The following is a 279,793-nucleotide window of genomic DNA, read 5'->3' as shown; positions in this document are numbered from 1 at the left end:
CACTCTGCCCACAGCGGGTAATTAAAATCATTTCTGTCAGTTGGCAGACACTTGGGGAGACAGCTGGCCACACCAGGGTACTCAAGATAATTTTGTCTGTTTTCTAATCAGTAGCCAGAATTTCCATTTTCAGCATCCAGGCTGTGGCCTTCCTGCCCTGTCTTTCCTACCAGGGATTCTGCAGGCCTTTTTGGGACAGTTTCTCATCTGAGCTCCTGAATTAGGGACACAGAGTGAAAGAGGGTCTAGAATGGCTCCCACCATTCCCAGACACTGCCCCCCGGCCCCCGCCTCCCCCCTCCCCCCACCGACACACACATACACAGAGTAAAGGATGACTATGTATAAAAATATAGTAGGGTTTGCTACAAACCAGGTGTTGGGCTGAGAGTTGTTGCATAGATTCCACGAACACTTGGTTAGGGTAGGCATTGCTGTCAGTATTCCCACAACTGGTGAAGAAACATTCTGCAAGAGTTGACCTTCCTGCGTCCATGCAGCTAGGAGGCACATTCCTGACACGCAAGGTCAGGTATGTGTTAACTTTATTGCTTACAGAAAGGATTTCTTTGTATTTACCCATATAATCACCTCCTGGGGTGTGCTTTCTGAATTTCCATCTGGAATCATCTTCCTTAAGCCTCAAAAAAGTCTCACTAGCATTTCATTTATTGCAGTGATGAATTCCCTCAGCTTTTGTATCTTTATTTCATTGCATCTTTATTCTGTGAAGATATTGTCATTAGGTATAGAATTCTAAATTGGCAGGTGTGGTCTGTCCCCACCTCCTGCTTGCTGCTCCGTCATCTTTTGGCTTCCATTGTTTCTGTGGAAAAGTCAGCCCTTCAGTGTCATTTGTTGCCCTTTTGAGGATCATGTGACTTTCATCTCTGGTGCCTTTAAGATTCTGTCTTTCAGTTGGAAACAGTTTCATGTATTTTAATGATTTGTTTCTTCTATTGATATGACATCTCCATCCCTTTTAAATGCTTTTGCCTTGAACTGTTTCAAATATTTTTTCCCAATCTTTTTTGGCCAAGCCACACAGCCTGTAGGGTCTTAGTTCCCCAACCAGGGATGGAACCCACATCCCATGCATTGGAAGCATGGAGTCTTAACCACTGGACCACTAAGGAATCCTTCAGATTTTAAGTTTGTATTTTGGTGATGCAGGCACAAGTCCAAAGTTTCCAGGGACACAGGTGCTGTGAGTGGTGATCCTCATTCTTACTTCCTTTCCTTCTCCACTTTCTTACACAGGTCTTAAAAGCCATCTGTGCATGAACAAGACAAAACTGGACCAGTGGTACCATACATGCATCCTTTTCTCTTCCTGTATCTTAGAGTTCACTCCAAATTAGCATGCCGTGTAAAGGCACCATAATTCACATAACTCACCCTGCTGGTGGGCGTTTAGACTCTCCTTCGTTTACTTCCATGACCACACATAACTGCACACATTCAGGTGTGTGACAGCGTCTGTGCTCAACGGCTTTTGTGGTGGATCTGCCTATTTTCTACCAGGTTTCTTAGTATTTGTGTCTGTGTGCTTATGTGTCTGTGTATTTTTAGGAGCTCCTTATGGAATACATAATGTGGGGCTTTGGAATGGATTCTATTTCCCCAGCTTGTCTGTAGGTTTTGTTTATGACATTTCCACCATGCTGAATTCCTTTCTTTCAATGGTTTTTGGGTTGTTAACATTTTATTGAGGATGATTTTTTTTAAAGTTCTCTCCTGGTTTCTTCCCTCCCTCCTTTCTTCTTTGTCATCTTCCAATCCAGTTTGCCATGAGTTAGAGCCCACTGATACATTACTCAATTCCTGCATGTATTTCTCAGTCCCTGACTTCTCTCTTCTGCATATCTTTTTATGTCCCATCACTGAGCTTTCAGTTACTTCTGCTTTGTCATTTCTTTAATATCTGGTAGGGCAAGCCATATATCCTTCCCCCCACCCCATCAGTATTCAAGAAATCACTCCAGTGTCCTTGCATGCTTGTTTTCCCACATAAACTAATCAGCTTATGTTTTCGAATATTTATCTTGTTCTGAAGTTTCACATTAACATTCTGTTTTGAATTCTGATTTTTAAAAAAAGATACTGGGTAGCATTTGGTAGGGTCCCGGAAAACTCTCAGCCAAATGTCTTTATATGTTGCTTCTCACGTTTTCTGCTTCTGCGCGGCCTATAACATAGGTTGGAACCTACAGGATTATCTACCTTTCTCTAACCAACTGTTCTCTCTGCAGCCACCAGAGGGCGCCTGTGAGCTCCGGAGTCAGATCTGGTTCTGTGTCGCCTGCCCTCCGCCTGGGCTCCCTCCTGCTAAAAGCCCCACGTCCTCCCCCGCAGCCCAGAAGACGGCGTCCTCGCTTCCTGCCCTCACCTCCCACTCTCTCCACCCTCTCATTTTGCTCCAGCCTCCTTTCCTCCAACTGGCCAGCCACGTCCTACCCTAGGGCCTTAGCACTGCTCCTTAACCTCTGCCTACACCTTCCCCCAGAAAGTCACATAGCTCCCTCCCGACCACTTTTAAATCTCTGTTGAAATTTCTGCCTCATCTCCTTGGTCACCATGTTAAGATTTCAAGCCCCCAGCCTGGCTAGTCCACCCCCTTCATGCTTCAGTTTTCTCTAGATCACTGTGTACTCAATGCAGACTTTATTATGTTGACTGGACAAGCCCCTTGAAGTCTCTTACCGTCTGTCTCAATCTGAAAATTGGGCACTTATTCATTAAACACATACCTGAGCAGATAGTGCTCTCCTAGATCCTGGGGTCCCATAGGGAATAAGGCAGTCCAGCCCCTCACCCTCATAGAACTGACCAACTAAGCAAAGGATACAACCATGGTAGCAGGTGGCCGGTAGGGCAGAGCGGAAAATTTTAAAAGGATGTGGGAGTGGCGGGGGTGGGGAGGTGGGGAGGGCGGTCAAGAATGATCTGGCTAAGGAAATGGGGCTCACTGGAGAAGAGTCACAGTAACAGCAACCGTAAGACTAATGTGGATGCAATGCTTAGTGTGCCAGGAGCTATTTGATACGCGTCAATGCACGAAATCCTTGTAGAAAATCTTTGTGCTAGGTGCTATTATATTTTACTTTATATATTTATGTAAAAATGCCAATATCCCTCGTCTTACGGATGGGGAAACTGAGGCACAGTGAACCTGGGTAGCTTACTTTTCTTCGCACGCATTTAAGGTATACACGTTGATGAGTGAGGTTAAGTAATTTGAGCAACAGCACCCTGGGTGATGGGGGGAGCTGAGACTCGAACCTGTGAACCTGGGCAGTTCAGACAAACCAACCAGAGACACGGAGCGAGGGTACCCGCAACGCCGCCGAGGGAAGAAATGGCGCGCAGGCGCAAGAGGGAAGGCGCGGCGCCCAGGGAGTGGTGCGCAGGCGCGGGAGCGGGAAGCGGGCGCTGCGCGGGGCACGCTGGGTCCTGAGGAAAGCCAGGTGGCGCTCCTCGTGGTACTCGACGTAGCTGAGCCGGGGGCGGTCAGTGCTTGGAGCTGAGCCAATATAGTTGGCCTGCTTGATGGCCTTGCCCAGGACCACGTCGTGCTCGGTGATGGACGCCTCTCTGATGCAGGAGGGCTCGTGCCGCAGGCACACCTCGCCATGCCGCTTCGTGGTCCAGTAGCGGTAGCCTGTGGGCACGTCGGAGACCTCAGGTAGGCGAGAAAGAGGGACGCGGGCGCAGAGACGGGGTGTGGCACCGATGGTGTGGCTAACCAGGGCTCTTGGCCTCCTTAATCAGTAGAATTGATGAGGCCAGAGGGAAATTGAGGCAAGGCTTCACTGGGGTCCCTGCTGCAGCAGGGGAGAGAGAAAGCAAGTGACAGATATCCTTGCTCGCTCTGGGAGCGGGGAGCTGAACTGGTTCCATATACGGGATGGGTGCAGGGGTTGGGCGGGAGAGGTGGCTTGGGTGGTGCTGTTTGGAGTTTTTGTCTTTTTGTGTCTTATTCATAATTTGCCCCCGTTGCTTATGCACACAGCTGGTTTTAGTCTGTTATAGTTTCTTTGTGTTTTCTCGCTGGAGGAGATGTTGGTCCACGTGCGGGCGCAGCAGCAATGTCCCGAGTCCCAGCATGTCTCAATGCAGGCAGAGAAAGTGGAGGGAGGATGGGATGGGGGTTGGGAGAGAGCCTCGAGAGAGAGTGAGAAGACCAGGGCTTGCTGGTGGAGAGAGGATGCAGGGCCGGGTGGACAGACAGATGCACGAGAGAGCAGAGCAGACCCACAGCAAGCAGGCAACGCAGCCCTATTGGTGCTCCTCTAGACCCCTCCCTCCCAGGGCCAGGTGCCGCTGACAACAGGTGACCAACCCCCTACACACACTCGCACGCACACACACACACACACACACACTCCTAGCCCAGCATCCAGACAGAGGGACAGTGACCTCCTCTCCAAAAATAAAGTTCTGACTGGACTCCCCAAGGGACCCCACCACCACTCTCAAACTAGCCTGTCTGGGAGCCCTGCCAACCACACTTTGGGCCTAAGGAGCCCCTGACCTCTGGCTTTCATTTCTGGTGGGTGAGGTCTCTCCTTCATTGAACTGTCTTGGGCAAGGACATGGCTTCCAGGGTACTTTGACAAGTCTGTTCTCACCCTGTGGTCTCCAGGGACTGGGCAGACAGATATTCTCAGAGACACAGTTGCAACCAAGTGGAAGGTGGGGAGTGACCAGCAGTGGGGAGGCACAAGGTGGTCATGAAAGGCCTCTCTGAACAGTGGGTAGGAGTGGACCAGGCAGAGAAGGGAAGGAGAAGCATCTGAGAAAAGAGCAATGTGATGTAGGCTCTTGGGACTGGGGGAGAAGTAGGTGGTGGGGAAGGAAATGAGACAAAAGGGCCAGATCACATGGGGTCCTATTGGCCGTGTTAGTAAAGAATTGTTTTCTGGTATTTCTGTGCCCATCCCCCACCCACATGCAGCGTTTCATCCCTGGTAGAGGCTGAAATCTCTGCCTTCCACTCACCGGGCATTTTTACCTTGTCTGTCATCAGGAGGGTGGTGCCTACTCTTGTTTCCAGTTTCTTTTCATCTGTTTTGGTCACCTCCCCACCTCCTGCGCCCTGCTGTAGCCACCGGAGTGGGGGGGGGGAGCAGCAGTCTCCAGCATGAATGTCCAGAACATTCCTGCCTGTGGCCAGCTCCTGTAACGTCACTGTGGATTCCACAGCCTGAATCCATCCTGGAAGCACAGCCTCCTGCGCCTGGGGAGGCAGAGGGGGCAGAGGTCCACCCAAGGAGCCCCTTCACCCTGTGCCTCTGCAGCACATGGTTCCCAAGGTGACAGTCCCCAGGGAGGCTGCTGCCGCTAAGTCACAACATGGGATTTCCCAGGCAAGAATACTTGGTGGGTTGTCACCTCCTCCTCCAGGGGATCTTCCCGACCCAGGGGTGAACCTCTGTCTCTTTATGTCTCCTGCTTTGGCAGGCAGGTTCTTTTCACTAGCACCACCTGGGAAGCCCCCCATCCCCATCCCAGGGAGGAGCTGACCAGGGAAAACCTGGTCTTAGGTTCAAGTCTGACAACTGGAAAGGATTCCAGAGTTAGAGCTCAGCATTCATGGTTGGCTTTCAGAGAAAGCATTCACAAGGGATCCTGAAAAAGAGAAGTGAGATGGAGGAGGGAGATGATGGAGGAGGCAGATGCAGAAGGGGTGATGTCATGGGGGCCATGGAGGCAGAAGTTTTCAGAAAGCAGGGCAGCAGTAGCAGGACCCAGGGCCCCCAAAAGGTCAAGGACTTGGAGTCGCTATGCCCAGGGAGCTCGTGAATTCATTTACCAACCAGGCATGGCCTGGAGTCTCCCGTGTGTGTGCAGCTACCTTGTCAAATATTGTTGGATGCTGTTGAGATTGATGAACTGAGAAATCATGTAAAAGCCTCTCTAGTTCCTCAAAAAATTAAACATAGAATTACCATATGACCCAGTAATCTTATTTCTGGGTATGGAACCTAGAGAATTGAAAGCAGGGACTAGAAGAGAGATTTGCACACCCACATTCACATACAGCAGCATTATTCACAATAGCCCAAAATGACCCACTCTCTGACAGATGAATGGAAAAACAAAATGTGGCCCAGTGGAATGTTATGCAGCCCTCAAAAGGAGAGAAACTCTGACATGGGCTACAATATGGATGAATGCTTTGCAGATCTTATGCTTAGTGCTGCTGCTGCTGCTAAGCTGCTTCAGTCGTGTCCGACTCTGTGCGACCCCATAGATGGCAGCCCACCAGGCTCCCCCATCCCTGGGATTCTCCAGGCAAGAACACTGGAGTGGGTTGCCATTTTCCTTCTCCAATGCATGAAAGTGAAAAGTGAAAGTGAAGGCGCTCAGTCCTGTCCGACTCTTTGCGACCCCATGGACTGCAGCCTACCAGGCTCCTCCATCCATGGGATTCTCCAGGCAAGAATACTGGAATGGGGTGCCATTGCCTTCTCCAGTGATATCATCCAATTACAAAAAGATAAATATTCCACTCATATTAGGTACTGAAATGAGTGGGCTTCATAGAGACAGGAAGTAGAATGGTTGTTGCCGGGAGAGAGGGGAGAGAGGGGGCGTGGGGAGTTGTTTGAAGTGTCCAGATTTTCAGTTTTGCAATACATACAACTCAATGCACTTAACCCCATTGGACTCTATATTTTTAAATGGTTAAAATGATAAATTAACATAAAATAGTATATTTTGTATTTGCCACAAATTTAAAAATAAGTTTTAAAAATGCCTTTTTAAACTTAGTAGCTTTTTCATTTCTCAGAGAACAATTATTAAGAGAGCAGCGAGGCCAGACTGAGAACTGTTGAGAAAATACCTATATTTCTTTACTGAGTTTGAACATTTTCTTAACAATATAGCCAGCTATATTTCTTTGATGAGGGGTAAGTATTGAAAAGAAAGTAAAAAAAAATATTGACAAAGATATGTTCAGCATAAAAAAATGGCCTATATTGTTTTGAGAAATACATTGGCAGTGAAGTATCTAGATATAATATTAACACAGATCACCTCCCCCAGCTTTCCGATATATTAACATCAGCCATCTAGAAAAAGGGAGAGGCCACATCCACAAAGGAAACACAGGCTATAAACTAGAATTAAGTTGACCAGACATTATATGAAGTAGTTAATTGATGAAATTATTAAGGTTTAGGGAACTCCCTGCTGGTCCAATGATTAGGACTCTGTGCTTTCACTTCAGGGGGCACAAGTTCAATGCCTGGTCAGGGACCTAAGATTCCACAAGCCTTGGAACATGGCCCCCCAGAATTTATTAAGGTTTTCTAAAGAAAAAATATGTGTAAATTGAAAAAGACATCATATTAATGAATGAGAAGGCTGGATCAACATTGTAGAAGTTAAACTCTTCTGCAGATTAGTCAGCATAAAAGCAATTTCAGTCAAAATCCCCACAGAAATTTTTACGAAACTTAGGTTGTTTTAAAGTGTATGTAAAGGGCTTCCCTGGTGGCTCAGTGGTGACGAGTCCACCTGCCAATGCAGGAGACACAGGTTTGATCCCTGGGCCAGGAAGATCCCATGTGCCACGGAGCACCTGAGCCTGGGCGCCACAACCATTAAGCCTGTCCTCTAGAGCCGAGCCTGGGGGCTGCAACTGCTGAAGCCTGTGTGCTCCAGGGCCCTTGCTCTGCAGTGGGAGAGGCCGCTGCAGTGAGAGGCCAACGCACTGCAACTAGCGAAACGCCAACGCACTGCAACTAGCGAAACGCCCACGCAGCACCGAAGACCCAGCACCACGAAAAATAAAGTACAACAAAAGGCCTCCCTAGATAGTAAAGTGCAAGAGTAAAATAGCAAAGGAAGCTTTGTCCTGCCAAAATCGAAACGTAAAACTATCATCATGAAAGCAGCACGAAGGACTTGTGATCGGAACCTACAAAGAACTCTTGTAAGCCAACAATAAAAAGACAAAAGAATTCAGTTTAAAAATGGGCAAAGGATTTGGACGTTTGTCCAAAGAAGATACATGTAGGGATATTTGTGATACATCCAGATGATGGAATATGGCTCAGCCATAAAAACAAATGACTGATACACAGAAATGAACTCACGCTACATGGGGAAAGCCACTCGAACAGCCACTACTGGCCTGGAAGGTGATGAATCCCAACCCCATTCCAACAAGCAGAAGCCAGGAAGCTAAAAACTATATCCCCCAGAATCTCATGATGGGTGGGTTCTGGACATAACTTGTGTTCCACTAATTAGGACTGATTTGGACATGACCCATGTCATGTTCCCAGCGGAAACTGGGTGCTTCTGGGGCCAGCAGCAGGGGATCACCTTCTTGCCTGGGCCAGAAGTCTCCTGACCCAGCAGCCTCTTGGGCAGTAGTAGTTTTCCTGGTCCACAGCAGAGATGGTGTGGTTCCACTGTCAGCTCAGTCAGTCCTAAAGGAAATCAACCCTGAATATTCATTGGAAGAGCTGATGGTGAAGCTGAAGCTCCAGTACCTTGTCTACCTGATGTGAAGAGCCAACTCATAGGAAAAGACTTTCATGCTGGGAAAGATTGAGGGCAGGAGGAGAAGCAGGTTACAGAGGATGAGATGGCTGCATGGCATCACTGATTCAATGGGTACGAGTTTGAGCAAGCTCCAGGAGATAGGGAAGGACAGAGAAGCCTGGTGTGCTGCAGTTCATGAGGTCTCAAAGAGTCAGACATGACTTAGTGACTAAACAACCACCACCACCATCAGCTCCTGGAGAGGTGATGGAGCCTCCTGGACTGGTGAGCTAGAAGCGTTCTTAGAACATACTCTTCCAGCCCCACTAGTGATTCCTACCCCGCCTCCAACCCGATTTTTTGAGCTATGACTTACAAACCATAAAATTTACTCCTCATAACAGTACACAAACTTGTAATAAATTCATGCAGTGTGAAACCATTGGGACCCTCTGGGCTTTTTGTATCTGGGTATCTGTTTTCTTCTTCCTGTCTGATTCTTGTGAGAATTGTTCCCATGTGTAGGTGTGTTTTTCATGTGTCTGTGGGGAAGGTGAGCTCTCCATCCCCCTACTCCACTGTCTTGATCCCCCTTCCCTGGTCACAACAGTTTTTAATAAAAAACAGGGACTTCCCTGGTGGTCCAGTGGCTAAGACTCGCTCGAAATGCAGGGGGCCCAGGCTCAAGCCCCTGGTTGGGGAACTAAGATCCTACATGCCTCAACTAAGTAAAACCCAGTGCAGCTAAATAAAAATATTGTTTAAAAAAATACAAGTTAAATGAAAATGTATTTGTTTATTTAGCTGCATCGGGTTTCAGTCATGGTGTGCGAGATCTTTGTCGTGTCATGAAGGATCTTTGGAGGCGGCACATGCGCTCCCTAATTGTGGCATGCAGGTTTCAGTGGGTGTGGGCTCAGTGGTTGCGGCATGCGGGCTTTTAGTTGCTCAGCAGCCTGTGGGATCTTAGTTCCGTGACCAGGGATCAAACCCATGTCCCTTGCATTGCAAGGTGGATTGTTAACCACTGGACCACCCTGGTCACAATATTTTTATCCACTGATCTGAACATGCTTGTATCATATGTATTTATGTTTGACAGCAGCTTAATAGACACAGATGATTCCCTAGCATTGAGCTCATGGCCAGCGGCGCTGTAAGCCACCTGAATGGGGTTTATTTTCTGTGTGTATATTTTTCCATAAGGCTCTTCATAGCTTTCTTGAACTCAAGACCGCTAGTCAGCACATAAGCACTACACTTGGGGGCCGTTTTCAACAGTGAAACCACCAAAAAAAAAAAATGCAGAAAGCATAGTACTAAATAGACCCCCAAAAGACACAGGTTCACAGCTGAAGCCAGGAGGCACCTTGTTGGACCTTCAGCAAGCTGCAAACATGCACATTGGGTTGTTAAACTTTTCCACTGTTCCACCCATTTCTAGAGATGGCTATAGAAATGCCAGATACATTAATTTTGGGGGTTAGTCGCTCAGTCGTGTCCGACTCTTTGCAGCCCTATGGACTGTAGGCCACCAGGCTCCTCTGTCCATGGGATTTCCTGGGCAAGAATACTGGAGTGCATTGCCATTCCCTTTTCCAGGGAATCTTCCCAACCCAGGGATCGAACCCATGTCTCCTGCATTGCAGGCATATTTTTATCTTTACAGTCTGAGCCACATGGGAAGTCCTCAGTGAGCAGGCAAACTTGTAAATATGAAACATGCAAATAAAGAGGATTGACCATACTTACATAGTAAAAGCAGAAAAACGTACAAATTGTTGAGGAACGCTTTAGCCTTATCTCTGTCAGATGCTCTTTTGTGAGGAGAATGTCTATACATTTCTGATCGATTTATCATTTGGTATTTTAAAGAGGAAACAAACGAAAAAAAAAGGAGTGCCTCTGGGTATCTAGGACCTGAAGGGGACACTGGAAGTTTCTTTCTTCCTGTCCTCTTGCTCGGTCCCTCTATATGCTGGGAGATGTCCCCTCCCCACTCTCACCTGTACTGATATCCTTTCAGGAACTGATACTGTGTGTGTGCCGTATCAGTTTTGGTTTGTCTATACATGGACTATTGGATGAGAGAGGAAGAAGGTTCTATTTTCTTTCAAGCTGCTGCTGTCTCACATCTTATGACAACAGCAGACTCATCTTTCCCAGAAGATGGAATTCATAAAAAATCACAGTTATTGGGACTTCCCTAGTAGCTCAGCAGTAAAGAACTCGCCTGCCAGTGCAGGAGATGCGGGTTTGATCCCTAGGTTGGGAAGATCCCCTGGAGGAGGAAATTATCCAGTGTTCTGGCCTGGAAAAATCCTGTGGACAGAGGAGCCTGGGAGGCTACAGTCTATAGGGTTGGAAAGAGTTGGACACGACTGAAGCGACTTAGCCTGCGCTCACCCTCTCCCAAGACTCAGACATGTGAGTTCACACAGCCAGTCAGAATCTGAACCCAGAATCTGAGCTCCGTGACAAAGGACAAGCTGTCCACATCTGGCCAAAAATCAGGACATGGGGCGCCAGAGAGCTTTATTGTCAGAACTCATTGGACAGGTTTCTAAGTCGCTTCCAGGAAGATGAGTGGGTTTGGGGGCCCGGTTTCTTCTTCAAACCGGGCTTTTCTTCTTTGGTGTCTCTGCCAGTCCTCTGGGGAGGGGGAAAAAAAAAAAAAACAGTTGAAACCTACCAGGTCAGATCTTTCTTCTGAACAGGCAGTTCTTCAGGGCCACCCTCATCAGTTTCCCCAGGCTCACGCCCCAAAGGCTTGTAGGAATTCCAAGGTCTATGCTGACCTTGTCGCTTCAAGAGGTATGGCCGGCCCAAGAGTGTTTACCTCTTCCACAGGCAGATGACAAAGAGACTGACGCCCAGGGAATGTGGCTTCTTAATAACACAAGAGACTCATAGTCCCTGTAATGAGGTCTCCCTCTTGCAGGCTGGAGAGAGGAGAAAGATAAGTTCTCACATGGGGACCCTTGGTATATGTGTGTTCATTCTCTGACACCCTTTCACCCAGGGACTGTAAGATAGAGCTGTTCCAGAATAAACAGATCCACTTAGAAATTAAGAAAAAAATTGAATTCCTCTCCAGTGGACTTGAACTTGATATTTACCTTTTTAAAAAAAATTTATTTTTTAATTGAAGGATAATTGCTTTACAGAATTTTCTTGTTTTCTGTCAAACCTCAATATGAATCAGCCATAGGTATAGATATATCCCCTCCCTTTTGAAACTCCCTCCTATCTTCCTCCCAATCCCACCCCTCTAGGTTTATACAGAGCCCCTGTTTGAGTTTCTTGAAACATACAGCAAATTCCCGTTGGCTATCTGTTTTACATATGGTAATATAAGTTTTCATGTTATTCTCTCCATACATCTCACCCTCTCCTCTCCTCTCCCCAAGTCCATAAATCTATTCTCTATGTCTGTTTCTCCATTGCTGCCCTGTAAATAAATTCTTCAGTACCATTTTCCTAGATTCCATATATATGTATTAGAATATGATATTTATCTTTCTTTTTCTGACTTACTTCACTCTGTATAATAGACTCTAGGTTCATCCACCTCATTAGAACTAACTCAAATGTGTTCCTTTTTATGGCTGGGTAATATTCCATTGTGTATATGTACTGCAACTTCTTTATCCATTCATCTGCGATGGACATTTGGTTGCTTCCATGTTCTAGCTATTGTAAATAGTGCTGCAATGAACAATGGGATGCGTGTGTCTTTCAATTTTGGTTTCCTCAGGGTATATGCCTTGGAGTGGGATTGCTGGATCATGTGGTGGTTTTATTCCTAGTTTTTTCAGGAATCTCCATACTGTCTTCCATAGTGGCTGTATCAATTTACATTCCCACTAACAGTGGGGGCGTGTTCCCTTTTCTCCACACCCTCTCAAGCATTTATTGTTTGTAGACTTTTTGATGATGGCCATTCTGACCAGTGTGAGGTTACTCATTGAGTTTTGATTTGCATTTCTCTAATAATGAGAGATGTTGAGCGTCTTTTCATGTGTTTGTTAGCCATCTGTATGTCTTCTTTGGAGAAATGTCTGTTTAGGTCTTTTCCCCCACTTTTTGATTGGGTTGTTTGTTTTTCTGGTATTGAGTTGCATGAGCTGCTTGTATGTTTTGGAAATTAATCCTTTGTCGGTTGTTTCATTTGCTATTATTTTCTCCCATTCTGAGGGTTGTCTTTTCACCTTGCTTATAGTTTCCTTTGCTGTGCAAAAGCTTTTAAGTTTCATCAGGTCTCACTTGTTACTTTTGTTTTTATTTCCATTACTCTAGGAGGTGGGTCATAGAGGATCCTGCTTTGATTTATGTCATCGAATGTTCTGCCTTTGTTTTCCTCTAAAGAGTTTTATAGTTTCTGGTCTTAAATTTAGGTCTTTAATCCATTTTGAGTTTATCTTTGTGTATGGTGTTATAAAGTGTTCTAATTTCATTCTTTTACATGTAGCTGTCCAGTTTTCCCAGCACCGTTTATTGAAGAGGCTGTCTTTGCCCTATTGTATATTCTTGCCTCCTTTGTCAAAAATAAGGTACCTGGGGCATGGGTTTATTTCTGGGCTTTCTATCTTGTTCCATTGGTCTATATTTCTATTTTTGTGCCAGAACCATACTGTCTTGATGACTGTAGCTTTGCAGTATAACCTGAAGTCAGGAAGGTTGATTCCTCTAGCTCCATTCTTTCTCAAGACTGCTTTGGTTATTCAGGGTCTTTTGTGTTTCCATACGAATTGTGAAATTTTTTGTTCTAGTTCTGTGAAAAATGCCATTGGTAATTTGATAGGGATCACACTGAATTTGTAGATTGAGTTTGGTAGTATAGTCATTTTCACAATATTGATTCTTCCTACCCAGGAACATGGAATATCTCTCCATCTCTCTATGTAATCTTTGATTTCTTTCATCAGTGTCTTATAATTTTCTGTGTACAGTTCTTTTGTCTCCTTAGGTAAGTTTATTCCTAGATGTTTTATTCCTTTTGTTGCAATGGTGAATGGGATTGATTCCTTAATGTCTCTTTCTGATTTTTCACTGTTAGTATATAGAAATGCAAGTGATTTCTGTGTGTTGACTTTGTATCCTGCAACTGTGCTAAATTCACTGATTAGCTCTAATAATTTTCTGGTACTATCTTTAGGGTTTTCTATGTATAGTATCATCTCATCTGCAAACAGTGAGACCTTTACTTCTTTTCCGATCTGGATTCCTTTTGTTTCTTTTTCTTCTCTGATTGATGTAGCTAGGATTTCCAAAACTCTGTTGAATAATAGTGGTGAAAGTGGACACGGTTGTCTTGTTCCTGATCTTAGGGAGAATGCTTTCAGTTTTTCACCATTGAGAATAATTTTTGCTGTGGGCTTATTATATATGGCCTTTACTATGTTAAGGTAGGTTCCTTCTATGCCCAGTTTTTGAAGAATTTTAGTCATAAATAGGTGCTGAATTTTGTTGAAGGCCTTTTCTGCATCTATTGAAATGATCATGTGGTTTTTATCTTTCAGTTTGTTAATATGATGCATTACATTGATTGATTTGCATATATTGAAGAATCCTTGCATCCCTGGAATAAACCCAATTTGATCATGGTGTGTGAGGTTTTTGATGTGTTGCGGAATTGTTTGCTAAAATTTTGTTGAGGATTTCTGTATCTATGTTCATCAATGATATTGGCCTATAATTTTCTTTTGTGTGTATGTTGTCTTTGTCTGGTTTTGGTATCAGGGTGATGGTGGCCTTGTAAAATGAGTTGGGAAGTGTTCCTTCTTCTGCAATTATTTGAAAAAGTTTTAGAAGGATAGACATTAGCTTTTCTCTAAATGTTTGATACACTTCTCCCATGAAGCCATCTGGTCATGGGCTTTTGTTTTTTGGGAGATTTTTGATCACAGTTTCAATTTCAGTGCTGTAATTGGGTTGTTCATAATTCATATTTCTTCCTGGTCAGTCTTGGAAGATTGAACTTTTCTAAGAATCTGTCCAATTCCTCCAGGTTATCCATTTGATTGCCATAGAGTTGTTACCATAATAGTCTCTTATGATCCTGTGTGTTTCTGCATTGTCTGTTGTAACCTCTCCTTTCTCATTTCTAATTTTGTTGATTTGATTCTTCTCTCTTTTTTTCTTGATGAGTCTGGCTAAAGGTTTGTCCATTTTGTTTATCTTCTCAAAGAACCAGCTTTTAGTTTTGTTCATCTTTACTGTTGTTTCTTTCATTTCTTTTTCATTTGTTTTTGCTCTGATCTTTATTCTTTCTTTCCTTCTAATTTTGGGCTTTTTTTGTTCTTCTTTTTCCAGTTGTTTTAGGTGTAAAGCTAGGTTGTCTGTTCGACGTTTTCCTTGTTTCTTGAGGTAGGATTGAATTGCTATAAGCTTCCCTCTTAGAACTGCTTTTGCTGCATCCCATAGGTTTTGAGTTGTCATGTTTTCATTGTCATTTGTTTCTAGAAATTTTTTTATTTCTCCAGTAACCTGTTGGTTATTTAGAAACGTATTGTTTAATCTCCATGTGTTTGTGTTTTTTACAGTTTTTATTTCTTGTAATTGATATCTAATCTCATAGTGTTGTGGTCAGAGAAGATGCTTGATATGATTTCAATTTTCTTAAATTTCCTGAGGTTTGATTTGTGACTCAAGATGTGTTCTTATCCTGGAGAATGTTCCATGTGCACTTGAGAAGAAGGTGTATTCTTCTGTATTTGGATGGAATCTCCTGAAGATATCCATGAGATCCAACTCCTCTAATGTATCATTTAAGACATGTGTTTCCTTATTAATTTTCTGTTTTGATGACCAGTCCATTGGTGTGAGTGGGGGGTTAAAGTCTCCTACTATTATTGTGTTACTGTCAGTTTCTCCTTTTGTGTCTGTTGGTGTTTGTCTTATGTATTGAGGTGATCCTCTGTTGGGTGCATAGATATTTACAATTGCTATGCCTTCCAGTTGGATTGATCCCTTGATCATTATGTAGTGTCCTTCCTTATATCTTGTATCTTCTTTATTTTAAGGTCTATTTTGTCTGATTTGAGGACTGTTACTCAAGCTTTCTTTTGCTTCCCATTTGCATGGAATGTATTTTTCCATCCTCTCACTTTCAGTCTATATGTGTCTTCAGGTCTGAAGTGGGTTTCTTGTACACAGCATATATATGGGTCTTGTTTTTGAATCCATTCAGCCAGTCTGTGCCTTTTGGTTGGAGCATTAAATCCATTTACATTTAAAGTAATTATTGATATATATGTTCCTATTGCCATTTTCTTAATTGTTTAGGGTTGATTTTGTAGATCTTTTTTCTTCTCTTGTATTTCTTGACTATATAAGTCCCTTTAACATTTGTTGTAAAACTGGTTTGATGGTACTGAATTCTCTTGACTTTTGCTTGTCTGAAAAGCTTTTGATTTCTCCATCAATTTTGAATGAGATCCTTTCCGGGTACAATAATCTTGGTTGTAGATTTTTCCCTTTCAGTACTTTAAATATATCCTGCCATCCCTTCTGGCTTGCAGAGTTTCTGCTGAAAGATCAGCTGTTAAGTGTATGGGCTTTCTCTTGTATGTTACTTGTTGCTTTTCCCTTGTGGCTTTTAATATTCTTTCTTTTAGTCTTTGTTAGTTTGATTGGTATGTGTCTTGGGTATGGTTCTACTTGGGTTTATCCTGTATGGGACACTTTGCGCCTCTTGGACTTTTATTTCCTTTTCCATGTTGGGGAAATTTTCAACTATAATCCCTTCAAATATTTTCTCATATCCTTTCTTTTTCCCAGAAGACCCCTATAATTTGATTGTTGCTGCGTTTGATATTGTTCCAGAGGTTTCTGAGACTACCCTTAGTTATTTTCATTCTTTTTACTTTATTCTGCTCTTCAGAAGCTATCTCCACCATTTTATCTTCCAGCTCACCGATTCATTCTTCTGCTTCAGATAGTCTGCTATTCCTTCCAGAGTATTTTTAATTTCAGTAATTGTGCTGTTTGTCTCTGTATGTTTATTCTTTAATTCTTCTGGGTCTTTGTTAATTGGTTCTTGCATTTTCTCCATTCTGTTTTCAAGGTTTTTGATCATCTTTACTATCATTATTCTGAATTCTTTTTCAGGTAGTTTGCCTATTTCCTCTTCATTTATTTGGACATTTGTGTTTCTAGTTTGTTCCTTCATTTGTGTAGTATTTCTCTGTCTTTTCTTTTTTTTTTAAACTTACTGTGTTTGAGGTGTCCTTTTCCCAGGCTTCAAGGTTAAATTCTCTCTTCCTTTTGGTTTCTGCCCTCCCAAGGTGGTCCAGTGGTTTGTGTAAGCTTAGTATAGGGTGAGATTTGTGCTGAGTTTTTGTTTGTTTGTTTTCCCTCTGATGGGCAAGGCTGAGTGAGGTGGTGATCCTGTCTGCTGATGATTGGGTTTGTATTTTTGTTTTGTTTGTTGTTTAGATGAGGCATCCTGCACAGGGTGCTACTGGTGGTTGAGTGATGCCAGGTCTTGTATTCAAGTGGTTTCCTTTGTGTGAGTTCTCACTATTTGATAATCCCTAGGGTTTGTTCTCTGGTAGTCTAGGGTCTTGGAGTCACTGCTCCCACTCCAAAGGCTCAGAACTTGATCTTTGGTCAGGAATGAAGATTCCACAAGTGGTTTGTTATGGCATTAAGTGAGATTAAAACAAATACCCAAAAACGAGAAACCAAAGAGGAAACCCAGACAAATGGCAGTTACAAAACCAGGCAAATAATAATTAAAATAGTGGAATATATGCATATACCTATATACCCATTAGCAAAATCAAAACAGCCCAACAAAAATAAAGTACAATAGATTGATCCAGCAAACAAAGAAACCAAAAATTACATTTACCAGTTAAGAACAAAACTAACTAAAGCACAAACTGGAAAACAAAACTAAAGCAAGGTGCCAAGTGGGGAATGAAGCAATGAACACAAAACTAACAAATATGTTGAGAAGAAAGGAAAGAAAGAATAGGTATGCAAAGTTAAATAGAGGTAGATAAAGATTTGTATATATTAAAGATTAACTGCAAGGGGGAAAGAACAGTAGGAAAAGCAAACAAAGGAATAAATAATAATAGATTTTTTAAAATAAAAAATTAAAATTAAAGAAAAAAGAAAAGAAGAAAGAAAACTCCACCGAACTGCAAAAGCCCAACATAGAGGCAGAGGTTTATAACAACAATAAAAAGTGTGACTGAAAAAAAAAGCTTAATTAGATTTCATAGTGCCAATAAAGTCAACATCTGCAACAGGCTGGGGGTAGGAAAACAAAACAAAACAAAACAAAAAAATTCCTAAAGACTCTACGGAACAAGTCAAAACATAAGAATAATAACTGGTTTTCTTGAGTCACTGCTGCCAGAGTCCTCTCCCTCGCTGGGAGTCACAGACACCTCGCCTGTCTAGGCTGTCCTCCAATAGCATGCTGGTTCTAGACCTGCACTGAAGCAACTTAGCATTCACGCACAAACCAAGGAGAAGGGCTTCAGAAGGGACCAACTGAGCCAGCCAGCCTTGACTGTGGGGAGACTCCCAGCGTTCAGGGCCCTGAGGAAAGATTCTTGTTTAAGCCCTGGGCCTGCAGAACTGTCTTCTGTGGCAGTCCTGGGAAACCAGCACAGGGCATCTGAGCAGAAGGGTTTGACCACGAGAGAATTATAGGTAGGTCTTGGGACAACGGAAGATGTGTCCACCTCTCTGCCCACACCGTGCGTCGTGCTGGGTTTCTAAAACCCTACCTGTGACTCCTGGCATCGTGGAGGCTCCTTGTGAGAAAGACTTTGGGGAAAGGGAGGGCGCAGGGGGTAGTGGGAAAAGCTCAAATCTCTGTCCCTCACTTCCCTGGTGGTCCACTGGTTACGAATCCACCTTGCAATGCCAGGGACACAGGTTCAACCCCTTGTCCCTGAAGATCCCACATGCCGCCAAGCAAGTAAGCCCGTCCCCGCGCCCTGCTGAGCCCGCACTCTAGAGCCCATGCTCTGCAACAAGAGAAGCCCGAGCACTGTGACTAGGAAAACCCTCGGCACCAGCAAAGACCCAGCGCAGCCCGAAAATTGGGCCTGTGTGCACTGCTGGGATGGGCCGTGGCACCAGCAAAGACCCAGCATAGCCCAAAAAATTAGGCCTGCGTGCACTGCTGGGATGGGCCGTGGCACCAGCAAAGATCCAGCGCAGCCCAAAAAATTGGGCCTGCGTGCACTGCTGGGATGGGCCGTGGCACCAGCAAAGATCCAGCGCAGCCCAAAATTAGGCCTGCATGCCTCTGCTGGGATGGGCCGTCGCACCTCATTCCTTGGGCTTCCGGCCAGTAGAACTCCCCCACCTGCCTCCCACAACAGTTTCTGACAAAAGGGCTTCTACAGAGAAGCCACCAGGAAACATTTGGGCATTTCACATTTGGGCTCTGGTTTTGGGATGCAAAGACTGCCTGGCTCCCTCTACCAGACGAGTGGAAAAGGCAGGAGGAACAGCTAACAGAGGTGACAGCCAGGCAGGAAGGAGCAGGCGCGCCCCACTGGGACCTAGGTGGAGGGTGAGTGGAGGGCAGACACCATCCAGAGCCCACGGCCGCTGAGCATGTGTGCACGTGTGGAGACCACCTGTGTTGGACTCGTCTGTGGCCCAGCCTGCCAAGCCGGTCTCACCATCAGGGCAGCCAGGCCCTGCTCCGCCAACGCCGTCACTGGTAGATGCTGTAGATCTGCCTTCTGTATTTCTGGAGGATGAAATGGCGTTTAATCTTTGTCGTCGGACCTGCCCAGAAAGCAAAAACCGGTTCAGACGTGGGGGTGAAATAAGAGTCCGTGTACCCTGGGCGTGACCAGGCGGCAGGATCTCGTGGCTGGGGCTGGGCTGGTGGCTGGCCATGCCCTCATCTTCCTGGGGCACTGCCTTTGCCATCTTAAGGGATGGCGAAGGAGACTGTCTGCTTCACACACACACAGCTCCCTTTCTGGGAATAAAATCTCAACTCCTTACTACAGCTGAACGTGACCTCTCTCCACCGTGACTTCACAGGCCTCCCAGTTGTTCCCACGACTCTCCAGGCACCGTCCTGCCTGAGGGCCATGGTACCTGCTGCCCCCTCAGCCAGGAATATCATTCCCCTTCAATTGTTTGCCCAAAAGGCTCCTTTTCATCCTCTGAGTCTTACCCTAAGGACCACTTCCTGAGAGCAGGCTTCCCAGTTCCTTCTGGCCAAAGCAGCTTGCTGTCTGACCACTGACCCATCACCCGTCTAGCCCACTGTCACACCTGCTACACTGCCCAGTCTTCTCGCCTCCCTGGCACATCAGAGTCTGCAACTGCTGGGGGTGGGATCGGGGGAAGGTGGACACGATCTCCCTCCGGGTAGCCACCCCTCAGTCGGCAGCTGGTCCCACAGGCCCTCTGACTCCCAGAATAAGACGTGTCTCCTCAGCGCCCACAGGGCCCTGGACACCATCAGGGGACCAGCCTCCAAGTGTCGAAGCTCTCCAGGCCACTCACCTAGCTCTCCGCCACTGATGGAAAAGTCCTTCTCCAAGATGACCCACTTCTGAATCTTCTGTGCGTTGGAGATGGCTTTTTGGTTGACAGCACTGATGCCTTTCTGGATGGCCGCATAGACCATGGGATCTCGCAGGTCCAGGATCTCAGACACCGTGGTCGCCTGGCTGCCCACCTCCCGGCAGAACTTGATCGCCTCCCAGTTCAGCATGTCCAGTGGCTCTCCGGTTATTTTGTCAACCTCGCACTGCCCCCGCGACACCCCTGTCACAACCCCTAGCATCCAGCCCCAGGGACCAAGATGCAGCTTCCCACCTGCTGGAAAACCCACGTTACCTTCAGTGTCAGGAGGATGCTCAGGAACTTGGCCTTGTCGCCCACCAACATGGCATTACTAATGATGGGGATCGTCTCCTTAACCAGGTTCTCGATGGGAACGGGGGCCACATTCTCGCCACCGGCTGTGATGATGATTTCTGAAACGAGGCATGACTGGGGGTGGGTCCAACCAGGACAGCCCAGGGGCCCCGTGCCTTTGCAGATCAGAGGGGCCCAGGTGTCAGCAGCAACCACCACTCCCCCAAAAAACCCCAGGAGCAGAGGAGCACCCCTGCCCTTGGCCAGGTTGCTCTCCATGTCCTCCTCCAAGCGCCAGACCCAGAGACTCTGCCCCTCCTCCCCCATCTTCTTCAGATTCCCATTGAGCATCCACATCCTGAGTATTCCACTTGGACAGCATCTTGTCTACTCCTGGCCTGTTCCTTGGTCCCCTGTGCCCTGATCCAGGCCCTCTGGTATGCCCTTGCCTGGAGAATAGTCAAGAGCTTCTGACCATGCCCTGACTCTCTGTCTCCTGCTGTTCCCATTGTCTGGCAACTTTCAAAGATCCCAAGTCCAGGCTCCTCCCGGGGGTGTGTGGTGCCTCCCTAGTTTTGGCAGGCTCTTAAAGGATTGTGTCACTGTCTTCCCCTGCCTAAAATCCTTCAGGAGCTCCTCCTCCTGCCCGAGACACAGTCTTCACTTGTTCCTCCATCCTGGGACACTTGCTGCTTCCTGTCCCACCCACACAGACTCTCTCCATTCCATCCTGATCTTGCAGTCACCTCCGCTGAGGTCCCTGTAGCACTAGGAATGATCCGTTTGGGCCCATGATGGACATCTGTGATACTGTCTGCCCAGTGACTCCTCCGTCCTTTGAGTTTCTTTAGAGAACTACCCTCCATCTCTGTGTGGTCTGGGGAGGGGGTGGGCTGCTGGGGTGAGCCTGTGACCACATCGGACCAGTCAGTGTATTCCATCCTCTACAGTGATTCATTCGGAGATGGGATACTGACCCAGGAAGATCCAGTGAGAATCAGACATAAAACTTGCTGACGCTGTTGGGAGTAGTACACTCTTCCTCAACCTTTGGGTGTTAACGATGAGCCTAGACTGTTGGCAGCCATCTTATCATCAAGTTGGAAAAGCCTCCTCAAGAATGGCATCAGGGAGCTCCCTAGTGGTCCAGTGGTTAAGAATCTAGCTTCCAATACAGGGGATGTGGGTTCAATCCCTGGTCAGGGACTTAAGACCCCACATGCCATGTGGCAACCAAGCCCTTGAGCCACAACTACTGAGCCCACGTAACAAAGAGCCCGCATGCCTCATCTAAGACCAGATGCAGACAAAGAAATAAATGAATAAATAAACAAGAATGGTGTAAATACAGAGGGGACCTTGGTCACAGGATAAAGAGACCTGAATTCAGCCATGCCCGAAGCATGCACTTTTGGACTTTACAGTTTGAGCCAGCAGCTTTACTTTTCCACTCAAACCTGTTTAAGAAGGGTTTTCTGTTGCTTATCACAGAAATAATGGTAACATAGCCCTCTTACTGAACAGTTACAGCCTATGTCAGGCTCCATGCCAAATGCTCTACATCAGAGGTTGTGGGCTAAATTCCACAGTGCTCCTTCTGCCTGTTTTTGTAAGGCCACGAGCTAAAAAGTTTTTACATTTTTAAAAGGTTGGAAGGAAATCCAGAGAAGAGCAATATTGGTGACACGTGAAAACCCTGTGATGTTTGTATTAGTGCCTGGCCACGACCACAGGTCTGGACATCAACTTTTGTCCCACGGCAGTCGAGTGGAGCAGCTATGTCAGAGACCCTGTATCCTGCAAATCCAAAATATCTATACATGGGCCCTTTAGGGCTTCCCTGGTGGCTCAGTGGTATAGAATCTTCCTGCCAATGCAGGAGAAGCAGGAGACATAGGTTCTGTCCCTGGCTCGGGAAGATCCCCTGGAGAAGGAAATGGCAACCCACTCTAGTATTCTTGCCTAAAGAACCCCATGGACAGAGGAGCTTGTCGGGCTGCTGTCCATGGGGTCACAAAAGAGACACAGGTTAGTGACTAAAACAGTGACCAACTTTATGGGAAAAGTTGACTGATCCCTGTTCTGTATCATTTCATTTAATCATGATAACTCTGTAGTTAAACTGTTATCTGTAAATGACAGGGGAGGGAACAGAGGTTTGAGGCCCAGTATAGGCTTCTTTTCTGGCTCCATCTTGCTGAGGGCCAGATGCTGGGCACAGGGATAGCACTGGGCTGGACAGTGCATGGGCTGGGGTGTTCCTGTACATCTGTGTGAGCACCCATCCCCATGAAAGGTGGAAAGGTGGAAAGGCAGAGCCTTCAGTGTTCAAGGCTGGCCTGCTCGCTGGAGGCCCCTGGGAACCCAGCCCCAGTACCTTTGATGCGGCCGGTGATAAAGAGGAAGCCCTGGTTGTCCATGCGGCCCAGGTCCCCAGAGTGGAGCCAGCCCTCCTCGTCAATGGCCTCCCTGGTCGCGTCCTCCTGCTCCAGGTAACCCATGAAGACATGCCGGCCCCAGAGGCAGACTTCCCCCACGCCATCCTTGCTTGGCTGGTACAGCATGTTCTTACACCCTGTCACAACTTTGCCAGAACTGCCAGGGGACAGGAGGGAGGAAGACTGAGGCTCAGGGGCTGAGGTCACCCGGTTCCTGACCACCAGCTCAGCTGGCCTGGGCAGGAGCTGCCGCTGCATCCTCCCCAGGACCCAGTGGGTGCTTGTGACTGTTGGCTGAGTGGAGAGAGGGCTGGTCCCACCAAGGGAGTCAAATTCCCAAAAACCTGGTGAACTGGGCTTCCCTGGTGGCTCAGTGGTAAAGAATCTGCCTGTGATGCAGGAGACAGCGAGTTTGATCCCTGGGTCAGGAAGATCCCCGGAGAAGGAAATGGCAACCCACTCCAGTATTTCTGCCTGGGAAATCCCATGGACAGAGGAGCCTGATGGGCTACAGTCAGTGGGGTCACAAAGAGTCAGACACAACTGAGTGACACTTTCACTGGTGAACTGGGAAGCCCAGTGGAGTTGTAGGTTGGTTTTATCTTCACGTACATGGCAGAAAGACTTCCCAGCTTAAAAACAACAATGGGATTCCCCAGTGGCCAAGTGGTTGGGACTCCATGTTTTCCCTGCTGAGGGTCTGGGTTCCATCCCTGATCGGGGAACTAAGATCCCGCAAGTCACATGGAGTGGCAAAAAAAAAAAAAAAAGAAAAGAAAACCAACCAGCCCCAGCAACAAAACCCTCTCTAGAAAACAGGAATGTTACCCTGAATGCAGTGACCAGCACAGCTGATTTTAGGTAAAATGACCAGCCAGAGTCTCTTTATAGTTACTTCCACAGGACAGAGCGCTAGTGAAATCTGGATTTTCATGAAATTCCTTTCGCTAGTGATACCACTTGGGAGGATGGTCTTAGGATGCAGAGAAGGAAGTATTTTCTTTCTGCCTGGCTGAGATCTCTTCTATTGGCAGTTAGAAGGGTCGGTGGTTTTCGGGTGAAGTGTAGAAACTCCCTTAGTCAGCAAGTGGAAAAAGAAGGCAGGCCTGAGATGCTTAAAATGTATATGAGTGTATAAATGTGGACTCTGGAGAAAGGGTACAGGTGAACAGACACAGAGAACAAATGTATTGACCCCACCGGGGGAAAGGCAGGGTGGGATGAATTGGGAGATTGGCATTGACGTGTATACACTACAATGTGCAAGACAGATGACTAATGAGAGTCTCCTGTAGAGCACAGGGAACGCTACTCAGTGTTGTGGTGATCTTTGGGAAGGAAAGCCAAAAAGAGCACACACACACACACACACACACACACACACACACACACACGACCAAGAACTTCCCGATGTACAAGCTGGGTTTAGAAATGGCAGAGGAACCAAAGATCAAATTGCTACCATCTGTTGGATCATAGAAAAAGCAACAGAATGCCAGAAAAATATCTACTTCTGCTTCATTGACTACACAGAAGCCTTTGACTGTGTGGATCACAACAAAACTGGAACATAGTTGAAGAGATGGGAATGCCAGACCACCTTACCTGTCTCCTGAGAAAACTGTATGTGGGTCAAGAAGCAACAGGACATGGAACGACTGACTGGTTCAAAATTGGGAAAGGAATATGACAAGGCTGTAGATTGTTACTCTGCTTATTTAACATATATGCAGAGTACATCATGCAAAATGCCAGGCTGGAGGAATCACAAGCTGGAATCAAGACTGCCAAAAGAAATGTCAACAACCTCCCATATGCAGAGGATACCACTCTCATGGCGGAAAGTAAAGAGGAACTAAGGGGCCTCTTGATGAGGGTGAATGTTGGCCTAAAACTCAACATTCAGAAAACCAAGATCATGACATCTGGTCCCATCACTTCATGGCAAATAGAAGGAAATAGAAGTGGAAATAGTGACAGATTTTATGTTCTTGGGCTCCAAAATCACTGCAGCCATGAAATTAAAAGATGCTTGCTCCTTGGGCGGAAAGCTGTGACAAACCTAGACATTGCATTAAAGAGCAGAGACATCACTCTGACAACAAAGATTCATATAGTCAAAGCTATGGTTTTCCCATATGAATGTCGACATTCTAGGAATCAGCGAACTAAGATGGACTGGAATGGGTGAATTTAACTCAGATGACCATTATATCTATTATTGTGGGCAGGAATCCCTTAGAAGAAATGGAGTAGCCATCATAGTCAACAAAAGAGTCCGAAATGCAGTACTTGGATGCAATCTCAAAAAAGAATGCTCTCTGTTCGTTTCCAAGGCAAACCGTTCAATATCGCTGTAATCCAAGGCTATGTCCCAACCACTAACACTGAAGAAGCTGAAGTTAAACGGTTCTATGAAGACCTACAAGACCTTTTAGAACTAACACCCCAAAAAGATGTCCTTTTCATTATAGGGGACTGGAATGCAAAAGTAGGAAGTCAAGAAACACCTGGAGTAACAGGCAAATTAGGCCTTGGAGTACAGAATGAAGCAGGGCAATGGCTAATAGAGTTTTGCCAAGAGAACGCACTGGTCATAGCAAACACCCTCTTCCAACAACACAAGAGAAGACTCTACACATGGACATCACCAGATGGTCAACATCGAAATTAGACTGATTATATTCTTTGCAGCCAAAGATGGAGAAGCTCTATACAGTCAGCAAAAACAAGACTGGGAGCTGACTGTGGCTCAGATCATGAACTCCTTATTACCAAATTCAGACTTAAATTGAAGAAAGTGGGGAAAACCACTAGACCATTCAGGTATGACCTAAATCAAATCCCTTATGATTATACAGTGGAGGTGATGGAATTCCAGTTGAGCTATTTCAAATCCTAAAAGATGATGCTGTGAAATTGCTGCACTCAATATGTCAGCAAATTTGGAAAACTCAGCAGTGGCCACAGGACTGGAAAAGGTCAGTTTTCATTGCAATCCCAAAGAAAGGCAATGCCAAAGAGTGCTCAAACTACCGCATGATTGCACTCATCTCACACGATAGTAAAGTAATGCTCAAAATTCTCCAAGCCAGGCTTCAGCAATACGTGAACCATGAACTACCAGATGTTCAAGCTGGTTTTAGAAAAGGCAGAGGAACCAGAGATCAAATTGCCAACATCTGCTGGATCATCGAAAAAGCAAGAGAGTTCCAGAAAAACATCTATTTCTGCCTTATTGACTATGCCAAAGCCTTTGACTGTGTGGATCACAATAAACTGTGGAAAATTCTGAAAGAGATGGGAATACCAGACCACCTGACTTGCCTCTTGAGAAACCTGTATGCAGGTCAGGAAACAACAGTTAGAACTGGACATGGAACAACAGACTGGTTCCAAATAGAAAAAGGAGTACGTCAAGGCTGTATATTGTCACCCTGCTTATTTACCTTCTATGCAGAGTACATCATGAGAAATACTGGGATGGAAGAAGCCCGACCTGGAATCAAGATTGCCGGGAGAAATATCAATAACCTCAGATATGCAGATGACACCACCCTTATGGCAGAAAGTGAAGAGGAATGAAAGAGCCTCTTGATGAAAGTGAAAGTGGAGAGTGAAAAAGTTGGCTTAAAGCTCAACATTCAGAAAATGAAGATCATGGCACCTGGTCCCATCACTTCATGGGAAATAGATGGGGAAACAGTGGAAACAGTGGCTGACTTTATTTTTGGGGGCTCCAAAATCACTGCAGATAGTGATTGCAGCCATGAAATTAAAAGATACTTACTCCCTGGAAGGAAAGTTATGATCAATCTAGACAGCATATTCAAAAGCAGAGACATTACTTTGCCAACAAAGGTCCATCTAGTCAAGGCTATGGTTTTTCCAGTAGTCATGTATGGATGCGAAAGTTGGACTATAAAGAAAGCTGAGCACCAAAGTATTGATGCTTTTGAACTGTGGTGTTGGAGAAGACTCTTGAGAGTCCCTTCGACTGCAAGGAGGTCCAACTAGTCCATCCTAAAGGAAATCAGTCCTGGGTGTTCTTTGGAAGGACTGATGTTGAAGCTGAAACTCCAATATTTTGGCCACCTGATGCGAAGAGCTGACCCATTGGAAAAGACTCTGATGCTGGGAAAGATGGAGGGCAGGAATGGAAGGGGACGACAGAGGATGAGATGATTGGATAGTATCACCGACTCAATGGACATGAGTCTGAGCAAACTCTGGGAGATGGTGAGGGACAGGGAAGCCTGGCATGCTGCAGTCCATGGGGTCACAGAGACTTGGACACGACATAGTGACTGAACAGCAGATGACTGATTCACTTTGCTATACAGTAGCAAATAACTTTGTAAAGCAACTATACTCTGGTATAAGTTTAAAAAAAAAGTACAAAGAGGATTCTTACGACTTCCCAATTAAAAACTTTCCTAGAAGTGTGGAAAAACTCAGAAGCTGTACAAGTTTGATGTGTTCATCCAAGTAAAGCTGAAAAAAAATTCTACACAGAAAAAAAATAAAAGCCACCTGTTTAAGGAAGGACTACTCTTTGGTTTGGGGGAAAAAAACAAAGCTCAAGTGGGCATTTGGGGTTACAGAAAACAGACCCAGGTGCAGTTGTGTGCTGGAAGGGGTGGATACTGATGTACAGAGTAAAGTAAGAAGGAAGAGATGGTTTTGCCAGATTGGGAAGATCAGACTTCGATTTCACTAAGTTCAAAGCCAAATGCAACCTGGCCAAACACGAGAGGAGACTCGAACTTGCAGTATGGTGCATTTGGTGGGGGCCAGAGGGACAGGGAAGGACGACCAGGAGGTCCTGAGAAGGAACATGGCTCCCAGGCTCCGAGTGGAACTCGCCTTTGGTGTTCTTACTGCATCAGTGTCACTGGGCTCCATCCTGCAGCCCAAGGTGAGCTAAGCTTGGGAGAAAGCCAGAGGGGCCTGGGGACATGTTTGAAACAAAGCCTCTTGGAGATGAAGGGTCCCTAGGCCTCAGGAGGTCAACCTGGGGTGGGACATCTGGAGGCAGAGCTCACAAGTGACAGATAGGGAGGGTACATACATAGAATGTTTGGGAGACCTCCCTCTTTGTCCGCAGGCTCTCGGACAAATTGGGGCTTCCCACAGTCATGAAGATTTGGAGCCTGGAGGCTGGAGACCCCAAGTCAGGATCCATCATATCCCAGAAACCCTCCCACCTCCATCCCCTTTGACCCAGCGTTGCCAGAGGACCAGGTGTCTGCCTAGGAGACCAGTACCTTTGAAACTTGTAGTTTGCCAGGGTGGATATGGAGTGGGGCCCTGAGCTCTCACTCATACCGTACACGTCGCCTATTGGTATGTCCAGGCTTAAAAAGAACTCGGAAGTCTCCTGGTTGAGGGGTGCGGCCCCACTGATAAAAATGCGGCAGTGATCCAGGCCAAGGGAATTCTTGATTTTGGTGAACACGAGTGCCTTTGCCATGCGGTAGCTCATGGGAGGGTCATGTTCCCTGTGAACATGGATGCCAAGGAAGGTTCTGTAGCCACAGAGCCACACAGGGGTGGATGGGACCCAGCTGGAGAAGGCTGAGCCCCCTCACCCACCGCCCTCCATGCCTGGCCCCAGTGGTCCCACCACTTACCCTAGCATCCTTTTCAAATTGACCTTTAAGCCAATATTCCTTGCCCACAAAAACACCTTTTTCCTCAAGCTTGAAGACTTGCCAACAGCCTCCTTTATCTTCTCGTGCATCTTTTCCCAAATTCGGGGTACCCCCAGGAAGGCAGTAGGCTTTACCTCTTGCAAGGTGTTGACCAAGGTACCCTATTGGACACAGAGCTCAGTCAGCAACACCTGCACCCTAGGTGTCCATCTCTCCTCAGCCACTGAGGGCAGCCCAGGAGAACTTTCTCCTAGTTTTCTGGACCAAGGTGAGCTCCTGACCCACAGGAGCCAGCCCATTGACTAGCCAGTGGCCAATCAGTTTAACCCATTCTCCCTGGGGACATAGTGGAGCGTACAGACTGGTAGAATATTTTTGGAAGGCAGTGTGACAGTGCTGCTAACATTTTAAATACAGCTAGGCAACTTCACTTCTGTGGGTGATAGAACTCAGCTGGACAAAAGTCTCCGATACACAGAGAAATACATGTGAGATGCTCTTAGTGCATCATTTTGTAATAAAATGAAAACAGGGTACGTAGCCAGTGTGGGGGGAGTGGCTAAAGAAACTGTTGCCCAAGCATGAAGTGGAGTATCATGAAAGAGTCTCCCTCAAATTGATCTACAGGTTCAATGTCATCACTATAAAAAATAGGCAAGATATTTTATACCAACTGACAAACTGCATGGAAATGCAGAGGACCTGGAATAACCAAAGCAATTCTGAAAAACAAAATCAGAGGACTTACTATTACTTGATTTTGAAACTGACTATAATGTAGGGTGATCAACTGTCCTGATACGTCCAGAACTGGAGGTGTTCCTGGAATGTGGGGTAATTTTTATTTATGAAACTGGGAGAGTCCTGGTAGACAGGAACAAGGTGATCTCACTACCAAAAAGCTGGAGAAATAAAGTCAGTGAGGTTTTGGTGTAAGGACAGACATAAAGATCAATGAAACAACTGAAAATCTAAAGATGAATCTTTACATTTATAATCAACTGATACTCAATAAAAGTGCCAAAGACAAACAAGCAGCGAGCTTAGCTAACTTAGAGCATTCTTGGCAGACACAAAAATTACCTCAAAATGGACCACAGACCTAAAAGGAAGAGCTGTTAACAGATCTAAAAGCCCTCCAGAAGAACACATAGAAGAAAATCTCTGTGACTTTAGATACAGTATGTGTAAGTCACTTGGTCGTGTCTGACTCTTTGTGACCCCATGGACTGTAGCCCATCAGGCTCCTCTGTCCATGGAGTTCTCCAGGCAAGAATACTGGAGTGGGTTACCATTTCCTCCTCCAGCCCTTAGGGTAGGCAATGATTTTCTTAAAAATTACACCAGAAGCAAGAAAGGAAAAAAAAAAAATCAATAAATTGGAGAGTTAACACTCATTAGAGGTGAACATTTTCTGTTTTTCAAAAGACACTAGTAAGAAAACGAGAAGACAAGCCACAGAACTGGGAGCAAGTATTTGCAAAACCTATCTTTGATAAACAATTTGTGTGAAGAGCACAACATTCAACAATAAGATGTACAACCCCATTTTTACACAGGCGAAACTGTGAACAAGAGATTTTTCCGAAGAAGATACACAGGTGGCCAATACGCACAGGAAAAGTTGCTCACCATCATTAATCATTTGAGAGATGCAAATTAATAGGAGAGAGACCACTTCACGTCCACTGCTGCTGCTGCTGCTGCTAAGTCGCTTCAGTCGTGTCCGACTCTGTGCAACCCCATAGACGGCAGCCCACCAGGCTCCCCTGTCCCTGGGATTCTCCAGGCAAGAACACTGGAGTGGGTTGCCATTTTTTCCTCCAATGCATGAAAGCGAAAAGTGAAAGGATGGCAATAATAATAACAAAAATAGTAACAACAAGTGTTGGTGAGGGTACGGAGGAACTGGACCTCTCGTACGCTTCTGGTGGGAATGTAAAATGGCACAGCCTCCTTGAAAACACTTGCAGTTGCATAAATGTTAAGACAGGAATTCCCTGGCAGTCCTGTGGTTAAGACTCCATGCTCCCACTGCAGGGGGCACAAGTTCGATCCCTGGTCAGGAAACTAAGATCCTGTGTGCTGAAGCCAAAAACAAGTTAAAACGGCTTTGTTCCTAGTGCTGAGTTGCTTCAGCCATGTCTGACTCTTTGAACCAAATGGACCATGGCCCACCAGGCTCCTCTGTTCATGGGATTCTCCAGGCAAGAATGCTGGAGTGGGTTACCATTTCCTTCTCCAGGTGATCTTTCTGAACCCAAGGATCAAAGCCCCGTGTACTGTGCCTCCTGCATTGCAGGCAGATTGTTTACCGCTGAGGCACTGGAGAAACCCATTAATATTTCTGTAGATATGCATATTCCCAGTAAGTGGGGTAAACATGAAGACTCAAATAGCTTCACATCAGTTCAGGTCAGATTCTACTGCCAAAAATGTTTGGTTTGTGGAGGGTTTTGGAGCTGGGAGTACTGAATTAAAAAAAAAAAAAAAACAAAAACGCTACACACACACACAAATTCTGCCTTTAGTACCACTCACGTTTTAGTCTTAGGTAGTTCAGTATACAGCCTGAAAAACCATGGACACCATGATTTGGATAAAGATAAAAACAAAAAGAAGGTGGTTAACCAATTCACATGCTGCTAAAGGGGAGCATTAGCTGAGGACAGAGAAGGAACCCCTCTGCTTACCAGATCTGGGCCTTGATGGAGCCATCCACCCTTCCAAGCTGCCCTTAACCTTGACCCCACACCCCCAGATCTGGGCCCTGTTGGAGCCGTCCACCCATCTGGGCTGCCCTCAGCCTTGATACCTTGAGAGCGTCTGGTTCAGCAAAGTAGATGAAAGCCCCGACCTTAATGGGCACCCAGACATCCATCATCTGAGCTGCGATGTGGCTGAGAGGGAGGTAGCTGACCACCACCTCCTGCTTTTCGGGGGCATAAGCCAGGTCGCATTCCCTTGCCACCGACCCCGCTGTCCACGTGATCTAGAACACAAGCTGAGCTTAGGACCCAGTGAGATCAGACACGCTTCCTCCTCCTCACCTGAGGGCTGTTTAAACGCAGTTCTTTACCAAATGCAAGGCACCTCCTAAACGCTAGGCACCGCTCCTGTTCTTTACAAACATCGAGTCATTTAGTCCTCATCTTAACACTGGGGTTGAGAACTGTGATTCTCCCCCATCATTGAGATGGGAAACCAGAGGCACAGTTCACTAACTTGCCTGAGGCTGGGACGAACTGTAAACTTCAGTGGGCAGCTTTGGAGGATTACCAGACGCCCCAGGATCCAAAAGGAGACCCTAGAGTCATGATGTCTACCGGGAAAGTCAGAAAATCTGAAGGACTCAGTGTCTTAACTCCAGGGACTTCCCTGGTGGTCCAGTGGTTAAGAATCCACTTTCTAATGTGGAAGATCAGGTTCAATCCCTGGTCAGGGAACTAGGAGCCCACATGTCACAGGGCAGCTAAGCCCGTGCACCACAACTGCTGAGCCTGCTTGCCACAGTGAAAGATCCCACATGACTAAGACCCAACACAGCCACACACACAAAAGAAATCCTGACTCCACCATTTACTAGCTGAGTGACCCTGGGCTATTTGCTTAAAATCCCTTGCAACCTCTATTTGCTCATCTGTAAAATGGGCACAGAATTTCCTTGTGCCAACATAAAATTAAGAAACAAACACTGTCCAAAACACAAAAAGACCACTCTTAATCCCGTGGAATAAACACCCCAACAATTAGTATATTAATGTTTTTCTTAAAAAGTTTTAAAATTTTTATTGGAGTGTAGTTGCTTTATAACTCTATGAATGTTTTTCTTTGTCCAGTGCATACTTTGATGAAAAGTTTTAGCATATCTATAATTTAGCAATCTACACTTCTTATGGTATCATACACTGGTCATTAATCCGGCCACATGGGCCACTGCACTGTTATTCCAACAGGTCAGGTGAAGTCCTGCCTCAGGGCCTTTGCACTGGCCATTCCCACTGCCTGGGATCTGCTTCCTTCAACTGTCTCCACAATTATTAATAACTCTTTGGATGCTGAATTGCTAGTTAAATGTCACCTCTTAGAGAAGCTGTCTCACCCCCAAACCGAAGCTTCCAGCATCTGTCTAATCCTCTGAGTACTACTTGCCACAATCTCAGTGGTTTTATTTATTCGTTCCCTGTCTGTCTTCCCAGGGGCCACGATTGGGTCTGTTCTGTCCAAAGCCATTTTCCAAGCACATAGTAGGTGCCCAGTGAATTTTTGTTGAGAAGGGACATTTAAGAGAAGAGAAGGGACATTTAAGAGCAAGGAAACATGCAAAACCCTTGGCCCATGGTGAGCCCTCAAGATTCATCCCTTGTCTTTCTCTGGGTCTCAGGATGGAGGGATTTTCCTTCTGCCCTCAGAAGCACTGTCACTCCAGAGGCCCAAGGAATCCAGCACCCGTTTGTTGAGAAAAGGGGCTAGGTACGTGCAGACTCTGATTTACAGTCGTTCAAACACCCGTGGGTTCAGAACCTGGCTCAAGCTCATTCTTCGCTCTCTAACCTTGCTCAAGTCATGTCCCCTCTCTGAGCCTGTTTCCCCATCTGTGAAAGGGGTTAATGACACATCTTAACCTCGTGGAGTTTCTGTGAGGGGTTATATCTGTTTATCTCAGCATGGCCTAGTATTCTATAAAATGGGGGAAACTTTGAATTGTGGACATATGTTGAGCACCTGGGACTACCTTTGACTTCTTGCTATAAAAATGATGACGATTATGATGATTTTAACTCATTATTGACTGCGGGATTCTTGTGGAAACTAACGCCTGCGGCTGGGGTTTTCATTTTGGCTGGCCAAAAATCAATTCTGTGATTTCACTAACACTGTTTTGCACGTCATTACATTCAGCAGTTTACACCTGACAGACTTGTAAAGTCCTCTCTAGCATCGTGAATTTCACTTTCCACATCGGAATCAATCATTAAGGCTCTTTGTCTTCTTGTTGGTCTACATGCATATCGTCTGAATCAGAACTATGTTCTGAAGAACTGTCATCTTCTGAGACACTTGTATGTACGTTGCTCAGACAATCAGAGAAAGTATTCCCATAAAATTCACTGAAAAATTCATCTTTGTGTAAAATTTCACCGTGTGTTATCTTTGAAGATTTTACGGTAATCATCACATACACAAAGTTGGAACAAAAATCTAACAGAGAAAAACGTGAATGATAATGACAGTCGTAAGTTGTCTAATGAAACTTTGATCAACTTTAAGTTCTAACAACTTCACACTTGATGTTAATTGTATCAGTGTCTAAAAATGTACTGATACATCTCCAGTCAATAATGGGCAACAAAAGATGTATTAAAATGTCTCCAGTTAATAATGCATTAAAAGTCACAATAAGGGACACTGATGAGGCTGTGTGCCAGGTATCACTCTGAGCATTTATATCTGTGTGTAGGTTAAGTGAAGAGTTAGCCACTCAGTCACTTTGCCACCCCATGGGCTGTAGCCCTCCAGGCTTCTCTGTCCATGGAATTGTCCAGGCAAGAATACTAGAGTGGGTAGCTAGTCCCTTCTCCAGGAGATTCTCCCAACCCAGGGATTGAACCCAGGTCTCCTGTATTGCAGGCAGATTCTTTACTGTCTGAGCCACCGGGGAAGCCCACGTGTAAGTTAAAGACAGCGGCAAATTCTCTGCCACCCCCTCCATTCAGAGCTAGAGTCTGTTTCCCTTCCCCTCACAGGGCTGGTCCAGTGGCTGGTTTTGACCTGCAGAGCAGGGCACCATGTGAGCTTCTGGCCCTGAGCCGTAATAGATGTCAGCCTGTGCCTTTACATACAGTGTGCTTGCCCTTGGAGCCAGCACCACAGCGAGAAATTCAACAGCCTCACTACCTCCATGCCACAGAGAAACCCAAGCCTCAGGAGACATGAGTGAAGCCCCTCTCGGACCTGCTAACCCAGCCTGGGCACTGGCTGAGTGACCCCAGCTGACACTTTGTGGGGCAGAAAAGACACTGCTGAGCCCTGGTCCAAATCTGAGACCCAGAAATAATGCACTGTTGGTGTTTCAAGTTGCTCAGTTCTGGAATGGTTTGTTACACAGCAGTAGCTAACTGACACAGTATGGGACATTATTTAACCTTCACAGCAACTCTAAGAGCTATCAACTGTTCTTGTCTCCATTTCACAGGTGGGCAAACTGAAGCCCAGAGAAGTTAAGGGAGTTTTCTCAGGTCACACAACTAGCAAATGGGGGAGCCAGGATGAAGATCTAGGCAGACTTGCTCCAAGAGCTTGGCGTTCATCAGCTGTCTTCAAGGAGATGATCTCAGCAGACGTGAAGCCACTAGGAGTATGAATGCTGGCCAGGGTGGGCTTCCTCAGACCTTCTTCATTCATTTCAGTCCACAAAAAGGATTGAAGCCTCCTGTATACCAACCACTGGAGACACAGCAGAGAACCCAACAGACTGCCGCTGCCCTCAAGGAGCTGATGTTCACGATAAACACGTGACTGTATATAATATGTCAGTGCACGGAAAACAGTAGCCAGAGGGGATCAGGGACTGATGGGGTGGTTTATTGTTAGTTGCTGTTTTGAACATGAAAGTCAGGGAGGACTTCTCAGAGGCAGTAACATTTGAGCAGGGACCCCCAAGGAGGTGAAAGAGGAAGCCAAGTTGGTCTCTAGGAAAAATAATTCCATGCAGAGGGAACAGCCAGAGCAAAAGCCAGTGTGTACCGCCAACTCTTAAGCTGGGTTGGTGCAAAAAGCTCATAAAGTAGAAACGCTGGGACGTCCCCGCTAGTCCAGGGGCTAAGACTCTGTGCTTACAGTGTAGAGGGCCCAGGTTCAATCCCTGGTCAGGGAACAAGATCTGACATGCTGCAACCAAGACCTCGTGCAGCCAAAAATTTAAGTAAGAAATGCTTCATTGTAGAACTAGCAGTCTTTCTGACTCACAAAGGGGAGTGTACGTGTTGGGTGTACGTCCTGCCAGACACTTTTCTACTTATAAAGCTTACAGGCTTGTACATCGGTCGCTTCATTTCTCAATTTTTAACAAAAACCGCCTGTGCTCTGTGTACTGTTCTTCAGCTGGCTTCAGCGTATTTATAGTGATCGCATCTTTAAGGATCTTTACACCTTAGCCACATAGATCAACAGTGTAGGTGAAAATGTGGACTGTGACTCCAGCCTGCCCGAGTTCAGATCCTGGCTCTGCCATGCTGCTTGTTGTGTGACCTGGACCCAGCATTTTAACCTCTCTGGGCTTCAGTTTTCTCATCTGTAGAAACAGCGTCCACCTGATAGAACAGATAGAATCATAGAATCACCAGGAGGATTTACAAAGTGTAAAACTCTCGGGATGGACCCTGGCATATCACGGGCGTGCAACAGAAATGAACCGTCACTGTCTTTCTTGTTCTTTAGGAAAAAACAAACAACAGCTTTATCAAGGTGTAATTGACATGCAGGGAACCACCTGCATTTGGGGTGTACAAGTTGGTGCATAGTGACCTATATATGCAGCTGTGCAGCCATCCCCACCATTGAAATGGTGAATGTTCCCTGTTCCCATCACCCTTTGTCATGCCTCCCTTTTGCCATCCCAGGCAGCCACCATCTGCTTTTGGTTCCTGTAGACAAGTTTGCACTTGTAGGGTTTTCAACACACAGGCTTATTTTCCTGACCAGAGTTTGAACTTGGGCTCTTGGGAGTGGCACACGGATCCTAACCACTGGACCTCCTAGGAATTCCATTTCTAGGGTTTTATATAAACAGGATCTTTTATTTAGTTACAGTTTTAAATTACAGTTAGGTCATTGTATTCACTTCCTAATTTATTTTTTAATTAATGTACGGCTGCACTGCGTCTTTGTGGTACACACGGGCTTTCTCTAATTGCAGCGAGCAGGGACTGCTCTTCATTGTGGTGAGTGGACGTCTCATTGCGGTGGCTTCTCTCCTTTTTTTTTTTTTTTTTTGCGGTGGCTTCTCTTGTTGGCTTCTCTCGTGGGCTCGATAGCATGTAGGCTCAGTAGTTGCTGCACTCAGGCTTAGGTGCCCTTCTGCATGTGGTATCTTCCCAGACCAGGTACTGAATCTGTGTCCCCTGCATTGGCAGGTGGGCTCTTACCCACTGGACTGCCAGGGAAGTCCCTTTCTAGGGTTTTATATAAATAGGATCTTTTAGCATGGATTCCCCTATTCTTTCCTACCAGTGACCTAAATTACCATCAGCTTTGGACTCCACTCAGACATGCATGCATTTTCCCCAAGCACAGAGCCTTCCTCAAGTAACTAAAACATCAGCTCCTGCTTTATCCCCTGAAACTCAGTGTTTACACTGCCCTTTCACATACTAATTTTATCAAGCATGGTTCTGAGCTCAAACAACCCAGGAGGCAGGGACTGTTACATCACACCCATTTTACAGATGAGGAAACCAAGGCTTAGAGATCCTGGATGTGTTGCCCAAGATCATAGAGCCAGGTCTCCTGCAGAGTCCCTGATCTCAACCCCTGCACTGTGCTGCCCCGACCTTGGAAGTTTAAGTCTCTCTGCCCCACAGATCAAGGTCCCCCATGCCACTGTGCTCCTAAACACCACTGTGCTCCTGTGGGTCAAGAACAAAAGCAGTCTGAAGGCCTCTGCCCCAAGGCATCAAGACCCTGGAGGCTGCAGAGTCCAACCCTGTCAGCAGAGACAGCACTTACATTGTCATGGCTGAGCATCACCCCCTTGGGTTGGCCCGTGGTCCCAGAAGTATAGATGATCACGGCACACTGATTGACCTTCTGGCTTTTTATGATCTGGTCCAGTTGGGCATCGGGAATGCTACTGCCAAGTTCTAGAAAGTCATCCCACTACGGAAAGAAAAGACCAGCAGAGGGTGGCGGCTCAAGGGTGTGAGGGGGCCCCTGGCACACCAGGTGTTCCCCTTCCCCAGTCAGGTCTTGCCTCACCAGCTGCCCTGGAAAGATGATTCCCAGCAGGAGGAAGGGTACTTCATACAGAGGCCCTGAGACACCTGCTTCTCCACTTCCTGGGCAGGCTACTCAAGCAGCTCCACCTCAGTTTCCTCATAGGTAAAATGGGGATGATGTCAAGGCCCAAATCTTTGGGTTGTTTGAAGCAGTAAATAGGTCACTATGTGTAAAATGCTTAGAACAGCGGAGTTCAGGATCATTTGTTCTCTGCCTTTCCAGATTCCACTTGGCACCTCAAACTTAGTGACCAGATTGATGGAACTGAAGGCCATCCTGATTGGCTTAAGCTAGAAGGTCCCATCTGCCTGGGCCACAGTGATTGGACTGGTTCTGGACATGTGACCTCAGATGGTCCAATCACAGTGAAGGTCAGGGCTTTGGCTGGAAGTGCTGGGACATGAATGAATCATCTGGACGTGAGGTAACTTGAGCTGCTGGACTGCCTCAGGACTAGAGGGAAGCAAGGTTAGTGGAGAGCAAAATGGAGCCTGCTAAGTCATTTCAGTTGTGTCTGACTCTTTGTAACCAATGGACTGTAGCCCATCAGGCTCCTCTGTCCATGGGGATTCTCCAGGCATGAATACTGGAGTGGGTTTGCGTTTCCTCTCCAGGGGATCTTCCTGACCCGGGGATTGAACCCACATCTCTTATGTCTCCTGCACTTGCAGGCAGATTCTTTACCACTCTGCCACCAAATGGAGCCTTGGGAATGTTATTTGAGCTCCTGGTTCCAGCTGTGCATGGGTTGTAGTTACATGAGCCAACAGATGATCTTGGAAGCTTATGCCATTTGGGGTTAGGCTAGTATCACTTGCAACCAAAGATATCCTTAGTGATAAGACATACATCATCTCCCTCTGGCAGATGGAGAACCTGAGGCTCAGAGGCGGTAAGTTACCTGCCCAGGGTCACACACTAAGTAAACAGAGGAGCTAGCATTTTAACCCAAGAGTCCAGAGCCTGTGCTTTTAATTACCTTAGAATTTGATGCCTCACAAGGAACTGTGAAGGTGTATGAACCGAATTTCACATAAGAACTGCAAAAATGCTGTTTCTGATCCTCCAGTGGGGCTCTGGAGGAGGACAGTGTCCTGTCTGCAAAATAGAGGGCTCTCCATGTCCTCTAGAAATGGCCAGCATTGCCTGCAACCTGACAGGGCAACGCTGGCCCCATCCAAAAGGGAAGGACCTTTCACCCGAGCATCTCTAACAGGGTGGAGTGATGGTGAGAGGAGCAGTGCACACCGACCTTTGGAGGGACCCTGTCCTTTCTCTGAGAAATGCCCCAAGCCCCCCTCAAAAGGATGCTCCCCTAATGGCAGGTGCAGGACCTCATCCTCCCATGGCCACAGATGATGGGATCACATAGACAGTGGACCCAACCTGGTCCAATCCAGTCCTCTATTGGAAATCTGGAATTGGTCCTGAGTCCAACTCCAGGCATCACCACCTGCCCAGTTAATGGTCTTCTTCTGTCATCCCCTTGCCCTCAAATTTCACCTGTTAATTTCCCAGGCATTTCCTTTTTCTCTCAGTTCTAATGAATGTATTCCTAAACTGAATCTAAAAATAGGAGGTTCTACTCGCCCTGGCAGAGAAGTAGATACCTAATCTGTAGGGGTAATTTTGCCCATCCCCCACCCTTGGCCAGACGACCTACGCAGTATCTGAGGATATTTGTGATTGTTTCAACTAGGATGTAGTAGGTGGAGGGAGGCCAGGGTTGCTCCTTAACACCTAAAAATGCACAGGACAGCCCCCACAATGAAGAATTATCCACCCTGAACTCTGCTCAGTGTTATGTGGCAGCTGGATGGGAGGGGAGTTTTGGGGAGAATGGATACATGTTTATGTATGGCTGAGTCCCTTCACTGTTTACCTGAAACTATCACGATATTATTAATCGGCTATATCCTAATACAAAATAGCAAGTTCAAAAGAAAAAATATATCCACCTCGAATATCCAGTGAGGCTGAGAAACCCTGCTGTAAATACTGTTTCTAACAAAAGGGTTTAACTTATCCAGACTTAAGATCTTGTTGCCATGATGGTCACTTTTATTTAACCTCTTAAGGTCTGTGATTCTGATCAGCTGTCTTACTTAGTTATCATCCTGGTCTTAATATTCTAAGGTTTTCTGAAAGGTACTCAAGCTGGCGAGTGTTTTGGCCAGAAAGGATCACTGTCATCTTTCCTCCCACTTGAGTGGAGGGAAAACCAAATAAATTCCATGACATGTTAGGACTTCTGATTTGGATCATGGGTTTGATGGCCTGATCTCAGGAACATTAACAACAGGAGCCTGGGCTGGTCCCTCACAGACCTCCTGCCCTGACTTCTGTGAGTTAACTTCTTGTATCCTTAGAAACAAGACCCAAACCCTCTCCTTTGGCTTAAGTGGGTCTCTGTTGCTTGCAGTCAAGCATTTTCTGACTCTAGAAGGCCCTAAGGCAGACTGAATATGCAAAAAAACCCAACCAAACAAAGAATGTGACATGTATGATGTCACACAGTCTTCAGGGGCCCTGTCCCTCCCTCAGTAAGAGGTGGACTCTGGTCTGCGGCTTGGCCTCGACATGCTACTTCCAAGAATAGGTCATTCAAGGCACGACAGCTTCTGCCTGGATGTTTCTCTCCTCAAAACTTTCTCTCTGGAGACTTTCCCAGTGGTCCAGTGATTAAAGACTCTGAGCTTCCTTCTACTGCAGGGGGCGCAGGTTCCATCCCTGGTCAGGGAACAAAGATCCCCGCCATCCTGCCCAGCATGGCAAAAACAACAAAACAAACAAAAAAACATTCTCTGTGGAGATCTGAGCTACCAAACAAGCCCGCAGGTCCCAAAGACATCGCAGAAGCAGAAAAAGAGAAAGAAAGGTGCTGGAGGAGTCCCAGGTGCAGAGTCAGGACCAGACTGCAGGCCAGGGGCTTCTCTTTGAGTGCAAATTTTTTTAGGGAATTTCCCCCCCAAAAAAGCTTGCTATCAAGGTAAATAATATTTCAATGCAATATTTTAAAAGTCAATATCAAAAAGCAAATCTCTGATGGATGAAACATCAAAATTTGAAAACAAAAACGGCAGGCTCCAACAGGGCTGTTGGTCCAAGCCCTGGCAGAAATGGGTGCCCCTGGTATGTGTATTTTCATACATTAAAAATGGCTAGTGGTTTTAATAAAGATACTGATGACTTTGCATCTGTGAGAGCCAGGAAAGTAAATTTATAATAAATTCTGACTTGAATATAAATTAAATATTCAAACTTAATGTTGTGAGTTCCAACACAGCTTATTTTCAGTGCTGCAGTATTTTTTCAGTTGCGCTGTGTGTGGGCATGCATGCTGTCAGTCTGTCCCACTCTGTGACTCAGTGGACTTTAGCCCACAAGTATCCTCTGTCCATGGGATTTTTCCAGGCAAGAACACTGCAGTGGGTTGCCGTTTCCTACTCTAGGGGATCTTCCCCGCCCAGGGATCAAACCTACATTTCCTGCATTGGCAGGCAGATTCTTTACCACTGTGCCACCACGGAAATCCTCAGTTATGCTAATGCTATGGAAAAAAAAACTAATAATAAAAGGATTGGTACTGTCTTATGCCACCAATTTTGGGCGTGATTTGTTATACATAAATAAATTACCAGAACAGACACCTTCTGGGAAATCAGACCCTTCATGGCACAAAAAAATTCTCTCAAAAGCCTCACCCCCTTCTCTTGTGAGGCCTCGCCTTCTCCCTTGCCCACCACTCAATGGGTGGTTGAGTCTCCACCCACTTCTGTGGGCTTCCCTCCTAACTCAGTTGGTAAAGAATCTGCCTGCAATGCAGGAGACACAGGTTCGATTCCTGGGTTGGGAAGATTCCCTGGAGAAGGAAATGGCAACCCATTCAGTATTCTTGCCTGGAAAATCCCATGGACAGAGGAGCCTGGCAGGCTGCAGTCCGTAGGGTCGCAAGGAGTCGGACACGACTTAGCAACTAAACTACCACTACAACTACCCACCTCTGTTGCTCACGACCCAGTTCCCTTGAGTCCTCACTCATTTCCTTTGTATGGCCCCGCCTTCCCCCTTGCTCACCACCCACTTCCTTTGCCAGTGCCCTCCTTCCCTTTAAGGCCCGGTCCTCTCCTTTGTTGACACTTACAGAGTACAGGTTTTCACATTTGCTGTCGTCCACGGGCGGCTTGTACTGAACGATCGCTTTTAGGGTCTCCATCTTGTTGCTCGGAATCTGAAAGAAAGTTGTGCGTTTGTTGTTCAGTCGCTCAGTCGTGTAGGACTCTTTGCAACCTCATGGACTGTAGCTCGCCAGGCTTCCCTGTCCTTCACTATCGCCCTAAGTTTGTTCAAACTCATGTCCATTGAGTCAATGACGCCATCCAACCGTCTCATCCTCTCTAGCCCTCTTCTCCTCTTGCCCTCAATCTTTCCCAGGATCAGGGCCTTTCCAGTGAGTCTGCCCTTTGCATCAGGTGGCCAAAGGATTGGAGCTTCAGCCTCAGCATCGGTCCTTTCAGTGAATATTCAGGGTTGGTTTCCTTTAGGATTATCTGGTTTGATCGCAGTCCGAGGGACTCCCAAGAGTCTTCTCAGGCACCACAAATTTGAAAGCATCAATTCTTTGGTCATCAGCCTTCTTTATGGTCCAACTCTCACATCCGTACATGACCACTAGAAAAACAATAGCTTTGACCATACAGACCTTTGTCAGCAAAGTGATGTCTCTGCTTTTTTAATAAGCTGTCTAGGTTTGTCATAGCTTTTCTTCCAAGGAGCAAGCATCTTTTAGTTTCATAGCTGCCATCACCATCCCCAGTGAGTTTGGAGCCCCAGAAAATAAAGTCTGACACCCTTTCCATTCTTTCCACATCTATTTGCCATGAAATGATGGGACCGGGTGTCATGATTTTTGTGTTTTGAACATTGTGTTTTAAGCCAGCTTTTTCACTCTCTTTCACTTTCATTAAGAGGCTTTTTAGTTCCTATTCATTTTGTCATTAGGGTGGTGTCATCTGCATATCTGAGGTTATTGATATTTTCCCCAGCAGTCTTGGTTCTAGCTTGAGCTTCATCCAGCCTGGCATTTCGCATGATGTACTTGGTATATAAGTTAAATAAGCAAGGTGATAATATACAGCCTTGATGTACTCCTTTCCCAATTTTGAACCAGTCCATTGTTCCATGTCTGGTTCTAAACTGTTGCTTCTTGACTTGCATACAGGTTTCTCAGGAGGCAGGTAAGGTGGTCTGGTATTCCCATCACTTTAAGAATTTTCCACAGTTTGTTGTGATCCACACAGTCAAATTTATGCATGGACCTCAGGATAATCTGGCCCAGGAGAGCGTGTCCTAAGCTTTCTCCCACAGGGACCCCTACCTCTTTCCCTTCCCTGCCCACACAGTGAAACTTGGCTCTGTGCCTTGACTGATACTAAGCAACCTGCTCTTAGCACTGCTAAGTTCTTTATGGTTGTTATCAGTAGACCCCAACCATTGAAGAGGGCTGAGGGCAACAACCTCCTGAGTTCTGCTGCACCGAGTTGTGCCTCTCAGTTGATGAGTCAAAGGACAACCCTCTTGGCTTCTCCTCAAAGGCACCTTGAGCTACGCAGCCAAGATCTAGCCAAACTTCTAGTTGGCATCAGGCCACAGAAATTCTCCATGAAGGTGGCCGGAACCTGGGCAGGTTCAGAACGCTCTATCTAAACCTACAACTGTAAGGTTCAGGGGATTCTTGTCCCCTGCAAGAATCTTGTTGTTCATGCAAGGGGAGGACATTTGTGTCTGTGGCACATTCCTACCAATGCAATGCAGATGTCACTTCCAGCGTCAAGAATGCTGACTATAGCCAAGTCTCTGCCATGCGCTGGAGAGAAAAGATGACAGCAGTGCTTTTCACATCTGGACAAGAGTTTTCCAGAGAGAGAAGGAACAGACATCCAAAAAACCTGAAGCAGGCAGTGGCTGGCATGTTTGAGGGATGTAAGAAGTCCAGGATGATCTGGAGTGAGGGTGGAAGGGAGGAGTCCAGGGCAGGAGGCAGGAAAGGGCGTGAGGGCCAGGAGGCCATGCCCTGGGGAAGGGATGGTGAGGAGTCTGTGGTTTATTCTGAAGGAAGAAGGAAGCCCTGGAGGGTTACAGGCTGCGAACATCACCAAGAAAGAAAGATTTCCAAGAGGACCTGAACATGCAGTTTGGGAGGAGCCTGGCACTCAGAGCAACCAGAACAACATATCTTCTGCAAACTGCCTCTTTGGTCAGACTCAGTGTCTGTGTGCATGCTCAGTCATATCCGAATCTCCCCACCCCATGGACTGTAGCCCACCAGGCTCCTCTGTCCATGGGATTCTCTAGGCAAGAATCCCGGAGTAGGTTGCCATTTCCTTCTCCAGGGGATCTTCCCGTCCCAGGGATTGAACTCACGTCTCCTGCATTTGGGGCATTGGCAGACAGATTCTTTACCATTGAGCCACCTGGGAAGTGAAACTAGGAGATGGAAATAATTCAGATACTGCTTTATGCCTGTGAGGTTGAAGATACCAGACCAAGGACTAGAAGTCATAGCAGCGAGGTGGCTGCAGGGGAAGGATGGAACACGAAGCATTTTCTAACAGTGGGAAAACCCAAATCAGAAGCCTGTATTCACGGCAAGGAGGAAGAGGGCCCTACCCTCACTCATCACCAGTCACCTCGCAAGCAGTGCATTCTGCTATGAACAGGACAGACAGGACATGAATTGAGTACCAGGAACCAAAGAAGCATGGCTTCAGAAAGTAATTTCAGAAAGTAGAAGTCTGGGGACTTTCCTGGCAGTCCAGTGGTTAAGACTCCACGCTTCCACTGCAGGGGCCACAGGTCTGATGCCTGGTTAGGGAACTAAGATCCCGCATACCACGTGGTGCAGCCAAAAACAAAACAAAAAAAACCAGACAACCAGAAAGTAGAAGTCTGTGCTTCCTGAACCAGCTCAGAAGTTAGGTTTTGCATTGAAGGAGGCCTGGTGGCACAAAATGTCCACTTTCACTAAGTCAGGCTGGATTTCATTGAGTCTGGTGACTCTACCCTAGTCTCAGTGAAGTTAATATGTGGGCAAACACCCTTGATGTTCAGAGGATACTGTCTTTGGCACTGATGGCAAGACTTAAATCTCAATTTCAGAAATATGAAACGTCTAACACAGGAGAAATGGAATAGGGTATTAAAGAAACAGTCAGAGGACTTCCTTGATGGTCCAGTTGTTAAGACGCCATACTTCCAATGCACAGGACGTGTGTTTGACCCCTAGTTGGGGAACTAAGATCCCACATGCTTCATGGTGTGGCCAAAAAAAAAGATACAGAAGGAAAGAAGGGAAGAAAGAAATAGTCACAGTGGCTCTTGGGCTGAGCAATAACTCTGGCCGTGGAGGTTCACTCTTCCGAAGGACTTCCCTCCTTTCAGAATACTTCTGTCAAAACCTGGTTCAGACAACTGCAATCATTCAAACACAAATCACGGGAAATGTTTCTCCAGCATCCATACAAAGATAACACAAGGAGGGAAAAAAAGGAGTAAGAGAGGAGTCAGATTTCACTGAGTACAGAAAGTCATCGTAGGATTTCCCTGGTCATACAGTGGATGAGAATCTGCCTGCCAATGCAGGGGACATGGGTTCAATCCCTGGTCGAGGACAATTCCACATGCTACAGAGCAACTAAGCCTTCACAACTGCTGAAGCCTGTATGCCCTAAAGCCCATGCATGCTCCACAACAAGAGAAGCCACCACAATGAGAAGCCCTCTCTCTGCAACAAAGAGTAGCCCCCATTCACCACGACTGGAGAAAGCCCACGAGCAGCAACGAAGACCCAGCACAACCCAAAAGAAAAATTTTAAAAAGTCACAGCAAAGCAGAGGAAAATTGCCCCCCAAACTTCTAATATAAAATGTAAGATGTAACAAGCTCAATGCAGCTTGAAAGGAAGAACCCAAAGCAAACATACAAGCCCTGGGGGGAGAGCCAGACATCCACCAGAAAGTAGTGAAACAGTGAAGCAGTGAGACTTGGGGAGGAAACAGAAGATAAACACAAAAGCATTTCAGAAAAGAGGATGAGGAGAAGGCAATGGCAACCCGCTCCAGTGTTCTTGCCTGGAGAATCCCAGGCACGGGGGAGCCTGGTGGGCCGCCGTCTATGGGGTCGCAGAGTCGGACATGACTGAAGCAACTTAGCAGCAGCAGCAGCATTAAGATCTAACAGTGTTTTGTAAAGGAGTAAATGCAGTAACAAACAAAGCCTGTAACCATCTTAATAAATGGGAGTTTTCTTCCTGTTCTCCTTTCTCTGAGACTCAGTTTCCTCATTTAAAATGGAGACAACAGCTACTTCCCAAGGTTACTGTGAGAATTAAAGCGAATTTGGATTTATTCATGGTGATGGATAGTTACTAACAAAAAAATAAGTCTTCAGAAAAAAAAAAAACCCCACACTTGTTTAACTCACTCTCTCACTTCCTACTTTATAGACAAAGTAAGACCTAGTAAGAGGTTGTACAGTGGTAGCCTGGATGTAGACACACTGGCCAGGGCTCATTTTCCTGAATTTTTATTGATCATTCAGATATTCTAGATAACTTGGTTTGAGGAGTTGGAAAGTAAATTTCAAACCATGTGATGAACAGACCGGATATATTACTAGACTTACACAAAGTCAAGAAATATTTTGAGATTGTTCATTGGACATCTAGATTTATCAGAAGAAAAAAGTTAATGTGCTGTGACTACAAAATTTGATTTTAATTTAAAGGAATACCTTAAAGTATGATTATTAAAAAGCTGTTTCACCTTGGGGAAAAAAAAAAAAAAAGAGGATGATCCTAAGAGATGAGAATTGAAAGCGTGGCAAGGCTCAAGATAACGTTTCTAAGAGAAAAGTGATCCACAGTGGACTGTATATGAAATAACACAAGTGCATTTTAAAAAACGGAGGCCCAGGGAACTTCGCTGATGATCCAGGGGTTGAGACTTCACCTTTCAGTGCAGGGGCTGCAGGTTTGACCCCTGGTCGGGGAGCTAAGATTCCACATACCTCCCTCAGCCAAAAAGAACCAAACCAAAACACAAGCAGTACTGTAACAAATTCAATAAAGACTTTAAAAATGGTCCACATAAAGAAAAATGGAGGCCAAGTAGGAAAAGAATATGCTTTGGAAGTTAAACTCCTCCACTCTGCACACATCCCTTCTTCCTTGGTGATGGGTGCTAGCGGGCGGGGGGTGGGGGGAGTGGGGGCAGTTGTTACCGAAAGGATTTTCTGCAACTGTGCGTTATTTTCCACCAGCAGGATGTTCACTTTGGCATGAGTGATGACATATTCACAGGCGTCCGCGAAGTTGGTGGCATAAATACCAACACAGAAGCCCCTGGGAAAAGAAAACACACGCATGTGTGTGCCCACATACCTAAGTCAAGAACATCCTGGAAGGGGAGGGAAGGGTCTGGGGGTAGGGCCTGCCAGCAGGTTCTGAGTCTGAAGTCCTGCCACCAGCTTCCCTCCCTCCACAACTGGGCAATGATGAAAAGGACAGGAATGACAGCAATGATGGGAGTATGGACTCCTGTGATGTTGCTATGATATGGAGCCCTCACAGTACCCATTTTACAGATAAGGAAACTGAGGCTCAAGGGAAGGAAGTCGCTTGTTCAGGGTCCCATAGTAAATAGGAGGTGTGATTTGGAACCCCCACCCCTCCCCCAGCCACCTGTTCCCTTCACTCACAACCTTTTCTTTTTGCTTTCAACCATTATGTGGTGGGTTTTTATCTCCCTGCTGCCAGATGACTTCAAGGAGCTTTCCAAGTGCTTATTGGCTGCTTCCCTTAGTGATGTTTCCCTTCTAGTTTCCTGCTCATTTAAAATCTTTCTGTGTTTTTATTCCTGAGCTGTACAAGTCCTTCGGTGTATTTCAGATGACTTGTGTGTCTGTGTGTGTGTGTGTGTCTATCTCACTGGCTGGCCTAGGGCTCTCTGCTCATATCTCAGTGGAAACCTGTGCGGGTGCCAGGCCCCAGAGCAGCAGCCCCCTACCCTACCCCAGCATTCACAGGGTCCAGGGCCCAGGATCTTACCCTGCGAAGATGGCACCAAGAGCTGCAAGGACCCACTCGGTGGAGTTAAACCCAAGGATGCCAACTGAGTGGAACGGCTCCAGGCCCAGCTGGGAAGGCAGAAACAGACGGACAAGCAGAGAATGGAGACACAGGCGAGGTTTGCTTCTAGATGGGACCCGCTCATTGGCAGAAGGCAGTCTCCAGAGCCCCCGGAAGTCACGTGGGGAAAGAGCCCACATTGAGATGGAAATCCAGAGTGTGATGTTTTTTTGTGACTCTTGAGAGGCTGGTTTGCCTCGCTCTACTTAATACCCCCTTTTTTATTCTAATTTTTATGGATTTTAGTTTTTAATCATTCTAACCAACTTCAGGTGCACAGCTCAGTGGTATTAAGCTCCTTTACCCTAAAAAAACCCCCCAAATCCAGGGGAATTCCCTAGTGGTCCAGTGGTTAGGACTTCATGCTTTCAGTGCTGAGGGCCCAAGTTCATCCCTGCTGGGGGAACTAAGATCTCGCAAGCCTCACAGTGTGACCCAAAAAAGTACATTCACACTATTATGCAACCATCCCTACCATCCATCTCTAGAACTTTCTCATCTTCCCAAACTGAAACTCTATCCCCATGAAACACTGACTTCCCAGCCCCTGGCCCCCACCATCTATTACCCTTCCTGTCTTTGTGGATCTGACTCCTCCAGGGACCTTCCATAGAGGAAGCAACTGAGGCTTCCTGCCGAGAGCTAGCCATGCTTAGACGTGGACCCTCCCACCTCAGTCAAGCCTTCCAATGATGTAGCCCGGGCTGGTAGCTTGACTACAGTCTCATGAGAGATCTTGAACCAGATACATCCAACTCAGTCACTCCATAGAGAGGGGACAAAGATTTGAAAGAAAATTTTCACCAGTGAACCTTCTTTCTCGGGGTGCCTTGTGCATTTTGTCCCATATGTATTTCCACATAGAAGGAATGATTTGATACATGATGGACGAATAAAGGAGTGGGTGAACAGCGCACTCACCTTGAGCATGGCTCTCGCGGTCTTCCGGCAGGCCTCATAGTACTGGTTGTAGTTCAGAACTTCCCACTTTCCATTCTTCTTTGATGCTAGGGCTGGATAAGACCCAAATCGGTTGACTGACTCCCGAAAAAATTCAGGGATGGTCATGGGGCTCTCGTGGCCTGGCCCATGTTTTGATAGCCTCGTGAGGACTTCTCCATCTCGGTGAATGGTCCACAGCCTAGGAGTAACTGGAAATAACCGCCAGGGTTGGATGGCATATATTTTATAGTCACTTCATACTCAGGAGGCAGGAGGGGGCTCTTTTTTTGATACTGAATGAATCCCACGCTTCGAGTGAAGTCACATGGTCAGCGCTGGTCTACTCAAGCTTCCCTGTTCCTATTTATTTCTTCCTTACCCTCCCCCAACAGTCTGTTATGAAAATTTTCAAGCGTACAAAGAGTTGGATTTGTATAGCAAGCGCCTGCTTACTCACCACCAAATCCTACAGCTGGTAGCACAGCTACCCATCCCTCTATTTATCCATCTATCGCGCCATCTTCCTTTTTGACACATTTCAAAGAAAGCTGCATCCATTTCACTCTTCAACATTTGAATCATTTTTTAAAAATTTTATTGAAGTATAGTTGATTTACAATGTTGTGATAATTTATGCTGTACAGCAAAAGTGACTCAGTTATGCACACATAATGTTCTTTTCCGTTATGGCTTGTCAAGGAATATTGAATAGAGGTCCCTGTGCTACACAGTAGGACCTTGTTTATCCATCCGCTGTATAATAGTTTGCATCTGCTAATCCCAGACTCCCAGTCCGTGCCTCCCCCACCCTCTTGGCAACCACAAGTTTATTCTCTATGTCTGTGAGTCTGTTTGCTTCATAGATAAGTTCATTTGTGTCTTATTTGAGACTCCACATATAAGTGATATCATACGGTACTTGTCATTCTCTTTCTGACTTAGTATGATAATATCTATGGCCATTCATAGGTGGTAGATGGCATTATTTTATTCCTTTTAGAAACATTCGAATCGTTTGATGTGAATCAGCCTTTAGCATTTAAATCATTAACTAGAAATATATGTATATACACATATCTGCATTACATATATGATTACGTCTGTACCATAAGTGTAATTACATATATACTATATATACATATATCTAACTACATCTGTACTATATATATATAACTATATTCTTATATAGTAAGTATATATATATATATGTACTATATATATAATCATATTCTTATTATATATATTATTGGAGTTCCTGGTGGCTTGGGGTAAAGAACCTGCCTGCCAATGCCAAAGACTCAGGTTCAATCCATAGGTCACAAAGACCCCCTGGAGAAGGAAATGGCAACCCACTCCAGTATTCTTGCCTGGGAAATCCCATGGATGGGGGAGCCTTGTGGGGGGTCACAAAAGATTCAGACACAACTTAGCGACAATAATATATACTATTATATATATATAATTATTACATCTGCCACACATATATACACACACACACAATTACATCTGCACTATATGTAATATGTAATGTATAATGTGGCATAATATGTATAATATTAAATGTATATGTGTGTATATATGCTTTACCCACACAGGCACACCACCCTAACATGCTTAGTCACTTAGTCACGTCCAGCTCTTTGTGATCCCATGGACCATAACCCCCCGCCAGGCTCCTCTGTCCCTCGAATTCTCCAGGCATGAATACCAGAGTGGGTTTCCACGCCCTCCTCCAGGGGATCCTCCTGACCCAGGGATGGAACCCGAGCCTCTTGCGTCTCCTGCATTGGCAGGCGGGTTCTTTACCACTGTGCCACCAGAGAAGCTATAGCATTGGTGTTAGCCGCTCAGTCGTGCCCGACTCTTTGCCACCCAATGGACTGTAGCCCGCCAGGCTCCTCTGTCCATGGGACTCTCCAGGCAAGAGTACTGGAGTGGGGTGCCATTCCCTTCTCCAGGGGATCTTCCTGACCTAGGGGTCGAACCCAGGTCTCCTGCACTGTAAGCAGATTCTTTATAATTTGAGCTACAGGGAAGACCTTAGAGAAGCCATAGGGATCTTCTATTATTAATTCCCCCCACCCCCAGTACAAGGGGTACAACCGAGACTTCAAAAGAGCAGGTGACTTGCCCGCTGTCACTTGGCTTACAGAGCTCTGCTCCAAACGACGGGGCCCGGCTGTCACTCCCTGTGTCTGCCCCCTCTGCTACCCATCACATGTAGAGACTTGGCCCTCCAGGATCGGGCACCTCAGCCAAGGCCATCAGCTGGGGCGCAGAGTGCCTGTGCCCAACTGTCCAGCCCAGGCTCCTTTATAAACAGTGGTGAATCAGCGCACCTTTCTCTCTCTGGCATATCGTACCTTGTTCTTGGCTCATGTCTACTTTGAGGTCCTCAGCCTTCTCTTCTTGAGTCATCTGGGTTTCAGGCCTTCTGGGTCTACAGAGACCATTCTTCACCGTGCTGCAAGGCACAGAGCAAGAAACTTAGCATGTGCTACTGAGTTGCTTCTGTCATGTCCAACTCTGCGGACCCCGTGGACTGTAGCCCCTGCCAGGCTCCTCTGTCCATGGGATTCTCCAGGCAAGAATACTGGAGTGGGCTGCCATGCCCTCCTCCAGGGGATCTTCCCAACCCAGGGATCACACCTGTGTCTCTTACATCTGCTGTACTGACAGGTGGGTTCTTTACCACTAGCACCACCTTGGAAGCTCCGGGAACTTAGCAGGGCTGGTAAAGAAGCTGCAGGTCTGAAGCCAGCTCCGGTGTTGACTTAGTCATGTCGCCTAGAAGCCTGGGATTGATTAGTCATGCCTGTCCTGGGCCTAGGAGGAGAGGAGCCAGGCCTGCATGCCAGATCATCCAGCAATTGTAAAGTCCAGAGCATGTGCAGTTCTTCGAGTTTCTAGAAGAGTCTCTTGAACAATGAGAATGTAGAGGCTAGATCTATATGTGATCCTATGGGTGAGAGAACATTTTGGAGTTTCCTGAAGAGAAGCAACTCTCCCAAGAGAGTTCTGTTCTGGTTCGTTTCCTTAAAGATAGTACAACACAAAAACTCAATAAAGGATAAAACAGAGTAATTTTTGGCACATAAAAAGTTTTAAGTTTTTCAAACAGCAAAGAATACCATGAACAGAATCAAAAGATCAACAACAAACTGAAAAAAAAATGGGCTACACATATAATCAATCAAAGCCTGATTTCCTTAATATGTAAAGAATACCAATGAATCAATAAGAAAAAGACCAATAGCCCAATGAGAAAATGGGACAAAATCTCGAATAGATGGTTCTCTGAAAACAGTTTTAACTGACTTTTAAAAAAAAGGAAAAACAGGGCATTCTCTGGTGGTCCGGTGGCTAAGACTCTACACTCCCAGTGCAGGGGGCCCGGGTTTGATCTCTGGTCAAGGAACTAGACTGCCCATGTTGCAACCGAGAGTCTGCATGCCACAACTAAGACCTGATACAACCAAATTAACTTCGAAAAAACCAGAAAAGCATGCTCCATCTCAGTCCAAAGAGAAATGCAGTAGAAAACACGATGTAGTTTTCACATAGATGAAGTAAGACCCAGAAAACTGAAAAAGAACTCATGTTAGTGAGGGAGGATTGGGGATAACAAAGGCTCTCCTACACTGGGGTAAAAACCGACGCAACCCCTTTAGAGGATGTTTTGTCAGTAATCAGACTGAAGTTCACACAATCATGAATCCATTGGTAGAGGCCAGTGCGGATTCCGGGCTACCCTGGGTCCTTGCATGTTCAGGAACTGGACACCACTGTTTGAATCCTTTTTGTGTGATGTGGGGCGAGCACCACTCCTTAACCATCCTTGACTTTCAGTGTGTTAATCCTTTCAAATAACATTCTTCTAAACATCTGCATAACAGGAATTCAAAGTTATTCTCCAGACATCCCTGGTGGTCTAGTGGCTAAGACTCTGCGCTCCCAGTGCAGGGGGCCTGAGTTTCATCCCCAGTCAGGGAACTAGATTCCACATACCACAGGTAAAGAGTCCATATGCCACAACTAAAAATCCTGCATGTGGCAACTGAGACCCAGTGCAGCCAAATAAATGATAAGATTTGTAAAGAACAGTTATTCGCATGGACTGAATGGTCTTCCCCGAAATGTGTATGTTGAGGCCCTAACCCCTGAGTGATTGCATTTAGAGATGGAGCCTTGAGGAAAGTTGAGTGCCTGCTCATCACTGAGTCATGTCTGACTCTTGTGACCCCATGGACAGTAGCCCACCAGGCCCCTCTGTCCCCGAGTATTCTCCAGGCAAGAATACTGGAGTGGGTTGCCATGCCCTCCTCCAAAGGATCTCCCCGACCCAGGGATCAGTCCCACATCTCCTGCATTGGCAGGTGGATTCTTTACCACTGAGCCACCAAGGAAGCCCCTTGAGAAACATAATCAAGGTTAAATGAGGTCACAAGAGTAGGGCCCTAAACCAATAGGATTGCTGTCCTCCTAAGAAGAGGAAAACAACTCTTCCTCCACCACGTGAGGACATAGTGAGGAGGAGGCCGTATTGCAAGAGAGGCCTTACCAGACACCAGCACTGCTGAGACCTTGATCTTGAACTTCCAGCCCAGCCACAACGAGGAAAACAGTTGCTATTAAGCCACCCAGTTCTACAGTGTTTTTGTTAACAGCAGCCCCAGCAGACAGTTACATAAATATCTTGAAAACTGTTTCTTAAATGAGCTCATGAATTTCATTTTGTTCATAGAGTGGAATGTTATTTGGCCATGAAAAGGATAAAAGCGCTGACACTCGATACAACATGGATGGACCTGGAGAACACGCTGCTCAGTGAGAGAAGCCAAACGCAGAAGGACACACAGGGTGTGAGTCCATTTATATAAATGTTCATAGAGACAGAGTGGGTTTGTGGTTGCCAGGGGGCTGGGGAAGGAATGAGGAGTAACTTTTTATGAGCACAGAGTTTCCCTGTGGGGAGATGGAAATGTTTTGGAACTAAACAGAAACAAAGGTTGCTCAAGATTGTGAATGTACTAGATGCCACCCAGCCGCTTATCTTAAAATGGTTAATTTCACGTTATGCGACTCTCACCTCAATTAAAAAACACCAGAAATGTTGATTCACGGTTCCCGAAATGGAACGTCCTCCAAGACATAAAATTAAATTAAAAAAGCAAGATCCTGGACAACAAATACAGAAGGTGACTGGGCAGGCAGATGGATCCACGTATGTGACTCAAGAAAAAAAAGTTCTGCGTCTTTAGTCTAAGAGGTCATTACCTCCTGGGCAGACACGATGCAAAAATGCCAGCAGTCTAGCCCAGAGTTGACCACCAATTCCCTGAAAACAGGAAGGTGAGAGAGAGGTCTCAAGTCACACAGCCCCAGGCGCCTGTGGCCATCAGCGGGCATGCGCTGGTCTCGTCTGGCTTCACCAACACCAGGAACCCATCCTGCATGCTCAGCAAGGGGGCAGGAGGGGCTCCACCCCGGGGGTCAGCCTCTCTCTTACCCTGGTGTTTCCTGAGCATCTACTACTGTGAGCCAGGCAGGGCTCCAGCCAGCGGGCAACCAGATGTACAGAAATCCCTCCTGAAACCATCATTCTAGTTGGTAGAAACAGCCAGGGAACAAAGATCAATTAAGATAGTAACAGGATGCGCCTTGAAAGCATCAGGCTAAGAGAAAGAAGCCAGGTACCAAAAGGCACCGAGTGTGTGAGTCCGTTTGTAGGAAACGTCCGGACAGGCAAATCTGCACAGACAGAGAGTGGGTTTGTGGCTGCCTGAGGCTGAGGGAGGGGGGTGGGGAATGGGTGCTTAACATATTTTGGAATTACATTGCTGTGGATGTACTGAATGCCACTGAAGTATTCACTTTAAAATGGAGAATTTGGGGGACTTAACTTGGTGGCCCAGTGGTTAAAGCTCCAGGTTCCCAAGGCAGGGGTCCTGGATTCGATCCCTGCTCAGGGAACTAGATCCCACATGTTGCAACTAAGAGTTCAAACATGCAACTGAAAATTTTGCATGCCACAATTTAAAGATTCCATATACTGCAACTGAAAGATCCTGCATGCTGCAATTAAAGATCTTGCATGTTGCAACTAACACCTGGCACAGCTAAATAAAGAAGTACTAAGAGAGACAACCCCATCGGAAATGGGTGCAAGCCTTGAACAGAGAGTTCACAGAACTGAATGGGTTATAAACCCAGGACAGGATGCTCAGGTTCCTTGGTAATAAGGGAAATGCACAGTAAGACACAGTGAGATATCACGTTATCCCCAGTAGATGTGCAAAAATGCATCAGATGCTGGAGAGGAAGAAGAGTGGGAGCTCTCCTCCATTGCTAAGGGAGCTCAAGATGGCATGGCCCGTTGGGAAAGCATTGTGAACAGGGAACTAGAACAAAGTGAACACATGCATATCCCTGATCTGGCATTTTCACTCCCAGATATATATATACCCAAGGGCTTCCCAGATGGCTTAGTGAGTAAAGAATCTGCCTGCAATGCAGGAGACACAGGAGTCAAGGGTTTGAGCTCCAGGTCAGGGAGATCCCCTGGAGGAGGGCATGGCAGCCCACTCCAGTATTCTTGCCTGGAGAATCCCATGGACAAAGGAGTCTAGTGGGCTACAGTTTACAGGCTCACAAAGGGTCGGACATGACTGAAGCAACTGAGCGCATACACACACATATATATACCTTTTGCATGTCTGCCCCAGGAGACATGGGCAAGAATGATTATAGTGGCTGGGTTCATAAGAACTGCAAAGTGGAAACAGCCTGAAAGTTCAAAGGATACAACCTTCATGGAATACTACGCAGTGATGAAAAAACAGACACAAAACCCTAGGTGCATCTCGCAGCCTTGATGCTGACAAAGAAGCAGATGGCGGTGTGATTTTATTTGTATAAAGTTCACAAGCAGGCAACATTAGTCAGTCCTTGTTTAACTGGTAAAACTAGAAGGAAAAGTTCTGCGGGCAATTCAGAAGTGTTATCTCATTCAGGTGAGGGAGGAACAGGAGAAACAGGTAGGACACAGAAGACTTCTAAGTTGCTAGTACTATTATATTTCATAAAGTGAAGTAGGTACACAGACATGTATTGCTATTCATTAAGCTGTACTTAAAATGTTTTGTGCATCATTTTATATGCAAAATGTGTTTCACAATTTTAAAAAGCCATGTAGGGCTCATTATAGCAATGTATTAAGAATTCTTATTGAATTTAAGGGACAAGAGTGAAAACTATATCTTCTCAAGATATAATCTGATGAAATATCCACTTTTTAAATGAAAATCTCTTAGCCCATAAGAAATGGAAGAGTCTACATAACTTAATAAAGGCTATCTACTAGAACTATGAATGTTATACTTAACAATGGCAATAGAACCATCAGAAGAGTTTCCATGAAGTCAGAAAGAAGATGAAGACATCAGCTGTCACTTCTACTAGTCAGCATTGCTATGGAGGTCCTTAGTCAATGCAATAAGACAAGAAAAGGAAGTGAGAGGAATTAAGATTGAAAACAGGCAATACCACCATCGCATATGATTGACTGCCTCTATAGATATTCAATCAACTGAAAAGCTGTTAGAAATAAAAACAGATTTGGGACTTCCCTGGCAATTAAGACTCTGCACTTCCAATGCAGGGGTTGCAGAGTCAATCCCTGGTTGGGGAATTAAGATCCTGTATGCTGCTTGGCACAGCCAACACATCTATTCTAAGAAAAAGGAAAATAAAAAATAAAAACAGTTCTTTAAGGTGATTATAGGAAATCAATATTTAAAAACCAATAGCATTCTTGTACACCAGCAGCAACTAGTTAGAAGACGCAGTAGAAAAAGACATCGAGAGTCTAGCTCGAGGCCAAAAGGTGTGTGGGAGGTGAATCCAAATATGCCTGAATGTTACATTGGCATACTGCTTTATCGAGGGCTTCCCAGGTGGTGCTAGTGGTAAAGAATCCACCTGCCAATGCAAGAGTTGTAGGAGATACAAGTTCACTCCTTGGGTCAGGAAGGTTCCCTGGAGTAAGAAACGTCACCCCAGTCCAGTATTCTTGCCTGGGCAGAGGAGCCTGGAGTGCTACAGGGCTGCAGAGTAGGACGTGACTGAGAGACTGAGCACACACACGGATACATTGAAAGTCCAGTATGATTGTCAAGCAGCAAATCCCAGAGGACCCCGGGGCAACCCCCACCACCACCACAGCACTGCCACCTTCCACTCTTCACCAGGTATGGTTCTGGCCATCACAGCAAAGCATGGGTTGCAGAGTCATCTGGGCACTCAGGGTGTTTTCTTCTTCCACAGAGATGATAAACAAGTTGCTCCTCCTGGAAACCTGAAAATGGGCTGCCCCTTCCCAGCCCTCGTCACCGTCAGGATGGTGGTGGTGATGAGAGGCAGGAAGGCAGGCAGTTTCCCTTCCCAGCAGCCCTTCTATCCCATTCAGCCTTCCAGAACCTTCCTCCCAGTCACCTCTTATGACATCACTGGCTGCCCCTGCCTTCCCACGCCACCCCACCTCCACTCCTGCTCCCAGAGCAGGGCAGCCATTCTCTTTCCACCCATCCATCCCTTCATGCACTGCACTCCTCACCTTGTTGGTGAGATTCATATGAGCCACAGCGCTTACACCAGGCATCGTGCTAGGTGCTGAAGACGTGAAGATGTGCAGAACCAGATGAGGTCTGTTCAGGGAGACCGTGGGAAACCTGGAGTCAGACAGACACCCAACATATGTCGGTGGAAAGGGTTTGCTAGTGGGGCTGGCCTAGGCAGGGAGGTCGGGAGAGGTCCCTGGAGCTGAGTTATAAAGGCTGGGCAGGTGTTGGCCTGACTCACTGCTTTTGATCACGTACCCTGGCTCCATGCATTCTCAGTTTGCTTCTGCCTCCTCTCGCAGTTGCATCCCAGTGCCTAAAACAGCTCCTGGCCAGACACAGGTGTGTTCAATCAGTAAGACTTATTGCCCAACCTCAATATTTATTGGAAGGACTTACGCTAAAGCTGAAGCTCCAGTACTTGGGCCACCTGATGCGAACAGCCAACTCATTGGAAAAGATCTGATGCTGGGAGGGATGGAGGGCAGGAGGAGAAGGGGGCGACAGAGGATGAGATGTTTGGATGGCATCATTGACTCAATGGACATGAGTTTGAGCAAACTCCGGGAAACAGTGAAGGGGAGCCCAGCAAGGGGAGCCTTGGGGTCACAAAGAGTCGGACATGACTGAGCGACTGAACAACAACCACCCAAACATCTTGCTCTGCCAAGAGACAAGAACAGGAGTGTTCTACTGTCTCTGGAGCCTTCTGGGCAGTTCCCATCCATGGCTGAGGAGTGTCACGCTGCAGAGCACTGAGTCACCTGAAGCCAGTGTCCACCAGGACCCATTCTGACTGTCTTCTTCCAGCCCCTCACCCAAAAATCATCTCCCAGCCCCCCTTGTTGCAACATGTGGCCGTCTGGCTACATCCTGACCTGTGGAATGTGGATACAGGGAATGCAGGGGTTGCTGTAGAGTCATGCCTGTAACGGAAAGGAGATTGGGACCCCCTTTCCCTAGTGGGAGGCTGAGATCTGAAGCAATCACCTTGGATGGGAAGGAATTGCCTGCCTATTGCCTCCTGAAAAGTGAGGAGGCAGCGCAACAAGAGGGCAGGAGCCTGGGTTCCTAACGACTGTGCAGCCACCTTGCTAGTCCTGGACAGATAGAGTTTCATGCACACACACACACGCACCTTCACATGTACACACTCACATGTATACTCATCTGCGCTCACACACATGCACACATTCTCCCACAACCATATCCATTCACCCCCTCAAACACACCCTCCTACAGACCCACAATTGCATACATCCACACACTCAAGTCACATAAACCCTCTTATAGATACACAATTATAGTCACACAGATGCACTCATGCACAAATTTCTATACAGACACGTAATTATATACACACGTGCTCTACACGGGTATGCACGACAAGCTCACATTCTCGTGCATCCTCACTGGACGCAGGATTGCATACACATGTGCTCACACATGTGCACTCACACACCTTCTCACAGATATTCTCACACACGTGCACAGACAGCTGTCTCACCACAGAAAAGTAAGTCACTCGGGAAAGCCCATCCAGAAATACCTCAACGGACATCCACCCAGATCTCGTTCAGGATTAAAGGGCACACTGACAGCTTCCGGAAATGCTGCTGGAAGCGGACCTCCGCTCCTGGTGGCTTGGGATCCGCCTCCCCTGAATAGCCCTCCACATCTAGGGTCACCCTCCCTTCCCAGAGCCACCTACACCCATATGGGGGCATCAAGCCGCCCGCCCATCACCCCATCTCAGGACAATCCTGAGAGGGGTCCCAGCCACCAAGCCTCCATGGGGGAAGGGCATCTTCTCTCTGCCTTGGAAACCGGGTTCTGACTTCTCCCTTCCCCCAGGGCCCACCTGAGCACTCCCCAAATAAACCTTTCACAAGCTCAGTTTGTCTGCCCTGCTTCCCAATGAGCTTGACACATAGCAAGAGGAGTCATCGTCTCCCCCCAGAATCCCGGTGTTGACCTCGTCTCACCTTTCTCTTACCTGCCCTAGATAAGCTCGCAATGGGGACCTTTCATTCCCCGCCAGTCTTGGCCATCAGCAGTGACCATGCCCTCTGGGTGGTGGATGAGCCCCTCCTCTGAACAGAGGGACAGAGTCGATTCCAGGCCACTGCGCACATTTTAATCGAGATAAGTCTGACAGTAGAAAACAGGATTGCGCGGAGGCAGCAGCTGCAGAAAGAAAAGCCCTGATTTGGCAAAAATCTGTCCACCCCAACCGCGCTGACCCTGGAAGACTCCCCCTCCTCCAGAGCCAAGGGCAAAATGAAAATAGCCTCAAAAAAACTACAAATAGAGCTCCTATGTGACCCAGCAATCCGCTTTTGGTTATATATCTAAAGGAAATGAAAACACTATCTTGAATAGAGATCTGTCCTCCTGTGTCCACTGCAGCACTTTTTATAATAGCCAAGGCGACCTGCAACCTAAGTGTCCACTGACAAGTGAATGTATAAAGAAGATATGGGGTGTGTGTGTACACATATGATATGTATTAAGCTAGAATCAAGATTGCTGGGAGAAGTAACAATGTCACATATGCAGATGATATCACGCCAATGACAGAAAGTGAACAGGAATTAAAGAGCCTCTTGATGAAGATGAAAGAGGAGAAAGAAAAAACTGACTTGAGACTCAACATTAAAAAAAACTGAGATCATGATATCTGGTCTCATCATTTCACGGCAAACGGGGAAAAAGTGGAAACAGTGACAGATGTTATTTTCTTGGGCTCCAAAATCACTGGTCAGTGACTGCAGACTTGAAATTAAAAGATGCTTGCTCCTTGGAAGGAAAGCTATGACACACCTAGCACTTTGCCAACAAAGGTCCATATAGTCAAAGCAGTGGTTTTTCCAGTAGTCATGTATGAGTGTGAGAGTTGGACCATAAAGAAGGCTGAGTGCTAAAGAATTGAGACTTTTTTTAGAAAGATGGCAATGACGACCCTGTATGCAAGACAGCAAAAAAGACACAGATGTGTATAACGGACTTTTGGACTCAGAGGGAGAGGGAGAGGGTGGGATGATTTGGGAGAATGGCATTCTAACATGTATACTATCATGTAAGAATTGAATCTCCAGTCTGTGTCTGACGCAGGATACAGCATGCTTGGGGCTGGTGCATGGGGATGACCCACAGAGATGTTATGGGGAGGGAGGTGGGAGGGGGGGTTCATGTTTGGGAATGCATGTAAGAATTAAAGATTTTAAAATTTAAAAAAATAAAAAACTAAAAAAAAAAAAAAAGAAAAAAAAGAATTGAGACTTTTGAATTGTAGTGCTGGAGAAGGCTCTTGAGAGTCCCTTGGACTGTAAGGAGATCAAACTATTCAATCCTAAAGGAAATCAACCCTGGATATTCACTGGAAGGACTAGTGCTGAAGCTGAAGTGCCAATACTTTGGCCACTTAATGTGAAGAGCCAGGTCATTGGAAAAGACTCTGGTGCTAATAAAGATTGGAGGCAAAAGGAGAAGGGGCAGCAGAGGATGATATGGTCAGATAGCATCATCGATTCAATGGACATGAATTTAAGCAAACTGAAGGAGATAGTGGAGGACAGAGGAGCCTGGCGAGCTACAGTTCTTGGGGTCACAAAGAGTTGGACACGACATAGCAGCTGAACAACAACAACAAAATGATACCTCTTAATGTGTATATCAAGAATGGTATACTTCTCAATCATTAAAATGAAGAAAATTCTGGCATTTGAGACTATATAGTGGATCTTACAGACATTATGCTTACTGAAAGGTCAGACAGGAAGACAAATACTGTATGATCTCACTTATATATAGAATCAAAACAAAACACAGAACTCACAGGTACAGAGAGCAGATTGTTGGTTTCAGAGGTGGGGATGGGAGATGGGTGAGGTGGTCAAAAGGCACAAACTTCCAGTTATAAAATCTGTAAGGATGTAACGCACAGCATGGTGACTTCAGTTAATAGCATTCTATTACAGACTTGAAAGCTGCTTGGACTTCCCTGGTTTTCTAGTGGTTAGGAATCCACGTTCACAATGCAGGGGACACGAGTTCAATCCCTGGCCCAGAAAGATTCCACACACTGCAGGGCAGCTAAGCCCATGTGCCTCAACTGCTGAAGCCCCAGCCCTAGAGCCTGTGCTTTATGACAAGAGAAGCCACTTCAATGAGAAGCCCATGCATGGAGAGAAAGACCCAGTGCAGCCAATAAATAAATGAATATATTTTTTAAAAGCGGCTAAGAAAGTTGATCTTAAAAAGCCTTCTCACAAGAAAAAAAAATTGTAGCTATGTAAAGTGATTAACTAAACACTGTGGTGGCCATTTTGCAGTGTATTCTGATATGGGATCATTATGTTGTACACATTTGAAACATATGTCAATTGCATGTGAGCTAAGTCACTTCAATTTGTGTCTGATTCTTTGCTACCCTATGAACCTTAGCTTGCCAGGCTTCTCTGTCCATGGAATTCTCCAGGCAAGAATACTGGAGTGGGTTACCATGCCAATTATACCTCAATAAAAACAAAGTTTTAAAAAAAATAGCAAAGCAAAAAAAAACTCCATAAATTCAGGCAGAGGCTGGATTGGATACAAGGGGTGGTAGTTCAGAGATTCCTACTATAGATGCCCCAGGGTGATTCTCATTTCTATTTTTCCAGAGGAAAACTATAACTTTCCTGCCAGCTCCCGCTAGTGAGAGTGTGCGTCTCTCCTACCCAGCCAGAATGAATAGAACACAGCATCTGGGGTGTCTATGGCGTGCGGCACAGAAGGAGTGCCCTGACGTTCGTCTGCTGTGTTTTTAAGTCTTTACTCTTTTTTGGCTAGGCCAGGTGGCATGTGGGATCTTAGTTCCCCAACTAGGGATCAAACCTGGGCCCCTTGCATTGGGAGCACAGAGTCTCAACCTCTGGAACAACAGGGAAGTCCTAAGTTTTTACTTTTCGATTAAGGTAATTCATACCCCTCGTTTTGTTGTTGTTTGAGTATCAGAAAGGTTTGTGACAAAGCAAAAAAAAAAAGCCCTGTTCCACCTCTGCCTCCTCAGATTCCACCTCTGCCTCCTCAGATTCCACCTCTGCCTCCTCAGATTCCACAGGTATCCCTTCTCCAGGAGCCAACAGTTATCAACACTTTGACTATTTCCTTTGGTATTAGCCTCAGGTTTTCTAACTTAGTTTTTCATTTAATATTGGAATATAGTTGATTTACAATAGTATGTTAGTTTCAGGTGTAGGGCCAAGTGATTCAGTTGTGTACATATATAAATGTATGCTTGTCAGAACTGGAAGCTTGTTCTCTATGTCTGTGACTATTTCTGTTTTGTAAATAAGCTCATTTGTGTCATTTTTTTTAGATTTCGCATATAAGCGACCTGATACTTACCTTTCTCTGACTTACTTCACTTAGTATGACAGTCTCTAGGTCCATCCATGTTGCTGCAAATGACACCCTTTCTTTTTTTCCTTTTTACAGCTGAATAATATTACATCATATATATATACTATATCTTCTTTATCCATTCCTCTGTCCATGGGCACTTAGGTTGCTTTCATGTTCTGGGTATTGTAAACAGTGCTGCTGTGAACTCTGCGGTGTCTGTATCCTTCTAACCTCCGTCTTAGACTTTATCCTCTGACTTCCTGTTATGGCCTTGCTCTCTGACGATTTTCATCTGTATCATTACGTGAATTAATATTTCATTACCTATCCTCATAACAGTGTAAAAAAATACATCCTGATGTGAACTAACTGCTTCATAAATTGAAAATCAAGGAGAAAACCGGAATCCACCATAACTTTAAGAACTTCAGAAATTATATTACATCTTTGTAATACATTTTTGTATTACATCTTTGTATTACATCTTTGTTTTTAACCTCAGGGTGGACTTCCCTGAGCGTGAAAAGTGGATATTCTGAAACAGTCATTGTCTGGAAAACAAACAAACAAACAAACACAGGAGCATCCACTCCAAAACACACTTCAGTTCAGTTCAGGCGCTCAGTCGTGTCCAACTCTTTGTGACCCCATGGACTGCAGCACGCCAGGCCTCCCTGTTCATCACCAACCCCTAGAGCTTGCTCAAATTCACGTCCATCGAGTTGGTGATACCATCCAACCATCTCATCCTCTGTCATCCCCTTCTCCTCCCACCTTCAGTCTTTCTCAGGATCTGGGTCTTTTCCAGTGAGTCAGTTCTTTGCATCAGGTGGCCAAAGTATTGGAGTTTCCGCTCTAGCATCAGTCTTTCCAATGAATATTCAGGGCTGATTTCCTTTCGGATGGATTGGTTATATCTCCTTGCAGTCCAAGGGACTCTCAAGAGTCTTCTCCAACACCACAGTTCAAAAGCATCAATTCTTCGGCACTCAGCTTTCTTTATAGTCCAACTCTCACATCCATATATGACTACTAGAAAAACCATAGTTTTGACTAGACGGACCTTTGTTGGCAAAGTAATGTCTCTGCTTTTGAATATGCTGTCTGGGTTGCTCATAGCATTTCTTCCAAGGAGCAAGCATCTTTTAATTTCATGGCTGCAATCACCATCTGCAGTGATTTTGGAGCCCCCAAAATAAAGTCTTTCACTGTTTCCATTGTTTCCCTGTCTATTGGCCATGAAGTGATGGGACTGGATGCCATGATCTTAGTTTTTTGAATGTTAAGCTTTAAGCCAGCTTTTTCACTCTCCTCTTTCACTTTCATCAAGAGGCTCTTTAGTTCTTCTTCGCTTTCTGCCATAAGTGTGGTGTCATCTGCATACTTGAGGTTATTGATATTTCTCTTGACAGTCTTGATTCCAGCTTGTCCTTCATCTAGCCCAGCATTTCGCATGATGTACTCTGCATATAAGTTAAATAAACGGGGTGAAAATATACACCCTTGATGTACTCCTTTCCTGATTTGGAACCAGTCTGTTGTTCCAAGTCTAGTTCTAACTGTTGCTTCTTGACCTGCATACAGATTTCTCAGGAGGCAGGTCAGGTGGGCCAAAATACAGAGGGAAGCCAAATGCACACATACGAATAGCTCCTTCCATAAACCCATTCGCATAATTTATGCTGTTCCATACTCTTTTTTCCAATTCATGGTTTCCTCCAGTTAATGATGAACATGGAAGAGTTGATAATGGTTGGGTGATAGTCCGTGAATAATGTGGATGATCGGCGTCCTTCATGAAGATGTGAAGGAACTGCCAAGTCCCCTGCCCCCACCCGCCTCAGACTGTCCTTCCAAAATCTTATGCAGACCTCGTATCAATATAATTTCCTGAAAGACACATATATGTTCAGAAGTGGAGTTCTGATTCATCAACCCACATTACTGTTACAACTTGTACAGTTGCAATCAAGCTAAGAATTTTTATTTATTTATTTATGGCTGCACTGGGTCTTTGTTGCTTCGAGGACTTTTCTCTTATTGCAGGAAGGGGTGATTACTCTCCAGTCACGATGCACAGGCTTCCCATCGCGGTGGCTTCTCCTGTTGTTGAGCGCGGGCTCTAGGAAACACGAGCTTCAGTAGTTGCAGGTGTGGACTCAGTACTTGCAGCTCCCAGGCTCAGTAGTTGTGATGCACATACTTAGTTGCCCCGCAGCATGTGGGGTCTCTCCCTCCTGACCAGGAATCCAACTTGTGTCCCCAGCATTGACAGGTGGACTCTTAACCACTGGACCAAGGGAAGTGTAAGCTAAGAATATTTGGTTCTTAGGTTCATTTTTATAAAGTGGACAGTAAGAGTGCTTGACAGTTTGTGTCACTGAAGTGTTTCTCTTCCTGATTTTTTTTTAATTCTTTCACTCTCATTCCTTTCCCCTTTCATTTTCCTCTAGTTCATCTTTTTCTCTTTTCATCCCCCTTTTCTTTCCTTCTTCCATCCACTGGCAGTCACTATGGAACGTAGGTACAGCCATTCTATTGCCCTGCTTCCCTGTTGCCTGGAAGTGGTTCATGCAGTTGGCTGAAAACACGGGATTACTTTTTTAAAAAATGTTCCATGCATATTCAGCCTGCCCCTTCTAAGGCTGTTCAAGGTCACAGCAGTTTGCCCCGGAAATGACTTGGTGTCTTGGAGAAATGTGACAGGCGGCAAGAAAGCCAGGAGAAAAATGAAGATCTTCACAACACGCAGGTGCTGCGTACACAAAATTCAGCAATCAGAAGCCCCGTCATTATGGAAATTGCCCTTTCACGCTACCCTTGAAAGGATCAGATGCTCACACTCAAGTCTTCACCCAATCAGTGGCTCTCAAAACCATCCACCAAAGCTTCAACAGCCTTTAAAGTTCTAACAGTGCCGGTCAATTAACAGTTATTAGCTAAATAAAAGCAGTCAATTAGGAAGAATTCCGTCTGGGAGGGGAGGAGAAAAGTTTTCACAACCCCGTAGGCTAAATGCTCTCCAGAAGATGTGGAAAGCTCCCAGGAGGATGTATTTTCGTACCATTCTTGGACGCATCTAGTTTTTAGTGGTTTTGTGGTTTTTCTGGCTAATTCTTTTCTTGTAAACATGTGGTTGACCTTTTTGTTTTGTTTTATTTTGTTTTGGTTCAATTTTTGTTTTATATTTGAGCAGAAAATATCCTTTCATTTTATTATGCCTCTGGGGGTTTTTTTTACTAAAAAAGAAAATAGATTGGAAAAGTAATACTTGCGTTTTTGGTAAACACATACAAAGCAGACAGCCTCAGTAGGGTGAAAGGATCTGCAGAGAAGATCTAGTCTTCCCTTTTCCTGTTATGTGTATTCTTTGTTACTGTTCATTTGCTTAGTTATGTCCAACTCTTTGAGACCCCATGGACTGTAGCTTGCCAGGCTTCCCTGTCCCTTACCATCTCCCAGAGTTTGCTCAAACTCATGTCCACTGAATCGATGATGCCATCCAACCATCTCACCCTCTGTCACCCCCTTCTCCTCCTGCCCTCAATATTTCCCAGGATTAGAGTCTTTTCCATAGAGTCGGCTCTTCACATCAGGTGGCCCAAGTATTGGAGCTTCAGCTTCAGCATCAGTTCTTCCAGTGAGTATTCAGGGTTGGTTTCCTTTAGGATTGACTGGTTGGATCTCCTTGCAGTCCAAGGGACTCTCAAGAGTCTTCTCCAACACCACAGTTCAAAAGCATACATTCTTTGGCACTCAGCCTTCTTTATGGTCCAGCTCTCACATCTGTACATGACTACTGGAAAAACTGTAGCTTTGACATTTTGACTACATGGACCTTTGTTGGCAAAGTGATATCTCTGCTTTTTAATATGCTGTCTAGGTTTGTCATAGATTTTCTTCCAAAGAGCAAGCATCTTTTAATTCCATTTCATGTGTATTCTTAGTTTATATTGATTGTCTTTTCTCTGCATATTCTCTGGAATATTCTCTGCGTATATAAGTGTGCTGCATCGAGCATGGACGAGATACAGGAAAGGTTGGAGGTCAAGCATATGGGTATCAAAACCAGACCTCCTGGTTCAGATCCCAACTCTGCAGTTTATTAGCTGACTCTATGAGTTTGACTGAACACTTCTGTACCCCACCCCCGGAGTGGTTGTCAGCTTCTAAAAGGCACTCCCGAGAAGACAGCCCTCAGCAATCCCCACTTCATCATATCTACTTCCTTATGTAATCATCTCCCCACAAGTGTGGGCTGGACTTGCTGACCCCCTTCTTACAATGATATCAGAACTGATGAGGGGCTTCCCTGGTGGCCCAGTGCCCAAGTCTCCATTCTGCCAGTGCAGGGGGACCAGGTTCAATCCCCGGTCAGGGAACTAGATTCCACATCAACAACGAAGGTCAAAGATACTCCATGCTGCAACTAAGACCTGCAGCAGCCAAATAAATTTAAAAAAATTTTAAGCTAAAAAAAAAAGAACTGATGAGATGTTGTCACTGCTGAGCTTAAGTGACAAAAGACAGTGGCTTCTGTCTCAAGTGCATGGGGGTGCCAACTTCCTGGTCCCTGATGTCACGTCAAAAGGACACACAAGCTGCTTGTTAAACAGCCCATGGGGTGAAGAACAGAAGTCTCCAGCCAGTAGCCCTTGAGCAGCTGAGACCTGCTAACGACTACATGAGTGACCTTAGAGGTGAGTTCTTCCCCATGGGGAGGCGCTGTCGGATGGGTGTAAAGTTTCAGTGTTTCAAAATGAATAAGTTCCAGAGATCTGCTGAACAGTGTGGCACCTGCAGTTAACAGTTCTCTGTCATAAGCTTGAACTTTTGTCAGGAGGATATATCTTGTTAAGTGTTTTTACCACAATTTTAGAACACAAGTTTAGAAAGAAAAGGAAGAGAGAAAGAAAGGGGGGAAAGGAAGAACAAAATGGGTGGGAGGAAGGAAAGAAAGAGGGGGAGGGAAGGAAGGAAAGGAAAAAGAAAGTAAGAATCTTTTTCCACTCGAGTCTTCAGATAAGACCAGCCGACAACTTGTCCACAACCTTCTGAGAGACTGAACTAAAAGCACCCAGAGAAGCTGCATCCAGATTCCTGACCTACAGTAGCTATCTGAGATCATGAATGTTTATCATTTTAAGCTGCTAAGTCTGGGGATGATTTGTTGTGCAGCAAGAGATAACTCATATGTAACATATAGGACTAATAATACGAGTTATCGTGGAGAGGAATTGAGAATATATTGACAAATGATAGGGAATTACCTGGCACATCGTAAGCACTCAATAAATGTTTACGTATTTAGTTTAAAAGGTAATTTTAAGGTGTTTAAGTTTATCCCCCTTTGAAACAAATATACTCTTTTAAAAACACTGTCAACAGAGTGTAATGTTCCGTGCTTACTTTTTTGTCATTTAATATGTAAATCACAGCCCTTCTCCAACACCTGCCCACACTGCTACGTCTCACCCTTCTTCATGGCTGTATACTGGCCTGCTGCTTAGCTGAAGGCTGCTTCATTCAATCAGTCCTGTACTGGTTGCTGTCTAGACTGTTCCTTTTGGTCTCAGTGCCACATCTTAAAATGCGATGTTTCTAGTCATAGACTGTTCCAGGTGGAAAAGACTTGTCTTTGGAAGCATTCGGTGCTGAAGTTTTAAACTGTGGTTCTAGGAGACCAAGTGTTCTGTGGTGCCCCCTGCCTTGAATTCAAACTGCTCCTCTTTCACCAGTCTAACCCCAGACCCAGACACCTAATCCTGTGTTTTCTCCGTGCTTCACAAGTCTTCCGTGAGAACACATCTGCAGCTTCATCGTGGGATTGTTTGAGGCAAAGAAGTTTATTTCGCAGCCACCTTCTTGGAAGTGCTGTGCTGTGCTCAGTCACTCAGTCATGTCTGACTTTACAACCCTATGGACCGAAGCCCCCCAGGCTCCTCCGTCCATGGGATTCTCCAGGCAAGAATACTGGAGTGGGTTGCCATTTCCTCCTCCAAGGGATCTTCCCAACCCAAGGATTGAGCCCATGTCTTTTGCATCTCCTGCATTAGTAGGCAAATTCTTTACCACTGCACAACCTGGGAAGCCCTCCTTGGAAATAATACCAGAACAGTTCCCTTTCTTTTTGATTTTATTTTTTTATTGAAGTATTAATATAATTTATTTACAATAGTGTGTTCAGTTCAGGTCAACAGCGAAGATTCAATTATACGTTTGTATATTTTCCAGATTCTTTTCCCTTATAGTAGGTTATTACAAAATATTGAGTGTAGGTCTCTGTGCTATACAGTAGGTCCTTGTTGGTCATCCATTTAAAGTATAGTAATGTGTATATGATGGGTTTCCTTGGAGGCTTAATGGTAAAGAATCCGCCTGCAATACAGAAGACACAGGAGATGCAGGTTCGATCTCTGGGTTAGGAAGGTCCCCTGGAGGAGGTCATGGCAACCCACTCCAGCATTCTTGCCTGGAGAATCTGCCTGGACAGAGGAGCCTGGTGGGCTACAGTCCATAGGGTTGCAAAGAGTCTGAGCACGCATGCACACAGTGTGTATGTGTGAACAGCAACCTCTTAATTTATCTATCCCCTCACCAGGACAATTCCTAATAGTAAATTGCATTTCCCAAGGTGAGGGGTGTTAGTCGATATTATGAGGGGAAAATAGGTCACTTGATTTAATAGGTTTGGAAAATGCCAGTTAGATAGAATTAACCTTTTTACTAATGCTTCTGTTTGTTTGGTTTGGTTTCTTTTTTTTTTTTTTCTAATAGTAATGATAGCTCTTGTGCACCTTCAGGATCCCTAGCACCTTCCAGAGCTCATCCCACTGAATCCTCATGACGCCCTCACGACTTAGGTTTTCATTGGAAATCTTTCTCTACAAAAGAGGAGACTAGTGTTTACAGGGCTATGTGATTTTGCCCCCGAGCATGCAGCTAATGTCCAGGACTTTGAATGGTTCCAAAGATTGGGATCATAACTTGGATGCCGTTGCAGGACTTCTCAGGGCCTTGAATAAGATGCTGGCCGCTGGGCTCTTTTGACCACAGAGCCCGTTCTTCACAGCAGATCTGTCTATAGCAAGACTCCTTCAGGACAGGGTAGCAGGGACTCAACATCAGCCCATCTGCACCCCAGCCTGCACCTACAACAGCTAGAGTGAACAACCGTCCAGTTTGTTCAGGGTTGAGGTGGTCTTTGCCTTGTAGAACTTTCAGCTTTAAAAAGTTGTTTTTTAATTATTATTCAGATACAATTCACGTGTCATGAAGCTGATCATAGTAAAATGGACAACTCAGTGATTTCCAGCATATTCAAAATGTGGCGCAACCATCCCCATTGTTTAATTCAAGAATGTTTCTGCCAGCCATCATGAAACCTGCACCCGCATACCCCTCCAGAAGCCCCTCAATTTCTCCCTCCCAGCCCCTGAGAACCAGTAACCCACTTCCTGCTTCTATAGATTTGCCTGTTCTGGACATCTCACAGAAATAGAGTCATACAGTGTCTGCTCGTTTGTGACCGTTTCACTGCACCTGGCATCGTGTGTTCAGTGTTCATCTGCGTTGTACCGGGTGTCAATGCCTCCTTCCTTTTTATGGCTGAATAGTATTCCACTGGGATCCCAGGTGGCACTAGTGGTAAGGAATCTGCCTGCCACTGCAGGAGATACAAGAGACTCGAGTTTGATCCCTGGGTTGGGAAGATCCCCTGAGGGAGGGAATGGTGACTTACTCTAGTAGTCCTGCCCGGGAAGTCCCATGGACAGAGGCGCCTGGCAGGCTACAATCCATGGGGCCCCAAAGAGTTGGACACAACTGAGCAACTGAGTACATACACAGCATTTCATTGTGTAAATATACCACGTTTCATTCATCCATTAATCTGTTGATGGACATCTGTGTTCTTTCCACTTTTTGGCTATTTGAAAAAATACATGTATTTATTTGGTTGTGTGGGCCTTAGTTGCAGCACATGGGGTCTTTAGCTGGGGCATGTGAACTCTTAGTTGAAGCATGTGGGATCTAGTTCCCGACCAGACATCCAACCTGACCCTCTTACATTGGGAGCATAGAGTCTTAGCCAATGGACAGCCATGAAGTCTCTACTTTTGGCTATTATATATGAGTAATGCTGCTATGAATATGTGTAGATCAACTTTCAGGTGGACTAATGGTTCCAGTCTCTTTGGATACATACCTAGTAGGATTATCAGCTTATGTAGTAATTTTGTTTAACTTCTTGAGGAAATGGAATTTCCATTTTTTTCATTTTTTTGTCACAAAACGTGGCTTTCGAGATCTTCCTTCCCCTACAAGGGATTGAACCCAGACCCTCAGCAGTGAAAGCACGGAGTCTTAACCACTGGATCCCAGGGACTTCACCTGGAGTTTCGGTTTTAATAGCGGGAAAGTTCTGGGGAAACTAGAACGAGTTGATCACACCCTATAAATGAGTCCTCCTTGACGTCACTTGCCCTGGAACCTTAGATAAGAGGACAACCCAGTCAAGATACTGCTTTCCATGGGTTCGCTCCACTGCCACCCAACTTTTCTGGTTCGGTGGCATCCTGTACCACAGACTCTGCCATTTCCCCTCCAGACCGTGCCCTCCATTGTCTTCCAAAGATTGTCCTGTGGTTTGAGTCGCTTCTTTAAGCAAGCAACGCCTTCTCAATGGACGGGACTGAAAGCAGAGTCCCCTAGGGGGAAATGTCAGCGTTTTCTCCATCTACTTGGGAAGCCCTGGGTGTTCTGTGTCAGCAGGGACCTGGTACTTTTTGATCAGAGATGACTTGGGCCAGAATAGGATTCCAAGGGGGGCTAAGAGTGATAGGGAGCTTCCCTGGTGGCTCAGCTGGTAAAGAATCCGCCTGCAATGCGGGAGACCAGGGTTCGATCCCTGGGTTGGGAAGATCCCCTGGAGAAGGGAAAGGCTACCCACTCCAGTACTCTGGCCTGGAGAATTCCACAGACTGTACAGTCCATGAGAGTGCAAAGAGTCAGAAATGACTGAGCAACTTTCACTTTCAAGAGTGACAGAACAGAGCCCAAGTACTGAGCTGAAATCTGGAAATTCACACCTCTTTCCTCCTGCCCTAACATAATATAGAACCACCGTCTGAGTGGGAAATCATGGAATTACTATGTAGAGAACTGACATGTGGGTACAGGGGGGAAGGGGAGGGTAGGACAAGTTGGGAAGTAGCGTTGACATACAGACACTATATTGCTGAAAATAGATAGCTGGTGGGAAGCTGCTGTGGAGCACAGGGAGCTCAGCTCGGTACTCTGTGTTGATGTAGAAGGCTGGATTGGTTGTGGGGGCGGGGGTTGTCTCAAGAGGGAGGGGATATATGTATACATATAGTAGATGCACAATGTTCAGCAGAAACTCACAACATGGTAAAGCAATTATACTCCAATAACGTAAAAAATTAAACTTAATTTATTTTAAAGGCTAAGCATGAATCTTAGAGAAATCCTTCCAGGTTCGTTGTTCAGTCGCTCAGTCGTGTCTGAGTCTTTGAGACCCCATAGACTGCAGCATGCAATGCTTCCCTGTCCTTCACTATCTCCTGACGTTTGTTCAAACTCAAGTCCATTGAGTCAGTGATGCCATCCAACCATTTAATCCTCTGTGGCCCCCTTCTCCTCTTGCCCTCAAGCTTTCCCAGCATCCGGGTCTTTTCCAATGAGTCGGCTCTTCGCATCAGGTGACCAAAGAATTGGAGCTTCCGCTTCAGCATCAGTCCTTCCAGTGAATGTTCAAAGTTGGTTAATCTCCCTTCCATAGCTTTCCTGGATTAGAATCAGAGGCTTAAACGCCTTCATATTTGCACAGAATTGCATTCTTTTTTTCACCTGCATTTTCCTAATGGAAGCATTCTGTGAGGTTTCTGCCCATCTTGCCTTAAGAGATTTCAGGCAACAAAGAAATTGAAAGCAGGGTCTTGATGAGATATTTGCACACCCTTGCTCATTAGCAGCCTGAGTCACAGGCGGAAGCCACCCAAGTGTTTGTTGATGGATGAAAGGATAAAATGCGGTGCATCCACACAATGGAACATTATTCAGCCTTTAAAAGGAAGGAGATTCTGACACACCCTGCAGCAGGGATAAACCTCAAGGATATGATGCTCAGTGAAAGAAGCCAATTACCAAAGGAGATATACTGTCTGATTCCACTTATGCAAGGTCCCTGAGGGAGTCAGAGCCACAGAGACAGGAAGTAGATGCAGGAAGTGGCCATGCATGGTGGCCAAAATAATAATTTTTCTTAAAGTTAGGGAGAGGGGTGGTGGAGAATTGCATACAAAGATGAATGTACTTAATGCCACTAAACTTGATTCTTACAAGTGGTTTATGTATATTTTACCTCAAACTAAAAAAAAGAAAAATTTGAGATAGACTGGGCAAGAAATTGTCACCTGCAGGCCTGGTATTCCACCATCCATTTATTCAACAGTGATTTAGTAAGGAACAGCTGTGTTCCAAGCTCAATTCTAGACCAAGGTTTCTCAGCCTCGGCGCTGCTGCCTTTGGGACCAGATCATTCTCTGTGGTGGTGCCACCCTGTGCATTGTAGGGGCGGTGCGCCCTGCTTCTACCAGCCAAATGCAGGTAGCACTCCCTCCCCCCCCCGTTGCGACATCGTAAATGTCTCCAGACATTGCCCAGTGTCCCATGGAGGGGCAGAATCATCTCAGATGAGGACCCCTGGCTTAGGGAGTTCCATGGACCTTCCCCCACAAGATAATCTGTGTTCTGTGACCATCGGACCTCTGGATGTCCTAGGATGCTGCACACATTTCAGTGCACAAACTGAGTGGAGAGGGAGAGAGGAGGTAATTCACAGATGCTGGGAGTGGGTGGGGGGTGGCACCCAGGTGTACAGGGTTTAACCCATTGAGAGTTCATTCTGGTGCACGGTGCAGACCAGGATCAGACTCAGTCCTTTCCCCTCATACTTAATGGCAGGTTTCTTAGTCGGGCCATTGTTGGCATCTGAGGTCAGATAAATTCTCTGTGGTGGGGGCCTTTCTGCGCACTGTTGGCGGCGCTGAGCCGCATTCCTAGTCTCTTATCTATATACTCGATGCCAATGGCGGCCCCTAGCGGTGACTGCCAAAATGTCCCCAGTTCAGTTCAGTTCAGTCGCTCAGTCGAGTCAGACTCTTTGCGACCCCATGAATCGCAGCACGCCAGGCCTCCCTGTCCATCACAACTCCCGGAGTTCACTCAGATTCAGGTCCATCGAGTCAGTGATGCCATCCAGCCATCTCATCCTCTATCGTCCCCTTCTCCTCCTGCCCACAATCCCTCCCAGCATCAGAGTCTTCTCCAATGAGTCCACTCTTTGCATGAGGTGGCCAAAGTATTGGAGTTTCAGCTTTAGCATCATTCCTTCCAGAAAACGCCCAGGGCTGATCTTTAGAATGGACTGGTTGGATCTCCTTGCAGTTGAAGGGACTCTCAAGAGTCTTCTCCAACACCACAGTTCAAAAGCGTCAATTCTTCGGAGCTCAGCTTTCTTCACAGTCCAGCTCTCACATCCATACACGACTACTGGAAAAACCATAGCCGTGACTAGATGGACCTTTGTTGGCAAAGTAACGTCTCTGCTTTTGAATATGCTATCTAGGTTGGTCATAACTTTTCTTCCAAGGAGTAAGCGTCTTTTAATTTCATGGCTGCAGTCACCATCTGCAGTGATTTTGGAGCCCCCAAAAATAAAGTCTGACACTGTTTCCACTGTTTCCCCATCTATTTCCCATGAAGTGATGGGACCAGATGCCATGATTTTACTTTTCTGAATGTTGAGCTTTAAGCCAACTTTTTCACTCTCCTCCTTCACTTTCATCAAGAGGCTTTTTAGTTCCTCTTCACTTTCTGCCATAAGGGTGGTGTCATCTGCATATCTGAGGTTATTGATATTTCTCTCGGCAATCTTGATTCCAGCTTGTGCTTCTTCCAGCCCAGCGTTTCTCATGATGTACTCTGCATAGAAGTTAAATAAGCAGGGTGACAATATACAGCCTTGATGCACTCCTTTTCCTATTTGGAACCCGTCTGTTGTTCCATGTCCAGTTCTAATTGTTGCTTTCTGACCTGCATATAGGTTTCTCAAGAGGCAAGTCAGGTGGTCTGGTATTCCCATCTCTTTCAGAATTTTCCACAGTTTATTGTGATCCACACAGTCAAAGGCTTTGGCATAGTCAATAAAGCAGAAATAGATTTTTTTCTCGAACTCTCTTGCTTTTTCGATGATCCAGCAATTTCCTCTGCCTTTTCTAAAATGAGCTTGAACATCTGGAAGTTCATGGTTCACGTATTTCTGAAGCCTGGCTTGGAGAATTTTGAGCATTACTTTAGTAGCGTGTGAGATGAGTGCAGTCGTACGGTAGTTTGAGCATTCTTTGGCATTGCCTTTCTTTGGGATTGGAATGAAAACTGACCTTTTCCGGACATTGCCAAAAATCCCCTGTGGAGCAGTCACTGTTGCTTAAAAAAAAAAAGTCTATGCTTTAAAATAAATAAATAAATATTTATTTACTTATCGGTCTTATTTGAAGCACGCAGGATCTTTTATATTTTTTTGGCTGTGCCGGATCTTCGTGGCTGTGCAGGAGCTTTCTCTAGTTGGAGCGAGCAGGCGCTACTCTAGCTGTGGTGTGCAGGCTTCTCTTGTTGCCGAGCAGCGGCTCCAGGTGTGCGGGCTTCAGGTTGTGGCGCCCCCGATCGGTTACTCCGGGGCATGTGGGATCTTAGTTCATAGACCAGGGATGGAACCTGGGCCCCCTGCACTGGGAGCTCGTAGTCATAGCCACTGGACCGCCAGAAAAGAGCCCCCTCCCGCCGCCGCCCCCTAAATCTCTGATTTAGATGACAGGATTGAGAGTAGACAGAAGAGGTCCCTGCTCTAATAGAATTTACTTAGACTAGAGGAGGAGGGAGAGGCAACACATGGAAAAGCAAATCAATCAGGGCTGGAAACTGCAGTTTCAGCTGCAGCCTCAAGACACAAAGGTTCTGGAATTCTCCAGAGAGGCACCAGCCCAACGGAAATGTTTTCAGAGGAAATAACTGAGAAAGAGGATTCCAACTCTACAGGCTGTTCACCAACCCAGAGGGTACAGAAGGGCAAGAGCAGACACTGGAAGAGAACTTTCTATTTATTTTTAATTTCTATTTTATATTGGAGATCCCCTGGAGGAGGAAATGGCAACCCACTCCAGTATTCTTGCCTGAAAAATTCCATAGACAGAGGAGCCTGGCGGGCCACAGTCCATAGGGTCGCAAAGAATCAGACACAGCTGGGGGACTGAGCACAGACATACACATAGGTGATTAACAATTTTGTGACCCTTTCAGGTGTACAGCAAAGTGATTCAGTGGTACATATACGTACATCTATTCTTTTTCAAATTATTACAGGGTGTTGAGCAGAGTTTGCTGTGCTGTACAGTAGGTGGCAGAGGATAAGATGGTTAGACAGCATCACCGATTCAATGGACATGAATCTGAGCAAACTCTGCGAGATGGTGGAGGGCAGTGAAGCAGTCCATGGGGTTGCAAAGAGTCGGACAAGGCCTAGCAACTGAACAACAGCCACAATAGTAAGTTCTTGTTGGTAGTGTGAACTTGTCATCTGAAACTCCCAATCTGTCCCTCTCCCCCTTCACCCTTGGTAAGCATAAGTTCATTCTCTAAGTGTGAGTCTCTTTCTGTTTTGTAAATAAATTCATTTTTATCATTATTTTTAGATTCCACATATAAGGGATATCATGCAATATTTGACTTGATTCCCTTAGTTTGATCCTTTCCAAGTCCATCGATGTTGCTGCAAATGGCATTACTTAACTTTTTAAAAGGATGTCTTGGGCAAAAAATGTCCAGATGCTGGGTGCACAGAGGGGTCTGGTTGCCTCTCCCTCTGGTATGGAGAATGGGGGTCAGTGGGCATGCTTGAAGAGCGTGCCTTGGCTCCAGGGAGAACCCCTGGGAGCAGGGAGTGGGTGATGCTGTTCTTCCAGGGAGGCGTGCTGGATCGGTGTCTGCTTCCTGGCAGAAGCTGCAGGGCAAGAGGTGGGCTGGTTGTTTTGGCAGCTGAGCCAAGGCAACTTGCTGCTAAATCAGGATGGGCTCACAAACAGTGGGTTTGTTTGGGAAGAGGTGTGCGTTTCTCAGGAACTAGATGGGCTCAGAGAGCTGGCATGAGGGCACTTTAGATCTTGTCCTGGAGCCTCTCCTGGCTTCCCTCCACGGAGGTTCAGCAGGCCATGGGGCCTGAATTCCTAGGGACCAGGGAAAGAGGAAGGGGAGGTCAGTGTCACGAGTTTGGTGGGGTAAAGGGAAAGATAGGTGGTAGGCCACCCAGCAAGATGGGGCAGGGTCGGTGGCTTGTATCCTGGGGAACTTGACGAGGTCTCTTGTACCTGATTTATTGCTGTGCTGTTGCCATCTTGAAGTTCATAGTAACTTTCGAACAAGCAGCCTGCTACAGGCTGACAGTGGCCGGTGGAGCTCAGCTATCTCCAGAGACTTCAGACTTCTCCCAGGAGCTAATAAGCCAACCAGCACCATTTGTTGGAGAGACATATTCTTTCACTATTAATAATCTTGGCATGCTTGTCAAAAGATCAATTGATCATAAGCGTGCAAGTTTATTCAGTACAGTTCCACTTATCTACATGCTTAGCTTTATGCCAATACCACAACTGTAGCTTTGTAGTAAGTTTTAAAATTTGGAAGTGTAAGTCTTCCAACTTTGTTCTTCTTTTTCAAGACTGTTTGGGTTATTCTGGGTTCCTTGCATTGCTTTATGAAGTTTAGAATGAGCTTCTAAATTTCTACAACAACAAAACCCAGCTGGATTTTGAGAGAGATTACATTCAGTGTGTAGGTCAGTTTGGAGAATATTACCATCTTAACAACATGAAATCTTCCGATCCATGAACATGGGATATCCTTTGATTTATTTGGTTCTTCTTTAATTTCTTTCAATCCTGTTGTGTTTTTTGGATTTTGGTTTTTGTTTTGCTTTTTAGTTATCATTGTACAAGTCTTGGCTGCTTTAGTTAAATTCATTCCTAAGTCTTTTGTTCTTTTTGGTGTTATTTTAAATCAAATTCTTGTGCAGGAGACGCAAGTTCGATCCCTGGGTCAGAAAGATCCCCTGGAGGAGGGCACAGCAACCCACTCCAGTATTCTTGCTGGGCAATCCTGTGGACAGAGGGGCCTGGCAGGCTACAGTCTATAGGATCACCAAGAGTCAGACAAACTGAAGCGACTGAGCACGCACACACAATGGGCTCCTGGGGATTTCTACATACAAGATTGTGTCATCTGCAAAAAGGGAGAGTTTTCTTGCTTTGTTTCCAATCTGGGTACCTTTAATATATTTTTTTTTATTGCCTAATTACCCTGGCTATCTCATCCAGCACAATGTGGAATACAATGTTGAGAGCAGATATCCTTGTCTTGTTCCTGATGTTATGGGGAAAGCATTTGACTTTTCACCATTAAGTATTATTATCTGTGGCATTTTTTGCATGTTTTTTTTTTTTATCAGCTTGAGGGTCTCTTCTGTTCCTAGTTTGTCATGAAAAAGTGTTGGATTTTGTGAAATGCTTTTTCTGAAGCTGTTGGGATGATCACATCATTTTCGTCCTACTAAAATCAACTAAAATGAGTGGGTTTTTAAAAAATATTAGGCCAACCAAGCTTGCATTCTTGGGACAGATTCCACTTGATCATGGTGTATAAATCTTTTAATATGTTGCCAGATTTGGTTTGCCAGTAGTTTGTTGGGGATTTTTGCATCTGTGTTCATAAGAAATCTTAGTCATGAGTTTTCTTTTCTTGTGGTGTCTTTGTCTGGTTTTGGTATCAGGATAATACTGGTCTCAGAGAATGTTAGAATGGCCTCATGGAGTTTTCTCTCCTCTCATAGTTTTAAGAAAAGTCTGTGAAGGCTAAATGTTTAACTCTTTAGACATTTTGTAGAACTCATCAGTGGAGCCATTGGGCCTGGGTTTTTCTTTGTTTTTGTTTTTTTATTACTAATTCAATTTCGTTACTTGTGAAAGATTCCTTCAGTTTTCTATTTCTTCTTGAATCAGTTTAGGTAATTTGCATCTTTCTAAGAATTTCCCCCATTTCATCCAGGGTATCTAATTTGTTGACAAGCAATTGTTTATATATTATTTTTTCATTTTTGTATTTCTGTAATGCTGCTTGTAATGTCCCCTTTTTCGTTCCTGATTTTAGTAATTTGAATCTCCTTTTTATTTTGATCAGTCTAGTTAAAGTTTCATCAACCTATTTGATCTTTTCCAAGAAGCTACTTGTGGTTTTAATAATTCTGTCTTGATTTTCTATTCTCAACTTCATTTACTCCCACTCTAATCTTTATTATTTCATTCCTTTGGCTAGCTTTAGTTTCAATTTACTCTTATTTTCCAGTTTCTTAGGGTGGACAGCTAGATTATTGACTGACGTCCTTCTCTCTCTCTTTTTTTTCCCTTTAACATAGATGATTACAGCTATTAATTTTCCTCTACTTTAACTGGATCTCATAAATTTTTGTATGTTGTGTTTCATTTTCAGTCATCTCAAAGTATTTTCGAAGTTCCCTTATGATTTCTTCTTTGAGATAGCGGAGTTTTACACCTATTAAGTGGGGGAAGAAATACATAAACAGTGCTGTAAATATGACATCATGTTGGGACAAGTTCGCATTCTCAAGACAAGAGTTATAGCAGAATGAACTGTACAATGTGTCTCCAGAGCAATGCTGTCCCACTCTAAAACCTTCCCCCTCACCTCCTCATGTCCATCAGCATGTTCTCCAAAATGTGCACTGAATCCACCGACCCACCTCCACCTCTGCTACCAGGCTCCTAATCCAAGCCACCATGATTTTAAGTCCAGGGGAACGGTAACAGACTCCCAGGTTCTGTGTCTGTCTTGTTTCCTACAGTCTATTCCCCACGCCGTGAGGTTTTAAAATCACAAACCACAAGCTGGAGTAGAGTTAAGTGCCCTGCACACAAACATGGTCCCTTCCAAGAGCGCATTCGTGAGTCCAGTTGGTTCCTACATCCAACAAAGTTAGCCTAGGCACCCAGCTAACACAATTGGCTATATAGTACTGTACTGTCATAGATTTATAACACATTTCACACAAATACATAAAAACAAACACAAAAAGTAGAGAAAATATTTTTAATCTTACAGTACAGTACCTTGAAAAGTACAGTCATACAGTTCAACAGGCATCAAGTGAACAGGCAAGAAGAGTTACTGACTGGAGGAGGTGGGAGATGGGAGAGCTGAAGGATCATCAGCAATAGGAGATGGAGGGCAAGCTGCAATTGCAGGCTTGCCTGATGCTGATGACACAGGTTTGGGTTCCTTGTTGGAACCAGATGCAAGTTTGCATCTCTGAAAGTTCCCAATTTGAATGTTTGTATGTAGAGAACTTACTGTACATCTGCCCCACCCTACTTAAAATCCTCTGACGGCTTCCAAGTCTGACGAGGGCCATTTTCCATATTCAAAGGTCCATATAGTCAAAGTTATGATTTTTCAGTCAGGTACTGATGTGAGAGTTGAACCATAAGGAAGGCTGAGCACTGAAGAATTGATGTTTTCAAATTGTGGTGCTGGAGAAGACTCTTGAGAGTCCCTTGAAGGAAATCAACCCTGAATATTCAGTGGAAGGACTGATGCTGAAGCTGAAGCTCCAGTACTTTGGCCACCTGATGCAAAGAGCTGACTCATTGGAAAAGACCCTCATGCTGGGAAAGATGAAGGCAGGAGAATAAGGGACTGGCAGAGGATGAGGTGGTTGGATGGCATCACTGACTCAATGCACATGAGTTTGAGCAAACTCTGGGAGATGGCGAAGCACAGGGAAGCCTGGTGTGCTGCAGTCCGTGGGGTGGCAAAGAGTCGGACATGACTTAGCAACTGAACTACAACAAAATGAAACCTTAAGTGAAATGACCCCCTACATCCCCTGACTCACCACTCCCCGCCCACTCGCACCCTCCCCATTCACCCTGCTCCAGCCACACCCAGGAACCTGCTTTTCGTTTCTTCCACCCAAGTTTCCATCCCAGGGATTTTGAATTCCTGAAATGTTCCGTTACTCTTCCTCATTATTCTGACCCGGGCCCAAATGTCACCCCCTCAGAGAGGCTGAGAGTGGCCAACTCTTCCTGCTTTGTCTGGGAGTTCCCCAAATTTAGCACTGAAAGCCCCATGTCGTGGGAAACCCCATAATCAAACTATCCTGGTTTGGCCACACTTGAGAGGCCATCCCTGGCTGTTCCATCCAAAACAAGCCCCACCTACTCACCCAGCAAGCTACTACCCTATTGTTTTTTCTATAAGTGTGGGACTTGTGTCCTTAGAACCTAGAGCCATGCTTGGCAAATAGTAAGCACTTGAGAGATATTTTTGATTAATCACTGAGGATAGAAATTGATTCTTACAGTCTTAGGTTTAAAATTCCATCACATGGGCTTCCCTGGTGGTCCAGTGGTTAAGAATCTGCTTTGCAGTGAAAGGGACACCAGTTTGATCTCTGGTCCGGGACAATCCCACCTGCCTTGGAGCAACTAAGCCTGTGCACAACTACCGAGCTTGTGCTCTGGAGCCCATGAGCCACAACTGCTGAGCTCACATGCTGCAGGTACTGAAGCCTGTGGACCTAGAGCCCATGCTTCCCAACAAGAGAAGCCGCCACAATGAGAAGCCTCTGCACTGCAGCTAGAAAGCCTGCATGCAGCAATGAAGATGCAGCACAGCCAAAAAAAAATTCCATCATATGAAACACTGCAAGAAGCAACCCATTAGAACGTGGCGAAATTATCTTATCATTTTCATTAAAACAAAGTCTAAACAAATCAGCATTACCTAAAGCATCATGTCATGAAAATGTTGTTTTCATGATATATGTGTTGGTGTGGACTGGGCCTCTGAGTAAAATAAATTTCCTGCTATGCTTTGTGGTCAAAAATGTTTGAAAACTACGCATCTAGGGGTCAAGAGTGTGGGACTGGGCATCAGACTGCTGGCATTGGAAGCCCTTACAAGCTGCTTCATGCAAATTTATTCGTTTTTTCCCCTGGCCTCTGTTCTCTGATCTGTAAAATGAAGACAGTGCACAGTCTCTCTCAGGATGAGACTGTGAGTTTTAACTGATGATTGTTTTGTTGATAAGACGTGTCTGACTCTTTTCGACCCCATGGACTGCAGCACCATAGGCCTCCCTGTCTTTCACTGTCTCCCAGAGTTTGTTCAAATTCATGTCCATTGAGTTGGTGATGCCATCCAACCATCTCATCCTCTGCCACCCTCTTCTTTTGTCTTCAGTCTTTTCTAGCATTCGGGTCTTTTCCAACGAGTCAGCTCTTCACGTCAGATGGCCAAAGTAGTGGAGCTTCAGCTTCAGCATCAGTCCTTCCAATGCATATTCCGGGTTGATTTCCTTTAAGGTTCACTGGTTTGATCCCCTTGCAGTCCGAGGGACTCTCAAGATTCTTCTCCAGCAATACAACTTGAAAGCATCAATTTTTCTTTGTGGTTGCACTGTCACATCCATACATGACTACTGGAAAAACCATAGGTTTGACTGTACAGAACTTTGTTGGCAAAATGATGTCTCTGCTTTTTAATACATTGTCTTAACTGAGTTAGTGTATGAAAAATGCTTAGAGTACTTTCTGGCATATAAGGACAGTTTAGTCAGTGTTGACTAATATGATGATTTGTCGAATGGATGAATGAAATCTAACCTTCCCTTAAATTGCCCTGCCTGCCTTTTCTCAGAACAAGCTTTTTCTCCTAGAATTCCAGCCCCTTCTCCCAAATGACTATTTATGTTTACTTTTTTTAGTGTCAGTCACCCCCTGCTCCCCTAAAAACCCAAACTCTACCAGGGTGTCTTGTTTGTCCCATTCAAAAGTTGAACCCCCTGGGACTTCCCTAGCAGTCCAGTAGTTAAGTTTTCGCACTCCCAAGGAGGGTGGGGGGCTGAGTTCAACCTCTGGTCGCTGATCTAGTATCTCTTATGCCAAAAAAAAAAAAAAAAAAAGAAAAATTGAACCTACTACCTGGGGGTAGGAAGGAGGGGGAAAGGTTGGCAAACATTTTCTGTGAAGTATCAAATAGTAAATATTTTAGACTTTGCTTGTGTCATCCCATCTTTGTGCAAATACTCAAGTGTCTGGTACCCAACTCTGTGGGACAACTTTCCCTGTCCTGAAGACAGGTTTCACGGAAGACAATTTTTTCCTCGGACTGGGAGGGGAGAGATGGTTTCCGGATGATTCAAGCACACTACATTCATGGTGCACTTTATTTCTATTATTATTAAGCCAGCTCCACCTCAGATCATCAGGGGGTTAGCTCCCTGAGGTTGGGGACCCCTCACTTAAGCAAATAGGCAAGCTATGTTCTGATAAAACTTTATAGGCATGGGGCTGGTGGAATTTGCCCCACAGGTCTTAGTCTGTTAACCCTTAAAGGAGTTGAAAATACTGGATTCAGTAAAATAAAATAGACTTTCATATAGTTTCCACGTGCTACCAAAGATCCTTTTAATTTTTTTACCGTTTAAAATATATATTAAAATTCCCAGCTCGTGGGCCATGAATATAAGTCATCTGTCTTGCGGATCGGATTCTGCTGACCCCGGGTCCAGACTGTACCAGAACACCGGTAGTAAGGCGTCTGGGTCCCCAAAACCCGGCCTTCCGGGAGCTGCACCACCAGCGCCGAGCCCGCGCGCGCCTCCGGCCTTCCAACCCTCCTTCGCAGAGCGCGCCTCCCGCCAAGCCCCGCCCCTCTTCGCGGCGGTTGGTCGAGCCGCGTCCTCTTCACGCCCGCTGACAGGCACTGCACACAGCCAGTGGGGAGCCGCAAAGTCTTGCGCCCCGCCCCCATCGCGCCCGTGGGAGGTGGCCGTGGGCGGGCCGTTGAGGGGGTGGGGCGCGGAGCCTGGTAACCGTTGCCGATAACAACGCCCCGCCCCGTCGCGGCAGGAGGGCAGGCGGCGCGAGGCAGGCAGGCGGGCGGGCGCCGGGAGCCGGAGGAGGAGCGGCCGCCGCCGCCACCGCCGCCGCCATAGAGACTGTAGCCGTGGAGACTGTTACTTACCAACGGGGACCAACACGCAGCAGCCGCCACCGCCGCCGCGGGAGCCGTTGCCCGAACTCCCGGCCCGAACTCCAGGTGACCGATGCGACCGCCCCGGGCTCTGCCCGGCCAGAGAGTGCGGGGGGCGGCGGGGATCCCGATCGGGGGTCGAGAGGCGGGCAGCGCAGTCCCTGCCGTTCACCCCAAACGTCCGAGATGGCGCGCCCGCGGGACCTCCCTCCTCACCCTGAGTCCCGAAGTCTCAGCTGAGTTTGGGGTGCCCGGGGGGTCCCCCTTTTCCTTTTAACCAAAGTCAGGGAGAGGTGGGGACCCATCACCTCACTTTTTTCAGAACTTTCTGAGTTGGGGGCTCCCGGGGAGCCGTCTTTCACTGTCACCCTCAAACTCCCCGAGTTGGGGGCGCCCCGAGAACCCCTTTCAAACTTTTACCTTCAAACCCCCTGAATATGGGACTCGTGGGGAACTCCTCACTCTGACTCCCCAAATCTTTAAGCTGGGGACGCCCGAGGACCCCTGTCTCACTCTTTCCCTCAAACCCCGAATTGGGGGGCGCCTCGGCAACGCCTGTCGAACTCTGACATTTAAACTTCTTGAATTGAAGGCGCCTGGGGGCTCTTCCTGTTAATTCCCCAAATCTCTGAAATTGGGGCGCCCGGAATCACTTCTCTCACTCCTAAACTCAAGTCGCTGAATTGAGAAGGTTTAAAGCGTTCGTTCTTACCTCCTTTTGACCTCGCCCCCAAATTCTGAATTTGAGGGTTTTCCTGTAGCCCCCTCCTCACTTTAAAAATCCGAAGTCGGTGCGCTGGTCTAGAGGAAGAACCGCTCCCCTCCTCGCTTTTTGACCACAAACTCCCGAGAATCGGGCTTCCCGGAGACCCGTTTCTCACCTTTTCACCAAAAAAGTTTCTCGGGTTTAGGGCTCCTCGAACACTTCTCGGCTGTCTCTCCTGGTAACCCCGCATTCCACAGTTTGGGGGATCCTGGATCCGCCAGTCCCTCGGCGCCCCTCAGGAAGCCCCTGTGCACACCCACAGCTCCCATCTTAGGACTGATCGCGAAGCAAGAAAAGTTTCACCGAAAGGATTTTTTTTTTTTAATAATTATTTTGTAAAGGGTTTGTGGCCCAAACTGCTCGGTGGCATTTTCTCCGGGAGTTGTTCGAGTGCTTGGTTGTGTGTGTGTCTGTGATAATCCATCCCCCACCCCGATCCCCCTCCCCCCAGTCTCTCCCCCCATCCCGACCTCCCAACCCCCGCCCCCAAATACTTTATTCCTTTTTTTCTCCCCTCTGGGACATGCCAGCGGCGCTCCCTCCACCTTCGTCCCCGTTGGTTTTTCTCGCTGCCGTGCTCGGAAAAGTTGGGTTTCCGATCCTAGTGGCTATTTACAGGGCCCCCGGGGCCCAACAGCCCCTGCCATTCTGGCGGCGGCGGCGGGGGTGGTTCATCGTCCTAATTTTAACCTCCTGGTTGCCCCGCAGGAATGAGGGAGAAGGGCAGGGTGCCGCACGCAAGTCCAGGGCTGCCTTTCCGCGGAGAGCTCATTCCTCGGCTTCTGGGTGTTTTAATTATGCGCCGCCCCCCGCCTCCCCACCCCCACCCCACCCCGCAGTCCCCTCATACAGTTATTTTCTTGCTCTGTGCCTCTGTGCATTTAACTGTCAGTGCAGGCTGTCAGGAGTTTTCCCCCCTCCCAATCAGCTTTATCTCTGCAGATCCAAAATATCAAACCTTATGCAAGGCTCTTCATGTTAACGAAGACTTACCCAACAAAATAGTAATAATAGTAATAACAACAGAAAACATTAACAATAACAATTTTCTCTGTTGCCTGCAGGTATTGGCAATACATTTTTGTCTTGTTGCTTCATACTCTGAAACATTTGTTTGCTTATATGAAGACCCTTACCCTCTGTGCTGGGGAGTACCAGGGGCTGATTACCTGTTCTCTCTCCCACTCCAGTTTAAAAGCTTGGACTGACTCTAAAATAATCTTAGAAATGGCTACTCATCTACTCTGGCCAGAGAAAAAACGCATATGGGATCCCCCCTGCCCAAGGAATTTGATTTCCTTAATTACTGCTGCTAATTTTGCCAACAGGCTAGGTAGAGTATGGGAGGGGACTGGGTAGTCTTTTTTTTTTTTAAAGATTTTTCATAATATATGATGGAAAAGATAACTGGTTCCCAGAGCCTGTGATATTGCAACTGATTTGGGTCAGGAAATGAGTTCAGAAACACTTTGGCCCTGTGATCCAAGCCATATGACTTATTTAACCCTGAAGGTGTGTTCCTCTCATCCCAGATAAACCCCTGAGATGCTGAGAAGGGGAGTCCAGGAGGAGAGGGACAGAGTTACTGGTGACACCCAGTAAGAGAACAGTTCCTTTGACATTCAGCTGATACGTGCTTTCTGGGTGCTGGGTACATATCACCTTAATATTTTTCTTTTAACCATGTTGATCACTGAAGCACTGCCAGGATGGAGCTAGTCACCAGAAATATGCCAGGAACTTATCTGGCTCTCATTCTTTAGATCTAATTTGTAAATTCAGATTTGAATTAAAATTAATTAATATGAATTTACATTTGATGAATTGAACTTTCATTAATCATAGAATTGAGTCAACATTTTAAATGTACAGTTTTGGTAGTCACATGTGGTGGTTTTGCTCATAAAATTCCAGGGCCAGGAGGAACCATATCTTATGGTACATTTGGCTCTTTTTAGTTAATGCAGGTTATCCACTTATTTATTTATTTAAAAAATATTTATTTATTTTTCTGGCTGTGTCAGGTCTCGGTTGTGGCATGTGGGATCTTAGTTCCCTGACCAGGGATCAAACCCAGGTGCCCTGTATTGGGAGTGTGAAGTCTTAGCCACCGGACTGCCAGGGAAGTGCCAACCACTTATTTAATCCCAACCACTTATTTAAATGACGTGCTCCCGCTACACACCCACATATTTGTAAAATGTAAACATTTTTTCAAAGCATGGGAGGTTCTCAGAGAAACTCTCCCTCATCAGACCCTCACTGAACCAAAGATGAGCCAAGGAATTCTTATCAGGAAAGGCAAACAAAGAGGGAGAGCTTGAGAGGAAGACCCAGAATTAAGGGGATAAGGAGTAGGGGCAGAGGATAAGGGGAAGGGCTGGGGAGAGCCCACCAAGTGGGTTGGCTGCTAGGGCTGGTGAAATTGGCGACCCTGAGAGGCAGCTTAAGGGCAAGGGCTTACAGTCCCCCAATCTGTTCCTCTGAAGACTCCCAGGTCCCTTAGTGAGTATCAGCCGGCTTCTCCCAGCTGCTCAGGCTAATACTTCGGAGTCATCCTCTAGCCCTGTGTGTGTGTATGTGTGCATGTCTCTGTCTTTCCCTCAGTCTCTCTCTCTCTCAAGCCATCAGCAAAAAAACCTAAAATCTAACCGCGCCTCACCACCTCCACCATCAGCCCCTGGTCTAAGCCTCTAGCTCCTCATGCCCAGATGCTTCCAGCCGTTCACTGAGGGTTGTATCATGTCCTGTTGTGTATTCCTCAGCTCAGAACCCACCCATGGCTCCCATCTCACTTGGAGCAAAAACAGAAGTCCATCCCCCAACTGGGGCCCCCAGCCCAGTCCCTCTTTAGCCTAATCTCCAACCCCATGTGCCTGCCTTCAACGTCACTGGCCTTCCCAGAGTACCTCAAACCCTCTGCCTGGAAAGTTCTTGGTCCAGGTGTCTGGGGGCTTCCTCCCTCACAGCCTTCAAGCCTTTTCTCAAACTCATCTTCCCAGGCCATTGACTTGCAAGTGATGGTACCTTTGTCCCCTCCCCCCACCACCCTGGGCTTTCTCTCTCTTTCACATTTATCACTAACACCCCATATATTACATAGATTGATTTTATGATTGCTGTTCTCTCATTAGAATGTCAGCTCGCTGCCAAGACGCTCTGGGTGTTTTATGAACTTCCGTATCCCCCAGGCTGAGAATCATTCTGGCACTGAGTGGGCACTTGATAAATATTTGTTAAGTGAATAAGTAAATGATCTCCCATGCATCTAATGGGAAAGCTGCTGTGAAAATGAAGAGCTGCTCTTTATCTACCATATCTCGCCTTCTGTATGACTCAGTACAGCTCAGATTGGATGAATGAAGTCAGTGGGAAGAGGGAAGGAAAAGTATGAGTCCCAGCCCTGGATGCTGCCCATGTGGGCTTCTGGGCCTGGCGCAGAAGGGGGTTAACGTTTATTAGCTCAGTGACTTCAGGTAAGGTTTGGCATAGGTGAAGGAGGTAATCACTTACATATTTTTTTAAAATACTGTTTGTTTTTTTTTAATGTAGACTGTTTTTAAAGTCTTTGTTGAATTTGTTACAAAATTGCTTCTGTTTTATGTTTTGGTCTTTTGGCCCTGTGCAGCATGTGGGATCTTAGCTCCCCAACCAGGAATCGAACCCACACCCCCTGTATTGCAAGGCAAAATCTCAACCACTGGACCACCAGGGAAGTCCCCACTTTATGGTCTTGATATTAGAAATAATATTATAACTGTGTAGCCCAAGGCCTGGTACAGAATAGGTGTATGACAGAGTAGCTATTATTATTGCTGTTGTTAATTTTATTATTAGAACAGAACAAAGAAGCAGTGTGGCCTGCCTGGGATGGATTTTTCAGTTTGGTTTCCTGACCACCAAGTGCTGAGGAGACATTCAGTAAATACTTCTTGCTCTATTGAGTGGGTGAGCCTTACATGGTCTGTTTTAAGTTGGGAAATACCCTTCAATTGCATAGAAATCCTCTGATATGGTATCTGCAAGCGTGAAGCTCTAGGCAAAACCAAATGTCACCAGAAAAGTATCTCACATCTTGGTTGGGGTATCGGTTCATCTGAAATTACTCCCCAAACATCACACTTTTTGATGGGTTTCGCCAAGCAGCCAGCTCAGCCAGCAGAACCTCCAGATGAGAATGTTTAAAAACTGGTTTCCCCTCTCTGTTATCGCTGTCACTTAGGTGCCAATCAGGTCAAAATCTGGAAATCAGTGGCTCAGAGGTGAGAACCGGCCTGGTGTTCGTGCCAGGACTTGAGTTGGGCCCTCAGGAGCAGACTGCCTGGCCTTACTCCTTGTTACACCTTGCTTCTTTTTTTCTTGAAATGCATTCCTATTTTATGATACTTAGGTTTTGTATGTTTCAAAGCAGGGTTTTGAGCCCTGGCAACCTCATTTTTAATTCTGGTCAATTCTATGACTTTCCAAGAAAAATGGTTGACTTCCAAAGCCTATTGATGATACATACAGCAACTGGATTTCAGACCCTGTGAATTAGATTATACCTGCCACATGCTGTGTTGAAAAATGGAAAAAAAGAAAAAACACCTTATAAAGCCATTAAAAGCCTAGAACTTACTTGTTATGGCCCAATATAGTGATGATTTGTCATTTACTATGTAATGAAGCCCAGATATGCTATATAATGTGAGCCTGTTTCTACTAAGATCTCTGCAGTTACTTTGAGTGAGTGTGTGTGTGTGTGTGTGTGTGTGTGTGTGTGTGTGTGTGTTTAAGTCTAAGAACTGGGCTATGGTGTCCAGGAAAGCTCTTCAGGAGGTGATAGCTGAGCTGAGACTGAACTGAGAAGAGGGAGCAGCCCTGTGCAGTTCACAGGGAGAGCCTTCTGAGGGGGCAGCAGGTGCAAAGGTCCTGTGGCAGGTGGAATCACCTGGCCCTGGTGAGGGCAGAGAAACGTGGCTCTGTGGCTAATGACTGGTGAGCAAAAGGAGGAGACACAGAGGGCCCCAGGGGCCATAGGGAGCAGTCTGGCTGCTATTCTAAGTATAAATTAGGTCTCGGGAGATTTAACCTCCTTCCGTAGCTGTCAGAGCCTTGGTGTCCAGTCGTTCACTGGAAGACGTACTTTCTAGACCTTTGCCATTTCTTCATCTCTCATTCATTCATTCATTCCTTTGTTCATAACTCTCTGAGTCAAACACTATCCTGTGAGGTTACAGAGACTAAGACCAACTAGGAGAGGGCGACGGCTTCAGAACAAGGATGGGCTGGAGGCCTCTCCAGGGTCCAGCAGGTACACAGAGGAGGCAGGCACTCACCTGGAGGGGCCATGAAAGGTGTCCAGGAGGAGGTAGGCTGGAGTGGAGCTTTGAAGTGCAGGCAGACAGGTGGGGAGAGCTGTGGCGCTACTGTGTTTTCGGAAGCTGAACACAGGTAATGGAGGAGACCAGGCGAGAGAGGAGAGCAGGTGTCGGCCTCCATGGTCTGTTTCTGGAAGTGAAGGCTCGCTGCGGCACGGCCACACTCATCCACCCACGTAATCTCTGGCTGCCTTTTAGAGGCCACGGCGGGATAGACTATTTGCAATGGGCACAGAATGTGAAACTCAAAGCCTAATGTATTTACTGCCTGGGCTTTTACAGGGACAATTTGCCTACCTCTGACTGGATGAGTGGGACTTGTCTGGTGCCAGGACAAGAGGTTTGTTGGGGAAGATCTTTGCGATCCGATGGGATTTTGGTAGGTGGAGTGGAAGGCCTGGCCTCTGGAGGCTGGTGATGGAGAATTATGGCTGGTGTGGTCCAAGCCTGGGGTGACAGGGGCCAGGCCGACTACACCAGCCGGGGATGCTTGGGGAAACAGAGGTGCAGGGTTCTGGGGGCTCCGAGGGCCCAGTGACTTCTTGTGGGACAAAGGACTGGAAGGAGTCCAGTCTGACTTTGGGGATCAGGCAGAACAGGCCACTTCAGTGAGTCAGGGGTCCCAGGAAATGCTAGTGGGGAGAAGGGTAAGGAGTTGAGGCATGGGCATGGGCTTGGCTGGCTTGAGACTCATGGGGCCACTGGAGAGCAGGCAGTTTTCCGCCAGGCTACTGGATTTTGGGGTCCGGAGATGGGGAGGGAGGCAGTCCAGGCTGGAGGTCAGGATCTGGGTGCTGTCAGCACGTCATTGCTCATTTCAGTCGTGAAAATGGATGCGCTCACTCAGGGAGAAGCCAGACAGTGAGAAGAAAAGGCCAGAGGCAGAACCATCCAAATTCCAAGAGCAGGAAACCAAGAGTCAGAGGAAAGCATGTTTAAAAAATGATAGCAAAACACAATGACATAAAATTTATCATTTTAACCCATGTTATGCACACAGCTCCGTGGCACCAGGCACATTCACATTGTTGGGCAACCATCCCCACCACCCATCCCCAGAACTTTCTCATCTCCCAGACTGAAACTCGGTCCCCATGAAACACTGACTCCCCACCCCCTCCCGCAGCCCCTGGCCCCAGCATCTACTTCCTGTCTCTATGGCTTTAACTCCGTGAGAGACCTCCTATGGGTGGAATCAGACAGCATTTGTCCTTTTGTGTTGGTTTCTCTTACGGAGCTTTATGTCCTCGTGGTTCATCCAAGGTGTAGCAGGTGTCAGTGTCTCCTTCATCTTTGGGGCTGAATAATATTCCACTGTGTGGATGGACCACAATTTGTGTATCCATTCATCTGTCGATAGACACTTGGGCTGCTTCCACATTTGGCTCCTTGAATCATGCTGGACAGAGGAGGTTTGGCAGGCACAGGGGGAACCAGGCAAAGAGCTCTGAAGCCAGAGGAGGAAGCAACTCAAGGTCTGAGCACCAGAGGGTGAGATTTGGCAGAAACCAGAGAGATGAGCCAACAGGGACAGTTCCCCAGCAAAAAGGGGGAAGGATATGTCTCCAGAGAAGGACAAGAGGTTTGGCTTACAAGTGCCTGTCTCCTCGGCAAACTGTTGAAATCACACTAATGATATAGAAGCGGCCCATTCCTGAAGTCGCAGCAACACTTAATTATGCTTGTATTTTTAAAATGTGAACTGTTTATCTTTTGGAGACAGCGCCATGTTTCCAGGATACGTTTCTGTCCAAAGGGTGACCTGCAGGGTAAGGCCTGGGAAGCAATTTCCCCCAAAAATCAACAGCCCACAAAAATGTGTTCCAGCTCCACCCGTCTAGGAAGCACCCAAAGAAAACACCACGCAGAGGTTCCCCACCTCGCCTGTCCTTCTCAGAATACGCACAGATGGAGCCTGCTGGAGAAAAAATAAATTCGGAATTCCAGACCCACCGAAAAGAGCTTGAAGCATGTGTTGAATTTTTAAAAGAATTCTTCATCTTCTAGAAGAGTTCACCTTCCTGGGGACTTCTCTGTGTTTAGTGCTCCTAGGGTCTCCACCTGTTCAACCAGTGCTATGGACCCCAAATATGAAACATCTGAGTCACTTACAGTTAGCCAAACACTTAAGTGTATTCATATATCATCATGTAGGGAGTTACAAGGGGAGAAGGTGATAGAGAAATTTTAAATTGCTAGCAGCCATTTGCCACTGACATTTGGACTGGAAGTTAAAACGTGAAGTGGGTATAATTCCAGAGCTCCTCAATTGTGTAAATCAAGGCATGGTGATACAGCCAACTCTTAAAATGACAGGCAGGCATGAATAGGAGTTACTTCTGGAGACTTCCCTGGTGGTCCAGGGGCTAAGACTCTGAGCTCCCAATGAAGGGGTGCCAGGTTCCATTCCTGGTCAGGGAACTAGATCCCACGGGGCACACAGTAAAATCCCACCTATGTTCTGCAGCTAAGACCTGGAGCAGCCATATAGAGATTTTTCTTTTTTTTTTTCAAGAAGGTATTTCTGGAAGCCCTGTAAAAAAATTCATCGCTGGCCTTAGTCCATGCCTGACTGAGCCTTTATCACTGGAACTGGACTGTGCTCCTTGGGGAAACTCGGCAGGGACCGGAAGAGACTCACCAATGAGCGATTTTCTAGCTGAACAAACTGCAGGATGGCAGAATAAGATGTGGCGGCCCCGCCTAGATTCTGACTGGGAAGCTTCTCCCTCCCTCGAGTATGTGGGGTCTGCAAGGCCTCGCTTCTCCGGGTCTTGTAGCTCTCATGACCACAGGAGCCCACCTTCCTCTCCCCTCCTGTTCTGCAAGGAGGGTTTCTGTAGTCTCAGCTCTGCAGCAGTGAGCACACTTGGAGTCACTCCAAGATCCTGCACGTAGACTTCGTGCCTTGGGCTCCCAAGTCTTACCTACCTCTTCATCCCCTCGCAGTCCACCCCGCCATGGCTCTCCTGGGCTCCGGCAGGAGGAGGGGTTGGGCACATTCTCTCTGCTTTCTGTAGCCAAACAGATGGACTGGCCCCTCCCCGTCGTTATAACCACGTGGCACTTAGCTCAGTGTTCAAGGCTTGTCTCCATCCAATCCTGCTTCTCTTCATTACCCATCTTTCACGACGTCTCTGGATGGGCTTGCGATGCCTTAAAAGAGGTCTAATACTTGGGTGTCCCCTTTCTTTGAAATGTCATTTCTGCTGATGAAAACTTACCTCTTCTCTGATGCTCTCTCTCCAGGGACCCTTGAGATGGTCATTGGTGAATTAAGTGGGAAAGCAGAAGAGTAGGCCAGGTTTCTCCAACGCATCACCATTGACTTTGGGGCCCGATTGTTCTTGGTGGGATGGTGGGGAGGCCGTTCTGGGCCTCGTAGTAGGTTGAAGAGCATCCCTGGCCTCCAGCTGACCAGAGCGCTCACTCCAGCCCCCCAGTCCTGATGACAACTCTGTCCCCAGCACGTGGCAAATGCCCCCTGGGGGGCAGAACCAGCCCCTAGTTAGGTACCCCTGGATCGGTCAGAAGTACCAGGGCATGTAGGTTTCGCATCCCATGCTGCATCGTGGCTTTATGTATCTCACCTCCTGTCCTCAGGTGTGAGCCCTCAGGGGACAGCTGTCCCTGCCGCACTTCCCGCACGCCTTTGTACTTCACACATGAGTGACTCAAACCCTTGAGCCAGAGAGCTCTTTAGGCCTACGTTGAGTAGCAAGTAAAAATCCCGAAATCCTTGCCTGCGATTTGGTAACCCTCAAAACTCCGTGTTTTTCAGTTTGGCAGTTCCTCATAGAGTTACCATATGGCCCAGCATTTCCATTCCAAGTGCGTACCCCAAACAATCCAAAACCCACCATGTCTACACCAAAACGTGTACACAGTGTTCATAACAACATTACTCATAATGGCCAAATGTGAAGATGACCCAAACATCTATTTGTAGAAGAATGGATACACAAATGTCATGTACCCATATACTTGACTACTATTTGCCAAGTGAAGCAAATGAAATACTGATAATACTACAACATGGAGTTGTATGACTCTTGAAAACACTTTGCCAAAGGAAAGAGGCCAGGCCAAAAAAAAGCTCACATATTATACGAATCCATTCATAGGAACCATCCAGAATAGCAAATCCACAGAGACAAAAAGTCACTTAGTGGTTGCTGGAGGTTTTGAGGGTGGGGATGTGCAATGGGGAGTGATTTGTAATATATAAAAGTTTCTTTGGGGATGATAAAGATATTCAGGAATTAAATAATAGTGATGGTTATACACATTTGAGAATCAGTAAACTTTATATTTAAAAAAACAACAACAACCTGTGTTTTAGATTCAGCTTAGATTAACATTCCAGCCCTTTCAATATGTAGTTTGTGTTTTTGTTGTTGTTTTGTACCAAATCCCAAGAGAAATTTTAATCAAAGACCCCTGCTGCTAATTGACTCTCCTTTTGGCCCAGCTGAAATTGAAGGTTCTTCTCCAGAAAGCAGGGCTCTTCCTGGAGACAGGAAGTCTTACCACCCAATTGCTGCTGGGTCCTAAAGCCAGGAGCCACGTACACAGTTGTTGCTGTTCTTAGCGACTGCTAAGTTGTATCCCACTCTTTTGCGACCCTGTGGACTATAGCCCACCAGGCTCCTCTGTCCATGGGATTCTTCAGCCAAGAATACTGGAGTGAGGTGCCATTTCCTCCCCCAGGGGATCTTCCCAACCCAGGGAATGAACCTGTGTCTCCCGCGTTGCAGGCAGATTCTTCACTGCTGAGCCACCACGGAAGCCCATGCCATACACCGTGGAGGATGTTTAAATGCCTAATTTTACATCAAGCCAATTGCAATGGCTTGATTCATATTCGTTTGCTTTGGAGCTTTTCAAAGATTTCACTCCATTAAAAAGTCGATTTGAAACAAGCATACTTACGTCAGTTAGATTTATTTCCTCCACAAGACATGGCACTCAAAATTTGTGAAAGAACTCTTCTTTCTGCAGTGGGATAGGGCCACAGTCATCACTGTTTGGAACCAGATTTTATTTATGGTGGTTCTGGTCATTTGCAAAGGATGCCAAGTGCCAATAAAACTTCACTTATGGGCGCCGAAATGTAAATTTAGTATCATTTCCATGTGCCACAGAATAGTTTGACTCTGACCTTTTGTTATTTTTTTCGACCATTAAAAAATGTAAAGGGACTTTACTGATGGTCCAGTGGTTAAGATTCTGGGCTCCCATTGCAGAGGTGACACAGGTTCGATCCTTGGTTGGAGAACTAAGATCCCACATCTCTCAATGCAGCCAAAGAGTAAACAATAAATTAAAAAAAATTTTTTTAAGTAAAAATCATTCTTGGTTTGTGGACTGTACAAAACCAGGCAGCCAACTGGACTGGAGTTGGCCTTGGGCATGGGCCATGGTTTTCTGGCCTCTGCCTTGTGATGAAGGATGGAGTCCAGTGCATTCATAGCCTGTTTTCCCCGAGAGCCCCCACCAGCCCAATCTCTCTGCCCTTCTCCTGGTCCCCACCCCCAGGACACACACACTTCCCTGTACAAGGTTCTTGCTCTTGAACTCCCCCACCCTCCCTATCTACCCCACCCTCACCCCTCCACCCCCATGGGAAGGTCCTGCTTGTCCCGCAGTGTCCATTATGAGACAGTCTCAGGTTCCCTGACCCTGGGTTTATCTTCCCAAGTTCTACCTGGAGTCAGCACCTGTCACCTTTAGCTCCGATGGCGTTATTTGTGTGTTTCCTTTTCTCTCTTCCCTGGTGGCTCAGATGGTAAAGAATCTGCCTGCAATGCAGGAGACACGGGTTCAATCCCTGGGTCAGGAAGATCCCCTGGAGGAGGGAATGGCAACCCACTCCAGTATCCTTGCCCAGAGAGTCGCATGAACAGAGGAGCCTAGTGGGCTACAGTCTATGAGGTCCCAAAGAGTTGGACACGACTGAGCTACTAACACTTTTCTCTCACACACAGTATAAGACCCCTGAGGGCAGAGATCAGGTCTGTCTTTGTGGAGCACCAAATAATTCGTTGAATTGACTCTGCTGCTGCTGCTAAGTCGCTTCAGTCATGTCCGACTCTGTGCAACCCCATAGACAGCAGCCCATGAGGCTCCCCTGTCCCTGGGATTCTCCAGGCAAGAACACTGGAGTGGGTTGCCATTTCCTTCTCCAATGCATGAAAGTGAAAAGTGAAAGTGAAGGCGCTCAGTCGTGTCCGACTCCTAGTGACCCCATGGACTGCAGCCTACCAGGCTCCTCTGCCCATGGGATTTGCCAGGCAAGAGTACTGGAGTGGGTTGCCATTGCCTTCTCCTGAATTGACTCTAGCTCTTACTAGATCAAAATCTGACCATTCTCTGAAATCATTTCGCTTATTACTTTCTAGTAACATAGGGCCTCATGAGAGATTTGTGATTTCACAGTTGGGTGACTTACCCTAGGAGTCCCCTGGATCACAATTTTCCAATGGAGACATAACGTGAGTTGTGTGTAACTTAAAATTTTCTAGTAGCCATGGTCTCAAAAGTAAAAACAGGTGAAATTAATTTGAATAATATTTTTTATTTAACCCAGTATCTACAAAATATTTTTTTTAACCACAGCCTCTATATGAAACCATTTTTATTGAGGTAGTCCACATCCTTCTTGGGGGGCTAAGCCTCTGAAATCCAGTGTGTGATTTACACCCAGCACGCGTCTCAGTTCAGGTGGGCCACATTTCAAGAACTCAGTAGTAATATGTGGCCACCATGGACATATTAGACAGTGTGGGTCAAAGTGTCAAATGAGGTCAGGCACAACCTTTAGATCATCCTGAGTCTTTTATTGATTGATCGGCTGAGCGAGGTTCTCTAATTTTGGTGCGAGGGCTTGGTTGCCCTACAGCAGGTGGGATCTTAGTTCTGTGACCAGGGATTTAGTACATGTCCTCTGCATTGGAAGGCAGAATCTTAACCACTGGATCACCAGGGAAGTCCCCATCCCAACTCTTTTTAAAAGACAACCACTTAAAACGATAATAATAATGATAAAAGGTGACCAGTCTTTGAGCTCTCGACTGTCTTCAGTCCTTCGTAGTCTCTCAGTTTGAGGTCACTCACAAGATCTGAGGAGCACAGGTCCCCCCACCTCAGATGTTTGCCATTTTCTAAAGTGATCATGGTTGAACTTTGTGAACAGGTGTCCACGCCTGGCGGCTGGGCAGTTGGATCCCAGAATTCTCGAGGGACCATCTGGGGACTTTGGGATCCTTGTGGGCAGTTCCTGGAAGTCTGTTTACTTCCCCTCTTCCATTACAGAGCCGAAGTCATATCTTTTCACTGTAGAAAAAAATCCAACTCGTTTTAAAAAATAAAGAAGAGAAAGAGAGCCTCTGGCTTCCCCCTCTTCTCTCCTCCTGCCCTTCCCACCAATGGTAAAGTTCAGTGCGGTTGCTTTCCAATTTTGTACACAGATAAAACATCCTCACTGCTACTTTCTTATTCTTTCATCGAAATGTAACTGATAAAAATTCACCCCTATGTAAAGTGTACAATTTCACGGCTTTTAGTATCCTCATGGGATTATACAGTCATCACTGCTATTTCTAGAACATTCCATCACCCCCAGAAGAAACCCCCTGACCCTCCCGCAGCCCCTGGCAGCCCTTACTCCACTCTGACTCAGTGGACTTGCCTGTGCGGCGCGTTTCCTGTCTGGCCTGCTGTGCTGCCTTCTCTCACCGCCATGTTTTCCAGGTTCGTCCGTGCTGCGGCGTGTGTCAGTGTCCCTTCCTTTTTCGTAGGCATGGGATGCTCACTTTTCTGCGCGTGCTCTTCTCATCTGATATTCAGTCTGTGTCTTTCCTTGTCACACTGTGTGTCTGCTGCGTCTCTCTATGCTGACTGTCTGAGCTTCCTCTGTACAGATGTGTCCTGAGGCACTTACTTAGCTCCTTATTAGGGGCATTTCATTCGTACTTTTTCAATTTCATCAGCAATGTTGCAGTGAATGTCCTCATCCAAATATATTTATGCATTTGGTAAGATGTTTACAGATTCCCAGAAGGGAAATCGCTGGGTGGGAGGGAACTTCCTTTCTTTTGCATTAGCTTGTTCTCATGTTCTTACTCCAGTCTTGCAGCAGTGGTCACTTCCAACCATGTCCTTGCCTGAAACTTACGCCCTCTTCTCCCACCCCGGCCCCAGCACCCTCACACTCCTTCACAATCTGCTTGTCCTTTACCCTTAACTTCCGGTCTCATTCATAGCATAGCAGGTCACAGAACTCTGGACAATCGGGTGAACTTGTGTGTCCCTGCCTGACCACCAGGAAAATGCACAGTGATCGCCCCCCTTGGATCTGCCCGGGATTTCAAAGATTCTGGGGCTCCTCACCCCCTCTCCCTGGACCAGCCCATTTCGCAGCCCACGTGCAGCTGACTCAGCCCCGTCCATCACTGCCAGCTGCGCCACCTGTGCCTCTGGGGGAGGCCCAGCCATTCGGCAGGTTTGTGCCGACACAAGTTCACGCTTGTTGCCTTGACTCTGAGCCGAGGCTTGCGTGGCAGCAGCGCTTCCCCACTCCCATCCCTTCCAGTTCCCTGTTGGTACGTGGTTTCCAGCTGTTGCCTCGAATCCCCATCAGAGCATTTGCTCAGCTGTGGTGAAACCAGATGACTGGTCCCTCGGGGTCATCGTCCTCCAGTGCCAAGTGGGGGCCCGCTCCTGCTGGGGTGTCTCCTCCCAAGTGGGGACCCCGTTTCTCGTGCAGCCTCTAGATGCTGCTCTCCAACCTGTCTCTCCATGTCATCTGACTTCTCATAGAGTTTACACTGTGACTCTACACAAATGACACAAAACCAGGATCCAGACCAAGTGGAATAAAGTTATCCACCCCTAATCAAAGCTGTCGCCCCACTTTAAATGTAACAGATCATATGTTTCTTTTTAACATCCTTGAAGACTTCTGAGACACCTAACTTGATTTTCCTTTATTAGTGTTTCATGAATATGAAATCTTCTAGAAACTGCTTGCTTCTTTATCCTCCAGTGGTGAGGTTCAGTTGGAAGGAGGGGTACAGAGCAGGAAGTCTTCATTTCTCTCAACTCTCAAATTAGGACATATTCTCCTTTCAAAGTCCTGATGGTGGGAAGCCCGCCCCTAGCTATCCCCTCCTCCCTCCTTCCCGAAATTGGTTATGTTTACGGGACACATCTGACCAAACATTGTGGCGTTTTAAAAGCAGGCTTTCTTACACCTTCCCCCACGTCACTGAGGTTTTCAAACAGAAGGTCTCTTAGGAATAGTGTGTGAGAAGGATTTTTGTCCCTTAACCAAGTTTACTTCTGAAAATGGTACAAAGAATTCCAACTGAGTCAGCTCTCAGGCCTAACTTCCTCATGGTTGGGAGCAGTGCTGTATTTCACTTCTTTCCAGGTAAAGAACAAAGGGACAGGGACTTCCCTGGGAGTCCAGTGATTAAGACTCCACACTCCCAATGCCCAGGGCCCGGGTTCAATCCCTGGTCAGTGAACTAAGATCCTGCATGCTCTGGAGCAGCCAAAAAACTAAAAATAAAAAAATATGGGAACAAACTCGTTTATAGAACATCTTTTTTGCTACTTGTCTGGCATCTGCCCGTACCTGCTGGGTCATTTTCTTTTAATTGAGATAAAATTCACATAAAATAAAATTTACCATGTTAAGGTACAATGCAGTGATTTTTAAGATATTTACAATGTTCTGTATCCATCCCTATCTAATTCTGGAAGTGTTTCATCGCCCCCAAAACAAACCCTGTGCCTGTTATGAGCCTCTCCGCATTCCCCCTCCCCCAACCGCTGGTAACTGCTAACCTAGCTCCTGTCTCTGTGGATTGGCCTGTTCTGGATGTTTCCTATAGTGGCATCCTATAATCAGAGGCCGTTTGCGACTGACTTCTTCCACTGAGCATCGTGTGCCGAAGTTCATGGACATTGTAGCAAGTGTCAGTGCTTCCTTCCCTTTCATGGCTGAATTTTATTCCATTGTATGCATGGACCACAATTTGTTTATCTCTTCATCCAGTGATGGACATTTGGATTATTTCTACCTTGGGGTTATTCCAAGTGATGCTGCCGTGAATGTTTGTGGACAAGTTTTTGCGTAAACATCGATTTCCATCTCTCCTGGGTGACTACCTAGGAGTGCAGTTGCTGGGTCATATGGTGACCAACTTCTAAAGGAGGTGCCAAATGTTTTCCACAGCAGCCACGCCATTTTCCGTCCCCGCCAGCAGTGTAGGAGGGCTCCAATTTCTCCTCGTCCTCGCCGACACGGTCTTCTTTTCCCTTGTTTTTATTATAGCCAACCTAGTAGGTGTGAAGCAGTATCTTGTGGTTTTCAATTTCGTTCTTTTCCTTGCCCATTTGTATACCTCCTTTGGAGAAATGTCACCTCAAAAGTGTGAGCTTCTACAATTTTCTTGCATCCACAAATTCTTTTCCTTTGTGAAATGTGCAAAGACCTGAATCATAAAGATGGGGGAGATGAGCATCAGAGCTATGTGGAGGGGGTGGTGGAGGGGAGTGAGGGTCAGAAGCCACAGGGCAAGAGGGCTGTCCTCTCGCTTCCTTGTGACCGAACTCCTGCTCTGGCTTGTGGGCACGTCCTTTTCAGAGACTTCCTGACAGCCTGCATCCTCTTGCTTGAGGAGAGAAACTGGGCAGGGATGTGGGCGATCACCCTCCAAATGTCCTTGGTCTCTGAATGCTCACATTTCCACACCAACACGCAATTAGACATGACATGGCCTGTTGGACACCTGTCCATTTGTCTACCCTCAATTGTTTTAGGCTCTCCCTTAGAGATAAGAATGATTATTATTATTATTTTGCATTTTAAAGCAGTAGGAAAAAAACAAAATTAACAATAGTTTAGAAACACATGAAATTCCATGAAATTGACATTCCAGGGGCCATAAGTGAAGTTTTATCGGTACACGGCCACACTCATCCATGTACGTATCAACTGTGGCAGCTTCCGCCCTACATTGGAGGGGCTAAGTAGTCTCCGAAATGAGCATCTAACCCTAAAACATTCACTGTGGGGCCTTTTACAGGAAAAGTTGGCTAAGGGCTGATCGCCCAGTTCTTCTGGTTATATTTGACCTGCATTGGGTACAGCATCGAGCGTGTATGAACATGATGCTGGCTTGGAGGTGTGTGAACACTTGGACGTGCCGGCACTGTTTAACGTTATTTTTCACTTCTTTTAAGACAAAGGGGATAATATTTACTGTATTATCTTTTCCCGGTTGCTGTAATTAAAGAGTCTTGGTCTGGCCACACCCATCCTGTAGGCCGAGTCCCCTTTCTTCCTATGTCCGTGAGGCTGGGCCTTCCCCTGTTCCCAGCACTCTGGCCGTTCTCTCTGAGAAGCCTCCTCATCTTTCAGGCCCGGTGAGCTGGGCTGAGTTTAGACCAACACATGGAGTGGGCAGGTCCTCTGCCGTCAGGAAGCTCCAGTTCTTCTTCCTTCGGATCTCCTGCTCACCAACACTCAGCCCTGGTAGCAGTCCCCCGTGGACAGGTCCCTCTCAGAGGGTCACACCTGCTCTGGAATTTGGTGCCCGAATCATGGCGCCCAAGAGTAATTTCTGAAATGAAAATCACTGCTCATGTGGGAAATCCAGCATCTAGAACCATTGTGTTCATGTTGGAACAGATGCTTAAGAAGTCAAAATGTGGGGACTTCCCTGGAGGTCCATTGGTTGAGACTTCATCTTCCAATGCAGAATCTGGTGGTGTTTGCCACCTGGCCGGAGATCTAAGATCCTGTCTGCCGTTTGGGGTGGCCAAAAAAAGGAAAGAAAGACAAGAAATAGACAAATATCTGAATAAACATTTTTCTAAAGCTGATATTTAAAGGGCTAATAAGCACATGGAAAGATGCTTAATATTACTCATCATTTAGAAATATATGAATCAAAACCACAATGAGATACTGCTTCACACCATTAGGATGACTAGTACTGAAAAAAAAAAACCCAGAAAATAAAAAGTATTAGCAACAGGATAGAGGAGTTGGAAACCTTGTGCATAACCAGCAGAATGAAAAATGGTGCCGCTGCTGTGGAAAACAGTATGGTGGGTCCTAAACAAATTAAACATGAAAATTACCTTATGGTCCTGCGATTCCTCTTTGGATAAATACCTAGAGACTTGGACAAATACTTGTACACCTGTGTTCACAGCAACACTAGTCACAGTAGCCCAAAGATGGAAGTAACCCAAGAGGCCATTGAAAGATGAATGGATAAGTAAAATATAGTCCATCTGTACAATGGACTATTATTCAGACCTAAAACAGAAGGAGATTCTGACACCTGCTACAACCTGGATGACCCTTGAGGACTTGATGCTCAGGGAGAGAAGCCAGACATAGAAGGACACACACTGTCTCATTCCACTCATAGGAGGTCCCTGGAGGAGTCAGATCCACAGAGACAGGAAGGAGATGGTGGGGCCAGGGGCTGGGAAAGGGGAGGGGAGTGAGTGTTTCATGGGGACAGAGTTTCAGTTTGGGAAGCTGAGAAAGTTCTGGAGATGGATGTTGGGGATGGTTTCACAACAGTGTGAACGTGCTTAATGCCGCAGAGCTGTGCACTTAAAATATGGTTAAGCTGGTAGACTGTGTGATATATATTCACCACCATTTAGAAATAATAGTGCATCTTTCACTCCACTTGCATTTTGCAGTGCTGCGCTAGAGGAGGCATATTCTTTCATAGTTCAGACCTTGTTAAGTCCCACCTCTCCTGCCAAACCTTAGGGTCACAGCTTCAGTAAGGGCCCTGAGAACCTGTAAGTGGTCATTTGATAGTTGAGTGACGTGTCATTAGCTCATTTCGCTTCCACACCCTCACTTGGGAAGTTTATACTCTTGGGTTGACGGGCCTTCCTAGATGAGAAAGCAGGGGAGGAGGGGAGACTGAGGGCCAGTCTGGCCACTCACAGGTGTTCCTGCACCAACCACCAGGCCTCCTGGGCTATTCTGGGCAGGCACCCTGTGCTTGGGAACCTGGGCGCAAGAAGGTACATCACAAAGGAAGAAAAGTAGAATCGATGTGTTCAGAGTCATTTGAATGCCCGTATGATAGCAGGTATTTTTATGCCAGGACTTCCCTGGGAGCTCAGGCATAAAGAATCTGCTTGCCAAACAGGAGATTCGAGTTTGATCCCTGAGTCTGGGAGATCCCAGGGAAAAGGAAATGGCAACCCATTCCAGTATTCTTTCCTGGGAAATCCCATGGATAGAGGAGCCTGGTGGGCTACAGCCTGTGAGGTCACAAAAGAGTTGGACACAACTGAGCGACTAACACAAAATCATTTTATGTGAATATGAAGATGAGTAAAAATGAAAAAAAATTTTAATTAAGCGTTTAAAATTTTGTTACGTTGTTTAAGACATGAATCTTAAATGACCCTCGGAAACAGCACAGCATGCCGCATGCAGGGGCCCAATCTGGCATGCCACCTGTTTTTCTACAGGTCCCACAAGCTGAGAATAGTTTCTTCATGTTCCAGTGGTTCAAAAAAGGAAATCAAAGGAATAATATTTTGTGACACGTGAAAATCATATGAAAAGCAAATTTCAGTGTTCATAAATTAAGTTTTATTAGAAGAGAGTCAGGAGTAGGGCGAGGCCAGTAAGACAGTCATCTTGGACACAAAATGTAAGGAAAGGCCAAAGAAAACCCAGCCATCAACACAAATTGTATCCTTTTAAAATATTTATTTTTTAATTGAAGGATAATTGCTTTACAGAATTTTGCTGTTTTCTGTTAACCTCAACATGAATCAGCCGTAGGTATACATATATCCCTTCCCTTTTGAACCTCCCTTGCATCTCCCTCCCCATCCCACCTCTCTAGAGTAGTTAATACAGAGCCCCTGTTTGAATTTCCTGAGCCATACAGCAAATTCCCCTTGGTTATCTATTTTACATATGGTAATGCAGGTTTCCATGTTGCTCTTTCCATACATCTCACACAAATTTTATCTTGATGCACTATTGGAAAAAAAGCAAAATCAGGGACCTCCCTGGTAGTCCAGTGGTTAAGAACCTGCCTTGCAATGCTGGGGACACTGGTTCAATCCCTGGTTGGAGAACTAAGATCCACAAGCCACAGAGCAGCTAAGTCTGCACACTGCCAACTTCTGGAGGCCTTGCACCACAATGAAGATCCTTTGGCCATAACTGAGACCCAAGGCAACCAAATAAATACATATAAATGCATATTTTAAAAAATCAAAATCAATGCCAGAAAAGTCCATAATGAGCACTATATCAAAATCTTAAAGACAGGATTAGTGTCTCCAGTTTTTCTCATCTACCCCAGGTTCATTCCTTGTGGAAGGTCCTGGGCAGTTTTCTAGAGATAGGCACTGAGTAGAGTAGCCTCAACAGAGAATTTGGGGCCCATGAAAGCAAAACCACTTATGCTCTGGCCCTTTATAGAAAGTTTGCCAATACTTGATTGAAATCAATTTATTCTGTTGATCCCAAACAGCAAATAACTATTAATATAACCAAAATACAAATTCAACACTTTGTCCATTGCCTCCGTCTTGGGTGCTCTTTTTTAAAAAAAATGAATGTACACTCATATTTCATTTTTGGATAATGGTATTTATAAGTCAATAAGGACAGTTAATACTGAGCTCATCAGTAAGTCAACACTTGTGGGCTGTGATAATCTACCTGCATGAAAATAATAGAGGCCACTACTTTATTTTTTGTTTCAATATTTATTTATTTGGCCATGCTGGGTCTTAGCTGCAGCATGCACTCTTGTTCCCTGACCAGAGATTGAACCCCGGCCCCCTGCATTGGGATCAAGGAGTCTTAGCCACCGGATCGCCAGGGAAGTCCCCATCATTTGCTTTCATGTTGACTAAATACTGAATGAGTTAACCCTTCATTCACTGGGGTGACTGTGCCTTGGCTTCCTTGCAAAGTCCTGTCCATCTTCCATATCTAGGTCTTCAGAAGCTCGATTAGGAACTTATGAAACATTAATGATCAGTAAAGTGCCACACAAGCTTCCTCCTCCCTGATTCTCCTGCTTTCACTCTTTATCCCAGTGGTCTGAAAAGAGGGCTCTTCTAAGAACATGAAAAGTTGAAAGTAAAAGTCTTTCAATCATGTCTGACTGAATTCTCCAGGCCAGAATACTGGAGCGGGTATCCTTTCCCTTTTCCAGGGGATCTTCCGAACCCAGGGATTGAACCCAGGTCTTCTGCATTGCAGGATTCTTTACCAGCTGAGCTACAAGGGAATCCTCTAAGAATACAAGTGAGATGATAGTGTACCACACTCCCCCACCCCCAGGGCTTCCCTCACAAGCTAGAATAATATCCTGACTATTGACTGTGCCCATGGAGTCTCTGCTGGCGTCTCTAACCCCCCTGCCCTCCTCTACTGAAAGGCCTTTGCACCCGCGACTCCCGGTGCTGGGCGTGCTCACTCCCACCTCCCTGCGGGTCTGGCCTACTCTCAGGTCAGTGCCACCCTCCATGGTACCCCTAACTGGCCTGTCAAGGCCCCCTTCTCCCCCAGGACCCCCGACTGTCCCCCATGAGATCTCTGGAGTCACCTTGTGTTGCTGGTGACTGGTTTCTTGTCTGACTCCCCTGCCCAAGAATGTTGGTGCCCCAAGCTGGGCTGTCATCACCTGTGAATCCTCAGAGCCTAGAGTAGTGCCTGCACTTAGCAAATTCACGCTGTTCCTTTGGTTCATTAGTAGTGGACAGTTACATACACACACTCCCAGATTCTTGCAACCACCACCCACCCAGAGGGCAGAGAGCAGTTCCAACACCCCAGTACGTTCTCTTGAGCTGCCCATCTACAGTCAGACGCTCAACCGCCCACCCCCCCGCCACCATCCCCTGGCCACCCTGCTCTGTCCCCAGCCTGCGGTTTCCCCTCCACAACCTCATTTAAGTGGAGGTGCACAGCATGTACCTTTACCTTTTCTTTCAAAAATTGCCATTTTAACCACTTAAAAAAAATAATTTGATTTATTTTTGGCTGTACCGGGTCTTCGCTGCTGTGCAGGCTTTTCTCTAGCTGTGGTGAAAGGGGGCTCCTCTCTAGTTGGGGGGCACAGGCTTCTCATTACGGGGGCTTCTCTGGTTGCAGAACACAGGCTCTAGGGTACTCGGACTCAGTAGTTGCGGCTCCTGGGCTTTAGAGCACAAGCTCAATGGTTGTGATGCATGGGCTTAGCTGCTCCGAGGCACGTGGGATCTTCCCAGATCAGGGATGGAACTGGTGTCCCCTGCGTTGGCAGGCAGACTATTCACCACTGACTCACCAGGGAAGCCCAGCATGCAGCTTTTGAGACTGGCTTCCCTCACTCACTTGATGCATCTGAGACTCAGCAGGCTGATGGGTGTTGCAGGAGTCTGTTCTTTTTACCAGAGTCGTATTCCATCGTGTGAATGCACCACAGTCGCTTTATTTAGTACAGTTTCTTTTAATGTTCAGTGTAAAATTAATATCAATATTAAAGGCTCCGGTCATGAGAGTGGCAGCGTACTGTAGACCAAGTAGGTTGAACAGTACGGGTATTCCCTGCTGAAACAGGATGCTTTAGGTACAGCCTGCACATTTGCAAGAACTGACTTGCCTTCAAGTGCTTACAAATGTATCACCATTTTTTAAATGAAACATAAGTAATACAAACGGGGATTCCCTGATAGCTCAGCTAGTAAAGAATCCTCCTGCAATGCAGGAGACCTGGGTTCGATCCCTGGGTTGGGAAGATCTCCTGGAGAAGGGGAAGGTTACCCACTCCAGTATTCTGGCCTGGAGAGTTCCAAAGGTCGCAAAGAGTTGGACAAGACTGAGCGACTTTCACTTCCAAGTAATACAAACAACCCTACATACAATTTTTTAAAAACCTATAAAGGGCTGTCATCTGTAGAAGTCGTTAATAAATGTAAGTTTCTCTCTCGTCCTCCTGACTCGCTCGCCTCTGGCAACATAAGCGTTGTTAACAGCATGTGTGTCCTTCCTGACCTCCTAAATAGATTTACCTGTTTTATAGTGTATATCTCGTATGTGTGCTCAGTCGGGTCCAACCTTTTCGCAGCCCCAAAGACTGTAGCCTGCCAGGCTCCTCTGTCCGGGGAATTTTCCAGACAAGAACACTGGAGTGGATTGCCGTTTCCTCCTCCAGGGGATCGTCCCCACCCAGGGATCAAACCCGAGTCTCTTTGATCTCCTGCACTGGCGGGTAGATTCTTTACCACTGCACCACCTGGGAAACCCTTAGAGCATATAGACCTGCATTTTATATATATGTGTGGCTGCACCAGGTCTTATGCTGAGGCTTGTGGGCTCTTTAGTAGTTGCAGTATGTGGAATCTTGTTCCCTGACCAGGGATGGAACCCGGGCCCCCTGCATTGGGAGCTCGGAGTCTTAGCCCCTGGACCACCAGGAAAGTCCTGATAGCTAAATTTTCTTAACATAGATTCTTTCTCAAATATTTGAAAATCTTCTGCCAAGGCACCGTAGATCTTGGAGATCTTTCTTGGAGAAAGTACCTCATTCTTTTCAATGACATCCTGGTATTACAGCAAGGATGTACCATAATTTATTGGATGGTTTCCCTAAATGATGGACATTTGAGTTAGTTAGTGATTTGTGACTTCAAATAATGCCACCCAGAATGTTGCCCATATGTCCTTTTTTTTTTTTTTAAACAACTTTAATGAGATAAATTTCACGTACCATCACTTTGGCCCATTTAGAGTGTGCAGTTCAGTGGATTTTTGTATATCCAGGGAATGGAGCCATCACCACTAACTCCAGAACATTCCATCATGCCAAAAAGAAACCCCATGCCTGTTAACAGTCACTCCCCAACCCTCCTTCTCTCTAGCCCCTGACAACCACTCAACCACTCTTGGTTTCTGTGGATTGCCTGTTCTGGACATTTCTCATCAGCATAATCACACACTATCCACCCTTTCGCGTCTGTCCTCTCTTGGTGAGCATCATGCTTTTGAGGCCTATCTGTGTTGCAGTGAGTGTCCATGCCCGTCACCTCTTCGTGGCTGAATAATATTCCAGCCATGGATGGAACTCGTTTTGTTGAATCAGCTGACAGACAACTGAGGCTATGAGGAGCCATGCTGTTGTGCACATTGGTGAACAGTGTCTGTGTACCTTTCAGAACACGTGTGCTTCTGTAAGATAATTTCTGAGAGGTGGGGAAGAGACACCACTCTGGCTAGCTCTTCATTCTCTGGTGGTTCAGGCTCACACATATCCTTGGTCTCGAGAGATGCTCGGAGGTCACTTTCTGCAGAGGCAAACCCTGCTTCTGGGTGAGAACCACCCCTCCTCTCCACCACCCAGGCTGCCCGATTCTGCTTCGCTCCTGGCACACGCTCAGGGGGATACTACCTGTCTTTGAATTAGCCCTAACCTTGTTTCATTACTTCCCTGGTGGTGCAGAGGTTAAAGCATCTGCCTGCAATGTGGGAGACCTGGGTTCGATCCCTGGGTCGGGAAGATCCCCTGGAGAAGGAAATGGCAACCCACTCCAGTATTCTTGCCTGGAGAATCCCACGGACGAAGGAGCTTGGTGGGCTACAGTCCATGGGTCACAAAGAGTCGGACACGACTGAGCGACTTCTCTTTCACTTTGTTTCAATGCAAACCCTAGGAACTTGTGGCAAAGAAGGCAATGCACAAAGGATCTCCTTATGGGGTATTAAACTCCCCCAAAAGGATGATGTACTGCTTTGAGTCTCAGGCAAGGACATGGTTCTGAGAAAGGAAAGGGACCGTGATCCCGTGTCATCTTCATAACAGCAGTGCGGCAGGGTTCACTTGGAAGGAAAGCTGCCACGTTTGGCATGATGCTGGGAGAGAAACAAATACAAAGTCTTGGGCCAAAATGACGAACCCCACAAGTATGCCCTGGAATGCGTTACAGCACAGAGCACGAGGCGCTCCCTGAAGGGCTAATCTGGCGCATCTGCTTTGAAATTCCAAACAGCAAAGTGCATAACTGCTTTGGGGGTTGCAGGTATTTAAATAGGTGAACATTAGCCGCTGATCTTGGTTGCCTTCGAATGGAGTGACTTGACACTAATTAACAGCCACTGAACATCTACTGTGAGCTGGGCCATCTTTGTAGGCTTCATTTTATTGAATGAAACAACCAGCCAAAGCAGACAGAATTTGTTTTCTCTGTTTACAGAGAAAGAAATGGAAACTCAGAAGCGTTTAAGTCACTGGCTGAAGGTCGTTGCCCAGCCAGTAAATGGAGAGTCCAGGATTCAGATCCGAGTACCTGCTCTCAGCCATCGCATTGTACCCTGGGGGCGGGATACTTTGCTGGTGCTGTGTGTCGGGTGGAGGGGGCGGTTCACATGTCCAGGACAATTTCTCCCTCGTCCACTGTGGGTACAATCAGGATTCCACTGGCTCCACCTCTGACCTTAATGGACAGATGCTCTATTTTTCATTTAGCAGGAATTGTACCAAACTTACAAAGCAACTTTTTGCATTATAGTTGGATTGGGTGCTTAATTTAAAATAGATATACTTTGTAACTTTTCTAAGGTGTAAGCCTTAAAAAAAAAACTGTTAATGCTTTAGAACTCTCTCAGCTGTATGAATGATGGCAATTTCTGTGTTATCCCTGCTAAAGACCCCGCCCCTTCCACATCTGTCCCCTTGGTCACTTCGCACGGGGCCACCCCTCACCCATCTTCTATCTTCCTGAGAGTTGGCCTTGACCAGGGCACTGCACAGAGCCCCTGCCCCCCGGGGAAGGCCTGCCTAGAGGTCGTTAGGTGGTCCTTGTGTGCTTGTCCGTGGTCATTCACGTGTAGGGGTGAAGCACACTTGCTGTTTACTAGAGAATCAGAAAGCGGGTGGGTTTCTCTCGGTGTCCCGCATCCTCAGGGATGCTCTCTGAATCAGCAGGACTGAGCAGCAGGCCAGGGAGATGCTGAGGTCCCCAAAGAGGAGCGTTCAGTCCAAATTACTGAGCTCAGCCATCCACAGTTAATCTAACCTTCAGCACCACATTTGTGTCCTGAAAAAGAGGATTTCACTTACACAAAGATGCAGTTGTGTCTTCGTGATTCCAGCCCACAGTAAGCATTAGAGGGCTTTTTTTGTTCCTTTCAGTTCAACCTTACTTTTTTCCTTATTCAAATCATTTCCAATTCTACTTGGACAGAAATGTTTCAAATATTTATCTTAAAAAATATATATGCCAAAGTAGTGGTAAATGTTTTTCAAATGTCACAGTGGTCAAGCCACAGAGACTTCTAGAAGCAAGAGGAGCTGGGACCAGTGCTGGGACGTGGGAGGGTTCAAGGGGCAGCTTTTTTCCCAAGGAAGCGTTTTGAGTGAGAGAAAAGAGGGAAGGAAGATGGGGAGGCTGGCCTGCCAGTACCTGAGCTAAGTTTCCTCATCTGCTTCTCTTTTCACCTCTCAAGCAGAGCTAGAACATTTTATTTCATTTCTTCCCCCAGTTATCTTTCACTCTGCTTCAGAAGCTGACTTAACATGGGGCTGGGAATGGAGACACCAGAAACAGAACCAGGCAGAGCTGGGCGTTTGTCAGGGGCCCTGAGGGCTATTGCTGGTTTCCCGCTCCTGGTCCTTCCCTACCCTGCACCTGTAGAAACTGTTTGCTGAGAAAAACGAAGACTCATCTCAAGTCTTGATGTATAATAACAGGAATGTCCTTGAAAACACTTTCAGGGTCTTCTGGTGCTTTTTTCAATTTTGAAACTAACATTTCCCTCCCCCAAACTTTGGATGAAAATACCTTTCTAAAATGGAATCAGTTTGAGTGTATCTTCTTGGCATTAATTAGGCTTTTTGTTGTTTAGTTGCTAAGTCGTGTCCACTCTCTGCAGCCCCACGGACTGTAGCCCCCACAGTCCTCTGCCCATGGGATTTCCCAGGCAAGAATACTGGAGCAGGTTGCCATTTTCTTCTAAGGGGATCTTCCCAACCCAGAGACTGAGCCCACGTCTCCTGCATTGCAGGCTGATTCTTTATTGTTGAGCCACCAGGGAAGCCCTTAATTAGTCTTACTAAGGCTAAAAATGTAAAATACTTCCATGATTTCTCTCCTTGGGTTTAATTAGAATAATGGATTTAACAACAATGACCACAGAACCTTGTTTTGCTCCATTTTGTCAGAGCACCCTGAGGTTTGGCTCTGGGGTTGAAACTTGCATGGGGCCATGAATAGAAGGTCCTTTTGTCCATGTAAGTTTGGATGGGGGTTTGTGATAGGGAGAGAGGAGCTGATGGATGAGATCGATATTCCTGATTTTGCCTTTGTCGCTTTATTTTCATTTCTTGAGACCTCCCTGGGTGCTGTGGAAGGGATCTCAGACCAGATTTTTGGTCCTGGGCCAGTCGAGATAAAGCTGTAGCCCAGAGACCTGAGACTACTTCCAAGCCATGGAGGGTCCTCCCCTCCCTAAAACAGGCGGGACTCTGGGAGCTGGCCCGGGTCCACACATTACCCAGAGCCACAGAGCTCTGCTCTTGAAATCCTCACAGCAAGATTCTTGGCCTCGCTCGCTTATCTTGCATTAAATTTCTCAGTAATCTCACATAGTTCAAACATGACTTAGGAAGATATACGCTTTTATTTTTCTGTGCGACCCTAGAGCTTCCTATTTATGGTTGCAGGTTTGAATGTTGACCTGGCAAGAAAAATCTATGTCTAGAAATGAATTTCTGGTACTACTTGGACATGGAAAGATCAGACATGTTGATGGATTTCCAAAGAGGTTTCTAGTCACCATAAAGACCAATAAAAAGGGCAGATCGTGTGTCTGCATGGAGGACAGGGCTTCTATTAGACTGTTGATGGGGAGCCATGGGGTTAGGGGACAGCTCTTGGCCTAACTTGGCCCATTCAAGCTGCTGTTTCAGAGAATACCACAGACTGGGAGGCTTATAAACAACAGAAATTCATTACTCACAGTTCTGGAAGCTGGAAGTCTGAGTTCGGGGCACCAGTGTGATCAATGAGGGCCCTCTCTGAGTCACAGCCTTCTCACTGTGTCCTTACATGGCATAGAAGGGGTGAGCTGGATCACTGGGGTCTCCTTTATAAGGGCACTAATCCCATTCATGAGGGCTCCACCTTCATGACCTAAGCACCTCCCCCAGGCCCTGCCTCCTTCCAAAGTCGCATGGAGCGGTGGGGTCAGAGAGGCAGCCTGAGGGCTCCTTCCCAGCTACAGTCAGCCCCCAAGCCTGGGGGCTGCTGGAGGCTCTGCTGTGAGTCTGGAGACCTGATGAGTGGTTGTGTGTGATGCCCAGCTCCCCCCAACCCCAAGTAGACTCCCGAGGGCCCTGGAATCATAACAAGTGGATCCTGTGGCTAAGGAATGGGATTGGAGACTGGGAGATCCCAGGAGGGACTTTCGGGTTTGGGGTAACCCATCTATGACTTGGTGACACCTGCATCTGGGCCAAAGCTCTGCCTTCCATCCTGGGCTGGTGGACAGAAATCCATGCACCTATCCCTGGCCAGCCCCTCCTCCTTCCTGCAGGACTTCTGTTCCTGTCCCATCTGTACATGGACAAGCCGCCAGCAATCCTCACCCCCTTCCCAAGTCAGTCCCTCTTGTTTGATCCTGCCCGTCATGACACACACCTGCTGTTGCTTCTTCCATTTACAGAAACCCTCTCTCAGCTGCCACACCGTCCCTCTCTTCCTCTTTCCAGCAGAGATTCCTGACAAATCTTGTCTGTTCCTGGTTCTCTGGTTCCATAACTGTTGGTCTCTCCTGAACCTGGCCCAATCCCTGTGCCTTTTGGCCACACCACTCCCCTGAAACTGCTCTGTCAGAGTCACAGTGACCTTTGCCTCCCTGAGTCCAGTGGTCATTTCCCCCTCCTTGGTGCTCAGGATACCACTTGCTCGTACTTCTATGTCCTCCTCTTTTCAGGCTCTTTTGCTGGAGTCCTTCTCTTTCAGAATCTCTAAATGATGGAGAGCCTGGCTCTGGGTCTCTTCTCTGTTCTCCCTTGATGAGCTCAGCCAGCCTCGTGGCTTAAAATAGATCATCTATACACTGCTGGCTCCAGCCTATGTCATATATACACTCATGGGTCCAGCCTATGTCATCTGTATACTGCTGGCTCCAGCCCACCTCCTCTATACACGATGACTCCAGCTTACTCTTGCCTCTCAAACCTTATCTTGTGTATCCACCTGAATCTCTCAGTATTCCGACTCAGATGTCTGAGCCTCTCACCCCTCACACCTTTAAAAATCGACTCCTGGCTGCACCCCAGGCCTGCTTCTGTTTCAGTTTCCTATTCTCATCCTTTTAATTGCAAAAAAGTCTTTGAGACACTCTTGACTTCTTTCTCCCATGCTCTGCATCCGCCCGTAAGCAGATCCTGCTGACTCCACCCCCTGTGTTTATCCAGAGTCTGGCTGGCACCCCTCTGCCGCTGTCACCCAGCCTGGGCCACGTCATCATCTCTCACCTGCATGACCACATTCACCTCTTAACTGCAGTCTCTGCCTCTACCCTCTTTCTTCTTCACCCACTCTCAACCCTGTAACCAGAGGAACCTGGTGAAAACACAAGTCAAATCAGGCCATTCCTGGGCTGAAACTCTTTGGTCGCTTGGATTTCACCCAAAGTGGAAATCCAGAGCCCACGTGATGGTCTGTGTGGCTCTTCACTGCTCCTCTCCTGGTTCCCTCAGCACTAGTCACTGGGCAAGTATGATCCCACCTCAGGACCTTTGCACTGGCTGTTCCCTTCAAAGGAATGCTCTTCCCAAAAATACCTGAATGGCTCTGCCCCTCACGCTCCTCGTCTCTGTAATGAGTCTTTTCAGGAAGGCATGTGACAGCCCTTTAAAGCTGCAGCCCCTTCTCCCCCCACCCCACAGCCCCAACTCTGCTCCGTCTGCCCTTGGAATCTGTCACCACCTGACGCAGTATATATCTATCTGCTCATTTTGTTTACAGTCTCTCTCCCCTGTCCCCCCATTGCCTACTAGAACATAAACTCCTAAGGGAAGGGAATTTGGTCTGCTTTGACTCCTGGGCGATGCCTGCCCAGGCTGAGCAGTCAGTAAATGGATTTTGGTTCGAATCAATGAATAATGCAACTAGGATGCCCATGTCTATCCTCTTTCTGGACAGGGGGTTTGGGGTCCTCACAGCTGCATGGCAGAGCTTCCCTCCAGATGGGGAGTCCAGGCAGACTGAGCCCTGTCCCCTGGCAACCCCAGAACTAGAGATGGGCATGATGACCACTCCACATCACTGCTTAGCCCTGGGTAAACGGCCCAAGAGTTTGACCTGGAATTCCTGGTCTCCCTGAAGCCCAGGTTCAGAGTCTTAACAACGTGGGAATCTACCTTCCCTTCTCAAGGGCATGCATCCGTCTATCCTAGGAGCGACTCCTGGACCCTGTTTTAAGACAAAGATTCTGTGTACCACGGGCCAGGTCCCAAGCAAGAGCTTTAATTATGCACCAGTCTCTTAGTGTCGTTTGCTTTGATCATCTGAAATGTTGACCCTTGTGGCTGGAGTCACGTGCTCCCCATTCAGTCAATGTGTTCGAAGATCCTTGGCTGCGCTCCCCCTAAAATCAGACCATAGCTTAGAACCCCGCAATCCCTTTGTAAGATGGGGGGCTGCCCCCTCTCCCTTTTCCTGGTCCAGAGACCCCTGGAACCCAGGCACAGCCTGTACTGCTCTGCCAAGCTGGAGCTCTCTGTCTTTGAATTCAGCTGGCTTTCTTTTTTCTGTGGGTCAAGATTGGCCAACACTAGGGACCTCCCTGTGGCCTCTCCCTGTGTGTCCCTGTGCTTCCTGCCATCTGGGGGCCCCAGTGTGGCCTCGCTTCCTCTTCCGGGAGACTTCCCCTCTCAGAGCGGGGGGGATTGGGAGGGTGGTGGGGGAGAGCAGACACCAGGTTGCCAGGTGCTGTTGGTTTCTTCCCGTACTGTTGCAGGATACTGTCGCAGGATGCGTTTCTAATGCCAAGTCCATGGTTTCCTTTGCACTTATTTCTTACGCACTTGACGTTCTCAAAAGTCTTTTTAATTAGGTATCTACTTCTCTGTTCTTATGTGTTTTTCAAATAGCTGAATCTCCGGGCTGTTTCAGTTTGTGTAATCACTGCCCAGAAAACCTGGGTGCAGTTACGAGCTACCCCACCTTGTTGGCTTGGTGATAAATAAATTCTTTCCTCTTGGAGAAAAAGGCACTTTCTCCTCCCAGCACTAGGAAGGCTTAAAGAAGTCCCTCCTCTGATGCTTTCCACGGAGAAAGTTGGTCCTTCTTAGGTTTTGTTATTTCAGAACAAATATGGTAAACTGTTTTCCCCTCGGTTACTATAGAGAGGAGATTATTTGCCTTTCTCTTTGGGCTTCTGAAAATAATAGATTACATATTTGGGAGGGTTTTTTTTTAGATCTGGTTAATGTGAGATAGAGGGGATTGCTCTGGGATGACATTGTTTGGTTTGGGAAGTATTCTCGCAGTTGCCCAGCAACAGGCTCTTGGAGACGGGAGTGGACTGCGTCGCCCCTGGCAACCGTTGTTACTCAGCAAACAATGAGGGCCGGCAAACCGTGCCAGGACTGCGGACTCCAGGTTTTAATTGAACATCTGCATATATTTTTCCCTGGTGAAACTGTTTGAGTTTGATCTGCCACCACAGGTAGACATGGGTCCACTGAGGGTCGATTTAGAAGAAACTGTGTTGTCACACTGGTATCTCATCCATGTAAACCAGGAGGAGCTGTTGGGAGAAAAAAAACAACAACAACAAAGGAACTTTCAGTCCCTTGAATATGTCCTAGACTTTTCTCAGCTGGAGACTTATTTCAGTCTTCAGTCGAATATCTTTTTTGATCTAATTTCTTGTGTTTATAAAAATCTTTACCCATCTAGCCTACTTGTCTTAGGCCCTTGATAAACTTCAACTCCTTTGTCATTTTTCAGCATAAAGTTTTTATTCCTGTTGCTCCAAAATATCAGAAAAGCTAGGCTTCAACAGCTCACTCGTAAAGACAGTCACATGTCAGGGTGGCTGGTGATGGAAACTGAACCCTGAACCTTCTGTTTCTTCAATATTCCTCTTAAGAATTTGGGAATGCAGGTGATCCTCAGGGGAGTGTGTACACTATGCTTATGACATTGCTTATATGTGGAACCTAAAAAAAAAAAAAAATGGTACAAGTGAACTCATTTACAAAACAAATAGTCACAGATGTGGAAAACACACTTATGGTTACCAGGGAGGAAGAGGGGGAGGGAAATTAGGAGATTGAGATTAACATATACACACTACCATATATAAAACAGATAACTAATAAAGGCCTACTGTATAGCACAGGGAACTCTACTCAGTGCTCTGCAATGAACTGTTAGGGAAAAGAATCTAAAAAGGAGTGGATACATGTGTACATACAACTGACTCACTTTGCGGTACAGCAGAAACTAACACAACGTTGTAAATCAGCTATACTCCAAAAAAGATTTTTTCAGAAAAAAAGAAGCAGGATGTTCCCACCAGATCCTCACCCTGTTGAGGGGCGCTTTGCAGCCACTTTGCACAGAGTGGCTTTTGATCAAAACAGTGTCACTCCCCAGCAGAGAGAACACTTGTTTACTGGACTCGGTTGCTGAGGTAAACACTGCCCATGAACTTCATTCAAAGCCGGTGACACATTTCTTTCCCTCCTCCCTGCACCACCACCCGCCCACCAACCAGGGCTATAAATTGAGAAATGTTAGCCAGGGCAGGTTTTTGGTGGGGACTTGATCCTGCCTTGTTCATCTGAGTGTGGGCCATCTGATGGAGGCCGCCGCCACCCCACGACTGCCACCCGTGTGAGAATGCAGCAGCCCGCGGTCAGTAGAGCAGCCCTCGCAGGGAGACTTGCCGAGTCGCGCAGATTTGTGTTTCCTTGTGTTGTTGTTGTTGTGTTTCTCTTTGGCGGGCGATTCTGCTGAAGCTCCCAGAACATGCTCTCTGCACCTTCATATCAGCATTTCAGCTCAGGTCTTAGGACAATGTAACGGATCTGAACACATTTCCCAATGTTGTTTTGCAGCCAAAACTTATCACAGGATGTCATTTGTGTTCTAAAACAAATAAAGCAAGCTGTTAAAAAAAATCTTGTTAGATGCCATCCCTATTAGATGTAATCAAGATCTAATTATGAGACTTCCCTCGTGGTTCAGTGGCTAAGACTCCTCTCTTAATGCAGGGGGCCAAAGTTCGATCCCTAGTCAGGGAACTAGATTCCCACATGCCGCAACTAAGACTCGAAATAGCCAAATAAATTTAAAAAGATACATACATATCCAATTAGGTCAAACGATGCTGGAATCAAGATGAGTAAGTTCTGACTTACATGAAGATTACTCCAAAGGTTAATTAGAACACACTATTGTTCCTGCAGCAGGAGAATTGTAGATTGTTACATACTGAGGAATATAAATTCTTCCAAAAGAAATGCTGCTCTGCATTCCAGAAAATTGTTTCGGATGCGGTCCCAGTTTAGGAAAGTCATCTTTCAGGAGTTGTAGCCTGATCTGGGGGCTTCCCAGGTGGCACTAGTCGTAAAGAATCCATCTGCAGTGCAAGAGACACAGGTTAGATCCCTGGGTTGGGAAGATCCCCTGGAGAAGAGAATGGCAACCCGCTCCAATATTCTTGCCTGCCTGGTGGGCTACAGTCCATGAGGTTACATAGAGTCGGATATGACTGAGCACAGCACAGCCTGATTTTATTTATTTTTTAAGATTTTTTTTATGTCGATCACTTATTTAAAGTCTTTATTGAATTTGTTACAGTATTACCTCTGTTGTTTACATTCTGGTTTTTGGCCCAGAAGCATGTGGGATCTTAGCTTCCCCACCAGGGATCGACCCCGCTCCTCTTGCATTGGAAGGCCAAATCTTAATCATTGGACCACCAGGGAAGTCTCTAATTTTAAACTTTTCTTTTAAGCACTGTGTTAGTTGCTCAGTCATGTCCGACTATTTGCAACCCCGTGGACTGTAGCCCTCCAGGCTCCTCTGTCTGTGAAATTCTCCAGGCAAGAATACTGGAGTGGGTAGCCACTCCCTTCTCCAGGATTGGACTGGCAGGGAAGTCCCTAATTTTAAACTTTTCTTTTAAATTGATCATTTAATAAAATTCCCATGGACATCTCTCCACCCCACCCCACCCCTACGTAGCAGGCCTGGCAGCTTGGGCACCTTACATCTTTGGGTGAAGTAGCCCTTCCTCCCTTGGGGGATAGAGTTATCGTGCTTGGAGTTTTTAAGGGCTCCTCCCCTGCTCTCACATCAAGGAGACATTCTCCATTTTTAGGTAGTCTGTTTCTCTGCTTTTAAAATCCCGGAGTGGGGTGATGACCGGCAGGGAGTTGAGGGTGACTTGGAAGGTCCTGGGTGTGCTGTCACGTGGGTAAAGCCAGCCAGCCTCTCCTTTGGGCCTGAATCTGTCACAGAGGTGCTGCTCATCACCCGTGGTCGCTGGCTATCTCTGGGATGCTGAGGGGGACAGGAAGTGGCCTGGTGCCAGGCAGCCCTATCCTGGGCTGGGTTGTCACCGGCTCAGACCCAGAAGATGCTGGTCGAGGAAGCAGTGCCTGGCCTGGTCCTCATCATCCTACCCCCTCCCCCTCCTGCTCGCTCCTCTGTTTTGTAGGGGCCACTCAAGAAGGGGACAAGTTAACTCAATGCCTTTCACACCTGCCCAAATAAAAAAGCAAGACACCAATAGCACTGTGCCCCAGACCCCAGGGCCAGGACCCTGGCCAGTGGGAGGCAGAGCCGGTGGCCGGCTCAGCAGAGGCAGACAGGGCAGGAAGGCAGCCCCCAACAGCTGTGAGGGGTCCCCTTGCACCCGCTCACTCCAAACCACATCCGGGGGGGTCATCCATCGTGGGCAGCATGCTAGGGGCTCGGAGGGGTCCTCAAGGATGACTAAGACCCAGACTTTGTTTTCTAACATGCACAGCTGCGTGATAGGAGGCAGATGCGAGGCCCCCGGCACCCAGAAGGGTGTGTGGTGGGTGTGGAAATGCCATGCTTAGCGAGGTTGTGGCCTCAGACCAGGGAGTCTCCTGGGGGATGACCCTGCCTCGAGGGGACACTGGGCGATGTCTGAGGACACTTGTGGTCATCTCGACTGGGGGTGTTCCTGGCATCGAATGGGTGGGGACCCGGGAGGCTGCTCTACAGCACCCAGGACTGCCCCCCATGGAGGATGTTGGGCCCCCAAAGTCACTAGTGCTGAGGCCGAGACACTGTCGCAAGCAGCTCTTCTCAAACTTTTAACGCGCAGACAAGGCTCCTGGGATTGTGTGGAAAACGAGGTTGTGATTTACGAACAGTTCCAGGAAACACGGGCAGCTCCTCTCATCCCAGCTGGCTTCACCCCCCGACCCCTCCAGGGGACCCTGGGGGATGTCTCCACATTTATGGTTGTTGTGACTGGAGAGGTGTTCCTGGCCGCGAAGGGGGATGGGGCCTGAGGATGCTGCTCGGTACCCACAGGGCCCGGGACAGCCCCATTTCCAAGAGTGACCCAGCCCCGTGGGCCAGAGTAAACACCTTGGAGCTGACCAGCAAGAGATGGGTAGAAACAGCAGGTTGGGATCCGGGCTGGATGGAGGAGGATGTGGGGGGCAGGCAGACGATGCGGTGGAGGCGGTAGGTCTGGGATGGAGAGGTTGTTTCACCAAGTAGGGTGACAGAGGTACAGTTCAGAGCAGAACCCCAGGATGAGGAACTTTTCTGCAGAGAGAACTAAATGCAAGTGTGCAAACATGTACACATAGGAGTCCCCTCCTCTTACTATAAGAATCATTTGTTTCTCCCTCCTGAGCCCGGGGATCTAGTCAACCTTCAGTTTAGTAGAAACATCCAGAGTAAGAAAATGGCAACAGTGTCTTACGAGTGTTTGCGTCCAATTTTCTCAGGTTAGCCTGTGGGGGGTATATGTGTGTGTACACATGTATGTGTATTTGTGTGTCTGTGTGCCCTATATGTTTCTGTGTTTGCATGTGTGTATACACAGGTATGTCAATGTGCGTTGGTTCCTGTGTATGGGTATACGTGTGTGTGTGCGTGTGTGTGTGTGTGTGTTGTGGGTACATGTGTACCTGGGTGAGCAGATGACACTTCTCAGCAACGCTCCTCCTGGGACAGATAAGTGGCTGATGTGCTGAATTTCAGGGGGCCTCCCCCTGCCCAACCAGGGGGGAATTGCCTGGAACCCAAGTCTCGTGCAGTTTAAGTGATTACTATGAGGGGATGGAATTAGAGTGCTTTCCAGAAGTACATTTGCTGGATGAGAATGTCAGGGCAGGCTGGTGTGGTTTTTTGTTTGTTTGTTCTTGGCTGTGCTAGATCTTAGTTATGGCATGAGGGGGTCTTAGTTGGAGCACGCGGGATCTAGTTCCCTGACCAGGAATCGAACCCAGGCCCCCTGCATTGGGAGCACGGAGTCTTAGACCTTGGACCACCAGGGAAGTCCAGGCTGATGGTTTTTTGATTCACGTTTTCCCCTGAATCTGTGACGTTGTCAGTGGGAACTAAAATCAGACCACATCCCAGATGAGGTAACCATACCTAAGTCTGGACGATTTTTACATTCATAGTCAAATCATGTCTCTTTAGGAGGAAAGTGAGACAGCATTGCCCCATTACAATGTGGGGGAAGGTCGTGGTCCTTGGAGTTCGGAGGGGCATGTCCCACGCAACTCTGACCCCTGTGACCGGCTGAGCATCTGCCTGCCTCCCACCCTGGCATCATGCTTAGAGGCCTCTGACGGCCAGTTTCAAGGGCTGGGACCTGATCCTGTCTCTGCTGGAGAAGGAGGGATGGCTTGGCTCCCGTCACGAAAACAGCAACAGAAGCCCAATTCTGACCAAAAGAAAAAGGAATTTGAATTCTGAAGATACTTCATTCCAGAGCGACTCAGAGCCAATTCTGATCCCTCAGAGTCTATGGCTGCAACAGGAAAAACAAAACAAACAAAAAAAAACCTGAGAATTGACAGAGGAATGCCAGGGCATCCGAAAGGTTTAGGCCAGTGTTGGGTCAGCCTTGATGTGAGTTGAAATTATGATGCTTAGAAAGAGTGGTAGATTCTAAAGGGTCCAGTTGTTTCCCCCCTCATTCTGTGCCCCTCATCTAGCAGAATTTCAACTATTTGGGGCCCGGGTCACCGCAGGGCCCGCCCTATCATTGTCCCTGTTCTCAGCCTGTCTTTGAGTCTCGTTCTCAAGCACCATTTGTCTGTCTCATATCCCAGAGGCTGCACAGTCCCTGAAGACGCTGCTGCTCCAGTGAGGCAACCCTGTCCCCCGCCCCAGGGACAGTCGGTAGTGTCTGGAGACTCAGGGTGGGGGAGGTACTCCTGGCATCTGGTGGGTGGGGGCCAGAGGTGCCATCAGCACCCACAGTGCCTGGGCCAGCCCCTCACAGAGAATGACCTGCCGATTATCCACAGTGGGGACCCTGCATCAGTGCCTAGTGAGGGGAGGGGGCTGGGAGGGCCAAAGATAGAAAGGATGTGATTTCCACCTCCATGGATGATTATGTTGTTGTTCAGTCACTGAATATTGTCCGATTCTTTGCAACCCCACGAACTGTAGCACGCCAGGTTTCCCTGTCCTTCACTATCTTCCTGGAGTTTGCTCAAACTCATGTCCATTGAGTCAGTGATGCCATCCAACCATCTCGTCCTCTGTCACTTCCTTCTCCTTTTGCTCTCAATCTTTCCCAGAATCAGGGTCTTTTCCAATGAGTCGGCTCTTCTCATCAGGTGGCCAAAGTATTGGAGCTTCAGCTTCAGCATCAATCCTTCCAATATTTAGAGTTGATTTCCCTTAGGATTGACTGGTTTGATCTCCTTGATGGAGTGCTGTAGGATCCACTTTTCAGCAAAGAGGAGAGGGGCGTTTCGTTCTGCAAGCATACGGGTCTCCACTGGGTAACCAGCCCACAGCAGGGGCCACGCCCCAGCAGGGCCAATTGAGAAAGTAGACCTCACATGGCTTGCTCTCCAGGCCCGGCCTCAGACTGGCGGGGACCCATGAGCAGCAAAGTGACCTGATGCTTCTGGTCCCTGTAACAACTCTGCGAATGTCAACACAGGTGTCAAGCCAGACCCCGGGGTGCAAGACAACCCGTGCTCTTGAGAACATTCTGGACTTGTGGCTTCTCGTCCATAGGGAAGACATGAATTGCTTATGGACCCAGGTGCCATCGAATGCCACCAAATACCAGCAGAGGCCACGTGTCTCTCCCCAAAGTAAGAGTAAAAGGTCTGCGACTCCCCAGTGAAGTGAAAGTTGCTCAGTCATGTCTGACTCTTTGCAACCCCATGGACTATACAGTCCATGGAATTCTCCAGGCCAGAATACTGGAGTGGGTAGCTTTTCCCTTCTCCAGGGGATCTTCCCAACCCAGGGATCAAACCCAGGTCTCCCACATTGCAGGCAGATCCTTTACCAGCTGAGCCACAAGGGAAGCCCCAGAGTGGAAGTTAATTGGCCATTCAGAACAAAGGGAACCAAAACCCAGCAGGCTGCCCTCCCCTAATTACCCAGAGATGACAAGCAGCTTCCTAAATGTCGAGAGACCCATGCAAGGCAGGTGATCCCTCCACTTGGCTCAGGGAGGAGCAGGAATAGAAAGGCCATTGCTTCAGGTCGTGGTGAGTCAGCACCAGGCTAGGAACCGGGCCCAGAAATTGCCCTCAGCTTTTTCTACATTTCCTTTCCTGTCATTACTGGTTGCTGGGTAACCAGAGTATTTTTCCTGTCAACAGAAGCCTCTTCCCTTTGTGCCCGGGCAGATTCATTCATCGAGGCCCTGATCCAGGGCTGCTGACAGTGGGTCTCTACTGGGTCCCTTCACAGATGCTCAGGAACCCTCACCCCTGTTCGCACTGGTTGGTGTTCCTGGGCAGCGTCTCCAGCAGGTCAGACGTGCATTCTAAATGCTAGGCCGGCCCAGGAGGGGAAGGCTGCGCCCATGGCCCTGCGTGTTCCCACTTTCTCAAGCCTGCCCTTATCTTGGAGCACATGACAAAGGAACCATGCTCGGCTTACAAACAACACACTGGGCGTGTCTCTGAGCCACACAAAGCTCTGGGCCAACCTGGCCAGGCTGGGCCATGGATTCTGTTCCAGGCAGCGGCCAAAGACGGAAAGCCGTCAGAGAAAGAAGGCTTGAGTCCTGGCCTGGGGAAGAAGAACAGGAGAGAGGACAAGTGAGTGTGGTAGAACAAGCAGGAAGATGCAATGGAATGACTCCGAGTTCTGATCACAAGTTCAAGTTCAGAGCAGATGCTCAGCCACCCAAGTTGATTGCAGTCACCCATGAGCCTGACCCAGGTGAGCAGGAAAATGGAAGTGCCAAGGACTTCACATTGTGTGCGGTGTCTGCTGCCCTTGTCCTCGAAGCTGGCTACCTTCCCACAGCCCCTGGGGGGTCAGTCACCCTGATCCCGCCTCACACCTTCCAGAAGGACCCCTGAAACTGCTGGTCTCCTCTTCACGGGCTGCTACCTCAGCACCAGTGCTGTGGAGAAAGGCAGGACCCAGCACTCATTCTTTGTGGCTGAAAACTAATAGCAGGATGAGTTTTCTGGTTTAACTTTCTGTTATGGAATTTTCAAGCATCAACAAAATCCACATGCAGGATCAGTTCGGTTCAGTCACTCAGTCGTGTCCAACTCTTTGCGACCCCATGGATGGACTGCAGCACCCCAGGCTTCCCTGTCCATCACCAGCTCCCAGAGCCTACTCAAACTCATGTCCATTGCATGAGAGATGCCATCCAACCATCTCATCCTGTGTCATCCCCTTCTCCTCCTGCCTTCAATCTTTCCCAGCATCAGGGTCTTTTCCAATGATTCAGTTCTTTGCATCAGGTGGCCAAAGTATTGGAGTTTTAGCTTCAGCATCAGTCCTTCCAATGAATATTCAGGAAACTGATTTCCTTTAGGATTGACAGGTTGGATCTCTATACACAGATGACACCACCCTTATGGCAGAAAGCAAAGAAAAACTAAGGGGCTTCTTGATGAAAATGAAAAAGAAGAGTGAAAAAGTTGGTTTAAAACTCAACATTCAGAAAACTAAGATCATGGCATCTGATCCCATCACTTCAGGGCAAATAGATGGAGAAACATGCAGGTGATGAACGCCTAGTAGCCGCCACCAGCCTCTACAATCATCAGCACTCTACATTTTGTGCCCCCTGTACAGATACCCCCTCCCCATCCTCCACTCGCTAGTAAAGGTTTTTATAGGTTAAGATTTACAGACAATAGGGACTTCCCTGGTGGTCCAGTAATTAAGACTTCACCTTCCAGTTCAGGGAAGTGGGTTCAATCCCTGGTCAGGGAGCTACGATCCCACATCCCACATGCTTCATGGCCAAAAAGACCAAAACATAAAACCGAAGCAGTGTTGTAACAAATTAAATAAAAACTTTAAAAACGGTCCACATTAAAAAAAAAAATGACAGACAATAAATGTGGAAATCTTTAGCTGTCCACTTTGGGCAGGTGGATTTCCCGTGTAATACGCGTCCTGACACATAGAGAACGTGCCCATCCACCCCTCTCAAAGCTCCCCTGTCCCTTCTCAGGCCCGGCGCCCACACTCCTCTGACTCTTCTTTAACCTTGTATTGATTAGCCAGTCTGTATTACGAACATACTCTTTCGGATCCATCTTCTTGCACTCAGTGTAATGACTTTGAGATTCACCCGCGTGCTATCAGCAATTCACGCTTCTCTCTCAGTAAGTTGCTTTCCCCATCAGCTTTTTGGCTGTGTCTGTGTGTGTGTCCGTGTTCAGTGGTTGCTTGAGGGATTATGCTCTGCATCTTTAACTTACCACAATCTGCAATTTCTGATTCATTCTTCTTCTGATGGACATTTGGGTTTTTTCTCCCTTTTGGCTAGAAAACTATGAATGTGCTAGTTTTTTTTTTGAAGACATATGTTTCCATTTCTCTTGGATAAACATCCAGGAGAATTCTGCCTTAAATGGTAGGTTGAACTTACTAGAAAACTACCAAACCTTTTCCCCAATGTGGTGGTATCATTTGACACCCCACAAGTGCATGAGAGTTACAGTTTCTGCATGTGCTCACAACACTGGTTGTCAAACTTTTATTTTAGCCATTCTAGTCGTTGAGTGTTTTGTGGCATCTCATTGTGGTTTTGATTTGCATTTCCCTAGTGACTATCAGTGTTAAATACTATTTCATATATTTATGGGGCATCTGTATACCTTTATGAAGTACCTATCCAAGTCTTTTGCCCATTAGATTGTCTTCTTATTATTGAGTTGTAGGGAGTTTTTTATATATTGTGGATAAAAGCCCTTTGTCAGATACAATTTTTGTAAATATTTTCTCCTAGACTGGGACTTAACAATTTGGCCTTTTGATGAAATCTTTAATGAGCAGAAGTTTAAAATTTTTGTGAAATCTAATGTATCATGTTTTAACTTTTATGTATAAGTCTGTGATCTAACTCAAAATCATTTTTGTATATGGTGTGAGGCAAGGGTCGAAGTTCATTTGTTTTCTTCTTCCCATGTGGATATATCAGTTGTTTAAGAGACTTCCTTTCTCTGTTGAATTGCCTTGACACCTTTGTCAAAAATCAACTGAGAAGGAAGAGAGCTGGGGCACCATTAGAAAAGTCAATTGACAATGTAAGTATGGGTTATATTGGTTATATATTTCTAGATTTGATTTGTTATTTTTATTATGATTTTTGTAAGTGTGCTCATGAGAGAGAATGGTCTAAATACTTTTCTTATAATTTTTTTAAATCAAATTTTGGCATCAGGACTTTGTTGACCCATGAAATGAGTTGTTAAGTAATACTTTCTCTATTTTCTGGTGGAATTTGTGTGTTAATTCCCTTTATGGTGTTGGATAGCATTCACAAGTGACACTGTTTGTGCCTGGACTTTTCTTTGTAAGGAGGTTTTCAATAATGCATTCAATTTCTTTGTGTGACCATATATTTTCTTTTTTCAAGAACTTATTTTTTATTTATTTTTAATTAATTTTTATTTTTCTCTGTGCTGGGTCTTCACTGCTGTGTGGGGGCTTTCTCTAGTTGAAGCTCATGAGCTTCTCATTGCTGTGGCTTCTCTCGCTGTGGCCCGCGGGCCCTACAGTTCACGGGCTTCGGTAGTTGTGGAGCGTGGGCTTCAGTTGTTGTGATGCACAGGCTCAGTTGCCCCACTGCATGTGGGATCTTCCCGGCAGGGGATCGAACTGGCTCCCCCCTCAGTGCAGGGCAGATTCTTAACCACGGGACCACCAGGGAAACCCTGACTGCCCATTTTCTGCTTCATCTTGGTCAGTTTGGGTTTGTTGTGTTTTTCAAAACAGTGTTAGTTTGATCTAAATTGTTAAATTTATTGGCTAAAGTTGTTCATAATAGTTCCGTTTTATCATTTTAATTTCTGTGAGATTTGTACTGCTATAGCTCATCCCATTCCTGGCATTGGCAATCTGTGTTTTTTTCCTTTTCTTTTCTCTTTCATTCTTGTCATGTCAATCTTTAAATAGAAGGTTGTCAGTCTTTTTATTCCTCGATTTTTTTAAAGAGCAGTTTTAGGTTCACAGCAAAATTGAAAGGAAGGTACAGAAATTTTGTGTATACTCTGCTTTCACACCTACATAGCCTCCCCCATTATCAACGTCTCTCACCAGATGGTCCATCTGTTGCAGCTGGTAGTACACGTATACTAACACATCACTGGGGCTCAGATGGTGATGAATCTGCCTGCACTGCCAGAGACCCAGGTTTGATCCCTAGTTAGAGATGATCCCCTGGAGAAGAGAATGGCAACTCACTCCAGTATTCTTGCCTGGAGAATCCCATGGACAGAGGAGCCTGGCAGGCTACAGTCCAGAGTCAGACACGACTGAGCAACCGACACTAACATATCATTATTAACCCAAGTCCAGACTTTACACTAGGGTTCCCTCTTGGTGGTGTACTTTCAGTGGTGTGGACAAATGAATAGTAGCCTACAAAGTATTTCTGGTGGTGGTGTTTAGTCACTCAGTCATGCCTGATTCTTTTGCGACCCCATGGACTGCAGCCCACCAGACTCCTCTGTCCCTGGGATTTCCCAGGCAAGAATACTGGAGTGGGTTGCCATTCCCTTCTCCAAGGGATCTCCCTGACCCAGGGATCGAACCTGTGTCTGCTGCACTGGCAGGCAGATTCTTTACTGCTGAGCCACCAAAGAAGCCACCGAGTATTTTCACTGCCCTAAAAACCCTCTCTCCTCCTGTCCATTCCTCCTTCCACCAACTCCTGGCAATCTTTTGCTGTCTCCATAGTTTTTCCTTTTCCACAATGTCATATCACTGGAGTCATACAGTATGTATGCTTTATCAGCAACAGCAGGGTTATCTTAGTTTGGTTGTAATTATTTCTCTTTTTTTGTTTCTCTTGGGCATGAATCACAATTTCCTATTTTTTCTCATAGCTCACGGTCTTTATTGGGTCCTGGACACCATGAGTGATATGTTACAGAATCTCTGGATTCTGCCATGTCCCCCTGATGGCCGTTAACTTGGCTGGACTCAAACTGCCCTCCTGCAGTGAGTAGCAGCTGAAATCTCCTAGCATTTTCATCTGTGAACTGCCGGGTTTTCTCCAAGACCCCCATGTCTCCTCCACGTGTGTGGTTTTTAGCCAATTGGGGTTTTGGTGTACTCTGTAGTCAGATTGGGGGATTCATCCTCTCTGTGGCTCTCTGTCTTCCAAGATTCCCCCCAACATTGTGAACTCTCTCCTTTGACACTTCAAGATGCCCAGCCTGCTGCTTTCTGCCACCCAAGCATTCCTGCACAGGGGATTTACCCCCAAGCGAAAGCCAGAGTCCCCAGGCAGTCTGATCTGTGACAGTGGTCTTCCAAGGGTGGGACCCCTGGCAGTGTCCTCCTGCTTCGGTCACCCTCCAGTGTCTTAAATAGTTGCTTTAAAAATAATGATAATTTGCCCAGATTTTGCAGTTGTTTTCTGCAGAAGGTTTAATCCACCCCATTTGCTGCTCTGTTACTGAAAGCCAGTGTTTCTTTTGCATGCCTTTGAAAAACCATGTTTTAAAAAACCCAAAGTTTGATGTGCTAAGAGCCCTTGATTAATGGACCCAAATAAAACGTTTTTGCAGGAAACTGGATCAGCTTATGTGCAACCTACAACCTTGGTGATCTTAGGTGGGAAAGGAAGGGTATCACACTGTCTGCAGATGGGCATGCTGTATCTTCATGTACAGGAGCAGCCAGGCTGACCCACCAGGCATCTGTCATTCTGTTCCTGATCCCAGTGTCAAAGGATGAATTGAGGGAGCAGAGAATTTGGTCTCAAAGAGTCATTATCCTTCCCAGGAGAGTCCTAGGTACCCCTGAAATAACCAGGTGGTTTGTACTTTTTCTGAAACCTCTATGAACCTCTTTGTATTTCTCAACTGTACCGTCACTTGAAATAATAATTCCATGTATCATTATCTGTTTCATAAAGTGCCATCATGGACTCTCACTGTCTGAAATGCTATCTGTAAGTTTTTATCATTCAGTGTCAGATGTAATACTGAGGCATTACTGGTGTTCATTCATTTGCTAAATGTGTATCATATGCCTGATACAATGTGCCTGGGACCAAAGCAGGACCCCAGCACCTCATGGGGTGGACCATAGGGAGACCCCTGTGTGGGTTTCCCAGGGATGCCATTCAAAGTACCCTGGGTGCCTTGAAACAACCAAAAAAAAAAAAAAATCCTCTAGCAGTTCGGGAGACCGGAGAGTGTCAGCAGGGCCATGATCACTCTAGGGGAGGCGCCTTCCTGCCTCCTCCAACTCTGAGGGCCTCGGCATCCTCGGTTTGTAGCTGCGTCACCCCAGTCTCTGCCTCCACCGTCACATGGCCTTCTTTCCTGTGTGTCCTTTTCTAAGAACTCTATCACTGGATTTTGGGCCCACCCTCATCCCCTGTGATCTCCTTTCCATCCTTCTCTTCTGTACATCTGCAGGGACGCTGTTTCCAAATAAGGTCTCATCCTGAGACTCCAGGGGGACATGAATTTTGGGGGACACCCTTCAACCCACCACAGCCCCCCAAAGTGAGCTGTGCCCAATTGCCCATCCTGAGTTTTAAGGGCTACCCCTGGCTTTTAGGGTTCTGGCATTCAATGAATCAGCCTTCTTTGTGGCTTCATAAACTTCAGGATAGCTGGCACAGTGGTAAAGAATCCACCTGCCTGTGCAGGAGATGCGGGTTTGATCCCTGGGTCAGGAAGATCCCCTGGAGAAGGAAATGCCAACCCACTCCAGTATTCTTGCCTGGGAAATGCCATGGACAGAGGAGCCTGGCGGGCTATAGCTCATGGAGTCGTCAAGAGTCGGACATGACTGAGCATGCAGCAGCAGCAGCAGCAAGCTTCAGGAAGACCACAGTTGGCATTTAACCAATGTCTGATACTTCCGTTTGTCTTTAAATGTCAGCGACTTCACTCTTCTCCCAATTTGAGTCACCCTCTGGGGTCCCCCCAAGTCCTGTCATGTTGGTGAGATGTCGCCTCAGGAACAAGGTGCTGGATGGAAGGCCTGTGGGCCTCAGGCTTCAAATCAAGGCAGTGTAATTTTTCTGCGTCTTCTGAAACCACACCACTTTGTCAAACCCAAATTATGTGGATCAATGACCAGCAGCCATGGTCCATCGCCTGTTTTTATAAATAGTTTTATCAGAACCCTGCCAAGGTCATTCATTCCTGTGCCAGCCATGGTTGCTTCTATGCCATGATGGCAAAGTCTAGTAGTTGTAACAGAGATCAGGTGGGCCCGTATGTCCCGCTCGGGACTCAAGTCTGCTGACTCTGGTCTGAGTGGCATTTGTTGCTGTTGTTCACTTAATCAGTCACGGCAAACTGGCAGCCCCAGGGCTGCAGCGTGCCAGGCTTCTCTGTTCTTCACCATCTCTCGGAGCTTGTTCAAACTCATATCCATTGAGTCAGTGATGCCATCCAACCATCTCATCATCTGTCATCCTCTTCTCCTGCCTTCAGTCTTTCCCAGCATCAGGGTCTTTTCCCATGAGTCGGCTCTTCACATCAGGTGGCCAAGTATTGGAGCTTCATCCTCAGCATCCGTCCTTCCAATGAATATTCAGGATTGATTTTCTTTAGGATTGACTGGTTTGATCTCTTTGCTGTCCAGTGGACTCTCAAGAGTCTTCAACACCGCAGTTCAAAATCATCAGTTCTTTGGCTCTAAGCCTTCTTTATGGTCCAACTCTCAAATCCATACATGACTACTGGAAAAACCATAGCTTTGACTATTCAGACCTTTGTCAGCAAAGTGATGTCTCTGCTTTTTCATACACTGTCTAAGTTTATCATAGCTTTTCTCCCAAGAAGTAAGCATCTTTTAATTCCATAGCTACAGTCATCACCTGCAGTGATTTTGGAGCCCAAGAAAACAAAGTCTGTCCCTGTTTCCATTGTTTCCCCATCTATTTGCCATGAAGTGATGGGACCAGGTGCCATGATCTTAGTTTTCTGAATGTTGAGTTTTAAGCCAACTTTTTCACTAAACGCCATACACTGTGAGACAGATAGTGCATCCTGGTCAAGAATGTGTTAGACTAACTCACATTCCGGAAGGTGCATTCTGGCCACAGTAAGCAGAGCATGGGCCCGCCATCTATCCCACTCACTCACAGCCTCTCCTTGTCTCCATTAGACTTCAACTATGGACTTAGGAACTGGTCTCAGTGAAGTCAGCCTCCTCACTTTCTCACTCGTGGATTCATTTCATAGAGAGTTTGAATCACTTTCGCCCTAGTGCCACTGAAGTTACCCACTTCCTGGCTTCAGATGGGGACAGAATGGTACTGAGTGGGGAACTGACTGGCTTAAATGGTCAGAGAAAACCGTGAACATAAGACCACAAGTTAGGCAAATTCCAGTAGAATAATTCCGAAAGTGAGTTTCATCAGGAAGGAGAGCAAGTTGGAGACCCAGCAAATACAGATTGGGAATCCAGTCTCCTCCTCTCCCTCCTCTTCCTCCTCCCCTTCCATCCCTCTCCCTCCCTTCTCTTCTTCCTCCTCCAAAAGAGGCAAAGAGCATAAGAAGCAGCAGTCATTGTATGGATCTGGGGACCTCTGGTGGTGAGAACTGAATCAAGGTCACAGGAAATAGAAAAATGCCACAGGCATGGCCACCGTCCATCAGATGGTTCCTGTGGTACCAAAGGCACTGGGGGTGGGGGTGGGGGTGGGTGGGAGGGACCTGGGATAGTCGATAAAGATGGAATTTAGCCAGCACTCTCAGATCCAAACAAACACACATGCACACCTTTCTGCTTCCCTTAGGCAAATTGTTTAAATCTGTTATCAATTTTTCTTTGAATTTTATAAAAGCCTTTAAAAAAATTATCTACTTATTATTAGAGGTGGGGCTCTTGGGGCTACAGAGACACACAGAGTTTCTGGCAGCATGTCCTGGGCACCGCGGTGTGTGCCATGCTTTCCAGGTCTCCCCGGGAGCTGGGAGCCCAGACCCGCCATCCGTGGGAGGACATGCTCAGAGCCGTGGCCGGGAGGGGACAAGACAGAGACGAGACAGCTGTGTGCGGCCCCAGAGCCATCTCCTCTGTCTGCAGTTGCTGCTCTGTTTCTTGAAGCTTGAAGGTAGCTAGTGTTTGTTAAAAAGCAGAGAGGAATTTCCCTGGCAGTCCAATGACTGAGACTCCATGCTTCCACTGCGGGGTACGTGGGTTCAGTCACTGGCTGGGGAGTCAAGATCCCGCGTGCCCTGCTGCGTGGCCAAAAAAAATTTTTTTTAATATAGAGAGTTTTCCTTTCAGCATTTTCCTGGAGTCAGTCTCATCTGCCACTTTGTGCTGCGGTTACATGAATTTTTTGGTAGAGAATTTTTAAATGACCCATTTGAGAGATGTCTGCACCTGGCTGCAGAGAAATATATCAATAGTTTTACACTTTCTCATAGGCAGAGGAACAAAATGCACCTTTTCTGATTGCTGAAATGCCTGAGGATTTTTCTCCAGCCCAAAGGAAGTTGCCTGTTCTTTCCTCTGCCATCACTTTTTTTCTCGCTGGTGTTGAATCTGCCCCCAAAGGGATACTGGGATCTGGGGACATCTGTGGTTGTCATGACTGGGGGCGCAGGGGTGCTGTTCCACCCCTCACCTGGCCCAGGAGGTCCCACAGACCTCCTGCTCACCGGCCTGCTCGCTGACACCTGCTCGCTGGCCACAGTGCCAAGAGGACACCCTGCCCTAAGAGATGCGCTTATAGTGGGGTGTGGTAGCTCCCCAGATGGCAAACATCCAACAAGCGCTTTTCATTTTCTCCATAAATGGTTCAAAAATTGCATGAGCCCTTGAAAATAGTCAAGCTTGATGTGATTGGAAAGGGAAACGCCATTGTCCCACACCTGTCCTTAAGGAATTCCTGCTGGGCTATTTTTCAGGTTTCTGTTGGGAAAAATACCTCCTGCGCCTCCCTTCTCTCTTCTTATGAAATGATTGCGAAGCCTCTCTCCCCCCGCCCCTTACTTACCTAGTCTGGCCAGGATCCTCGCACTTGAACTTGGTCCTTGCCACTCGCTCACTACCTTGTACATCGCCTCTCCAGGCTTCGTGATGGCAGCCCTGCCCTCCCTCTCTCTCCGCCCTCCCCTCCCTCTCTCTCCGCCTGTCTTTAGACCTGAGCATGCAGAACTCAGAGAGTGGATCGGATTCCCCGGCTTCCGTGGCGTTGTGCTCGTCGGCGGCTGCCCAGGCGCCCGTGGCCCAGCCAGTGACAGCCTCTCCGCAGGTAACAGATCAGGCTGCCTGTTGCTTAGGCAGCCCCAGGAAAACCAGTGCAGCCAGGGTGGACACATCCACCACTGTTTCAAAAAGCATTTGAATCTGCAGAGCCTGGCATCTCTATTCTTCTAAATTGACTTCCCAGCTCCACGGCTGCTGCTGTTGAAATGCACCCTCGTGTTCCTCCCTCTTCCCATGTTATCTGGCTTTTTCACCATTTGTTTTAAAAGGCCCCACCAAGGAATTGGTGAAATGATCCAAACTCAGAACCAAAGCCCTTCTCGGACTCTGGTCGACTTCATTCTCATCTGCTAGCGGCAGTTTTCTTGTACCTTGGAAGTGAGCCTTCTACGCAGAAGTGAGAAGTCTTAGGATTGGTTCATAATTGAATCTAGCATTAGAAGTGGCATATTCTTTCAAATTTGCGGAGAATTTTCACATCAAGGTTCTCCCAGCTCCTAGATTTCCACAGTAGTTTGGAATACACCAGAAAATTGACATAAACATAATTCCACATGAAACTGAAGATAATGGAACAGACCAGAAATTGTAGACATATGCAGAGGCCCACTATCCATGATTTATGAGTCTGAAAATTAGGAGCGGGACAGAAAGAATTGGTACAGGCAAAAAAGAAAAATAAAACCCATAATTCAGCAAAAGCAAGTAGATAGACACCGAGACCACTTATTCAGTTTGGAACACGTTGTCGGGCATGTGTGGCATTTATTTCTTGGAAGTGTGGCCACCCCAGCCTGGGTATCTAGAGGGCGTGATCACCTGCGGCTGTGGCCTCACTGTTTCCTTGCCCACCGCATCTGATGCATGGGCCCTCCAGCCCCTGTTCCCTGGGGTCCCTCTCACCAGCCCAAGTCTCAAGTGCCCCAGGTCTGGGTGGCAGCCGCCTTCACTCTGGCGACTGCAGGCAGACATGTCCCAGCATTCTGCCATGAGCTCGATGTCCATCCCAGGCTCCAGGGCTTCCATCCCTGCCAGAGATGGGTCCAGCCCCCCAGCCCAGCATCAGTGGGTACATCCCCCACCCCTTGGGCACCTGCCTCGCCTGCAGGCTTCCTGAAGAGTGAGCACCCAGTGCCTCCCCAGTAAGGGGCTTTCTTGCTCCCTCCATGCCATGATGCACACTTCCTACTTCTCCTCTCAGCCCCGCGTTGTCCAGCAGAACTTCCCAGCACAGTGGGAGTGTCCTGCCGCCAGCGCCACCAGGCTCCAAGCACCAGCAGTGTAGCCAGGGCTGCAGAGCAACTGAAATTTGCAGTTCATTTAAATCGAAGTGAATGTCAGTGGCCACAGAGATGCACAGCTATTACCTTCCATATTGGATGCCTCAGCTTTGGAGTGTGTGCCTGTAAGTCCTCAGAATTCTTATGTATTTGAGGTAACATTCACACGACACAGATTTGCCATTTTAAGGTGAACAGTTTAGCAGTGTTTGAGACATTCACAGTGTCTTGCAACCTCCACTTCTGGCTAGTTCAAGGACATCTTCATCCTCCCGAATAGAAAGCCCCTCCCCATTAGCAATGACCCTCCATCCCTCACCCCCAGCCCCTGGCAACCAGGAATCCACTCTGTCCCTGTGGATCAGTCTGTTCTGGATGTTGCACGTAGATAGAATCACACACTGTGTGTGCTTCTGTGCCTGCTTTTCTCACTGAGCGTCACGTTCTCAGGGTCCATTCACATTGTGTTGAGAGTTGGGCTTCTCTCCTTTTCCTGGCTGAGTGATGTTCTCCTGTGTGGATGGACACCTGGGGTTTGTCCATCCATCCTGTTGATCTCTGTGTGCCATCTGTGTTCTCTGTGTCTTTGGGGGCGAGTTCACGGAGGGCTAAGTGTGTGGAATTCTTAGTGCAGTGGTGTTCATGAGGCCAAGCCCTGCAGAATTACTGCACCTGGTTATGCATACGGTCCATGAGGCCAATCACAGAATCATGGTCGACCAAATCCCTCCTGTTCCTCCCTCCCCTTCGGAGTGCATTTGATCCTTTCCGCTTTCACAGCTTTGTCTGTTCAACCAGTTCTCCAGCAAAGTGACAAAGCCATTCTGGGGAGATGGCCCAGGGGCCCAGAGAGCAGCCATGGAGGCCAGGAGGGGGCTGGCCTGAGTCTGGGTTAAGGAACTTCCAATACTGAGATGCTGGGACTGCAACCTAGCAGTGACCACTCTGGGCTTCCTTTCTTCTTAAACAGGGGCAGGTCGAGGGTGAGAGACACAGAGGGGTGTGACCCAGCCTGTCCGGGGGAGGCAGTGTGACTGGCACCCAGTTCTCAGCCCACATCACCCTGATGACTACAGACCCCAAGGAGACAAAGCTGCTGGGGGCATGTGTGTGCCCTCCTTCTTCTTAACTGCTCCCCTACATACGTTTCCATTAAGCGGCAGCAGGCATCGTCAGGCTGGCTGTGACCTGTATTTGTTTTCAGGACTCACGTATGATGAGCCTAAATGTCCTCTCTCCTTCCCTTGTAGAGGGTGTTGGTCCAGGCAGCGGGCTCGGCTCCCAAAGGGGCCCAGATGCAGCCACTCTCCCTCCCCAGAGTCCAGCAGGTGCCACAGCAGGTAACCACAGCACAGGGGATGTGGGACACGGTTGGCATGGGATGCCTGGGAGCCCCCATCCGAATGACAGTGCTTCCTTTCCTGTTTCGTCGTTTCCTTTTGTGTGACATGTTTGGTTCCTTACCAGGAAGTTCTCTTTGGAAGCGTTAAAAAAAATCTGTTGCTGCAGATAGTTTGCTACAAGCCAAGAAAGCTGATGATCTTTATTCATTCAGATCTTCAGCCTTCTGGGCACAAGTGAGCTGCTAGGTAGAGCCTGGGGTGCAACTGTAGACACACAGGCAGATAGCAGAGGTTTCTGAATAGGAGGAACATGGAGCCTCCAGGAGAGGCAGACCCACCCGCAGCCAAGTGCTGGACCCTCAGACAGGCGCCTCTTGTTCAGTTAAATGATTAGAGAACAGAGCTTGAAAGTGTAGGCTCAGCAGCCAGATCACAGCCCAGATCATCAGCTCAGACAGGCAGCGTGATCTTAGCAGCGGTTGACAAACCTTTTTTGGAAAAGGCCTCACAGTGCTTTTTGTTTGGTTGGTTGGTTTTGCAGGCCAGACAGTCTCAGGTACAACCATGCAACTCTCGTGGAAGGGATGGTGTGGCTGTGTGCCAATAAAACTATTTGTAAGATCAGGCGGGCCAGATTTGACCTAAGGACCCAAGTTTGCCAACTCCTGCTCTATGTGAGATGCTGAGTTCAAATTCATTCAGGCTCCCATGCAACAGGACCTATGAGCATAGTGTGGAGATGGCGAGGTCCCAGATGACACGCTTTTCCCTTCAAGGGGCTCTGCTCAGATTAGCAAGGTATTTAGAGAGGTTTGGCCTTTCCCTGGTGGCTCAGAGGGTAAAGCGTCTGCCTGCAATGCAGGAGACCTGGGTTCGATCCCTGGGTTAGGAAGATCCCCTGGAGAAGCAACGCACTCCAGTACTCTTGCCTGGAAAATCCCATGGACAGAGAAGCCTGGTGGACTACAGTCCATGGGATCGCAAAGAGTCGGACATAACTGAGTGGCTTCACTCCTTAGAGAGGTTTGCCTGATGCTGTGTGATTTGGGATTTCCTGCAGGAGGAGCGAAGGCTCTGGGGGTGCCCAGCAGGGACCCTGCATCTTTGCCTCAGCTCCTCAAGGGAGGGGCGCCACCATGGCTCCGTGATTCCAGAAGCTTCCCCTGTCCCGTGGGGCTGGGCATGTGTCCACCATTCCTCTCTCTGCTGACCTCTGCATCACGCCGACCTCTGCATCACACCGGCCTCTGCATCACACCCACCCTCTACGGATGAGAGGGGTTATGTGTGTGCGCATGTCCCTGGGTTGTGTCCTCAGAGGGTTGTGTCCTCAGGATTGGGAGTCGATCCAATCCTGCCGCTGCATGAAGGTCTACAGAGAGGCCATGATGAGACCTGCCCCTGACTTCCTCACTCCCAGTGAGCTTGAATCAAGCATGCACTAAGCCTCCCTCCACAGCGGAGTCCCCACACAGAGCTCTGGGCTCCATCAGAGCACCTGCATCCCCCAGGGGTCATCAGCTGAGGCTGTGGACTGACAGAGGAGGGAGGGGTCTTCCTACCGGCCCCTGCCCTCTACCCGCAGCCCCCAACCCCTACTCCACGCCCAGCACTCCTACTGCTTCTGCTCAGACCTTCACAGTCTCTCCCCAGAGGGGTTCCCAAGGCCCCTCCCCCAACCCAGCTGCTGGGGACTGCCACTAGGGCACCAAAGAGGGTGGTGCGGGGGTGATAGAGCAAGTGAGCCACTTGAACCCCTTCCCTGCCGGCGGGTGGGAATAATGGGGAGTGGGATCAGACGCTCCAAGGTCCCAGTTCTGTCCACATCTGTGGTGTCCACCATCAAGCAGGACTGGCCCCTCTGCCCAGTGGCCAGTAGACCCCAGGCACCATCGCCACCACCACCTCCTGCCCTGTTCTGCATCTCGGCTCCCAGGTGCCAGCGGGGCTCCTCTCCGCATGGAATAGGGGCCCCAACCTGCTGCAGTCATCCCTGTCTGGGCTAATCCAGAATACGTGGCCTCGAAGTGACCATCTCTCCTAGTTTTCAGACATGCCAGCCAGGGGTGGAACAAGTGTAACGTGGCACTAGGTGTTCACAAAAGGCAATAGGAGATATTTCCACCTGAATATTCTGGAAACCGTGTAACACTAAGTGTCTGCTGTTGTTTCAGGTCCAGCCGGTGCAGCACGTGTACCCCCCCCAGGTGCAGTACGTGGAGGGCGGGGACGCCGTCTTCACCAACGGAGCCTTGTACGTGGGTGTCTTCTCCCCTCCCCAGGAAGGGGTTTACAGAGAACCAACCTAGCCACCATGCCTACTAAGCTCCCCGGCAATGGGTTTGCCCACAATCTTCTCCCTTCACCTCCTGGTGGGGTGACCCAGCTATTACACCCCCATCAGGACATCTCAGCCCAGTGGAGATATCAGAAATCATAGGCCTTTGTGGTTTTACTTCAAGGAAAGGCAGTTTTAAAAAGCAGAAACTCCAGTCCACCCTTGAAGTCTGGAGAGCCCACCTTCGAAACCCAGAAACCATTTCCATCTCTGCCTTTTCATTCTGGCCTCTGTCAGCCTCTGGCTTATCTTGATGTTTTGAGAACTTGATCTTCTACTTGTCAAGGACGTCCAGGGCTCTCTGCTTTTGAACTCTGTGATGCTTGGGGCAGAGTGATGCAGTTCCCAGAAGCTCACTGCTCGGCAGGCATCCTTGTGCCTGCTTCTGACTCTGGTTTCACGACTCCCCGTTGGGGTCCTGGGAGGGCGTGGGGGCCTGGCTGTGGTTAGAGATGAGACTGCTGGGATCCTGAGTGTCCACAGCTCAGCGCTGACCCGGAGGAGGATGAGTGAACCCTGGGGCCCCAGCAGGCTCTGGGGGGCACTCTGGTGGTAGTGTCCTGGTTTGACTGCACTGTGGTCAGAGATGATGTCCCCTGGAGATTGGAGGGACCTCCCTACCCACCAGAGGGGCCTTTCCTCAGTCACCCCTGAGGAAAAACCCCTACTGACCTCCTTTCACTGCAGCAGGCTGGACATCAATGCACACGGTTAATGATTTGATCCAGATGTTAAAGGAACGTCAGACGAATTCTTGGAATCCTTTAGATATTCTTTTTATTAAGCAATTACATTTAAAAAAACAACTGACCTTCTGGGTTGAAAGAACTAGATTCTCAGGAAGCTGCAAAATGAGCCCACAGTCCCTTGTACCATTCACCCAGGCTCCCCATCCCGCTCCCTGCCGCCAGTGGTGACAGCATCTGTGACTGCAGGACACTGACATCGGGTGTATTCAGCTTCACAGCCCTTACACGCACTTGTGCCCATGAGCCTCTGTGTGTGTGTGGGTGTGTGTGTGGGTGTGTGTGTGGGTGTGAGTGGGTCGGTGGGTGACTTTACATCATCTTATCCCAGGGTAGCCCTCCCGTAACCAGGGTCGGGTGCAGTCCCGCCCCATGCCCCCAGGGGGCCCCCGCGTGCAGTTCGCACCTGCGGTTTGTAAATGACGAGTTGTGTCAGCTGGGATTCCACGTACTTTCTGAGACCCTGGCTGTGAACTTGGCTGTGTTGACAGTCCGTGGCTGACTTAGCCACGCGCTCGGTGCCCTGGGCCCCGGCATTGACACAACGCCTTTTCCCTCTCCACCAGGCGGACGGCCTACGCCTACAACCCCGAGCCTCAGATGTACGCCCCCAGCAGCGCCGCGTCCTACTTTGAGGCCCCAGGCGGCGCCCAGGTGACCGTGGCAGGCTCCTCCCCGTCTGCAGTCCCCTCCCACAGCATGGTGGGCATCACCATGGATGTCGGGGGCAGCCCCATCGTCTCCAGCGCGGGAGCCTACCTTATCCACGGGGGGATGGACGGCACCAGGCACACCCTGGCCCACACGTCCCGCTCGTCGCCGGCTACGGTATGTACATCCCGGGCTCTGGAGGGGGCAGGTTAAACCCCCAAAGCAGCAGGATGGTGAGTAGAAGGCAGCGGGGACCACGGGCGTTGGGCCCCACCAGGCTCAGACAGGTGCCCCCTCTGTGAACCTGGGGTCCTCCCTTGGTAAAGACAGAGTGGATAGCCAGGCTGCTGCTGGGAGTGATGTTGCGAGCTGGCGGCCGCTGCTGGTGCTGGTGTTCCACCATGACCACGGTCATCATCGTCAGCCTCTAGGAGGTGGAGATCGGCCCTTCCCTTCGGAACTGGGCTGAACCAAAGCAGAGCTATATGGGCACCCCTTGCCCCTGCCCCAACCGTGGCTCATTTGCTTTGGAAATGTATCTGCTTTGAAAACCCTATGTCCCATACTTACTCTAATTTTTAAAACTAGCACAGAATAGAGTGACCCGCTTGGGTGCACAGAGAGACAAGTTCTGACGCACACAGACTCGGGTGCCTGTCTCTACCTCAGAATACAGCATGGTGGCGTTGCCCCCGGAATTCCCTGGGTATTTCTTGGTAGTGACACCCTCCTCTCACCCATGAGCCCTGTCACCCGTCTGTCTGTCCTCCATCACCGCAGTTTTGTTTTGGTCGGGGGGGATCACCCCCAAGATCCCCATTGTGGCCAGCTCCTTTCCCCCAGTGTGGATCCTGGAGACCCTGTCCAGTTGTCGTGTGAGTCACCGGCTCCTTCCTGTTCCTCAGTCGTCTTCCTTTACCCAAAAGTTCATTCATCCTTTCACCAGCCAAGGGCCGCCTGGGTTTTCCAGTTTTTCATGATTTTGAATAAAGCAGCTAGAAGTGCTCACATGTGTAGACACATGTTTTGCTCTCTGGGGTTAATCAATGCCTACAAGTGGGATTGCTTGCTCCTATGGTAAGTACATGTTTAACTATCCAAAACCACCCATGTTTTCCTGCGCAGTCTGAGTTCCTCCCCCAGCCAGGTGTGAGCTCCTCTCGTCCACCTTGTCGCCAGCATCCTTCGTTCTCAGGTGTCCTCAGCATCTTCTGTTTTAGCCATTTTCATCAGTGTGCGGTGGTATCTCACGGTGGTTGTAATTCGCATTTCATAATCACTAGTGATGGTGAGAACCCATTCATGGGCTTTGCCTCTCATATATATATTCTCTGGGGATGTGTCAGTTAAAGTTTATTATTATTTTAACTGTGTTGTCTGTTTTCTTACTGTTAATTTTGAGAATTGTTTGTATATTCTGGATTCAAGTCCCCTGCCAGATTTGTGATTTGCAAATATTCTTTCCCAGTCTATAAAGTATTTTTTATTCTCTTTCAAGTTCTATATAAATTTTAGATCAGCTTATCTATATTTACAAAAAAATTCCTAGTGAGATTTTGATTAAATAGCCTTAAAGCTCTATATCAGCTTGGAGAGAATTGACATCTTTAAGTATCTTTTGGGTTTGGAGCTATTGTAAGTGGTATTGATTTTTAATTTCCAATTCTTCATTGCTAATGTGTGAAAATATAGTTGATTTCTGGCTCTTGACTTTGCCTCCTGAGACTTTCGCAAACTCACTTTTTAGTTCTAAGAGTTCTTTGTGGTCTGCAAATAGGAACAGTTTTATTTCCCCCTTTCCAATCTGGATGACTTTTATTTCTTTTTCTTGCCTTACTGCACTGGCTAGAACATCCTGTGCGTGCTAATTCACTTCAGTCATGTCCCGCTCTTTCCGATGCTACGGCTGTAGCCCACCAGGCTCCCCTGTCTATGGGCTTCTCCAGGCAAGAACATTGGAGTGGGTTCCCATGCCATCTCCCCGACCCAGGTGTCGAACCCATGTCTCTTATGTCTCCTGCATTGGCAGGTGGGTTCTTTACCACTAGCGCCACCTGGGAAGCCCAGGACGTCCTGTACGATGTTGCATATGAGTAGTGAGGGTGGATATCCCTCAGGGAAAAGCTTCAGTCTTTCATCCCCAAGTGATGTTACCTGTAGGGTTTTCACAATGCCCTTTTTCAGGTTGAGGAAGTTTCCTGCTATTCCCAGTTTGCTGAGAGTCTTTTTCATAATCGGATGTTGAGTTTTGTCAAATGCTTTCTTTTCATCGATACGATCATGTGCTTTTTCTTCTTTAGACTGTTGATATAATGGGTCAATTTAAAAATACCTTCCTGTTTCTGTGGAGGCCTAATTTTCAATAGAAGGGGATGCTCTAACCTCATCCCTATTCTCTCAATCCTGATGTGTTTCAGGGTCACCGTGATATCAGAGGCTCCCCAAGTCTTGCTGGCCTCTCCTTTCTATGTCCAGAGTGTGGGCACTGCCCACCCCGCCATCCCAGGGCACCGACAGCCTGTGCCTCCCCACCTGCCCTCTAGAGCCAGGCTGTGGGTGCCGCCCGCCCCACCATCTGGGGCACCAGCAGCCTGTGCCTCCCCGCCTGCTCCCTAGAGCCAGGCTGTGGGCACTGCCCACCCCACCATCCCGGGGCACCAGCAGCCTGTGCCTCCCCGCCTGCCCCCTGCAGGGCCCTCAGCACACTCTCAGAGGACTGGCTGGCAGACGTGAGCGTGGAGTTGCTGTCAGTAGGGAATGTTCCTCACAGACGTGATGCCTCCACATCAGCAAACTGCATTGACTCATACTAGTGAATAAACTAGGGTCACAGGTCACAGACCAACTGCAATCATAGGTCGTGATGTTCTCTGTGGCCCACACCACCCTACCACAAACAAAGGCAGCTCAGACCCTGGGCTGCCCAGTCACTGTGGTCTGATATCTGGGTTTCAGGTTTTTTAATTGATTGGAAATCCATGGACAGTCTATATTTTGACACTCTACCCTGCTCTTCCAGGACTGATTTTATTTTCTTGAGCTCCAAAATCACTGCGAACAGTGACTGTAACCATGAAATTAAAAGGTTCTTGCTCCTTGGAAGGAAAACTGTGACAAACTGAGACAGTGTATTAAAAAGCATTACTTTGCCAACAAAGGTCAGTCTAGTCAGAGCTTTGGTTTTCCCAGTAGTCATGTATAGATGTGATAATTGGACCATAAAGAAAGCTGAACACTGAAGAATTAATGCTTTTGAATTGTGGTGCCAGAGAAGACTCTCGAGAGTCCCTTGCTACAAGGAGATCAAACCAGTCAGTCCTAAAGGAAATCAACTCTGAATATTCATTGGAAGGACTGATGCTGAAGCTGAAGCTCCAGTCCTTTGGCCACGTGATTCAAAGAGCCAACTCATTGGAAAAGCCCCTGATTGAGAGCAGGAGAAAGATTTTTCCTCAGGGAAAGACTGAGGGCAGGAGGAGAAAGGGGCAACAGAGGATGAAATGGTTGGATGACATCATCAACTCAATGCAGATGTGTTCGAGCAAACTCAGACAGTGAAGGACACAGAAGCCTGGCGTGCTGCAGTCCATGGGGTCACAAAGAGTTGGGCACAACTTAGCGACTGAACAACAACAATATGTAGAATCTAAAATATGTTACAAATGAATTTATTTACAAAACAGATTTCCAGACACAGAAAACAAAGTTATGGTTACCAAAGGGGAAAGTGGGTGGGGGAGGGATAAATTAGGAGTCTGGGATTAGCAGATATAAACCACTATACATAAAATAGATAAACAACACTGTCCTACTGTACAGCACAGGGAACTATATTCAGTATCCTTTGATAAACCCCAATGGAAAACAATATGAAAAAGAATATATATATTTTAGTTGCAGTATCTGGGGCCTTGGGATGACAGATGCAATTTCTGCAGTATGCAGCCTACAGCAGATGTCTCTGAGATGTGCCACTAGAAATCCTAGGAGTTTCTTGTCTGAGTCATCAGAGACTCAGCTCTTGCTTTCAGGACCCCAGCAAACATCCTGGCTCTGACCACCTGCACTCGTGGGCATAGAGGAGCCAGATCTCACACCCTCCGTCCAGCTCGGCGAGAAGACCGTCACACAGTCACTGCAAGGAGCTGTGTCTGTAAGGGACTGGCTTCCATCTGCGCTCAGCAAGACTGATGAGAGCCTGTCCACGCCTCCTTGTGTCTGGCCTGGCTTCCCACACGGGCCCTTCCATTCTCATGGCACCCTTCCTGGTGGCTCACGGGGCTGGTGCACCATCCACGTGGCCTCACAGCTCACAGTGGCTCATCAGCTGCAAAACAGCTCTTCTCTGTAGCCTGTGTTTTCAGGGAATATCGGGATATCTTGACGGCAAGCTCACATGCCTACTGGGCTTTTTCTAGAGGCTACCTTTCCCCCTGGACAGACCTTTGTCAAAATACCACAAGAAACATTTTGCCAGCAAAAGCACATCCATTTTTTTCTCTAAAATATTCATCATCAGACTTCCCTGGCAGTCCAGCAGTTAAGACTCAGTGCTTCCACTGCAAGTGAAGTGGGTTTGATCCCTGGTCAAGGAACTAAGATCATGCAATCAACCAAAACAATAAATGAATGAATAAATAAATAAATAATCCATCATCACTTTTTATCTGTTTACAAGACTTTTTAAGAGAAATTTTAGGTTTATAGAAAAAGCTAGTTCAGTTCAGTCGCTCAGTCATATCCAACTCTTTGTGACCCCATGGAATGCAGCACCCCAGGCTCCCTGTCCATCACCAACTCCCAGACCCTACTCAAACTCATGTCCATTGCATCAGTGATACCGTCCAACCATCTCATCCTCTGTTGTCCCATTCTCCTCCTGCCTTCAATTTTTCCAAGTATCAGAGTCTTTTCTAATGAGTCGGTTCTTAGCATCAGGTGGCCAAAGTGTTGGAGTTTCAGCTTCAGCATCAATCCTTCTAATGAATATGGTTGGATCTCCTTGCTGTCCAAGGGACTCTAAAGAGTTTTCTCCAACACCACGGTTCAAAAGAGTCTTCTCCAACACCACGGTTCAAAAGCATCAATTCTTTGGCACTCAGCTTTCTTTATGGTCCAACTCTCACATCCATACATAACTACTGGAAAAACTATAGCTTTGACTAGATGGACCTTTGTTGGCAAAGTAATGTTTGTGCTTTTTAATATGCTGTCTAGGTTGGTCATAGTTTTTCTTCCAAGGAACAAGCATCTTAATTTCATGGCTGCAGTCACCATCTGCAGTGATTTTAGAGCCCCCCCAAAATAAAGTCTCTCACTATTTCCATTGTTTCTGTATCTATTTGCTCTGAAGTGATGGGACCAGAGGCCATAATCTTAGTTTTCTGAATGTTGAGTTTTAAGCCAATTTTTTCATTCTCTTCTTTCACTTTCATCAAGAGGCTCTTTAGTTCTTCTTCACTTTCTGCCATAAGGATTGTGTCATCTGTGTGTCTAAGGTTATTGATATTTCTCCCGGCAATCTTGACTCCAGCTTGTGCTTCAGTCTAGCCCAGCATTTCTCATGATGTACTCTGCATATAAGTTAAATAAGCAGGGTGACAAACAGCCTTGACGTACTCCTTTCCCAGTTTGGAACCAGTGTGTTGTTCCACGTCCAGTTCACTGTTGCTTCTTGACCTGCATACAGATTTCTTAGGAGGCAGGTCAGATGGTCTGGTATTCCCATCTCTTTAAGAATTTTCCACGGTTTGTTGTGATTCATACAAAGGCTTTGGTGTAATCAATAAAGCAAAAGTAGATGTTTTTCTGGAACTCTCTTGCTTTTTCGATGATCCAGCAGATGTTGGCAATTTGATCTCTGGTTCCTCTACCTTTTCTAAATCCAGCTTGAACATCTTGAAGTTCATGGTTCATGTACTGTTGAAGCCTGGCTGGGAGAATTTTGAACATTACTTTGCTAGCAAAATGGTTGTCTGAGGAAGCCTTACAAATAGCTGTGAAAAGAAGAGAAGCTAAAGGCAAAGGAGAAAAGGAAAGATATACCTATCTGAATGCCGAGTTCCAAAGAATAGCAAGGAGAGATAAGAAAGCCTTCTTCAGCGATCAGTGCAAAGAAATAGAGGAAAAGAACAGAATGGGAAAGACTAGAGATCTCTTCAAGAAAATCAGAGATACCAAGGGGACATTTCATGCAAAGATGAGCATAATAAAGGACAGAAATGGTATGGACCTAACAGAAACAGAAGATATTAAGAGGTGACAAGAATACACAGAAGAACTGTACAAAAAAGATCTTCATGACCCAGATAACCATGATGGTGTGATCACTCACCTAGAGCCAGACATCCTGGAATGAGAATCAAGTGGGCCTTAGGAAGCAGCACTATGAACAAAGCTGGTGGAGGTGATGGAATTCCAATTGAGCTCTTTCAAATCCTAAAAGATGATGCTGTGAAAGTGCTCCACTGAATATGCCAACAAATCTGGAAAACTCAGCAGTGGCCACAGGACGGGGAAAAGTCAGTTTTCATTCCAATCCCAAAGAAAGGCAATGCCAAAGAATGCTCAAACTACCACACAATTGCATTCATCTCACACACTAGCAAAGTAATGCTCAAAATTGAACCTAAACCAGAGAGTTCCTATAATTCCCCACCCCATACCCAAGAGTTCTCCTTATCATTAACATCTTACCTAAGTTTGGTGCATTTGTTACAGCCACTGAGCCAATAGTAACACCTTATTGTTATTAACTAAAGCCCCTGGTTGACATTAGGGCTCCCTCTTTGTGTTGTACGTTCCATGGGTTTTGACAAACATCTAACGATATCATCACTTTTGAATTTGGTTTTGCGCATTTCTTTGCAAAGAGGGAAGCAGTATCCCTTTGAAAGGTCTACCTGAATTTTTGTCTTTGTTCTGCTTTAAGTGACAAAATTAAAGAGTGCTACTGGAAACTCTGGCACTTATTCTAAAAAATCTCAGTTAATTTTCCAGAGAAGTCATCATCCTGTTTAGAGTGACACAAACCCATTCATCATGTCAAGGGATACATGGGTCAGCACTCAATAAAAGCCTCTTTCTAATTTCCTTCATCTTTTCCTTGTGTTCTTGTTTTTTTTCATGGCTCCGTATGCAAATATCCACAGTGTGTGACCCCTGATTGGCTCCTGGTCCACAGATGGGACTTCTGATTGGTTAACAGTGTTGAGTGGGGGCTGGTTTCCAGGTCTTGGGGAGGCCATTGGGTCAGTGAGGTCAGTGACCATTTGGGGAGGCTGGCTGAAGGGCCTATAGGAAAGCTTTGTGCTCTTTTTGCACCTTTTTTTAAGTCTGGAGTTATTTCCAAACTAAAAAAAAAATTTTTTTTAAGTTTAATTGATGAATTAAGAAGTAGAACTACAATATTTTAAGTTCTAGGAACTACAAAAAGAGCTAAACATGTTTGTTAGCCTTTAAAAATGACTACTTAGACTTCCCTGGGGGTCCAGTGGCTAAGACTCTGCACTCCCAATGCGGGAGGTCTGGGTTCCATCCCTGGTCGGGGAACTGAGATCCCACATGCCACAAGGCACGGCCTGATCCAGGCTTGAGATACTGGTCATTGCTGGCCCTTTGCAGGGGTGATCTTGGTCTGTCAGGTCATTTTAATGAGATTACTATGTTATGGATGGAATGACCATTTGGGCGGACGCTATTGAACTCAAAGGAGAAGTAACTTTCACCCTCCCTTAGAAGACATGAGTCTAGTCCTTATGTCAGGCAAAACCTTGCCAGGATTAAACAGGAAAGGAATTTTTTAAATGCTAGACTAAATTTCAGTATACGTGTGCGTGTATGCTCAGGTGCTCAGTCATGTCCGACTCTTTGCCACCCCATGAATTGTAGCCGTCCAGGCTCCTCTGACCATGGGATTCTCCAGGCAAGAATACTGGAGTGGCTTGCCAGTTCCTTCTCCAGGGATCTTCCTGGCCTGGGGATCAAGCCTGCGTCTCCTGCATTGGCAGGTGGATTCTTTACCACTGAGCCACCTGGGTGATACTTGGAGAAGGGGACGACAGAGGATGAGATGGTTGGATGGCATCACTGACTCGATGGACATGGGTTTGGGTGAACTCCAGGAGTTGATGATGGACAGGGAGGCCTGGCGTGCTGCGGTTCATGGGGTCACAAAGAGTCAGACACAACTGAGCGCTGAACTGAACTGGAAACTTATCTGCGCTCTGCTATTACATTAAGTTCTTGAGACACTGTATCTTTGATCACAAGTCCTTAGGCATTGTCTCCCCACCTTTCTCCAGAACCCCTAAAGCATGACATGTGTGTACCCTTCTCCGCAGGCATTCTGCTAATAATTCTTGCAGTGGAAGCCAGTGAAATTAAATCGCCAAGGAAAAGGAATAAGGGTTGCACTGCGCCCGATCAAAAATAAAGATGGAGGACTTCCCTGGTGGTCCAGTGGCTTACACCTTGCCTTCCAATGCGGGGGCTGCAGGTTCAACCCCTGGTTGGGGAGCTAAGAGTCCACATGCCTTTCAGCGAAAAAGACAAAACATAAAACAGAAGCAATATTGTATCAAAGTCAATAAAGACGTTAAAAAAAACAAAAAGGTCCACATCAAAAAAAATAATCTTAAAAGAAATAAAGGTAAAACTCCTGGTAAGTCAAGAAATATGTATTTGTGTGTATATATATATGTATAGCATGTATATATATGTTGTATATATATTATATATACATAATATACATAATATTATATACACATACATAATATATGTATAATATATATGTATAACATATATATGTATAACATGCATCCATGTTATACATAATACCAAGATGTAAAGGAATCCTCAAAAAGTTCAGAAAACAGAAATGATTTTAAGGAAAGCTGCCTAGTCGGACACGACTGAGTGACTTCACTTTCACTTTCCACTTTCATGCATTGGAGAAGGAAATGGCAACCCACTCCAGTGTTCTTGCCTGGAGAATCCCAGGGATGGGGGAGCCTGGTGGGCTGCCATCTATGGGGTCGCACAGAATTGGACACGACTGAAGTCACTTAGCAGCAGCAGCAGCCTAGCCCTGGGGTGGAAATGGGGCACCTCTACGTCCATCTTTGGCTCTTCCTTACATGTTGGACATGTGCAGGTACCACTTTGATTTTTAAAAAAAATTAACAAGAATTAAACTCCAGTGGAGTATAAAATTAATTTCCACTTTAAACACTAACTTTTCCAGCCCCTGAGAGGACTGAGCAAGCCTTTTGTACTTGTGCAGTGAGAATCCCTGGGCCAGGTTTGTAAGCAAGCCTCCCCTCTCACTCACCCCCCCTACCCTCCCCCACTAACCCCTGCACCCCGACTCCCTGACCCGACTTCAAGTTCTAGTGTGAGAGGCTCCTTTTCCAAGGATGCTGGCTGGTTGGGTGCTGCTCAGGGCTGGGAGGTGGCGCTGCAGCGCCCTCTGCTGGATGCACTGCGCTGTGCCTTCCGTCCGAACTCCAGGGCACCAACCTCTCCATCGGAACTTGGGGAACGAGGGATGTTTTCTTGAACTTCACGACCTTCAGAAGTGTCCCCGATGTCTTAATTTTAAAATGCAGTGAACACCTTGGGAGGTTCCACTGTGAATCAAGTTAATTTAGTGTATAATATCAGTGGGCTTGTTCAGACCCTGTTTACTAGCTAGAGGGGTTTGAGGATGGCCTTACACAGCAAATGTTCATTTGTATTCTTTTTCACAATACTCAGAACTCCACGCCTTTTAGCAGTCAGTCTTACGTATGTCTGGCACCCTCTCAGGTGCTCCATGCGATCTAAATTGTTTTCGTGGGCTTCCCTGATGGTCCAGTGGTTAAGAATCGACCTGCCGATGCAGGGGACACAGATTCAGTCCCGAGTCTGGGAAGATGCCACGTGTCTGTGCGCCACAGCTGCTTACTGAGCCTGCGCTCTAGAGCCCACAGGCCGAAACTGCTGAAGCCCGCGCACCTTAGAGCCTGCGCTGCGCAGTAGGAAAAGCCACTGAAATGAGAAGCCCTCGAACCACAACTAGAGAGGAGCTCTGGTGGCCCATTCGGTAAAGAATCTGCCTTCAGTGCGGGAGACCTGGGTTCAGTCCCCAGGTTGGGAACATCTCCAGGGGTAGCACATGGCAACCCACTCCAGCATTCTTGCCTGGAGAATCCCCATGGACAGTGGAGCCTGGCAGGCTGCAGTCTATGAACACATGAAATGCTATTTTTCCTTGAAAGGATGACAGACAAATTATGATTATTTAGACTTGGAGATCTGGCCCGCATTTTCTCAAAATGAACGTCTGTGAGCCTGACACATCCAGGGAAACAACTGACAGATTTTATTGCCAATATGTTCTACAAAAAAAAATTGTATTTTGGAAAACTGGTATCTTGCTGAAATGACTGGATGTTTTTGATATTGTATGATGAAATGTGTCAGTATTTGGAAGATCTGCAAATTTGGTAAACCAGTATTTTCCAAGTGACCGGTGCACAGTGTTAACAAAGGCATGTGAGTAAAAAGATTCATTCAAATTGCAAGTGAGACTTAAGTTTTTTTTAATTATATAGTTTTTACTGAGGTAAATTTCACAGAACATAAAAATGCCGCATTTTAATTATGTAAAAGGGTACAAACCAGTGGCATTTGGTACATTTTTACAATGTTGTGTAACCATTACCCTATCGAGTTCCAGAACATTCTCAGCAACCTGTACCAGTTAGGAGTCACCTCCCCACCCCATTCCTTCCTCCTCCAGCCCCTGGCAACTAAACTGATCTGCCTTCTGTCTCCATGCATTCACCTGTTCTGGACAAATGGAAGCCCTCACACGTGAAGCCCTCACATGTGAAGCCCTCCCACGTGGCCTTCTGGGTCTGGCTTCTTGCACTGAGCGTCATGTTTTCAAGGCTCATCTGCGTTGTAACATGTGTCAGCGCCTCACTCCTCTGGGGGCATGAATAATATTCTGTTGCATGTGTGGACCATATCTTGTTTATCCATTCATCGGTGCCTGACATTTGCATTTTTCCGCTTTCTTGTCATTATGAATAACACTACTATGGACAAGTTTTTATTAGAACACTTGTTTTCAATTATCTTGGGTCTAATGGCATTGCTGCGATTCATGGGGTTGCAAAGGGTCGGAGACGACTGAGCGACTGAACTGAACTGAACTGAATGGCATTGCTGGGTCATGTGGCTTAACCGAATGTCTACCACAGTGGCTGAACCATTTTGCATTCCCACCAGCAATGGACAAGGGTTCCCAATTCCTCCCCATCCTTGCCAACACTTGTCATTACTATTTTTCTTATTTCTTTTACTAACCGTCCTCGTGGGTATAAAGTAGTACCTCATTGTGGTTTGGTTTGTATTTCCCTATTGACTGTTGATGTTGAGCGTCTTTTTAATGCGCTCATTGGAGACATATCTATTCTCGACTTTTGCCCATTTTCTAATCAGGTCATCTTGTCATTTTGTTTTTGAGTTGTGAGAGTTCTTTATAATATTCTGGATATAGGCCCTGACTAGAGAGATGATTTGCAAATATGTTCCTCCATTCCGTGGGTTGTCTTTTCACTGTCTTGATAGTGTTCTTTGATGTACAAAAGTTTTTACTTTTGATGAAATCCAATTTATCTTTTTAAAAGTTTTTATCTTTTTTTAAATTTTACTTTTGGTGTCATATCTAAGAATCAATTCCCAAATCCAAGGTCATGGAAATAACCTTATTTTACATGATTACTTCAGGTTTTCCTCTAAGGGTTTTGTTGTTTTAGCTCTTACATGTAGTCCTTTGATCCATTTTGAACTGATTTTTGTATATGCTGTGAAGCGAGGGTCCCTCTTCATTCTTTTGCATGAGGCTATCTATTTATCCCACCACCATTTGTTAAAAAGTGTCTTCTTTCTCCATTGACTGGTCTGAACACCCTTGTTGAAAATCAATTGACCCTGGATGCATGGGTTTATTTCTGGACTCTCAGTTCCATCCCATTGTTCTCTGTGTCTGTCCTGTTCTGGTACTGCACTACTTTGGTTACTGACTTTGTAATCAATTTTGAAATGAGGACTTGTGAGTCTTCCAACTTGGTACTTCTTTTTCAAGATTGTTTTGACACTTGGGGTCCCCTGCAATGCCATATGAATTTTAAGATCAACTTATCCATTTAAGAAGGCACCTGGAAGCTGTGTAGAGAATTTTGATAGAGATTGCATTGCGCCTATAGATCAGTTAGGAGAGGATTACCCTCTTAATAGTAAGTCTTCCAGTCCATGAACATAGGATGTCTTTATTTGTTCTGATCGTCTTTAAGTTCTTGAAACATTTCATAGCTTTTTCAGTGTACAATTATTTCATCTCCTTGGTGAAACATATTCCTAGGTATTTTATTCTCTCTGATACTGTTTCAAATAGGACTGTTTTCCTCATTTTATTTTCATATTGTTCATTGCTTGAAATAATTGATTTTTGTATATGCATCTTGTATCTTGCAACTCTGGTGCTGATAGTTTTTTCTGTGGCTCCTTCAGAATTTTCCATATTTAAGATCATGCTTTCTGAAAACAGAGGTGGTTTTGCTTCTTCCTCTTCCATGCAGATGCCTTTTATTTCCTATTTCCTCTTACTCCTATGGCCCTGGCTAGAACTTCCAGTACAATGTCAAATAGTAGTGGTGAGAATGGACATTCTCAGCCATGGTCAGAAGAGGTGGTGGGTGAAGTGGAAGCCCCTGGTTCCTGAACACGGCTCTAAGAAGTGGTCCACGTGGACTTTTTGAATGCACTGGGCCTGCTTTTTACAGAAGCATCTCTGTGGTCTTTGCCTCCCCTGGGTCCTGAAGGGTCATTTCTTCCAGCAGAGCTCATGTTTGCATTTTCCATGAAAGAGTTGGGCTCAGGGGCTTCCCTGGTGGTCCAATGATTAAAAGTCTACCTTGCAAGGCAGGGGACACTGGTTCAATCCCTGGTCCAGGAAGATCCCGTATGCCTCGCGGCAACCAAGCCTGTATACCACAATTAGAGAGTAGCCCCTGCTCTCCATAACTAGAGAAAGCCTGCTCACAGCGACAAAGACCCAGTGCAACCAAAATTAAAATAAAAAATAAATTTAAAAAACAGTTGGGCTCAGATGGGGTTGCCACACATGACCAGGTGTCTCTTCCTTTGCACAGACCTGCCATGGTCCCTCAGCCCACACCTCTGAGAGGCCTGAGATTCTATTTCAGAAGCCCTCTCCCAGGAAGGCACCCCCCTTGTAAGCTGCACATGACTCCCCACCAGTTGGTCCCATCTCTGTGACCCCAGGAACCTGTGCCCCCCGATGGCAGGGCTGGGGTCGTGGCCTCTTGGTGTTCTCCCAAAGCCTGCAGCCAGGAGACCCTGGGGATTGCAGCATGACAGGCTGACCTGTAAACCAGCGCCACAAACTGTCCCCACTGTCAGTGATCCTCTGAGTCTCCCAGCGCACTTGACGAGTGTGGGGAGCAGCAGGCGGTTATTATGCTGACTTCGCTTAAACTTGAACTTACACAGCCACTAAGTCCTCCTGTTGTGCGTGCTCACATGCAGACTCGTTAAAACTTGGCTACCCACGTAGACCGGCCCGTATAGACGGGAGGACCCCACCTGCTGCTGTTGTCTGATGGGCTCTGGGCACCTTTGCATGTGATGAAGTAACACTCCGGGCCAAGGCTTCACTACCCCCTCACAATCCATTCCTCACCTAACCCATCCCCTGCCTGTGTCCAGCCTGGTTTCTGTTCCATAAGCACGCGGATCTTTGTTTGGATATTAATACAAACAAATCTTGGCTGATGCTAACTATCTGATTTCCTTTTTTTTTTTTTTTTCCGTTTTGTTTTGTTTCTGCGCACATTTTCTTTAGCTTGAAATGGCGATTGAAAACCTCCAAAAAAGCGAAGGGATCACCTCTCACAAAAGCGGTTTACTCAACAGCCATGTAAGTGTGCGTCGACCTGCTGGTCTGCCCTGCTCTGCCTGTTACCTACATAGGCATTTTAAAAATCAAACAGGGCGTTCCCTGGTGGCCATGACCACAGGTTCAATCCCTGATCCCAGAACTGAGATCTGGCAAGCTGTGCCGTGAGGCCAAAAAAAAAAAAAAGAAAACAATGAGTTGACACCTTTAAAGTGCCAAAAAGGGGAAGGGGGAAGCCAACCTAGAGTTCAGCAAGAATATCCTTCTACAGCGAAAGGAAATCAAGATAGACTCTCCCTTTGTGAGAGGAGAATCCCTCTCCTGGTGGGACAGGGATTAAACTGCTTAGTGTCCCTAACATCCTGCCCACCAGGCCTGGCAGAGGATAGCATTGTAATAAATTCATACTCAAACAAGCCACCACCAAAGAATGATACCGGATTTTATGGGGGCTGCCATAAAGGTTCTTGGCTAATTCTGTAATTAGCTCTTTGGGGGAAAAAAAAAAAACAAATTGGTAATTGGAAGGACTTCCCTGGCTGTCCAGTGGCTAAGACTGCACACTCCCAGTGCATCATGGGTTCGATCCCTGGTCAGGGGAATAGATCTAACACAGAGTGGCCAAAAAAAAAGGTAATTTGAGAAAGGGTAAATCAACTAAATCCTACTGATTTTAGCTGCATAAGACCCTTCTCTGTTGGGGACACTGTGATCACAGGTCCAGGCCAGGATGGCGAAGACGGTCTTGCCTCCCATTGGCTTTTCTGGGCAGGATGGGGGCAGGGGCGGGTGACAGCCCAGAGGCGCAGCTGCCAGGGACAGCTGAGGAGGGAAAGCGCCAGTCTCCCCCAAACTCCTCCCTGTTCCCTTTACCTAAACGCTCTGAATTCAGCTTTAACTTAACTGGAGATTGGTTCAGCATTCTGAAGGAGGGACAAGTGGCAGCAGTGAGAACGTGCTTTGGGCATCTTTTCTCTGGCACTTGGCTTGGGATTGGACGTTCCTTGGAGAATTAAAACATCAAAGAGAAGAAATCCCCATTAGTCAAACCCGACCCCAAATGTGACCCCAGCCCGACTTTTATACTGGCTTAAGTTCAAAGGATACTGTTCAGGCCGGGGCGGGGGGAGGCAGAAGCTCCACCCACTAGGGAAAGATCCAGAAACTTCTGGGTTTGTGGAGGGGCAGGGCACAGGCGTGGCCAGAAGCTGCAGCCCCCAAGCTGAACGCCAGAGGAAAAGCAGCCTTAGACTCCAAGCAGAGAGAGTAGAAAGTCGTCAGGACACATTCTCTGCTCTGGGACCAGGGCTCTTCAGCTCTGGAGCGGACAGCGCAGCAGCGGCACCGCGTGCGACGCCCAGCGCGCGGAGAGGCGTGAGGAAGGCAGGGTGGGCGTGGCCCCGGGAAATTTACAATGTCTCTGCGAAACGCAGACGCCCTGTCTCTGGCCGCGGGGCTGCCTCTGACTTTCTGACACTTCTCTCTGGAAGGTGGGCTTGCCTTAGCTCCTTCCCCCCAGACTAGCATCCATTCCTGAGTTTCAACTGCGAACAGGAAGAACCTCTCTGTGTCCATTTTCTGCTTGCTGGCTTGTTGAGTCTTTTCTTCCATCGGGAGCTTGAGGAGTAGGATCTGGGGCATGGCGACTCAAAGAGAAGAGGAATGAGGTCTCTGGAAAGAGTGACCCCGCGCGCTCACTGGTGGAAAACCGCCAGGAGCTTGTCTGGGCCGGGAGAACCAGGAGAGAGCTGAGGTGTGGCCTGGAGACCGGCGGCTGTGTGTCCTGCACGGAGAGCCTTTCGTGGTCCTCCCCGGCCATGCTCACTGGAGACAGTTGACATGGGCGCCACCGACCACAGTCCCCATGCCCGGGCAGACGAGCCTGGTGCGGGGCAGCGAGATGCCCTGGCCCCGAGAAGGCTGGCCTGTGCTTCCAGACCCATTCTGACATCAGGGTCACCTGAGCTCCCCAGACTGCCCTGGGGGCTTGGACAAGGGGGTGTGTGGGTTGAAGGGACCTTCTGGCTTGGTGTGGGAACCCCCAAGAGAGAAAGTGGGCCCCAAGGCATCTCTGAAACGGGGAGGAGCAGTAATTTGGTGGCAGGAAACGAAAAACAGCTGTTTTGGAGGAAGGAGGCTCTGGGGGTGGAGACACCATAGCCCGCCAGGGTGTCTGCGGCCTCTGGGTGTAGCCACACTGGCCAGGCACACACCACGCCCCAGGGCTGCCCCTCTGCTGTCCCCCAGTCTGTCTGGAGAAGGCCCCAGTCGTGGGTCCCTGCAGAAATGACCTTGGTCTACTGCATAATCTGCTATTCCTCCCCTGGGAGAAGGACCTGCTTTTAGGTGAATCATTCAGATTATATGACTTTGTTTTTTTAATCAAGAAACACATATTGTAAAAAATGATTTAACCTTCAGTAGTGGCACCGTGACAGGGCCATGCCCTGCAGTCTAGGGTGGGGCTGGGCTGGAACTGGCAACTCTAGGGGCTGGTCCTCTGCCCAGAAGCTGCTCCAGGTCACGTGGCAAATGCCTCCAGCGGTGGTTGAGGTTGGACTGCTGTGTTCTGGAGTCTCTGAAACCCCCTCACCACTCCCCTCAGCTACATCCTCAAGTGTCCAAGGTGCCTGCCTGCCTGGAGGAGCAGTACCACACAGGTGTTCAGGGCTGGAACCCGAACCCCACCCGAAGCCCACACCCACCTCGCCTCCCGCCATCTTCCCAGCTCACCTAGGACAGCGAGGTCCTGCTGGGGGCTCTACCTTGCCTTCCCTCCTCCTGCAGCCACACCCAGTGCTCCAGGAGTGCCCCTTCAGAACCACCTGGAATCGGACGACTCCTCCCACCCCTCCCACCACGGCCACAGCCTCTCACCCCACCCCCAGCCCCCAAATCTCCCGGACATTGTAGCAGAGGCCTGCTAGCCAGGCATTGCTCAGCTTCCAGGCCCTTCTCATGGCAGCTGCCAGAGTGGTCCTGCTAAAAACCTGGGTCAGGCCCCACCCTTCCTATGCACACAGACTTCCGGGGCTCCCCCCTCCTTAGAGTAAAAACCCGAGGCCTCCCCGTGGCCAAGAAGGCCCTGCACGACCTGCCCCATCCCCTCCCTGCCCTCCCTTTCTCCCTCTCTCCCCCTTACTCATTCTGCTTCAGCCACCTGGACCTCCCCACTGTTCCTGCAACACACCAGGCACAGTCCTGCCCCAGGGCCTTTGCATACGCTGTACCCTCTGCCTGGGACACCTTCCCTCAACTCACTCCCTCAGCTCCTCCCCCCTGCCCCATCCCTCCAGCTCCCAGCTCCCTCTCCTGGATTTTACTCATAACAGCACCAGCTCTCATTTTGAGCATTTTACTTATTTTTTGTGGGTCGATCCTCCAATGAGAATGGGCGCTTCCACGGGGCAGGGGGCTTTTGTCTATTTTGATCACAGTTGTATCCCCACCACCCAGGACAGGTGGGTGGATAAATGTGTGGGCTCAGTCACTTCAGTTGTGTCTGACTCTTTGTGACCCCATGAACTGTAGCCCGCCAGGCTCCTCTGTCCATGGAATTTTCCAGGCAAGTACACTGAACTAGGTTGCCATTTCCTATTCCTGAGGATCTTCCCAATCCAGGGATCTAACTGGCGAATCTTGCATCTTCTGCATTGACAGGCAGATTTTCTACCACTAGTGCCACCTGGGAAGCCCAGGTGGATAGATGGATAGATGCAAAGCTGAATTATATGAACAGAGTGAGGGTGGCTCAGGAGCCACAGTCAGGAGCATTTGCTCCCAAGAGTGGAAAAAATATCCTGAAGGACAGAGGCGCTGGGTGGGTGGGCAAGTCTGGTCATCCAGCCCCTACCCCCTATTTGTATGTTAGGAGCACATGTGTTCGGGGGTCCTGTGCCACCAGGGAGCCCAGAGCCAGCGCGAGTGTTGGGTTCTGTGGCTTTGCTCATTAAAAAAGGGATTTGACCGTATCATCAACAGGAGTGCAATCTGGACAGATCACAAATGTGGCTAAAAACGTACTTTTTCCCGGAAAAGATTCTCTTTATTTGCTACTGACTTAGAAATCATGCAAATATTGGCAGAGAAAATGGCGCAGAATCACCCAGAACCAAAAGGTGATCCTGTCACCCTCTCACTGTGCTTGCATGAGGGTGCTGGGACCCCAGCAGTGGGTTTGCCGTGGGTGAGGCAGAGCTGTGTAGGGAGGAAACTGGGCCTCCCGGTCGTGTAGTGTCACTGATGAGTGATGCTCAGCGGGTGGGGATGACGCCAGGTCGCGGCATCCGGCAGTGCGCCTGCATATACCCCGCGGTGCTTGCTCAGGCGGCAGGTGAGGCTCTGCCTTCATGGAGCCTGTAGACCGTCCCCCAACCTGAGCACAAGACTTGGCCATTTGTCTTCCTCTCTCTCTCTTTCTCTTTCTGGGTTGTGAGTACAGGGACATCGGTGATGCTCCCTTGCCCTGGGCACCGTGCTGATGCACCGTCGAGCTCGCCTTCGTCCGTCTTTCTCTTGGCATCAGACGATCTCTGTCCCCATGGGTTTAGGAAACGTTTGGTGTGCGGGACCTGGGGGGCTTTCAGTGATGATGAAGACATATCCTAAGGTCTCCATCATGTTCAGGTTTTTATAAATTAAGTCAGGGCACCTGAAAGTCTGGCTAGAAATAGAGGGAATAAATGGGTAGACAGAAGCTACTGATTAATGGGTGTGCCCAGGTCTCTTGACCCCAAATTGGTGACAGTAGCCGTGAGTCTCCGGGTCATGTTCGAGGTGGGCCAGCATGTGACGTGCGATGGTCCCAGTGGGTCCGTGTCAGCATCGGGCGTGTTTTCTCCGTCCAGCTGCAGTGGCTCCTGGATAATTACGAGACTGCGGAGGGCGTGAGTCTCCCCAGAAGTTCACTCTACAACCACTACCTGCGGCACTGTCAGGAGCACAAGCTGGACCCGGTGAACGCCGCCTCCTTTGGGAAGCTGATCCGCTCCGTGTTCATGGGCCTGCGGACGCGGCGGCTGGGCACCAGGTGGGTCCCCGGGGGAGGCTGGCATCCCTGACCTGCCTGCCCACCCCCTTCCCTTATCCAGACACCCAGCTTTCAGAGAAGGTGAGGCACCCTCCTCTCCACACACCTGATGTCCAGAGCTCCAGGTGTACCTGGACTTGGTCTGAATGGGTAGCAGCCAGGCCACCCCCCGTGGGGAGGGGGAGTGGTCACCCATCTCCTGGGGACAGGACACAGGCTTCCCCTCAGCTCTCTCTCTCCATTTGAAATTTTTCATAGTAACCAACTTTTTCAACAGCAGCCTCCAGGTTGTCTAGCAGAGTGGGATTCACCGTGTCTTGATGCTTTTTTGCTGAGCCTGGACTGGCCCACTGAGGGCTGCCCTTGGGTGACAGCAGCCAGGGGCTATCATGAGCAGGAAACTTACCCCACAAGAGCAATCAGGTCCTCCTGCTAGAAAAAGACAGCCTTGCTATGCTCAGAGCAGGGGCTGGCCCATGTGTGAGGCCACCCTGCGTGGCCTTGGCCTGTGGCCTGCGGCCTGCCAGGGTAGGTGAAGGGTTCACCTGCAGCCTTTGTGAAACTGGCATCCTGGAGAGCTCTCTGCCACCTTGGGATCCTTGACAGAGGAGATTCTTACAAACCATGAATGGATGGGGGGAGGAGGGGCAGCTGGGCCCTGGTTTCAGGGACATGACCACCACTACCCTGGGCCTTTCCAGAAGGCTTCCGGGGCCTCCACCTTCCCAGGGTCCTGGGTGCTGCCTCAAGACGGGGGCTCAGTCCCGCTATGCGCCTCTCAGCACTGGTTCCACTCACACTTCATGTGGGAGGGGCGCAGACTCCACCTACTTGCCCACGTTTCCAGCTCGGGAGACATGGCAGCTCGGGAAGCAGGGTGTCTGCAGGCCGCGTGTCTGTTCCCTCCTAGGAGTCCCTTCTGACCTGTCTCCTTAAGGAAATTGTTCAAAACCCTTTGATCATTTCCCCCATAATAAACTAAGGTAGAATCTCCCGGAGAGCAAAGTCTACAGAATTCCCTGAACTTCTCTGACCACGGACCGGTCTGTGAACACTCCCCACACGGTCCAGGGAACATGGGCCCCGAGAGCCCAGGGAGGAGGCCGGGACATAGCCCTGGTCTCGTGGTTCAGGACCCCGGTCTCATGGTTCAGGACCCCTGCGGGGAGAGCTGACCCAGATGTTCGGTTCCCAGGGGCAACTCCAAGTACCATTACTATGGGATCCGCCTGAAGCCAGACTCGCCCCTGAACCGGCTGCAGGAGGACACGCAGTACATGGCCATGCGGCAGCAGCCGGTGCATCAGAAGCCCAGGTGGGTGAGCTGCCTCAGGCCAGCCTGGGGACTGGCCGGCCCGCCTGCGAGTTCCACTGGGGGCAGTGGACGGAGGGGGCCTCCGGGCCATTGACCACATCCTGGAGGTGGATGAAGATCAGCCTTTCGCTTCCGCTTGGCATGGAGTGAGGCCAGCAGGACGCCTCCGATGCCGGGCCTTTGTTATGGTCGGTGAACCCACACAGATCTATCTTTGTCACGCCGGGTCCACAGCTGACGTTAGGGTTCACTCCGTGTGCGTACATTCTGTGAGTTTGGACAGAGTTGTAATGAGATGCATCCACCATCACAGGACCACACAGAATAGTTTCACTGCCCCGAAGGCTCGCGCCGCTCCTCCTTTTGCGCTCTCCCCGTCAGCCTCCAGCAACCACGGCTCTGTGTTTTACTTGCTCCTTTGTTTTCGCCTTTGCATAGTGCCCTAGAGTTAGAATCACAGTCTTGCATTTTTCCTCCGTCTACAAAGAAAGAAAGAACATTGAACACAGCCCCAGAAGCAGGAAAAAGAGGCTTGTACACCGAAGTCGCTGCTTCTTCCTGACCTTTGGGTCTGATGGCTGGAAAGGCCTGGTCATTTTGGGGAATGTACTCTGTGCATCACACACCTACTCGCCTTTTAAAGCAGGAATCAGCACAGTTTTTCTGTAAAGGGACAGAGAGCACATACCCCCGGCTTTGCAGGCAGACACTGTCTATGGCAGACACTTCAGCTCTGTCTGTGTGCATGAAAGTCATTACACACCAGGCATGAAGGAACAGGTGTGGCCAGGTGGGGATCAAACTATATTTCAAAACAGGTGGTAGAAATGGCCCTCTCACCACCCAAGTTGGAAATACCTGGTTCAGGGCCCCACTGGAATGTCACCTCCCTGGCCCCTTCCGGTCACCCCTCTGCCCCACGGTGTCCCAAGCCCCTTTCCAGAGTCTACTCAGCTCCAGGGCAGGGGTGCACCCCACTCACCTCCACTTGGCACCTTCGTGCCTTCGTTGAGCTGCATGGCTGACACCCCATTGTAGCTGCTTAAGGGGTCCCGGTGACTCCCAACTACATGGAGGTCACGGGAGGGAGTCCAGAATGTTCTCCGGAACCAGCAGTCCTTCCTGTTCCTGGTTTTCCCCAGAAAGGGGGTCCAGCTTCCTTTGTGGGGTTCAGGCCCCTGAGAGCACCTGGAGAATTTAGATGCATGTTTCACGGCGACAGGCTTGTGCTGTTGGCATGGGGAGCCCATCCCCCGGTCAGGAGGGCCACGCACATCTGAGCCACATCCTCCCACCTCCCAGCGAGCCTGGCCCCATGTCCCACAAGGAAAGGAACTCCTACCTCAAGCTGGATCCCCCTTGTCCATCTGGGCTCCAGACAGTTACCCTGGGAAGCCCGTCTCTGTTAGTTTCTCAGTTTGCTGCCTAGACAGGTTGTCCACTGCTTTCTGGCTGAGGGCAAAACACAGTCTCAGAATTTGCTTCAAGACCATATAAACGTTTGGGACCCTATGTAAAGAAGTTCACTTGTCTTCTAAGAGAGAATTATTAGAATATATACATATAAATGCAACCCAGGGGTCCATCAACAGATGATGGACGAACAAATGTGGTCCAATCACATGGTGGAGTAGTATGCAGCCCTAAAAAGGGAGGGGATTCTGAGCCCTGATACAGCATTGATGAACCCTGAGGACGTGATGCTGAAGAAGAGAAGCCAGACACAGAAGGACACACTGTCTTTTCCACGCTCAGGAGGTCCCTAGAGTCAGATCCACAGAGACAGGCAGTAGACGGGGCCAGAGGCTGGGGGAGGGGATGGGGAGTGAGTGTTTAAAGGAGACAGCGTTTCAGTATGAGGAGATGCGAAAGTTCTGGAGATGGATAGTGGGGATGGTTGCCCAGTGGTGTGAATGGACTTAATGCTGCTGAGCTGTGCATTTGAAAGTGGTCCCAATGGTAAATTTTGTGTGTTCTATTTGACCACAAGTTTTAAAAAATTACACACCCTCCCCAAACCAAATCTTGTCCAGTCCTCCGGCCCCTCCTGGGGAGTGCCGTTGGGGCCTCATGGTGGCTCATGTGTTCCCTGCCAGGTACCGGCCAGCCCAGAAGACGGACAGCCTTGGGGAGAGCGGCTCGCATAGCAGCCTGCACAGCACGCCCGAGCAGGCTATGGCTGCCCAGAGCCAGCACCACCAGCAGTACATCGGTGAGCCACCCCCACCCCCACCCCTGCCTCCGCCCCCCGGCACAGGGCCTGTTGGGAAGGCTCCGGAGCCACTCAGCACCTCTGGGGTGGGTTTCGGCACCAGCAGCATCTAAAGGGCTACTTCAGACAGCTTTCCTGCCACCTTTTCAAGTTCGAGTAGACTTCCTTTGTGGAATTGCTGAGGTTTTTGAATTATCAGCATGTGCCTCCCGTATTAATGGATATTAATCCCCCCAAAATGGAGTAAAGTGACCATCAGGAAAAAATAAGTAAATAAAATGAAATGCCCATCGGAAAGAAGACTAGATGTACTTTGGGTCTGACCCCTCAGCCTGGCCCCTCCTGGGGGCCCCGACACAGGGCAGCCTGGCCTCTCCCCTCCTCTTCCCTGGGAGGGTCCCTCCCCAGCCCAAACAGTCACTGCTCCGGAGCAACAAGAAAGCGTCTTGACTCAGCCCACTTCCCAGGGCAGCCGCGGGAGGTGCACACACACCTGAAGACACGGGGTGCTCTGTGCACTTTAGTGCATGCTTGAGCCCCAACAGAACCCTCCCGAGTTAGGGCCTCCTGGAGAGGCTCTCACCCCAGCCCCCCGGCTGCCCCCTTGCTGGTGGGAATGAAGAGCCTGCTGTGTGCTAGGCCTCCTCCCCTCCTTTGTGTGAGTGTGTGTGTGTGTGTGTGTGGTGTGCATGTGTACTTAACATCACCAGGAGCTGACAAAGTCGTCCCCACCCTGAATCTGAGAAAACCGAAGCTTAAAGGTGGTGTGGCAGATCCTTGGGGCTGCGGCGGGCCATTAGCACATCCCACCAGCGTCCCCAGCCCGCCGGCCTGCCAGCAGCTCCTGCACGCTGTCCTCGGCCCTGCTGACCCCCACCTTCCTCCCCCAGATGTGTCCCACGTCTTCCCCGAGTTCCCGGCGCCCGACCTGGGCAGCGTCCTGCTGCAGGAGAGCGTCACGCTGCATGACGTCAGGGCCCTCCAGCTGGCCTACCGGCGGCACTGTGAGGTGACTGGCCCAAGCCCGGCCCCGGGGCTCCGGTGGGTGCCTCCCTCAGCTGCATGGGGCCAGCGCCAGAGTATCCCTGGGTGTCCCTGCTGGGCGACAGGGAGCAGACAGCGCCAGCCTCCCTCCCTGTGGCCGAGGATTAGATGGACTCTCCCTTTGTTCACCCCATCCCTTCTCGTGTTCTCTCTGGGTTTGGAAAGACCCCACTGCAGCCCGGCTGCTTGCCAGTATGTTCTGACGACAGACACCTGCGCACATGGATGTGTTTAACCAGTGCGTTTACTCCTAGGCCACTTTAGACGTCGTCATGAACCTCCAGTTCCACTACATTGAGAAGCTGTGGCTCTCCTTCTGGAATTCTAAATCCTCTAGCGATGGTCCCACCTCTCTACCCGCCAGGTACTGCCTGCCCCTCGGCCCCCAGACGTGGCTTTCTTCACTGGCCCGGGTTTACCCTGCAGACCACCCCAGACACATGCTCTAGCTTTCCAAGAACTGGCGCTCAGACACCCTCATGCACTTGTGGTCTCAGGGTGACCACGGGACGGGGAGCTGGCCTGCACCGGGGAGCAGCCTTACCCGGCTTATCTATCCCAGGAGAGCTGCCCCTGAGCCGAAGGCTGACCCGTTTGCCCTGGTGTCCCCTGTCCCCTGCAGTGATGAGGAGCCAGAAGGCGCCGTCCTCCCCAAGGACAAGCTGGTGTCTCTGTGCAAGTGCGACCCCGTCCTCCGGTGGATGAGGACCTGCGACCACATCCTGTACCAGGCGCTGGTGGAGATCCTCATTCCAGACGTGCTGCGGCCCGTGCCTAGTGAGCGCCCTGCCCCGACTAGCGCACCCAGTGAACGCTCCACCCTCTCCTGGCCCCGCACCCGCTAGCGCCCAGTGAGCGCCCGCCCCGCCCCTTCTTGACCCGCCCCCACCGCGCCCCCACTCATCTGGTCCGATAGATACGACTGATACTCTGGGGACCATCCCAGGGGCCTGTCCCCATTCGCCCCCGTGGCTTCCGGAGGCGGTGACACGCCCACCACTAGGAGGCGCCCGCCTGCTGGCCCCCTACTTAGGAGCTCTCCCTGGGGCTCCCAGGCCCCTGAGGGTGGGGTCCCCACCCCATGAGAGTGAGGGGGCCAGGCTCTGAGCCTCATTTCCCCAAGGCCTCTCTGTAAACACTCGTGACTGTTAGAGCTGGGGAACCTCCGTCTTTTTGATAAGCTGGCCTGTGCTTTTTATGCCAGTGAAAGGCAAATAGCAAAACCATTGCCCTTGTCCTTTGGCCTTGCCTTCCTGGAAACTGTTCAGTGCAGTGTTCTTTTAGAGTCTCTGTGCTAAGGTTTGAAATTGGGGTATCTTTTTTTTTGTAACACTGGGATTTTTTTTTTGGTTTTTCAAAAAAAATGTGTTTCATTTATTGCAAGCTGTCTCAAATTTGGAAGTCGGTAGAATACATTTACACACATTTGTGTGTATCCGGGGCTCTCCCCCTCAGCACTGGGGGGTGTGGAGCAGCATCCCCTACCCACTGGCTGCCAGAAGCCCCCTGGTCATGGTAGCCACAGATGTACCCAGACATGGTCTTACGTCATGTGGGGCAGGGTCGCTGGGGTGAGAACCGCCAGTGTAGACACTGATGAGCAGAGATGAGCGATGAAGGGTTGGCACCGGTGTCAGGGTCCACTCAGTGTTCCTACTCAGAGGCTCCCTCGTAAGAGCCCCAGATGCTCAGTCTCTTCTCAGCTGTGTTGCTTGTTCTCGGTGGGGATTCCCACGGCATGTGCATCTCTTGCACTTGAGCTGATTCTGACGGGGGAGGCTGCCTTCCTCCCAGTTAATACCACGGCTTGTGTCCCCAGGTACCCTGACACAAGCCATCCGCAACTTTGCCAAGAGCTTGGAAGGCTGGTTGACCAACGCCATGAGCGACTTCCCACAGCAGGTCATCCAGACCAAGGTAATGGTCAGGGTCTGGGCCTCCAGACCACACTGGTCACCCCGGGAGCGCCTTGTGCTGTGAAGGGAGGGGACTCCTCTCTGTCCCGGGGGAACCTGAGGGCCCCTGGGCTCCAGAGAAAGCAGGCTGCTCCCGAGTGTCCTAAAGATAAGGGGTCCTTCCTGAAGGGCCAGGGATGCCTCTGATGGGGGGCGGGTGCTGGCAGCTGCTGGCCTGACCGAAGGTGTCTCTGCTGGGAGACTTTTGGACTGAATTGGAATAAATTGAATATTTCCCTGCTCACTGTAGGAGGGGGATTCAATCTCTTTGTGGTCACCCTTTTTTGCTATAGCCTTGACCACAGATGAGACTATAAAATGTGGAGACGAGGCCTCTTTGTAGAGAAGGGGTGATCACATTCCTATCTCAAGCATGCCTACAGCCTCACACAGGTAGGGCTAGATCTGGGCATTTGGCCTGCCTGTCCCACCCTCAACCTGGAATTGATCCCTGAGGCCAGTGAGTCTCAAACTTCAGGATGTACAGGAATTGCCTGGGAAGCTGTTGAAAATAATAACTCAGTAATTCCCTGGGGTCCAGTGGTTAGGACTTTGCAGTCTTACTGCTGAGGACCCAGTTTCAGTCCCTGGTAGGGGAACTAAGACCCCACAAGCCACGTGGTGTGGCAAAAAAATAATAACATGTTTTGAAAATAAAATGGAAGATTTCCACACCTGCAGAGTGGCTGGTCCAGTGGCACCCTGGAATTAGTATTTTAACCATCCGCCCCAGAGAGCTGCTGTCCTGAATTCTGCCTCACTCATGCTCGGCATCCACGATAGATGCCGCTCGATGCATGTCCCTCATTGATCTTCAGTTTTGGGGTCTTTGAGCCTGTCCAGAGGGTGGGTCCCTGCCGGAACCACCCTTCCCCACCCCTCCTCCTGCACTCTCCCTGAGCAGACACAGGCTCACCCCGGGCCTCCTCCCCAGGTCGGTGTGGTGAGTGCTTTTGCGCAGACCCTGCGGAGGTACACATCCCTCAACCATCTGGCTCAGGCGGCCAGGGCAGTGCTGCAGAACACCTCCCAGATCAACCAGATGCTCAGCGACCTCAACCGCGTGGACTTTGCCAATGTGCAGGTGACTTCTCCCAGGCACCTCCCCCACCAGAGGCAGGCATGGGAACCCACTGGCTGAGCTCCCACCCGCTAGAAAAATGCAGAGACCCACCAAACTTAGCCCACAGCAAGCCGGGCACCTCACCGGGGCCCACATTTCTGTTGCATGGGAACGGTTGGGGTTGAAGCCCTCCGCAGCCAGTCTGGGACCCCTAGGTTCTACTCTGTGATCATCCCCCTGGCCTCCAGGCGCTGGGACCAAGACCTTGATCTGTTTTCTCTAAAAGTGTGCCTTCCCCGTGCCGCGTTTACGGCTCTCTTCTGGGCTTAGAAAAATACGTGCTGCCGTCAGGTGGGCCCTGCTGCCATATCTATGTCTAGTTCAGGCCCTGAGCTGATCCGTGAAGCAAACACACACACGCAGAGGAGCGGCCACTTAGGAACAACCCAACGGGAGCTTCCCTGGTGGTGCTATGGTTAGGACTCTGAGCTTCCAGTGCGAGAGGCACAGGTTCCATCCCTGGTCTGCAAGCTAAGATTCCACATGCTGCTCCAGGCAGCACCCCCGCAAAAAAACCACAAGGCAAAGATGAGGTACAGTCTGAGCTTCAGATGTAAGAAGCCAGGATGTAGGCCCTAGGAGCCTGCCAGGTCCCCTCCTAAAATCCTTCTGTCTCTACCTCATGAAATGGGTATCGTGCTGGAAAAGGCCGAGGGCAGTGGGCATCTATGCTCATGTGCATCCAGCCGGGGGCCACACTCAGGACGTGTCGCTGACCCAGAACACCCACGCCCACAGGAGCAGGCCTCGTGGGTGTGCCAATGCGAGGAGGGTGTAGTACAGCGGCTGGAGCAGGACTTCAAGCTGACCCTGCAGCAGCAGAGCTCCCTGGACCAGTGGGCCAGCTGGCTAGACAATGTGGTCACCCAGGTCCTGAAGCAGCATGCGGGCAGCCCCAGCTTCCCCAAGGCCGCCCGGCAGTTCCTGCTGAAATGGTCCTTTTACAGGTGAGTGTGCGTGTCATCTCCCAGAGAGCTGGGAAGGTGGAGGGGGCTGAGGTCCACAGACGCAGGCCAGCCTTCGGGACTCATTCCTGGGGGCTCCCAGGGACAGGCCCTCCTGGGACCTCAAACTGGGTTACAGAGGTTTCTGTTTTAAAAATTAATTTTTTCCTTTTAATTCACCACTATTGTTTTAATTAATTCACATTTATTTATTTGTCTATGCTGGGTCTTAGTTGTGGTGTGTGGGTTCTAATTCCTTGACCAGGGATTGAACCCAGGCCCCCTGCATTGGGAGCGCCAAGTCGTAGCCACTGGACCACTAGGGAGGTCCCAGGTTAAAAAGGCTTCTGCAGACAAAAACCTCCGTTTCTGGCCTCCCTGCTGGGAAGAACACAGCACAAGCCTTTATTTCTGCCCCTAGAGTGTCCCCACAGAGTGAGGTAAAGGAAAGGTCTAGAGAGAACGGGAGGCGCAGATGGTGGCGCGTGAGAACCAGTTAGAGAATCATAGTGAGAGGCTCCAGTGAGGACGGTGACCAACAAAATAGGGTGTGACATGAGTCTCTATCCCCTCACTGCCAGGTGCAGGCAGGAGGCAGAGACGGGTGTCGGCTCCCCACATAGTGGTCCTGGGTGAGGGGTAGGTGGACCATTGATTATTTATTTATTTATGGCCGTGCCACCACTTGTAGGATCTTAGTTCCCCGACCAAGGATCAGGCCCAGGCCCCTGCAGTGGAAAGGCAGAGTCTTAACCACGGGACCACCAGGGAAGTCCCTAGGTAGACCTATTTTAAAATGATGTATGTAACTGTACTACAGGCTTCCCAGATGACTTGGTGGTAGAGAATCCACCTGCAATGCAGGAGATGAGGGGTTGATCCCTGGGTTGGGAAGATCCCCTGGAGGGGGGCATGGCAACCCACTCCAGTATTCTTGCCTGGAAAATCCTATGGAGAGAGGAGCCTGGCAGGCTATAGTCTATGGGGTTGCAAAAGAGTTGGGCATGACCGAGCAACAAAACTGTATTAGAATTAATTAAGACGTGTGTGCATGAATGTAAGGAGATTCTGGGAATGGGCTGGCGTGAAGTCTGTATGTGAAGTCTGTACAGTGGGCTGGCGGGCCGGACACTCAGGTGGGAGCAGATGCCGCTGTCCACAGGTGGGACTCTTTCCTCCTCAGGGAAACTTCACTTTTGCTCCCAAGGCCCCTCAGCTGACCAGGTGAGGCCCAGCCCTGGTGTGGAGGCTAAGCTTCTCTAACCTCTAGTCAAGAGATGGTGGACAGCAACCACGGCGACTCCCAGGCTCGCACTGAAATGAATCACTGCCCATCACTGACACAGAAAACTACCCGGCACAGAAAGGAAACATGGGAGAGAAAAACAGAGGGAGGAAGAAAGAAGAATGTGAGAAAGAGGACCCATGAAAGAAAAAAGAGAGAGAAAAAGACCCGAAGGGATCACCTCATGCAGTTTACTCTCCTGTTGATGGGAAATTTTTTTAAAGAGAGAAATCGGAGCGAAAGAGAATAATAGAACATAATCAAGAAAACATCTCAGGGACTTCCCTGGTGGTCCAGTGGTTAAAACACTTGCAAGGCAGGGGATGCAGGTTCAATCCCTGGTTGAGGAACTGAGATCCCACATGCGTCAGAGCAACTAAGGCTATGCCATAAGTACTGAGCCCGTGAGCCACAATGAAGACCCAGTGCAGCCAAAATTTAAAGAAAGAAAAGAAGACATCTCAGAACTAAGGGCTCAAGTTTCCAAGAGCTGCCGGGTTCCCGGCCCAGTGAAGGAGCCCGAGCCTCCCTGTGACATTCGGACACCGACACCGAGAAGAGCCGATCAGGAAGGTTTTCAGAGAAAAGACAGCAGATCGTATGTAGGCCAGGAGCCAGGGCAGCATTCAGGCCAGGGTGCTGGGGGACAGTGTCGCCAGGAGACCCAGGGAAACCTATTTCCTCCCGTGCAGTTCTCACCTGGGCAGACAGAAGCGGGAAACTCAGGCTGAGGAGGACCAGCCCAGAGGGGCCCTGCAGGGCATTCTAGTCCCAGGCAGTGGCAAACACAGGGAAATGAGTCGTTTTGTCACAGTTGAGCCCAGGAAGACCACCAGCTGTTCTAGGCGCTGGACAGCCCATCAGCCCACTATAGCTGAGGGTTCAGATCCCTGTCCACCTGGCAGTCTACCAGGCCCGCTCATTTGCAACCTCTTAGCAGAGCTGAGCAGAGGGATCAGAAGGCTATTTACTCTCTCTTATCAGCGTATTCTGACCCCTCAGATGACTATGCTGGCCCAGTCACTCCCAGTCCCCAACTCCGTCCTCACATGCTGCCATCCTCAGATCCTTTGCACGGCCCTCCCCTGCCCAGAACGTGCTTTCCCCAAGGAGCCCTGTGGCCAGATTGTCCTCAGGGAAGCCTGCAGGCCTCTCCTGTGAAGTGGCACACGCCTTCTCACCCTCCATCCCCCGCACCCGATCTTCTTCCATTGCCTGTCACCTGTCCTTTGTGTGACTGTCTGTTGCCTGTCTCCCCGACATCGGGAGTGTCCCCTCAAGAGCCAGGGTGTTATTCTTGTTCACTTCTGCATCCTCAGCATCTGAATGTTGAATGAACAAATGAATGAACAGGAAAGGGACCGTGAGCCTGATTGGGAGTGTGGCTCAGTTACACAGCCTTTGCGTTCGTGAAAGTTCTTCAAGTGACCTTTGCTTCCTACAGTGTTCATTTGGGACCTCTCTGGTGGTCCAGTGGGTAACAATCTGCCTGCCAATGCAGGGGACACTAGTTCGATCCCTGGTCTGGGAAGATTCCACATGTCTCGGAGCAGCTAAGCCTGTGCGCCACAACTACTGAAGGCCACGTGCCTAGAGCCCATGGTCTGCAACATGAGAAGCCACCACAGTGAGAAGCCTGCACACCACAAGCAGAGAGTAATCCCTGCTTGCTGCCAACTAGAGAAAGCCCATGAGTAGCAACAAAGGCCTAGCACGGCCAAAAATAATACTAAATTCTTAAAAAATAATGTGCTCCTCTGGACGCAGGCACTCACCACCTGGTGCCTCCTAGGGCGTCTTGGAGCCACAGCCGGCTGGAGCCGGCTCTCCACCTCCACTGCTGAGCCCACCTGCCTTCAGAGTGTGTCTGTCTACACGCTGGCCCCAGAAGATGCAAAAAGAATTAAGAAAACTGATTTGTTGTCAGTTGTCTTTACTGACTCGCAAGTAACAACAGTTTCAACCTGTTAAAAGATAAACTGAGGCTTGTTAACTTTTCAAAAGATTCTCTGAGCAAACATTGCTTTGAACCGAGCAGCGCCAAAGCCAAGATGGTGAGGAGCCTCCGCAGCCGGGAGCAAGGGGAGAGGTGTTCACACAGGAGATGATTTGATGGCTGCGGCTGGCACGCGCTGACTGATCTGATCGGGTTGTGGATGCTTGGACTCCGGGGTGATGCCCCCTGAGTTCCATTACTGTCACGGGTGGTATTCACATTGTGGGTCCCCTCCTGTCTCGTCCCTTTCTGCTGCTTTTCTCGCTGTCACAGCAGTTAGACATCACCGAGGGTAGGTGGGTTCTGAGATGGCGCATCTGGGTGTATAGTCCAGACTGTGTGGTTGGGCACCACATTATCCCTTTAGATTTCTCTGTAAAGAATGAGATAGGAGAGCTCTTTCAGCAAGTTTCCCAGGCAGATGGCACACAGCACATCAGCAGCAGACATGACTAATAAAACTTTACTTATGGACACTGAAATGTGAATTCAGGTACTTCTTACGTGTTGTGAAATAGAATTATTTTATTTATGTACTGATTTTGAAGTATAGTTAATTTGCATTACTGTACCAATTAGAATTTTTTTTTGACACTTTTCCCCGCAACCATTCAAAACTGAGAAAACTGTTCTTGGCATGCAGGCCATCCCAGACCAGGTGACAGGCTGGATCCAGTCTGGGTCGGCCACAGTTCACCAGCCCCTGCTTTTGGATGAAAGCAGCGAAGGCACCCTGAACTTGAGCCTTTGTTTTAGACGCCTAAAGCCACTGACTGGGGACATGGCAGGGCAGGGGAGGCGGGGTGGTCCAGGCGGCTGGCTGGCGCCCTGTGGGCCAGCTTGGGGCTGGAGGGGAGCCTGGCGTCCCGGAGGTGCCAGCCTGTGTCTGCCGCTCCAGCTCCATGGTGATCCGAGACCTGACCCTGCGCAGCGCCGCCAGCTTCGGCTCCTTCCACCTCATCCGGCTGCTCTATGACGAGTACATGTTCTACCTGGTGGAGCACCGGGTCGCCGAGGCCACTGGGGAGACACCCATTGCTGTGATGGGAGAGGTGAGCGCTCCCCACCCCCACCCTGGGACAAGAGGGCAGGCCTTGGGGTCCAAGAGACCACATCGAGGGGGGTCAGCGGCTGGGAGAGAGCTCGCCTGCCCCAGTCGGACTGACACAGGCAGACCCTGGCTCCTGTCACCTCCCTATGAGACCCGGGCAGGATGTCCTGCCTCCTGGTGGCAGCGCACACAGAGCATGTCATTTACCTTTTCAGTCATCTCACAGTAAACAGTCAAGTGGCATTCAGTACATTCACGGCATTGTGAAACCCCCACCTATCTTGTTCCAGAACATTCCACCACCCCAAAAGAAAACCCCATTCCCACTGGCAGGCCCCCCATGTACCCCTTCCTCCAGCCCCTGGCAACCACTCACCCCCTCTCTGTCTCCATGGATCTGCCTGTTCAGGACGCTTCCCAGCCGTGGAGTCACAGCCTGTGTGTCCTTCTGTGTCTGCTACTCCTCCCGAGCATCGTTTCTCAGGGTCCGTCCATGTGGAGCGTCAGGGCGTCCCTCCTTCTCATGGCAGAGTACTCTCTGATTGCCTGGCTATTTGCCACTTGGCTGACCCGTCACCTGTTGATGGAGGGGCTGTTTTCAGCCTCTGGCTGGTGTGGGTCGTGCTGCTGGGAGCACTCCTGCACGCGTTTTGTTTGAACATCTGCTTGAATTCTTTGGGGTGCATACCTGGGAGTGTACTTCTGGGTCATGATGAGTTTGTTTTGAGGAACAAACAAGGTGATTTTAGTGCACAGAGATTTTAGTGCATGATAAGCAGTGAGAAAAAGCGGCCATTCCTTCCCTGAGCATTCAGAGGTCACAGCCTCTGTGCCCTTGCTAGCCTGGGCAGTCGGCACCCCCTGTGCCCTCCAGCCACTCCCAGGCAGGGCGTAGAGAGTGTCAGAGGGGACAGCCCAGGCCCCTGCAGCTTCAGGGCCATTTCTCAGGGCATAAGCCCCCTCACTTACAAAGCCAAACCAGTTTCCACTGTAGACACGGCTCACCTTCCCCGGGTCCACCCTGCAGAGCCCCTCACTCTGAGCCTCTCTCTTTCAGTTCAACGATCTGGCCTCCCTGTCGCTGACACTGCTGGACAAAGGTGGGTGTGTCTGGGCGTTCCCTCCCATCCTGGGCATAGTGGAGGTGGGGGCAGCCCCTAAGGCGGGGCCCTGGGCAGCAGCCCGCATGTCCACCGGGGCTCAGAGCAGAAGCCCCCACGCTCCTCCTAGATGACTGTCCTGCTCCCCCAGCCGTCCACACCAGGCCTGGAGGAGCAGGGCCACGGACGGGACTGAGGCGGCTAAGTGCCTCCTCCCTCCACGTCTGGAGAGGGAGTGGGGCAGGTGGGGCAGTGAGCACCCCTGGGGCCCATTCCCTGCCCCACGGGGATGGGAGGCTCAGCGCCCAAGGGGGACCCTACCAGGTGCATGACCCAGGCACATGGGCACTGGTTGAGGGGTGGTCGCAGGCAGGAAACCCCCAGTCAGCTCACACCCGAGCCAAGGCAGGGCCCTCACCTGGCCTGTTCGTGTCCCCCACCCCACCCGACCCTACAGATGACATCAGTGAGGCCCACTCGGAGACCCGAGGACGGGGCGAGCCCCTGGTGAAGCGGGAGCGCAGCGACCCCAACCACCCCCTGCAGGGCGTCTAGCTGGGCCCCCAGCTCCAGGCCTGAGCTCCGCCACAATAGTGCCTCTTAGACAAGTGACCTTTACTCCGAGTCCAGGCGCCCTGGGCCAGGGTGCCCATAAAAGACACCCTCCTCTTCCTCAAGATGAAAACCGCTGTGACCCTGGAGGAACTGTGCGCCAGGTGCCCAGGGCCTGAGCTGCACACTGGGGCACCCAGCCCACCTTCTCCTCCTCCTGAATCTCCTCCCCCTTCGGCACACACCCTGGCTCAGAGCTGGAAGGGGCCAGGCGGTGTTGGCCAGTTGCTGCCTCCCCTCCCAGCTGGGAACTCCAGTGGCCCCTGGGAGGAAGGGGGTGTCCCGAAGCCCCCCTCGTGTCCTGCAGAGGGCAGGGGCCATCTTGATCCTTGCCTCATGGCCTCCTGCCCAGCTGGTCCCCAAGAGCCTGGTCTCTAGATGCCAAAGGGTTCAGAAGCAGCTGCCAAATGATCCCTGGATGGGGCTCAGCCCACAGCCCCACGTGGCTCAAGAACCAGTCACCAAAACAGGCTCCCTGGTGCCAAGAACCAGTGGGACCTTTCCATCAAACCCAGAAGCTTGATCTGCAACCGGAAGGATTGGGATTCTGCCCAAGTTCACAGCCAACATCAAGCTCAACAGTGAGGTCTGGAATGAGTTTGTTCCAGGGAGTTCGGGAGATCAGTGTCCCATCGGCGCCTTCAGAGGGCAGCCCATCCAGCCAAGACTGCATGAACAGCTGTGTCTAAGCCTCGCTTCACAGAACCTTCCAGACTGCCTCCCTTTGAAGTAGTGATCCCTGAGCACTGTGACTCCAGCAGGTCCCATCTTGAACTGCTCAGAGTCCAAACTCTTCTCTGGGGACGAACCCCAAGGCCCGGCCCGGCCCCGAACTCTACACGCTTCATGTCTGCATCCCTCATAATTTAACCTGATGCACAATGGGCCCGGGACAGAGGGCTGCCCCCACAGCAGCTGCAGAGAAGACGGCAAGCCTCTGGTCTAAGAAGGCCCGGCTTTGCTTCTCTTTTTGAAAGTATGTTCATACCGATAGTTTCGTGATCTAATTGTTATTAGAACGTTCCTTATGAATGTGTATATGGCAGTATATCCGGTCCCCAATGGTTTCCTCACGCATGAAGAAGGTACTCATGGAAACTCACGTGGCCTTGCAAACCCTGTTTCTTGACAAGCAGCACTGTGCATCCGTGTCCTTGAGTGCACTGGGCAGGGAGCTGAGGGGAAAGATGAGGAGTCTCATCTAAGGAGCCAGCGGCCTGCTGTGGCGATCACCGAGTGCATCTCCTCTCGAGACTGCAGACTCAGATGAACTCCGACAAAAAGAAAATCTTTAAAGGCACATCTGCTTTCCTGGGAGACGGTCAAGTTCATGGTTCCTGGACGGTCACGCCTGCCTCTTCCTCCACGTTTCTGCCTTACGCCGTCTAGTCCTTTGCCGGATTCCGTGAGGAGGAATATAAACGACATAAAGACACCAGACTTTCGAGCCCATTCTTGTTTTTCGTTGCAATAAACACACTAAATGTACCCACTGAGGGTCATGGTCCACACTCCCACCCCTGCCGCACCCCCCGTGGTCCTGGAAGATTCAGCACCCCCTCCCGCAGGCCCCTAGTCCTGGGACAGCAGGGCGGCCCAGACTGGGCTCTGCGAGCCTGGGAAGGGGCAGGAAGGAAATGGCGCTTTCCTCCGGCTCCCTGGGGAATGTTCCAGAAGGGGCAGTTTCCCCAGGCCGAGAGGACAACAAAGCAGCTCAGCCCAGGATAGGCAACACAGTGTGTCCAGGCTAGAGTGATCCAGAGGCGCAGCGCCAGCCCAGCTCCAGCGCTGATGCAGCCCGCTGAGTGTTTACCAGGCGTGTCTGGTAAAGCGGGGGCGGGGGGGCATGGGCCGGACCTCAGAACCCCCTAAGGATCAGTGCCTGAGCGTCTTGCAGAATCACCAGGCCCTAGCCCCAGGGAGCCCCGCTTGTGGCATTAAGGTCGGGGCTGGGCGTCCATAACTGTTGCCACCACCCTCTCTGCAGGGGGTGGGGGTGGGGGTGGGCATGGGGTGACCCAACACGGGATTGTGGGACTTTGGAGAAATCCTGCAGAGAAGAGCAATGCACTCAGGAACCAGGAAGGGCCCAGGGGCAGGAGGATGTTCTAGAAACCCGGATGCAGTTCTCAGTTTTCCGTAAAAGCTGCTTCTAGGGGGCGAGGCAGGTGCCCCATATGCTGAAGTTGCTCAGCCTCGGCCCCAGCCCAGGCCTCTTTGTCCCAAGTGGCAGCCCAGGTGACTCCAGGCTACATGAAAATTATCCCAAGCTGGGAACCCCAGGGCCTGCGCTTGGCTTAATGCCTGTGCGGTCCCCATCTTGAAATTCCTAAGAATTTTCCACCAAAGGGCCAGTGCTTTCATTTCACACTGGGCCTCACAAATACTGTGGCCAGTCCTGGGGAGGATCCCAGGACCCAAGCACGCAGCCTCCCCCTCAGCCAGTGGCCAGGCCCCAACTCTGTGCAATGCCCTGCCAGGCTCTGAAAACCCAGCGGAGCCCAAAGGTGTCCCCACCCTCTCATGGTTCAGGATTTCAGCCCATGGCCCCTGAGCAGCATCAACCCTTGCACAGGGCAGGAGCTGCACCCCTAACCTTCCCCCTCAGAGATCCCAGCCAGGGCCAGGTAATAGGGTCCCTGGTAGGGGAGGGCACCTTAGGGCCTGGGTAGCTGGTGAGGCTCATAAGCACAGGTGATGCCCACATGATTGCTGCCCCAGGAGCCAGAGAAGAGAGAGAAGGAGGGGAGCCCACTGAAGACTCCTGGGTCATCAAGTCCCTTGATGGCCCACTGGATAGTGCATAAGAGGGACCTAGTCCTACCAAGAGCCTCAGGAGGTCCTGACCAATCACAGTGGCTTCTCTGTAGATGCTCTGGTCCATTCTTTTTGATGATCTTCCCAGGTAGGTATTAACCACCCCCATCCACTGTCATACCCATGGGAAAATCGAAAGTTACTGGCTGGAAAGCAAGCAGGATGGCTGGAGCCCCAGCAGCCATATTGGACCCTGAGGTGGACATCATACAATAAGGGTGGCAAAGCAATGAGACAGAGGCGCTTGGGTTCCCAGGGCCCCAGTGAACCCTCCAGTCAGAGTTCAGTAAACCACCATTTAGGAGGGTTGTAGGGGGACCCGCTGATGTTCCTGCTTCTAAGAACTCTCTGGTAGCAAGAACTCTGAAGCAGAGTATGGGGTGCACCTGCATATGACACGCACACACACGAGCGTGAAGCTGCAAGAGTGCTAAGAGAGATTCTCCCGGCTGGGAGTGGCTCTCCTGGCTGGGAGTGGCACCCCCTGCACCAGTTTTCCTCCCGCTTCTCTGGCTGTCCCACTGTCCCCACTCACTACACCTGGGTCCTGCTCCTTCCACACCCTCTGTGACCTCGTCCACATGCTGCTGACTCGCTCAGCATCTGAAAATCCAGACCTCCTGCCCAAATCCCCACCCCACAGCCCAGGAGCCCCCGTTTTAATTTTTACTGGACTATCACCAACTCGATAGACGTGAGTTTGAGCAAGCTCCGGGAGCTGGTGATGGACAGGGAAGCCTGGTGTGCTGCAGTCCATGGGGTCAGAGTTGGACATGACTGAGCAACTGAACTGACTGATAGTTGCTTTACAATGTTGCATTTACTGTGCAGTAAAGTGAATCAGCTTACATACATCCTTTCTTTTTTGATTTCCTTCCCCTTTAGGTCCCCACAGAGCATTAACTAGAGTTCCCTGTGCTGTATAGTAGATTCTCATTAGTTATCTACTTTATACACAGTATCAGTAGAGTATAGTGTCAATCCCAGTCTCCACATTCACCACAACCCCAAGAGCCCCTGTTTTAGACATGGCCCACCCCTAATGCTGCGAGTGCAGTCTGAGCAGCCGGCACCTACTTCATCTGGTTCCAAGAAGATGCCCAACCTCAACTAGTACAGAGCCTTTGGGTTTCCACAGATTTATTCACTTTGAAGGAGCTCAACTGCTTTTTACCTGGAGCCCACTTTTCACTTTTATGCACTGGAGAAGGAAATGGCAACCCACACCAGTGTGCTTGCCTGGAGAATCCCAGGGACAGGGGAGCCTGCTGGGCTGCTGTCATGGAGTCGCACAGAGTCGGACACGACTGCAGCAGCAGCCGTTTTTATTTCATCCCAATCCTCTGCCGCCCCCCTGTGGTCAGTTTGTGACACTGCCTCTTCCTTTACACGGGAAAACAGCCAACTCCGATTTTGCCTAGAGGCGAGGCTGTTTTGTTTACACTGAAATTGCAATCATGCCTGGAAAGACCAGAGCTAGCTGTCTCTCTTCCACATCCCATCTCTCCTCCTCTTTCTCAATATTTCCTGTTTATTTAGGTCCCTACAAGATATTCAGTAACTGTTAATACAAAGAGAAAAACAGTAACCTGACCAACACCAAGTGATCTGAGTTGTCAGTAATGATACAAATTGCCATCAGGTGCCTTCCAGATAGGTTATTCTGTGTTATTCCCACCCAGAAATCATCACCTTAATTAAATCAGGAGGAAACATCCAGCAGACCCAAAATGAAGGCGTATTCTACAAAAGAGCTGGGAGTATTCCTGACGAGAGGCTTCCCCGGTGGCTTGGTGGTAAAGAATCTGCCTGCAATGCACGCAGCGCAGGTTCGATCCCTGGTCTGGGGAGATCCCTGGAGATGGAAATGTCAACCCACTTCAGTATTCTTGCCTGGGAGATCCCGTCGACAGAGAAGCCTGGTGGGCTACAGTCCATGGGGTCCCAAAAGACTCGAACATGACTGAACAACTAAACAATAACAACTCCTCACTAGGGTCATGGTGAAGGAAAAATAAGACACAGGAATTAATCCAGACTAAAGGAACCCCGAGGAGAAATGACATCTAAATGCAACAAGGGGGTCTTCCCTAACAGTCCAGCGGTTAAGACACTGCATTTCCATTGCAGGGGGCACAGGGTCCATCCCCTGGTCTTGGGAACTAAGATCTCACATGCCGTGAAAAGCCAAAAGATAGAAAATAAAAATTAAAGGAGGAATCCTGGACTGGATCCTGGGATAGGAACAAAACACTGGCAGTCAGCAGATGAGACCTGAATAGGTTTGTAATCACTAGTGTACTGATCACATATTGATCAGTGCAAATATCCTGGTTTTGAGCATTGTGCTGTTTAAGCAATATTTGGGGAAGCTGGATGAAGGCCACATGGAATTTCTTGGCAGTTTTTTCAACTTCTTTGTAAGTTTGAATCTTTTTTTCTTTCTTTTTTAGAGTTAGGGGAGGCCGAATTTATTTTTAATTGAAGGTTAAATCCTTTTCATTTCAGGGACTTCCCTGGTGGTCTAGTGATTAGGACTCCACACGCTCAATGCAGGGGACACAGGTTCAATCCCTGGTCAGGGAACTAAGATCTTGCATGCTGCACAGTGACCTTTAAAAAAAAAAATCTTTTAAATTACAAAGAGAGTAAGGTCAGTGCACGCGTGCTCAGTCACATCTGACTCGTTGCAACCTCATGCGCTGTAACCCGCCAGGCTCCTCTGTCCATGGGATTATCCAGGCAGGAACACTGGAGTCGGTTGCCATTTCCAGCCTCCCCAGGGATCGAACTTGGGTCTCCTGCGACTCCTGCAGTGGCAGGCAGACTGTTTGACACTGAGCCACTTGGGAAGCTTCACCATCGGTATTTCCTCCTAGATGCACATTTAGCTGCGGCAAAACATGGGAGGGAAGCTGATGCACCTAGATTGGATCAGGGGTCCCCCTCTCGGCTTCTGTGTTGGCCACACCTTGCTGGCAAGAACTTGACCCAGTGGACGACAGTGGGAGAGGAGGTACTGAACAGAGGCGGCCAGGAACTCCTGCTGACTAACCTCTGGGTCCTCACCCTGCACGTGGGGCTGGGCACAAAGCAGCTACTCCCCACGCCAGCTCCCTGCCCACAATGGGTAGATGATAACTAAATTACAGCTGTGAAGGCCCTTTTCCTGGGGTCTAACTACAGAAGCCATTTTCCAGCTTGGCTGTGGAGAAGGAAGTTCTTGCTCCTCAGGGCTTCAGCCCAGACCCAGGGTCAGGGGAGGAAGAAGGCAGCAGAGAGGCTGGTCAGCAGCTTAAGGGAAACCACTGGGGTCCCTCCATTTCCCACTTCTGACCCTTGTCTTGGAGAAAAATCACAAACTCCTCCAAGAACTCTATAGCCTCCCAGGCCCTGTGGGGCTCCTTGCTCACTCAGCCCCAGCCACACTGAGCTCCTCACTCGTCACCAAACTGGCTTCTGCCTCAGGACCTTTGCACTTACTACTGTCTAGAGTGCTTCTCCTGCAGGTCTTCCACTAGAACGCCACCTCCTCAGATCCCGAGGGGACTCCTGGGGACAATCTTTTTTTTTTTTTAGTATTTATTTTTGGCAGTGTCAGATCTGTTGCCCTGCAACACATGGGATCTTAGTTCCCCAACCAGGGATCAAACCCACGACCCCTGCATTGGAAGGTGGATTCTTAACCACGGGGCCACCAGGGAAGTCCCTGAACAGCCAACCTAAAGTACCCTCTCTGTCACTTGATGCTTTACTATTTTTTCTGTAACACTGACTGGGTCACTATCTCAAATCATTTCACTTCCTTGTCTATTGTCAGCCCCCCCACAGAAGAATGCAAAGCTCGGTGACGGCAGGCTGTCTTGTTCCTGGGCCCCCAAGCGTAGAACAATATCTGAGACATAGTAGGTGTGGTGAATATATGCTGCCGTGTAACGAGTATTCTGTGGTTTGGTTTATAACAGGAAGCATCATTTATCTTTCACGGAGGTGAGGAATGGAAAGGGCCAGGGTGGCCAGTCTCTCAGGGATTTGCCTTTTGGTCTCTTTTTAGTGTGTTTGGCTACAGCAGGTCTTAGCTGCAGCCTGTGGGATCTGGTTCCCTGACCAGGGATTGAACCCAGGCCCCTGGAGGACCAGGAAGGCCCTGCCTTTTGGTCTCATTTCAGCGCCTTTACAGCATGGCAGCCTCAGGGCAGGGGGACTGCTTACAGGACAGCAACGGCTCCAGCGAAGCAGGCGGAAGCTGTATCCTGTCTTGTGAGTCACACGGTATCACTTCCACTTCCATAAATGGACGCGTAACCAGCCTGCCCCCATTCATGGAAAATGGAGCCCTCACCTTTTTCTTTTTAATTGGAGAAGAGTTGATTTACAATGTTGTTAATTTCTGCTACACAACAGTGACTCAGTTGTACATATTCTTTTCCATCATGTTCCATGTTTTGTGACATTGAATATAGCTGTGTTGCACAATAGGACCTTGGTGTTTATCCGTTCTGTATGTAATAGTTTGCATCTGTGAACTCCAAATTCCCAATCCTCCCTCCCCCACCTCCATCCCCCTTGGCAACCACAAGCCTGTTCTGTGTCTGTTTCGTGAGATAAGTTCCTCTGTGTTGTATTTTAGATTCCACATGTTAAGTGGTATCAGGTGGCATTTGAGACCTGACCTTTTGATGGGAAGGTCAGAGAATTTGGGGCCATGTTTTAAAACCATCAGAGTAGGCAATCAACAAATATTTCTTGCATAAATAAATGCTGACTAAGTGAATGTGTAAGAGACCAGATAAAGAAAGCAAAGGAAGGTCTAAGGGACACGACACAGGCAACCATGGCCACCAGGATGAAAACCGTGAAACCAGGGGAAATTTAGTTGGCTCATCAGGCTGATGGGGCTTCCCTGGTAGCTCAGTAAAGAAGCTACCTGCCAATGAAGGAGACACGGGTTCAATCCCTGGGTCAGGGAGATCCCCTGGAGGAAGGCATGGCAACCCACTCCAGTATTCTTGTCTGGTGAATTCCATGGACTGAGGAGCCTGGCGGGCTGCAGTCTATGGGGTCACAAAGAGTCAGACAACTGAGTGTGCGTGAACATCAGGGTGATGGGTTTAGCGTCCCTTGAGAAACCACAACTGGATTATATTTAGCCAGTGATGACATGTTGCTGGGAGTCTCCCAAAGTGTGGGATGGATGTGGTCCATGCAACTGACTTTCGGAGGCATGCAGACACAGCACTACTGACACAGAATCTCATGGACTAGAGTTACCTCAGTTCAGTTCTTCCATTCCTTCTCGCTGTGTCAAGAAGTTTCAGTTGAGTGACAATATGCCTTTAATAGCCCTGTAATACTTTGCTAATCTCTTTACATTAAAAAAAAAAAAAAAAAGCAGGCTTGGGGCTCAACACCTTGGCAGGCAACAATATCCACCCAGAATTACAGAACACTGTTTTTACAGTTTTTGTGTTTCTTTTTACAGCTACGGCTCAGTGGTTTTCTATCTGAAGTGGCAATATATGGTATCTATTTAATGTCAACTTCAACTAATAAAAGGCACATAAAGTATTAAGTTCATTACGGGTCAGAGGGTTCAGAGACATGGCAACAGCCAAGAACACTTACCCAAGAGAAGTTACAGATAACAAAATGTAATGAATACAGTGATTGTTGTTCTTTAGTTGCTAAGTCGTGCCTCACTCTTGCAACCCCATGGAGTGTAGCTCGCCAGGCTCCTCTGTCCACGGGATTTCCCAGGCAAGGATACTGGAGTGGGGTGCCACTTCCTCCTCCAGGGGTTCTTCCCGACACAGGGATTAAACCCACATCGCCTGCACGATCAGGCAGATTCTTTACCACTGAGTCACTAGGGAAGCCCAAACATAGTGATAACTAAGTCTCTGTACTGCAGTCTAGACACCTGGGTTCAATCCCTGGGTAGGCTAGAGTCCGTGGGGTCGCAAAGAGTCAGACATGACTGAGCGACTTCATTTCAGTGCCTTTCCAGCACTGACATTCTAGCTATTTCCGAAGAATTTCTAGCCAATCTCTATGGCCTGTGCCTGCAGCCTGGAGGCAAAATCCAAGGTAGCAAGTGAGTATCTTACTAAAATGCAGATTCTGATTCAGGTCTAGGTTGGAACCTGGGAGTCTGTATTTTCAACAAATTTCCTGGTGATGCTAATGCTGCTGGTTTGGAGGCCACAGCAAGAAAGTAGCAGGCTCTAGAGAGAAAAATCTAGTATGCTACTGCACACCTCTGCTCAACTCTGATTAGTGATATTCACACTGGTAGCCTGAGACTGGCCATAGGAAGTATTTATATCAAGGAAATCAGCATTACAAGGCAGGGTCCGTTTTATTGTTCTATTGTCTTCAAAACTTAAGTATGGGAAAATGGTAAAATTTACAAGAAACTATATATACACAGGCACATGTGTAATTATAGACAGAAACACACGCTTCTCTGCTTCTCCCAAAGCAGCAGGAGCTGTTGAACATTCACCACACCCCATTGGTTGTACAGAAGTGTATAGGACAACCATATAAATACCGCAAACCAGTCAATCTTAAAGGAAATCAGCCCTGAGTACTCATTGGAAGGACTGAAGCTGAAGCTCCAATACTTTGGCCATCTGATGTGAAGAGCCAGCTCATGGAAAACACCCTGAGGGCAGGAGAAGAGGGTGGCAGAGGATGAGATGGTTGGACGGCATCACCGACTCAGTGGACACGAGTTTGAACAAACCTTGGGAGATAGCAGAGGACAGGGAAGCCTGGCCTGCCAGAGTCCACGGGTGAGCAGAGCCAGTCAGACTAGACTTGGCCACTGAACAACAAAACTACTATCGAGACCCAACAAGTAAATAGTTTAAGAGTTTTGGGCCAGTCTGTTAAAAGAACTCAGCTCTGTGGCTGCAGCTTGAAAGCGGCCAGACATTATGTCAATGACTATGGCTGTTTTCAAGTAAATCTATGGGCACTGAGATTTAAATTTCACATGATTTTCATACACCATGAGAGATGATTCTTCTTTTGGTTTTGTTCCTACAATTAAAAATGTAACAGCCACCCTTAGCTTGAAGACAGATGTGGCCCAAAGGCTACAGGACCTCCTCGTCACGATCGTACTGGAGCAGGAGTGGGACTGGGACCCAAACCGAAGACCTGGAGCACAAAGTTCCAAGTGTAGGGATCAGCCAGTGGCTCAGAGAGTTTGGGGAGGTCCAAAGTGTGAGAAATATGCTCACATGTCCAAAACCAACGAATGGAGACACGAAGCACGGTGAAAGTGAGACTTTTAATGACGGTCTTGCAAGACCGAGTGTCTGGAGGGCAGGCACAGCCAGGACAGTTACAGCAAGCACTTTATTCGCTAGCACGCAGGTCCCTCCCTCGGTTCCTCATCGGCTGGGTACTATGGGGTGTATGATCATCCTGGAGGTTTGGTTATAGAGTATCCTTCCTTCTCCCTTCCCGACCTAATTCTGTTATTTCTCAACCAAGATTTTAGTTTATCTCTCTCACAACATCCCGCTTGCTTAGGGACTTTCCAGGTGTGTGAACTTTGCGGTGGTTATGTCAGCAAACTGTTAGGCACGCTTGGCTGCTAGTAGTTTTCCACTCAGAGCTAGCTACCTTTGAAAATGGACCACTTTTTTATTTCTTACAAATTCCTTATGGAGAAGCTCTATACAGTCAGCAAAAACAAGACCGGGAGCTGACTGTGGCTCGGATCATGAACTCCTTATTGCCAAATACAGACTGAAATTGAAGAAAGTGGAGAAAACCACTAGACCATTCAAGTATGACCTAAATCAAATCCCTTAAGACTATACAGTGGAAGTGAGAAATAGATTTAAGGGACTAGATCTGATAGGCAGAGTGCCTGATGAATTATAGATGGAGGTTCGTCACATTGTACAGGAGACAGGAATCAAGACCATTCCCAAGAAAAAGAAATGCAAAAAAGCAAAATAGCTGTCTGAGGAGGCCTTACAAATAGCTGTCGAAAGAAGGGAAGCAAAAAGCAAAGGAGAAAAGGAAAGATATACCCATTTGAACGCAGAGTTCCAAAGAATAGCAAGGAGAGATAAGAAAGGCTTCCTCAGCAATCAATGCAAAGAAATAGAGGAAAATAATAGAATAGGAAAGACTAGAGATCTCTTCAAGAAAATTAGAGATACCAAGGGAACATTTCATGCAAAGATGGGCTCAATAAAGGACAGAAATGGTAGGGACCTACCAGAAGCAGAAGATATTAAGAAGAGGTGGCAAGAATACACAGAACTGTACAAAAAGATCTTCACGACCCAGATAATCACAATGGTGTAATCACAAACCTAGAGCCAGACATCCTGGAATGTGAAGTCAAGTGAGCCTTAAGGAAGCATCACTATGAACAAAGCTAGTGGAGGTGATGGAATTCCAGTTGAGCTGTTTCAAATCCTGAAAGATGATGCTGTGAAAGTGCTGCACTCAATATGTGAACAAATTTGGGAAACTCAGCAGTGGCCACAGGACTGGAAAAGGTCACTTTTCATTCCAATCCCAAAGAATGCTCAAACTACCGCACAATTGCACTCATCTCACATGCTAGTAAACTAATGCTCAAATTTCTCCAAGCCAGGCTTCAGCAATACGTGAACCATGAACTTCCTGATGTTCAAGCTGGTTTTAGAAAAGGCAGAGGAACCAGAGATCAAATTGCCAACATCTGCTGGATCATCAAAAAAGCAAGAGAGTTCCAGAAAAACATCTATTTCTGCTTTATTGACTATGCCAAAGCCTTTGACTGTGTGGATCACAATAAACTGTGGAAAATTCTGAGAGGGATGGGAATACCAGACCACCTGACCTGCCTCTTGAGAAATCTGTATGCAGGTGAGAAAGCAACAGTTAGAACTGGACATGGAACAACAGACTGGTTCCAAATAGAAAAAGGAGTACATCAAGGCTGTATATTGTCACCCTGCTTATTTAACTTCTATGCAGAGCACATCATGAGAAACGCTGGGCTGGAGGAAGCACAAGCTGGAATCAAGATTGCCGGGAGAAATCTCAATAACCTGAGATATGCAGATGACACCATCCTTATGGCAGAAAGTGAAGAACTGCCTCTTGATGAAAGTGAAAGAGGAGAGTGAAAAAGTTGGCTTAAAGCTCAACATTCAGAAAACGAAGATCATGGCATCCGGTCCCATTACTTCATGGGAAATAGATAGGGAAACAGTGGAAACAGTGGCTGACTTTATTTTTCTGGGCTCCAAAATCACTGCAGATGGTGATTACAGCCATGAAATTAAAAGACACTTACTCCTTGAAAGGAAAGTTATGACCAACCTAGATAGCATATTCGGAGAAAGCAATGGCACCCCACTCCAGTACTCTTGCCTGGAAAGTCCCATGGATGCAGGAGCCTGGTAGGCTACAGTCCACGGGGTCGCTGAGAGTCGGACACTACTGAGCAACTTCACTTTCACTCTTCACTTTCATGCATTGGAGAAGGAAATGGCAACCCACTCCAGTGTTCTTGCCTGGAGAATCCCAGGGACGGGGGAGCCTAGTGGGCTGCTGTCTATGGGGTCGCACAGAGTCAGACACGACTGAAGCAACTTAGCAGCAGCAGCAGATACCATGTTAAAAAGCAGAGATATTACTTTGCCAACAAAGGTCCGTCTAGTCAAGGCTATGGTTTTTCCAATGGTTATGTATGGATGTGAGAGTTGGACTGTGAAGAAAGCTGAGCGCTAAAGAATTGATCGTCTTGAACTGTGGTGCTGAAGAAGACTCCTGAGTCCCTTGGACTGCAAGGAGATCCAACCAGTCCATCCTAAAGGAGATCAGTCCTGGGTGTTCATTGGAAAGACTGATGTTGAAGCTGAAACTCCAATACTCTGCCCACCTGATGCGAAGAGCTGACTCATTGGAAAAGACCCTACTCATTGGAAAAGACCCTGATGCTGAGAAAGATTGAGGGCAGGAGGAGAAGGGGACGACAGAGGATGAGATGGTTGGATGACATCACCGACTCGATGGACATGGGTTTGGGTGTTCTCTGGGAGTTGGTGATGGACAGGGAGGCCTGGCTTGCTGCGGTTCATGGGGTTGCAAAGAGTCAGACACAACTGAGCGACTGAACTGTTATGAGAGGGATGAGAACTGAGGCAACCAAATCTTTCCATTTTCCAAACCATCCTTTTAACCAATCTGTGAATGGATCATCAATTCCAGCATTTTCTGCCAGCTCATTGGTTGAGGTCGTTAGTCCTTCTAAGGCCTTTGTGATGGCTCCATCAGGAGCTGTATTTTTGGGAAAAAAAAGTACAGCATTTCCCACCCAGCATAACATGAACGCCCCCTTTCTCTGCTAGGTATCATGTCCAGTGCGATCTTACTTCCCAAGCCATCGACTAGTGGCATCCAATTGGCTAGCTACTCCTTGGAGGGCATCTCTGATATATCTGATAAATCTGTTGGTTATAATATATATAATTAATCCAATCTACATTTTTGTTTCCTTTTTATTAACTGTGGACCACCTAAAAAGTACTGACTCAAACCCTGTAGCTATTTGGTTTCAGGCCTTGAATTCATTAAGAACTCCCTTAGGGACTCCTATTGAATCTATATATACATGTATATACACATATACATATATGTCAAAGGAGTCCACCGCTGTTCTCCGACTTTGCTGGCTGGGTGGCTTTTCAGGTACCTTGTGGAATGCCAGGGTGAAGGGAATGGCCAGTTGAATGAAGGCACAAGTCCCTGTCCAACTTGACGGCAGTCAGTCTAAGAGGTTCCTTTTCCCACAAAACCACCACCAGCCATCAGCCTGGGGTCTACGGAAGGCTGAGTAGGTGCTGTTGTCTGGCTCACCGGTAACGTTCACGATGCTGGCACAGGTGGCAAGTTCTTCCAGGGGTCTACTGAACTCTGCCCCCTGCCTAGAGGCAAGAGCACTTGCTGTGCTCAGTCATGTCCGACTCTCTGCGACCCCGTGGACCGTAGCCCACCAGGCTCCTCTGTGCATGGGACTTTCCTGGGAAGAATACTGGAGTGGGTTGCCATTTCCTTCTCCAGAGGATCTTCCCCACCCAGGGATCGAACCCAAGTCTCTTGCGTCTCTTGCACTATTTCATATTGCCTATGGAGAAAGAGGGGATGGCTTTTGGGTCTGACCTTTGCAGTTTGGGAAGAGTCACGACAGATTCTTGCAGGTCTTTTCCCCACGCATCTTTGTCCCGGTAAAGGGCCAACATGTGGTGCGTTCCTCCCAGATCAGTGCCCCATCTGAGGGGGAACTGGTTCCCCACCTGTGCCTGTGGGCGTCCGGCCACACGCGCATCACATCACTCTTATGATGGGCTTGCACTGTAAATTTGACCCATTCGACCCAGGCATTCGTATCTCCATACCCTGTGTCAGTTTCTAAAGTCTGTCTTAGATCTTTGTACCTCAATTATTTCTATTCTTTAGGGATCATTAATAGAACTAACATGGTTTTTGGAGCTCGGGGTTGGGACAGTCTCCGATACACAGGAGATTTTTATTTTCAATACAGTTAAGAACAAATCACCCTAGGGGGGTCTCTCCCAGTGACATCTGTCCCTAACCCATATACCTGAGATGCTCTTAATCTAGGGTAGCTGGGTTGTTAACAGTCAAGAGGATAGGGTTGCATTGTAGATTTTGACAGGCTTCTGGTAGAATGCCCTTTAGGTATATTTTGTCTTTCAAAGGCCTCACCTACCCTATGTTTACCATCCAGTCCTGAAACCCGGTGGTCCACCGTACATCATCCCAACTGGGGCAGGGGCTTGCTCTAGTATAAACCAAATCTGGTTCAGGGCAAAGATACTTATCCGCCTGCGACAACTGTCTCTGGTTTTCTAAGTTTCCACAAGGTAAAATTTGGCAGGCATCAAAACTTAATAGTCTGAGGTGACAAGGTTTTGGTTATATTGACAACCAACCTGGTTGGATAATCAGGGATTCCTTGTCAATTTCGACTCTGACTTTTTACCTGTTGGTTTCAGTACCAGTTTCCAAAGGTGTGGCCACATGGTTAATGGTTATTGTGGAGGGGAGGATTCAGAGGGAGGAATTTAACAAGGTTTTCTTAAAGTTACCTTTAAAGGCTGCTCATTGGTCCTTTCCCTTCCTTTTGAGGTCTCTTTTATTGGCCCCTTGACTTGTGTATGAGTACAACCTTTCAGCAGTGCACACAGCTGTCTCAGTGGTCAGGAGCATTTGATAAGGGCCTTTCCAGCTTGGTTGGAGTTTGTCTTCTTTCCATGTTTTAATTAACTCCAAGTCACCTGGCTGGAAGTGATGAATTCTACAGGCAGAGTCTGGGCAAGGTGTCCTTTTAATCTGGGGGATGATAAGGCAGAGGAAATGGTCAGTATATAGTTTCTTAGAAATTGGTCTTCGCCCAGGAGGTCTGCCTCCTGAAGTGTGTTTTCCTAATCACCCTCTTGTTAATTTCCTGGCAGGCTATGCAGCTTCTGTAAACCTGTTTCGCAATGGTGTAAATTCTCAGGCAACCACAGTTTCTAAGTATTGCATCATACATAGCCCAGGGGCCCCAGTGGTCATTAATTCCCTCATCATGGGCTTACTTATCATTTTCTTTCCATCAGGTAACACCCATCTTTGGTCTTCAGTTTGGGTGTTCGAGATCAGGTTCAATAGATTCACTTTCTCCCCTAGAGAGGCTCGCTTAGTGGCTTCATCTGTGAGGCTGTTCCCTGTGGCTTCCATAGAATTCCCTTCCTGGTGACCATTTACATAAGCTATAGTTACCCTGTCTGGAAGCAGACTTTCTGGCATTTGTTTAATCAATAAAACTATTGCACCTAACGTTGATGGCTCTAAAGTGAAAATGGAAGTGAAGTCGCTCAGTTGTGTCCTACTCTTTCTGAGCCCATGGACTGTAGTCTACCAAGGTCCTCTGTCCATGGGATTCTCCAGGCAAGAGTACTGGAGTGGGGTGCCATTTCCTTCTCCAGGAAATCTTCCCAACCCAGGGACTGAACCCGGGGTTCGACCTCATTGTAGGCAGATGCTTTACAGTCTGAGCCACCAGGGAAGTCTAAAGACATGGCTATATTAACACTTTAACATCAGATATTAACTTAATATTGAATTTTTTTTAGTTTTCATGAATCTAAAATTCTGGCCAGTTATCTTTTGTATTTTGAGAATTTATATAGGCTCTTAATTTTCTCAAGCCAATTAAGTAGTGCTTATTTACAAACTAATTTTGATAACATCATCTACAGGTAAAGCATATTACATACCTATAGATAAACAGAGAGAGCTCAGATTAAAATTTACTAGATTATCTCTAGCTAGCTTTCTTTAACAACTGCCTATGCAGTAAAAGAGCCCATTTTGGCTATTTTTAGGACAAAAATTTTCCTTTAATTCCAAGTAGAAACCTGCAAGAATAAGTTTTGTACATGCATAAACCAGGTTGGTGTTAGAGGCTGTTTTCTGATGCCCAGTGTTTCTGTGTTTGAGGGATTTCCCCATTTTAAGTTGAATTTGTCATGGGTAAAATTTACTAGTGAAATTGTGTGGTGGGCCAGTGTGCTGCATGTGAGCTTAACTCCTCCAGGAGACACCCCAGAGTCGTTTCAGCCCTCTTACATGTCTCAATAGCCAATTCTTATTTAAGACCCCTGGACAGGCAAGTGTTTTAATTAATGAGTGGGTTTCCCTAGGGAACCACTGCACGGTATGAGGACTTGGCCTTCACCATTCCCGGAAATGTCTCGGTCACCTGAGAATCATGAGCGGCCGGGAAGAGTTATGTCCCATTTCTTTGGAGCAAAGCTCTCATGTAAAAATCTTCATTTTTATCCAGACAAATTCTAGTTAAGCAAACAGAGGAAAAGCATCACATCAGCCTCCAACTCAACTGCTCAGCATAGACCGCTCTGTCTCCTACAAGCAGGCAACAGTGCTGTCTTTCATCAGAGCCTTACTCAGCCGCTAGTCCTGGCAGGAGGATTATCCTGCCCCAAATCTCAACATCCTCCCCAGTGGACTATGGGGTGGGGGGTGGGGCGATATCAGAGGAAGAATCCTTATCTCCCCCTTTCTTTGGTTCCCTAGGCCTAGAACATTTATTCCCCATTTTCAGCTGGTCCCTATGCCTGAGTTTCCCTGTGCACTCAAGCCCCCTACACTGGAGGCTTCTTGCACACTCTTGAGAATAGGTTTGACCATCTCAGGCCGTTTCTCAAGTGGCGCTAGTAGTCAAGAACCTCTCTGCCAAAGCAGGAGACTTAAGAGATGCTGGTTTGATCCCTAGGTGGGGAAGACCCCCTGGAGGAGGGCATGGCAACCCACTCCAGTACCCTTGCCTGGAGAATCCCAAGGACAGAGGAGCCTGGTGGGCTACAGTCCATGGGGTCGCGAAGAGTCTGACATGACTTAGCGTTCACCGCCGTTTTCCTCGGGAAGAAGGAAACCGAGGATTGGGACTCCATACTCGCTTACATCTCAGTCACACACACTCGACCTCCGAAAATGCCCAACCACCAAGGCAGTACTTATAGTTCAATTTTTGCCTGGTTGCCCCGGTGCCTGCTTTTGCTGCCTGTGTAGGTTTCACTGTCTTCCAGACGTTGGGCGATAGCCAGCCCACGTGATCTATGAAGACAGTCGCCGCGAGGTCCAGGGCCTCGTGGGCCATTGGTCCCGGAACGCCCATTCTGATGGTTCAATGAGGCAGGTCCCCTGCGTTGAGTCCCCCGACCAACATCTGAGCCCCGTCCCACCCCCATGGGCCTTCCCTTTGGCCAGTGATCTCCAACCTCTGACCTCTACTTCCCCCAACCATCCCCCCACCTCTCCACGTGGCCTCAGAAAATTTGCCTGACGTACGGTTCCTTAGAAGGGAAAACTGAGGCCTGAGGTGACATAGGGAGCCCCAAGACCCCCTCCAGGGTCCCCTTCAAGCCCCGGGCCTGCGCACGTGAAAAGCCTCCCCCCGCCCCAACCCAGGGATTTACCTAGAAAAAGGCCTTTGTTGCGGAGCCCTCCACTGTCCACGCTCCAGCCTCGGGGGGCAGAGCCGGAAAACAATCGGAAAGCAGGAGCATGAAAACCCACTCCGGCCGGGCAGCTGTAAAGAACTTCAGACCCTGTTGCCCGCCGCGCGCTCGAGACTCACTGCGCGTGCGCCCTGCCCGGCCCTGCCCACGCCCCCTGGGTCGGCGGGAAAAGGAGGCGGGGGCGGTTAATGCGCAGGCGCGTGCTACGAGCTTGGCCTGAACCTGACTGCGATCCGGAGCGCGTCTCCGCGCTGGGCTCCGCGCGCAGGCGCAAGCTGCCCACCTCGCTCGGAGTCGATTTGGAGAGTGCGCACGCGCGGGAGTTTCTGGCAGAAAGCAGACGAGCCCGGGCCGGCGCGGGGCCTTGTGGGAGGGCTTAAGGAAGTAAAATGGCGGACCTGGCGAACGAAGGTAGGGGAGGCGCCGTCTGGGGCCAGCTGGCGGCCAGGGAACGGGCGGCGGGAGGTCCGGGGGCCACAGGCCCGAGGGGTGAGCACTCCGGGTGCGGGGCATCTGTCTGCTCCGGAAGAGCGGCCCAGCGGGCCTTGCAGCCGCCCCCCATTGCGTCCCCTCAGGCCGGGCTCACCCGCCCGACCCATCAGTCCCGGCAGCCCCGGCCCTACCACCGTCCGGCCAGACGGCCCGGGAGACGGCGGGGACCGCGATCCTGAGGCCCTTCCGCCTCGCAGGCCAGGCTGGGGGCCGAAGGGGGCGGGAGGCACGGCCGCAGCGCCTCGACCTCGGATGTAAATAGATCTCGGGGCCTGGTCGCGGGCCCAGCGCGCCACGCTCTCTCCCCGCCCCCTCGTTCTCGGGGACCCGGGCTTCCCTCCTCCCTGGCCTGGCTGCCAAGCCGGCCCACCCCCTAATCCTGTGGCGGTGCCCCACGCCGAGGATTGAGAACGTCGGGTTTGTTTTCATCCCCACCCTCAACTCGGCCCCCCAATTCCCGCCAGTTACCCCGGATCCTTAGTGGCGACCGAGAGTCGCGCCTCGTCTTAGCTCCTTGAGGCCCCAGCCGCAGGGTGTGGGCCGCTGAAAGCCCAGCTGGTTTTCGGCCCTTTTTTTGGTTGCACTTCCAGAGAGAGACAAGGTTGTGTGATCCCCTCCTCTGCGAAGCGCTGACATCCCAGCTGAACGATTTTGACAAGGTTACAGTTCCGAACCGCTGAGAGAAAGCGCGCCATCGGCCGCCGTCTGATGAAATCAACTGTGATGTTCAGATCGCTCGTAGCTTCAGGACTTTCTGAGGCTTGTGTTTAGCTTCCTTCGTTCTTAGGTGCACAGCTGCGGGCAAGCGGTCATCTGGCCCCGGTTCCCCCTCATACCCTCCTCCCTGCTGGCCTGAGGTTTCCCCCCGCACAAATGACGGTCCTAAGTGCTCACCCTGGTGGAGCATTTGGGGCAGTACCAGGTACTGTTCAAAGACTTGGGCAGGCAGCTATCTGGAGAATAGAAGTTCCGCACAGAAGTTCCCAGAGGAAGGAACCATCAGCCCTGGTTGTCTGTGAGGAAACTGAGTTAGAACGGTTAAGTTACTCCTCCAGGGCAGGTCACACAGCTAGTAAGGAGCAGGGATGGGCATCAACGTGGTCTAACTTCAAAGCCCCCACTTCACCTCTCATCTGTATCACATATCTTTGATCAGTTAAAGGAGCTGGTGGCGGGTTGAGGCATTCCATTCACAGGATCCATTTAAAGGCAGAACGGGCACTGGATAAAAGAGAGTCAATAGGACACACCTTATATATTTGCGAGTTTGGCCCGTTCACATTCTTGAACTTAGGGCTCATATTCAGCACCTCCATTTGGATGTCATATCAGATGAAACCCCTATCTTTCTCCCCCAAACCCGCCCACCCTGCCAACTTTCCCCCCTCGTGGTAAATAGCAGGTCCATTGTTTAAAATTGCTCAGGCCAGACACCTTGAAGTTGCCCCTGGTGACTTTCTCTCACGTGCTGCAGCACATCTTTGTCTGTTCTACCTTCAAAATCTTTCCAGAGAATGACCGCTTCTCACCACTGCTGCTGCCACTGCTTGGTCCTCCCTGCCACCTTCACCCATCTGGCAGAGTCTCAACCCAGAAGGCAGACGACCCCTGCGTCCCAAGACCTCCCTGTCCTCCCCTCCCGCCGCTCTCTCCCGACTTGCCCTGCTTTAACTACTCCAGCTTTCTCAGCGCCCGTCTCGCACTCCGTATCCCCCCTCTGTTATGCCGCTGGACCCGCTGGTTCCTCCGCTCGAGTCAGTCTTCTCCAGTTGTCCCTGTGGCTCGCTCCTGTACCTCCTCCAAGTTCCTCCTCGCATGTTGCTTTGTTGAGAACTTCTGTTTTAACTACCTATTTTAAATTTTATCCTCATTCCCTATCCCCTTTACTCTGTTTCGTGTTACTCCACAGCGCTTATCACCTACCAGCAAGCTGGGTTGACTTGCTTGTCTGACTACCCCTCTTCAAGAATGTACGTTCCATGAGGAGCAGGGTTTCTGTCTGTCATTAATGGATCCCCCACCCCACCCCGATGCAGAGTAGTGCCTGGCGCAGGGTATAGGGATCCAGGGAATGTTCGTTGAGTGAACGAGTGAGGTGTACCTGTGAGCACAGAGGGAGATACAGATTCTGGTTGTCCAGGGACACCGTGTCTAGCATAGGTGCTGCCACGTGAGCTGTCAGTTGCGTAGCTGAACTGATCAGTGTATGAAATAGAGACAATGGAATGTTCTGCACTTAAAGTTTTTGCCTAGTAAATGCCACGCTCGCCTAGTATTTTGCCTCTGACACTAGTTCTGGCCTAGCTGGCCTCAAAGAAGTCCAATCCTAGTGGCCTTTTATGCCTCCCTTATCTCTACCGTCCTTTAGTTGGTTGTCATGTGTTTCTCGACTCTATTTCTGGTTTTGGCTTCTGCAGCCCGCCAGCATGTTTAGTTTCTTATCCTCTGTGTGAACTAGGACTTCCTTTCTATGCATTGTGCAGCCTAGGGGACTGCCCCATACGTGTGCTTTCCCACTTGTCGTTGAAGCTCACACGCCCTCTTGGCTTCTGTCTTTCTGGACTGGGATCCTGAGCAGACCCATCCTTACTCCTGGGCGTCTGTAGAGACAGAAAGCAGCGCACGTGATCCTGCTGTGCAACAAGGGTTGAGAACCGCCGGCTTGAGTGGTGCGGTACTGGTTAGGAGGGCCGTACTTGTGTAGAGAGAAGCATTTCCAGATGTGCATCGAGTTCAGTGTCTTGTTGGCTCTCATTGCCATGGTGATCTCTTCAGGGATGGTGACAGCCACTCCCACAACCCTTGCTGGTAGTCCTGTAGTCTGTGAGTTTTAAAGTCCCGTTGGAATGTTTCCTAGGAGAGAGAGAGTGTGAGGGGGGAGCGGGGGAGGTACACTTGTGTCCTGGAATCTTCTACCCGGCACTTCACTGTTGACACATCCCAAAGTCGTTAACCATCTTGTCTCTGGAGTTATTCTGCCTGGTAGACTGGCATCAGGATGTGAAGGCAGCGTTTGGTTTCTGGTGAAGGTGAAGAAGGTGAGCAGAGCATATTGGAGCTTCAGGAGACCTTGGGTTCTAGATCCCCGCCTCAAAACTTGACACCATATACACATGATGCCTTGCTGGCCTGCAGAGCCACATGGCAGAAACCTGAGAGACGTACGGCGCAGGCTTCTCAGCTCTCATCCTCTTGACACGTTGGACCAGATGAGTCTCTGTTGAGGGGCTGTCCTCTGCTGTGCAGGATGCTAAGCGTCCCCACAGCATCTTTGCCTCCATGCGACGCTGGCAGCACGCTCCCTGCCTGGCGCCCCTACCCCAGGGGCCGTGACCGTCTTCAGACACAGTGTGTCCCCCTCAGCTGAGGCCTGTGGTGTGGCGTGATGGTGGACCCCAGTCTCTGCCCTGGAACTGGGCTTGTGCTTTGACTCTGCCTTGTCCTCTCTGAGTGACTTTGGGCAACTCCTTAACTGCTTTGAGCTTCAGTTTCCTCACCTGTAAAATGAGGATAATGGTGATTGTACCTATCACACGGTTGCTCTGAGCCCTGGCTTAATTAATACATATAAATGATTTAGCGCCTATCTCAGCCCAGTAATAAACAGTCAGGAGGAAATGGCAGCTATTTTTATTGTGGAGGGCTTATGTTATAGACACGTTTAGCTGAAGTGCCCAAGGCAAAGGCAGAGAGAGCAAGAAGCAAGTCTGAACGAGGTGGCCTTGGGGCGCGCCCAGGATGGGATGCAGCCAGAGCTGGGCTGTCCATCCTCTTTGGTTCTGTCCTGACTTTGATCACATGACCGTCTAGCCACGCGCTCCCAGCCTGGGCACTCCAGGCATTTGGGGCCAGAGCATTCTCTGTGCTGCGCTGGGTGTCCTGGGATGTTGATCTGTTTCCCTGGTCTCCACCTGCTGGATGCTGGTAGCACCCTCCCACTGTCATGACAACCAGAAATGTCCAGATGTTGCTCAGTGTCCCCTGGTGGCGGGGTGGGGGACTCCCATAGTTGCCCCCTGTTGAGAACCCCCGATCTGGCCTGACCAGATAGCAGTCCGGAGATTTTCAAGGGTGATTTGTCTTTCTTTACTCACCTGACTTGTTTTTTGCCTTTTGTTTGTTTGGCTTTTGGCCATGCTGTGCAGCATGTGGGATCCCTGACCAGGGATCGAACCCATCTCCCCTGCAGTGGAAGCTCAGTCTTAACCACTGGACTGCCAGGGAAGTCCCTCACCTTGTTAATTTCAAACCTAACCCCTGAGAGGATGAGATGCAGCTAACTGTTTATTGATGCGCTAGAATTCCAATGGTTGAAGTTCTCAGTTCACTTGATTCTTACCACCCGCTTGCCCTGCCCTCAACTTAATACTTAGGATAAGTGAGAAACAGTTTTTCAAAGTTTCATGAACTTAAACAATAAACATTAACCCTGAGGTTTGCCCTGCAGAGTGTACATTGAACTCCCCCTGCGTCTCACCTGAGGCAGATTAGGGCTGAGGGTGCCATGCCTTTGTATACTTGGAAGAAAATGTTAAGTTTTGCCCAAGATCCTGTGTACAGACGAAGCATGGTTGTAGTTCTGCAAGTTTAAAACTCTTCACCGTGTCTTCAGCCTGCCTCTCAGTTAACTGGGAAACGGACTCACCCAGCAGTCCCATTGTGGTTGTTTAGTCACTAAGTTGTGTCCAACTCTTTGTATCCCCATCGGCTGTAGCCACCAGGCTCCTCTGTCCATGGGATTTCCCAGGCAAGAATACTGGAGTGGATTGCCTTTTCCTCCTCTGGGGGATCTTCCTAACCCAGGGATCAAAGCCAAATCTCCTGACAGGTGGATTCTTTCACACTGTGCCACCATTTCCTGCGGGCATCGTTGGGTATAGGACAGGTCAAGCTCTGCTGTGTGTTTACATGCTGAAGCATCTGGAGAGAGAGAGGTGACAGAAGTAAGGGCAGAGCTTTGAATGGTATTGGGAGGGGGGCGGTGTTTGGGCCTGGCGAAGAGGGTGTTTTAGGTACCAGTCGAATTCCCACCTGAGTTCAGAGACAGAGAATGGTCTGGAGTAAAGTGGGAGATAGGGGCCGTTTGGGGAGCAGTAGGATGCGTCTGGGGGACTTGGACAGGGCCTGTTTCTCATGTGATGGGAGCTGCCTGACAAAGGCAACGGGCAGAGGTAGCTGCTGCCGCCTCGCCGAGCCTCTGGCAGGTAGCTCTCCATGGTACTTTGAAGCGAGCAGGAGGCAAGATCTGGTGGTGGTGGCGCCAGCAGCAAGCAGCAGGGGTTCTCTGTTTTGTTTGGACGTTTGTTTTGCCGCCTTCCTGTTGATCCCGTGGAGCCCTGTCCAGCGTGGCTGTGCCCTCCTTGGTGGGAAGCTAGGCCGCTCAGGGCCGCAGAGCAGGTGAGGCCCCCGAGTGTCCACACCTGCTGCAGCTGTGTAGCCCTCACTGCGAGCCCTAACCCCGACTGCACTTCACGCTTACTTTAAGGAGGTTGTGGAGGAAAACTAGAACCAACCCTTGGCTGCACCGTCGGAGATGGCTGGAGGAGGCCAGGAGGTCTGCGATGTCTAGGACCCCACCGGTTTTCTGCAGCACAGAGCCAGAGTCAAAAACCCCAGGCAGGAGTTGTGACCTCACTTCCAGGACAAACAGTATGTAATTTGGTCCGTTGGGTTTGTCTTTGTTTGCTGTTAGTTAGGAGCAGAGTAAGGAGTCTAAGGCCTTAGGGGAAAGAACAATCCAGATTTCTGATCTCTCTTGGAAAACAGCACCAGCCTCAGCTGGTGTTCCTGCCCGGCAGTGATGTGCCAGGATTGAGGCACAGCGCCCCCTTGAGACAGGCTGTGCTTCCCAGTCACCACAGGCAGCGCCCCCCACCCGCCCCAGCCCCCTGCCGCCCCGGCCAGCTGGGAACCTGCCTGCTCCCCCCTCCCCAGGCCTGCCTGACCTCGGCTGGCCTGTGGGCTTCAGTCCAGTGGCTCTAGCACCTCTCAGATGTGTTCAGAGCACTGGGTGCTCCGTGGCAGAGACCCTCAGCAGACGGGTCTTGGCGGTCCATCATTAATTCAGGATTCTGTGCACTCGAAATGCTAGTGCTCAGAGCAGCGTTTCTCCAAGATAGTCCAGGGGCACTGGGAGTTTTTCAAGGGGACTTTTCAACCTTTTCAAGGGGACTGCGAGTTCAAAACTAGTTTCATAACAATGCAAAGGCATCATTTGCCCTTTCCACACTCCTTGTGAATGGATGGTGCTGTTTTTTCCCAGAGGTTGTATAGTGTAACAGATGGGCTGCAGAAGCAGATAAGAAAACCTGGCTGTCTCCTGTTAAGCCAGATGTTAAAACATGGGTCCAAATATAAAATAATGTCCCTCTTCTCCCTAGTGTTTTTATTTGTTTCAAAAATAGTTATTATTCATAAAAGTGTGTTATCTAGATATTATCTTAAGTAAATTAACTAATTTCTGATGTTTCTTATTTCAGTTTCTAACATGTTATTATCGTTTAGTCACTCAGTGTGTCCAACTGTTTGTGACCCCATGGACTGTAGCCCACCAGGCTCCTCTGTCCAGGCAAGAATACTGGCATAGGTTGCTGTTTCCTTCTCCAGTTTCTAACATGGTACATATCAGTAGCTGTAGCTCACATTTACCAAAATTCTTGGGCATCCTCAATAACTTACAAGTGTGGAAAGGGGTCCCAAGGTCAAAAAGTTTGAGAAACACTGGCTTGGGCCAGTGGAGCCCAGTGTGAAGGGCCTGAGTGGGGCCTGTACAGGGTCTGTGGGACTTTCTCCCCTGTCTCAGGCCTCGCAGGAATCTTAGACTGGAGCTGACAGGCAGCCTCCAGCTGATAGCTTGTGGCTTAGTTGGAAGTGCTCTAGGTTTGTGTCTCATCTCTGTCACTTACTTGCCCAGGATCTTGGGCAAATTGTTTGACCTCAGGTCCTGCATCTGTAAAATAGGAACGGTGCTCTCTAGTCTGCGGATTGCTGTGAAGGAACACATGGCGGGTGATCGGCCCACTAGCGTGTGGGGAGCCATATCAGTTCCTGCTGTTAGTCTGCTGATGGATCCTAGGGAGAGAGAAAGCTCCCTTCGGGCCATAGCCAAGTTTCATTGGTGCTGGTGGGAGCTGTCCTCCAGCTGCACTGTGTCTCATGGGATGTTTGGCGGTGTCCCTGGTCTCTACCCAGATGTCTCCGGATATTGTCAGATGACCCCTTGGGGGCAAAGTCACCACCGTTTGAGTACCCCTGGGTTAGGGGATTCTGTTGACCTCCCCCTACCTGCCCCCCCCCCCCGCCACACACACACACGACTGTGTGGCATAGTCATCTCTACGGAAGTCCTGAGATGCTGCACACATTTAAATATACAGACTGAGTGGGGAGGGAGAGGAGGTTATTCACAGAAGCTGGGGTGCCACCCTGATTTGTGCCATCTGACCCACTGAGAATTTACTTCGGTGTACAGCATGAGCTAGGGATCTAACCCGGCCTCCTTGTACATAATCAATGTGTGGTTTCTCAACCTCTGCACAGTTGATGTGTGGGTGGCTCATCCTCTGGGCTTGGGGGGGGTCATCCTGTGTACAGTGGGATGCTGGTCAGCATTGTGATCTCTGTTTACCAAATGCCGAATGCCATTAGCAGCTCCTGCCCTCATGGGAACCAAAAATGTTCAGACATCACCCAGTGGGAGGGAGGGGGGCAAATAAAACTGTCCAGGAGTAAACTATTTGCCAGCTAGAGCTTAGGGCTCACCCTGCCGACCTTTTTTTCCCATATGGCCTCTTGGCAGCCGTTGGCATCATGGTGTGATGGACTTCATGTCCCAGTTAAGGGGAACAGTGTTTTCCATGACCTTCAGCACTGTTCCAAGTTCAAGATGAGGGCCTTCCAAGATGCTCTGTGTTTGAGCAATCCCCTTGCACAGGGGTTGAAGCTCAGGGCCGGGTCTGTTGGAAGAGTTGGCCTGTCCCAGTGTGCCCACCTCCAGCCACTGAGTCTCAGAGCCTAGCTCATGCTTCCCAGTGGGTCATTCTGACTCCCCGGGCACCTGTTCTCCTGACAGAGATGATAGTGGTTTCTCCACGCCCTGTTCAGGAGGCAAGCCTCACTTTTGCATCGTATTTTAAATGCCTTTGCTAAATTAAACATCCTCCAGGCTGGCCACACTGGATTTCAGGAATTCGTCAGCCCAGAATGAACGCCTGTGTTGTATCTGTCACAGCACAGCAAGCTTGGGCAAAATAGTTCCAGAGAATGTGGCCTCTACCATGGCAGGAGTTAGAAAAGAAGGCCCCCTGTGCTCAGAGGAGAAAGAACCTTTTGCAGCATTGAGTGGCCATAGGGAATCTGAGTACCCAGGGCCTGGGTCACGCATCATCCGTGCCACATGGATGGGACCCCTGTTCATGGAGTCTTGTTGTCCGAGTGAGGGTCCTGTCAGCCGCTGAGCGAGCGGACCGTGCTTCCACAGCCTCGCACGGTCGTCTCAGCCCTCCCCCAGCTCAGACACTGGAGGCTCTGTCCCCAGAACAGTCAGACTCCCATCCACCGGAGATCTCTTCTCCTCACCACCCCCGGTGACCTTATTAAAAACATCCCAGCACACCGAGATGGGAAAGATTGCCTGAGGACCCCTGCCAGGGTGGGGTGGGATGTGAATGCCACACCTCCACTCACTCCTCACCACACACCCCCTCCCTCCCCACTCCCACTCCCCCCCCCCCACCCCAGGAGCTCTTGGCTCACTTAGGCCTCAGGGTTCTTCCTGCCCTTTGTTCATTCACTCTGAGGGCCCCCCACCCCCCCACCGGGTACTCTGCCTCCGCCTGGCTCACTCCCTCACCCACCCAATGCCCCCTTGTGACCCCTGCACGCCTCTGCTTCATGTTTTTCCTTCCCTCTTCCCACTAGAAGAGGGCTGTGGCCTCATCCACCTTTCGTCCTGTCTCTGGCCCCTGGGCCCTTGTGGGTGCTCAGGAGGTCGCACTGCTGCGAGCAGGGCTTGGCCGGTGGACTGGCCAATCATCTCAGTGATTCTCTCGGCCTCAGAAGGGTTCCAGGGATTCTGAGAGATGGAGAGTGTGTGGTCAGGCCGCCCTTGGAGAGGGACTGGCAACTGGAGTTGGGTCCAGGACCCATGCTTTGAGATGGCGTCCGTGTATCTGCAGTGTCCTGTGTGTAATTAGAGTAAGATAATAAAGCCAGCCGCTTCCCGAGCTCTGGATGTGCGTCTTTGGGTCCAGTCCTTCTGAACCGACAGAGTGGGGGTCCCATCTGCACTGACAGACACAGGCATGTGTGGAGAGAGTTCACCTGCAGGGGAACCCAACCCCGGGTGGTGGAGGCGCACCTGAACGCGCACAGAACCCAGTGCCCGCGTTCCCAGGTTCCCTTGGTTGGTCTGCAGCCTCCGCAGAGGTCTTGTAGTCCTGAGATTGCCCTTGGGAGCTGCCCCCCTTCAGGCCCAATCTCAGCTCAGCCGTGCTCTTGTCACGCCATCTAGTGGTAGAACAGAGAACTACTGTCGAAGCTGGCTCCCTGGTTTCTTGGTTGCTGTAGGTGAGGTTGCTGACTTTGATTTAGTAATAGGCGAATGGGGTTTTTCTGGGATTTAAGGCCCAGGGGTATGCACAGTGCAGGGTGTGCCCCAGGATCTTGTAGTCTGAGTGGATGGGGCAAGGATGGGAAGGTCGTAGGGTCTGCCGGGCCGATAGTTCTAGAAGAGAAGGCGGCAGATGTAGCTTGGCCCGAGAGGTTGTGAGGGATGTGAGGCGGCCAACTTGGAAGTCAGGCTTAGGGTTCTGGTCCCACCCCCGCTATGGGGACCCGTCATGACTTAGGGCACCCATCTCTCCAAGGCCTCCCAGTCTGGCTCCGTGATTTGCAAATCAGAGATGATAAATGATTCCTCTGCCATGGGGCTGTGATGACACTGAATGAGATGGAGTGTGTGAAGTACCAGGGTCTAGGAAGGGCCACTGAACAAATATGAGCCATTTGTCATCCCTGCTGTTGTCAGGGTAAGGTTGGAGCCCTGAGCAGTGGCTTGATTTCAGTATGTGAAGGTAACGGTGTGAGGAAGAGCATTCCAGAAAGAAGGGATGAGATCATCATCTCCCAGCCGTGTGCTCCTGTGGTCTCTGTGAGACCAGTTGAGAGCTGCCTGAGGCAAAACACATTCGAACACCAAAAAAGGAACGAAGGGGCCCACACCCCACAGTGGCTGGGCCGTGGGGCCGCGGAGTCTGCGGGGCATGAGATCAGAGGCGTCGCCTAGCAACAGCACGATGGAGATCAGTTCCATTCTTCACTGGAGAATTAGCTGGTGGACAGTGTTGACACATTGGTGACAAATTCACCTTTATGTTGCTGCACCGAACTGTTTATAATAATTCCTGAGAAAAGAAACGGCTCGAAGGGTTGAGATAGTAAGTATCAGGGGATTAAAGCGGTTGCCACGTATTAACAGACCGTTGTTTGTGCTGGCAAGATGCTTTCCATATTTTTTGCACAGATAAGAAGATTAAGCCACATCAGCCCAGGATTAAAGCTCATTTCGCACAAGTACCTTACTGACATTTTGGTCAAGAATTGTAAGTGGCTTTCCAGATGGGAGCTGTTTCCTGGCAGGTGTTGGAGACATCATTTTAGTAGGGGGATAAACAGAACAGGCCAAGGTGGTCCAGTGTGCTCTCTGGTGTCTACAGTCTCTTCTGTTTAGTTTAACAGGCGTCCTCAGGCACAGGCAGTCAAGCCGCCACGGGGGGTGCCAGAGCTTGTCATGGAGCAGCCGCCCGTGGTTTCTGTGTACATACCTCCCTGCACGGCACAGTGGAGAAGGAAAGCCTGCGTGCGGGGGTGAGTGAGTGAGTGAGTGTGTGTGTGTGTGTGTGTGTGTGTGTGTTTCCAGCTTAGACAGTGGAAGTGTTACACAGAACATCCCACGGTTACACGTTTGACAGATGAAGACGGCGTGGCTTGCCTCTCCGTGGAGCATGCACCTCGGAGTGGGTCTTCATTTTTTCTCTAAGGACCATAAGGATCTGCCCTTGGCTTAACTGCATGCTTGCTCGTCCGAAGCAGATGGTCTCGTGACTTGGTGAAAGCCCACCGCTCACCGGCTCTTTTCTTTGGGACTCTTCCAGAGATGTCTGTCTAGAATGTTCACTGTAGCTGCTTTATTCCTGATGTTACTTCTCAAAAGAAAAGTCTCAGTGTCTCAGCTTCGAGGCCCTCCTAAGCAGGAGAGATGGGAGGAAGCAGGCTAGGGTAGTGACTTTCTCCCTTTTGCCCCTGCGGTGGGGGGATAGCAGTGGAGGTCAGGGGCCAGAGTCAGACCTGCCTGGGTTGGAGGCCCAGCCCCACCTTGGACAAGTCACTTGGCCTGAGTCTCCGTTTCCTGTTCTGTAAACTAAGGACCTGCCCTTTCAGGTGGTTGTGAAGATTCAGGACAGTGTTGCCAGCAAAGCACTGAGCACCTGCCTGGTCCATCAGTACCCCACAATCAGTGACCACTGATGGGTGAGACCATCTGAGGGTCTGGACACCCCATCTGGAGTGTTCTTGTTGTGACTGCATGGCAGAGGCTGGGAGGCGTTTAAAGATGGGTCTCCCAAGACCTGTGTCACCCTGGAGGGTTGGGACACATACCCTCCTACCACAGGGCTGCCGCTGTGGTCCAGGCCAGCTCCTTGCATCTGGGCAGCTGCCGCCACCCACCCTTTCCCTCGGGACCCCTCCACCGTAGACTGGCTTCAGGTCTGTACCCGCTCCATCCCCCTTTCCTGCTGCATCCGAAATAGACACACGAGTCATTTTGTTTTAAGGGTTTTACCACCAGTCAATCTCTGGGCAGAAAAGACACCAGTGAATCCTCCCTGTCCCCTGCCCTGCCTGTAGCAGTGGTGTCAGAAAGCCCACGGTTTTGAATCTGTCAGGCATGACACTTTGTAAAACTCTCCTCTTCTTTCTGACCCTCCTCACCTCCTCTTTCAGGAGACAGTTTAAGGGGCCCTCTTCCTGACAGAGGTGTCACACAGATAACAGAGGTGCCTTCAGGGTGGGGCTTTTACAGCTTCCCACACAGGCACCCAGCCATCTGAGGACTTTCCCCCAACCTGGGCCCTGGGTCAGTAGTTTGTGCTTTAGGAGAAGGACCTGGCTCCTCGGTGATCCCTTTCTTACCCAGAGACCTCCACTCCCAACCGAGAGGATGGTTTATGGACCCTTGGGTCCAGAGGCGGCCTGCACCTCAGGGACCCCCTGACTTCTTCACAGCCATCTTAGTTCCTTTACTCAAGAAAGAAACTACCCGCCTAAGTGTTATTGGTGCTTACCTTCCAGGAGCGTTTCCCCTGGGCCGTGCAGTCACGGGGGGTTGCCCCCCGCTCCTCTCACCCCGGGCTGGGGCGTTTCCCACCCTGACCTTCCTCGAGTTCCTCCAGTGCATCCGCATGCCTCCCTGCTCCTGGCTGCCTGGCCAAGTGCTGCTCCGCCTTCTGCTTAGAGGCGCTTCCTCCAGAAGCCTTCCCTGATGGGCTGCTCCTCTGCAGCCTCACCGGCTTGGGTGCCCCAGCCCTGAACTCTGTGCTTCCTCTCTGTTGTAATGTTCAACTAAGTCTGAAGTCGGCTCCTGGCAGGCAGGGGACGTGTCTCTCTGTGTCACCACCACACCCTAGAAACCCTCTTGAGGCAGGGGTAAGGGCTTTCCCTGGCTGGGAGCTGGGATCACAGTTGGGCTGGGGTAGCCCCCTGGGGCCCTGGAGCTGAGGAGGTCTGTGTGGGGGACAGTGGAGGAGGGGTTCAGACCAAGAGCAGCCACCTTGGACTTGGCATTGGCACCTTGGAAAGCTGAGGTGAGGCGGGCACCCCCAGTGCATCCCTGACAGTAGTGCCCACTCTGTCCAGAGGAGGGCCATTCTTCCGGGTGACTTGGGGTTCTGAATCCCGCCCCATTTCACACAGCAGTGCTGACTGCAGTTACCCACTGTTCTCAGGACTCGTCACAGGTGTTCTTGCAAAGGGTTCTCTGGTCAGATAGTTTTGGGCAACATTTAAAACACCTGGTGGACAGACTCTGCACTAAATAGCATGCATTTGATTAACCTTTTACTGTCTTAGGTCTTTGTGGTGGCCTTAGTCTCTACAAATCTGTGGAGGTGGTTTTCTCTTCACGCATGGAAGGAGAGCTGGGCTGGGATTCCAGGCACTCCCTGGAAGCCTCGTTGCCCCGTCCCCCTTGTTGTTCAGTTGCTATGTTGTGTCTAGACTGCGGCACCCCAGGCTTCCCTGTTCTTCACTATCTCCTGGCGTTTATTCAAACTCATGTCCACTGAGTCAGTGATGCTATCTAACCATCTCATCCTCTGTTGCCCTCCTCTTCTTTCGCCTTCAGTCTTTCCCAGCATCAGGGTCTTTTCCAGTGAGTTGGCTCTTCTCATCAGGTGACCAAAGTATTGTTGCTTCAGCTTCAGTTCCTCCAATGAATATTCCAGACTGATTTCCTTTAGGAATGACTGGTTTGACCTCCTTGCAGCCCAAGGGACTCTCGAGAGTCTTCTCCAGCATCACAGTTCAAAAGCATCAGTTCTTTGGTGCTCAGCCTTCTTTATGGTCCAACTCTCACATCTATACATGACTACTGAAAAAACCATAGCTTTGACTAGACGGATCTTTGTCAGCACAGTGGTGTCTCTGCTTTTTGTTATGCTCTCTGGATTTGTCATAGCTTTCCTTCCAAGGAGCAAGTGTCTTTTAAAATTTCATGGCTGCAGTCACTGTCCGAAGTGATTTTGGAGCCCAGGAAAAATAAAACCTGTCACTGCTTCCACTTTTTCCCCTTCTCTTTGCCATGAAGTGATGGGACTGGATGCCATGATATTGGTGTTTTAAATGTTGAGTTTTAAGCCAGCTTTCTCACTCTCTTCTTCACCCTCATCAAGAGTCTCTTTAGTTCCTCTTCACTGTCTGCCATTAGATTGGTATCATCTGCATATGTGACATTGTTGATATTTCTCCAGGTCTTTATTCCAGCTTGTGATTCATTCAGCCTGGCATTTCGTACGATGTATTCTGCGTATAAATTAAATAAGCAGAGTGACAATATGCAGACTTGATGTACTCTTCCCAATTCTGAACTAGTCCGTTGTTCCATGTTTGGTTCTAACTGCTGCTGCTTGACCTGCATATAGGTTTTGTCAGGAGACAGGTAGAGTGGTCTGGTATTCCTATCTCTTTAAGAATTTTCCGCGGTTTATTGTGATCTGCACAAAAGCTTTAGCATAGTCAGTGAAGCAGAAGTAGATGTTTTCTGGAATTCCCTAGCTTTCTCTGTGATCCAGCGAATGTTGGCAGCTTGTTCTGGTTCCTCTGCCTTTTCTAAATCCAGCTTACACATCTGGAAGTTCACTTGAGAAAGCAGAGCTGGGCTGGGGTCTCAGGCATACCTTAGGAGCCTCGTTGCCGTTGTCCCCACTCCTTCCCCACACTGGGATCTCAGTCTCCTGTGTGATGGTGCTCATCTGGTGACCGCACAGGTGGTGGCCCGGGCCAGTTGAAGACCAGCCTGCCTGGAGGAGGGCACGTGTGTGTTGTCGTGAAGTCAGGACTGATCTGCGGGTTACAGGCTTGGGGCCCTGAAGTGGATGAGCGGAAATGAAACTCGCGTGGCTCTGGTACTCTGTGTCTTTGGTAGAGAGCTGACTGAAGTTCATGACTGCCAAACCTGCCATCCAAGGGGTCTCCCTGGCCCCAGTGGCAACATTGCGCTCGCTTTGTGACTGTGTGTCGATCACGTGTCAGGTATGAGACTGCGTTTGGCTGTGAACAGGCAGAGGCTCTCAGGAAGCTTATGGTCCAGGGGTAGACGCAGCCGGTGAGCAAATAACCCGCCCCGCCCTGTCCCACCGCCACCTGGAGCCCCCAGGCTCCGCGGTGCCAGGCCGCATGTACACACACCCCCTCTGCTTTCACAAGATGTTTTACCCTGAAGTTTTCTGCCCTCAGTTTCCTCGTCCTCGTTTTTCCCATGGTGCCTTGCACCGAGTAAGGGCTTCATCTGCCTATGTGATTACATGGCAGCTGGCACTCCCACAGGAAGAAGGGCGGGGGGGGGGGGTTCAGTGCAGACATGATGGACAGTTCTCACCCTCCACGCACCGGGTCATGGGGGCACAAAGCTATTCTGGGGGCTGTCTGTGGTCCCTCAGACTCCCTGACAGGCAGCCTTGGTGTCACCCATGCAGATATAAGCCAGAGCAGGCTTCAGGAGCCCAGTTCAAACTGGGAGCTTCCCAGGGGAAGCAGTGTCAGCACCTGGGGAAGAGAAGGCGAGACTGTCTTCCCGGCAGAGGGACTAAAGTGGGCGAAAGTCCCAAAGTGACAGAAGCATGGGGCACACGGGGACCAGGGCTCGACAGTCACGGTCGGCGGGGCTGGCCTGTGCAGAGGGCCTGTGCCTCAAGTTGGGGAGGATGTTGCCAGGTTGTAAGCGTGAGTTTCGCACCAGTAGTTTCGGCGGCCACCCCAAGGGGTGAGGGTAGAGGCGGGAAAAGACGGGAGGTCTCAGCTGTGACCGTGGAGGTAAGGAGGGCGGATCCACTCACAGAGCCCAGAGCCCTGTGTGCCCCTCGCTGCCCTCTGCCCCCAGCTGCTCCAGAAGGCACGGGGCAGGCCCCGTGAGCCACAGCCAGCCCCCTGCCGAAACCAGTTCCCCTCCCACCCCGCCCTGGGGGCCCCCGGGCAGCCCCTCCCGGGCAGCCCCTCCCGGGGCCTCTAGTCACAGCACCAGGGAGCTCTTCCTCTGCTGTCTGCATGCTGCTTCTCCGTCTCAGGCCTCCTTGCAGCCCAGCGTGGCGCTCATTTTCTCAGTGCCCCTCCCCTTACTCGTCCCTCCCTCAGTTTCTTGTTGAGTCCCTTCAGGGTGCCCAGGGCTGTTCTCAGGCTTTGGGACAGGAGGGGAGCAAGGCAAGGCCTCCCGTCTCATGGAGTTGGTGTCTTACTCGGGCCGAGAGGCCCTAACCCTGCACGCGCACGCAGGCGCGCGCACACGCACACACAGTGTGACAGGTGGTAGTGCTGCTATGAGAGCAAGCAGGCATCCTGTCTTCGCTGGGAGGCCCGTCCCGGGTTTCTTCTCCAGGCGACTGTGTGTTTAGTGAGGTCTGCAGTGGCTAGGCCTCCCCTTTCAGGGGCAGAAATCAAGCTCAGGCTGGCTTAAGCAGAAGTCAACATTTGCTGGCTTAACTGAAGAGTCAGGGTGGGAGGTGGGGTTAGCTTTGGGCCTGCTGACTGGGGGCCTCCAGCCCAGCCTCCAGGGCTCCGCTTCCTTCTCCACCCCCAGCTTTGCTCCCAGCTGCGTTGGCTCGGCTCCAGCTCCCCTTGTGGCGACACTCGGCCGCTGGCAGCCCTGGGATCCTCTCCCACCAGCTTAGCAGCCCCAGCAGAGCGAGGGGGCCCCTTCCCCGGCAGCTCTGGCGAAAGTCCCGGGCCTGAGTGCCGTCACTGCCAGCAGTCTGGCCTCGCTGCCGTGCCTGGTGCCCCCTAGGCCAGGGCAAACAGCATCTCCCCTCTGGCCTGGAGCCAGGGCTGTAGGAAGTGGGCCTTGGGCTGATGCCAGCTCCTTCCTGCGTGCCCCCAGCCTTGCAGCTGGCCTGGAGCGGAATGCGGAAGTAAGGCTGGGACCCGGGCCCGCAGCCCTCGATGCTGGGCTTGTCGGGCAAAGGGCAGTGGCAGGTGTCTGGCCATCCCCGTGGTAGACGTGTGTGTGGAAAAGCTGCTGCTGTCCCCAGAGTCCCTGCAGCTCACCTTCGCTGTCACTTACTGCCCAGCAGTAAGCACATTCGTTCTTCTTGGTTCACCTGGGTTTGTGGAGCTGCACATCTGTGCTGGGAGACCCTTCCAGCCCCCCACTCTCCTGCCCTGTGGCACTGCAGACTCTGAGCTGTCACTCACCCCAGTGGTGGCGGCGTGGGCTGCGCCTGGTGAGGACTGTCGTGGTGAATCTGACTCAGGTGCCAGAGTGAGTGGGGCAGTGGAGGAAACGGTCACCCTCAGTGGGCCATGGTCCCAAAGTGCAGATGGGCGTCTGTCCTGCTCCTCCGTGGCGTGGGAGTTTTGGGGGTGGGGCGGGCACCGTGTCCTGAGGCCATCTCCCCGCACCTCGTCCCCACACCCTCCTCTTCAGTATGGGTGGTCGCCATCGCCCCTTCCCCACACTCTGGTCTCTCTGTGCTTTCCTCCCCCCACCCCCTTCACAACTGCCCCACCTCCTTACATCGCCACCATCTGCCTCTCAGGCTGCCCGTCACCTCAGGAGCCGCCTTCACACCTGTCCCTCCATTCCGGGCTCCTCTGCTGAGGCTTCAGCTCAGCCTCCTCTCCCAAGATGCCCCAGACCCTACCCTCCGACCAGGTGCTCGCGAGTGCCCTCGTGGCCTGCGAACCGCACACCCATCCTGCCGGGTAAAGGCTGTGCTAGTGCGGGCTCCTGGCTCAGCCCAGGACTCAGGCAGGGGAAGGGCTGTGCAGATGCTGCCCAAGTTCGTAACAACACCCCCCTGCCCCCGCTTCCCATCCATGCCGCCCCCCACGGGGCTCAGGAGCACACCCAGAGCCCTGCACTCAGGCCCCAGACAGAAAGGCGGTGCCCGCTCTGGCGGGTGGCAGAGGGCCAGGGACGTGGCCCCTTGGACGGAAGGCCAGTGGTGCTGACTGAGGACGACCGGCGGCAGCCGTCTCCTGGCCCAGTGACAGTGTCCCTGGGCTTCTCCCTCCAGCAGCGGCTGTGCAGGCTGGGCTTCTCAGTCCTCACAGCGCCACACTCTTCCCTAACTCCTCACAGCTCCACACTCTTCCTTAACGGGCGCTCACTGAGATGCCCCGGTGGGGACGCAGAGCTGACTTGAGCACAGTAATCCTCCAAAGAGCGTGTGCCTCGTGGGCAGAGGTTGTGGATGGGTTGCCCCCGGCCCCAGCTGGCCTGCAGATTTGAAAACAAACATTTTAAACCTGTGGACTTCCAGTGACATGGCCGTTCTAAGCCAGTCTCGAAACCGTTTATTGGTGTGTACATGCACACAGAAAGATGCACGTAGCTTTACACGCTGAACACTGCACATTTATATCGAGAAACTGTTTTCTAGGTGATCCGATGATCATTCGAGTTACTAGTTTTATATTGGATTTGTGTTTTGTTTTTAACTTATCACAAACAAATGTAGCTGTGTTTACTGTATGAATACAGTGTTGGGGGGAAAAACACCAATTTTTCTTTTTGCAGAAAAGCCTGCCATTGCTCCGCCCGTCTTTGTGTTTCAGAAGGAGAAAGGACAAAAGGTAAGGGGCCGGTATGTTCTCCCATCCCCTCTTCCCCCACCACCTCCCCCCGAAGGTCGCAGCGCCGCCATGGGGCTCAGGGAAGAAGGCCTGGTGGCCTTAGGTTTACAATGGCCCAGGGTTAACAGAGGGTGCGTGGACAAGGCTCAGAGACCCTGTTAAGAAACAGAGAGAGCGCTTCTTTCTAATTCACTGTTGAAGTACTGCTGTGCATCAGGGAACCTGGTAGGAGGGAAGGAAGGTGGGAGGAGAGGGGAGGAGCGGGAGCAGTGCTGAGTAAGGAAAAACAGGACCTTTACCGCGTTTAGGGGAGTTTTTGGCCTCAGCCAATTTGGCGTAAGTGCATTTAGAATAATTGGCAGCCGGCTTGCATCATGTGTTCACTGCCTGTCCTTAAAGGTTGCTTTACGTTTCTGCTTGGCTCTGTTGTTGGAGATACTTCACCAAATTCATGGTAAAGAGTTCGCGCGCCTGGAGGGCGAGGCAGTGCCTTCCCTTGTGTGGTCCTTGTCATGTGTGGTCATTCACCTTGAAGTCATCAGGCCGTGTCCCTCCCTGATGGGGCAGCGTGGAAGGTTGGGGTTGTGTCTCGAGTTAGTCGATGTTCTGTGATGACCCAGGGGTATATGGGGACTCCCCCTATTTGTCAAAAAAACGTGGACAGTGCCTGTCCTCGTGCCCGGGGACAGCAGGTGTGATGTCATGGCCACGGTAAGGTCTCAGAGTGACCTCTGCACTGCGTTGACACCAGTATTCTGAAATCTGTGTGCGTCTCGTTAGTGAGGACAGCCTCTGAGGGGCCCCTCGGCTCTGGACTCATGACCCACAGACCAGGTGGGTCCTCCCGAAGGTGACTGGCCCTGAGGCTGGGGGCTGCTGGCTGCCGAGCCGCTGCCTGTAGACCCTGCCCCGTGGTCTGAGAAGAGGCCAGTCTTCTCCCTGTGTGCGGTGCAGCGTTCGAGGGCTGTGGGGAACGGTGCTAGTGTGGGGGCAGGGGCGGGGAGGAGCGGCAGCTGCCCTGAGACCCCCACACCCCCTGGCAGGGTGTTTTCTGTGTTATCTGCTGGGCTTGTTCTCGCATAAATCTTTCCCATTGTCAGTTCTTCTGCTGAGGAATCAGAAAACACAAGAAAAGGTTCTTCCCTTTTTGCTTCTGTTTCCTGGGTCATGCTTTCTAGGTCCGTCAGCCTCAGCTGCCTCCTCCCCATTGGGCCCTGACCGATACATACAGTTTAGTTTCACGTGCTTTTATCATTTGTCCTTTGGAAGTTCAGCCTCTGTGAAGGGGCTGATGTGTTTCTTCTGGCTTTTAGAAGTAAACGTGTTTGGTTTCTGCTTCAGATATGAAAGTCACTTATTTTACTCAGGCTTTCCATAAAATTGGGATTTCTAGAATTTTGAATTTTACTGTGATTCTCGTTTGAACCACTTTTAGATTATCAACAAACTAAGGGCTGTCATAACTGTTTTTGTTAATAAAACTTTATTGGCACACAGCCCCACCCAGTGTGTACTGGGAGTTGTGGCTGCTCTCTCCCTGTCAGCTGCAGTATGAAGGAGTTTGGACTGAGACCAGGCAGCCTGCAGATTCAAACATATTCAGCACCTGGCTCTTTACAGAAAAAATGGTTGGCAACCAGATTTGAAACAAGTAATTGAAACAGATAATTCTGAAGACTTTCCAACAATCAGCAGGATGAAAAACTAAAGTGTAACGTTTATTCAGCTGAATTTAAAATGCTTTTAAAATTACTAATTCTTATTTCAGTACTGTTTTCATGGTTGAGATGGCTCTGTTGCTTTGTCTATTCAAAGGCCGAGTTACACTCATTACCTTCAGAAGGTTGATTCTAGTTATGCGAACAGGGTAAGTTCGAACCTGAAGAGTTGCCAACAGGATGCTCATCCTCATGAAAACATGCACCTCCGAGTATTGACTCAGTGCCAGCTCTAAATGGGCTTCTAAAAATAGCTGACCATCAGCTCTTGAGATTCCGGCTCTCCGGAATCACTGTCATACTTGTGTGACAAGATCACTGGAAGGGCGTGGAAAACCTCTGCAGCAGAGGCCAGGGGAGTCTGTGTGTTCATCAAGGCCCATGTCTGAGCTGCCGAGTGGGCGGCTGCCCAGTAGACATGGGGCCTCCTCCTTCTCTGCTGCTTGTGACCACTTGGGCATCAGGCGGGAAGGACATGGAGAGGCCCAGACAGCTGGCTTGGTGTCTGTGTGGCCCCCGGGGCCAGGGCAAGGTGGGTCTGCAAGGAGCAGCCACCACGCCTTCCTGGGGCCCCCCCCTGCTTTCCCGTCTTGCTGCCATCTCAGCCCTCTCTGCTCACACCACAGGGTTGGGAAACAACAGGCTGCTCTTGTTTTTTCCCAAGTGAGCTTTTCTGCCCGTTTTCAACTTTCTGTTTTGAAATTTTTGTCAAGTCCTCAGAGAAATTAAAAGAATGGTACCATGGACTGGACCCCTGGGAAGCCACCTTGGGTAGGCTTCACTGTTAACATCGTTATCATAAATGCTGCTGTTGCTGCTGCTAAGTCGCTTCAGTCGTGTCCGACTCTGTGCAACCCCATAGACGGCAGCCCACCAGGCTCCCCCGTCCCTGGGATTCTCCAGGCAAGAACACTGGAGTGGGTTGCCATTTCCTTCTCCAGTGCATGAAAGTGAAAAGTGAAAGTGAAGATGCTCGATAGTGTCCGACTCTTAGCGACCCCATGGACTGCAGCCTACCAGGCTTTAGAAACACTCAACTGTAAGTTGTGCCCCCGACGGCTCTCCCTTAAAGACAGTTGTCTCCTCGGAATTCCTCCCCACAGCCCCAGTGCCATGGTCACGCCTGAGAGAGTGATCATTAGTTCAGAAACATCCTGTAATATATTTAGTCCAGATGGAAATTGTCCTAAGTGTCACCCACACAGCTATTTTCTGAGCCACTTTTGGATCCACAGAGATCAAGGAGTCCCATTGTCACCTGTGGGCCCATTCCCTTCTTTTGGTGGGTAATCCATAAACCGCTAGTGCACCCACGGGATGTACTCCAGGAGCCCCCAGTCCCCTTCAGAGGGCCAGCTGTTATTACCAAATCATGATCAAGATAAAAAATTGGAAACTGAGAAGAAAAAAGTTAGGCTGCCAGCCCAGGCATTTTTGGTGCTGGTTTGGTGATGAAACCACCTAGGATTTTCTATCCGTCCCATAGACAAGGTTTGAGCTGCCTTCACAGCAAACCACAGATCGGTGGCCTGCCGGCGGCGTCTCTGGGTCTTGGGAAGAGTCCTCAGATCCTCCCATCGTTCTGTGTCAGAGCCTCGGGCAGCTGGAACTGCAGTCTTGATGCCAAAACCCAGACCAAGTGCAAGAGCCTTTCCTGTCACTTCCCTATGCTGGAACTTCCTCAAGATGGCGCTCTTCACAAGATGCTTGGGTTTCCACGTGTTTGTGTTTTAGGGGCAAAAATGAAACCTTCTTAACTGCCTTGAATGAAGACAGTTTTTTTCTTTTAAACAGGAAGAGAATTTGAATCTCCTTCTGTGGGTTGTTACACTGTTTGTGATAACTGAAGGTTCCTTTCATTTACTTTATCTTCCAAATATTTGTTAATCTGAAGGCAGAAGACTTTGGGGTTGCCGTGGCAGAATAAAGACAAAAAGCAGTTCAGTAAAAAGACAGAAAGCAGTTACAACAGCAGTCTGCTGTTGGGCAGAAAGCAGGGTGTCGCTGACAATGCTGGGAGCTTACTGTGTGTGTAACAAGCGTGTTCTGTGTGTGTGGCTTTTTGTCAGCCATCTGTATCTTAGGGTGATGTTAAAGGCTGCCAAAATCCCAATGTCTGACTTTAACAAACATGTTGAAAACCTACAGGCTCTTTAGAGCTTACTTTCCTTGTCCAGAAGAAATACTCAAGACCCTAGGAGAAAATGCTGAGGTGGCATTTGTATTTCTTTCGTTTCTCTGGTATAGACTTCATCTCTGCCATACACAAGGGCATTTGAACTTTTCTGTTCAAAAAGTGGGGATTGTTTTAAAAACCCTAGATGTTCTGTATACAGATGGACAGTCTCCCATGGAGCTCTGGGTTCGTCCCTCTGACTGGGCGTCCAGTGCTGGCCATAAAGCAGCAGCAGGCAGGTGTGGGGCCCCGCCTCGGCGCCCGGCACAAGTTGGAAGAGCAGCCTGAGGAGGAAGGGCTTTACGTCTGTGATCTCCCTGCATAAGAAGAGTCCACTTGGGCAACTTTTCAGACATGCGGATGTGTTAACGTCACGTGGCTTTTGCTTTTCCAAGAGTGTTTGAACGTTCTCTTAAATCTTTTATGTAGTTGCTTTCATCCAGCAGGCTCACACATTTAAAAATAGTCCTGAGTCTTGTCTAAAGAGGGTTCAGTCACTTCACAGGCAAGAGGAATGTGACTGCATCTACAGGGAGACAGGGTGGCCCCGTTGTCATTCAATTCACAAAGTGAGAGAAGCTTGTGGTGGATGAGGTTTGGGGACCGGAGCCCACCTGTTGGATCCAGGCCACCAGCTTTGCAACAAGCCACTTCCATAGAAGCCCCTCCTGAACCCCAAGAACTGCCTCAAAGGATTCCGGCTTCCCCTTACTCTGGCTGTTTTCTAGATAAGGCCTGGCCCGGGAGACTCCTAGGCTGAGGGGCTCCATCCTTCAGCCATACGTCCACCCGGCTTGCTGGGTCCCCGACACGTGGACGCTTGCACTCACTGAGCAGGGATGCGTTTCCTTCCTCTCGGGTTTACGGGCACAGATGGGAGGTGCTGCCGAGGCTGCAGCTCCTGCTGAAGCCCCAGTCCCAGCGGCCAGACACGGTGCCGGCCCTCACCCCCCTTCCCGAGTTGTCTGAGTGGATGGCTTACTAACCCCAGGGGCAGTTTGGTCACTGAGACCGTTTCCTCATGGCTGCCACCAGCAGAGGAGCTTCATGCCGCAGAGGCCGCCTGCCAGTTTTCAAAACCTGGGTCCGACTTCTTGGACACCTTAGAAAGTGCCAGGTCTGACACTTGGCCCATGTCACCGCCCTCTGACAGCGTGGAGGGCCAGCTCTCTTGGCCCGACATCCCTCCCGGGCAGGAGCGTCAGGAGATGCTCAACCTTTGAATCCCACCCCCTCCCCTGCCCCACATTGCAGGCTTTGTTTACATTGAAGGAAAATTGTCTTTTTTGCTCCCAGTCCTCTGCAGAGCAAAAAGACTTGTCGGATTCGGGAGAGGAGCCTCGGGGGGAGGCTGAGGCCCCCCACCATGGCACGGGTCACCCCGAGTCAGCTGGTGAGCATGCCCTAGAGCTTCCTGTCCCCGCTAGCGCTTTGGCCCGCGCTCCCGAAGCCCAGCTTCTTCCTTTTCCACGAGAACTGGCAGGGGTAAGTCCGCCTCCCCCTGGCATCCCCCAGCCCGGGGCTCCCAACCCAGACCAGCCCCTCCCCCTTGGCCCTTACATCCAGACCCCGGGTCACCAGCAGCTGGCGACAACTGAAAAGATGACAAGGCTCTCTTCGGCGCCCTTTAATTCCCGCTGCCAAAAAGTCAGCAAGGAGCACGTCCCCTTCTATGCTGAGACCTTTCTAGTCAGGGTAACATTCATCCACAGCCTGCACCTAATCCTGTTAGTGAAAGAAGCAAAGGGTCAGAAGAGGAATTGAGGAGCAGGGTAGAACTCTCCACCTCCAATTCAGCCCCTTCTCCCTCCTTCCGTTTTTCCGTCTCTCCCTGAATTCAGGCTTTCAAATTCAGTATCTTAGAAACACGAAAGGCTCCAGCTTCCTTGATCTGTAGGAAAAGGTGTCTAACGCCTGTTGCTTTGCAAGACTGCTTGTGTCTGGACTGTGGTTGGGCTGTGAACTGCTTGTCTTCAATCAAAGCAGGAAGAAGAGCTGCTTCCTTTGAATCGGAGGGAGCCCCCTGAGCCCTTTTTCTTTGTATTCAGAAGGCTTTGGAAGATTATAGGTGGAGAAGACTGTGAATTCTCCAGAACAAGAAGTGTCTGGAGTTTTTGGAGTTTGATAAATCGGGAAAGGTAAACATTATCCTCCATTCAGGATCGAAAGCTTCATCCTCTCGGTACCTAGTGGCAGAGCCCCCCGTTCCCACATCAGGGAAAAGTGACTCAAGAGAACAGGATCCCACCCCACCACATGGCACCCAGGTCACCACAGCCCCAGCCCTCTCCCAGACCTTTAGTGACTGCTTGTGTCACAGCACCAGTCTCCCACGTCCTTGAGGAAACCATTGAAATTCAGCCAGAGCTACCAGACCCTGGGATTCACAGAAAGAAGTGATGTTCAGCCAAGTGAGGCTGGAGCCAAATCTTAACATTTGGAGGAATCAGTGTGTGGTGGAAAAAGAAGAACCAGTCTGTCCCTGTTGGGGGCTGTCCTTCGTGGCCTGGAAGGGGGCTTGAGGGAAGGAAGCCCAGGGAAGATTCCAATCTGAGGCCTCCACTTGAGGGCCAAGAGCAGGAATTCAGAGGCAGTCATTTTCTGGGTTGGGCAAGAGCATCTGCTGGAACCTTCTCCTGAGTCAGGTGACAGCAGGCACATGTTCCCAGTTCCCTGAGAACAGGTGGTCTTTGTGAGGATCTGCCCAGGACACGGGGCCCCTCCACTGCTGTCTGGGTTGAAGAGCGCAGTTTACGGAGAACCTCCAGCTGCAGGGGTCGAGGGTTTTCTGTGGAGGGTGGCAAATGGTAGAGGTGGCATCACGGCAGTGGCCCTTCCAGAAGCCAGGCTCTTTCAGACCCCTTTCTGCTAATGCCTGTGAGACAGGGCCTTGCCTTCTCTCTGTGGCCAGTCCAGATGCCAGTTTCTGAGGCCTGGCCAGCAGAACTCAGCTTCTCAATTCTTGTGGACTGTAGGTCAGAAGCTCTAATTCTGAGAAATGCAAGCAGTGCCCAGACTGAAAGATGCCAGTTCAAGGGTGATAGCAGGGAACGTGAAGATGGTTGTTATGTTGCTGTGGGAGAGGGCCTGGGGCGGAGGGGGGCTTGTTCCTGAACGTGCCAGCTTCGTGGACAGGGCCGTGCCTGTGACACATGCACCCGTTCATACCCTGTGTGGTTTTAACATGGTAACTGGGCATCCCTGGTTCCATCAGAAGTCCCAGCAGTACTGCCATCACACCATTTGTGACAGCTCTCAGCCATCCACGGCTTTTTCTGCTTTGGGGGCACTAAGACACAGCAGAGTTTGTTTTTTAGGTCAATTAGGGTGTGGATAAACCCCGATCCCAGCTACTTCCTGGGCTGAGATATTTCTGTGGTGAACTCGGACTAGTTGCTCTTGCTTCAGAGCAGATTTGGCGCTCACTCTGTCTCACTCTGGAGTTCAGGAAACACCCACATGTAACCTGACGGGGCTCATCCCTCACGTTCAGTCTGTTCTTCATTCCACGATCCTTCGGGGGATTGTAAAGCTGCGATATATCGCACACTGAACTGTTGCCTATAAAGGGCCCTTATCATCTTCCAGTCTCATCAGAGCCCTGGCCGTTGAAGCCCCAGGACCAGGAAACAGCCTCCTTATAGCAGACCTGGCTCTCACAAGGCAGCTTGAGGGACAGCAAACCACATCCAGATTAAGTTCTTCATCTGACCTGGAGAAAGTGTTCCCAGTGCTCACCGCGGGCCTGGCTGAAGTCTGCCGGCTGAAGTCCCGAGCCTGAAACGTGTTACGAGCCCCACTGGGAAACTGAGAGTCTGGACCAAGTCCCCTGGCCGGACTGCTCGCCTGCCCGTCCTCTGGATGTGCACGGGCTTCGCCACTCGTCCGCCCCTGCCCAGCAGGCGCATCTGTGAAGGCTGCCTCATTTTCTCTTTTTTTTCAGTGTCTGCCTTTTGGGTAAAAAGCTCTGAGCTGGTTCCCTGAGTCAAAGGATAAACAGTGGTGAGTGGGCCTGCGGTCCACGTGAAGGTGAGGCTGCCTTGGCAGGCGCCTCCCTCAAGTGGGTCTTCATCCAGGTGTCCATTTTCCTGCAGTCACAGCAGCGGACTTTCTGGCTGGACTGTCCAGATGGGGGTCCATCCAGGTGCGGATCACCGAGTCCCTGGCAGGCCAACTGGTATTTTCTGGAAGGAATGTCCCTGACATGGTCTTGGTTTCTCATCTTTCTGGGAGGCCAAGAAGGTAGCACCGCTCACTCCTGCTCACTGTCCGTTTGTCTTTGTCTCAGCTTCTGTGACACAGCCTCCTGCTCCTCCTCCACCTCCTGGACTGGCCTGGCGCCCTTGTCCCCTCAAGGCCACCCACGCCAGGCAGCCTCACAAAAGCCCTGTCTGGGGAGGGTGCAAGCCTCAGTAGACGGAATACTAGTAATTGCCGTCGATTCAGCCTTTACACAAAGGACGGGCGCTTCTCAGCCTCTTGGCCCTGTCCTGAGCCAGGTGTTCCCTCCAGTCTGGTGCTTGGTGACAGGTTCGTATGCCCTTCACAGGACAAGCTGCTTCTCCCCAGGGTTCCAGTGTGTTCTGAGAAGATGGGCTACCCTGCCCACCCCACCCACTGATGTGGGACCTACGGCCGCTGTGAAGTGCGCAGTTAGGGTGCCCTGATCTGAGCATCCCCAAGGTGTCAGCCCGAAGCCCACATCATCAAGAGTCGGCTTCTGCTGTGGAAAGAAGCAGAGAAGGACGTGGGGCTTCCACACCCCACTTCCATCCTGACTGCTCCCCCAAATCACAGATCCTGAGAGCCTGCTCTCAAGACCCTCCTCACAGTCATCCCTGGAGCAGAAGCTCCCACACTTTGGGCTACAGGTCACTGGGCCCAACCCCACGTGTGCCCCAGGGAGTGGAAGATAGCACGAGGCACCAGGCCTAGACGGCAAGCTCAGGCCTTCTCTGACGGGGGCCACGGGGTGGGGAGAGGCCAGGCTGCAGCTCACACAAGCAGCAGAGGGGGCTTTCCAACATGAAGAGCACCTCCCAAGGCAAGCCGAAGTGACTTGACTTCTGGCCACCTGCGTCCTCGTGCTGGCTCCTGTTGAGGAGAGTTACTGACATCACTGTCTTCACTGCTTCCGAGTCAGCTGTTTTAGAACCCACAGGAAGTTCCAGCAGCTTCTGGAAGGCTCTTTCAGTGGAGGAGTCTCCTGTGTTGTCCTTCACAGGCCTTCGCCTCCCAGCCTGTCCAGGACCAGCAGGCTGGCCACATGGCTGTGGGATGGTTCTGAGACTCAGAGCGTGGACTTGAGGGTCTCCTGAGGGCAGAGGTCTGGGAGTGTCTTGTCTCGCCAGGTGCCCTTACTTCTCCAGGTCACCAAGGGGGCTGTGGCAGAAGCCGGGGCTCCGTCTGTGTAGTAGATGTCTGCTGAGCAAGTATCCTAGGTGTTGGGTGTGTGAGTTGTAAGCCGAACAGGCAGGGTGGGGCCTCGTGGTAGCAGGAGGCACACAACAGATGGGCACAGCAGATCACCTGTCACTGTGAAGCCCGAAACAGAGTTTAGGCCCGAGGGAGGCTGGAGGGTGGGGGGGGCAGAGGAGCTGCTTCCTCTCGCTGGGTCATGGGATGGCACGTGAGCTTGGTTCACCCTGGAGGTGGTCAGGACAGCCGTGGGAGCAGCGCGCACGCGGAGAAGGAACAGTGAGGCAGAAACGGTGTCACCGTTTCAGAAAACAGGAGGGAGACAGCAGAGCCAGAGTGTGATAGACGGAGGGGCCTAGTGTAGCAGGAGGCACTTGGAGCCAGCAGTCCTAGGCCCCAAGAGGCAGGGCTGCAGCTCAGAGGCCTAGGCACACTTCAGGGGAGAGGCTCCTGGCTCCCATCAAATTCTCAGGGACACCCGGATCCCTGAGAGGCTTGGGGTGTAGCTGGCAAGGATAAGCAAGTTACGTGTTGTTAAAAGAGCCCCAAAGTACTTAAAAAAAAAAAGCTGACAGAAGAAAGGGAGTCCAGAAATCACAGTCTTCTCCAGCCTAATTTCATTCATTATGGAATGAAATTAGAAATTCCTAGCAGAAGGAGCCCTGGGGCATTCACACCCATGGAAATCAGCCAGCGGAAGAGGCAGCCAGATGGGGGCCCCTTGAGATGGAGGTGGTGGAGGGCCGTCCTCCCCAGGAGCTGAGAACCAGGAGGACCATCCTGGCCTTGCAGCTGTCAGGGCCCCCACTCTGCATACAGTCGGGGTGGTATGTGACTTGGCTGCTTCTCTGTGGCCAGCAAGCACCTGGGATCCAGGTGCTTCCCCTGAACACGTGGTGAGCGAGCCCCACTGAGCACTGGGGCCACTCTCCCGGAACTTAGAGGCTGCGGGGGACCCGGAGCGAGAGCCATGGAGAAGAGCAGGGAGCGGTGAGGCCACAGCCTGAGAGATTCGCACCTGGGTGGCGAGGGAAGGGAGGGTGTTGGTGAGAGAGGGATGTCTACAGGGGTTGGCTGTTCCAGGTCTCAGCCATCCTTCAGGAAGCCACAGGTGCCACGGGACTTGGAGGCTGCCTGCCGTGGGGAGATTTGGTAGAGTCGAAATGCTTATTGAATGAAAAGGAGGGAAGAAGTTGAGGCCAGGACTTGGGGGCAGGGTAGCAGGGGTAGTCTGGGGCTGGCAAGGCCTGCCCTAGAGGAGCAGCAGGAGGAGCCCCTGGAGCCTGTGCCTTCACAGTGTCACCCAGGGCAGGGGGCATCCGAGAGGAGCCCCTGATGTCCTGGTGACGCGGGCACGGCTCTTGGCCGTCAGCTGCCAGCCCAGGCCTGTTGAATGACAGCGCTGCAGCGGTGCCTCTCTCATCGGCCCCCCACGGTGAGAGGGTGCCCCACCCTGGTCCCTCCTGTCCACAGCATCCCCTGAGCTCTGAAGCCCTGCTGCCCTGGGTGTGACACTCCAGGAGGTGAGCTTGCCGGGAGGGTGCGGGCGGTCCAGGTGTGAGGCCACCCATCGACCCCTGCACCTTCACCCCTGCAGAGGAAGCACTGGCCGCACTGTCTTCCAAGCTAGGAGGTGGAAACCTGGGCCAGTGAAGCCGTTCGCCTCAGGTTCCACATTCAAGACACGGCCGACTAGCTCTCAAGCCTTTGAGAGAGAGTTGAGCGCCTTCACGTTCCAAGCCCTGACCACTGTCTTGTGCTCAGCTAGTGCCTGCCTGCTGAATCCTCCAGGGGTATTTTATTTTGTTTTGAGCCCCATGGTATGTTCACAGTTGCCCCGAGGACCACTGAGCCCGTCGTGTTAGGAGGCTTTCGCATTTCCCGAGCATTTTGATAGATGGTCTCTGATGGGGCGGGGGTGCAGTCTGGGGTCCTTTTCTTACTGTCCTTTAGGACTTGTCTGCAGACTCTGCCTACCGCCTCTTTTTGTCCAGCCTACAAGCTTGGATGGTGTTCAGGTTTTTAAAGGATTGTAAAAACAGAATATACGTGTGGCCTGAATGGGGCCTGTGGAGCTGGCCCTTTACTGGAAAGCGCCGTCCCAGTTCTCGAGGGCCCCAGCCTCCTCATCTGCAGCTTCCTTATTTTACAGCTTTTACCCGACCCCGCGGCCCTGCCGCTTGCAAAGCACTTTCGCATGCATCATCTCATTTAATCCCTCACAGGCTCAAGGCAGGTGGTCCTCGTTTGGCCAAACTTAACCCCTGAGGGGCTTTTCTGAAAATAAGAAAATTGGCTCCCCTGCTTCCCCTTCAACTCTGGTGCTCGGGGCTGGGGGGTGGGGATGTTGACCCCTCGGAGTTCGCTCTAGGCTGGTTAGCTCTGAAGAATCACAAGTCCCTGAGAGAGGATGTGTCACCCCAGATGCGGCCAGGGGCTCATTTTAAGCTTCTTAATTGCTAGTCGTTCGCATTCTAAAACCAGAGGTTGTTGGGGAGGAAGTTCTTCATCCACCTTTCTCTCTCAGCTCATGGTTGTTCAGCCGGTCTGTAGTCTGAGGTGCTGCGCACTTGGACCCATGGCACCGAAGCATTCAGCTACTCTGGAAACAGCAGCCTCCATGGAAATTGGGTTCCACACCAGGGGAGGTGCCAGGGATGGGGCCCCCCTGACCCAGTGTCCACGGCCCTGCTGCCCTTCAGGATGGAGAGGTCACTTCGGCAGAATGGACTTTGGCCAGGGCCATTTTTTCTCTCTGATTGGGGTGAGGGGTGCGGGGGACGTGCCAGTGAGCTGTACCCAGTGGAGAAACTTGGATACTGATCCTGTGCTGGGAACATCCCCAGCTGTTAGTCCTTGGCGCGAGGCCTGGCGAGGTGAGGGCAGAAGGTTCACGGGAGATTTTCAGGCATTAGGTCGAAAGTCTGTGACCCGGGCAACTGAACCCAAGCCCCACACCCTTGGTGCCGCATTTCAGGATCCATTGGTGGCAGAAGTCAAGAGCCACCAAGCCGTGTGGCTCTCTCTGATTGCCCTGACGTGTGTTCTCATTTCAGAGGTCAGCCGGCGGCTCCAGCCCCGAAGGTGGAGAAGGTGAGGATATCTCTCAAATGTTTCACCAGCTTCGGGCGTAAAAACAGAAGCAGCCTGATTTTTCTTCTCCTCCTCCTCATTTTGTGTAGATTCTGACCGAGAAGATGGAAATTACTGCCCTCCTGTCAAGCGAGAAAGAACCTCCTCTTTAACGCAGTTCCCGCCATCACAGTCAGGTAACGGCAGCCCTTTACTGGGTGGTGAAGCGGCCGTGTTTGCAAGCCTGCTGCCTCCTGTGGTGCCTCCCACCCCTTGTGTGTCTCCAGTTATGCTCAGCCTGAGGCTCAGTTTTTTTGGGGAGGCGGGAGTAAGGTTGGAGCTTAGCTGAGCACAGCACAGACGCCCTCGAGAATCAGTGACACGGAGGTGTGGGATGTCAGGGCCATGTTTGGGGCTCTGACCATTAAGTGCATGTCCACATTGTATGGGCTGCTGGCTATGTGTGGACTGAAGGTGTGGGAAGTGGAGGGTCCCCCTCGCCCTTCAGCAGTGAGCCTAGTGCGTAGGGGGGCCACTTGAGAAGCCCAGACACACAGACAGTACGTGGGGAGTCCAGCAGCCCTGGCAGACACTGTGGTGGTGGGATGGCATGAACTCCCCAAGGAGGGGAGCTCGGGGGAGCCCAGAGGGCTTGGCCAGGCTGGGCCCAAGGGGTTGGAGCCTCCAGGCCAGAACCAGCTCTGTGCATACACGGAGGCCAGGAGACCATCTGGTGGACAAAGGCGGGTTCCTGGGGTAGAAGGCACTGGGGCTACTGAGTGGGGGGCCTCTGCAAGCCTGGGGTTGCTGCTGTTCCTTGCAGGGTCAAAGCTGCAGCAGGGCCCCCAACTCCCCACCCAGCCCGAGCATTGCCCAGTGCTCTCTGCAGCACTGGCTTTCACATGCCCTCCAGCCCCCTAGCTTGAAGTTCAGTCTTGGGAATTCAGTTAAAGCATTTACAGCTGTGAGCCCTAAGGATGTCACTTTAGGAGAGAAGACTCTTGGAAGCTTAAAGAGTTCGTGAGCGTCCTCTTACCCTCACCCCTGTGACACACCTGAGTTCATGCCTGTTCCCTGAACACTTGCCTTGGGCACAGCTGAACCCTTTTTCATAACTGCAGGAGACACTCCCCTCACTCCCCACTCCAGAGGTGCTGTGGTTTGCACTGAGGAGTCCTCCGGACAGCTTGCAGTCCAGGCTGGGGGTCCATTCTTTTTTTAAGGCTTTCTGCACACTTGTTGCATGGGCCTTGATACAGGAGGGCAGCATCCGCTTCCTGGCCATAGATCACATTCCTCCCTGCCCACTGCTAAGCCTCACTTTTTCCATCAAGAAATTACAGCGGAGAAGAGAGGTGGTAGTCTGTGCTCTGGCTGCAGGCTGGAGAAGCCAAGGACCAGTGGACATGAAACATTAGTCCTCTGCTCTGGCGCATTCCCCCCAGGGTTCAGCTTAACCATCAGGCCTGTAAAGACAAGTGGTCTGCGCTCAGAGGCCTTGGCTTTGTGCTGCACTCTGATTCCACGTAGCTGCCTGCAGTCTGCGCAGTTTGGTCTTCAGCCCCACTGTGGCATTGCCTGGCCCACAACAAGGGAACCAGTTGCTTTTGTAAGATTCTAAAAGGGGGTGTGGGGGGAGGCTGCAGCCAACCGGGCGCCAACTGCTGACAGGGAGCAGGGTCTGGGGCTTGGCCCCGGGGAGCGTCTACATCCCTCCCGGCCGTGCTCTTGGGGACGCACGGGCAAGGCAGGAGGCCACAGCAGACCAGAGTCGACAGCTAGGTGTCAGGCAGATTCAGGCTGTTCCGCTGGACACCCATGTTTCAGGGCTGTAGGAAGAGTCCCGGGGTTTCACTTTTGCTAGAGTGGCTGAAGGCCAGATTCGTGATGCTGACCCCCCCATCCCCCGTAGCACCACAGTGGGGCCTGGAGATGCCCCCTCAGGTGGGAGAAATGCTCCCAGGCATGTCTGTCCTGCCTACTCACGCTGTTTTCCTCTTGTTCCTCCCCTGCCTGCACCTCCTTGTCGACAGTATCCAAAAACAATGTTTTTATGCCATCCACCTTCTGCGAGCCATCTGCAGGCAATTCTGACTCAGAACCAGGTGAGCCTTCGCGTGCCTTTGCCCTTCACCAGCTGGTCACTGGGGGTGCCTGGGATGAAAAGCACTTGCGCTCGTAAAACACTGTCTTAAGCGAGGGAGAGCAGTTGGAAATCAGCACTCTTTTTGGTTCGTGTTTCCCAACCTTCTGCGGGCAGATGTAGAATCCAGTGTGAGGCAGACTTCTGTGGCCCTTAATATCGGTTTCTGCGAGCAGAGCCTAGTTACAGGGAGCTTCAGGTCCCTTTAAAAGACAAAAGCAAACACACACAAAAATCCATAGTGAAATACAGGACTCGTTTTTCAAATTTTTACACAAAGACTGTATCTCTGTGTCATTAAAAACTCGGAAATACATAGAGTGAAAGAGTCCTCCTGTTCATTTCCCGCCACGCTGCCGTCCCCATGGTCACCACTCTGAAGTTTATGTAATTTTCCAGACCCCTTCTCTGTGTATTAAATTCTCACACTGACTAATATTACTTCGATCTGTTTAGATAAATATATTTAATCACAGCTTTAAAACTTTACAGCGAATAGCTTGATCCTTTCTGAAGAATGTGCAGCCTTTTCCTTTTTCGGTCCTTCACTAGAGAACCAGCTCCAAGATTTCCTGAAAGTTTCTCCCGCGTGGCTGGAATTCCTCGTAAAAGATTTAATGAGCGAACATAACCATCCGAATTCTGTAACCCAACCCGCCTTGTATAAATTCACTGCTGACTTCAAAAGCAAGGCAAACTCAGTCAGCCTCTGGCACAAGGGCGCCGTGGGGGGGAGAGGCGAGCTGTAACTTTGAGGGTTGATTTGATGGCACTGTTTCAAGCAGTTGAATTTGTTCTGACTCCAGAGGTGAACTGTTCTGAGCTGACCCCTTCATGGGGCCTGAAAGGGAGCTAGGTCGCTTTTTGTTCTTTATTTGGCCATGCTGTGGCATGGGGGATCTTAGTTCCCCAACCAGGGCTTGAACCCGAGTGCCCTGCATTGAAAGGTAGATTCTTAACCATTGGACCACTGGGAAGTCCTGAGGAGCTTGGTTCTCAGGGTTCCTTGGGGAAAGCCTGGGCACCGGCCTCATGAGTCCCGTTCAGGATTGTAGGGGCCGGGTCATAAAAGGTCAGCCTGGCCCCTGGTCCCCTCTGCGGTGTGCAGTGGGGACAGGCTGACCTATCCACTCCGCAGAGTGAACTGCTCAGCTCCTTGCCCGCCTGCCTTTTTATTGTTTTTAGCTTTTATTTTGAAAAAAAGAAAAAAATGTAACCCTTAAGAATAAGGTACTTGTCCACCCCACCACCTAGACACCCTGTTCGATCTTCCCCCAGGCGCCCTAGCGATAAGCAAAGGCATCCCGTTCTGGCTCCTGCGTCACACATCTCAAACAGTCCCTCAGCTTCACCTGGTATTGTCAGTGGGCTATAATCCATTGTCACTAGTATTTATCTTAACATTCAGCTCTTACTTCCAACGTCAGTTCTTTCTAATGGCCGCCAGTCTGGCTGGCGGAGCCCCGCCCAGCAGGTTTCTCTGCTCTCCGCCACGGCCCCATCCTTCTCTTGAGCATGCCCTTTTCTTCTTGTCAGAAGCAGTTCTAGGCTCATCATCATCTCTCCCTGTCCTCAGTGGGGTCCTGGCTCTGCTTAGTGGAAGTGGTCTCTTGGAACCAAGATCTGCGTACTCGGCCCACCGTGCTGTTGGGGGCTGTTGCTGCTCTCAGGCCCTCTCTGTACGCACAGCTGGGAACACGCGTGGCTGAGAGCACATACATACATACACATGGACCTCTTCACACACGGGCACTCAACGTCTGCATGCGTTCTGTGTCTCTGGTCCTCTGTCTGCGTGTATAGGTTCCCCCAGTTCATGTGGATACTTCCCGTCCAGTGCCAGCAAGGTTCATTGAAACCCTCCTTCATGTTTCTGCCCCTTTCCTGACAGTGAGAAACCTGCTCCCTTTCTCCTCAGTGTGTTTACTTGTTGCTTGAGCCCCCACCAGGGAGCCTCCTCTCAGATTCTCTCTAGCTTCTGGTCTGCACCAGGCTAAATTCTGATCTGTCTTCCTGGTTTAATCCAAGAGTTCCTGGAATTCCCTTGGGAGCCAGCGTTGCCCTCTCAGACATCACTTGGGGTCTCTCTGAGGCAAGGCAGAGAAACCTGCTTGCTTGGGTGTGATTTCAGAGGAGGGCAGAGGCTGCCCCATTAGGAGTCCTGTTCTCCCACAGCAGGCTCATGTTGGGCCACGCATGTGCCCTTGAGAGAACACGGGCATGACGGCCTGTGCGCTCCTATGACCTGGGCATGCATGCTAGGGCTCTGACCGCTGCTCCATTACACACTGACCTTGCTGCAGAGGGAGCTTCCAGAGGCCACAAGCAGAGAGCACATTTATTCTAGTGCAGATGGGGGCCCTGCCCCTTAAGTGTCCCCCTGCTGCTCTGGGCCCCGCCATCTTTCTGTCCAATGTTCCCAGTCACGTGAGGCATGTGGTGCGTCAGTTCCCCGCAGCATTCAGGGTGGACGTCCTATACATCCATGGGCGGGCCAGCACCAGGCCGGGAGGTGGTGGTCAGTGTCTGTGACTCTCCAGGCTTGTTGCACCTGCTCAGGGTCGACCCCGAGGGTTACCCTGTCAGAGCGGAGTGGTGAATAGTAGTCGCAGTAAGAGCATTGCAAAGCCAGCTCCAAGGACCTTCTAAAATTACCTCAGTTGTGAATTTTACCTCAGTCTTTTCCAGTCGTCGTTGGTAACCCTGAGTTCTGGGAATGTAATTCAGCATCTCCCTGCCCGAGAGGCCCACCTGGCAGCGTGTTTTCCCCCACATCCTGGGCTGTCTGGCTGTCGAGGCCTCTGTCAGGAGGGACCCCAGCTCCAGCAGCATGGGCTCCCACGTGCTGACCAGCAGGGGGCATCACTCTTATGAACCTGTGTTTGCCTGAGGAGAGCACAGGGCCTTTCTGCCTGATGGGGAGTTCCAATTTGATTTTCGTACTTAATTAATTGTGTGGCCTGACAACTTGTGAATATGGTGGTGTTTCTATGTACAACTGAAGGGTTTCTAGGGTAGCTGAAGGGTCGTATACCCACCACCATAATTAATTTTAGGATGACTGTCACTCCAAAAAGAGACCCTATGCCCTTGGGCAGTCACTCCCCACTTGGTCTCCCCAGCCTCTGGCCACCACGAATCCACTTTCTGTCTCCATGGATTTGCCTGCCCTGGACATTTCATGTGAATGGAATTGCACAACTGTGTGGCCTTTGGGGACATCTTTCCATTTCTTTAAGTCTTTATTTTCTTCCAGCAATGTTTTATAGTTCTTATTGGTTACATTTATTCCCAGGTACTATATTCTGTGCTGTTATAAGTGGAGTTTTTTTTTCTCAACTTCATTTTTGGATTATTCACCGCTCGTGTCTAATAACACACACATGATTTCTGTGTATTGAGCTTGTAGCGACCCGAAAAGGTTTTTTTTCCCATGGGTTGGACCTTAGCACAAAAGTGAGGCCGTCCCTTGACTTTTCTGGGGACAGACTATCCTGTCGGAACCACGAGGCTTTCTACTGACCCTTCTGGTCAGGAGTGGTGTTAGCCTGTCTCCCCCGCTCCCTAAGGTAGGCCAGTCACGAGGATACAGAGTGAAGGAGTCTGGGTGCCCCGGTGGCTGAGCTGAACCGGGCTCTGAGCCTTGGCTGTCAGTCCCAGACCCCATCCTCAGAAGGCCCCCTCCTTCTCCCGGGCCTTCCTGGCACATCTGGAGAGAGCAAGCCTGCCGTCGGCCTCCTTTGATCTTTCACCACAGAAAACCGTATCTCATTTCCCGGACATCTGCTGTAATGCAGAACTTTTCCTGATAGCAGTGTGTCCTCCAGGATAGTGAGCTGGGTCCCAGGGAGGGCCAGTCTTCTGGGGCTCCCTGATTGTCCTTGGGGCCCTCAGCCCCTGCAGGCAGCTGGGTAGACAGGCAGAGGCCTGACCAGTCCTGCACTCACCCTGCAGTCTCTGCTGCCAGCAGTTCTCCTAGAGCCAGCACTGCCTGCGGCCCTCCGGCCTCCTCCCTGGGCTGCCCCATAGACGGGACTGGACTACCCTCTGCTTCTCTGTTTGAACTTGGAAATATTTGCCCTGGTTCTCCAGGCTCACGGCCACTGAAGCCCAGACTGCAGGCCTTGGCCGCCCCAGGTCCCTCCGGCTTTGTTGCTCTGCCCCAGCAGGCCCGCTTTCCATCTTCTGTTTTGTGCTTGTAGAGGAAAAGAGCAGTGGGTTCCGGTTGAAGCCACCGACGCTGATCCATGGCCAGGCCCCTAGTGCAGGTGGGTGTCTGCCATTGAGGAGGCGTGCAGGGCAGCAGCCTCCCAAGTGCCGGTGCGTGCTGGGCTCCCTCTCCTGACACTTGAGCACCGAGAGTGCCCTCAGATCAGGAGGTGCTCCGTCCAATGAGCCCGCTGCCCGGAGGGGGAGGAGGCGGGGAAGGGTAGGCTCGGCTTGGGGTGGGGCGTTCAGGCTCTGTGCACGGCAGTCCTCAGTCATCGGACTATCTTCCCAGAGCATTCTGGCCACAGCGTTAACCCAGAGTAGCAGAGTGGCCGTGAGTGAGCGGGGCCCAGGCTGGTGCCATCCACATCCAGTGGGGAACCCGTGCAGGGCCGGGGACGTTCTCGTGGTCTTTGCCCCGTGTTTGGCAGAGGGATCTTCTCAACGTGGCATTTTGAGAAGCACATGTAAGGGGTACCTTTACGTGACCCCTTGTGGAGTCCTAAACTCTGAGAGGTCAACCATGCCTTCACTGCTTTCCCCTCACCGTCTGCCCTTGACCCGCAAGACCAGCTGTCCTTTGGCTCCCCTGTAGTATTACCATACTCCCTGGATTAATCTACAGGCAAGATCTGTTTCACGGAGTGTTTTATTGAGCCATGTATAAAAAGAACAAGCTGGAATGTGTGTCTAACTGTAAAGAAAATACCTTGAATTTTCTTTCTTTACTGTACTTCCTGTAAAGCCCAGCCTAGGAGGGACATCACGTGGGGCACTGGGGGTACTTCTACAAGTGCCTGAGCGTGGGGGTGGGGACACTCCTGCCCGTGGGGTCGGAGGGACCAGGGCAAGCCAGCCTGTGTCACCAGGTCTGCCGAGCCAAAAGCCCAAGGAGCAGCAGCGCAGCGTGCTTCGCCCGGCAGTGTTACAGGCCCCGCAGCCAAAGGCGCTCTCACAGACAGGTGAGTCACGGCCCCGAGCCAGGCTTGCACAGGAGGGTACAGTCACTGTCCCTGCTGCGGAGCCAAGGCTCCCAAGAGCCAGGGCCCACCCCGGGTGCGCAGCTCAGCCCTGTGCATCTCCAAGCCTGGAGGAGTGACCTGATTAGAGGTAGTCTCACCTCACTCCCCAAGCTCGAGATGTAACTCCTAAGCCATGTTTCTGTTATATCCGCATACCAGGTGTGCTTTGCAGTTGATCTGTAATTTTTTAATCACGATGGGCTTTTTTTCTTAATCTTTCCCTGCAATTTAAGAACTCCTCATCAGGAACAGTGCTACAGCCCACCTGGGAGGAGCAGTTGGTATTTATGAAGAGTTTTAATTACATGGAAAATTGTTTGATCTAACACTGAACAAAGCCAGATTTGAAGTTGTACAAGTCACATAGTTGCAACTACTTAAAAGGGAAAAGTGAAATGTTAGTCACTCAGTTGTGTCTGACTCTTACGACCCCATGGACTGTAGCCTGCCAGGCTCCTTTGTCTGTGAGATTCTCTAACCAAGAATACTAGAGTGGGTTGCCATGCCCTCTTCCAGGGGGTGTTCCCGACCCAGGGATCAAACCCACATGTCCTGCATTGCAGGTAGATTCTTTTAACGTCTGAGCCACCAGGGAGAGGAGTGCATAGAAAAAAACACTTTATTAGTAAAACTAGTTTTATAAATTTTATAACTATTCCCCAAATACGTTCTCTTTTTTGTTTCTTATTAGTAGTATGTCTAAATAAACTGAAAATTCATAGGGTTCTTTGTAGAATTAACAATAATAGAGTCTCAGTTTTGTGAGGTTTTCATTTGGTATTTGGGTTTTTCTAACCTAAGAATTTGTGATTTTCAGTATTGACTCCATATCATTTTTCTTTAAGCATGGTTATCTTTTCAATTTTCTCGCTGTATTCCGTAGCATGTAGGATCTGAGTTCCCCAACTGGGGATCAAACCCGGGCCCCCAACAATGGAAGAACAGGGTCCTAACCACTGGACCCCCAAGGAAGGCCCAGATCCTGTCCTTTGAAAAAAAGAGTCCACTGTTGGGCCCCAGTGGTAGGAAGGGGCAGTAGAGGTGGTCTAACCTCTGAGACGCCCTCCGTCTTTTTTCCCCACAGTCCCGAGCAGTGGCACCAACGGGGTCAGCATCCCAGCAGACTGCGCAGGGGCAGCAACATCAGCCTTGCCTGACAACCCAGCCCGGAGAAGTCCATCTGATGAGGCGCCAGCACTTGAGGTCTGTCCTCAGTGGGGCAGGAAGCGCGCCACCTGCGAGGCCTCTCGGGATACAGCTGAGCTCGTGGGCTGTGGGCCACTTTGGGCCGTGTCCGAGCTGGCCTGTTCTCAGGCTGCCTGATTTGCCCGGAGGGATCCTTGGGTAACCACAGCTGACTGACCAAGTCACCAGGCTGCCAGGACCCCATGCTTGGTTCTGAGAGAAATGGGCCACAAGCAGGGCTGTGCCACTGAGGGGGTCTGCGTCTCTCCACGGAGAGCTGTCTCCTCACCCTCTCGCACAGACAAGCAGCTCCTAGGGATTTGTACACGCGCTCTGCTTCTGGTGGCAGAAGTGTGCCTGGGAGTTGGCTCAGAAATCGTTCTTTAGAAGAGAAGACGAGCTGTGGGATTCTATAGGCCAGATGTGTTTTCCTATAGCATTTCACAGCAGCTGGAAAATACGGGACATTTAATGAAGAGCCTGCCCTTGTGGTTGGCAAGTCAGACCTGAAACCCGAGCTGCAGTCACACATAACCCGAGGGTCCATGTGCAGAGACCGCTTGCACCCGTGTGTTTATTTCCACTCCATCCATTTGGGCAGATACAATGCTGCCTGGGCTTCTCCACCTCCCCGCCCACGCTCCCCACCCCCACCGGATGTTGAGGCTCAAATGGGGAAAATGAACATGTGCAATTCAGTCTTCATACGTCCCTGAGCCCCCCACCCTCCAACCACAGTCGGCAGAATTGGAAGAGGAATCGTTCCCACAGCCTACAGCTTCTCAGAAACTGGTGGCCGGGTCTCCAGGGCAGTGAGCTTGAGGAAGACCCAAAAGTGACCCCAGCCCACCCATCCTACTCCCCACCATCCTTCACCAGCATCCCCAGTGACAAGGGCACTGCCCAGAGCTTGCCCCATCCTAGGTGGTCTCCCCAGCACCCCCCACCCAAGGGCCTGCACCACAGGATTCATGCTGAGTAGATGTAGGGACGTGAGACAGCTCATCTCGCTTCCTAGGGGTGGGGTGTTCCTGCTTCTCAGCTATCCTGTTTGCTTGTTTTAACCAGGATAAGTCCCAGAGAAATGAGTCTAGCAATGCTTCCGAGGAGGAGAACTGTGAGAAGAAAGAGCAGGGGACCCAGCAGGCATTCGTGTTTGGGCAGAACTTGAGGGACAGAGTGAAGGTAGGTGGTTGGAGAGCCCGGTGAGCTGGGGACTAGTGAAGCAACCCGCCTATGCCTCCCCCAGCTTCATTTTCCCAGAGATGGGGAGCGGGGCCGTGTCCAGGGTGACACCCTGCTGCGCTGCTGGCTGCGCACCACCCCCACCCCAGATTGTGGAGCTCGGCAGGGCTCCCGGCAGCCAGCCCCCTCATGCTCCAGGAACAAGGTCAGGGAGGTGACTGAGCCCTGACAGCTGATGTTTTTACGGCAAAGGAACGGGCAGATGTTAGTGTCTGATGCTTTCAGCGTCTCCAGAGACTCTTATCCTTACTGAAGAGTTCTCAGCACTGGCAGTGTTTAGATTGGATCCTTCTTACTTCCGGGAGGCGTATCCTGGGCACTGAGGGTGTTCCCCAGCCCCGCCCTCTGGATGCCTTTCCCTGCCAGTGGTGACCACAGGAAGCATTCCCGAGAGTGCTGACCCCGGGGGCTTCATCACCCCCAGTGAAAGCTGCCGCCATTTGTTTTCAGGTAGGACAGCTGGGACGATGCTTTGTTCTCTCCCCAGAAGGCAGCAGGCTCTGCCCTTCCTGGCTGCCCCCAGCTGTGTTGGTCTGCTCTGGGAGCTTTGAGTCGGGGGTAGGGAGCTTGTGGCCATGGCAGGGGCTCTCATTTGGGGACCCCGCTCTCTGGCCCTCTGGGAGACCTGTCCCAGCCCTGGATGTAGAAGGTCCGTCTGCACCATGTGCATCAGCTCATCAGGCAGGAGCTTCTGGAGGCTGGGTCTGGGGACAGCAGTCATTGTCACAACTGGAGGGTAGGTGCACTGATGCTGAGTAGGTGGAGGCTAGAGCCGCTGACCAACACACTGCAGTGCCCAGGATGCCCCCTCCCCACTCAGGGACCCAGCTAGGTGCGGGGTCAGTGGTGTGGAGAGTGGGGAGCCCTGAGGTGAGGAGACGAGAGTCTGGGGTGCAGGGAAGGTGTCCAGCCGCACTAGCTGCTTCCTTCTTTTGGTGCCCGCTGTCCAACAGAAGCACGGATGCCCCCAGAGACACAGAAGTAGGTGTTGATGTTGCACAGCTTTCGGCAAAATAACGAGTCCCTTGGCAGCCGCTCCCTTTCCGGAGCAGGAAGGAGGAAAAGAGAGACCTGGGCCTTCAGGTCGAGTCTTCCATGCTGCCTTGAGATTGGGGTGGGGCGGCGTCTCATGGAGGCCCCTGGGTCTCAGGGCCACATCCTGGCTTCTGCATGGAGAATGACCTGAAGGTGTGGTTTCTTAACCCCTCTGAGCCTCTGCTTCCTCTCTCAGAACACAGTCGCTAACACCCACCTCACAGTGTTCCCAGGAGAATTGCATTGGAGAATGTGTTTAACCAGGGCAGCACGACAGTTGGCATAAAAGAAGCCTCAAGAAATGAGGCTTCTGTTTATGATGAACCCTTAAATATATGAAATTTGTACATGATCTGTAATCTCTTGGTGCAGAAGCATTGGTGGAAAATGCTAACAGGTTGCCAGCCCGAGTGTTTCTTTAAACGGAGGAGAAAAGGCTTCCTAGCATGGACTGTTTTTACATCTTAACTGTAACCCCCAGAACGCATGCATGTAGATGGAGCTGTGTGTCGGCACAGGGCCTGTGCAGATGGGCTGAGCTGCTGAGGCCCTGAACATGCCGTCCCCTGAACAGTGTTTTCCCTCATTTCCCAGTTGATCAATGAGAACACTGAAGTGGCAGACATGGAGAACGCCGGACACCCCAGTTCAGAGACGCCAGCTGCGACCAACTACTTCCTTCAGTATATCAGCTCCAGGTGTGCGCCTCGGGCTGGGGCCTAGCCTTGCTCGGGGAAGCCTCTGCCTCAGGGGGACCCACAGTCACCCACTGTCCCTGGACCAGCCCAGTCCTTCCTTGGGAGGGTGGGGGGCCCAGGCAGCCAAACCAGTCACCTCCAGCCCTCCTTCCCTACTTGGTCGGGGGGTGGGGGGCACTGCAGTGGACAGCTGAGGTAGGACTGCAGTCCTGTGGGGTTGTCCAGCCCATCCTGGAAGTGGCCTCTGTCACCAGGTGCTGGATCCGGGCTCCCTGTTGGCTCTGCTGGCAGGGACATTCACCCACAGCCTGGCTGCTGGGGTATCTGGGGAGGAAGGCACACCCTGCCTGGGAGTTGGGCCAGCAGAGCAGGCACCATGCAGACGCCAGCCTCCAAGAGGCCTGGCGGGATCAGTGACCTGCTGTTCGGCAGCCTGGCCCCCAGTTAGTGGAGCACATCAGTTGTTTTAAGACATGTTTTATGCACCTCAGTGTTTCCCACATTGGGAGGCGCGTGCAGCCTATGATGTCTTAACCTGGATGAAGTTTGACAGCTGTGGCAGCGGCCATTTGCCGAGCGCTCCCTGAGGGCCGTCCTTTGTCACCCACCCGCAGCCTGGTAGGAGGTGTCACCTCCTTGGTGTGGGGCCGGGGGAGGGGCCCAGAGAGCTGCACCACGTCTCAGAGGCATGTTTTCGGGGAGTGGGCAGATGGCCCCTGCACTCAGCCTCTCTGTGATGGTGCCCTCCTCCGGGGCCTGGGGAGATGGGCGTCCGGTGTGTCTCACAGTGACTAAGCAGTTGGTGCCAGGCAACTGGAGCCAAAGGTTCCTGTTTGCCTCCCAGTGGGGCCCAACCCAGAGCCTGTGGGGTCCTGTCCCTGGCGAGGCAGACCGGCCCACTTGGCCTTGCGGGGCCTCGGCTGCTTTCTGCTCCAGCCGTGCGTATTGTGTGTGCAGGCGTGCACACCGCTGGCCTTGTGTCCCTGACGCCCCACACTCACTCAGAGTGTATCTCCTCTGCAGCTTAGAGAATGCAACCAACAGTGCCGACGCCGCCAGCAGCAAATTCGTGTTTGGCCAGAACATGAGTGAGCGCGTGCTGGTGAGTGACCCCGTGGAGATGATCCTTGGGGCCCAGAGACTTCCAGAGCCACCCGCAGGTCACAGGGGCACATGGGGTGTGCCTGCTGTGACATTAGAGTGCTTTCTTTTGCCGAGTAAGAGAAAGAAGATCCAACTCAGACTCAGCCTAAACAGCGTGCGGGGCCAGGAGGGACAGACCTGGAGGCCCAGGGAGGCTCTGCGGGAGCCTGGGTTGCACTTCCTGTCATTGCTCATCTCAGGGCAAGTGGGGCAGCTGGCGGCCAGAGCCCTCAGCTGTGTGCTGCTGGGACCACCACAAGCCACCTCTGACGCCAGGGGAGGGTGGCCCCACCCCGACTGTGAGGCCACAGCACGGAGTGGTTGGTGGGGGTGTCACCCTCGGACAGGCCCCCACAGTGTCCCCTGCACCCATAACACATACCTCGGGTCGTCTTCTGGCCCAGGATGGGCGTCTAGAATTGTTACCTGCTTCCTTATTTTTTCCTTTTATTCCCCCAACCACACATTCCCACCCTCGTTGTATCCATTTGTGAGGGTGGCTCAGGTGCTGGTGGGGGCTCACCTGACTCCGGGCACCTTGATCTCTGTGTTGATTATGCTGAGGAACTCCCTGCTGCTTTTCTTGAGTATCGGTAGTGTCCTTTTTCGATTACAATGAAGTAGTCAAAGAATTGCCTCACAGACCAAGGTGACCAGGTGGCCTGTGGTCAGTTAGTGGCCCCCGCCTCCTGGTGATGCCAGAGAGGTTCCAGAGGCAGTTCACGTACAACGTCCAGGGCAGGCCTATGTCTAGGGTGTCGTCCGAGGATGCTCAGCGAGCGCTGACTGGAAAGGGGCTGGGGCTGGGCAGCTCCCCAGGCTCCCAAGAGGGAAGCTGGCTGAGAGAAACCCTCTGCCCAGAAGAGAACGTGCCGAGAGCCACCTCCCAGCAGAGGGGCCTCCTGTCCGCAGTGGTCAGCCCACTGGGACCACCTCCCCACATACCCACCTTCTTCTGTATACCTTCACTCCCCACAGAGCCCACCCAAGTTAAATGAACTCAGCTCAGATGCCAACAGAGAAAACACAGCAGCAGAGTCTGGATCCGAGTCCTCGTCCCAGGAGGCCACCCCTGAGAAAGGTAGGCCTTGGTCCTGTCCCAGGAGGGTGGCCGGGGACACTGTGAACTGCAGCCATGAGTGCGGGCATCCAGTTAGCAGAAGGGGGCTTGGCCAGCTCAGGACAGCCAGGCCCAGGCACTGCCTGGTGACCCAGAATGGGGTGAGGTGTCTGTCCCCGACCGAGGTGGCTGAGGGGGTACTCTTCAGCACCCTCAGAGGTCTCGCTATCTTCTGTTCTCCCTGGAGCTAGGAGAGTGGGAACCGGAGCTGTGCTGGCCGCTCCTGGCAGAGTCACAGGGTGCGTTAGCAGGGTCCCCTGTGGGCCAAGGTGTGGCTCCCAGAGGCACTGGCCCCCTTGGGGTGTCCCATGCGGTACACCGTCCCCCCGGCCAAGTTCATAGTCAGTGGCGTTGAGCTAATCACTTTGCAGAGTCCCTGGCTGAGTCAGCAGCCGCCTACACCAAGGCAACGGCGCGGAAGTGCCTGCTAGAGAAGGTAGAGGTCATCACCGGGGAGGAGGCCGAGAGCAACGTGCTGCAGGTGAGTGCCCACCTGCTTGTGCCGCACGGTCTGTCTCAAGACAAAGTACAGACCTGAAACAGACACTTCTTCCTGTCGCCCGCTTAGCAGCTCTGACTGTCTTGTCCCAGTGTGCTGTGTCCTCTTAGCCCAAACTTCACGGCCCTCCTGCCACGTCCCCACGGTCCTCCCTTTCTGGGGAGGCAGGTCAGGGCGGTAGGGCTCCATCTGCCCTTCATCCTTCCACACGTACCCGAATGTGTGTCTGTAAACCACGTACATGTGGCTTTGGGGAGTTTTCTGTGGTACTGTTTATCCCTGCTCACAGGTTCATTTTACTATCAAGAGATGTTGACTTAACAAAGATCTACGGACTTCTTTCTGTAAAGGGTCACTTATGGTCTCTGTTGCACTTTTTTAAACATAAAACAGCTTTGTTGAGATACAGTGCACATGCTATGAAATTCACCTTTTTTAAAGTGTATAGTTCAGTGATTTTTAGCACATTCAGAAAGTTGTACAAATGTCATCACTGCTTTAGAACATTTTTGCCCCCAAAAAGAAGCCTTATGCCCATTGCCCTTCAGCAGTGATTTCTCCATCCCCCTCTCTGCCAGCCCCTGGCGACCACGAATCCTCTCTCGATGGATGTGCCTGTTCTGGGCATTTCATGTCAGCAGACTCATGCTGTGTTGTCTCTGGGGTCTGGTCTCTCTCACTGAGCAGCATGTTCTCAGGGTTCGTCCCTGTTGGAACATATGTCAGAGCCTCGTTCTTCATGACTGAGTGACTGTCCACTGTACAGATGGACCACGTTTGCTCATCCCATCTCCTGTTGGTGGACACCTGCTTTGTTTGCACTTTGGGGGAATTAATGATACCCCATGAACACTCGCGGAGAAGGCAGTGGCACCCCACTCCAGTACTCCTGCCTGGAAAATCCCATGGGTGGAGGAGCCTGGTGGGCTGCAGTCCATGGGGTCGCTAAGAGTCAGACACGACTGAGCGACTTCACTTTCACTTTTCACTTTCATGCATTGGAGAAGGAAATGGCAACCCACTCCAGTGTTCTTGCCTCGAGAATCCCAGGGACGGGGGAGCCTGATGGCCTGCCATCTATGGGGTCGCACAGAGTCGGACACAACTGAAGCGGCTTAGCAGCAGCAGCAGCATGAACACTCGTGTACAGGTTTCTCAGTGCACACCTGCTTCACTCTTCTTGGGTAGATCCTTACAAGTGGGATTTCTGGGCTGTGTGGTAAGTCCGTGTTTAACGCTTTAAAGGACAGTTTTCCACAGCGGCTGCACCAGTTGCCATTTCCATCGGCGAGGTGTGAGGGTTCTGCTTTCTCCACATCCTCCAGCACCTGTTTCCATCTGTCCTTTGGTTACAGCCATCCTAGTGAGTGTGACGTGGTATCACATTGTGGATTTTTTATCTTTTTATTTACTTGGTTATGTCTGGTCTTAGCCGCCCTATAACATGTAGGATCTTAGTTCCCCGAGCAGGGGTGAACCTGTGTCCCCTGTACTGGAAGACAGATTCTTAACCGTAGGACCACCAGAGAGGTCCCCCACATTGTGGTTTTGATTTGCATTTCCATAGTGATTTTTTTTAATACTCTTCTGAAAATGTGAAATCCATTTTAGCTTGAAAGCAGGACAGAAAAGTGGCGAAGGGCCAGACGTGTCCCCTGGGCCATGGCTTGTTGAACCTGGTGGTTCATGCGCGTTCCCCTTGTGTTGCAGATCCAATGCAAGCTGTTTGTCTTTGACAAGACCTCGCAGTCGTGGGTGGAGAGAGGCCGGGGGCTGCTCAGACTCAACGACATGGCGTCAACTGACGACGGGACGTTGCAGTCCCGACTAGGTGAGCTGTGGCCGGGTTCCCGTGAGGGGCCTGGGGGATTCGGGCCCCTGACGTGTGTCCATGGCCAGCCCTCAACCTGAGGGACCCATCCCACCCAGCCCAGAGGCTCCCACTGCCAGTCCTTCTCTGATTCTCTTTCTGACTCTGAAAATAGATAAAAGGATTCAGCAGTTTTTGAACTTATTTTTCGATAATAAAAGTGCCAGTTGTTTTATGGTGGGAAAACAAAGAAATCAAACATCAGCTAAAACCTCTTTATGAAAAAGGGAAATCCCTGCTGAGAACGTTTGGGTAGATCCATTCCTGCTCTGTGGCCCTTTTTTAAGGAAGTGGGGCGATTCTGTCACCCTCTTACCCTCACTCTCTTTAGTGAGCATGTTCCTGTGTTGTTCCATTTGCCTTAAAACACGACTTAAAAAGTTCTTGAAAAACTTCCACATTAATATTCCACCGACTGAATATATTTTAGCCATTTCCCTTTTGATGGACGTTTGGGTTCCTAATTTTTCTTGACTCATAAATGATGTTTCCGGTACTATTTTTTACATGAATTTTGTTCCTGAAAGTATGATTGTTAAAAAAGTGTGTATGTGAGTGTGTTTGCATATGTGTGAGACATGTGTACTCATCTTTTTTTTTTTGTAAGTTATCCTTCCAAATTAAAAGTTGTCATCCGACTTTTACAGAAATGTTGATCCCTGGCCCAGGTGTAGCTCACACTGTGTCCTTTCAACGGTGTTCTATGTGCTTGGGCTCAGAACTGGAACAGAGATGGAAATGGCCCTCCTGTTCGGGCACAGGTCTTTGCACCCCTGCCCGTAGACATCCCTTTGTTTCTTTTCTAATTTTTCTAATGGAAACGTGCAAGCAGGGGGCAGAGAGGGCACAGGATTTCAAGACCCCAGGTCGTGGCTTATCCCCTGGTCATCAGGCTGTGGTCAGCTTCCTTGTAGCCATGCCCTCCCCTCCTCATTGAGGTCCTTTCTGGCCATGCCCTCCACACAGCCTTTGACCCTTGGCACAGACAGACCTTCCTTCAGAACTCACCTTGAGGGGTGAGGTGGGGGCACCTGGGTTGGGGTGACCACATCTAACCTGCTCCAGGTTTTCAAGGTTGGGGCGTAGACAGGAGGGTAGGCCGGGACAGGTCAAGCAGGATGACATTGGCCTCGGGCTGGCTGTGGGTGGAACTCAGGTCTCACCTGCGTTTCCGAGGGAAGGGTCTGTCCCAGGTTCTCTCCACCGAGTGCTGCCCTCAGCCATCTCCTGAGGGATGCACTGAGCAGCAGTCAGCCCCAGCATTTCCTCCTAGTGTTCAGCTCCTCCTCATGGGGCGGGAGCTGGACCTTGGCTTGTGGGTGACGACGGTCAGGGGGTGTCAGCTTCATGTGGCATGTCCCTAGTGTGCAGCCCACCCTCATGCCGCATGCCTCCTACTGCCCCCTAACTAACCCCTTTCCTAGGAAGCCCGTCCAGGCACCACTTCCACCCACTGCACTCACCTCGGTGGCAGGGGTGCCAGGGCTGCTGCTCGGCAGACGGGAGGGTGGGAGGCTGTCGTGGGATTTCTCCCTGGGATGTTGACTTTCCTGCAGGTGTGTCTGTTTTCCTGGGGTAGGGGGCGGGGGCGGGCAGGACTGACGTCCTCACTGGTTGCAGTGATGCGGACCCAGGGCAGCCTGCGACTGATCCTCAACACCAAGCTGTGGGCCCAAATGCAGATGGACAAGGCCAGCGAGAAGAGCATCCGCATCACGGCCATGGACACTGAGGACCAGGGCGTGAAGGTCTTCCTGATCTCGGTGAGCAGCCCCGGTAGAGGCCAGGCGGCTGCCAGGCACAAGCGGGCAGCTCCACGTCCAGCACCGGGCGCCCTGCACGGGGGCCTGGCCAGGGAGAGCAAGAGGCCTCCAGGGTCGGGAGGGCAAGACCTGCACCCACAGGAGCTTCTGTTTGCTGCCCCCAGGGTTTGTTGAGGAGGGAGGTCAGGCACCCCACTCCGAGTCCTGGCCTGGCTGGGGGCTTCATTGACTGAGGAGGGGTCTCCCCGAGAGGCCTAGTCACCTGGCCCTCCCCTCTGCCCCCAGGCCAGCTCCAAGGACACAGGCCAGCTGTATGCAGCCCTGCACCACCGCATCCTGGCCCTGCGTAGCCGCGTGGAGCAGGAGCAGGAGGCCAAGGCACCAGCCCCTGAGCCTGGGACCGCCCCATCCAACGAGGATGACAGTGATGACGACGATGTGCTGACCCCGTCGGGGGCCCCCACAGGCGGTGAGTCGGATGTCCCAGGGCGGCCCGGGCTGGGGCTGTGTCCCAGGCAGGGACTTGACAGCAAGGCCACTGCTTCCCACAGGCGCCGGCGATGAAGGCGATGGGCAGACGGCTGGGAGCACATAGCGCCAGGAGCCAGCCGCCGCGAGCCTGCTGCTTTGTCCGTCTGTCTGCCCACCCGCCCCTCCCCCGGCAGCATCGAGGCACGGGGCTCGGGAACCACACTCCCCGCTGGGTTGGCCACAGTCTGGATCCGCACGTCCCGTTCAGAAGCAGACTCGGGAACTGCCTGAATGTGGTTTGGGACACGAACCTCATCATATTGATGAGCAAAACGAAAAAGAACATTTCTTCCCTCCCCACCTTGAATTGAAATGGCACATTAAGACTTGTCACGGCTTCTCACTGGGACTGGGACACCTCGTTTCTTCACCCCGACCTCCCTGTGTCGCCGGCTTCCCCTGCCGCCTGCCCAGGCCGCTAGGCCGTCTCACAGTGTAACACTGGGCCTGCTGGACCGTCTGTTACCACCATCTTTACCTCCCGCCCCCACGTTCTGACTTGGGGGTTTTATTTTTAGATCTTTTCTCCCCCCAAGGCTTTGTGTTGGTTTCCTAGGTTGAACGAGGCACTTCTGTGTGTGGAGCAGGCGTGGCTGCGTTGTGGGCTGCACCCTGGTTCCCCCTGTGACCCCAGCCCCCATGGTGGGGGCACTCAGGACTGCTCGAGAGCCAGCCCCATGGGTTCCCCACCTGGGATTCCTCCAGGCCAAGTCGTGGGGTGTGGACAGATTGGGCCCTGGGCCTGGAGAGCTTGTCTAGAAAAGGGTCACTGGATGTGGGGTCGGGGGGTGCTCCATCCTCCTGTCTGTGCCCGTGACATGGGTCACCCAGCCTTGGGTACCCAGGTGCAAGCCTGCTTCCTGCTCTTGGCCACTCTTCCCTCACCAGGCCCTGGACGTCTCTGCCCCCCAGGACTGTCGAGGGCTGGGGGCCTCTGAGAGGGCAACCCTGGCGGGGCCTTCAAGGAGGGGCCAGCAAGCAGAGCAGTTTCAGACAGCAGGCAGAACCCGTGCTCTCAGCACACACAGGAGCGCGCCCTCTGCTTGCCCACCCCGGAGTGTGGCCAAGAGCAACTGGGCGCTGCCTCCCCCACATCGGGGCTCACAGAGGAGGCTCCAGGGGTTCACAGGAAACCTCCCGCCCGCCCTGACAGGGTGAGGAGGGGGCCGTCTGAGCCACGCCACCTGCACCCCGGGGTGGCCCTGCAGCCGTGCCTGAGCCATGGGACATCACCAAAGGCCCCCCCAGCAGATCTGGTCACACTTCTCTGCTTTAAGCCTTAGTCAACTAGTGACAAGTAAAAACCAGATAATGCCCACGTGTTTTGGAACATTTATGTAAGATTGTCATATGAAATGTATTTGGGAACTACATTAAAACTTTTAACTAAAACGCTGGCCTCCTGCATGCCCCAGGGGCCTCAGGAAGCCGGACAACCTGACCAGGAAGCAGCCTGGCCTGCCCGCAGGGTGGTGGCCTCTGCCCCACACTGCAGACCTGGGCAGGTGACCCAGAATGGCTGCCTTCCGAGACTCGCAGTAGCTGGCTTCACGCAAGAGCTGTCCGCTTCCCCACCAGGTGCGGCCTGGCTTCCCGGGGACCCACAGGGAGGGGTAGGGGTGCTGGCAGACAGGGTTCACTGAGCAGGGATGGGAGGAGGTTTGGGGTTAGCACGATGTGGGCAAGGGGCCTTTCTTCCTGGGGTCCTGAGCCAGTGACCTATTAGGGGAACTGGTGGCCAAGCAGTACACCCGGAGACCTGGTCCAGCCAGTTCTGTGGCCTCGGACCTGCCACACTCCTCCCCACCCCCACCCCAGGGCTGCTCAGCTCCAAGCCCAGATGAGAGTGGTCCTGGCTCCAGGGTGCCGGCTGCATGAGGGTGCGCAGCTCACAGCCGCCAGGCGCTGGTCATCATGGCCACAAACTCCTCATCTGTATCCATGGAGGCGCTCACACCACTGTAGTAGTCCTGGAACTCAGCCAGCGTGACCTGGGGGCAGGCAGGTGGTTGGAGGGGTTCCGGAGGTGTGGACAAGGGACTGGGGTATGCAGGCACCCACCTGCCCGTCCTTCTCAGAGGAGTCGAAGTTGTCCAGGAAGTGGCGGAGCACCTGCTCTTCAGTCCACTCCCCGCTTCGCACCTTTGGGTGAGTGCAGCCGCTGTATACCCCCCGGAGATCGTCCACGGTCACCACGCCATCACCACTGCGGTCCAGCTTGGCGAACGCAGCTGCAACTACTGCCTCCCGGGCCTGGGACATGGGGGGCTGGGGAGGGTGTGTTGGTGACCGGGGGGTAGGAAGCACAGAGGCTCCCCTTGGCCTCCACAGCACCCCAATGGGAGGAAGGGACACTGCTGCACCCCCCAGCTCACCCGCAGCGCTCGCAGGAACTCCTCCAGGTCCAACGTCCCGCTGCCATCACGGTCCCAGCGCCTGCACACGCCCTCCATTTCAGCTGCGTCCAGCACCAGCCCCAGCTCAGCCAAGCCCCGCTGGAGCTCCCCCACATCCAGGGAGCGGCTCCCATCCCGGTCCAGGCGGCGAAAAAATCTGGGGGGCAGGGGTATGGGGTTCGAAAAGATCCGTGGGACTGGGGGTCGGGGAGATGTGAGAGGAAAGCTCACCTGGCCACACCCTGGATGCCTGAGGCCCCTCGGGACAGGCACTGGGCTCGGAGCTTCTCCATGGTGGTGTCCACAGCATCCATGCTGGCTCTGGGCTCTCTGGGTGGCTGGACGGGCTAGAGATCTGGGAGGAGGGGCTCCTGCTCAGCCACCAGGCTACGGACTGGCCGCCTTGATTTGTCCTGGAGTCCGGGTGGCCGCTCTGCCTGCCTCCTGCCCGTTGTGCCCAGCGCTGGCAGTGCGTCCTGCCAGGCAGGGCTGTTGCTGGGAACAGCCCTGGAGACCAGGAGGGGCCCCGCTGCAACTCTCCCTATGCCAGGGCCCTGTGGCCACAAGCACAGCCCTGCGGGGCGTGGAGAAGGCTAAGGAGGGCAGGCCGGCGCTGTTGCTGTCAGCACTGCCCGACCACCATCCGCCTGCTCTTTCCCAGCCCTGGGAGAGAGCCAGACCCAGGCTAGGAGGAGGGTGGGGGGAGTGCGGGAGGGGCGCTGCGGTCCCAGCCCTGCCAGGGACCAGTGTCCCAGATGAGGGGAGGCCAGGCCCAATTCCTATGCGACCCCTCCCCTCTCTGGGCTTCACCAGCCCCCAACCCCTTTCCACAGGGCTGCAGCTGAAGCTGCTGAGGAATTCAAGTTTGAAGGCTCAAGATGGCCCAGGCCCACATCCAACAGGAGCTGCTCAGACGAGCACTGGCTGAGCTGAGACGCAGCCAGTCGTGTAAACATTAATGTTGAGTTGGACGAAGCAATTCTCAGTAGTTAATTATGGCCAGTTGTGGTACTTTTGTCAACATGGGTCTTTTGGGGGTTGGTTTCCGGTTCTCAGACATCGCTTGGTGGGCTTGCTCATGACAAGCCGCTTATCTGGCCAGAGAAGGACCCCTGGCCCCCTGACTTCCATAATCCAAGAGAAACCAAGACCACCGGCAGAGAAGGCCTGCCATCAGACTGGACATCTGGCCAACTGAGCCTCATATCAGTAGGCTAAGATCGAAGATGATAATGGATTTTACAGGACTTAAAATACAGGCCCCTGTTTGGGGAACCCCTGCCCACCCACAGAGACCCAGAGATCATCAGAGGCTTTTCAAAGCTTGGGAGTTGCACCCAGCACAATGGTATTGTCCGAAGTTGCTGCTCCCAACTGAAGCCAAGCTGTGGATCACAAGCAACCTGTCACTGTGATTCACGCCACAGCGGATGCAACACCATCGACTGTTAGGAGAAACTGCAGTGACATTCTGCTGCAGAAGTTCTCGTGACTTGCTGCATGCAGTCCAGCATTCTCTGTGTAGGCACAAAGAAATAGCTCCATCGTGTGCTTTTGTGAGGATTATAAACATCAGGGGGTTTTCTATAAAGAAATGTAAAACGTAATCACAATTATTGTAGCTCTGTTTGGGCATCTCCGCATCTCTGAGAGAATCAGAATCTCAACAATAAAAAACTGGGGGGACTCCCCTGGTTGGTCCAGTGGTTAAGAGCCTGCCTTCCAGTGCAGGGGACAGAGGTTCAGTCCCAGTTGGGGAACTAAGATCCCACGTGCTATGGGGCAACTAAGCTTCTGTGTCGCCACAAAGAACCCATGTGCCACAACTAAGCTGACACCGCCAAAGAAATGGTTGTGCGTTATTTTAATTAACTTTACTTTAAAAAAATTGGAAGTGGCAAGGGCCCTCCAAACCCAGAGGCCCTTTCACTTTACTTCTCTGAGCCTCACTTTGCATAGCTATAAAATGGGGCAATGCCTGTGTGCATAGCTGGCTTAAGAGACAGAGCTGTATATGTGGAGTGCTTGGCACAAGCTCCCACGTGGTGGGGCCCCACCCTGGACTCAGGAGCAGCACAACAGCCACCTCTCCAGCAGGAAGGGGAGGAAGTGGGAAGAAAGGAGGAGGGACCAGTGGTGCCATGAAGTCATTTGGTTTATTCTTGAGCGTAGACAGGCCCTAGCCTGCCTTCCCCTTGTACAAACAGCAACCCCCTTATTCGTCCAGAGGAGAAAACTGGGCCATTGTTACACACTGAGGGGGTCACTGTGTGATGCCAGGCGGTACCCTCTGCAGGGCGGAGGACAGATGCTGAGCTTTCCAGGCTGAAAGGGGCTGTGCCCCGCAGTGGTTCCTGGGGTGGGGATTCCCTGAGTCAGGAGGCAGGAAACGGCTGCCATAGTCCCAGGCCAGGCACTTGGGCTGGGCAGAGAAAGGGACATTGCTCCCTGTTCTGATAAAAAAAAGCAAAGTGCCTCAAATGTCTCTGGCCAACAGGGCAGCATTCAAATAAGGAGTGAAAAAATAGATTCTCAGAGGATTAGAAAAAGGAGCCAGCTGGTGCTACGAAAGGAAAGCTGCCAGGGGCCTCATCAGATGTGCTGGATCCCAGGGTGTGCCAGGCACGGGAGACAGAAAACAAAAACCTGCCCTCATGGAGCTTCCACTCCAATGGTAAAAAGTTACATAAAGGAAGTAAAATGGGGCAATGAGCGGGGGTGGAATGGGGAACAATGACTTCTGATAAGACAGTCATGGAAGCCCTCTCAGAAGAGGTGACGTTTGAGCAAAGACCTGAGTGAGCAGGAGCCAGGCATGTGGCATCTGGGGGAAGAGCATTCTAGGCAGAGGAAACAGCCAGTGTAAAGACCCCAAGGCAGGATGCTATGAAGAGAACGTTACAGGATGCCTGAGTTTGCCTGGGCTGTGAAGCCTGGTTGCCAGCATCTCGGCACATCCCACCTGCACACTCCTTCCTGGGTTGAGAGGAGGATAGAATTGGGGGAAAAAATATCTAAGTATAACCAATGCAAAATGGCCTGAGGCTTGAGGTTCACAATTCTGGGCTGAGATGAAGAATAAGGCTTTAGGATGAAGAGTACTTCTGGAGGAACAAAAACCGGGGCAGGAAAAGAGGGAGAAAGGAGGGAGAGACTCAAATCACATGGCACTTGATGCCATCCACCTCCACCAGAAAAAGAGAGGTCTCTAACTCAGATGTTTCAAGGGCCAGACATCCGGCCTTGAGAGATAAGGGGGTGAATGGAAACTTGCCCTTGCTGAAGAGGGTGTCCTGGACTCAGATCCAGGCAGGTACAGCCCAGCCCGAAGCCAGAAATCCAGATTCGTGTGTAAGCACAACCAGTTCTCCAACAAGGGTGATTGATTCAAAGTTTTGCTTTTTAAAAGAAAAAAAGAAAGAAAACCTGGCTGATTTCATCTGCATTTGGCCTGCAGGCCACCCATATGAAACCTATGCCTTTTTAACAGGTTCTGACGCTGAGGATTATGGCTCTTCCAAGGGGTCCTCTCTGGAATATGTTAACCCTGAGGATACCCAGGCAGTAGAAGTCCCCACTGGAGTCCTCTTTCTCCATTCCGGAACCTGCTCTCTGGGACTCACACAGTGGTCCCAAACACTGCGGGCTCGAGCTGGTCGCTGTCCTCTTCCTCCCCAGTACTGTTGGCAAGGGGTGAGCTGGGCCTACCAGGGAGTGAGTCACTGGCCGGCAGGGGCCCCAGGCGCTCGGCCTCCACCAGGGTGGCCAGCAGCCCAGCCAGGGGCGGCCGGCGGCGGCAGAGATCCTGCAGCAGCTCAGCCCGGGGCTGCAACTGCCCGATGAGCTTGTCCCTCTGGCGCACGGCAGCCTGCAGACTCTGAACAGCAGCCTCGGAGGTCAGCAGCTGCTCCTGGAGGGCGGCAATCTCACTGGCAGGAAGGCAAGACGGAACCATTATGGTGCCCGGCCACCAGAGGTTCTCTTCCCCCTGCTCCCAACCTTCATCCCCAGATTCATAGATTGAATCCCTACGCAGTGATAGTATTTGGAGAAGGGGGCCTTGAGAGGTAAGGAAAGTTTACATGATGTAATGAAGGGTTTCCTTTTAAGAAGAGATACCAGAGCTTGCTCTGTGTGTGTGTGTGTGTGTGTGTGTGTGTGTGTGTGTGTGTGCTTTGTGAGGACAAAGTGAGAAGATGACTGTTGGCAAGCCCGGAAGAGGACACTCACCAGAACTGAATCATTGCCTTGATTTTGAACTTCCCAGCCTCCAGAACTGTGAGGACTCATTTGATATTGTTTAAGACACCAGTCTGTGGTATTCTATAATGGCAACCTCAGCAGACTAACACACTCCCTCATTCACCCCCTATCAGTTCCCTTGTCCCCTCCATCTCTTCTTATTTGCTGTTCAGCTTAGATGCCCCCTCCTCCAAGAAGCCTTCCCTTCGGGCCCTCCTAGAGCCGTGTTGCCCTCCATCATACACAAGAATACTGTGAGCAGGTTGAATACTGGAGTGGGTTGCCACTTACCTCCCCAGCCATCATACACACACATCCCAGTCACCCTGTGTTGTAACTGCCCAACAGTGTGCTTGAGGGCAGGGCTGTACAGGTCTTACAGATGTGTCCTAATGACCAGCACAGGGCCTGGCACATGGCAGGTTGCTCAGTAAAGATAGAGTAACAAGTCCAACCAGCTCTGAATTTTTTCCCACCGGGTCCTCAGAAACACTTACTTCCCTGGGCACTTGTCTCATCCCTCTGAATCCTCAGCTAGAAAGACTCCTCAAAACTGCTGATATAATCCCATCCTCCCAAGAACCTGCCATGGCTCCAATACCTACATCAGGCTGCTGGTGGTCCCTGTACCACTCAGGACCAGCCTGTTTTGCCTAGTGGTAAAATGGACCCTGTTAAGTTAGATAGCCACACCCAAGTGACATCTCTCAACTTTTATCTAGTGACGATTCAAGTATTTTTGTGTTTGTTTTTCCAGTCCCACCAGTAGTCCAGCTCCACGTGAATGCCCACGTCTCCCCTACCAGTATTCCCTTCCTATCTCGGATCTGCCTCTGCCCAACTCCTCCGAGAAGTCCACCTGCCGGGTCCCAAGATTCACCGGTCTTTGGCGCGTCCCAGCTCGTCTAAAGCGGCACTCAGTTGCTGGTCGTGGCGCGCCAGGCGCTCGGCCTGGGCGCGCACCGTGCACTCAGCTGCCTCCAGCCGCGCCTCCAGTTCCGCCGCGCGCCGGTGAACGGCAGCCAGGTGTGCGTTAGCCTCGCGGATTTGCAGGGGCGGCGGCGCTGACATGGCCCCTGCAGAGTACCAGGCCTGGCCACGCCCACGGGCGGCCCGGAACCGGCCCTGGACACGCCCCCTGAGGGCCGCTCCTCCGAGGGTCCCGTTCAAGACTTCGGCGTGATTGGCCGGGTTCACCGCTAGGCTCCGCCCTCCAGGGCTGGGTCTAGTACTCAAACCCTGACGCCCTCACTGGTTCCGGCAACTGGAAACTCCTCCCCTGAACCCCGACTAACTCCAAGATTGGCCAAGGTCTTAACAAACCAGGTTGGCCTTGTCCTCCGGTGGCCAGCTCAGGCTCTGGCAATAGGATTGGTCATTCTCTCGAGGCAGGCCCCGCCCTCCTCAGAATCTAACGCGTCAAATTGGTCGGGCCCCACAAGTCTGACCACGCCCCTGGAACCCGTTACGCTTCTCTCATTGGCCGTTCACGCCCCTTAGGCAATTGTACAGCTCTTGATTGGTCCAGTACCCTTCAGGTTATGTTTGGGATTCTGGACCCACACCCAGTGGATGGTCATTCTTCATCCCGCCCAGGGGTTGGACTACAAACCAGGCACAGACCCCGTCCTGATAAGAATCCAAGCACTGGGAGTGGACACTTTCTCGTTAAGCCCCTGAGCCTGAGTCATTGGAAGGACTGACGCCGAAGCTGAAGCTCCAATATTTGGCTACCTGATGCGAAGAACCGACTCATTGGAAAAGACCCTGATGCTGGGAAAGAGAGGGCAGGAGAAGAAGGGGGCGACAGAGGACATGAATCTGAACAAACTCCGGGAGATAGTGGAGGACAGGGTAGCCTGGCGTGCTACAGTCCATGGGGTGGCAAAAAGTCGGACACAAGTTAGCTACTGAACAGTAATTCTGTGCCTGACCACGCCCCCAAATAGTAGCACGCCGTTAACTAGGCTTAAAACTGGCCATCGGGCGTGACCACGCCTCCCCACAGATACTGGCACTGGGAGTGGCCACATCCCTCCGTGTTCCCGCCCCATAATGACGTCTCGCTCCAGTACAGTCTGGTTCCGCGGTCTCCTCTCTGCATGTGGATAGGCTTAGTACCTTTGATAGTACCGCCCCTAGTTAGGTCCTACCTCTCGGGGTCACACTATTCTTGACCCAGGATCTTCTGACCTAAAATAACGACAACTGCCTTCACTGATCCTGGTCAGTTTCCCCCTTCAGAAATCGGCCAGTGGTGCACGTGCTCTTCCTTTACTCCCATCCCAACTCCAGGACTTGAGCGCAACCCGTGTTCACGTAGGAGGCCCTCAATAAAGTTGCTCACTTGTTGCTGTCCCGCCCCCACGAGAGGCTGCGCGCGCCGCCCAGGAAGTCTCGCGAGAGTCAGCGGCGTCCGTCCTTGGCCGCAGGAGCCGCCGGGTGGTAAAGTGCAGGACTAGGGCTGTGCTGTCATGGCTAAGACGCTTCTTCACCAGTACTGGGACATCCCCGAAGGCACCGAGTGCCACCGCAAGACCTACGCCGCCACCAGTATCGGTGGTGCCGCTGGTGAGCACCGACCGGGTCCCCAGGGTGTAGGACGCAGGGAGGCCGTCAGATCCCGTCGGGGACTGCCCGAGGGCGTCCTGGAGGGGCTGCGGACCTCCCGGGGTGGCAGTAGTCGTCGTCGGGGTATGTGGGGTGGCCTTGGGACGCCGGGGGCTCTCGTACTAGATAGACTTTGTGGGGTTGTCGGACTAACGCAGAGGGCGCAGAGAGATCATAGGGTCCGAGAGGGTCCCATGAGGGCTGAGAATCTCGCGGAGTGGGTACGTGGTCTTCGTTGGAGTGTCTGAGCCTGCCATGGGGACCTCTGGTGTGAGGTAGACGTTGCGGGGAGAGGCGGGGGAGCTAGCAGGGTTCCTGGGCCCTGGGAGGTTGTGGTATCTGTGACAAGCTGATCACTGGGGTAGTCAAAATTCCTGGGTGCTGGGTGTTTGTGGCGTCTGCTTGAATGGAGTCTGGAGGAGCTTGTTGGAGGGTGCTTGAGAGGTTGCAGGTGGAAACTTTTGACAGAGGCATTATGTCTTGTGGTCATGGAGAGACTCGGATTTGGGGGACTGTCACTGATTTCCAGGAGCCCTGCAAGGGGGCTTGTGGGTCTTCAAGGGCGTTGCTGTGTGCCTGTGACACTCATTTTGCCACCCGAATTGCCTCACCAGCCAACTCCACTCAACACTCAGGGCCTAACTACACATGACCCTCTGTCCTCCCACACCTCCTCCCTTCTTCCATCCCTGCCTCCCCTCAGCACTCTACAGCGAGAATTCACACTTGAGTTTTGTGGGATGGTGAGCCCCTTTGAGGGCAGGGGGCCAGGCTCTAACGCAGCACAGAGCACACAGTAACTGAATGATGGAATGAGCGAGGGAAGGAAGGCGAGGTAGTAACTAGGAATGAATGAATGACTTTGCGAATGAATGAATGAAGGTGCACAGTAACAGTGAGTGAATGACTGTGCATTCATTCATTCATGTGAAGTGTCTGGAAGTCACTTCAGAAGACTGATGGGGAGCCAGGAGCTGGCAGAGGGGCTGAGGAGGGGTCTTTTGAGGGGGTGACAGGAACCTGTGGAAGGGGCCAAGTCAGTGGAGACCCTCGAGTGCTGAGGGGGTGGGTGGTGGTGGCTGTAGCATCTGAGGAGTTAAGTGGGCTGGGGGAGCTGGCTGGCATGTCATCTACTAAATGATTGTTGGGGGCGGGGCACGGACAGTCGTTGACTTTGGGATAATCCAGTGGCTTCCAGGTCATCCCTTCCCAGTTAAAGGACTTCTGAGGGCTCATAAGATGCTGGGGTGCGTTCTATGCCCGGCATGGCCTGGCAACTGGGTGTCCCTCGGCCAGGGTCACAGGCATGTGGTATGTATGTGTTAGTCATTTAGTCGTGTCTGACTCTTTGTGACCCCATGGACCACAGCCCACCAGGCTCCTCTGTCCATGGGATTCTCCAGGCAAGAATACTGGAGTGGATTGCCATTTCCTCCTCCAGGGGATCTTCCTGACCCAAGGATTGAACCCAGATCTCCTGCATCGCAGGCAGATTCTTTGCTATCTGAGCTATAAGGAAAGCAGGCATGTGGGGGTAGTAGGATCAATAAGGTTCTCCCCCAGGACTCACTGTGGTTTGGGGACTATCACTGAACCTTGTCTGTGGTTCCTCTTCAGAGAATCATCTAGAGATCATGCATCCCCAGGTCCCAGACAAGGTAGGGAGCTGCTCTGATTAAGTCTTTACAAGCTGGGGTGCAGGTTGGGCCCTCGTATGAGAGAATAACTGAGGAAAGGGGCTTGCTGGGACAGTGCAGGCAGGGGGAGCCCCAGACTCCGGCCCACTCCCTCCTTCCCAGCCTTCAGCCTCTGAGGAGTGCGGGGACACTAGGGTTCAGCATGGGATGCGGACGGACTGGACCTGGGCAGCCCCCAAGTGGGCACCTGGCATACGGGTGCCCTCTGTATATGCGGCTCCTCTCCCCTCATCCCTGGGCCTCAGCTTCCCCATCTGGGAAGTGGGTTGGCCATCTTGGCCCTCCTCGGAGTTGCTCCCAAGGTTACTGGCCCTGTCCGCTGTGACAGATCCCCCACAGCTCTTGTGAGCTGAACCTCAGCAGGGCTGGAGGGCTGCTGCTCAGCTGGGAAGGTCATGGTGGGGGAGTGCAGCATGCCAGCTGCTGGGTCTGCAGAAGCTGGGGACTTGGAGACTGGGCGGGGCCCACGTCCCTGGGGCATCGGTGAAGGTGGTTGGCCTTCAGATCCTCTGGTCTTCCAGGCTGCTCTGCCAGGTGGGTGGCATCAAGGGAGTCTCTCTGCCTATCTGAGGCACCCCCCCAACCCCCCGACAAAGCAACAAGAGGGGACTCAGCCTATCAGGCCCTAAGGAGGGAGAAGGCAGTGGGTGCCCTTTCACCTGGCAGGAGATGGTTCTGTTTTGTCTGGGACGGTTTGGCGCCAGGAGGTCTGTGCTGGCAGCTGGGCCTCACTGTGAGTCTGTCTGGAGAGGAGTGGTGCAGGGTCAGCTGGAGGATGGGGAGCCTTGTACTGGGCTGTTCTGGTGACAGGGAGCCAGCCAGGTCTGTGCATCCACCAAAGAGGGTCTGGCTGAGGAGGCTGACACATGGAGTGGGTCAGCATTGGCTCAGCATGCCCCAGGGTAGGGCCTTGGGCCTGGCTGCCCACCAGGGTCCCTCACACGTAAAAACCAACATCAGGGGCAGGTCGTCTGGGGTAACGGTGGAGATGGAAGAGCTTACCAGAGTGGTGAGGCTGAGCCAGCCGGGGTGAGGGTCAGGTCTGAGAGTGGCGAGAAGAGGCGTCAGGAGCCCTGGGCCCTGCAGCAGGGACAGAGCTTTGCTGGAAGTGGGGAGTAGGGCTGGGGTGCTGGTCTGGCCACGAAGGCCCTGGCTCATCCTCAATGGGGGCCGTGTTCTGGGCTGGTGCCCTGTGGGATGGGCTGGATGAGGGGGGGTGTGAGCCCAGGCCTTGGAGCAGGAGAGCCAGGTTAGATCCCAGCTCATCGACTGTGGGACCCCAGGTGAGCCCTGTAACAGCCGCTTCCTGGCCCACCCTGGCCCAGGCCACCTTGGTGGTTGCCATGGAAATGCAAGGAGCCGGCACTGTGGACTGGGGAGGGGCCTGTCCCCTTCAGGGCCCAGGGCTGACTTGCCTGGCCGCCTTTCTGTCCCTCTCTGTCTACAGGCCTCGTTGTCTCTGTCTACAGCGTTGCTCTCAAAACCCCGACCTCCTTCTTGGAGGGAGTGGCGAGGACGGGACGGTACACATTCACTGCAGGTGAGCAAGCCCGCATGATGTCTGGGCTTCTCCTCAGGGGCCCTTCCGGCACTGGTCTGGACCCCTGACTCAGACTGGGGCCCTTCCTGCCCCACCTGCCCCTACAGCCGCCATTGGAGCCATATTTGGCCTCACCTCCTGCATTAGCGCCCAGGTCCGCGAGAAGCCCGATGACCCTCTCAACTACCTCATCGGAGGCTGTGCCGGAGGCTTGACCCTGGGAGCGCGCAGTGAGTGAGCCCCGCGCCCCTGACCTCTGCCAACCCCCCTCCCTCTGCCCATCAGGGGTGGGTGTGCAGAACGTACATCTGGCAGGGGAGGGGGCAGCGCCCGCAAGAGGCCCCGTGCCTCTGAGTCTCAGCCACCAGCTGGTTTAGCTCTGCTCAGGCGCCTACTGCACGTCCACCTCGCTACACCCTCCTGCCCCCATGGCTCGGCGTGGCCTGCATGGACTTGCTCTGCCCCTATCCTGCCCTCGCTGCCTTGCTCTCTCTGCTGCAGCTCCACAGCCTCCTCGCTGTTCCTCCAGCACCTCGAGGCCTTGGCATGGCTGTGCCCTCTGCCAGAGCACCCTTCCCCCCAGAAGTCACTGCCCCAGCCCGCTATGTACATCTGGGCCCCCGCCTGCCTTGCTTGTGTGTCTCTCCCTCTGCCGCGTCTTGTCAGAGAGCACAGGGTCACTGCCCGTCGGGGGAGCAGTCGGGGCTGGCTTGGAGCTGCTGGCACCCAGGGCCCCACAGGGAAGCGGCTGTCACCATCCCCACCTTCCAGACGGGGCCACTGAGGCCCCAAGGAGATGAGATGGCCTGATGTCACCCACATGGAGAAGAGGATGTCTCCCCTGTGGGAGGCCGGGCCCCAGGCCAGCCTGGTACAGCAGAGCCGCCTGGAATAGGAAGCAGACACCGCTCTTCCCGCCTCCCATATCCTGGCGGGTGGGGGCGGCCGGCCAGGGGAGAAATGGAGGCCACACGCAGATAAACACCCCAGCCCGCTGGCTGGAGTGTCTGTGGAAGGTTCCAGCCGGGAAGAGAGGGAGGGTGCCACGCCCTCCTGGCCTTTGCTGGGAGACCTTGGCTGAGGTCCGGCTTTGACCTGCACCCCTGAGCCTGCAGCCGGGTATGTGAGTCTGGCGCTCAGCAGGCAGAACCCCCCTCCCAGGGCACCTCTCAGGCCGCAGGCATCTTGTGTTCTCCGCTCCACAGACCACAGGGCAGACTCAGCCAGGACTGAGACCTGCCAGCGGCCTTCAGTCCCCCACGCCCCCACGCCTGGAAGCCTGGACTCCTGCCGCCCACCTTCAAAGGCAGAGGCCCCGGGGCTCCGTCCCTAAGGAGCATGTGGTCCAGCCCTGGCCACCTGAGCTTGGAGGGAGGACCATCCTCGGGCGGTCCTCAGGGTGGGCGTAGGCAAGCCTCGCTCCCCGCATGCTGTCTGATGCCAGTCTTTCCACCCCTGCAGCCCGCAGCTATGGGATCGGAGCCGCTGCCTGTGCGTACATGGGCTTGACGGCTGCACTGGTCAAGATGGGCCAGCTGGAGGGCTGGAAGGTGTTTGCAGAACCCAAGGTGTGAGCCCTGTTGCCGCCTCCCAGGACCTCGGGCAGTTTGAAACTCGTGTAAAATAATAAATCCTGTGTATATTTGTGTGTGTCTCTCCTTCTCTGTCGTTCTCCAGGGTGAAGCCCTGTCCAGGTGACAGAGGCTGGGGGACAGGCCAGGGCGGCTCAGGGCGGACGTGGGAGGGAGATAAGGCGTCTGGGTCTGTGCCCGAAGGGGTAGGCACAGCGCCAGCTGGGCCCCAGCGTGGGAGCAGGTGTCAGGCAGAGGTCGCCAGGCCTCAGCCAGTTCTCTGTGAATGGCCTTGGGGACTGACATTGGGGAGGTTGGGGGGGACTGGGCCCCGCAGCCCACAGCCCTTCCTGTGGCCCCCCTGCAGCTCACAGGCCAGCCCCTCTCTGGGCCTTCCCCCAAAGCCAACAGCATGTGGAAAACACGCCCAGGCCCCACGCACGGCCCATTTCCAAATTCCTGGGCACTGGAGCGGAGAGCCCCAGACGGCCTGGCCCCCAAGCCCCGTCCCCATCAGGTGGGACAGGTGGGTGACAGGCCACCGGGAGCCTGCAGGGCAGGGGCCCTCGTCAGCAGTGTGAGGACTCAGGGCCTTGCACACACAGCCGCCTGTCAGGCCCAGTGATGCAGGCGGCCCCAGAATGCTGGCGCAGTCCTGGGCTTTCTGCACAACCAGCTCAGTTCTTCCTGGCAGCCAGAGAGGAAGGCCCTGCGTGTCCCAGCACGCCTCAGTGGGCCATAAATTAGTGCTCTCCAGGGCCCACCCTGCGGGGCGGGATCGCGTCCTGGTGGGGGTCTGGGCGCTGCAGGAGCACCCCGAGGGGTCCAGGGATGGCAGGAGTGGCCCTCCCCAGTGTCTGCCCCAACTCTCCTTCCCTTTCCTTCTCTCCCGGAGCCTGATACGGTTGAAAGCCGAACTTGGAGCCTTGCATTTATGCTGTGTCCAGCCCAGGTAATAATTCACCCGAGTGTGAAGCAGAGCACGGAGCCCCGTGGCTGTCAGCTGGGCCGCCCTTGCTGCCACTGTTTGCTGACACCCCAGCCCCCACACCCCTTACAGCCACTCGGGTCCCTCCCAGCCCTGCCCCCTCAGCCTCCCCACCTGCCACGCTGAGCCCCTCTGCTTGGACATGGCCCCTTCCTAGCACACCACCCCAGAGTGGGCACCAGTGTCCACGTGCAGCCTGGAACCAGGTGCCAACTTGGAGTCACATCCAGGCCTAGGTACCCAGATCCGGACTTGGGGGTCTCAGAGAGGATGGAGATACCCCCTCACCCCTGCCGTGGGACCAGCTGGCTTCAGGGCTCCCAGACCTGCATTCAAGACCCAGCACTTGGTTCTTTCCTGCTCTGTCCTCAGTTTCCCCACCTGGCAAGTGGACATGAGTGCAAGCCTCCTTCAGCTCTTCCCTGAAGAGGGGAAGTGGCTCCACCCATGGGAACGCCCCTTCCATGCCCGCTGAGTAGGGGTCAGGTCCCTGACTCCAGCACCAGCCTGTCCTGTCCCTGCAGTGGCCGGCAGGGGGCAGGGCCTGCCCTGCTCAGTCCGGTGCCCCCAGGTCCCTGGCCCTGCAGCCCTGCCTCCCTAACCGTCCTCCCACACCTTCCCATCTGTCCTGCTTATAGCATCGGGGAGCAGGGTAGACAGATTCTCAGAATCAGTAGTGTCTATGATGGTGTCGGGGCTGCCAAAAGCTTGGGCTCAAGGCCCCGCAGCTGGTCACTTCCCGGCCCCAACACCACAGTAGCTTCCAGAACTAGATCCTCGTAGGCGCCCCACCTCACCCCCACACAGCCTTCCTCAGTCTGGCTCTCCTGAAGCCCAAACCGAGTGCCAGGTCCAAGGGCCCACAGAAGGAAGGAAAAATTCATTCAGAGCCAGCCAGCCCCAGCCTGCCTCCTAGCCTCGGTTTCCCCTGTGCGGGCAGGGATGAGGGTTGGAGCAGGCCTTCCAGGGCCCCCAGGATGGGGCAGGAGGGAGCAGCTGCTCACTGGACCCCAGGGAGCCCCAGACACAGGCCCCCTCTCCCATAAACATTTACCAGGCTGGGAGGTACCCCGTGGGGATGGCCCCCAACCAGAGCACCCTGTGCTCCCACTGTTCCACCTGGATCCCCACACACTGCCCCAGCAGCACCCCCATGTGGGGCACTGGAGGGCCTTTCTGGAATCACCTAGACCAAGCCATCCCCAGCCCCCAGTGGTCTGGACTGGAGCAGAGGGGGAACTCAGAGGAGGAGCAGGGGCCTCATTGGAGGGGACTAGGAGGGCTTCCTGGAGGAGGCAAAGGGAGGACCTGGAGATGAGCGGCTTTCCAGATGTGCGCCGAGGGGAAGGGTGTCCCAGGCAGAGGACCAAGGAAGATCCAAGGACTGAAGACCCCTGGGGACAAGGCTGCAAGGACTGACCCAGCCCTCTAGCCCAGGCCAAGTCTCTGAGCTGTTTGCAGGCCAAGAAAATGTGAGCAATCCAAAACAAAAGGAGGAAAATCTTCAGCCCTTCCCACCACCGGCAGGACACAGTTGTGGATGGCATTGTTACTGTCAGCTCATTTTGTCAGTTTGTTGAGTCCTCGAAACCCATGCCCCTCCCCGCTCCAGAGTGAGCTCTTCACTTTAATCTTGTTTACAGATGAGGAAACTGAGGCCCCTAGAGGTGATGTCACAGGGCCCAGCTCACAGTGGGCACTTAGTTCTCTTTTTCGGGGGGCCACACTGAGCAGCATGGGAGGATCTTAGTTCCCCAACCAGGGATCAAACCTGCGCCCCCTGTATTGGAAGCATGGAATCCTAACCACCGGACCACCAGGGAAGTCCCCAGTGTTAGTTCTTTTATTATTATTAGCTGTCATTGGCAAAGAGCGTTATAGACTGCCTCTGAAAGACTTCCCGTGTGGTCGCCATGGTGACAACAAAAGCAACCCAGTGGGAGGAGGGATGTGTGCTCCCGGCCAAGAGATCTTCAAAGCAAAATTATAACCCCAAAACTCTTGTAAAAAGTTGCGTTGGACATGAGCTAGGGGGATACATAAGGCTTTTGAGGAGGCCCCACGGGCCAGCCATCTGCCCCGCAGTGGATCTGGAGGCTGATCTGCTGTCTTCTCACCCCTTTTCACACCCTTCCGGCTCCAGAATCCATCCAGGACCTACCCACACCTCACTCCCCCCAACCCAGGGCTGCCCCCATCAGCACCACCTGGACCCGGGTATTCACCCCCATCCTGGCCCCCGGCTCTGCGCTCGCCCCCCAGGTCTGTCTTCCCCGCAGCAGCAGCCCTGTTTGCACTCAAGTCAGGCTCCGCTCTGCTCTGAGTCAGGTCCCACCACACTCTGCCCACAGCCCTCCAGGGCTCCCATCTCCCTGGGGCTAAAACTCCCAGGTCCCTCCCTTGCCTTCTGCTCCTCCCTCTCTCCCCGTCACTCACTCTGCTCCAGCCACACAGTCCTGCCCCAGGGTCTTTGCACAGCCTATGCCCTCTGCCCAGACCTCTCTCCCCTGACCTGTCCCCTCCCCTACAGCTCCCCAGTTACCACCTCCAGTTCCAAATTCAAACGTCACCTCCTCGTTGAAGCCTTCCTGACACGCCTCTGAACCTGCGTCCTGCCCAGCACCCCACATGCCCTTTGCCCTCTTCTATTTTTGTCCATCGCATTTACCAGCTCCGAAATCCCCTGTCATCACTGCGCGCATTGTTCAGTGGAACATGGGGCATATCCCAGTGGTTACACCCTCAGGTCAGCACCCAGCCTAGGAACACAGCAGGGCTCTGTAAATACATGGCCCAGCCCTGCTCTGAGTGGGGACCCACTCAGTTCACCCCCATAGTTGATGGTGGCGGCAGGGTGTGGGGAGGAGGCAGGGTCAGTCAGGAACCATCCGTGAATGAGGGTCTCAAAGTCAAGACTTGGAAGCGTTGGACTTCCCTGGTGGTGCGGTGGTTTGGACTCCCCCTTCCAATGCAGGAGGTGCGGGTTCGACCCCCGGTCAGGGAAGTAAGGTCCCACGTGCCTTATGGCCAATAACCCGGAACACAAAACAACAGAAGCAATACTGCAAAAAATCCAGTAAAGACTTTTAAAATGGTGCACCTCAAAAATTAAAAAAAAAAGAGTTCTTTAAAAAAGCAAGACTTACACATCTTTACCGAATACCCACATGTGTCAGGCAGAGTCTTGGGCTTGGAGTCCCATCAGGTGACAAGACCCACGAGGCTCCCACCTTCCTAGAACCAAAAATCTGGTCTGGAGGAAGAAATAGTAAAATGGTAAAAAAAAAAAAAAAAAAAGAAATAGATATATATATATGTATAGTAAAACAATACAACGAGCAAACATGTAAATGAACAAGAGTGATTTACACAGAACTATGCTGGAGAGAGAGAACTTAAGTGACACGGTAAAAAACAGGGCCATGAGCCAGTGGGCATGGTGGGGGCAGTCAGGGAGGGAAAGACCAGCCTGGGGTGACTGAAGGAAGGACATTTCAGCCAGAGGAAACAGAGGGGGCAAAGGCTGTGGGCTTGGAAGAAGCAGGGAGCAACCTCCCATGCCAGCTGGGAAGCCACGTGGCAGGTCAGGGTGGACTGTGAGCAGAGTCAGGCATGGCCCCGGGTGGACCCAGCCTGTCAAAGCAGACACCTTGGAACCCATCCTGCACCCACCATAGCAGGCACTTCTGGCCCCGTCTCCTCTGAGCCCCCCGAAAAGGGCACCTACCACCATGCCCACAGGGTCACCACACCGAGGGGAGGGTAGAGCGAGTAAGGAGGAGACTGAAGGGTGGGGGATCTTGGGAAAGGGGGACCCAAGGATCCCTGTCTGGGTTCTGTTGGGGGCGTGGCTAAGTCAGTAAAGAATCTGCCTACAGTTCAGGAGACCTGGGTTCGATCCCTGGGTCAGGAAGCTCCCCGGGAAGAGGACATGGCAATCCACTCCTCTATTCTTGCCTGGCGAATCCCATGGACAGAGGAGCCTAGTGGGCTACATACAGTCCATAGTGTCACAAAGAGTTGGACACAACTGAAGTGACTTAGTACGCATGCTGGGGAGCTGGGGGACTTGGGGCCCCGGCCCACCATCATCACCCACCCCTAACCCTGCCAATCCCAGCCCCTGACCCTGAAGCTGGGTTAGTTGTCGCTTCAGGGGTCTGAAAGTGGAGGGCAGAGTTTTGAACACCCATCACCTTGTCTGGCTCGACATCCAGGGCTCAGAACCCAGGGGAGTCCTCAGTGCCTGAGACACTGGCCAATTCTAGCACCCCCGGCCGGACAGTGACTGCCATGGGAAAGAGGTACACACCAACCCCCCCCCAGGGGTCTCCACCCCCGTCCAGTCACCCTTCCTTCCTCTGCTCTGGCCCTCCTTGGGTTTGGCACCTAGAGAGGTCCTGCTGGACCGCCGGCCCCACATAGGCACTCACGGGTCCCCACTTGAAGCCAGCCAAGCCTCCAAGGGTCTTCCCGGAGCCTCGAGGACCTCTGTCAGTCCCGGCCCCAGGCCAGCCCATGTCTCACCCCTGGGGGCCCCAGGACTCTGAACACTCCTTGACCCCAAACAGGAAAGGTGTGAGCTCCCACAGGGGCCAGGCACTGGGGGGCACCAGAGGCTTTCAGCCCGAAAGTAGGGTCTGCAACAAACCTGTGATGTGGCCTAAAATTTCCCCCCACAACACCCATCCAAACGCTTTTATTTTGTCCCTCCTTTTTTTTCACAGCAGTCTTTTAAAAATATATTTTAGTTTATTTTTTTTTCATAGGCAAAACAGACTCAGGCCACACATGTAAACTATACCAGGGGTGTTCAGGAGAGACACCAGCCCCCCAGGCTCCCCAGAGGCCGCCAGCCAGTGTTTCGTTTCCTCTCCAGCAGTGCTCCTCCCCCAAACAAGCGTATCCGTGTACTTTTCCCTTCCCCTCATAGAAACAGCAGCATACCATCCATCCCTGCTGTTTTGCAGCCCTTCTGATTCCCTCATAACAATATGTCCCAGATTTCTTCCCATAAAGAACCTTCTCTGGCCTTTTAACGGCTGTATAATATTTCCTCTTGGGGCTGGATGGCCGTCCCCATGAAAGCATATGCCCTGGGTCCCAGCATTTTGCGGGTTTAAACGGTGAATCCATAAACCCTGTAGCGGGGCTTCCCTGGTGGTTCAGTGGTAAAGAATCCTCTGCCAATGCAGGAGACACCAGTTTGACCCCCTGGTCTGTGAAGATCCCACATGCCCCAGAGCAACACGGCCCAGGGACCACGACAATTGAGCTTGTGCTCTAGAACCCGGGAGCTGTAGCTTCTGAAGCCCACATGCCCTGGAGCCCGAGCTCCACAACAGGAGGGCCACGGGGGCCACACCTAGGGAGTAGCCCCCAGGCGCTGCAGCTAGGGAAAAGCCCCCACAGAAACAAAGACCCAGCACAGCCAAAAACAAACAATAAACAAATAAAATTGTATTTAAAAAAAGAAGTCAGGGTAAATTAAAGGGAAACAAGCTGTAACAATGTCACTGTTCTTGTGGGTCAACATACTGGCACCCTTCCTAAAAATTTTTTTCTTTTTTGGCCACACCCCATGGTGTGCAGAACTTCCCCAACCAAGGATCAAATCTGCATGCCTTGACGTGGAACCTCAGAGTCTTAACCACTGGACTGCCAGGTAAGTCCCTGAAGTTGTTTTTCATTGATAAACTTGATATTCGGGGCTTGCTTGGTGGTCCACTTGTCCTCAGACTCTGCGCTCCCAGAGTACGGAGTCCCTGGTCAGGGAACTGGATCTCACGTGGTGCAACTGAGAGCTCACACGTTGCAACTGACGATCCCACAGGCCGAGACTGAGACCCGGTGCAGCCAAATAAAATAAATAAATATTTTAAAATAAATAAATAAACTTGATATTTTTAGAGCCGTTTTAGATTTATAGGAAAATTGAGCAGAAAGTGCAGAGTTCTCACACAGTACCTTACTCCCCTAGTGCACACACACAATTCCTCCCCCAGCCACCTGCTTTTTTAAAAAAGTCTCTTGGCTGAACCACACAGAACATGGGATCTTAGTTCCCTGATCAGGGATGGAACATGAGCCCCTGCATTGAGAGGGTGGCATCTGAGCCACTGGACCAGGGAAGTCCCTCCCCTATTATCAACATCTTGTATTGGTGCGTTTTATTTCTTACATCTGATGAACTAACACTGATACATTATTGTAAACTGAAGTCCATAACCAGCATCAGGGTTCCCTCTTCTTCCCCCCCGCCCCACCCCCCCACCAGCTGTTCTAAAGAGAGGATTTTTTTTTCTTTTTTCATTGAAGTATAGTTGCTTTACACTGTTGTGTTAATTTCACATGCACAGCAAAGTGACAGTTCAGTTCAGTTGCTCAGTCATGTCCGACTCTTTTTGGGCCCAAGGAATACAGCACGCCAGGCTTCCATCACCAACTCACAGAGCTTGCTCAAACTCATATCCATCGAGTAGGTGAAGCCCTCCAACTATCTCATCCTCTGTCAACCCCTTCTCCTGCTTTCAATCTTTCCCAGCATCAGGGTCTCTTCCAGTGAGTCAGTTCTTTGCCAAAGTATTGGAGCTTCAGCTTCAGCAGCAGTCCTTCCAATGAATATTCAGGGTTGATTTCCTTTAGGATTGACTGGTTTGATCTCCTTGAAGTCCAAGGGAGTCCTAGAGTCCAAGAGTCTTCTCCAACACCACAGTTCAAAAGCATCAATTCTTCATCGCTAGTTATACATACATGTATATTTTTTTCACATCCTTTTCCTTTATAAGTTATTACAAGATACTGAGTATAGTTCCGGAGAAGGCAATGGCAGCCCACTCTTGCCTGGAGAATCCCATGGATGGAGGAGCCTGGTGGGCTGCAGTCCATGGGGTCGCTAAGAGTCGGACACGACTGAGCGACTTCACTTTCACTTTTCACTTTCCTGCATTGGAGAAGGAAATGGCAACCCACCCCAGTGTTCTTGCCTGGAGAATCCCAGAGATGATGGAGCCTGGTGGGCTGCCGTCTCTGGGGTCGCACAGAATCGGACACGACTGAAGCGACTTAGCAGCAGCAGCCGCAGAGTATAGTTCTCTGTGCTATCCAATCCAGTAGAACCCTTTGTTCGTCTCTTTATATACAGCAGTGTGTATCTGTTAATCCCAAACTGCTAATTTATCCCTCCCCCATTCCCCTTCGGTAATCATAAGTTTGTTTTCTTGTCTGTGAATCCACTTCTCTTTTGTAAAGAAGTATATCATCTTTTAGAACCCATGTACAAGTGGTATCATGATGCTTGTCTTTCTCTGCCTGACTTACTTCACTTAGTACGAGAGTCTCTGGGCTCATCCATGTTGCTGCGGATGGCATGACTTCATTCCTTTTTGTGGCTGAGTAGTATTCCACTGCATATGTATATCCTATGTCTTCTTTATCCATCCTCTTTCAACAAACATTGAGGTTGCTTCTGCGTTTTGGCGATTGTAAATAGCACAGAAGTGCACTATTGTAGACAGCACAACGGTGCGCACTGGACGAGCGCTCGCTGTTGGTGTTGTCCATTCTATGGGTTTGGACAAATGTCAAAAGATAAGCATTCACGGTTGTTTTGGGTTGGCCAAAAAGTTTGTCTGGGTTTTTCTATCACATCTTACAGAAAAACCTGAGCAAACTTTTTGGCCAACCCAATAGTATCATGCAGAGAGGTTTCACAGCCCTGAAAATCCTCTGCGCTCCGGCCATTCAGCCATCCACTGGGGCTCCACCCCGGGCTCACTTCAGTCGTGTCTGACTCTTCGCGACCCTATAGACCGTGGCCCACTGGGCTCCTCTGTCCTTGAGAGTCTCCAGGCAAGAATACTGGAGTGGGTTGCCATGCCCTCCTCCAGGGGATCGTCCCGACCCAGGGATTGACCCTGTATCTCTCATGTCTCCAGCGTTGGCAAGTGGGCTCTTTATCACTAGCGCCATCTGGGAGGGCCCACCGTTTCCACCCTGGCCTTTTCCAGAGTGTCCTGTAGCTGGGATCACAGTCCGTCGCCTTTTTCAGATCAGCTACTTTCACTTAGTCACGTGCATTGTAGCCCCCTCCACGTCTCATCATGGCCGGGGAGCGCATTTCTTTTTAGCACAGAATCGCATCCCATTGCTCGAATGTTGCACACTTTTGTTTCTCTTTGCCTGCTGAAGGATGTCTGAGTTGCTTCCAAGTTCTGGCAATTATGAACAAAGCTTCCATAAGCATCCACGTGCAGCTTTCTGTGTGGGCATCAGTTTCCCTGTGGATATCGGTTTCCAACTCCTTGAGGCGAATTCCACGGAGTGTGAATGCTGGGCCCTGGTCAGAGTACGTTTCGTTTTGCGAGAATGAGCCGCCTCCCAGAGCGGCTGGCCCGTTTTGCATCCCCAGCAGCAATGAACCTGAGTTTTGTTGCTCCACATCCTCACTAGCCTTTGATGTTGCCCGTGTTCTGGATCTGGGGCATTTCAGTGGGTGTGTAGTTGCAACTTGTTGTGGTTTCAGTTTGCTTAAATATGAGATAAAGATTTGTTGAGTCTCCTGTTGGGAGCCAAGCATGGTTCCTTACGTCTCTTGTATGATTCAGGCTAGGACGGAGGTGCTAGTACCCCATTTTGCAAATGGGGATACCAAGGCTCAGAGAAGGATAGCTGTTTTGCCCAAAGTCACACAGCAGATGGGGTAGAGCCAAGGCCTTGTGATAGACCCCAGAGCATTTCCACCTGCCGTGTCCCAGGCCCTGTGTTGGGCACTAAGTGATGCAGTGATGAACAAGACAGACCCAGTTTACCCTACCGGGGCTCACAGTCCAATGAGGGAGACAAACACGTGAGCAGTTACAGCCTGGGCTAACCAGGTCTGTAATGTGGCTGCCCCGTGCACAGGGTCGGGGGCAGGCACCTGACCAGGCCTGGGTTGTCCAGGGATAATAGGGTGCTGAAGCATGTGTAGGAGCTTTCCAGAAGGGGAGAGAGCGAACCAGCCCAGATGAACAGCAAGGAAGATGGCTCAGAGGCACGAGGGAAAGTGGCGTGGCTGTGGCAGGAACAAAATCCTGGTTCCAGTCCCCGCTCTGCCCACTGGTAGCCAATCAGCCCTTTCTTTGGGCCTCAGTGACGGCTCAGTGGCCTCACTTTGGCTATGAGGATTCAGTGACCTCTGCAGGCACCACGCTGGGCGCAGCAGGCACTCGGGAGCCAGAAGGCAGGAGGAAACCGGGAGGGCAAGAGCAGGCCCCCGCCCCACCACCCCCAGCTCCTGGATGTGGGACTTGGGGGTGCAGGAGGATCTGCCCGGCGGTTGGTGGAATAACATAAAAGCATCCAGAATTGCAGCTTCTGGTCTCCAGTCTCAGCTCAAAGGAAACGGCCCCTTGCAGTGGGAGTCGGCTTCCCACCCCTGCCCCAACTGGACACTTCCTGCCCCAGGCCAGCCCCCACTCCCCCCTAGTGCTGTAGGACCGTCAGGCCCTGGTGTTCCCTGCCCACTCTGCATTAAAAATGAATAATGAATAATGGGCCCAGCAGGCGTGACCTGGAGGGGAGGGGGGTGGGGAAGAGAGGCCCCACCCCCCCACCTCCTCCCGGACCAGTCCTCCCCCTAACTCAAGCCCGGGGAGAACTGAACCAGAGTCGCCTCGACCATCCAGCGCCTCCTGTGGCTTACCTACCCTCTTCCTCGCTGCCTGCACTGGGTAGGAGGGGTACGCCTCAAATTGTCAGATTAAGCAAATAAAAATGCAGACGGCCAGTGAAGTTTGAGCTTCCTTTAAGCAATGAGCCATGTCCTACACGGGACATAGTTATGGTTTTCACCTGAAGACCCGACTCAGCCCGACTCTCCAGCGGCCTGCCCCTAATCTTGCCTGGGTGGACAATGGGCCACGGTGGGCCTCCCTGCATTTGGAGCAGATATTTGGATGCAGATCCACACTAACCAATCGGAGGGACACAGCCCCACGGGACTCTGGGGGCCTCCCTGTAAGGTGGGTCTCCCTCTCAGGCACTGGACCTGGGGCCTGGGATCGGGGCCCAGGTTTGGATGGGGGCACCTGAGGCCTCATCTAGCTGCCAACCGCAGTGGATGTATTTGAATTTCGATGCTGAAATTATCCCTGGGGGAGAGGAAAGGACGGGTGGTCAGCCCACTGCCCCCAAGTCTTCACTGTGTAGGGGCCCTGTTGTCTCCCACAGCCTTCAGCAAGGCCCCGATGGTGACTGTGTTAACCCGAAAGCCAGGTTCGAATCCTAGCCCCATCCCTCATGAGTGGTAAGATCACCCAGGGTTCTGTCAGTGCCTCAGTTTCCTCACCTGTAAAATGGGGATGAATGATAACACTGCTAATAATAGTACTGAGGGTCGGGTCATTGCAAGGATTAAATGCATTCATGGCTTGGAGGAGCTTGGCCTGGGACAAAGTTAGTGCTCACCGAAGCGATGGCCTGTCCCAGTCTCCTGGCCCAGGAGGGAGGGGTTGAGCGGGAATCAGAGGCTAATTTTAGCCCTGATGACACCTCCTGGCTGCCTGCCTTGTCCAAACATCCTCAGCCAAGCATGAGGTTCAAGGCGGCCCCCACCCCCCAACCTCTGACATCCAAGGAGCCTGTTTATTCGTTCCTGTCGGCCAGAGCATTCCTCGCCTGCCTGCCTGCCTGCCTGCGCCTGCCAGCCAGCTCCATCCGAGTGGGTGTCACCCGCCCCGGGTCAGGACCACCTCACCTGTAGGCCTCTTGGAGACAGCCCGTGGCCCGGGACAGTCGGAGGTGGGGGCAGGGAAAAGGGTGGGTGATAGTCACTCCTGCCCCAGGCTCTGGCGTCGCCCGGAGTCTCCGTTTACAGTTCCCCGAGTAGCACTCCAAGCTTCTGTCTGTGTGGACTCTCAGATGCCTTAATTTATTCGGCACCTGTTTACGGAGTGCCAAGTCCTGCTGGAGCCCCAGACCCTGCCCCACGGAGCTCCCAGTCTTGGGGAAAACTGATGACAAGCCGGGAAACAGGAGAGTTTTCAGCCGCGCTTAACACTGTTCATTCATTCATTCATTCATTCGAGGTGTGTTTATCAAGGCCGTCCCATGTGTCAGGCACTGTTCAGGCTGCTTGGAGCACAGCAGGGCACAAAGCAGGCCAAGATCCCTCAGAGAGATGACATTTTGATGGTAGAGAGGCATGAGACAGTTAATCACGCCAGAAAGTCTAATACATGGTCTGTGAAATGGTAGTCTTTTGTACAGAGAATAAAGCAGGAAGTGATTTGAGAGGGAGATATCTGAGGGCACCAGAGGGTGTCAGGATGGAGGGAGTTCCAGGCAGCAGGAACAGCATGTGCAAAGGTCCTGGGGCTCAACCACTGGAGCAATGCCACAGAACCTGTGTGCTCTGCCTTTGGGATTGTAGGGGCCACGGGAGGATCTTGAGCGGAGGATGAGCCCGAGGTGGCCTGAAACCCTCCTGCCTGGCTCTCCCCTTGTTCTGAGGTACATCTCCAGAATTGTCATCCTTCAGGCCAAGGGACTGGGCCAGCGGCTGCAGCTGGGCTGGAGACCCAAGTGGCTGCAGGTGGATTCTAACCCTAAATGAGGACTTCCGGAACATTTGGAGAGCCTGCGTGGGGTGGGGGGAGGAAATTGCTGCTCCCTGGAGATTGCTAGTGATGATGGGGGTGGAGTTGGCAGGGTGGGGGGGCGGATTCTGAGCACTTCTTCCCCACGTGGCATCTCCATACGCTCCCTGCAGGGCTGGGCCTGGAGCCCAGCTTGCCAGCATTCTTGGCTCCGAGTTTTGCCAGTGGAGGGACAGGTGTCTTAGAAAATTGGACAACATCCTCTGAAAACAAAACAACAAAATCTACGCTCTTCTGTCTCCTTGTCCTGACAGATCTTCTCCGAACCATTTTCTTTCTTGCAAAATACCTTCCCTGGCTTTTCCGACCCTGAAACTGCCACACATGCTCCACCAGACCTTTCCAAGGGGAGAGAAAGGGCCCTTTGTTCCCTGGGGCCCCGCAGAGTCCCTGGAATGTTCTGTCTCTCGCAGCAGCAACGCACCTAGGCACTATTGTTTTTTTTTTCTTACCCGGTTTTGCAACCAGCTTTTTTCCACTCAACAATAGGTGGCCCCACAGCTTTTATTTCCAGAAATTGGAAAATGAAGCGTGTCTGGCAATCCCCTTCCTCACCCACTGTGGGCTGAAATTTAAGCCCCATGAACCCGGCAGGGCTGGGGTGCCAGGAGCAGGCAGACCCGAACGTGCCAGGGGCCCCTGGGTGAAGAGAGGCCAGGAGTAGGCAGCACAGGGATGACAGGTTTCTGTCACCATGAGTTCCCCCACTCCTTCTCCAGGTGGCAAGGCCATAACGCTAGGCAAGGAGAGGCCTCACAGGTTAACATACCATAGGAGGGAAACTGAGGCCTGCAGATTTCCAGCCCCTGCACACAATCCCACCCTGCAGAGAAGGTGTGGGAGGGCAACCACCTGAAGGGGGTCTCAGCATGGGCTCCGTTTTGCAGACGGCACAACTGAAGCCCAGAGAGGCTATGCCACTCACCCGAGGCCACACAGCTGCTGGCCAGATAAGCTCCGAAGCTCTTAGGTTTAAGAACTCTGAGTCAGATAGACAGGTACCAGCCCAGATGCACCACTTAGGGGCCACAGATGGATTCTGACATTAAATGAGGACTTCCTGAACATTCCAGAACTTCTTGGTGCTGGGGGAAAATGCTACTGTCTGGACAATGCCAAGGGAGATGGAGTTGGGGGCAGGGAAGAATTCCAGGCACTCTCTGAGCCTCGGTGGTGTACCTGTCTGCACAGCAGGGATCTTTGTGATGCCTTTGACTTGGGCCAGAACCCAGGATGGGAGAGGGGGCCACTGGTGGATGGCAGGAGAGAGGCCTCGAGGGCCTCTGCCAAGCCCGCCAGTGACCGCAGGCTTGAGCCAGCCTTGCCAGGCCCATCGCTCACCTGCCACCCACACCACACACCTGCAGCCCTCTCCATGGGCTGGCTGTAGGCCAGGGTCTTGGGAAGCAGACAGGGCTCTTGGAGGGCCAGGCCAGGGTTTCCTTGCAGGCTGGGGCAGGACTGGCCTCCCAGGGCTGGGGAGTATAGAGTGGTCACCGCCTCCAACTAAACTGACAGCTGAACACCTCATTGTTTCTCCTTCTCTCTCCCTCTTTCTGGAAGTTTCTCTGAGGCTCAGAGGAGGATGGGAACCCGCCTTGAGCACCGGCCATGTGGGTCAACTTCAGGAGACACCAGCACTCCTCACACCCAAGCACCATCCTTGCACCGTCACCTTCCTGTGCCCCTCACATCACACATGTGGCTCATTTCTCACCCATCCCAGACGTGGGGGGTGTGCCCTTCTCCTGAGCTGGCAGCCGCCCTTTGGCTCACAGCCCAACGCCTCAGGGACCTGCACTTTCCAGTGATCTACCAGCTCTGTCACTCACCCAAGGCGCTGCGGGTCTGATGCAGGCAAAGAGCAGGGCTGGGGTGCAGACAGCCCTAACTCACCCCCTACGCTGGCTGGCCCCAGCTCATTCCAAGCCTGAAGGTCCCCCTCGCTTGGCCTGGGACCAACCCCTTTCCATAGACGCCCTACAGCCAGGGAAGCCACCCCCAGAGAGGGTCAGGAAATACTTCATTGGTTCTCTCTGGCTTTGGGCAGGAGGTTCCTCTCTGCCCCCTAAAGTCTGAACCCCAGGGCCTGGTGGTTGGTCCAGCTACACATCCGGAGGCAAGGAGACCTCAGTTCAAACCTGTTGCAACCCCCTCCACCCCACCCCATGCTCCACTTCCCAGCTGTGCCAAGCAGGCAAAAATGGCAATAAAATCTGAAATTGTAGGCAGAATAGGCGGATTTAAGGCTATAAAACTAAATGATGGGAAAGACCATGAAAGGAGGCCTCTGAGGAGGAGGATGTCCGGGTGGGGAGCGGAGGGGATCAACGGGTGAGGATGGGGTCAGGTGTGTCCCTTGGCCAAACGGGGAAGGGGGTGACATCTGGGCGGTGCAGGAACTCGCTAGGCGGGTCCAGTGGGGGATTGGATGCACAAGAGGTAACCTGTGTTCCAGTTACACACACAGGTTTCGTCTCCAGGCCCTGCAAAGTGACGGGACTTGCTGGAGGGTGCAGGTGGGCAGAGCGTCGGTGATCAGGAACCCTGCATGCCTCCCGCGAACCCCAGTCTCCAGCGTTCCCTTCTCCGAAGCTCAGGATCAGGGCTCCGCGGGGACTGGGGCTCTGCCAGGGTCGGGGCTCTGCCTGGCCAGTTGGCGTGCCTGTGTGCTCAGCTGTGCCTGATTCTTTGCAACCCCATGGACTGCAGCCCACCAGGCTCCACTGGAGTGCGTTGCCATTTCCCACCCAGGGATCTTCCCCAGCCAGGGATCGAACCTGCATCTCCTGTTTGGCAGGTGGATTCTTTACCACTGAGCCACCTGGGAAGATTGTTACTTACCCCAGAAGCACCATCCCCAGAAGCCAGCCCTGTCTTCCAGCTTCCTGCTGCCCTGTGGGACCGAGCTCAGGCTGCGACAGGCCCCTAGGAGGCTCAGGCAGGCTGGGTACAGAAAAATTGCTACCTGTGCCTCCAGCCTGGCTTCATCTGCCCCAGTCCCCACCGCACCCATGGCCTGGTGACAGATGGCTAGAACTCCCAGGGGATGTGGGGGGTCTCAGAGTCCTGAGTCCAGATGTGTGTGGGGACCCACTGCAGAGAGCAGCACCACCACCCACGTATTTGCTGCACAGTGACAAGTGGGTGTGAAGCACAGAGTCCAGAAGCAGGTGGGAGAGGAGCACCCAGGCCTCCCTCTGGTTGCAGGCCCAGCCCATCAGGCCCTGTCACAGAGAGGCCTCCTGGAACCTTCCCAGCCTGGCCCAGGGGCAGATAAAAGCCCACCTCAGCTCTTCTGGGGGGATCTCAAAGCAATGTTGAACAGCAACTCTTTCCACAGCAGAACCTTCCTGCTTGGATCCACCCCTTGACGGGTAGCTCATTCCCTTTAGAGACAGTAAGGGAGCATTCTCAGTGCTAGCACAGGCCCTATGTTATAGAGGGGGGAAGAAGAGGCTCCCAGAGAGTTCCACTGGCAGAGGCTCCCAGTCCCGCTCCTCAGGCCCCTCAGGGGTAACAGGCAGGACCAGGGTCCCCATCCACACACTTGTAGACAGAGCCCGCGGAACTTGATGACAAATTGTGGAAATGGCTTTGACCTCTCCTCAGCCCTCCATAAGAGACCTGCTTTGAGGATTGTGGGGGTTTTCTTCTTCTTTTTTTCATCTTTATTTTTATTTATTTATTAATTTGGCTGTGCCGGGTCTTAGTTGCAGTATGCGAACTCTTAGTTGCGGCATGTGGGATCTAGTTCCCTGACCAGGGATCAAACCCGGGCCCCCTGCATTGGCAGCGTGGATTCTTAGTCATTGGACCACCAGGGAAGTTCTGCTTTGGAGCTTTAAATCCTTAAGAAATTTAGAACCCAATTTCTTCCTCTCTCTTTCTCACTCTCACACTCTCCCCAGATTTTCTGTCCTCATGGGGCTGTCAGCCCAGCAGAGGAAATGACACCGAGTGGCCACAACTGAGTGGGACAAGCAGACAGCTGTGGGGGCCAGAGAAGGGATCTGATCCAGCTGAGGGGATGGGGAGGTATCTGGGGAGGCTCCCTGGAGGAGGTGTCTGCACTGAGCTCTATGGGATGACTAGGGATTAACAGGGCAGTGAGGGGCAAAGAGTGTTCCTGGCAGATCAGCTTTTGTAGCTGGAGACCCCTCTGTGCCCTTGAGATTCTGAGTGACCCTGTCTAGGTCTCAGTGTCCATATTGGCAGGGTGGCTGTGGGAAGGCTGAAGACTTGCCCATCGAGGTTTGGCCTTGGGCCGAGGACACAGTGACCTCCTTGAGTTATATTTTAATAAGTCACCAGATAATTCTGCCTGTCAGGAGTGAGCCATGAGCAGCTTGGAATAAGCCTCCTCTTACAACGCAAGTCCATGCACTCGACGCACAGTGAGGCCAAATAATACCGAAATGGAGACTGGAGCAGAGAAAGGTTTATTGCAGGGCCAGGCAAGGAGACATAATTCTTTTCCATTGGGCTTATCATAGAATACTGAAAGTAGTTCCCTGTGCTATATGGTAGGACCTTATTATTTTTCCATTCTATATATAAAAGCTTACATCTGCTACCCCAGCCTCTCACTCCATTCCTCCCTCCGCCTTCCCCTGGGCAACCACTAGTCTGTTCTGTTTTTGATTCTATTTCTAGTTCATAGACAGGTTCACTTGTGCCATATTTTAGATTCCACCTGTGAGTGATACCGCACAGTCTGGTCATCGCTGGCTGCATGCATGCTGCTGCCTCGTCACACTCTTTATGGCTGAGTAGTATTCTACCGTATACAGCTTCTTCATCCACTCACCTGGTGATGGACCAGTTCAGTTCAGTTCAGTTCAGTCGAGCCCGACTCTTTGCGACCCCATGAATCGCAGCACGCCAGGCCTCCCTGTTCATCACAACTCCCGGAGTTCACTCAGACTCACGTCCATCGAGTCCGTGATGCCATCCAGCCATCTCATCCTCGGTCATCCCCTTCTTCTCCTGCCCACAATCCCTCCCAACATCAGAGTCTTTTCCAATGAGTCAACTCTTCGCATGAGGTGGCCAAAGTACTGGAGCTTCAGCTTTAGCATCATTCCTTCCAAAGAAATCCCAGCGTTGATCTCCTTCAGAATGGACTGGTTGGATCTCCTTGCAGTCCAAGGGACTCTCAGGAGTCTTCTCCAACACCACAGTTCAAAAGCATCAATTCTTTGGCGCTCAGTCTTCCTCACAGTCCAAATCTCACATCCATACATGACTACTGGAAAAACCATAGCCTTGACTAGACGGACCTTAGTCGGCAAAGTAATGTCTCTGCTTTTGAATATGCTATCTAGGTTGGTCATAACTTTTCTTCCAAGGAGTAAGTGTCTTTTAATTTCATGGCTGTAATCACCATCTGCAGTGATTTTGGAGCCCCAAAAAATAAAGTCTGACACTGTTTCCACTGTTTCCCCATCTATTTCCCATGAAGTGATGGGACCGGATGCCATGATCTTCGTTTTCTGAATGTTGAGCTTTAAGCCAACTTTTTCACTCTACTCTTTCACTTTCATCAAGAAGCTTTTTAGTTCCTCTTCACTTTCTGCCATAAGGGTGGTGTCATCTGCATTCCTGAGGTTATTGATATTTCTCCCGGCAATCTTGATTCCAGCTTGTGTTTCTTCCAGTCCAGCGTTTCTCATGATGTACTCTGCATAGAAGTTAAATAAGCAGGGTGACAATATACAGCCTTGACATACTCCTTTTCCTATTTGGAACCAGTCTGTTGTTCTATGTCCAGTTCTAACTGTTGCTTCCTCACCTGCATACAGGTTTCTCAAGAGGCAGGTCAGGTGGTCTGGTATTCCCATCTCTTTCAGAATTTTCCATAGTTTATTGTGATCCACACAGTCAAAGGCTTTGGCATAGTCAATAAAGCAGAAATAGATGTTTTTCTGGAACTCTCTTGCTTTTTCCATGATCCAGCAGATGTTGGCAATTTGATCTCTGGTTCCTCTGCCTTTTCTAAAACCAGCTTGAACATCAGGAAGTTCACGGTTCACATATTGCTGAAGCCTGGCTTGGAGAATTTTGAGCATTACTTTACTAGCGTGTGAGATGAGTACAATGGTGCAGTAGTTTGAGCATTCTTTGCCATTGCCTTTCTTTGGGATTGGAATGAAAACTGACCTTTTCCAGTCCGGTGCCCACTGCTGAGTTTTCCATATTTGCTGGCATATTGAGTGCAGCACTTTCACAGCATCATCTTTCATGATTTGAAATAACTCAACTGGAATTCCATCACCTCCACTAGCTTTGTTCGTAGTGATGCTTTCTAAGGCCCACTTGACTTCACATTCCAGGATGTCTGGCTCTAGATGAGTGATCACACCATCGTGATTATCTGAGTCATGAAGGTCTTTTTTGTACAGTTCTTCTCTGTATTCTTGCCACCTCTTCTTAATATCTTCTGCTTCTGTTAGGTCCATACCATTTCTGTCCTTTATCGAGCCCATCTTTGCATGAAATGTTCCCTTGGTATCTCTAATTTTCTTGAAGAGATCTTTAGTCTTTCCCATTCTGTTCTTTTCCTCTATTTCTTTGCAATGATCGCTGAAGAAGGCTTTCTTATCTCTTCTTGCTATTCTTTGGAACTCTGCATTCAGATGCTTATATCTTTCTTTTTCTCCTTTGCTTTTCGCCTCTCTTCTTTTCACAGCTATTTGTAAGGCCTCCCCAGACAGCCATTTTGCTTTTTTGCATTTCTTTTCCATGGGGATGGTCTTGATCCCTGTTTCCTGTACAAGGTCATGAACCTCCATCCATAGTTCATCAGGCACTCTATCTATCAGATCTGGGCTTTCCTGCTGGCGCAGAGGTTAAAGCGTCTGCCTGCAATGTGGGAGACCTGGGTTCGATCCCTGGATCGGGAAGATCCCCTGGAGAAGGAAATGGCAACCCACTCCAGTATTCTTGCCTAGAGATCCCTGTCTCCTGTACAATGTCACGAACCTCATTCCATAGTTCATCAGGCACTCTATCTATCAGATCTAGGCCCTTAAATCTATTTCTCACTTCCACTGTATAATCATAAGGGATTTGATTTAGGTCATACCTGAATGGTCTAGTGGTTTTCCCTACTTTCTTCAATTTAAGTCTGAATTTGGCAATAAGGAGTTCATGATCTGAGCCACAGTCAGCTCCTGGTCTTGTTTTTGTTGACTGTATAAAGCTTCTCCATCTTTGGCTGCGAAGAATATAATCAATCTGATTTCGGTGTTGACCATCTGGTGATGTCCATGTGTAGAGTCTTCTCTTGTGTTGTTGGAAGAGGGTGTTTGCTATGACCAGTGCATTTTCTTGGCAAAACTCTATTAGTCTTTGCCCTGCTTCATTCCGCATTCCAAGGACAAATTTGCCTGTTACTCCAGGTGTTTCTCGACTTCCTACTTTTGTATTCCAGTCCCCTATAATGAAAAGGACATCTTTTTTTGGTGTTAGTTCTAAAAGGTCTTGTATGTCTTCATAGAACTGTTCAACTTCAGCTTCTTCAGCGTTACTGGCTGGGGCATAGACTTGGATTACTGTGATATTGAATGGTTTGCCTTGGAAATGAACAGAGATCATTCTGTCGTTTTTGAGATTGCATCCAAGTACTAATAGATGGAGAAGTTCGTGACATTGTACAGAAGACAGGGATCAAGACCATCCCCATGGAAAAGAAATGCAAAAAAGCAAAATGGCTGTCTGAGATCAGCCCTGGGATTTCTTTGGAAGGAATGATGCTAAAGCTGAAACTCCAGTACTCTGGCCACCTCATGTGAAGAGCTGACTCATTGGAAAAGACTCTGATGCTGGGAGGGATTGGGGGCAGGAGAAGAAGGGGACCACCGAGGATGAGATGTCTGCATGGCATCACTGACTCAATGGAGATGAGTCTGGGTGAACTCCGGGAGTTGGTGATGAACAGGGAGGCCTGGTGTGCTGCGATTCATGGGGTCGCAAAGAGTCAGACATGACTCAGCAACTGAACTGAACTGTGGTCCTAGTGTGATTAGATAGACTAGTTTTCTGTGAGTATAGTTTCAGTGTGTCTGCCCTCTGATGCCCTCTTGCAACACCTACCATCTTACTTGGGTTTCTCTTACCTTGGACGTGGGGTATCTCTTCACAGCTGCTCCAGCAAAGTGCAGCCGCTGCAACTTACCTTGGACGAAGGGTATCTCCTCACTGCCGCCCTTCCTTGGACGTGGGGTTGTTCCTCCCAGCCGCCCCTGACCTCGGACGTGGGGTGGCTCCTCCCAGCCACCGCCCTTGACCTCGGACACGGGGTAGCTCCTCTCGGCCGTTTCTGCGCCATCGCGGCCTGGCACTCTCGGCCGCTGCCCCTGACTTTGGACGTCGGGTAGCTCCTCTCAGCCACTGCCCCTGGCCTCAGACGCGGGGTAGTTTCTCTGGGCCGCCGCCCCGGGCTCGGACGCGGGGTAGCTCCTCCAGCCGCCGACCCTGACCTCGGACGCGGGGTAGCTCCTCTCGGCCGTTCCTGCGCCGTCGCAGCCTGGCACTCTAGGCCGCTGCCCCTGACCTCGGACGTGGGGTAACTCCTCTTTGCCGCCGCCCTTCGGGCATGGGGTCCTCCTGGCTTCTGCCCCGACCTCGGACGTGGGGTAGCTCCTCTCGCCCGCGCCTTTAGTGCGCCGGTCGCAGCCGCCCGCGCCTTTAGTGCGCCGGTCGCAGCCGCCCGCGCCTTTAGTGCGCCGGTCGCAGCCGCCCGCGCTTAAATACTTCATAATATTTAGAAAATTGGCCAAAATGTATTTCAAGTACTCGTGATCTGAGAAATGTTCAGTACTGAGTTGATATCTGCTACTGAAGTTAGCAAAGAGTCGGACACGACTGAGCGACTTCACTTCACTTCACTGAAGTTAGCTTAAGCTTGTTGGTTTGTTAAGTATAACACTTCGTTGTACCTAGGTTTGTTAGAGATCATATAAGACTTTATATCTGTTACAAATTAGTCAGCAAAGAAAATATCAACAACTTGATATGATGAAATGATAAGTCTGTCTAAAATAGCCTCTCCAGATTTTGGCAACTTGAAACTGAACTAAGTTTAAATGGCAAGAATTCATTGACTATCTGGGTCATTGGTTGCTGGGCAAATCTAAGTTTACCAACCTTTGCCTTCTTAGGAGAGGAAAACTATAGCATAAGTTTCTAGTCAGAAAATGCTGGTATAACAGTTTTATAATTACCTGTTGGTTCTCACTAAAAATTAAGGTGTTTAAGAGTTGAGGATTCTAATATAAATATGTAATTGAAGTTACTAAAATGAATTAAAGGAAAAATTTCAGTATTAAGTAGCAAAGTAGGATATATGTTTTGAGTTAAAAAGGAGTTTTATGCATGGTCAACTGAGATTATGTTATTCTTGCCTGGAGAATCCCACGGACAGAGGAAGCTGGCAGGCTACCGTCCATAGGGTCACAAAGACTCGGACATGACTGAAGTGACTTAGCATGCATGCATCCATTTATTAAGTATTTACTGAGTACCAGACTTTGTGTCATAATTTATGTAATCTTTGTATTGTCTTACAGTGATCAATTATCTTATTTGACCAAATGTTTTGAAACTTCTTGACAAACTTCCAAAATATCAAATTTTAATTAAATTTCTTTTGACCTCTAGCTAACTTTGAGGTTCATTAGGGGGCCCATAAGGCATCTCAAGGAGGAGTACTTAATGAGTTTTATTTGATATGTTGAATTACATGGGAAGTATTGTCAAAGGAGTGATAAGCCTTTGAGGATTTACTGTATGGGTAAATGTTACTACTGTAGACACGAAGTACTGGCTTTGGAAAAATTTGGTTTTCATAAAGCATAATGAAAGGCTGAATTCAGTATTGCTTACTCTGCCCCCTGAAATAACACAGCTCTACTGAGACCAATCCCTTGGCAGCCAGGAAGATCAAGGGAAAAAGAGTAAGTAACTCCAGGGGCAAGCTATGACTCTTAGAGCAAAAAGGGACAGCCCTCCCATTACCAAATGCCGCCTTTTATAGGGCCTTTCTGACATGTGGTGTTCTTGCCGGTGCGCTGGAACCTTATCGTTCTGATAAGGGTGACGAAAGGATTGGTTACTGATTAAACTGATGTATATGGTTATAATGTTTATAGATTCTGTCTGGAATAGTACTGATTTTTTATCTCTGTTTTATCTCTTCCGTATATCTCCAGATATAAGGAACCCTTCCTCTCAAGTTACTCATGACTTCGAGCAATTTGGCAGACTATACTTCTATGACTTGGGCTACTTCGCAACAAGCCTCCCCCAGACTGCCAGGTTCAGACTGGTTTTCAGGCTTATTCTCCTGAATTTATACAAGATCTTTGTACATAAGAGTCAGATCCAGGACTTGGAACTCAGGGGTATTTTCAACTTGGTAGCCATTCCCCAAACCAGGGTAGGACTGTGCCCCATTTTGGAAGGAGGTAGCTAGAGCGCTCATCACCCCATTCCCTGAAAGACATGGGGAAGGATGAAATGGAATTGGAGGTTGAAACTAAGTCCCTCTAAAACCAAGTTCTTCTGCCGAGTTTAAATATACTCCCGTGTTATCTTCAAGACTGAGGAGTATCAAGGGAAAGGGGGGACATCGTAACAAAGCCCACTGAGCACATCCATTACTGGATGCAAAACAGCCATTTCTGTACGTGATTACTCTGTACCCTGTACCAGAGAACGGATCCTGCTCAGCCACTGGTTGATGCCTCAGTGGACCCTGCCACCAGCAACCAACCATCAAGAATTGACAGTGAGCGGATTCAGACAGCCGTGGGCTGGTGGTTCTGAGGAGGAGAATGAGGTAAGAGCCAGATCCCAGCCTTCTCCCCGAGGCCCTCCAGCTCACCCGGCCTTGGGCCAGCAGGTGAGCTGGGGGGTCCCAGGGATCAGGCTGGGGCCTGGTGTCCTGCAGGGCTCCGGAGCCCTCCAGCAAGGCCCACCCCCAGGCCTTGAGGCAGCAGTGAACCTCTCCTCCATCCCTGTCCCTTCAAGCTAATAGCAGTGACCGTCTGCCTGGGTTACAGACCGTGGACCTGGCCTCCCCGTCTGGCGGCCTGAGGAGCCTGAGGGCCAGTTGGGTTGGGCACCTGGCTCCCTCAGCGATGACAGCTGGGCAGGGTCTGGGGACTTAGCCCTGAGGGAGCCACCAGCTGAGCTCTGCCTCCTCTTGGCCTGGACGGGGACTTTGGAAGGTGTCAGTTGTGTTGGGACCTGGCCCCTTTTTGTTAGGACGGAGAATGACATTCGTTTGGTAGAGATTTATAGGAACATCGTTACCTGACTGTGATCTGACTTCAAGAACAAAGGATCTGACCCCAAGAAGTTTGCAACAACTCACCACACCCCTCCCTCATATTTTGCTTTAAAGGGGCTTTGCCGAAAGCTTTCAGTAACTTTGGGGGTTCTTAGGGCCTGGCCGTCTCCTTCCATGGCCCTATAATAAGCCTTTCTCTGTTCCAGACTCCAGTGTTTTAGTAGTGATGGATCTCACTGCGCATCGGGCACACAGACTTCCATTTTTGGTAACATTCTGACCAGTGTGAGGTGGCACCTCATGGTAGTTTTGATTTGCATTTCTTTAATGATTACCGATGTTGAGCATCTTTTCATGTGCCTATTGACCATCTCTGTTTCTTCTTTGGAGAAATGTTTACTTAGGTCTTCTGCCCATTTTTTGATTGGGTTGTATTTTTGTTGTTGAGCTGTATGAGCTGTTTTGTATATTTTGAAGATTAGGTCCATGTCAGTTGCATCATTCGCAAATATTTTCTCCCATTCTGAAAGTTGTCTTCATTTTGTTTATGGTTCCTTTGCTGTGCAAAAGCTTGTACATTTCATTAGGTCCCATTTGTTTATTTTTGTTTTTTATTTCTACTGCCTTGGAAGCCTGACCTAAGAAAACACTGGTACAACTTATGTCAGAGAATGTTTTGTCTATGCTCTCTTCTAGGAGTTTTATGATGTCATGTCTTATATTTAGGTCTTTAAGCCATTTTTAGTTTATTTTTTGTATATGGTGTTAGGGAATGTTCTAACTTCATTGATTTACGGTGTGACTACTTTGCCGGACTAAGGTCCGTCTAGTCAAGGCTATGGTTTTTCCAGTGGTCATGTATGGATGTGAGAGTTGGACTGTGAAGAAGGCTGAGCGCTGAAGAATTGATGCTTTTGAACTGTGGTGTTGGAGAAGACTCTTGAAGGTCCCTTGGACTGCAAGGAGATCCAACCAGTCCATTCTGAAGGGATCAACCCTGGGATTACTTTGGAAGGACTCATGCTAAAGCTGAAGCTCCAGTACTTTGGGCCACCTCATGTGAAGAGTTGACTCACTTGGAAAAGACTCTGATGCTGGGAGGGATTGGGGCCAGGAGAAGAAGGGGACGACCGAGGATGAGATGGCTGGATGGCATCACGGACTCAATGACCTGTGAGTCTGGCGTGAACCTGGGAGTTGGTGATAGACAGGGAGGCCTGGCGTGCTGCCGATTCATGGGGTCGCAAAGAGTTGGACACGACTGAGCGACCTGAACTGAACTGAACTGTCCAACTTTCCAGCACACTTACTGAAGAGACTGTCTTTTCCCATTGTATATTTTTTGCCTTTTTTTGTTGAAGATTGATTGACCTTAGGTGTGTGGGCCTATTTCTGGGCTCACTATTCTGTTCCATTGATCCATGTCTATTTCTGTGCCAGTGCCATGCTATTT

The 279,793-nt window shown here is 50.1% G+C and overlaps 6 protein-coding genes and 1 long non-coding RNA gene across 11 annotated transcripts; 3 read left to right on the top strand and 4 right to left on the bottom strand.

Annotated features, from left to right (window-relative positions):
- On the bottom strand, positions 11,019 to 48,719 carry ACSBG2 (acyl-CoA synthetase bubblegum family member 2). Its single transcript, XM_018050924.1, has 14 exons — positions 48,558 to 48,719; positions 47,556 to 47,644; positions 46,730 to 46,850; positions 41,595 to 41,681; positions 37,181 to 37,330; positions 31,269 to 31,445; positions 28,433 to 28,614; positions 28,067 to 28,300; positions 22,739 to 22,956; positions 20,341 to 20,480; positions 20,005 to 20,251; positions 19,161 to 19,269; positions 11,342 to 11,444; positions 11,019 to 11,154 (listed from the first exon to the last, which is right to left on the bottom strand). Exons 1-12 carry the CDS (start codon positions 48,702 to 48,704, stop codon positions 19,196 to 19,198), a joined length of 1,866 nt encoding a protein of 621 aa, XP_017906413.1. The 5' UTR covers positions 48,705 to 48,719; the 3' UTR covers positions 11,019 to 11,154; positions 11,342 to 11,444; positions 19,161 to 19,195.
- On the top strand, positions 83,737 to 175,762 carry RFX2 (regulatory factor X2). Of its 4 annotated transcripts, XM_018050917.1 has the most exons (18): positions 83,742 to 83,836; positions 132,733 to 132,845; positions 135,330 to 135,419; positions 137,597 to 137,676; positions 139,073 to 139,334; positions 153,073 to 153,147; positions 157,974 to 158,155; positions 159,351 to 159,470; positions 161,567 to 161,682; positions 162,573 to 162,691; positions 162,981 to 163,090; positions 163,349 to 163,503; positions 164,546 to 164,643; positions 165,616 to 165,765; positions 166,543 to 166,751; positions 170,928 to 171,081; positions 172,138 to 172,180; positions 172,638 to 175,762. In XM_018050917.1, the coding sequence occupies exons 2-18, from the start codon at positions 132,741 to 132,743 to the stop codon at positions 172,733 to 172,735; spliced, it is 2,166 nt and encodes a 721-aa protein (XP_017906406.1). In that variant the 5' UTR covers positions 83,742 to 83,836; positions 132,733 to 132,740; the 3' UTR covers positions 172,736 to 175,762. The 4 variants fall into 4 exon arrangements, with proteins under 4 accessions (XP_017906405.1, XP_017906406.1, XP_017906408.1 ...); XM_018050916.1 differs by having other exon boundaries at positions 83,737 to 83,836; positions 172,138 to 175,762; XM_018050919.1 differs by lacking the exon at positions 153,073 to 153,147.
- On the bottom strand, positions 169,950 to 190,956 carry LOC102179558. The gene is made up of 4 exons (XR_310129.3): positions 190,639 to 190,956; positions 187,744 to 187,987; positions 171,457 to 171,657; positions 169,950 to 170,402 (listed from the first exon to the last, which is right to left on the bottom strand). It is a non-coding gene; the product is annotated as an uncharacterized LOC102179558 (long non-coding RNA).
- Positions 190,986 to 241,753, top strand: RANBP3 (RAN binding protein 3). Of its 2 annotated transcripts, XM_018050920.1 has the most exons (18): positions 190,986 to 191,091; positions 209,459 to 209,514; positions 214,705 to 214,893; positions 221,883 to 221,919; positions 222,009 to 222,095; positions 223,932 to 224,003; positions 228,244 to 228,309; positions 229,120 to 229,212; positions 230,357 to 230,475; positions 231,526 to 231,642; positions 233,332 to 233,435; positions 234,459 to 234,537; positions 235,557 to 235,659; positions 236,070 to 236,179; positions 237,908 to 238,028; positions 239,688 to 239,830; positions 240,116 to 240,299; positions 240,382 to 241,753. In XM_018050920.1, the coding sequence occupies exons 1-18, from the start codon at positions 191,070 to 191,072 to the stop codon at positions 240,423 to 240,425; spliced, it is 1,746 nt and encodes a 581-aa protein (XP_017906409.1). In that variant the 5' UTR covers positions 190,986 to 191,069; the 3' UTR covers positions 240,426 to 241,753. The 2 variants fall into 2 exon arrangements, with proteins under 2 accessions (XP_017906409.1, XP_017906410.1); XM_018050921.1 differs by lacking the exon at positions 214,705 to 214,893.
- On the bottom strand, positions 241,682 to 244,307 carry CAPS (calcyphosine). The gene is made up of 4 exons (XM_005682502.2): positions 242,989 to 244,307; positions 242,737 to 242,914; positions 242,423 to 242,629; positions 241,682 to 242,352 (listed from the first exon to the last, which is right to left on the bottom strand). The coding sequence occupies exons 1-4, from the start codon at positions 243,069 to 243,071 to the stop codon at positions 242,251 to 242,253; spliced, it is 570 nt and encodes a 189-aa protein (XP_005682559.1). The 5' UTR covers positions 243,072 to 244,307; the 3' UTR covers positions 241,682 to 242,250.
- VMAC (vimentin-type intermediate filament associated coiled-coil protein) lies at positions 244,895 to 248,114 on the bottom strand. The gene is made up of 2 exons (XM_005682505.2): positions 247,880 to 248,114; positions 244,895 to 246,686 (listed from the first exon to the last, which is right to left on the bottom strand). Exons 1-2 carry the CDS (start codon positions 248,068 to 248,070, stop codon positions 246,377 to 246,379), a joined length of 501 nt encoding a protein of 166 aa, XP_005682562.2. The 5' UTR covers positions 248,071 to 248,114; the 3' UTR covers positions 244,895 to 246,376.
- Positions 249,185 to 254,496, top strand: NDUFA11 (NADH:ubiquinone oxidoreductase subunit A11). The gene is made up of 4 exons (XM_005682506.3): positions 249,185 to 249,570; positions 252,754 to 252,846; positions 252,954 to 253,076; positions 254,308 to 254,496. Exons 1-4 carry the CDS (start codon positions 249,474 to 249,476, stop codon positions 254,418 to 254,420), a joined length of 426 nt encoding a protein of 141 aa, XP_005682563.1. The 5' UTR covers positions 249,185 to 249,473; the 3' UTR covers positions 254,421 to 254,496.

Source organism: Capra hircus, chromosome 7 (assembly GCF_001704415.2).
Source record: "Capra hircus breed San Clemente chromosome 7, ASM170441v1, whole genome shotgun sequence".
Taxonomy (NCBI): domain Eukaryota; kingdom Metazoa; phylum Chordata; class Mammalia; order Artiodactyla; family Bovidae; genus Capra; species Capra hircus.
Note: the sequence above shows the minus strand (reverse complement) of the source record. Positions and strands in the feature narration are given on the sequence as shown.

What these genes read in the sequence shown, in the direction of transcription:
- ACSBG2 (XM_018050924.1), bottom strand. Translation starts at nt 48,704, where the DNA reads ATGACCATCCCTGAATTTTTTCGGGAGTCAGTCAACCGATTTGGGTCT. An exon ending in CCGCGAGAGCCATGCTCAAG is followed by an intron (nt 47,645 to 48,557) that starts GTGAGTGCGCTG and finishes CTGCCTTCCCAG; the next exon opens with CTGGGCCTGGAGCCGTTCCA. An exon ending in CTGAACCAGACGCTCTCAAG is followed by an intron (nt 28,615 to 31,268) that starts GTATCAAGGCTG and finishes TGTGTCCAATAG; the next exon opens with GGTACCTTGGTCAACACCTT.
- RFX2 (XM_018050916.1), top strand. Translation starts at nt 132,741, where the DNA reads ATGCAGAACTCAGAGAGTGGATCGGATTCCCCGGCTTCCGTGGCGTTG. An exon ending in CAGTGACAGCCTCTCCGCAG is followed by an intron (nt 132,846 to 135,329) that starts GTAACAGATCAG and finishes CTTCCCTTGTAG; the next exon opens with AGGGTGTTGGTCCAGGCAGC. An exon ending in GCACCACCAGCAGTACATCG is followed by an intron (nt 161,683 to 162,572) that starts GTGAGCCACCCC and finishes TTCCTCCCCCAG; the next exon opens with ATGTGTCCCACGTCTTCCCC.
- RANBP3 (XM_018050920.1), top strand. Translation starts at nt 191,070, where the DNA reads ATGGCGGACCTGGCGAACGAAG. An exon ending in GGCGGACCTGGCGAACGAAG is followed by an intron (nt 191,092 to 209,458) that starts GTAGGGGAGGCG and finishes TTCTTTTTGCAG; the next exon opens with AAAAGCCTGCCATTGCTCCG. An exon ending in AGAAGGAGAAAGGACAAAAG is followed by an intron (nt 209,515 to 214,704) that starts GTAAGGGGCCGG and finishes TTTTGCTCCCAG; the next exon opens with TCCTCTGCAGAGCAAAAAGA.
- CAPS (XM_005682502.2), bottom strand. Translation starts at nt 243,071, where the DNA reads ATGGATGCTGTGGACACCACCATGGAGAAGCTCCGAGCCCAGTGCCTG. An exon ending in GGCATCCAGGGTGTGGCCAG is followed by an intron (nt 242,915 to 242,988) that starts GTGAGCTTTCCT and finishes CCTGCCCCCCAG; the next exon opens with ATTTTTTCGCCGCCTGGACC. An exon ending in AGTTCCTGCGAGCGCTGCGG is followed by an intron (nt 242,630 to 242,736) that starts GTGAGCTGGGGG and finishes CACCCTCCCCAG; the next exon opens with CCCCCCATGTCCCAGGCCCG.
- VMAC (XM_005682505.2), bottom strand. Translation starts at nt 248,070, where the DNA reads ATGTCAGCGCCGCCGCCCCTGCAAATCCGCGAGGCTAACGCACACCTG. An exon ending in CTGGGACGCGCCAAAGACCG is followed by an intron (nt 246,687 to 247,879) that starts GTGAATCTTGGG and finishes CCTTCCTGCCAG; the next exon opens with TGAGATTGCCGCCCTCCAGG.
- NDUFA11 (XM_005682506.3), top strand. Translation starts at nt 249,474, where the DNA reads ATGGCTAAGACGCTTCTTCACCAGTACTGGGACATCCCCGAAGGCACC. An exon ending in CAGTATCGGTGGTGCCGCTG is followed by an intron (nt 249,571 to 252,753) that starts GTGAGCACCGAC and finishes CTCTGTCTACAG; the next exon opens with GCCTCGTTGTCTCTGTCTAC. An exon ending in CTTGACCCTGGGAGCGCGCA is followed by an intron (nt 253,077 to 254,307) that starts GTGAGTGAGCCC and finishes CCACCCCTGCAG; the next exon opens with CCCGCAGCTATGGGATCGGA.